The 259,982-nt window shown below is 43.1% G+C and overlaps 2 protein-coding genes across 2 annotated transcripts; both read right to left on the minus strand.

Annotated features, from left to right (window-relative positions):
- Positions 1–65,856: 65,856 nt before the first annotated feature.
- Positions 65,857–136,000, minus strand: LOC143788544 (calcium-activated chloride channel regulator 1-like). Its single transcript, XM_077278279.1, has 15 exons — positions 135,815–136,000; positions 111,551–111,691; positions 110,780–110,930; positions 103,659–103,767; positions 100,426–100,612; positions 94,867–95,091; positions 92,229–92,453; positions 90,616–90,796; positions 89,414–89,520; positions 88,320–88,541; positions 82,562–82,832; positions 74,082–74,246; positions 72,722–72,958; positions 66,966–67,705; positions 65,857–66,311 (listed from the first exon to the last, which is right to left on the minus strand). The coding sequence occupies exons 1-14, from the start codon at positions 135,971–135,973 to the stop codon at positions 67,128–67,130; spliced, it is 2,958 nt and encodes a 985-aa protein (XP_077134394.1). The 5' UTR covers positions 135,974–136,000; the 3' UTR covers positions 65,857–66,311; positions 66,966–67,127.
- A 14,861-nt stretch (positions 136,001–150,861) lies between these two features.
- LOC143788354 (calcium-activated chloride channel regulator 4A-like) lies at positions 150,862–200,930 on the minus strand. Its single transcript, XM_077277984.1, has 14 exons — positions 200,723–200,930; positions 198,879–199,016; positions 193,626–193,776; positions 187,528–187,636; positions 183,251–183,428; positions 182,943–183,167; positions 173,331–173,555; positions 169,044–169,224; positions 160,372–160,478; positions 159,819–160,040; positions 158,446–158,716; positions 156,695–156,862; positions 152,244–152,474; positions 150,862–151,430 (listed from the first exon to the last, which is right to left on the minus strand). Exons 1-14 carry the CDS (start codon positions 200,879–200,881, stop codon positions 150,976–150,978), a joined length of 2,820 nt encoding a protein of 939 aa, XP_077134099.1. The 5' UTR covers positions 200,882–200,930; the 3' UTR covers positions 150,862–150,975.
- Positions 200,931–259,982: the final 59,052 nt, after the last annotated feature.

Genomic DNA, 259,982 nt, shown 5'->3' on the forward strand with positions numbered 1-259,982 from the left:
AAAATATTCTGATGTGTAATGTATTACAGGGAATCAAAAGCCCTGAAGACACGAACATGACATGACATGAGTCTATACATATACTAAGAAAGTGAAAGCAGCTTATAACAATAAGTTTGCACGACCTAATAATGAAAAGTGAAATGTTAGTAATTTGTATGAAAAATAAATACAGAAACACAGGGCTCTAGTGCTTAATATAGAAAAGAATAATATTTTATTGTCTGGAAATTATTTTGTGTAATAGTTGTTAGACCGTAACATTTTATTATTTTATATTAAAGGGAATCTGTCATCAGTTATTTTAGTGTCTGAACAAATGTCACTATCTTTTATAGCTTTGTACTGCATTAGACAAAGTTGTCTCCTAACTCCCCCTGTGCACCCCAAAAATACTTTTTGAATTGCTCCCATGCTGTATGTAAATCGCATGGTCCGGTCCGGTGGGAATCATTGCTATGGTATCTGTTCCTCCTCTCTCCTAATGGCCGTTCTTCAGCTCTGATTGATGTGGATAATGTGTCCTGTGTTATCCACAAAGCCCAACAAAATCTCCTGACTGTGTAGCAGTGTCGCTGGCTCACTCCTGCGCACTTTGCTCTGCCCTACTGGTTCCTGTACATAGGAGCTGGAATGATATGTCTCGGCCTATGCACAGCTATGTTTTATGACCTGCTCACAGTAGGGGTGGGCAAAGTGCGCGTGCTCGAGCCAGCGGTGCTACTATGCAGGAGCGAGATTATGTAGCACTATGTAGGTGACGCAGGATGCGTCATCCACATCAATCAAATATGGAGGATTGCCATTAGAAGCATAGAAAGGCCATAGACCCCAACACTTTTTTGGGGGGGCTCTCCCTATATTAGAGAGCCAGAAAGGCTGTAAGCTTAATATTCATGGCCTGGGAACAGCCAGGGGTATTTTAACCCCTTCCCAGGCCACAAATATTGGCCCACAGCTGTCTGCGTAGCCTTTCTGGCCTAAAAATATAGGGGGACCCTACGCAATTTTTTTTCGGGCCCCCCTATATTTTACAGCCAGAAAGGCTACGCAGACAGCTGTGGGCTAATATTCCTAGCCTGGGAACAGCCAGGGGTATTTTAACCAAATATGGAGGATGGAAGAAGAAGGGGTTGGACAAGGAAATGACATCATGTTTTTTTTTTCCCACTGAAGTTCAAGCTTTATTTGTGTCAAAAACACAGACAATCTGCAGGGAAAAACGCATTAAAAACCGCACTAAAAACTGCATCAAAAAACGCACCAAAAACGCACCAAAAACTGCACCTGCGTTTTCTGCCAAGATCTGCGGTTTTTAGTGCAGAAAAATCCGCAGGAAAATCTGCAATGTGTGCACATAGCCTTAATATTTACATTATCAATGTATTTGCACCACAGAATTGGAATATACATCCACTACAATACTACCGTCCAAAGGATTTGTAAAAGATGGAAATATATAATATACAGTGGGGCAAAAAAGTATTTAGTCAGTCAGCAATAGTGCAAGTTCCACCACTTAAAAAGATGAGAGGCGTCTGTAATTTACATCATAGGTAGACCTCAACTATGGGAGACAAACTGAGAAAAAAAAATCCAGAAAATCACATTGTCTGTTTTTTTATCATTTTATTTGCCCTTTTTTGCCCCACTGTATATTATGTAACTAAAATCATGTCTTATATCACAAGGAGCATTTGTACCACAGTCTGACATTGGAATGAGCTTTCAGGACGTCCTGGATGATCTTTAGCAAATGTGCAAGTTTAAGCAACATCTTAATGGTATTTCATAATAGTACATGGTTATTAGCATGTTCAGGTCTTGTTACTCCATAGTCAGTGTGAGGATACTAAAGAAAAAACAAGAAGTGGACCCACTGGACCATGACGACGACCCACCCACGGACGAGCTGACCAGATAGACCGCCCCCTATACAGGGAGAGTTAGGGGCAGGCCCGTGGGGGACTATCGCCACAGCAGCTGGGAGACCAAGAAGGACAAGAAAGTGATCCTCAGAGACACCAGACTAGCGAGAGTGCAAGAGACACTGTACGGGCGGATTATGCAGGAACACAGAACTAACGGAGAGAACATCGGAGTGGCGGGTATGCAGAAGCACAGGGCTGGCAGGCACTTAGAGATACAGACCTGGCGGATATGCAGAGACACAGAACTGGTGGGTATGCAGAGACACAGGACTGGTGGGTATGCAGAGACACAGGACTGGCGGATATGCAGAGATACAGGATTGGCGGATATGCAGAGATACAGGATTGGCGGATATGCAGAGATACAGGATTGGCGGATATGCAGAGATACAGGACTGGCGGATATGCAGAGACACAGGACTGGCGGATATGCAGAGATACAGGATTGGCGGATATGCAGAGATACAGGATTGGCGGATATGCAGAGATACAGGACTGGCGGATATGCAGAGACACAGGACTGGCGGGAGTTCAGAGACACAGGACTGGCGGGTATGCAGAGACACTGGACTGGCAGGTATGCTGAAACAGTGGATTGGCAGGAATACGGAGACACAGGACTGGCAGGTATGCAGAGACACAGGGCTGGCAGGTATGCCAAAACACAGGACTGGCAGGAATGCGGAGACACAGGACTGGCAGGAATGCGGAGACACAGGACTGGATCTAGGGAAAGCAAGGAAGAAAACAAGGTGAACGTGCGGCCCAGAACACATGAAAACACAAATGATCATCAGGCACAGGGGAGAGGAAGGAAGGGATTAATAAAGCGACGCTGCACAGTACTTCCGGGTGAGAGTCCTCCAAGGTGATAGAGAGGACAGGACGGAAGTACCAGAAGATGTTAGAAGTGTGCACGCACAGTAGAAAACCTGACGAGCAGCAGAAGCCGGGGGCGAGTGCTGAGAAGAGGACGATGCAACAGAGGAGTCGCGCCGGGACTCTGAGGACAGGTGAGTATGGCGAGGCGCAGGGAGTGGTGGTGGTAGCGGTGGCATGACAGTCAGGTTCTGTTACACAAGTGAAGGCTAAAAAATGAAAAACTGCGACCACTACATTGTCATGGACAACTTTTTACATTATTTTTTGCACATGATCCCTCTATTTTTTATATATATATATATATATATATATATATATATATATATATACCGTATTTTCCGGCGTACAAGACGACTTTTTAACCCCTGAAAATCTTCTTAAAAGTCGGGGGTCGTCTTGTACGCCGGGAATCGCCTTGTACGCCGGGTGTATATGGTGGGTGGGGGGGGGAGTGATCCTGATGACGACGAGGGGGCGTCTCACAGAAAAGTGAGTATCCCCCATTACCTTATCAAAGCGCTGCAGCGTGGGGTCTCTGTGCTGGGAGCGGCGGCGGCTGCTGTGCTGTGGCGGCTCCTCTTCTGCAGTGTGGGGCCTGTGGGGCGGTGGCGGCGGCGGCGTATCTTCATGCAGTCGGGGCTCCTCCGGCATCTCAGCCTGGAAGCCCCGCCGGCAACTCCATCGGTACAATGCGCTGGCCTCCGGGAAAATGGCCGCTGCTTAGATTCAGATCTCGTTGAGATCTGAATCTGAGCATGCGCAGCCCCCAGCGGCCGGGCCACCGCATCGCACCTATTGAGCTGCCTCCGGGAAAATGGCCACTGCTCAGATTCAGATCTCGTCTCCCGAGATCTCGGGACGAGATCTGAATCTGAGCAGCGGCCATTTTCCCGGAGGCCACCTGACCGCATTGTACCCATGGAGTTGCCGGCGGGGCTTCCAGTCTTTGAGATGCCGGAGGAGCCCCGACTGTATGAAGATACGCCGCCGCCACCGCCCCACAGCACCAGAGGCCCCACACTGCAGAAGAGGAGCCGCCACAGCACAGCACAGCACAGCACAGCAGCCGCCGCTCCCAGCACAGAGACCCCACGCTGCAGCGCTATGATAAGGTAATGGGGGATACTCACTTTCCTGTGAGACGCCCCCTCGTCCTCATCAGGATCACTCCCCCCCCCAAAAGGCACATATTCACCGGCCCTATAAGACGACATAGGGTGTATAAGAAGACCCCCGACTTTTAAGAAGATTTTATTTTTTAACTGGTAAAGTTGGGGGGTCGTCTTATACGCCCAGTCGTCTTATACGCCGGAAAATACGGTATATATATATATATATATATATATATATTTATAGAATTGTTGTTTCTAAATGAGTAGGAACTTGTCTTCTTTGCATTATTTGAGTCTGAAAGCACTGTTTTTTTATTATTTTGATCATTTCTCCTTTTCAGAAAAAAAATACAAAATGTATTGCTTGGTAATTAAGATACATGTTGTCAGAAGTTTATAGAATAAAAGAACAATTTATATTTTACTCAACAGTGTACCTATAAAGAGAAAAATCAGACAAACTGAACATTTTGCAGTGGTCTCTTAATTTTTGCCAGAGCTGTATGTATATGAGGGAATGAGGTGCAAATGTAAGAGATAAGGAGTATTTTGGCCTAGTGTTTGTAGGGTGATATCTTACATATTCTTTTTTACATTTCATCATACCTTCAAAGATATTCAGCGATCCTATCGCTTAATGGGGGAATTGTTGTACTTTTTGCAGGTGACTTCTGCCAAATGTTACCTGTTCTTAAGGGAGCAGCGCCAGCAGACGAGCTGAATGTCTGTTTAAACTCTTCTTATCTATTGAGACATATTCAGACTCTAACCCTGACTAGTAATATATGGGTTCGCTTGATGGGAAATACTACTGCCGACTAATTTACTCTCTTATATATTGTGGCCTCTGGCAATCTGGATTGTCAGTGTTAAGTCTTGTACTGCTTGGTGAAGGAGTGGAGGATTCGGTGTTCAGTAGAGGCGGTTTTGGAGAGCTATTCTGTGACAGTTGCTTGCTGTTTTGGCTGTGTGTATTGTCCCCATCCTCTCCCATTTTGTTTAACTTCCTAATATCTCTGGTGTTCTCTTCTGTTGCCTGTGAGTTCATATTTTGCATGATTGGTGATTTCATTTATCTCTGTACGTCCTACCTTGCTTGTCTGGTTTGTGTATTACATACACTATTCCTCCCCAGTTCCCTGGGTGGTGGACGGGGACAGATATAGGGCTGATTCAGGAGTACAGCAAGGTACATGGCCCCAGCATCTTCACCATCAGACGTAACCTGGGGAGCATGATAGCTAGGGTGCACCTAGTGTCCGGGACAGGGTAGTAGCTCCTGGCCATGGGCTATCCGAATCGTGACACTATTCTTCTAAGAAATTATAAGGGTATGTGCCCATGATCTGGAACAGCAGTGTTTTGGATGCAGCCCATCTGAGCTACATCCAAAACCATGCATTCTACATTAGAAGCTGCATAAAGTCACCCACGGAGCGGGTTTACGAGCCGTATCATTTTAATTATCTGAATGTGATAGATGCTACTGCGCCGATGCGGCTGCCATCGCCATTTTGATTAAAATATATTTTTTCAAACAAAACTAAATGTCTAAATAAAATTAAAAACAGGCATATTATCCACCGTATAATGCTACAGTGCATGCGCCGGCACCTGCCTGATGAATGCAATTTTTTGTTTTTCAAACCATGTTATATTCAGTATGCAAAATAGAGGGCCGGCCAGTGAGGGATCAATAACCTGTCATAAGCCATGCAGATGAATATGTAATCAGAGCACCACATAAAGCCCCCCCCACAGTCCGCCCCGGAGCACAAGAATATCGTTAACTGAAAACTACAAATTAAGATTAAAGAACAAACACAAGATGGATTTAATCAACCAAGGTATCATTTTAATCAGTATAACGGTGCCAACCTGACACTGTAGTTTACTTAGCACATTCCTGCTGATAGGTTTCCTTTAATAGGAACTGTTGCTACTTAGTAATTATAAGATAATATCTGTAATGAGAGATTATTTTATTATATATGATAATTTGGGATGTTACAGAAGCAGTAACTAAGTGTTCTGAAGAAAATATTCTGATGTGTAATGTATTACAGGGAATCAAAAGCCCTGAAGACACGAACATGACATGACATGAGTCTATACATATACTAAGAAAGTGAAAGCAGCTTATAACAATAAGTTTGCACGACCTAATAATGAAAAGTGAAATGTTAGTAATTTGTATGAAAAATAAATACAGAAACACAGGGCTCTAGTGCTTAATATAGAAAAGAATAATATTTTATTGTCTGGAAATTATTTTGTGTAATAGTTGTTAGACCGTAACATTTTATTATTTTATATTAAAGGGAATCTGTCATCAGTTATTTTAGTGTCTGAACAAATGTCACTATCTTTTATAGCTTTGTACTGCATTAGACAAAGTTGTCTCCTAACTCCCCCTGTGCACCCCAAAAATACTTTTTGAATTGCTCCCATGCTGTATGTAAATCGCATGGTCCGGTCCGGTGGGAATCATTGCTATGGTGTCTGTGCCTCCTCTCTCCTAATGGCCGTTCTTCGGCTCTGATTGATGTGGATAATGTGTCCTGTGTTATCCACAAAGCCCAACAAAATCTCCTGACTGTGTAGCAGTGTCGCTGGCTCACTCCTGCGCACTTTGCTCTGCCCTACTGGTTCCTGTACATAGGAGCTGGAATGATATGTCTCGGCCTATGCACAGCTTTGTTTTATGACCTGCTCACAGTAGGGGTGGGCAAAGTGCGCGTGCTCGAGCCAGCGGTGCTACTATGCAGGAGCGAGATTATGTAGCACTATGTAGGCGACGCAGGATGCGTCATCCACATCAATCAAATATGGAGGATTGCCATTAGAAGCATAGAAAGGCCATAGACGCCGTAGCGAGGACCATGAATGATCAATGTTGACCATTGACAATTTGACACGATGATGAGCATGGGTAGGTTAGTACACGGTGATGGAGGTGGGTATGTAAAAAGACATTAGTATAGCCAAATGGAGCCTGTGCATTTGTAATACAAATAAATGTTTTCTTATTGTAAAGTCACTAGTCTTTCTCTTGGGAGTAGTCAGTCAGTGACTCTTACGGCTGTTGGTCGAACCATGCGTTGGCTGGTTTTATGGCCGGCAGTCATCTCAGCCCATTCTCCCATACACAGGAGCACTCATACAGCTAATCGTTCCTGTGTTCACCGAGAATACCGATGACTAATATGTTGGCCAGAAGCTTGTATCTGGGAAAATGATGTGATCGGCAGTCTGAAATCGGACATGCCTGATTGACATCTTCTATCAGCCGGTGGCCCTCTTATATACTAGACTGTTGGCCGAATATATCGATATAGAGTTCAGACGACATTAATCTAATGTGTATGGGGGCCGTAACTTTCATCAGCATTAACCTTTCCAATAGGGATAAAACATGTCAGCAGTCCCTTGTTTGTCACTGATGTTATCTAATGAAGATGAGATACATTTACTTAATCTAGCCAATTGTCACAACTTCTGTGGACACCTTAGGTGTTTGGGTATCTAATCTCTAAGGAAGGCTTTCAAAATGACAGAAATCAGTACAGGATATGTTGTCATCATGGGTTCACTAAAGCACAGAAACTGCATGCAATGTAACTTTGGTATAAATGTCGCCATCTTTCAAGAATTGCGTTTTGAGAACACTGTCTTGAATCCCATCACTATTAGCCACAAAGTCATAATAACAGCCATGTCAACTCAGTGCAAGAGCACCCCCTAACAACAAGTGCAGAATGTCTTCACAGAACAAAGGTAGAATGGCTCTATATAGTGCCAGGGACCTGTCAGCAAGTTCTTACATATGGAAGTAGTCATATAGCTGTATAGCTGCTTGTCTCCCAATAAAAAATGTACCTTTTCTCAGTGACCTCATGTGCCAGTCATCGAATATCTAGCATAGACGCCATTAGCAAATAAGGCTGGAAGTGTTGCAGGGGTGTGTCATTGTAGTTAAAGGAACAGTCTCTGTGCACTGACACGCCCCTGATGCTTTTCGAGTCTGATTAGCATATGGCTTTTATGTTAGACTAGCTGTACTACCCGCCTTCGGCCGGGTTAATAACTGCTGTTAACAAAAATTTATTCTGCACACAATAACCACAAAACAAATAGATAGAAATGTAATTATTAAAATGCAAAAACTAAGCTAATAGAAGCATTTCACAACATATATTTCAACACCAGAGATATTCCACACATATTTAACTAAATAGGCCAAGTAATGTGAAGTAATCTTCTACTACTTATTCAAGAGCCTTTTGATAAACAACATTCTTAGTTTTCCCTTCAGGTGCAAAGACGAACAGATTTTTGGCTGTTCCAACTCTTGAACAGGCCACATAAAGTTGACCATGAGAAAAGCATGGAGATTGTAGATCGATTCCAACTACTTTCGAGGACTGTCCCTGAGCCTTGTTGATGGACATAGCAAATGCCAGTCAAACAGGAAACTGGAAACGTTTAAAATCAAAAGGCAAATCAGATGGAATGAGAGGAATTATTGGAATGAAAACATCTTCTCCTGTGGCACATCCTGTCATCTTTCCATTCCAGGGCACTGCAGTACATGCAGACCACATCCATTTTTCCTACCTAAACTTTAGGATTATCCTGATAGTTTATGTCTGACTGGTAACAAAAGGCAGCATGTTTCAAATCTCCAACCATTTCCTGTGCCCTGGTGGAAGAAATAGCAATTCTCTTAGTGGCAAGTCGGCCTTCTCTCTGCTGAGATGACTCATTGGCCCTTGAGGAAGCAGCTCTTCTTCTCTTATCTGCAAGCCTCATTTCACTCTCCTCAGAAAGTTCATTGGCTCTTGAGGAAGCAGTTCTTGTTCTCTTGTCTGCAAGCCTCGCTTCCCTCTCCTCAGAAAGTTCATTGGCCCTTGAGGAAGCAGCTCTTGTTTTCATGTCTGCAAGCCTTGCTTCCCTCTCCTCAGAAAGTTCATTGGCTCTTGAGGAAGCAGTTCTTGTTCTCTTGTCTGCAAGCCTCGCTTCCCTCTCCACAGAAAGTTCATTGGCCTGTGAGGAAGCAGCTCTTGTTTTCATGTCTGCCAGCCTCGCTTTCTTCTCCTCAGAAAGTTCATTGGCCCTTGAGGAAGCAGCTCTTGTTATCATGTCTGCAAGCCTCGCTTCCCTCTCCTCAGAAAGTTAATTGGCTCTTGAGGAAGCAGCTCTTGTTTTCATGTCTGCAAGCCTCACTTCCCTCTCCTCAGAAAGTTCATTGGCCCTTGAGGAAGCAGCTCTTGTTCTCTTGTCTGCAAGCTTCGCTTCCCTCTGCTCAGAAAGTTCATTTGCTCTTGAGGAAGCAGCTGCTGTTCTCAGGTGTGTCAGCCTTGTTTCTCGGTCTTCACATTTTTCATTGGCCCGTAATGCAGCTTTTCTTTTCACATCAGCTGACATTCATGCCATGGAATTCCTTTTCTTATGAGGCATTATTGTGGTAAAAATAGTCTGTAACTGGCAGTTTCTATATCCTCTCACATAGAGGTAATGTGACTGACATTAGCCTTTCCACCAACACACCCTAACTGACATGCTATTACCTCACACAAGCTTTGTTATACTGAGAATGTCCTTTGTTGCCTATATTAACCAATCAGAGCTCAGATTACTTAACTGTAGCAAAATAGAAGCTGAGCTTTGATTGGTTGCTATTGGCAGCCTGATAAATCCCCAGCCAACAGGAAGCCCTCCCCCCTGGCAGTATATATTAGCTCACACATACACATAATAGACAGGTCATGTGACTGACAGCTGCCGTATTTCCTATATGGTACATTTGTTGCTCTTGTAGTTTGTCTGCTTATTAATCCGATTTTTATTTTTGAAGGATAATACCAGACTTGTGTGTGTATTAGGGTGAGTTTCATGTGTCAAGTTGTGTGTGTTGAGTTGCGTGTGTCGACATACATGTAGTGACTTTTGTGAGATGAGTTTTGTGTGGCGACATGCGTGTAGCAACTTTTTGTGTGTCGAGTTGCATATGACAGCTTAGTGTAGCAAGTTGTGTGCAGCAAATTTTGCGCATGGCGAGTTTTGCGTGTGGTGAGTTTTATGCGTGGTGCGTTTTGAGTATGTGAAAGTTTTGTGTGAGGCAACTTTTGAATGTGTTGCAACTTTTGTGCATGTGGCAATTTTTCTGTGTGTGCAAGTTTTGCGTGTGGCGAGTTTTCCATGAGGTGAGTTTTGCACGTGTGGCAAGTTTTGTACGTGTGGCGAGTTTTGCGTGAGCCTAGTTTTGCATGTGGCGAATTTTGCGCATGGCGAGTTTTGAGGCGACTTTTGTGTTTTGACTTTTTTGTGGCGAGGTTGGTGTATGTGTGGTGAAATGTGCGCTGAGGGTGGTATATGTGTTCAAGCACGTGGTAGTGTGTGGTGCATTTTGTGTGTGTGTTCATATCCCCGTGTGTGGTGAGTATCCCGTGTCGGGGCCCCACCTTAGCAACTGTACAGTATATACTCTTTGGCGCCATCGCTTTCATTCTTTAGTTTCAATAATTTTTATTTTCAATAACATATTAATTGAACAACAGTATCCCTTACAAGGGAGTTCAATAAGAAAAACCATACATATATTAACTCGAATTCAAAGATACAAATATGACAAGACATGAACATGGGGAGACATAAAAGAGGGAAAATGGGGAGGGAAATGAGATACTGTACTTTATTTCGTGATAAACTGTATTATATTTACCAGACAAGGATATACCATATTCCATTTTCTGAGTTCTGCCTCCCACCCCCCCGCACCCCACCCAACGCCGGCTCAACCCCAGTGTTATCAGAGTCTCTCACAGGATAATAGAGTCTCAAATAGATAAAGTCAAGGTTTGTTCAAGATTTAAGTTCGTGTTAAGATCCATCCACGGCTTCCAAATTTGGTAGAAGGTCTCCCACAAATCTTCCCTAGTCGCATGTATACGTTCATATAATAGGATTGAATTCATTTTATCTCTAACTGCCTGGACAGAGAGAAACGGCGACCTCCAACTGGTAGCTATATGTAGCTTAGCGGCCATAAGTAGCTGGCCTGTGAGCTTGTGGAATTTCGCTTTCATTCTTTAAGTCCCCCTTGTTCACATCTGGCAGCTGTTAATTTGCCTCCAACACTTTTCCTTTCACTTTTTCCCCATTATGTAGATAGGGGCAAAATTGTTTGGCGAATTGGAACGCGCAGGGTTAAAATTTTGCCTCACAACATAGCCTATGACGCTCTTGTGGTCCAGACGTGTGACTGTGCAAAATTTTGTGGCTGTAGCTGCGACGGTGCAGATGCCAATCCTGGAAAAACATACATACATACACACATTCAGCTTTATATATTAGATTTCTCATGACTTATTGTTGTGACCCATACAGTCAAAGTACTCCCATATCTAAAAATGTATTACCAGGTTCCCTTTAATTGCTGTATTAACACTGACAGTCATACAGTGTCCTTGTCAACAGTGGGAGACTAAATAAAAAAAGAGATTGATCTAACAAGTACATTTAAGGGTCCTTTATAGATCTCCTCTGGAATATTAACCCCTGCAATGCACCTTACATGCAATGCCGTCATCTATAGGAGTTAGTGACAGCACATATCCAACAGTAACGGGTAGTAGGATCAGCAGTAACGCTGATTCTTGCCTTCTTTCCCCTCAGATGCCATCATCCATAGACCCCGTTATCACAATATCAGTGCCCCCTTGGCAATACCATTACTCCTATTAAACATTAATGGTTGCTCAAGAGTTAGCACTGTTTCTTTAAAAAAAAATGGTGCCAGATTTGGATCTAACCAAGTACACCTCCTTGGACTTTGTACACTTTTGGTTTTCTTCTGTCGAGCATTGATATTTTTTTATGTTTTATTTTATAGAAAAGCACCGTAGAATATACATTCATTTAAGATTGTGCCTAATGACTGACTCAACTTATATGCTCTAAAGAATCCATAGCCTTTGAGAGAGTGTGTGACCTTTTCATTGTCAGACAGTAATATATTTTGGAAATCGGGGTGTGCAAAATGTGTTGGGGTGTGATTTATGCTCACTTTACAGCCTAAAACACAGACTAAGAGCTGGATTAAGTGAGAGGAGATAAATTAACCCTTGTTGGCACGCCCCACGTCACGTGCTGAGAAGTGTTTACGTGACAAGTCATAATTAGTGATGAGCGAGTATGCTCGTTAGTTGAGTTTCTCTGAGCACGCTCGGGTGGTCTCCAAGTATTTCAGCGTGCTCGGAGATTTAGTTTATGTCGACGTAGCTGCATGATTTGCAGCTGCTAGACAGGCTGAATACATGTGGGGATTCCCTAACAAACAGGCAACCCCCACATGTACTCAGCCTGTCTAGCAGCCGCAAATCATGCAGCTGTATCAACATAAACTAAATCTCCGAGCACGCTGAAATACTCTGTGAACACCCGAGCATGCTTGGAGAAACTCGAGTAACGAGCATACTCGCGCATTACTAGTCATAATGTGAAATTTATTTTCAGTCACTTGGAAGGGGGGACAATATATGAAATGTTGTGAACAAGCTCCAGCTGCAGGATGCATGGTCATCTCCTGTTGATTTCTTAAAATAGTAAACTCTGCATTTCCTTGATTTGAGTATATTGGGGAAAAGTGCATAATGCTCATGTAAGTCATCCAGTTAAGGATCACTAAGCTTTTAAGGTCATTATAGTCATAAGAGTTATCATCATTTGCTGAATGGAGTGGTCAGTCTGGCCATACACATTATATCAACAGACCAACCTTCTAATTTGCATAGATGCAGTCCATCAATGCCCTGATTAGAGGTTGGTGAAAGGAGGATCATATAGGATTTCAACATGCCTTATAATTGCTTCTATGAGAGATAAGTCACCACATGAGATATTTAGCAGCGTCTTATTCCACTTTCCAAATTAAACAAACATGCATTTTCATCGAATGCATGGTCATCATAATTGGTCCTTTTGTAAAAAGAAGATACGCTCAATGTATCATTGGTCTTGCTCTATTACTACAATATTTATGCTAAATACAGAACTTTGGCTCTTATAAGGTGGCTGTATTGGACATACTGTATGTTGCTTTCCTTTCCAAGGCTTCTGACAGTTGAAGACATCTGAGATAACATTTTTTTTTTTTTTTTTTCATAAACCAATCTTCCTGCCAAAGGAAACAAGGGTCCATATGATAGTTTACAACTTTACCCTTATCTGTGTTGGTTTTACTATGTTCACTGACACCCAGCGTCCCCTCTATCTGCTCCCAATAGAAATCAGCTTAGTTCTTCTAGCATATGTTTCCAGGGGGTTTTCTTGGTTGATCTGTACAACATTTTTTTATGCAAATCTTGCGATTATAAGATCCTCCCATCCTACAGTATACTATTGTAGGGTGCTAGCAGGTGCCTAGGATGCAGTGACACACAGGAGGCAGAGCAAGGGTTAACAGGTATTTTATATAAAACAATAGTAAGTCAAGCAGCGGGGCACAAGAATAAAGGTAGCACCAGTTTAAGTTATCAGTCTCTGGGCCTTGGTGGAAGGTGGCTGGAAGATCCCTTGGTGGCACCACAGGCGGCGCGAGATGTCTCCGACCCGGTCCCACAGAAAAGTGATGCACTGTCTTCTGGTGGTGATGAATCCTCTGGGTCCTTTGGCATGTGGTCTCCTGGTAAGGGCACGAGATGTTGTAGAGGTGTAGGTCCGCAGCAAAGTGGACGTAGCAAACAGTTCAGTAGACAAGGCTGCAGAAGAAGTACACAGTCCAGCGGTCACAGCCACAAGAGCAGGCCGGTTCTCAGTGTGCACCACAGGGATATGGCTGAGCGGTGCCTCCGTGATGGCAAGCGGAACAATGCTATGCACACTGTACCGGTCAGGGTATGGTGCGGAGGTCTCTCTGAGCCGTGTGTTGTCAGTCAGGATGGACTTACTAATTGGGTATAATGGCACGGATAGCTGGCATGGGTCTGTCGAGAAGGAGTCAACTGTCTCTGTGTTCACAATCTGGTTCCTCGCCAAAAGCCCCGTCTTCCCGTGCACACCGCTATTTAAGTCGGATCCGCCCATATCAGTCAGGTGTCCTGAACTGCTCCGGTCAGAAATCTCTTCCCCCGGAATAATGGTGACAGCCCCAACAGTTCCAGCCCAGACATGCAAGAGGGACCGTTAGCCTGGATCTCCTCCCTACACTATCTTAACCATGCAGTGAGTTTTGAGACTGTATATTGCGTGCGATTGACTGTATACAGTGTTTGTATATACAATTATGTTTTCATGGTGCATTTTTATACTGCATGCTGCTTATAAGGATCATTAGCACTGATGTTTCAATTGCCTAAAACAACCAAATAAATTTGGGCCATGTAGTTAAAAATTGCACCTGATGGAGCGTCCTGAATAGTTTCAGAAGGATTCTAAAAAAAGAGAAACGTGCCAGACAAGCTAAATAAACACCGCCTGCTATACCACCGGATTATAAATGATAAAGGAGATTCCAGCATCTAAAGAGGAAAGGATTCTTTACAGTTAGAGCAGCCAGATTGTGGAATGCTCTACTACAAAAGATAGTAATGGCAAACATTATATACAAGGACTGTAAGCTTCTCTTACAACAAATGGCCTTGTGGGTTATAAATAATCTAGCGATAGATAGTGTATAAATGGGAAAAATGGACCAATATGTTTTTTCAGCCGATGTACCAATATGTAAATAAAAGGATTGGACAACCAGGACAAAGCAAGGAGAAGTCAAAATGATTCATTGTAGTAATGTAGTGGCACTATATATTTGGGGATCCAGAAGGAAGACTAAGCAATTTTTTTTTACACTTGCATTTAAAAAAAAAAAAAACTTTTGCAAAGTACTGCACATAAATAATTTGGGGTATGCCTGCAGCCCACTTTGTAGGCACAATTTATAATTCTATTTACTGTACATGTCTTTTGTAAATCTTCTCCATCACTATATCAAGTAAATTACTTGGTCCAGCTGTTTACTTTTTTGGCAGAGGGGCCTTCAGCCTTCACACCCCCTACACTACAGTATAAGCCCCTGGAAATGATGCTAGATTTCAAATGAAAAGTTAGAAAGATACTTAATTATCTGTATTTTACCTTCTAAAATTTTGAGACATAATATCATACACATATTTTGTACATGCTGTATTAAAGGGACTCTGCCAGCACAAAATGACTTTTCAAACCAGGTGAAGGCATTCGGTGCACCCTTGGCGTGGTAGAGCCGTTTAGTGTACTTTCCCACATGCTTGTGAGTCGCCCGCCAGGGCCGCGGGGTGCCCGGTACTGGGTCCGGTGTTCACAGGGGGATGTCACGGTGGCGACCCGGTCCGTGGCCCTGGGCGCCCATGTAAAAGGCGAAAGTCTTTAAAAGGGATTTGGTGAATAGAGTTTATGTTCATGACGCCACTTGTGGTATTCGGTCAGTGTGGACTGACGCTGCTTTAAGGGGTCCTCTGGGGTGATGTCATGGCAGCTAGATGGTATAACTTCCCACAGGTGAAGTATATCCCCAGGGCTCCCGGTGTGTAGATGGAAGATGGTGAATGGCGCAGTAAAGAACGAGGACACAGGGTTGCAGTCTCTTTACCTGGTTTACTGAAGACTTCAGGCAGCCACAGTCCAGTGTACCAGATCACAGGGCAGGCAGGGTCCGGCCGGCTTGGAAGCGAATCCAGAGTACCCTTTACCAGGTGGAGTTAAAAGCCTTACTCTAGCGCGGTGGTGTTGTAGTCCCTTACTGCCTATGGCTTCAGATAAGGTCCTCACAGTTCTTCTCTCTGTCCCCCATATAGGATAGGACAATACCTGCATGACAGGTAACTCGAGCCTTTTTACAGGGACTCTAGCACATCCCAGGCTCTATATGTTACTGTGTCTCATGTGTGTGTGGCGGACAGGTAACTTGCAGTTCAGCTGTCCTGCCGGTCTCTGCTGTAAGTCCTAGTCCTAGAGTCCCTTACAACCTCGGTGGTCCGGCTACCGGTTATCTGCGCCTCAGAGGGAGGCAGCCTTCTCTTAGCTGGTCTCCCCTGATGTTACTCTTCTGGGCTTCGCTCTCCTGCACGCTCACTGAACAATGTTCGGCTTTCTGTATGTCTCTTTCCAGGAGCTGTAGTACTTCAGCCTACACGGCCTCTTCGTACGTTATTCTTGCCTCAGACTGTTCCAGTCTGCGTCCTGGCACTATCTGACTGAAAAACTCCCTTTCCCTCCAAACCACAATATATATAGGGGAGTCACCTAGAAATAGGATCAAAAGGTCCCCCTTGTGGCCTGGAGTGTGAACATGTTGTATGCATTGTGGTTACCTTATAAAAGATATCCTTCATTGCTTCCAAACGTAACATCACTGCCCCTGTGAGGAAAGCAATGCTACTGTGAAGACCAGGACCCTGGGGCACCACACTTGTTCTTCATACATATTCACCTTCTTGTAGCTCCTGTAAAGCCTGAGCTCTCAATTAAGGTAGAGGAGGGTGGAAATAAAGTGAGTGGGATGGGACGGTGCTTGGTTTGAACTGTTATTTGTGCTGACAGACAAGTTCGACTCTCTTGTGATTTAACATTGTGGTTTATCTACTTCCAAATGGAAATTGGTGCTTTCACTTATTCTCGTTTCAGCATTCTCTTCCTCTGTGCTATGAAGTATGTAGTATCCAGTCCTTAAATCTCATGCAGGATTACTTCCGGACATTTTTTTAAAATAAATGATCTGTCCTCCCATTCCATAAGATAAACCTCTTCCTGAAATCATTTATAAATCTGATTTTATGTCATGTACAGGAAGATGGTAAAAAATGAGAAGTGAACTTCCTATAATTATCACTAATTTGCCCCTTCACCCAGAGCCTGTTTTCACCCTCCTGACCAGGCCAAAGTTTATAATTCTGACCAGTGCCAATTTATGACACAATAACTCTGGAACACTTCAAAGGATTCCAGGGATTCTGAGACTTTTGTGACACATGTTAGTAGTAAATTTAGGCATACATTTTTTGCATTTATTTGTGAAAATGCTGGAATTTTGGCAAAAATCTTGCAATTTTCAAATTTTTATGCCCTTAAACCAGAGTTGTATCACAAAAAATGGTCAATAACTAACAGTTACCGTACCACATGTCTACTTTACATCAATAAAATTTAATACATATATTAAACCTTCAGGTGCTTCACAGAAAGTAAAGCAATGTTGAAGAAAAAAATAAAAAAAATTTTTGTCCACAATAATGTTGATTTAGCACCAAATGTAGCATTTTTACAAGGGTAACAGGAGAAAATAGGCCATATAATTTGTTTTGCAATTTCTTCTGAGTACGATACCCCATATGTGGTGGAAAACTACTGTTTGAGCGCATGGCAGAGTTCGGAAGGGAAGGAGCGCCATATGACTTTTGAAGTTCAAAATTGGCTTGACTAGATAGCAGATGCCATATCTCGTTTGCAGAGCCCCTGATGTGCCTAAACAGTGGAAACCCGCTTAGGTGACCCCATTTTGGCAACTACACTCCTCAAGCAACTTATCTAGATGTGTAGTGAGCACCTTGAACCCACAGGTGCTTCACAGAATTTTATAAAGTTGAGCCATGAAAATGAAAAATAAATTTTTTTCCTGCAATAATGTTGATTTTGCTCCAAAGTTTTCATTTTTACAAGGGTAATAGATAGGAGAAAATGAACCCAATAATTTATTTTTCACTTTATCCTTAGTAAGCTAATACCCCATATGTAGTGGAAAACTACAGTTTGGGCACACAGCATGGCTTGGAAGAGAAAGAGTGCCAACTGAATTCGGGAGCTCAATTTTGGCTGGAATTCATCTTAGGGTATAGGCTGAGTAAATGGAAAATTAAATTTTTTTCCACTAAAATGTTGCTTTTGCCCCAGGTTTTTACATTTCAAAAGGGGTAATAGGAGAAAATGAATGGTTTAATTGGTTATGCAATTTCCCCAATACCCCACATGTGATCAAAACTACTTTTGAGGCACAGTGCAAAGCTCAGAAGGGAACAAGCCCCATTTTGGTGTTCAGACTTTGCTGGAGCTGTTTGAGGGTGCCATATCACATTGGCAGAGCATCTGAGGTGCCAGTACAGCAGAACCCTTCCACAATTGACCCCATTTTACAAACCACACCACCCAATGAATTCATCTAGGGGAGCAGTGATCATATTGACACCACATGTGCCGCACAGAATTTTATACCATTGGGCGGTGAAGAAAGTATATTTTCATTTTCATCACTAAAATGTTGTTTTAGCCTCAAGTTTTTTTTATTTTTATAAGGGCTAATAGGAAAAAATAGACCTTACAGCTTGTTGTGCAAGTACTCCTGAGTGTGCCGATACCCTTCATGTAATCAAGAAATATTTTTCAGGCACAGTGCACAGCTCAGAAGGGAAGGAGCGCCATATTACAAAGCAGATTTTGCTGGTTTCCAGTTGCCATGACCCCCTGGAGGAGGCCATGAGGTGCCAGAACAGCACAACCCATTCATAAATGACTCCATTTTACAAACTACCCCTCTCAATGAATTCATCTAAGGGTGCAGTGATCATATTGACACCACGAGTGTCACCAACTTTTATACAGTGAAGATAAAATAATAACATTTTTGCAAAAAATAAATAGTTTTAGCCCAAATTTTCAATTTTAACACTGTAAAATAGGTAAAAATGTCACCATAATTTGTCACGCATTTTCTGTTGGACGTGGCAATGCCACATATGTGGCTGTACAGTACTGCTTAGCCACACGGCGAGTCACGGCCGGAAAGGAGCACTATTTGGCTTTTGGAGAGAAAATGATCTTAGAATAGTTTGCAGACTCCATATACAGAGCCCTGAAGTGTCAGAAGAGCAGATTCCCCTCTCTAGTGAGCCCATTTTGGAAATTATACCCCTCTTGGAATTTATCTACAATTGTAGTGATGATTTTGTCTCCATGGTTGAAAATTGCAAAACTGCCAGTGTAGTTCCCAGTACGCTGTAGTGACCAGTACATTGTAGGGACCAGAACATTATACCCAGCTCGTGTTTCTGGAGACATGCACCCATATATTAAGCGGGCCCTCATCACTACAGAAATGCCAAAAATGTAGATGATAAGTGTTGTTTAGGCACACTGTGGCTCAGAAGGGAGGGGGCATTTGAATTTGAGAGCACATTATTTGCTGGATTTCTTTTGCTTTGGTGCTAGTCCCAAGCCTTTATACAACAAGTAACGTAGAAGCCCCCTATATTTCAATTGACAAATGACGGACCTGAGTGGGAATTTGTTTTTTTTTTGTGCATTGAGTTAAACATTTTATTTTGGACTTTTTACAAAAAAAATTGGGTCGCATTTATCTCTGCTCCACGCTGAGCACTTACATTGGGGCTTCCATCTAAATCTCCAAATAACGTGATTCAGATGAAACCCCCCGATGAGTCCATGCACTGTAAAGAGGTAGCAGAGTTACTCTAGACTCCGTCTGGCCTCTGATCAGAAGTGTCTTTGTTGTCAGAGGTGTACAAAACTGTGGCTGATCACGCTTTTATGCACGCCTAAAAAGACAGACACCGCTGGATCCTAGGCCAGACAGAGTCTACAGTATCTCCATCTGCCTCATTATAGGGAATTTTCCACTGGGAGTTCAATCTGAATCACATATTCCAGAGATTTACACTGAAACCTCGGTGTAAGCGCTCAATGTAGAGTGCAGGATAAATGTGATCCAAGCCTTACTGCTATCTTTGAGAGGCAGAATGAAAAAATCAACAGCAAGTGAAGAATTGATTTTATTTATTTTTTACAAAGTTCCTAGTGTGGTATAAGTGATAAGACAGCTTTCTTCTTCAGTGTGGCTGCTATCACACAGTAAAAGATTCTTTTTTTGCAAAATAAACTTTTTTCATCGCCATATTTTGAAAGCTATAATTTTTCTATATTTCTGCAAGAGTCATGTGAATCCTAAATAAAAAAAATAGTAATCTCGGGTAGAAATTAGTGAGAAAATCTTATAATACCCCTTAAAAAATGGTTAATTATTAATTTATGTTAAAATGCCACGAACCTGTGGCCATCCCACACACAACAAAAACCACCGTGAAAAAAACTGGTGTAGGGGTGGATATTCCCTAAATGATACCTATACTGGTACCTGCCTAACTGTGGGGCTGGCACCCTAGGGGAAGCGTTATGGTGCCCCCGCTCCCCGATGACTGACCCTGGGGTCCCTAGATACACCCTATGTTTTCAATCGGGTCCCTCTAACCAGACAATAATAAACTGAAGGTACCCCTAGTGTCTATACATAGATCACACCTATAGATAGGTAAACCTAAACCCCACACCGTGATATAAAAACAATGGAGAACATGTTCATAGGCTTTTAACGGCGATACAGAAAAGATTCAGCACGATCGCTCACCATGTTAGGCTATAAATATCATATCTTTTCTCATCATCACTAATCATAAACATGGTACTCATTCATAATCAGTTGCCGTCCGCCTATGCTGTATATTGCCTCTAACGCATTTCGCCCCTCTGGCTCATCAGGAGGCCTGATTTTATGACATGTATCCTGATGGTAGATGATAGATGTGAATCACGATGCACTAACCTCGGTTAAAAATGCCTGCCGCAGCTACGAAAGTGCCAGACTTCCTGTTACCTGACCGGAAGTCCGATCCCCTCTATGCATTATGGGAGAACGATACAGTTTTAGTGCGCCTGCTCACGATGGAGCGCACCTTCTAATCCTGAGTTCCATGGGCTACGCTCTGCGCAGACTCCTCGTGGAACGCATATGTCTCTTCTGCGCTCCACCAGCTTTACAATCGCTAGGGCGCCATCTACCAATGCGCGTGCATGAACTAATAAACACTCCCCTCTAAACATATAATGGGAGAACAATGCAAATCTAATGCGCCTGTTTCTGATGGAGCGCAACTTCTAATCCTGCGTTCCACAGGCTGCGCTCTGCACAGACACCTGCTGGTACGCATATGTCTCTTCTGCGCTCCACCAAATCGACAGTTGCTAGGACTCCGTCTCACATTGCCTGGAACGCATTGTTTCACTGATCTGCATTCCATCCCTTATGTCTCACAAAGAGTCATGTGAAGGCTTAATTTTTTGTGCAATCAGTTGAGGGTTTTTTTGTATCATTTTCGGGCACATAACATTTTTTGATTGCTTTGTATTCCAATTTTTGGGAGGCAGAATGAACAAAAATAAGACATTTAGGAATTTTTTGGGGGGTTTCTTTATGCTGTTCTGCGTGTGGTGAAATTAATAAAGCCCCTTTATTCCTCAGATTAGTACGATTACAGAGATACCACAATTAAATAATTTTTTAATGGTTTGCCACTTTCATAGAAAAAACAATTGGTTTTGCCTTGCTATATTCTGAGAGCTATAACTTTTTTATTTCTCCGCTGACAGAGCTGTATGGTGGCTTGTATTTTGCGGGACAAGATGACATTTTCATCAATACTTTATTTATTTACATTCGATTTTATGATTGTGTTTTATTCCATTTTTTTGGGGCAGTTTGATGAAAAAGCATATTTTTTATGCCACATTTTTATTAATTTTTTTCAAGGAGTTCATCAAAGTCCTTCTTTGGGACTTAAACTTTTATTACTCTGATCGCTGGTATAATGCATTGCAATGCTTCACCGTCTGTCAGTGCTGTGCTGACAGAAGCCTCTTAGACCATGGTCTCAGCATGGTCTAACAGGCTTGCCATAGCTGGTTAACCCGGAGGTAATTGGGTCATAATGATGACCCATAGCAATGATCAGGGCCTCATGATGATGGTCTAACACTGGGAGGAGCAGAGCGGTGCATGCAGTGAGTAGGACAATGCTTACAAACTGTGGGAATCACCGGCATGACCCAGAGCATTTGACAAAACTTCTTATGGAGCCAGTTGCAGTACAGTCAGACATATGATGGTGAGAGGGACATGGAAAGAAATGGCTGATCTTTGGTGACCTATATAATAGAATCTTGTATGTGTTTTTCACAAATGTAATTGCATTATAAGGTAAGATAGTTTGTATGTTTAATGACACTTTAATATGGAATTTAAAAAAATGCAAAAATGGCCGTTGGAATATTGAGTCTCTTGTGACAGATTTCTGGTAAATGGGTCAACTAATGAAGGAACCATTATTTACCGAAGAGAATGTAATAAAACATCAAAGAGAATGAATAGCAAGACCTGAAACTGAGTGCGTTATGAAAGTGTTTCTAGAGTGTACATCCAAATGTATCCTATATGTGATAGCACACATGAAGCGTTTATTGGGTTCATCAGAGGTATGCATAATACATTTCTATTATTTTGTAAATCATCCACATTGTTTTCTTTTTTGAAACTTTTGGAGGAAAGTTTATAGGGACAGAAGTCAAGGTAATTTGTTCTGGCATAAACATAAAGTGAACCTGTAATGCTATCACTCCCTGAGAAAGCAACTTACGAAACGCACGTTGGGGTGCATGGTAAGGAAGCAGGAAGCTGCCATTCAACATGGTCACAGGTCTGGATTTGGGGATCTGAGCATTTTTATATGTTATTGGTCTTATATTATTTATTGATTCTGCCAGATCCATTTGAACATGATTTCACTTGCAGTGGTTTTGCACTTGCACTTTATTTTTGCACACTGCAATAAATTTGTATATATATATTCATATTTATATGTATTTAACAATTAATTTATATCTTTTTTATTTATCAGATACATATCTATATAGATACAGATGTATATTATATTTATTTATGATGTATTAATAATAATATTATTTTTGCACTTTTTTACTTGATATGATATGGCCTTTTTTATATACCGTATTTATTTTCTCATTGTTCTTCCACCATTCTATTGCAATTAGTATTGATAATATGTTGATTTTGGCAATTTTTTTTATCCTCTTGCCTACTTCCATTTTAACATATCTGTGTTGTTTGTTGTTTTTAATCTTTTTTTCCGGAATCAACCACAGCATAATTAATGATTTAATTGGTTTAACTATTTCATTCTTTTTTTTACTGGAGTATTTTGTACTACATCCAATAATCTTATGAACCTGTACCTATAGGGTTAACCTGCAGGGTTATAGCGTTATGGAAGTGCACGGCTGCAGTACTGAAAGTGTGTGACCCAGGAAAAAATTTACTTTATTTTTGGTGGACAAAAAATGCTAAAAAATCTGATCATATTATCAGCAAGGAGGATCAACAGTGAAATGAGTAGGACTAGTATAGAAAATGTTGTTAGGGATTTTTTTTTAGTTTTGAAGTCATCCACTCCAAAAAAAAACCTTTGCACATAGCTTTAAATGGGTGGTCTTTTGGCTAATGCTGCTCCGTTGTATATAGTCAATTTTTGCTAGATAATGGGCAAATATCTGATCTAAGTGGGCCTTGTATCCCCAATAACAATGTATTTTGTTTGCCTGTGTTGCATGACTTTCTAGATGTTTGGTTATTCTGTATTATTTGGCAAGCAATATGGAGACTATTGTGCGGTGTGCCATTACTAAGAAATAAAGGTCATTGAATCTGACAAAGTCTCTTGACTGTTATTATTGTACACTGCTCTATTTCTAATTCTGGAGAAACGCAGGATGAGCAATGAATGACCTTTGGAGTCTCTTTTATGTAAACATTACTGTACAAGTAATAGTGTGCCATTTGGCACAATTCTAACTTTCCATGTTATGCGATTTTTTTTTAATGTTTGTTTATTGCAAATATCTGTTGCAAGTTATATCCAGTACTATGTAGATACAACTGCCCCGATTACTTAAAAGTGGGGTTTTGTACTCCAGTCTTGAAGCAGGGAGCGTTGAAGTAAGATACGCCAAATTCATTACCGAACCTTAGTGAATTTAGCGAATCTGTGTGCCACCACCAGAATGTACACCAGGTAGGTTATGGCTTCCATTTCTGTTGTAATTCAAGCCACTTTGGTGGCATATATTATGATGAATTTGTTGGGCTTGCTGGGATACTTTTCAGAAACTTGGCGGATCTGGCTGTGAATTAGTGTAAAGACACCCAAAGATGCAATATTTTTGTACAACTTCACTTTGTGCAAAAGTTTTGTAACACTTCAAGCAGTTTTACGAAAGAGCACTTAAGATATTTGCTTGAAGAATCAGAGCCCCCAATTTTTTTATTGATCACTAGTTCATTCTGGTCAAGGAAAGTTGTGATTGGATTGGTTCATTTGACTAGCCTCAACACATACTATAAGAAAGTACTAAACCTGCTTAGCGTAAAAAGAAGATGAGGATGGTCAGTGATTCATAGCTCTCGTTATGTGCTGACAATGTAATTCAGCAAATGACTTGTGGTAGTGTTATCTGCACAGCAGATCCCAAGGGTTCCCTGGTGGTCACCATCTCACCCCTTTATAGAGATCTGACCTTCGCTGCAGGACCCCTGAGTTGCATCCACAGAGAAGCTGTTGAGTTGAGGGAGGAATAATGAACAAACAGGGTCAGAGAGACAGGGGCAATGAGAAAATCAGAAGCAGTGGAAAAGAAAAGAGCCAGCACTGAAACATGAGCAGCAGCGCGTAATGCAAATCTGTGTCATAATCCTGCAACATGATATCCACCACTTCCAAACTTGAAAATAGTCCAAATTTTAAACTGAGCTATAAGAGTAAAACCACAGCAAAAAGTGGGCATTTAGGGGCAGATCTTGCTACTTGAGGGCTTTCTTGTGAGTTTCTTGGAGTGGGGAGAGCATAAATGGCCTGACTTTTGAAACTAACTATTGGCAAGTATGCTTGTCTGGCATTTCACTACAAGTAGCACTTAATGATTTTTTATAAAATATTTATTTTTATAAAACTATTGTGAAAAGCTCTAAGGGCTTTATTTATTTATTTTATTATTGCTGTCTAAATTCAGATGGAAGCAAACATTTCTGTGAACTTGAAATCTACCCGGCGGCCGGATAAAAAGTAATCAAGGGCCATAAATGGACCAGGGGTCTGTGGTCCCCACCCCTGTTAAAAAGTATTTTTGCTGGGGTCAAGCTGATGAGACTCCCACTATTTCTTAGAATAAAGAGCCCAAAGTTCCCTAAATGAATGGAGCAGTACTGAGCATGTGTGTGTTTTCTATCCCGATTGATACCTATTATTCCAGTTACAAAATCTGTAACTGTTGCTCCATTCATTGTTTATGGGGTTTCTGGAGAAAGCCAAGTGCAAAGACTTAAGAGCCTCTCACCCTCCCTCACCTGAGACACTATTGTAACACCCCAGGAAACCAGTTGTTACAGTGATGTTGCCTTCTCTTCGGGGAGGGCGACATCATTCTTGGAGGCAAGGGGAATTCTCTTTACCAGGTAAGGCACCCACACACAACACATTCCAAATCCAGCACGGAAGGGGGAGCTCAGGACCCGGTTTCAGGGGACCTTCCCTCAGATATATGTATCCTGGCCTGGAGGAGGAGTTAGTTAGTTGGTCCAGGGAGTTGGTGAGAGACAGTGGACAGAGAAGGAAGTCTGGAACTGAGTGCAGACAGGGGAGCTGTGCAGCCAGGACTTGAGCTGCAGCTTCAGGAAAGACAGAGAACCCAAGGGGTTGAATGTGATGGAGCTACAGAGGGAAGGAGCAGAGGAGAGATAAAGGGGCTCAGAGGGGAACTGCGACTGGGCACCCTCAGAACCAGAGCGCAGTAACCGGGTACCCAGAGCCCGAGGTCGTATCGCTCTCCAGGATGCACAACAGAACCGGAGGGCTAAGAACTTTAAGTGATCAGCCCACACCACACCTGAGACGCAGCAGCACCTGAAGAGCCTAGGTCATGATAGATAACCTGTAAAACGGCTCAAGCTGCCCGTCATGCAGGTACCTGTTCCAGGACGGGGAAAAGAGGACTTTGCCAGTAAGCTTCAGGCAGCAGGGACCTCATACAACAGCTCAAGGAGGAAAGGCTCACGGACCTCAACTGGAAAAGGGATTCTCCCATTGCCTCCGAGCCGGCCGAACCACAGGACACCTGTACCAAGTACTCTGGACTGAGAAACACTACTATCAGTAAACCAGGTAAAGAGCTTACAACACTGTGTCCTCCACTTATTTACCGGCAAACTACCATCTCTGCCACACACCTTGGGAGCCCTGAGGACCACGCTTCACCTGTGGGAAGCATCACCATCTAGCCACCATACCATCACCCCAGAGGACCCCTTACTGACCGAGAACCACAGGTGGCGTCACGAAAATAGACTTTCACAATTCCTCTTAAAAGACCGTTTACCCTTTTATTGGGTGCCCAGGGTCATGGACCGGGTCGCAGCCACCGTGACATCCCCTTTAAGTGCTACTGAACCCGGTACCGAGTACCCCAGGCCCTGGTGGGCGATCCACTATTGTGGGGTGCCGATGGGTTGCTATGACAGCTTGGGGCCTCTTGAGGACCTTTCTGTCTGTCACAACAGTGCTTCAGTGAACCCCAACCTGTAACTGGTATTCATAGGAGACCATGATTTGTGCTGAATACAGCAATACTAAAGTATTGTTGCTTATAGTATAAGCGATTGGATGATCGCAGGATCCAGTCTCATAAGGGGACTACAAGATAAAGTAAAAAGTAAGGAAAAGTTATTTTTAAAAAAATAAGAAAACATAAAAATTTGAATCACCCCTTTTTCCCCAATTAAATAAAAACCTTAAAAAATACACACATGTTGTGTCCAATCTATAAAAATATAAAATTACAGTAGTTAAACTGATTGGTACCAACTGTAAAACTGAAAAAAAATCAAGACACCTTTTGATTTTTAGGTCATCACAATTCACAACCCCACAAAAAAAGCAATAAGAATATATCAAAATATTTTATCTAACTCAAAATTCTATCAATAAAAACATCAGGAAGTCCTGCATAAAATAAAGTCTCACACAGCTGCAAAATTTAAATTTTAGAGGTCTCTGAAAATGGCAACAAGCAATTTTTTATTTATTTAATTTTTGATTTTTTTTCCAATTTTTCACTACTAAAAGGGGTTGACTAGGCTTGGGGTTCGAGTCTGTGCTGTCAGGAGTCTCCAGTGATGGGAGCTGGCGGGCGTGTATGTGATTTGCATACATGTGATCACATGCCAATTAGATGTGTGATCATCCATACAAATGAATTGAGTGAGGCCGTACACGTCTAGTAGGACTGTGTCCGGAAGTATGCAAACCACCTCCTCCCAGATCCGGCACCGCAGAATCCTGACAGTGCGCACTGTGAGGATTCACAAGTCCGCATTTACATGGAGTGACTACAGACTTGAGCCCCAAGCCTGGACAATACCTTTAAATTGGAAAAAGACTGTGCAAGTTTAATATTGACGTAATCGTACTGACCTGGCGAGTCATATTTCCAGATCATTACTGTAAAACGAACGCCATCAAAACAAATTCCAAATAAACAAATGCAGAATTTAGGTTTTTTTTTAGTAATTTCATCTCACTTGGAATTTTCCCCATTTTCCATTAGTGTATGGTAAAATTAATGGTGTTATTCTAAAGTAGAACTCGGCCCACAAAAAAACAAGCCCTCATATGGCGGAAAAATAAAATTAGGGTTCTTGGAAGAAGGCGAAGAAAATCGAAAACACAAAAAAAACACAAAAAACGAAAAGTCGCCCAGTGCTTAACGAGTTAAGGGGCAGTTCACAGAAAAGTGGTTTCAGATGCTCATTCACAAAAGGGACTTTGGGACCCTCGTTCTTGTGATTGGTGGGTGGGCTCTTAGAGGTCAGTCACCTATCTTGTGGATATATGTTTTGTATGACGCCACCCTTTGTAAATGCAAATTACAAACAGACAAAATGATGTTGTCCAATCTGTTCATATCTCTGGTCATCCTAAAATAGCCAAATCACTGCATACGAGAGTAATGGCCAAAAGAAATCCAACATGTCAGATTATATTTTCTGTTCAGAGTCGTTTGGGATGAATAAAAAAAGGAGTAAAAAAATGGCCTGTCTGCAGATACAGTCCGAGTAATGAATTTTGTGCACATAACACTGCGGCTTATTATGTGTAAAGGGACAACTTGAATCCTTTCCATGTTTCTCGCCTTGCTACATTCAGTTTCATAGGCTTGTGTCCATGTTTTCCAGGTGAAGGGAGGTAGGAACTTTATCAAAACATTTAGTAAAAACTGTATAATTAGAGTTTATAAAGGCCGTTTGCCACCAGATAAACAGCTCAGTGTATGAGGAAAGGTTTCCTGTGCAACAAACCAGTTACTACAGTGTTCAAAGAAACAAAAATACCAGCCCTGTGCCAATTATACGCTATTCCTCTGCTAATCAGACCCTTTGGCTATAGTATTATATGTAGGATTGGAGTGTCGGGTTGGCTGCTCCACACTGACACATTAGGCATACGCTTTGTACAGCACACAAGACTATAGGTAACCTCCCCAAAATCACCATAAATGAAAATCCCTTTGTGAAAATATTTCTGCAGCTATTTGTTAGTTATATTATTTTCTAGGGTTGCAGTCTCTTTGGCCACTATGATAGTCGCCCTCACTTATGCTGACAATTATGCACTGAGGGGATCAGATTTTGTTTCCGTGCAATGGTACAAAATATATCTGCCATTTTAGAGTTTGGACAGAGAATCCTAATTGTTCTCATTAGGGCTGTTACCCCTTGTATATTCCAGTCTAAATAATTACAATTAAATATCAAGTTTAAATACACCCCAAAAAATAACTTTACTATTTAAATAAATTTGCTATATCAAAGATTGTCCTCTGCTGATGAGTCAGTTGATAATGTACTATATGACTACTCAAAAAAAAATATGTTTTTTTGGTGCATGCAATAATTGTGAAATGTCAACAGATCATCAGCCATTTTAGTCCTTTTTTTTGTAAGGAAAAAAAATAGCACAAATATAAACACTAATATTTGGATGTAACATTATTTGCAAAAAAGAAAAAGAAATAAACTATGGAACATTTTCATAAAAATACACTTCTTCTAGCCACATCGAGCCACAGCATGGCTTTCGAAGCCTGACGTAGATAAAAGAAGCTAAAAAAGGCTAAATATATGCATAGTAAGTTGCTTTTACATTCCTGTATGTGTATGAATATGTGGTATTTTTAGTGCTTTTTCAGGATCTGTCTGAAAAAGACGTCATGTCCACTACTAGGACAACCCTGTCACTTATTACATATTTGTTTTGTTCCCATTTGATGTCTTGTCAATAAACTTAACTTTAGCATTCATTATCACTAGAATGTGCGGTGTATCCTAAACTAATTATACAGGGGACTTATACAGTCCGTTACACCAGCACCTCGCCTTTTCAGACTGAGTGCACACCAATTTACTTTATTCCTCAATCGGAATGTTTGACTGATAAAATAAAAAACACTTCCCAAGCCGGCACCGTTCCGGAGGTGTTGGCACTCTCGTTCCCGAGCCTTACGTGAGGTTGTTATGTCACGTGAGCCCTGCACCCAATCAGCACTGGTGTCACTCTCCCCACCTTTGTAAAAATGTACTGTAACATCAAGAGGAAGTCAGAGAACAGCGACTGCCCTGGCTTCCTGTTGATGTGCAATATGTTTGAAAGTGGCGATAGTGACGCCAGTGCTAATTGGGAGCAGGGCTCACATGACATAACAACCTCACATGAGGCTCGGGATCGCGAGTGCCGACACCATTGGAACGTCGCCAGCACGGGCAGTGAGTATTAGTATTTTTATTTTATTCACACCAAACATTCAGATCAAGAAGTGGTTGTCCTAGTAGTGGACAAGCTCTTTAAGGAGTTGTTCCATTTCAGAAATTGTTCAGTTCACAATGTGACCATAAATGTTTGATGGATGTGGTTTCCACCTCTGTGACTTGCACCTACAGTTGTACTCAAAAGTTTACATACCCCAGCAGAATTTTTGCTTTCTTGGCCTTTTTTCAGAGAATATGAATGATAACACCAAAACTTTTTCTCCACTCATGGTTAGTGGTTGGGTGAAGCCATTTATTGTCAAAATACTGTGTTTTGTCTTGTTAAATCATAGTGACAAACCAAAACGTCCAAATTACCCTGATCAAAAGTTCACATACCCTGGTGATTTTGTCCTGATAACATGCACAAAAGTTGACACAAATGGGTTTGAATGGCTACTAAAGGTAACATCCTCATCTGTGGTCTGTTTGCTTGTAATCAGTGTGTGTGTATAAAAGCTGAGTGAGTGTCTGGTATCCAGACAGACTCTTGCATCTTTCATCCAGCAACTGACATTTCTGGATTGTGAGTCATGGGGAAAGCAAAAGAATTGTAAATGGATCTATGGGAAAAGGTAGCGGAACTGTATAAAACAGGAAAGGGATACAAAAAGATATCCAAGGAATTGATAATGCCAGGAATTGATAATGCCAGTCAGCAGCGTTCAAACTGTCATTAACAAATGGAAAATCAGTGGCTCTGTAAAAACAAAGCCACGGTCAGGTAGAGCAACAAAAAAGTCATCCACAACTGCCAATAAAATTGTTTGGGATGCAAAGAAAAACCCACAAATAACGTCGGCTGAAATACAGGACTCTCTAGCGGTGTGGCTGTTTCAAGATGCACAATAAGGCTGGCTGCATCGTTGAGTCGTGAGAAGAAAGCCATTACTGCGCAAATGCCACAAAGTATCTTGCCTACAGTATGCAAAACAGCACAGAGACAAACCTCAAAACTTCTGGAGCAAGGTAATTTGTGGTGATTAGTGATGAGCGAATATACTCGTTACTCGAGATTTCTCGAGCACGCTCAGGTGTCCCCCGAGTATTTTTTAGTGCTCGGAGATTTAGCTTTTCTTGCTGCAGCTGAATGATTTACTGTACATCTGTTAGCCAGCATAAGTACATGTGGGGGTTGCCTGGTTGCTAGGGAATCCCCACATGTACTTTTGCTGGCTAACAGATGTAAATCATTCAGCTGCGGCAATAAAAACTAAATCTCCGAGTACTAAAAAATACTCGGAGGACACCCGAGCCTGCTCTAGAAATCTTGAGTAATGAGTATATTCGCTCATCACTAGTAGTGATGAGACTAAAATTGAACTTTTTGGCCACAATCATAAATGTTACATTTGGAGAGAGGTCAACAAGGCCTATGATGAAAGGAACACCATTCCTACTGTAAAGCATGGATCACTGATGTTTTGGGGATGTGTGAGCTACAAAGGCACAGGAATCTTGGTCAGAGTTGACAGAAAGGTGAATGCAGCACATTTTTAGCAAATACTGGAGGCAAATTTGCAATCATCAGCTCGGAAGCTGCACATGGGACGTACTAGGATGTTCCAACATGAACATCGATCCAAAACACAAGACCAAGTTGACCTGTCATTGGCTACAGCAGAACAACGTGAAGGTTCTGGAGTGGCCATCTCAGTCTTCTGACCTCAATATCAATGAGCCACTCTAGGGAGATCTAAGCGCAGTGCATGCTAAACAGCCCAGGAATTTACAGGAACTGGAGGCATTTTGCCAAGAAGAGTAGGCAGCTTTACCATCTGAGAAAATAAAGAACCTCCTACACAACTACCACAAAAGATTTCAAGCTGTCATTGATGTTAGAGGTGGCAATACACGGTATTAAGAAATGGGGTAGGTGAACTTTTGATCAGGGTCATTTGGATGTTTTAGGTTGTCATTAAGATTTGAAAAGAGAAAACACAGTAGTGTTTTGGCTTCACCCAACCACTAACCATGAGTGGAGAAAAAGTTTTGGTGTTATCATCCATATTCTCTGAAAAAAACGCCAAGAAAGCAAAAATTCTGCCGGTGTATGTAAACTTTTGAGCACAACTGTATCTCGAGGATTGTGCCTCACCTTGTGCAGCCAGGGTGCACTGTTGAAACGTGTCAGGTTGTTGTTATTGTTTAATTTTTAATCATGTCCAAATCACTTTTTTTCATTTTAACTGGTCGGTGTGCTGGAAACATATCCTTTCCTTTCCCTACATTTGCTGAATGCAAGATCAGCACCCACCAGACACATGCTAGCAAACTTGCTTGGATTCAAGCTGGATACTAGTCACGTGGAGACTCCCTGTCCCTTTTCCTGAACTCGCAGGGTATATTCATTTGTGATTTGTCTATGGTCTCACCATAAGGCCGCCATTTTTTTCCACTGTCAACAATGCAACAAAATCATGAATATTTAGCCAAGGGGCCACCGACTGGGAGTCACACCTTCTGTTCAAGAGTAAGAAAATGATCATGGAGCATATAATACCAAGTTGTAAAAAAAATTCTGAATCTATACATAACATTCTATCTATACATAACTTTGAATTCCAGAATTCATATTACATGTTCATCACCCTGAACTTTATCAAATTAGTAAGATTTCATAATGCAGCGAAAACATATTTAAAATCAATCATTCTAGATTTGGTACCAAGTACTCAAACACACAAGTTTATGGCTCATTCCAGGGATTCTTTATATTTTCTACCTTCTCATTGGCTGCAAACTAAATGGAGAAATTCCAAAATGCTGACATTAGAATTCTATACGGGAAATGCTCACATCTCCATGCACTCTGGTCTATAATATAAGCAGGCATGGCAGAAAAGTGTCAAGTTACAACATAGCACTCAATAAACCAGTCCTGACTTTGTGCTGACTTTGACTATTTAGTTTGTTTTATTATGTAGGAGCAGTTTTATATATTTTAGAATTGCATAAAAACTCTGATTGAGCAGTAGTATGAGTTGATCAGACTCACATGCCACTATTGGGTATGAGCCCGCATTGTCCAGAAGTGCGGTGGACACCATCTTTCATCTTCAGACGTTCTTTCTCAAATGCATCTATTGTGAAGAATTAAATATTCTTGATTTTAAAAAACGCTCTGACACATTTAGTTTTGGTGCAGATCTATGAAGACAGATAGAAGGGTAGCTATGGGGTCTGGGAGAGCATGTGCCAGAAGGGATGCCAACAACGCGCTCAGCTTTGGTTGGGTTGGAAGGGCTCCGGGTGGAATTGAATCTTTTAAAACATGTGCTCCATAGTTACAATTTACAAACAGACCTGTTGTATTCTTAGAGTAGGACCACACAGATTGGATTTTTTGCACTGCAAATTAACAGCAGATTTTGCCCCCAATTACACTAGAATTAGACAATAGATTTTTTTATTGATTGCACCCTTGCTATATAGAAAAGGGATGAAATTGACTGTGAAAAATCAGCAACAGAATTTAACATTGGAATATTTACTCTGCAGGTCATTTTCCAAGCAAACACATTCTGCAAAAGTGGGATCTAATCTTATAGACTTATAGCAAGGATAGGTCATCACTATGAGAGTGCTGAAAAGTCCCTTTAAAGTCAGTTGTAATTTAACAAGGAAATTAAATGACGTCTATTATTCTGTTCATTTCCTAATAAAGCACATAAATATAATGAGAGTGGAACTTCAAATATAAATCCTTTCTCCATAATCTTTGCTCGTCATGTTCTGCTCATTACATGCTATAACTATTCGGTATTATATTTACTTGCACCTTTTTTCGGAAATTACGAATATAAAATAAAATATATTTTCCTATGCTGGATCAACATGAACAACTTAAAGGAGTTATCTGGAACTGTTTTATTATTTTACTATCAACAGAGAACTAACAGGCAGGTAGTTGCTAACTACTAGTGATGGGCGAGTATGCTCGTTGCTCGGGTTTCTCCGAGCATGCTCAGATGGTCTCCGAGTATTTCATCATGCTCGGAGATTTCGTTTATGTTGACGTAGCTGCATGATTTGCGACTGCTAGACAGCTTGAATACATGTGGGGGTTGCTGAACAAACAGGCAACCCCCACATGTATTCAGGCTGTATAGAAGCCACAAATCATGCAGCTATGTCAACATAAGCTAAATCTCCGAGCACGCCAAAACACTCAGAGATCACCCGAGCATGCTCAGGGAAACCCGAGTAATGAGCATACTTGCTCATCACTACTAACTACAGGCCCGTTCTGCCCATTGCCAATCTCTTCCAGCACAGACTACTCCTGTTGGCGACTCTGCGGTTTCAGCTGACATTGCATCAACAGAGCAGCTACTTCTTTCAACTCTGATCTGTTGACAAGTGTTACTGCTGACGTCTTGCTGATTGACAGCCGGCTCCTCACTGCCTTATTGTGGGGAACCAGCTGTCAATCAGCATGACATCAGCAGTCACGTCTTACCAGTAGAGCAGCCCAGAGGAGGAAGAGCCGCTCTGTTGATGGTAAGCAGTACAATCGGCAATAAGAGCGGTCAGTGATCACTTTGAGCCGGCTCCGGGTAGAACGGGCAGGTAGTTGGTAACTTAACCTGCCTAATCCTTCTTAAGCCCACAATAAAAAATATCCAATAACTCCTTTAATAAGGTTCCAAGTACACTAGTGAATATTGTTGCAAAAAAAGCCCCCACACTGGCCAGCATACCTTTTCCAACTCCCGTTATATAAAATACAGCAGCCAAAAATTGGATTTTACAAATGTGTCCATCTAACATTCAATTGTTGTTAATACGTTGAAAAAACCCTCATCACAAATAATATTTGTAGTTTTATTAATTGAGATAGAGCGCACGTAGTCTATTGGATTGTATGTACTAGCTGTAATATCCTGTATGTAGTTTGCACCACAGGAGCCCTTAACATATGTATCAGGAGACATGTCTCAGATGCTATTAATATATAGGGATTTCAAATCTCATCAGCATCTAAACATTTTGTAGATTTACATGGATGTAGCACTATATGAGACATGTAAGCTGGTAGGTATTGAAAGAGTTCATAAACCCAGTTGGGGTGGTGACCAGAAAAGGCAATCATGGTGGATCTATGTTCTTTACACAAGAGTTCCATTTGGTATGAATGTGAGACAAAATATAATCTATCATTATTTATGACTCATTCACCAAGTTTTGGTTGTATGTTCATTTATTTTGATGTTTGATTTGTCAGATGTATGTATGCTAACATTGTTCTTTCATTGGTTAACTAGGGTCATGTGACTCCATTCCATTCAGGCTCTGCAGAGCTTAGTTCCTGAGGTCCATAGCCAAGTTGTCAGAGAATAAATAAGTTGTAGGATAGAGGATAATATTGGGCAGGCTGGTGGCTCAGTACTTAGCAGCAGGTATGGACTGGGACTGAAATTCAGCCCTGGCATTTGCAATCACACAGGCCCATGATGTTCCCATCTCCAAGCACCAGATGGGATATATTACTAATATTACCCTGGATACAGGAAAGCAAGATTTACTACAAGACCAATATTTCTAGTGATACTTGTAGCCTGCTGGGGTAAGTGACTTTGCTCCGTCACAACTGTTAACAGTATGAGTGTCACCGATTCTATTAACAATGTAGTAGCCCACGCTCAGACAGGCCCTTCTGGCATTTGCCAGAATTGCCAGATGGCCAGTCCGGCTCTGCTTAGCAGTGTAGCGCTGAGGGCCTGGGTCCAAATCCCACCTAGGACAACATCTGAAAGACATTTGTATGTTCTCCCCGTGTTTACGTGGGTTTCCTCCAGCTTCTCCGATTTCCTCCCACACTCCAAAGACATACAGTGCTGATAGGGAATTTAGATAGTGTTCCCCAATACGGACAGCGATGAAAATTTGTGTAAAGTGCTGCTGAATTTATGGCACTACATAAATAAGTAAAAAAAAGTAACATATTATTTGGGGGGGGGGTCACATAATTTAAAGGATTTTATTTTGTACTGAGAATTTATTTCTAACTTTCACTTACAGGTTGTTGCGGCCAGGCTTGGACTGGCCCACGGGAGAACAGGTGAATACCCCGGTGGGCCCCTGTGTAGAGTAGGCCGCCCACTCCACAATATGAGCAGTAGTTGGCACAATGCCCTTGATTTACTATGTACAGACAGAAGCAGCATCTCATCATTCATTTACCAAACTGCCTAACTTATTATTATATAGAAGCACAGGAAAATTTGTGGATAAGGGTGGTATAATATTTGCATGTAGCTGAACAGTGGGCCCCAGAGTCAATGGCCATTGGCACCCTAGTCGGACACTGGTTGTGGAGGACTTTCTAGAAATTACGTGACGGTTTTCCCTGTAGATTTGCTTTCATATGACCATGAAGATTTTGAAAAAGTGAAATCAGTGTTGTACTATATTATGCCAAGGGTGTTACATTATGATTGATAAATTATTGTGCAGACCTCTGTCTAGATTCACAGGGCTGCAGTCCATTCTTATAAACATCCATTATATTCAGTGTATAAGCAAGTTTCCACATTTTCTCTATCTCCATTTATGATCTTAATATATGACCTATTATATAACTTACGCATTATTTACTTCTTGTCTGGTTGGGAAATCAGCTTTGTTCCTGGATTTTCCAAGGAGTCTGAAATCTTCCTGTTACATCACTTTCCCTGGGAAATTCCCAGCTTTCAGATTCCTGTGAGCTAGCTGGAGAAAAGCCCGGCTGTTTGGCAGAGGAGACGAAGAGCACAGATGTTTTGCAAGGATATATTGATATGTGACAAGCTGAGGAAGGATTTTTGACAATTTGGTGCTTTTCCTGTTTTGAATGACATTGTATTTGGGATTTTCCTTTCTTTAGTAGATGTGAAATGTTTTTTGCTGTGATTACGTGCCCAGATCTTCCTCACTCGGAGGAGAACCGAGGAGTGAATGAACACGTTGTCCCCAATTGTTACATATTATTACCATCATTTTGCTCTTTTGGTTTCATTTTAATCCGCCATCATGTTCCTTATATTAGGCATAGTTACATATTTTTTGTTTCGAGAGACCTCCTGAATAGCATATTGTGTGGAAGAGTCATTGCCGCTTTTCTACCCTACTCTTCATTACTACCCAACTGCTGGTTACATGGGCCCTAGTGGGAATACAAACACTACGGGAGCCAATATTCTCAAATCCTTTCACCCCATAGTAAATAAAATAGACAAATAATGATGCCAATGGTGCTAGGAGTAAGTACATACATTGCTTTCTTTGTGTTATTAAAGAACCCCCGGTAATGCAGTAAACAAAAAAAACACGTCTGAACACATCCTATGGGTATACTCAAATGTAGAGGAGAAATCAGTTCCACGGATCTGAATGGGAATGTTTTTTCTGCAACCAAATGAATCTCTACAAATCCCATTAAATGGATACAAAACAGTAACCAAAGTTTTTATTCTTAAATTAATCTGTTTAAAAATGGAAACTTTGATTTCTTGATGGTATCTCTTTGCAACTATTTTCTTATATGTCTGTCTTTTAATACTAAGGAATATGAAACAAAGAATCCCAAATAGGCTTATGAACTTATTTCTCTTAATTTCTAATGGACAAAAACAGATCCTTTTTTATCTAATAATTTAGAAAATGGCAATGAATGAAAATACAGATGTAAAAACTGATCCAATACTGATGGAATATTGATGCACCCTGTTTTAATATATGCTCAGATTTGCATCTGTATTTTCATTAATGGCTATAAAAAATAGCAATAATTGCCAACACAATCAAATACAGATGCATTTGTATGTGAAGCACTCCCGATAGGATTTAACGGGGGTATTTTATTTGTAAAATTGATCAGAAGTAAACTCAAACAAGAGGCATGAGGGGTTTGTCCTCAAAACATCACAAACGATGAGTACCCCATAGTTATAACTGGTATATTTTTTATATCATAATATGGTTACGCAGTTTGCTATCTACACTGTGTCCAATGTTGGTTAAGCGAATTTAGCCTACCTGTAATCAATGACTGTGGTTGTAACTTGGTTTGGGCCCACCAGGCTATATATCTAAGAGTCAATAGTTTACTCATAGGGTCACCGTTAGGGTGAGCCGCCGAGGAGTGGGGGCGCCATTTCCACTGAACAGTAGGGTGCCAACCCCCACAGTTAGGTAGGCTGCCATAAATAGCAGGAAATAGTTATAGAGAGGTACTCTGTGTGGATTATGCACTTTTTTGCACTTTAAGTAATTTTGTCATTCACTCTGCCTCCCACTGTCTGATTGCCATGGATGAATAATTTGCAAAGCAATCACTGTCCTTTTCATTTTTCCTGTCGTGTCAGATTGGAGTATAACTGTATCACACCATTCATAGTGGTTAAACAGGAGCAAGAGGGACAGCCGCCGTCGAGCGGGGGCACCTATCTCGAATAAATTTTAGGGTGACTGCCAACCTCCGCTGCATAGGCAGGGAAGATTTAGAGCATCAGCAGTGTGAGGGACAGTTTTAGTCAAGCACGGTTGTCTGTATGGTGATTGTGTGTTCAATATTTTAAAGTGAACAATAAAAATGTAGTTTTATCTAGTATTTGTTTGTTTTTTTCTTAAAATGGATCAGAGTAACACATGCTGCATTTTTTAAGAAATGGATATGAAAAAACATCCGTGTGAATTACCTTATTGATGTATTCGTAGATTTCACAAGCATCTAATAAAAGTACATATTTGTCATACAATTTCTAAGTACCAAATGTATATTTATAATGCACAGCATATTTGTTTTCTACAATTTTCTTCCCTATCTGAATAGCAATCTGGCCCTAACAATGGTCGCTGATGAAGTAGCATGTGTCCAACCCATTAGTAAGAGAGTTGACCAAAAAGCTTTGCAGAACCCTGGTGGGACTTTATATCTATCACTTTAAGGGCTCATGCTGACGACCATATTTTCGGTACAAGTGCGATCTGACAAAACATTGGATCACACAGATCAATGTCATTCTAAGGAGCCATGCACATGTCTGATTTTTTCCTCTAACCAAGTCTGAAAAAATCCCAACATTCACATCTGTAAATCTGACCGCACTCGGCCATACAAGTAAATGAGTTTGTCAAAAAAGTTGGACTGCACTCGAATACCATCTGAGTGAAGTCCAATATTCACACACTGAGAGAATGGAGAGTGTCAGCATAGTGACCCGACTTTCTCAGACGTGGAGAAGATGGAAAGAAAACATTCTCCATCTTCCTCATTCTCTCAGTCTGTGAAAACCGATGTCATCCAAGTGCTGTCTGATTGTTTTGATGGACCCATTGACTTGCATGGCCAAGTGCGATCAGCTTTACGGATGCAACTCATGCATGCTGCGATTTTTCCTCAGACAGACCAAAGAATCCAAGGAATAAAATCGAACATGTGCTTGGCCCCATAGAATTACTTTGGTCTGAGTGCGATCCAATGTTTTGTCAGACCTCACTGGGACCAGGAATATGGTTGTTTGCACCTGCCCTAACTGTCAAAACTAAGAGAAAATGAAAATTAATTTTGTATGGCAAAAACTTGTAAAAAGAATTCTGTGTGTAAGTGCTGAGCCAGAAAAATGCACACTATCACTGGAATTTCAGAAGTGTGGGATTTCCTGTGCATCCTGCTGGGTGTGTCCATACTAATGTGTCAAATATGTCAGATGTCAGCATGTACTACACGTGTGTGCACAGACATGATTGCACAACGTTACTTCTCCATGTTCTAGCAACATTTTTAGGGTTTCTAGGTGTGACTAGGTAACATGCCGGTCAGTGCTGTGCTGCAATCTGCCTGGCTAATCAGTGTCGAAGTCACATTATATATGCTCTTAACAGACATTACTAATTAGGGGTTTCTTTTGTGGCATTAATATATCTTCCTACCATCTTCGAGTCTTGTGCTGAGACCTTAAAGGGGTATTCACATCTCCTAGATCCTATCCCAATATGTAGTAGTGTAATAGTAGTAGCAAATACCTCCACTTAGAAAATGTAGTATAGTTTTTCTGATTCACTATTTCTCTTTCCTCATGTGCAGGCATTGCAGGACCTTAGGAATCCATGGTTACGACCACTAGCAACTACCTGTCACTATATCAGTTGTCATAACCATGGATACCAAAGGTCCTGCAATGCCTGTACTTGAGGAAAGAGTCATAGCAAATCAGAAGAACTGTACTACATTTTTAATTGGAGGTATTTGCTAACATTATTATTACACCTACTAAATATTGGGATAGGATCTTGGAGATGGGAATACCCCTTTAAGGTGCATTTAGGTGGGCTGACCTAGGCCCGTGAACAAACACACATCTACCATATAGAAGTTGGCGCTTGTTTACAAAGATCGACGAAGGCTGACGGGAACAGGACAATCACTAAAATTGTTCTTTCCCCATTTAACATACTGTAATCAACATCAAACTAGCACTTCAGTGATTATTCTCCCATCTAAATGCCCCGGTTTTGACAACTGTTTTAAATTGAACCAATAAGTGATAACTATCTTGCCTTGGAGCTTTTGGACACTGTCTTGCTGACTTGTTTCCCTTCTGTACCACAAGTCTTCTGGCCACTCATTTGACACATTGCTATGACAAACCTGTCCCTCACTTGAGGCAACCTCTTGTCCTACTGATCTGATACCTCACTGACATGCTCTGTTATAGGCTTGACTTGACACTAAGTTACCTGTAAAGCTAGCCATACACATTGGAAGTGTATCTGCCGGACCTGCCAATTTCGGCAGGAGTGGATGACCATCGTAGAGGAATCTGTCAGTAGAATCAACCTTCCTATATGGGCGTGTATGTGATAGAAAGCTTAATAAAATTATACTTCTCTATCAGCGATCCGAAGTCTTATTCCAGAGAAATCCATGTTTTTCTTAATATGTTAATGAGCTGGTAAGATCTATGGGCTGGACATAGAAATAGACAAAAAATCTGCTTTTAGATCTTATTTTAAATCAAAGGGGAAGTTACCAGTGTGAGACATGTAATGACTGACAGTCTGCTCTCCTGATCCAGGTGACTCACACTGGTAACACCCCTTTCATTTAAAGTAAGGACTGGAGGCAGATTCTCAGGGAGATCTATGTCCGGCCCCTAAATATTAACAGCTAATTTAAATATTAAGAAAAACGTGGATTTCTTGGTGTGTATGTGAATTGGGGGTCCAGAGGAATGGCTATTGGCTGAAAGAGTGGCCGGCCGACAGCCATCTAATAGTGTTGCTTTCCAGATTTTAGCTTCATTTATGGAAAGTACTCTATGCACAACAAGTTACTTGGGGAATGGTAAAAACATAATCGTTAGGCCATTATGCATGATTACATGTGTGGAAAATATCCTGCCTTCTCCATTATGTTTAGTGGCTTCATCTACATCCCTGGTGTCCAGTGTTCTAGCCTTTGGTGCCCACTTCCCAATGCTAATGGGCTAGCCCCTGGTGTCCAGTGTTCTAGCCTTTGGTGCCCACTTCCCAATGCTAATGGGCTAGTCCCTGGTGTCCAGTGTTCTAGCCTTTGGTGCCCACTTCCCAATGCTAATGGGCTAGTCCCTGGTGTCCAGTGTTCTAGCCTTTGGTACCCACTTCCCAATGCTAATGGGCTAGTCCCTGGTGTCCAGTGTTCTAGCCTTTGGTGCCCACTGCCCAATGCTAATGGGCTAGTCCCTGGTGTCAAGTGTTCTAGCCTTTGGTGCCCACTTCCCAATGCTAATGGGCTAGTCCCTGGTGTCCAGTGTTCTAGCCTTTGGTGCCCACTTTCCAATGCTAATGGGCTAGTCTCTGGTGTCCAGTGTTCTAGCCTTTGGTACCCACTTCCCAATGCTAATGGGCTAGTCCCTGGTGTCCAGTGTTCTAGCCTTTGGTGCCCACTGCCCAATGCTAATGGGCTAGTCCCTGGTGTCAAGTGTTCTAGCCTTTGGTGTCCTCTTCCCAATGCTAATGGGCTAGTCCCTGGTGTCTAGTTTCTCATTATTCAATTTCCTGCTATTGATCAAATGTCTTCTACTGCTTTATTGTTGCCTCTTTCATTAAGACTACGGCTACATGGTGAAATGCATTACAGCACAACAGTTCTCTGAAAAATCACGGGACAAAAATATTTGAGCAACTTATGCTACTATTTTAGAGATATGTCCTAAATAAAACAGCAAAATTACAGACAAGCCACAAGCGAGGTGCATTTCTCCTGCTATTTGCATTGAAATCTATGTGTATATAAAATCACACAGATTCTCAGCCAGAAAAGTTGTCGAGAGTCAGGTGAATGTCATGCGTATGTCATTCCATATGTCATCATAGTGCTATGCAAGTGTGCAATTTTTTCACACCTAGCATCTGTATGACACCCATATGCAATGCGTTTTTAATATAATCTTTTACATACTGTAATTGTAATTCTCTATGTAATTTAAAGCTAGTTTTCAAACTAATAAAGCAATTCTATGCACAGATATAGATCAATAGATAAATAGAAAGAGATCGGTGAGATATATAATCATTGGTTTGCATGTATTGCTTTCTGTACTTGAATTTAGCTAATAAATAAGTTAAAAAAATGGTGTGGGGTCACCCTGTTTTAAAAATAACCAGCTAAGGGAGGGCAGACAGCTGTGAGCTTGTCTTAGTAGTTTGGGAAGGGCTAGTAAACATGGAGCTTCCTAGCCTATTAATATTAGCTTACAGCTGTCTGCTTAGCCTTTACTGGTTATTAAAAAGGGAGGAGTCCCCAAAAAATGACTTGGGGTGTCCCCTATTTTTAATAACCAGCAAAGGCTAAGCAGACAGACTGTGCGCTGATATTAATATCCTGGGAAGGGCAATGGATATTGGCCCTTCTCAGCCTAATAAGAGCTGCCCTCAGCCTCCCAAGAAATAGCACATCCATTACATAAGCCAATTCTGGCACTTAGCCTCAGCTCTTCCCAATTTCCCTGGTGCATTGGCAATCGGGATAATGGCTTTGGGGTTGATCTCATCTTTGTAATGTCTGCTGACATCAATCACAGGGTTAGTAGTGGAGAAGCGTCTGTCAGACACCTCCATTACTAACCCCGTAGTCAAAAGAAATTAACACACACATAAGTCCTTTAATTGTAAAAACACTCAGATGGTCTTTGTGCTGTGCAATTTTTTTGCTTGCACCCATTGACTTACATTGGTGAGTCTCTGTCATTTTATTCGGCTATAAGCAGCATGCTTATGCACTTGGTGCAAGTGCAATAAGGTTTGTTCACGCATTGGATTTATACACAGATGTGAGTGAACCCTTACTCTGTCAATTGCTGGTTGCAGAATGAGTTAAAGAGGCTGTCAACTACTCAGAAAACATCTTCTTAATTGCTATATTCCACCAAGGTAAAAGAATCCATCCGTGAGGTTGGTCTCACAGACTGACAGGGTTTGTAACTCCTATCTCTCCTTTTCTGAGCTCTTCTCAGCTGATTTATAACCACAAACAGCCTGAAAATTAAAATGGTGCAAAATTTGTAATAAAACCCAATTATTAGAATTATTTTTAGCTCGAAATACAAGCACTTAAGTGCAAAATAAAAATGTCCCCAAAAAAGTGGACATGTTCTTTAGAGATTACCAAAAATCAAACATTGCTGGCCGATTTAAAAAGGGCATAACAATGACACTATAATAACAATGACACCATAGTGAAACCATTGGTGCATCCGCCTGTAATTAATGTCTTCTAATCTGCTAAAAATAAAAAAAAAATGCCTTATAATTACACACATTGCATTGGGGCTGGTCTGAAGTCTTTCAGTACTTACTACACTTGAATGGCTTTGTATATTTTAGAACGCCCTATTTCTTTAAAGGAATGCAATCATGTTCTCAGGAACTAGTGAAAATCCGTATTCATCTGTGTTTACATATAATCTATAAAGTTCTTCTCTCTTTCATTCTCTCATGCTCTTGTCCACCAACAATTCATAAGGCTAGAAAGTGTGGAGGTTACAGTTTATAACAGGGGACAGAGTGGCAATTATAGGTTCTAAGATGAATGGTGTGGTATCATATATGGTATAGATGTTTTAGTTCATAAGGATCGACAGTGTGGTGGTTATATATGTACCCCGTATGAATTACCTGTGGTCTCTCCTCCTGTACAAGCTACTATAAGCATACCACTCCAACAAGCACTTCATTACATTCAAATAGTCCCTCACTACTTTCAAGGCCACACTCGCTGCAGCAAAACAAATTTATTTCTCATCTCTCATATCCTCCGACTCACAACCCTAAACAGCTATTTAACACTTTCAATTCTCTCCTCCGTCCCCCAGCACCTCCTCCCTCTTCACTCATCTCGGGTGAAGACTTTGCCTCATTTTTCAAGCAGAAGATTGATAACATCAGAGACAGTTTTGGTCGACAACCCCCAGAGCCCTTCCTCCTAACTGCTCAGCCCTCCTAGTCCAAAACCAATTTCTCCACCTTTACAGAAGATCGACTCTCCACTCTAATCTCAAGATCACATCTCACCACCTGTGCACTTGACCCGATCCCATCCCACTTCATCCCAAACCTCACCACAGTCTTCTCCCAACTCTAACCCATCTCTTCAACCTATCACTAACAACTGGTGTTTTCCCCTCAAGCTTTAAACATGCCTCAATCACACCTATCCTCAAAAAGACCTCTCTTGACTCATCCTCTGCATCTTTTTATCGCCTTATATCACTTCTCCGCTATGCCTCAAAACTACTGGAACAACACATCCATCTTGAACTGTCCTCCCACCTCTCTTCCTGCTCCCTCTTCGACTGCTTTCAATCTGGTTTCCGGCCTCATCACTCCACTGAAACTGCCCTAACTAAAGTACCCAATGACCTACTGACTGACAAAGCCAAGCGACACTACTCTGTCCTCCTCCTCCTAGACCTGTCCTCTCCTTTTGACACAGTGGACCATTCCCTACTATTACAGACCTTCTCATATCTTGGCATCACTAACTTGGCCCTATCTTGGATTTCGTCGTACCTATCAGACTGGACATTCAGCTTCTCCCACTCGCACACCACCTCCTCACCTCGCCCCCTATCTGTCGGAGTCCCACAAGGTTCAGTCCTAGGGCCTCTGCTCTTCTCCATCTATACCTTTGGCCTCGGACAGCTCATAGAGTCCCATGGCTTTCAGTATCATCTCTATGCTGATGACACACAGATCTACATCTCTGGACCAGATATCACCACCCTACTAACCAGAATCGCACAATGTCTGTCCACTATTTCATCCTTCTTCTCCGCTAGATTTCTAAAATTTAATATGGACAAAACAGAACTCATCATCTTTCCCCCATCTCACTTGACTCCCCCAACAGACCTATGCATTAAAGTAAATGGCTGCTCACTCTCCCCAGTCCCACAAGCTCGCTGCCTCAGGGTAATCCTGACACTGATCTCTCCTTCAAACCTCAAATCTAAGCCCTTTCCACTTTCGTGCTGACTTCAATTCAAAAATATTTCCTGGATCCGTACATTCCTAAACCAAATCTGCAAAAACCCTAGTCCATGCCCTCATCATCTCCTGCCTTGACTACTGCAATGTCCTGCTCTGTGGCCTTCCCTCTAACACTCTCGCACCCTCCAATCTATTCTAAACTCTGCTGCCGACTAATCCACCTTTCCCCCCGCTATTCCCCAGCCCCCCTCCCCCTCTGTCAATCTCTGCACTGGCTCCCCATTACCCAAAGACTCCAGTTCAAAACCCTAACCATGACATACACAGCCATCCACAACCTGTGTCCTCCATACATCTGTGACCTCGTCTCCTGGTACTTACCTGCACGCAACCTCGGATCCTAACAAGATCTTCTTCTCTACTCCCCTCTTATCTCCTCTTCCCCAATCGCATATACAAGATTTCTCCAGCGCATCCCCCCATGCTCTGGAGCTCTCTACCCCAACACATTAGACTCTCGCCTACCGTGGAAACCTTCAAAAAGAATCTGAAGACCCACCTCTTCCGAAGAGCCTACAACCTGCAGTAACCACCGATCCACCAAACCGCTGCATGACCAGCTCTACCCTCACCTACTGTATCACCCATCCGTTGTAGATTGTGAGCCCTCGCGGGCAGGGTCCTCTCTCCTTATGTACCAGTCGTGACTTGTATTGATTAAGATTATTGTACTTGTTTTTTATTATGTATACCCCTCCTCACATGTAAGGCACCATGGAATAAATGGCGCTATAATAAATAATAATAATAAATAATAATAATATGTGGTACTCACTGAAATAAAGTATCCATATTCCAAATAGCGCAAATAAAGTTGAAATCAGGGCATGAGCAACAAACAAATGGCCTTTGTTTTTCTATGTTTTTATGTTCCTGCACAAATAAATGCAATAGGTTCAGCAGTGGTTCCTGCCCTGGTTTCTACATCACTTGTGCTATTGTGTTGCGGTTATAGTTAATAAGAGCAGACAGTGTGGTAGTTGTAGTTCATAAGGGCAAACATCATGGTGGTTAGATTTTATAAGAGGCTATGGAGTGGCACTTGTAGTTTATAAAGGGGGATGGTGCGGCCATTGTAGTTCACAAGGGGGAACGGTGTGGTAGTTGTAGTTCATCAGGGATGATGGTGTGCAGGACAATTTTTTTAGGAGATGACAGTGTTAAGACCATGCACCATAAGAGGGACACTGTGAGGGGACATATTTTGTGCAGAGCGCGTAGGGAGGGGCACTTAGTTAATTTAAGGGCACATCTTGAGTAGATAATCTTATTCAGGGGCACTATAATGACACTGTTATTTTTAAGTGCAGCATATTGAAATATACTGCAAAAGGATGGAGAAGAGGGAAGGCTACATAGAAAGCTATAGATGTGAAAAGTCACCATGGCTTCTGAATACATGGAGACGTAAAGGGTGAGAATAACTTCAATCAAATAAGACATCACTCATAAGGTACCTGAGTGCAAATGTCTATTCGTGACAAATGGGTTGATGGTGGTTCTGGTGATGCATTCATGGACTAATGATGGTTCTGAAGATTTATGCATGTAGTAATCATGGTTCAGGTGATGTATACATGTACTGATAGTTGTTATTCTGTGTTTAGGAACTGATGATGGCTCTAATTTTTTTTGCTTCAGCTTGTTTTATTGATTATTCTTCAAAGGATATGGGTGAGTGCTGCATTTCTGTTCCTACTTGTATTTTTTCTATACTTTGAGCTGTGCACCTCCCAGACATATCCTAAAAGAAGTTGTATATGGATGGCCATCCATACCAATATTTGCAGATTAAAAAGTTGGGTCCTCTTTACTCCTCTACATATTTGCAAATAAACTATTTACTGTATGGTAACTTGGTAAGCGTTATATACATAGAATTGCAGGTACAAAATCTTACGAATGTTTCCTTTACAACTTGAAGCATTTTTAACACAGCTTCCTTCCAGGGATCTCTATGTCTGATGTTTCTCCCTACTTCGCCACAACCCAGCTTTAACACTACAATCTGATGACAGATATGCAACAGATACAGACTTATTTGTGTGCAGGAGGAGTTTATACTTTTCTGACAGTAGATGGCAATGTTGTTTCTGTTATATGCTTAGTTGAATGTAATGCATATACTTGTTGTACTTTGGTTTCACTTTCTCTCTGGTAAAAGGTCCTTCAGACTTCCTGTCATGCTGTATTAAGAAGCTGATGCATGTACCTCATGTTCTGTGAAGATAAAAGTTGAATTACCCCATATAATCTACTCTCACAAGTTTCTTCTGTGACCAAACTATGCAACATAATCCTGATCAGTAAATGTCTTTTACTTGTTCTGCGGTTCCGTGTCCTCTTTCCACTACTGACGCCCTGAAACTCCCACTTTGGACCCTTCATTAGTCCTACATACGCAGTCTTGCTTAAGCCCATTACCTTCCAGTGTTGTAAGCTTGGGGTATCATGGTTAGGTCTTCTCTCCTAGGCCACTCTGTCTATCTGTCACTTATGCTCAGGATCTCGCTATACCTTCTCTTCGGCCTCCTCTCATTTAGGGTTACCTCAGAATGCGGCACTGTTCACCCTGGACCTTCATGTCTGCTCACTAAGTACTCCAGGCGCTATCTGTCTTCCTAGCAGGAAACAATCACTTTCCCTTAAACTAGCACCTTCCACTGTGGGCTAGTCTCAAACATTAACTCTAACGTTTTCTACAGTAAAACAACACACATCTAGCGCACATTACAATTCACAAATTTTAGCAATACAACCTATTTCTTCAAGAGGGGAACGTGGGCAGCATATCCATATCCTTACACTGCCATGAATATTTGCTCCAATAAAGATCATGGTTGGATTAGCAGCTGTTCATATGTGGATAAGAATACAGTCTATGATATCAGTTTTTCATCTCTTATAGCCTCATAAAAACTAGAGTAAATTTGCATTAACTGATTCCTGATACCATTCATGCAAAATTGTAGAAAAACTACAGCATGTTTGCAACTAATATGAAGGGTTATTCCCAGAACTACAAGTTATCCTCTAACCCAAGAGTGTGGATTGAGAATCTTGAGAATTGAACTCTTGATTGGAGTGGAGATATTCAGGCTCGACTTCACAGTCTATGGGATTACCTGAGAAAGCCGACTACAGCAATCAGTCGAAGAAAGAATGCATGGAGTGGAAGTCAAGCATGCTCATCTCTGCTCATCAAGACGGGACTCTGTAAAGTTCCATTCTCTTGGTTCCAGTGCCCCATTGGAGAATTGGTGGGGAGTCCCAGTCATCGGGCCTTTAATAATTACTAAGTTATCCCCTATACTATGATTAGATGGTAACGTACAATTTGGAATAAAACTTCAACTCAGGAGGAGATTGATAGTTGTGTATTGTAAGTTAAAATAACTAAAAATGCAGATGATGACCATTGTTACAGAGATGTAAATTTCAAAACGCATTGGCAAGTATTTAGTGATCCTAAAGGTGCATTTACACAGCAAGATTATCGTTAAGGACTGTGGACTGAACAATCCATTATCTATTGTTGAGCCTGGTCTGCCTGTATGAACAGGCTATTATACGATTGCCAATACGTCAATATTTACTCATCGGCAGTCGATTAGTGGCACAGGTCAGTCTGTGTAAAGAGACCTTAAGGAGCCGAGTAATCATAAAACAGTCACCAGTTTCTGTTCCTAAGCTTATACAGTGTGTGGTATTATCTGTTGAATTCCTTAATAGTTAAGACTGGTTTGGTCACATCTTAAATGGACAAAATTAAAAGTCTGCAATTAACTACCTACATATACAACATGTTTATATACTGTATATGTATGGAATGTGAATAATGTATTATGCTAATATATGTATATAAATTGTATGCTAATTAATACAATATATTTTTTAAATCATACCTTCATAACAACTTATCAAATCTGATGTTTATAAGCTTACATGTTATTATTACAAAGCAAGGAATGGGGAAATCAAAAAGAAAAACAAAACAACAATCTGATCTAGCAACTTAAGAAGGATAATACTTAATACTTTAATTACATACCAAAATAAACAATAAATGCCTGAAATCAAGATAAGGAAATAAGTAATAATAATGATAATGTACCGACTGGTTCACATTCTGGAGACTGGACAGCAGTAAATCAGCACTTCCAATTTTCGAAAAAAAATTTCATAGCCATGGATGTTTTCAATCTTCTGTCACCCAATGGATCTTTACCTGCCAGCTCGATTGATTTGCTCCAGCTCTGAAAACAATGTTTTGTCATTGAGACCTCAACAGGACTGCAGAAGCCTGTGGCTGAAGAGACCAAATTACTAGAAGGCTGCATCATTGGATGTTTCTCTGCTGATGTACTCTTCTAGTCATATGACCGCTGCAGCCAAACACAGGCTTCAGGAGTCCTGTTGACATCTAACTATCCTGTCCATACCCGTATTTTACATTTGCTATAGCAACACTATCTGCACCCTGTGGTCATGAGATATGTGCTAAAGACCTCCTTGTCTGCCATGTTTGTACTCCAATAAAGGTGATCCTAGGAGATTAATTTTACAATATGGCAATGACAATGTTCCAGTATTGCAGTGTATTGTACAAGGGATTAGGCAAGTTCAAGTCTCCCATGTGGACTGATAAACAACAAATGTAAAAAAATCAGTTTAAAATATTTATTACAAATATAAAAAGGAAAACATAAAAAACATAAAAAAAGGAAAATATAAAAAGTAAAAAAAATAAACAAATGGCCACATCTCTGAGGGGTTTTCGGGATCCTTCATTGATAATCTCTAAAGGATGAGTCCTGATTATGAGATCCTCACACAGCGAGTGTCGGACTGGGGAACATTGGGGCCACTAGAGGAATTGATTCTAAGACTTCACTTTTCATCTATATAAAACCAACGCATTAACATTAAAGTGGTTTTTTTGGCCAGGAACTATATCTTACACCATGTCCAGAAGTAACATTGTTAGGATTCAACTTTTGCTTGCCGCTTTGATCAGTTATCACATAAACGCTAATTTACGATTTTGCATACATGTGGTCTCATGCCGACGAGCTACCTTTACTGCTTCTCTGAATGTTAAAGCTTTGAGAGAAACAGAAAGAGAAGTTAGTTGGTATATGACCACAAGAATGAAAATCGCAAATCAGCAAGAAAAGCTGAATCCCTACAGCTCCCTATATACAGTATGATATTCCCACAGCTCCCCGTTGTGTAGTATAATGGCCCCATATACACTGTAGGGGACCTATAACTTCTCTACTTACAGAATGGGGCCCCCATGCCTCCCTGCATACAGGTACATGTCTCACAGTACATACAGACCAGAAATTCACTCAATAAGGGTGTGTTTACATTGAGTTTCATAAATGAGTTTCTAGAGCAGAAACAGTCCGAAACCCACGAAACCAAAAAGCACAAGTTTTCGTAGAACAATTGTAGAGTTTCTACTCCAAAACTCAGCAAAACACCACACCCTAATGGAGTTTATTGATTCACGGCACGCAAAGTTTTTGAAAAAATTCATACATTAGAAATTTGTACAAAGTATTGAAACATTGTTAAGTTACATAGGTCGAAATAAGACAGAGGTCCATCAAGTTCAGCCTTTCTCCTCCAGTTCTACATTCTCTATCACTAGATTATTTATTTATTTATTTGTTGTAATGCTGATATAGTGTCTGCCGCTACTACTTCTTGTGGCCGAGAATTTCACAGTCTCACTGCTCTAATTGTAAAGAACCCTTTCCTATTTAGCTTTTGGAATTGCCTTTCCTCCACAAGTAATTAAAAGGGAACCTGTCACCAGAAAAAATGCTATTAACCTGCAGATATGGGGTTGCGGTCACATCTGCCACTGCTCTGTATACTCAGACAGGTGAGTGTACCAGCACCTGCGCCGCTCACGTGGCTGAAACCGGAACGCTGCCAGGGTAGTAAAGTTCATTTTCTCCCCAAAGCATTCGACTAAGTGCTGGCACTGGGCAGGTTAATAACATTATGTAACTGCAGACTAACCCCATATCTGCAGGCTAATATCATTTTTTTTCTGGTGGTGACAGATTCCCTTTAATATCACCTGTTTTTAGTAAGGTTTTTAGAATAAATAAGTCCTTTTATTTACAACGCATGTATTTATACATATAAATGAGACCAACTTTGGAGACATAGGAGACCAACTTTGCTAACCTCTCTATAGGAGAGGCCTCCATCTCATGTAATTATCTTTGTACTGACTTCATCATATCAATATTCTTTTTAAAATGTGAAGCCCAATGCTGGATCCCATATTCCAGATGTGGCCTTTATAATACAAGAACAGCATAAGTAATAACTTATCAGTAGCCAATGAATGTGCCTCACATGCTGAAGCAGGAGGACCACTTTACATCTCAAGGGGATCAAACACTAAAAAGGCGTCTAATGTATAATCACGAATACTCACATCAATGTCACGAAGTTTAATGTGTTTTCTTGGGTAAGTGACAACTATTAGGAGATGCCAAGACCTCAGAATAAGAGTCTGGGCTCTGCCACTTCCTTCAATTATTCACTGCTTTGATATTTAGTACACAATGTATTCTTTGGAATTTACACAAGCAATTAAGATATGTTAAGATATGTATTGTTACACTGACTAGCTATGGTCAGACTCAGAAACAAAGAATCTAATCTGTGCTGACGTGTTCGCAATCAGACTGATACAGTATATTCCATTATTTGCCTTTTTTAAGGAACGATAAGAAATATACTGCATTATTTGTTCACCTCTGACAATTAGATGTGGTTTGCTAACACTTACTGTATATTTAATAAATGGCTGGCATATCGCTTTCGTTTCAGCTTCTGATTAAGATATATTAACAGGCATTAATGAAAAGGTTATTTAACTATACAATACACAACACTATATAACTACATACATGCAAAAAAGTAGCAACTTTATATAGTGCCATTATATTCCACTGCACTGTACAGAGATTTTCCATTCACATCTATCCCTGTCCCCTGTGAGACTATCTTGGTATTTGTTCCATACATGGCTGTTTAGATATTCACTATAGTTGTTACAACTGCCGACAAATGACAATATCTTGCATTGATGAAAACAATTTTCAAAATAAAAAATAACATACATAATTTCCATGATCACAGAATTGCATTTGCATGTATTCTTTAGGACCCCTTCACACATCCATTTTTTATGTCTGTATGCGATCCGTTTTTTTAAGGATTCAATGGTGGTACTCACAAGTCAGTTTTTCACAAGGACCGTACGTCGAGGTGAAATCCCAGAGACATCTCAGTTTTTTTTGCGCAGCACGGACTAAATGCATGCTGCACACGTGAGATGTCATCCGTGTGTCATCAGTGTGACACGTACCAGCACCTGGGAAAAAGAGGTACAGTGCTAACTAGTGATGAGCGATACCTTCCGATATTCAAAAGTATCGGTATTGGATTGGATCAGCTGATATCCAAAAAATATCGGATATCGCCGATACCGATACCAATACAAGTCAATGGGACACAAATATCGGAAGCTATCCTGGATGTTCATGTAAAAAATAAAGAATAAAAATAAAAAATATGGATATACTCACCCCTCCGACGGACCCTGGCTCTCACTAGTGCAAGCGTCTGCCTCCGTTCCTAAGAATGCAGTGAATGAAGGACCTTCGATGACGTCGCAGTCACATGAGTGGTCACGCGACCAATCACAAGACCTCGACGTCATCGCAGGTCCTACACTCACTACATTCTTAGGAATGGAGGCTGCCGGTTGCACCGCTGAGGTCCAGGGTCCGTCGGAGGGGTGAGTATATCCATATTTTTTATTTTTATTCTTTATTTTTTAATGAATATGGATCCCAGGGCCTGAAGGAGAGTCTCCTCTCCTCCAGACCCTGGGAACCATACGCACCGCACACGCCTGGGAACTTATAGGAACTTCCGATTCCGATTTCCGATATCACAAAAATATCGGAACCCGGTATCGGAATTCCGATACAGCGAATATCGGCCGATACCCGATATTTGCAGTATCGGAATGCTCAACACTACTGCTAACTGATCCCTGGCACCGGCTGGCTGCTGAAGGCATCTTTCATCAGCGTGATCAAGTGACCATGATGGGAGTTGTATTTTCAATCAAGAAATCACTTAAGTAGGACCTGCTTGACAAAGTGAAGTAGACCAAAAGTTTCTCAAAAGCTAGACATAATGCCGCGAGCCAAAGAAATTCTAGAACAAATGAGAAACAAAGTAATTTACATCTATCAGTCTGGAAAAGGTTATAAATCAATTTCTAAAGCTTTGTGACTCCGGGGAACCACAGTGAGAGCCATTATCCACACATGGAGAAAACGTGGAACAGTGGTGAATCCTCCCAGGAGTGGCCGGCCGACCAAAATTACCCCAAGAGCACAGCAACGACTCATCAAAGAGGTCACAAAAGACCTTACAACAGCATCCAAAGAACTGCAGGCCTCATTTGCTCAGTTAAGATCAGTGTTCATGACTCCACCAAAACAAAGAGATTGAGCAAATATGGCCTTCATGGCAGAGTTCACTTCCAAGACAAAAACCATTGCTGAGCAATAAGAATATCAAGGCTCGTCTCGGTTTTGCCAAAAAACATTTTGATGAGATCCAAGACTTTTATGAGAATACTCTGTGGACTGACGAGACAAAAATTGAACTAGATGGGGTGGCGTGCTGGACTCAGACACTCCTAATTCATGAATATATATCTGTCTCTTCAGGAATCCGGAGCATCAAAAAGTGGCATGAACCTCTATGTGCGGCTCGCCACCAGTCCTATTCCAGTCCAGATTTGTTGCGTAGCAAACTCAGCCGCTTGTCATTAATTTGTCGAGCGGTGGCTGTTACTCCCCAGTCCCAACCCAGCTCCTCCCACTTTGTCACTGCTGGGCAAAATTGTCATGAAAATGCCACAAGTTGAAAATTTTTACCGCAGCCTCGAGTTATGCCAAACTTGTGCAACTGTTCAAAGCTTTTTTCACCAGAATACTGTCGTAAAAGTTTTGCTGATCCAGCCCATTATATGTACTACAATACAGTTTCAATAAAAAACAACAACTTGCCGAGCAAAAACAATCTCTCACACAAACACCGAACTTCATTGCCATAGAAAGAAAAAAGTGCTGGCTTTCTGAAAATGACGGCAAAATATATTTTTTCTAAGCACATACTTCTTGAAATAATTTTCAGCAGGCTCCTTATCATCAGAGTCAGGATTGCAATGACAGGCACGTAGCTGATAACACCAGATCCTCCAATCACAGTAGGTGATTTCACCCCTGACCCTGCTCACCTTCTGTTCACAACCTTTGCACATGCTCTTTAAATTAATCTATACAAAAGATAGGGTCGGTATCCGACCAATGGGGGCTACTGTGGAAATGTTTATCTCCTGAAACAACAGGAAGTTAGAATCTAAAAAAGCCCCAGTGGCCAGTGTGAACATAGTAAGCAAGATTTCTATTTTTCTTCTTAACACAGATTGTGATATGGGAAAAAAAAATGCTGCAAAAAAATAAAAAATAAACAACACAAAAACCTAATAATGACTTTTATCTGCTGATATGGTATTTATGCTATTACTTTGTAATAGGAATTTACAGAAGAATGTTAAATTACAGAGTGTGGTATGTGACGTACAGAATGGGTTGAGTGATAAAATAAGAAAAAAGAAATAACTATTAATTGAGAACTTCAACGGAACAGTATAATATTAATCGTATTATTAACATTACAAGAATTGTCGTGTTGAAAGTAGACAATCTACCATTTATGTTAGTTTACCAAAGGCAAGAACCTCTCAGATCTGCCCCCTATTCAGACGAGCGGTGCATACCTACACACCACGACAAACATTCCCAGCCCATTTGTGTGACGTCATTCAATTTTATAGAGGATCCACCATTGGGATTTGTGACTAAGAAAGTGACTCCTTATCCTGAGAACAATCTCACAACAGTATCTTGCATGTAAAGTTTACGGCTGTCCCATCTTATGTACATAAAAGTTTCGTCACCTCGTAAGAAAATGTTAGGCAACTTTGTAGAATTCTTTTGTTGACACTTTAGTAAAATGTTGGCCGAACGTTCCGATATGAGTAGGAGGTCCGACCATTTCATGTGGGTCGTCACACATTCTGGATTTCAATCCTTTATCCCTACAGTAGAAAAACTACTGACAATGGCGGCTTGCAGTTGTTTCTCTTTCCTCATTGAAAATATGTGCATGCTCATCTTTATTGAGCATGCATTCTTATTTGGGAGTCAGTAATAAAGAAACACCCCCATTAAAGAGTTTATCTTCTCTTTATATTTCAGTCCTCATATTATATAGCACCTTAGGTCTATGACATCATGTGATTAAAAACTGACTAGCTGAATCCTTCTAAGCTCTATGTGGAAACAGATTAATTTTTCCTGTACGAGTCATAATTCACTGCAAAAATCTCTGACAGGGGGAGCAGCTGGTTCAGGAGTTGAAGAGGGGAATGATAAATGCAGGGAAAAGAGACTTCCCTTTTCTACATAAAGCAGAGAAAAGAGAAGAATTAACTGGGTAGAAAGGCAAAATGAGCAATTGTAAGTACACAGTGCTATATAATATGGTGACTGCAATATATTAAGAGGATAACAATTTTAATGGGAATGGTTCTTTAATGGCTGTACATTTTAAAGTACTGCATAACTTAAAGGGGTTGTCTCATTTTCTAAAAAGGGTAAAAAAATATATACTGTACCTCTTATTAAAATTCCTCTCTGTTGTCAAGTATAGAGAGATTTTTAATTTTATTGTGTGCTGCTGTATACTGTAGTCAAGAAGCAGTAGCTGGTCTTCAAGGCAAACTAGTGTAGGGCTTGCAAGCACTGCTCTGAATCTAGCCAGCAATTTGCACTCCTCCGATGCTGCAGAGACAAAGCTGCCTCTGCTAGCAGCAATCGAGAGTACAAAGTTGGGGCTAGTTAATCATCAGCCTGACATATCCCTTTATGTTACTACAGGTGCTTTTCACAAATTTAGAATATCATCAAAAAGTTAATTTATTTCAGTTTTGCAATACAAAAAGTGGAACTCATTGATTGTATAGAGTTATTACAAACAGAGTCATCTATTTCAAGTGTTTATTTCTGTTAATGTTGATGATTATGGCTTACAGCCAATGAAAACTCAAAAGTCATTATCTCAGTAAATTAGAATACTTTTTAACACCAGCTTGAGAAATAATTTTAAAATCCGAAATGTTGGCCTACTGAAAGGTATGTTCAGTAAAAGCACTCAATACTTGGTCGGGGCTCCTTTTGCATCAATTACTGCATCAATGGGTGTGACATGGAGGTGATCAGCCTGTGGAACTGCTGAGGTGTTATGGTAGCCCAGGTTGCTTTGATCGCGGACTTCAACTCATCTGCGTTGCGTCTGGTATCTCTCATCTTCCTCTAGACAATACCCCATAGATTCTCTATGGGGTTAAGGTCAGGTGAGTTTGCTGCCAATCAAGCACAGTGATACTGTTGTTTGTAATCCAGGTATTGGTACTTTTGGCAGTGTGGACAGGTGCCAAGTCCTGCTGGAGAATGAAATGTCCATTGCCAAAAGCTTGTCGACAGAGGGAATCATGAAGGGCTCTAAAATTTCCTGGTAGATGGCTGCGCTGACTTTGGTCTCGATAAAAAACAGTGGACCTACACCAGCAGATGACATGGCTCCCCAAACCATAACTGATTGTGGATACTTGACACTAGACCTCCAGCAGCTTGGATTGTGGCCTCTCCACTCTTCCTCCAGACTCTGGGACCTTGATTTCCAAATGAAATGCAAGATTTACTTTCATCTGAAAACACCTTGGACCACTGAGCAACAGTCCAGTTCTTTTTCTCCTTGGCCCAGGTAAGTCACTTCTGGCGTTGTCTATTGGTCATGAGTGGCTGGACACAGGGAATGCGACACTTGTAGCCCATGTCCTGGATACGTCTGTGTGTGTGTGTGTGTGTGGTGGCTCTTGAAGCAATGACTCCAGCAGCAGTCCACTCCTTGTGAATCTCCTCCAAATTTTTGAATGGCCTTTTCTTAACAATCCTTTCAAGGCTGCGGTTATCCCGGTTGCTTGTGCACTTTTTTCTAATGCACTTTTTCCTTGCACTCAACTTTCCATTAATATGCTTGGATACAGCACTCTGTGAACAGCCAGCAATTACCTTTTGTGGCTTACCTTGTGGAGTGTGTCAGTGACTGCCTTCTGGACATCTGTTAAGTCAGCAGTCTTCCCCATGATTGTTGAGCTACTGAAACAGACTAAGGGACCTTTTTAAACACTTAGGAAGCCTTTTTTTCAGGTGTTTTTGGTAATTATTCTAATTTACTGAGTTAATGACTTTGGGGTTATCATTGGCTATAAGCCATAATCATCAACATTAGCAGAAATAACCACTTGAAATCGATCACTCTGTTTGTAATGACTCTATATAATATATGAGTTTCACTTTTTGGATTGAAGAAGTGAAATAAATTAACTTTTTGATGATTTTCTAATTTTGTGAGAAGCACTTGTTGGTTGTTTTAAAGCATAGAAAAATTATTGGGTTGCAAATATTAAAGGGAACCGGTCACCCCCCTCTGGCGTTTTTAACTAAAAGAGCCACCTTGTGCAGCACTAATGCTGCATTCTGTCAAGGTGGCTCTTTTAGTTCGTGTCTCTGCAAACACTGAAATAATCACTTTTATAATGTGCCCCTCATACCTGAATTTGTCAGGGGGGCATGTCTTTTCCCCTATGACACAAACGCCTCCCAGCCGTCACTCAGGGCCTCCGTGCGCCAGGCGCCGCCTCCATTTCCTTCCTGAACGTTCCCGGCGCCTGCGCTGTAAGTTTTTTTTCGGGCATGTGCAGTTTGCGCTGCCCTTCAAACTTACACCGCAGGCGCTGGGGATGTTCAGAAAGGAAATGGAGGCGGCGCACAGAGTATTGAGTGACGGCAGGGAGGTGTTTGTGTCAGGGGGGAAAAGACATGCCCCCTGACAAATTCAGGTATGAGGGGCACATTATAAAAGCGATTATTTCAGCGTTTGCAGGGACCCGAACTAAAAGAGCCACCTTGACAGAATGCAGCATTAGTGCAGCACAAGGTGACTCTTTTAACGCCTGGGGGGGGGGGGGAGTGACAGGTTCCCTTTAAAAAACATAATACTATAATTACATTTTCAAAATTGTGGCCTGATTTTACCTGTAATCACTTAGACCTGGAAGTTTTACTCCCCCCAGAAGAACGCACTGTAGCCAAAATGCACAGTCTTTATTTAGTCTAACCTATCATCTCATAATATTTATGTGTTGGTCCCTCCTGGCACTTTGAGTAATCACTCACCAGCTTATGATTGGGTATTGTTTCTGACACTTTATGTATTTATTTCCTTCAAATCCCCTCTTATTTACCTGTGCATCAATTTTTTACTTTTGTGTGTCATCCATATGTAGCTGTGGTGCCTCATTTTTTTCTGTCGCCACCATGAAATTCATTTTCATGTCTTTTTAGTTACTTTATATATATTCCTAATAAATGTTACATTTTATATTCTAGATGCTTAGACGGGAAAGTTTGTTGACTCCTCTGTGATCCAAGAGGTAAAGTTTCTCCTTGGGGAGAGTGACCTATCAAGACTGACATGACAAGGTGAGGAGACTTTTAAGCCTTGCAGCGCTCCTCTGGGTAATATGCAAATTGCCTCTTCAGACTGGAACTCTATTGCCACCTATTTGAAGTAGCAATCCTAAAAGTCAATATTGACCCTCTAACGAGCCTTGCCACAGGATTTAAGACTAAAGGCCCCGTCTCACATAGCGAGATCGCTAGCGAGATCGCTGCTGAGTCACAAGTTTTGTGACGCAACAGCGACCTCAGTAGCGATCTCGCTATGTGTGACACGTACCAGCGATTAGGCCCCTGCTGTGAGATCACTGGTCGTGTCGGAATGGCCTGGACCTTTTTTTGGTCGTTGAGGTCCCACTGACATCGCTGAATCGGTGTGTGTGACACGGATTCAGCGATGTCTTCACTGGTAACCAGGGTAAACATCGGGTTACTAAGCGCAGGGCCGCGCTTAGTAACCCGATGTTTACCCTGGTTACCATCGTAAATGTAAAAAATAACAAACAGTACATACTCACCATCTGATGTCCGTCAGGTCCCTTGCCGTCTGCTTCCTGCTCTGACTGAGTGCCGCCGTACAGTGAGAGCACAGCACAGCAGTGACGTCACCGCTGCGCTCTGCTCTCACTGTACGGCGGCACTCAGTCAGAGCAGGAAGCAGACGGCGAGGGACCTGACGGACATCAGATGGTGAGTATGTAGTGTTTGTTATTTTTGGTAACCAGGGTAAACATCAGGTTACTAAGCGCGGCCCTGCGCTTAGTAACCCGATGTTTACCCTGGTTACCCGGGTGCTGCAGGGGGACTTCGGCATCGTTGAAGACAGTTTCAACGATGCCGAAGTCGTTCCCCTGATCATTGGTCGCTGGAGAGAGCTGTCTGTGTGACAGCTCCCCAGCGACCACACAACGACTTACCAACGACCAAGGCCAGGTCGTATTGCTGGTCATGATCGTTGGTAAATCGTTTTGTGAGACGGGGGCTTTAAGCCATGTCAGGATTGACATGTCACTCTCCGCAATGAAAAATTTTACACCTTGGATCCCAATCAGATGCTTCTCACCCAATCAAACCAGATCTCATACTTTTCACTGATGAGAGGCAGTACCCCGAAACACAGTGTCTGCAAATTGGGGTTTTGGCTTTTATCCTAAGTCATGTGGCAAGGTTCATTAGAGGGTCGATATTGACTTTTAATATTCCTACTTCCAATGGGTGGCACTAGCATTCTAATCCTCTTCCTGTCTGAAGAGACAATTTGCATGGATTCTTCTGTGAGTTGTGATGCAATGTCACAGCCACAGTCAGAAGGAAGCTTCCTTCCCATCCCTTATTAGTGACAAACCCGTGACATACAGTGTATGAAGAATCTGGCTGTTTGGATTGATCATTATCTAGGCTAGCCGCCTTTTCCATCTCAGGTTTCACACATGTCACCAGTGCAGGAAGGGTAGGGAAGCTTCCTCCTACTTGAGGATGTTACTTTGCATCACTTCTTGCAGTAGAAATCTCATACGCATCACTAACACTTTGTCACTTTAGGGACAACTGAGGGTGAAATGTTTAGAATATATTAGTACTATTTTTTAATTTGCACTTGCAAATTGTTGAACATGTTTTTTTTCTGGCATTAGTCTAATAGTTTTTCATGTCTTCACATTGTAGATCTCTGATTCTGTAATGATGACATAGGTACAGAGGTCACCTGTATGATCATTTGACCAAGACAGGTTTTCTTCTGAAAACAAAAATGAACATTTTTCATTCAATGATTGTAAGCAGGTATCTTGAAAAACATGAAGAATTGATGCACAAAATTTATTAGAAAATTGCATAACTTTTCATTATACAATTCCACAGGAAACCATGTCTTTATTAGCATGAGTGATTCATAGGGCTATGTGCTTGTGTCGTGGATAAACAGGATGCAGCACATCAAAGCCTATAAAATTTGTGACAAAGGAACCACTTGGGAATAAGCAGAATATAGCAGTATTAGCAGTGTATAGAAGTTAAAAACAATAAATCAAAAGAAATTTGTTTGAATTACTATAGCTTATTAAAAAAACACTAATATACTCAAAAAACGTACCCAAAAATCTCAACGTGTCAGTGATTTGTATGACAATTCTTCTGTAAGATGGGACAAATGTGAAACCAGATTTGGAGAAGGGGTTCTGACAACTGACACCAGTCACTAAGTGCCAGGGATGGTCCCACACCGCTCCCGGCACTTTAACCCCTAAATGCTGTGATCGAACGTGATCACAGCATTCCGGGAGCAGGCAGATTCATGACAGTCCCTCTGCTCTTGGATTGGAGACCCTGTGGTGTCACAGCTGGCAAACATTTAGACAGCAGTATTTTTAGTCCATCACACTGACCATGTAAGGTTTTTATATCAAGTCTGATAAATTAAAGATTACAACATCTACATATCTACATCATCAGAACCACCGTCAGTACAGTAATACATCACCAGAACCACCATCAATACAGTAATACAGCACCAGAACCACCGGTAATACAGTAATACAGCACCATAACCACCATTAATACAGTAATACATCACCACAACCACCTTCAATATAGTAATATGTCACCACAACCACTATCAGTATAGTAATATATCACTAGAACTTCCATTAATACATGAATACATTGCCAAGCTTAGTACAGCAATCAATTGTAGTGTCAGGTTAGCCCCATATACAATTGTATCACATTAATATACCACTTCCAGTATGCCAGTAAAAATAGTAAGCAGATGCTTGAAGTTGTTAACCAGCCATCATCAGACTGCGGGCTTTTGGAAGATATCTTACATGTGTTAGGTCTACTAATTCTCAGCAGATTGGTGTGAGCCTGAATTTAGCTCAGTATGAAGAAGGGGCATCATGGGGTGGGACCTGAGACCCCTCCAATTAGTCAAAAGACCTCTTAAAAATGCACAATTCTTATAGACGACTCTCCATTGCTAAACCTTGGGCTTGATGTCAGCAGCCATAAAACAGCTGACATCAACCCCAACACTATTACCCAACTTGCCACCGCACCAGGGCAAGTGGGAAGAGCGAGGCTAAGCACCAGATGTGACATATCTTATGGATATATATGATAACATCAGCCCACAGCTGTCTGTTAGCTTATGTCCTTTTTTCTGGAGTCGCTCATAAACTAACCAGTAAAGGCTAAGCAAACAGCTGTGAGCTATTATTAATAGCCTGGGAACCTTTTGGGATAATGTCCCCTTTCCCAGATTATTAACTGCCCCTAGTTGTTGGCTTTCCCTCTGCTGGTTATGAATATTACTTGGGAGCCCACACCGTTATTTTCTTAGACTATTTTACATGCAGCGGGTGCTGAAGACAACTTTCATCATTGTCGCCCTGTGGCGCTGATCTCAGGGAGACCAGGTACCAATGATGAGATATGTCTTCAGTAACCAGGGCCTGGGAACAGCAAAAACTGTACAGATTTTCCCAGGCACCAGTACGTGTCACACTGATGAGGCACACAAAAGCCACACGTATGCCACTCTTATGTAACACATGGATACAGATAGCTCCAGTGCTGTTTTTCCAGTACCTGAAATATCAGGACTAGAGATGAGTGAATTTGCTTGGGTTCCCTCTTATTTGGCAAGCTATAGCGGTTGCCTAATAAGCTGCAGCGGGAACCCGGCTTCCAGTTGATCAGCTGATTGGTGCCACACCTGCATGTGTCGCGGCTGTGTCACAGTCACAACACATGCATGGAGAGCCTGTTTGTCCGGCTCTCCATGCATGTGTCGTGACTGTCACACAGCCTCGACACATGCAGCTGCGGCGCTGATCAACTGATCTGCCAGCATGATCCAGGAAGCCGGGTTCCCTCTGCAGCTTATTAGGTAAGCGCTATAGCTTGCCAAATAAGAGGGAACCCGAGCAAATTCGCTCATCTCTAACCAGGACATGTGAGGGGAACATAAAACAAATATCTCAAGTCTGAAAGTTATTCCCTATTCATGAATGATTAAAGGACCTGGGAATGTTTAGTTTGCAAAAAAGAAAGCTAAGGAGACTTATTAGCTGTCTGTAAATATCTGAAGGAATGTCACAGTTTAGATGGAATCATCATTATTCTCATTTGCACATGGAAACATGAGAAGCAATGGAATGAAACTGAAAGGGAGAAGATACAAATTATATATTAGAACAGTGAGGGTGATCAATGAGTGGAACAGGCTGCAACGAGAGGTGGTGAGTTCTCCTTCAATGGGAGTCTGCAGAGGCTGGACAGACATCTGTCTGAGATGGTTTAGTGAATCCTGCATTGAGCAGGGGGTTGAACACAATGACCCTTGAGGTCCCTTCCAACTCTAACATTCTATGATTCTGTAAATTTGCGGCCAAAAGTAGGCAGTAACCAGGCATCAGAACGTGCTTGAAGTGAAGTGCTTGCACATTCTGTGCACGCTCACACTGACATTTTTGAGTGGTACTGTGATCCTCTAGTGTCAGAGCACTAGCAAAAAAATTTAAAGTTATTTGAGCCAGCACTTTTTCTCACCAAAGGACCTCTGTCAATTATAACAAGGGAATAGCTTTTATATGCAAATAGAGGTTGTAATGTGCACCAAGGCATAGGCCATGCCAAGGGTGTGCAGAAGCACCCTCATTTGCATATAAAAAATGAAATATTAAGGTAAGTTAAACTGTATATGCCTGGGCTATGTTCCCTATATCAATGTGTGTGGGCAGAATAATTGGCATTTTGAGAAGACTCATTTTATATATCATTGTTCTCGGCAACACATTTTCCTGTGTACCAATGTGCTGCTGTGAACAATGCTTTTCTATGTGCCCAGTACGATCATGTTAATAATCATTCTGTGCACATGAAAGTGAGGCCACTTCTCCTCCTCCTCATTCTCTCAATACCAAACTGTACTCCATATTGAACTCCCCCTCATGTTCTCCATACCAAGCTCCACCCTCATGTTCTCCATACTGAGTTCCCCTACCCTCATGTTCTCCATATCGAGTCCCACTCCTCATGTTCTCCATACCAAGCTCCCCCCCATTTTCTCCATACCGAGTCCCCCTCTCCATGCTGAGTCAGCATTCCCCTCATGTTCTCTATACCATGCTTCCCCCTCATGTTCTCTAAACCGTGCCCCCTCCTGTCCTCCATACTGTGCTCCTCATGTTTTTATACTGTGCTGCCCCCATATTCTCCATACCGTTCCCCCCTCATGTTCTAAATACCGTGCTTCCCCTTTCATGTTCTCCATACCGTGTTTCCTCTCTTGTGTTCTCCATAATGTGCTTCTTCCATGTTCTCCATACGGTGCTTCCCTCTTTGTTCTCCATACTATGCTTCCCCTTTCATGTTTTTCATACTGTGCTTCCCTCCATGTTCTCCATACTGTACTCCCCCATGTTCTCCATACCATGCCTCCCCCCACATGTTCTAAATGCCGTGCTTCCCCTCTCATGTTCTCCATAGTGTGCTTCCCCCATCATGTTCTCCATACCGTGCTTCCCCCATGTTCTCCATTCTGTGTTTCCCCCACGTTCTTCATACTGTGTTTCCCCCACGTTCTTCATACTGTGCTTTCCCTCCATGTTCTCCATACCTTGCTTCCCCCCTCATGTTCTCCATACCATGCTTCCCCCTCATGTTTTCCATACTGTGCTTCCCCCCATGTTCTCCATACCGTGCTTCCCCCCTCATGTTCTCCATACTGCGAATGTAAGAGCTTGTGCACGACAACGCACGTCAAGTCAGGGAGATGACTGGAGATTCACTGACCCCGGAATTGCGGCGCACTCCATCCCTCCTCCAGAAAGACACCGGTTTTCTTAAAGAGTCTGGAGGGAGTTTTTTTTTTTTTTAAAATATTTGTAAACACTAAACTCTGCAGGGTAAGCAATACAGAGGAGGACAATTTTATATTACAGGATGATATATGTAAACTAGAAGCTTGGGCTGATAAATGGCAAATGAGCTTTAATGGGGATAAATGTAAGGTCATGCACTTGGGTAGAAGTAATAATATGTATAACTATGTGCTTAATTCTAAAACTCTGGGCAAAACCGTCAATGAAAAAGGCCTGGGTGTATGGGTGGATGACAAACTCATATTCAGTGGCCAGTGTCAGGCAGCTGCTACAAAGGCAAATAAAATAATGGGATGCATTAAAAGAGGCATAGATGCTCATGAGGAGAACATAATTTTACCTCTATACAAGTCACTAGTTTGACCACACTTACTGTGCACAGTTCTGGTCTCCGGTGTATAAGAAAGACATAGCTGAACTAGAGCGGGTGCAGAGAAGAGCGACCAAGGTTATTAGAGGACTGGGGGGTCTGCAATACCAAGATAGGTTATTACACTTGGGGCTATTTAGTTTGGAAAAACGAAGGCTAAGGGGTGATCTTATGTTAATGTATAAATATATGAGGGGACAGTACAAAGACCTTTCTGATGATCTATTTAATCATAGACATGAGACAGGGGCAAGGGGGCATCCTCTACGTCTGGAGGAAGAAGGTTTAAGCATAATAACAGACGCGGATTCTTTACTGTAAGAGCAGTGAGACTATGGAACTCTCTGCCGTATGATGTTGTAATGAGTGATTCATTACTAAAATTTAAGAGGGGACTGGATACCTTTCTGGAAAAGTATAATGTTACAGGGTATATACACTAGATTCCTTGATAGGGTGTTGATCCAGGGAACTAGTCTGATTGCCGTATGTGGAGTCGGGAAGGAATTTTTTTTCCCCAATGTGGAGCTTACTCTTTGCCACATGGTTTTTTTTTTGCCTTCCTCTGGATCAACATGTTAGGGCATGTTAGGTTAGGCTATGGGTTGAACTAGATGGACTTCAAGTCTTCCTTCAACCTTAATAACTATTTAACTATGTAAAATCTCGACCCGGGCGCCACCCCCTGCACCCCACCACTCTAGGCACCAGACCTCCGATGCCTAGTTGCAAATATGTGTCTGCTAAGGCCTATATTTGCTGATATTATTTGCCTGGAGAATCCCTTTAAGTAAACTAAACAGTAGATGCATATGAGAGTTTAAAGTTCAGTATAATTACTAAAATTACAAATTTCATTTTTTTACATAAGATTTTACAGTGGTGACTTCTAAGGCAAATGTTAATAAATCTTGGTTCTTTTTGGTATGGAATCTCCATTTTTATTTTAGTGACTACAGGAATGAATACCAGTGAGTAAAACTCAATTCTTCCTCCATCTCTGAGATCTGTTTTACCTTATAAAAAAAACAAAAATTCAAATGTAGAAAGATTGGGCCTCATCTATCAGAACTGTCCTTGTCATTCTTGTTGTGCAACCAATCAGAGTTAATTTCTCATATCTAGTGTTGAGCATTCAGATACCGCAAGTATCGGGTATCGGCCGATATTTGCGGTATCGGAATTCCGATACCGAGTTCCGATATTTTTGCGATATTGGGAATCGGTATCGGGATCCATATTCATGTGTAAAATAAAGAATAAAAATAAAAACTATTGATATATTCACCCCTCCGGCGGCCCCTGGACCTTACCGATGTAACCGGCAGCCTCCGTTCCTAAGAATGAGCGTGTGAAGGACCTTCGATGACGTCGCGGCTTGTGATTGGTCGCGTGAGCGGTCACATGAGCGGTCACGCGACCAATCACAAGCCGCGACATCATCGAAGGTCTTTCACGCGCTCATTCTTAGGAACGGAGGCTGCCGGTTACATCGGTAAGGTCCAGGGGCCGCCGGAGGGGTGAGTATATCAATATTTTTTATTTTTATTCTTTATTTTACACATGAATATGGATTCCAGGGCCTGAAGGAGAGTTTCCTCTCCTTCAGACCCTGGGAACCATCCAGGATACCTTCCGATACTTGTGTCCCATTGACTTGCATTGGTATCGGGTATCGGTATCGGCGATATCCGATACTTTTTGGATATCAGCCAATACCATCCGATACCAATACCTTTGAGTATCGGAAGGTATCGCTCAACGCTACTCATATCTAATACTGGTTTAAAAAAATGAAAGCTGCCCTGTGATTGGTTACTATAGAAAAATGAAAGTTGTGATTGGTTACTGAGGGCAACCCAGTCAGTTTTGATGTATAAGGCCTACATGTGTAAACGTGGCCTTACAAAGATATCAGCCAAAATTCATTCTATAAATAGCGCTCTTTAGTTTTTTTGCAGGCGACAATGCAAATAACTATACATACAAGAATACACATTACAATGACGGTAGAACATATGATTGCAGTTATTACTATTGCGCTTGGTTTCCAATTAGGCTCCTTGGAGGGCCAATTAAATGCAGAAGTGATGAGCATTTTAGTAGTCGTCAGCTCTTGTCTAGTTGGCAGAGAGGTGGTAGGAGATGGCCGAGAGGTGGTAGGAGATGGCCAAGAGGTGGTAGGAGATGGCCGAGAGGAGGTTGGAGATAGCCGAGAGGTGGTAGGAGATGGCTGTGAGGTGGTAGGAGATGGTGGAGGGACATTATAGAAAACAGATTGTGCAATATTAGACATGTCTGATTTCTGCCCCACTTTGTCTATAGCAACTATTGCGTAGTACAGAGCAGTGCCATTTGGTATATTCATATTTTCAGATGCAAATATAAAGTTTTCCTTGAATCCAGCTGGCTGCGGGATGAGACTGGCAGTGTTCACCAATGTGCTGGTTTCAAAGTGCTCTCTGATTCTCTTCGGGTCGCTGCTCATTCTGAGTTCATATTTAGAAGCTGAAAAAAAATTAGAATAACATGTTATTACAGTACTGAGAGTTCAGTATGTCTGTTCTGAAATGTTGTGTGTTATTCCAAATTTTGTACAGTTAGGAGACACTTTGGCTGTGCTTAATAGGCCTGGCTCAGTATAACTCTGTCAAAAGCCATTTATTTCACTAATATGCATTCTAGGCTGCTGAGGGAAAGTACCGTACCTGAAAGAAGAGCATGAAAACATGATGACAGCATAATAGTCTGCACATGTTGGGCATGAGCCAGATTCAATCTCACAATCTGAGAACTGTGGTAACCTCGGAGCCAACATTTCTGTGACATCACATATATTCTATATATATAATATACTGTACAGTAAGTCTGTGACGGAGGGATGGCTTTCCTTAAGTAGACCAACTTAGTATGGAGTGCCACCAAGTGGAGAGAGTCAATTTCTGACCCTTTAACGAGCCATGCAACATGATAATATCCAAGCCAGAAACTCATCACAGACAGCTTGACCATTACATGGAGCTTTTATGTCCTGACTCATTTGATCGCTGATAATTTTCACATTTTATCATATGTATCCTTCCTTAGGATGTGAATACAATGAATACGCGGCAGGGAAGTAGCCGCAATCTACACCCCAATTCCAAAACAGTTGTGATGCTGTTTACAAGATGAAAGCTATACATTTTTGCATTTAGTTTTAAAAATATTAACACATTTCAAAATTGATGGTGGGAACATATCTCAAAAAATTTAGGACAGGGCCATGTCTACCATTGTCTATCATCCCATCTTCTTTTTACAACAGTCTATAAAGGTCTGGAAATTGAGAAGGCCAAGTGCTGTCATTTTGGGAGAGTACTGTTGTCTCATTTTTATTTGATGTAGAATTCTAGCTACTTATCAGTTTTGGGATTTCTTTGCCAGATTTTTTGTTTCATAAGGTGCTAAATGATTTCCATTGGTGAAAGTTCTGGATTGGAGGCAGCCAATTCATCACCTGAAGTTTTCTTCTGTGAAGCCATGCTGTTGTGATGGATGCTTTATGTGGTTTAGTATTGTCTTGATGAAATACTGAAAGTCTTTCCTAAAATAAACGTTGACTGGATGGGAGCATATGTTGGTCTAAAACATCTATATAATCTTTAGCATATTGTTTTTCAAAATGTGTAAGCTGCTTATGCCATGAGCTCTAATGCAACCCTATACTATCAGAGAGGCAGGCTTTGGAACTGATATGTTAACAAGCTGAATGGTCCCTCTCCTTTTGGGTCCATAGGACACATCATTCATGGTTTACATAAAGAATTTCACATTTTGATTTATCTGATCAAAGAACAGTTTTCCATATTGCCTCAGTCCATTTTAAATGAGCTTTGGCCCAGAGAAGACAGCAATGTTTCTAGATTGTGTTGATATATGGCTTTATCTTTGCATGACAGAGCTTTAACTTGAATTTATTAAAGTGCAAGTGAACTATTGTCACAGACAATGATTTCTGGAAGTATTCCTGAGATCACGAGCAGCCAATATTGACCTTTGAAATTGTCCTCTGTGCACATGGGATTTCTTCAGAATCATTGAATTTTTTGATAATATTACGTGCTGTAAATGGTGCAATATTCAAAGTCTCTGCAATTTTATGTTGAGGAGCATTTTTCTGAAATGTTTCCACAATTTTAGAAACAGTTGTTCACAAATTTGTGAACCCCTGACCATCTTTGCTTCTGAGAGACTCTGCCTTTCTTACATGCTCTTTTTAAATGCAGTCATGTGACTTAATTAAAAATTGACCCTCCAGCTGTTGAGTTAATTTTTTTTAATATTAATGGAAAAATGTCTAACCTTATGATATGTGATTTATGTTTTGTTGTGAATACAATATGGTACCAAGGTAAACTCTAAGCAACTAAAGGCCTTTCTCATACTAGCTAATAAATGTTAATGTTCATGAGTCCAGCACCAGCAGAACACTGAACAACAATGGTGTGCATGGCAGAATTGCAAGGAGAAAGTGACTGCTCTCCAAAATGAACATTTTCAACACACATTTGTGGAAGTGTATTATGGCACTAACAAAAGAGATTTCTGACAACACTTAAAAGTATGTAAACTTTTGATCGGGGTCATTTTTATTTAAAAAGAGAAAACACAGTAGTTTGACAATAAATGGCTTCACCCAACCACTAACCATGGGTGGAGAAAAAGTTTTGGTGTTATCCTTCATATTCTCTGAAAAAAGGCCAAGAAAGCAAAAATTCTGCCGGGGTAAGTAAACTTTTGAGCACAACTGTATAATATACATGTAAATGAGAAAAAAACAACATTAAAACCATTAACAGATGTCATAGTACCATAGTACAACTTACACATTACAACCATCTGTTTGTCTTCAAGAAGGAACGTGGGCAGTATGTCCATCTACTTGAAGGGCCACTGTCACACCCCCCCCGGCCGTTATAAACTAAAAGAGCCACCTTGTGCAGCAGTAATGCTGCAGTCTAACAAGGTGGCTCTTTTAGTTTTTGATTCATTTATTACCTCAATAAAGCGTTTTAAAAATTGGCCACAAATACCAGATATTGTATCTGGAGGCAGTCCGAATCGTCCTCTATGAAGCTCCCAACTGCCGTCACTCTTCTCTTCAGGGGCGATGGTCGCCGCCCCCTTCGCGCTGTTGCTTCTTAAATCCAGCGCCTGCGCTGTGCGTGCCTGCCTGGGGCAGGCGCAGTCTTCATTGTCAGTCACAGCTCAGACGCAGGGTGCCTGACTGCGCCTGTGCGGGCAGTGCGGCCACCCTGTTACTGAATCTCCACCCCGAACTGTGTTATTCATTATGCACAGTGCGGGGCTGGCATTCCTGGGCATGCGCACTGCGCTGTTCAGGCGCTCCCCCATCTCGGACGCTCCCCCATCTTTGATGCTCTCCTAGCTCCCCCGCCTTCCAGCATTGTTATTTGCGGCTGCCACATTACAAACGCTGGTGAGGATTAGTGTATATATATACAGGGTGGCCGCACTGCCCGCACAGGCGCAGTCAGGCACCCTGCGTCTGAGCTGTGACTGACAATGAAGACTGCGCCTGCCCCAGGCAGGCACGCGCAGCGCAGGCGCCGGATTTAAGAAGCAACAGTGCGAAGGGGGCGGCGACCATCGCCCCTGAAGAGAAGAGTGACGGCAGTTGGGAGATTCATAGAGGACGATTCGGACTGCCTCCAGGTACAATATCTGGTATTTGTGGCCAATTTTTAAAACGCTTTATTGAGGTACTAAATGAATCAAAACCTAAAGAGCCACCTTGTTAGACTGCAGCATTACTGCTGCACAAGGCGGCTCTTTTAGTTTATAACGGCTGGGGGGGGGGGGTGACAGTGGCCCTTTAAATAACTATAATGGGTGTAGGGGTTGCAGTATGAGCCCTGGAGTCTAGTGGAGTGTGCACAATGTCCCTTTTATCCATTTGGGAAGACTAATGCTATTACAGACCTGCAATAGTTGGGATTCCTATTGGATATTTTGCGTTGGGACTGGCTTTTTTCAATTTACACTGCTGTAATTTGGTAGCACAGTCACTTTTCTGTGTGGGAGATACTCTGCAGTACTCTCATTAGCTGCCTCTGAGGGTTCCCCTTTATCAGGCTTCTTTTTGGGAATTTCTCCACACCTCTATCCTACTTCTCCTCCCCAGACACTTACAGAGAACCTTCGGTCACAAAGGGACTCACTTCCTGTTAACAGCTCTCATATCCCCATTCATTGGTCTCTGCTATGAAAGAGCCATCTAATGGTAAAATCTAACATTGCACCTCTTATACACCGGGTACAACACAAGTAAAAGCAAGAGAGAAAACAATTTACTTAGGCAAACAATCACATTAGCAAGAGGTAAAACATTGCATAAATAGTCATTCTCAACTTCATTGCAATCAGGGCAAATAGTTCAATAAGTAATGCTGACTGTAATGTTTATTTTGAATGACGAATTGTCTGTAGCCAACGTACAGGAATAAAGTACTTTTAGTCAAAATTGGTGGGGGCAGCACAAAATGAAGTGGACAGTGAAAAATTCTACTTTCTAAAGTAGAACCGTAATGTGCATCCAGAAACCAAGAGCCGTGAGGTTCTGCCAATCTTTCCCATGTGTGTAACTCTATATAGTGAGTGAATATATAGTATATATGTGTGTATGTACATGCTCTTGTTTAGTTAGTTTGTGTATATTGTAATGCAGCGGTATGACCATACACAGTGAAACGGCAGTGACCCAAGCAAATTCAAACAAAACGTTCTTTCATTGTGTTACTTCACACAGTCAATGTGGTACACGGCTTCTTCATACAGTCCATTAATAATGCATGGCTATATGATGCAGTCAATACACAGGCCGAACTTCCCTCTGTCTAGTTTCCCTGGGTGACCGCACGCCGGTAACAAGTCACTGTACTCACTCCGCGCACTGCACTCTTTATCCTCTGGAGTGCAGCCGGGTACACGTAAGACAGCCCAAGACGCAGGGTGTCAGTCTCTCTGGTTCCTTTAGCCTCTGTGCTGCTCCATACAGAGAGAGCTCTGCAGACAACTGCCCTGTCTGCTTCCAAGAACACACTGACACACCTCCCCCACTACTACAGGGCTTTTTAATCAGTCACTGCTTCACTATTCTAATTACAGCCACACCTGTGTCTGTAGTACGCCCTCATGGCCTCACTACGCTTCCATGCACATTCTGCAGAGCACATACAGCGCCCCCTAGCTGTAACAGGGGTAACTGCCTCACAATATGTAAGTAGTAAATGTGTGTGTAAATGTTTGTGCAAACACGTGCAGCACACAATCACAAAATACTTTCCATATAAGAGAGCACACAACACAACACTCTGCTGGATCTGCCATACCGCCGACATCATTAACTTATAAGATGGTCCTTTTGGTTTCCCAATTTTTGGAAATAAAATCGTGCTTCATGCAAAATGTGACCATAACTAAATTTATGTTTTATTCATCGTCTCATATCTGTTATTTTACCTTGTCCTTGATCCAGATCATCCCCAGTCGCTGTCCAAGACAACACAGTCCTGAATTGTACCAGTCTTGCTTCCAAGTCAGATATTTTCTCAGGTTTGTGAATATCTGGCTGTACCCCTGAAGGGACATTGGACACAACGAAAGAACCACCAGATGCTGTCCTGCTAAATGCTCCAAAATGAACCTGCAGGTCATCATCACTAATAGTAGGTTTGGATGGATTTAAAATCACCTTGTCTGAAAGATAAATGAAGATAACTCTAATAATTAAAAGCTCTAGATTCGATTTAATTACATATGTATTAAATAAGATATAGATTGAAACAATCAAACAAAAACACTCATCTGCAAACAATTTAGACTGAAAAGAAGTCTGCACGTACCGCAGAGCTAAGGATGTCAAAATTCGACCCAAAAAGGACTTATCAGAGATCTCATATGTCTCTTTAAATGTATAATTGAAAAGTTATAGGCCCCGATTCAGCAAAGCTATTAGGCTGGAAAAGTGGCGTAACAACTTTGAAAAAGCTCCACAACTTGCAGCTGTGTCAAAATTTATGTGACTTTTGGCATTTTAATGCAAATCTTTTCCATCTCTGGCAAATGCAGAGGAAAGCAATGAAAATAATGGAATGACATAGGACATAAAGTGACATGTGCTATTTATAGTATCTAAAGTCCTGCTTACCAACCACAACTGCCCAATGCGCGTTTCGCATATTGCTTTGTCAAGGCAAAAATCCTTGAGCTCCCCTGATACTGGCGCTCTTTTCCATTTCATGCTGCACCACGCCATTGGAGAACTTTTGAAGTTTGCTGCTTTTGAAGCAAACTATGTGAAATCTCTGCGTGCAGTTGAACTAGGGGTTTCTTCAAAGTCTTTTCGGGGGGGGGGGGGGGGGTTTGGTGTTTTCACCCCTTTACCTTTTATGTGCCAAACACAGATCTGCAGCAGAATGAGTACTGTAGTATTCTCAAGTGCTGCCGTACCGTGACTGACAGCATCTAAGAGGGGTGAAAGTGCCACCAGATAAGACTATGAAGAAGCGTCCAGTTTTATTGCAAAGCAGAGATTTCACATACTGCGCTTCAAAAGCAACAAATGTGAATATCTCTGCAATGGAGTGATGCAGAGTGAAACAAAAAAGAACAGCACAATCAGGAGGTCTCAATGATTTTTGCAAGAAATTTAACTCAATTAGTTTTAGCAAGTGACATGCCCTCTCTGTCAGATTCAGAGACTTCTTTGATCTCCACAGTGGCAGTAGGAGTACAGTTGTGCTTTCATGAGTGATCAAGTGGGATCAGCAATAAAACAATGCTCTTTTTTAAAAATGTCCTATCTAAACTTGATTATTACCATTGTTAACATAGCCGGGTATATAAAGAACACGACTCCTTGGTAACGTTAGTCGACTTTTGTTATCTTCACCAATAACTCGCACTTTTAAGCTGTATCTTCCATTTTCAGCAAAGGAGGTGAAGTATCTAGAGTAGATTCCATCATTTGTTGCTATGTCAACACCTTAAAAATCACAAAAATGTCAGAAGTCAAAGAATTTATACTTAATTTCATGTATTATTTTCTAAAAATAATTTTTGCATTTGGTTTTCATTCAAATTTTTGTACCATTCTTCTTCTTTAGCATTTGTGTTGCCTTGTCATAAGCTCATTCTTACGCGACAGTGTAACTAAGGCCACGTGCACACATTGACTATTTAGTTAGATGTTCTTGCAGATGTTCCAAACAATATGAAGTTGGCTTCATCAGAGAATATAACTTTACCCCAGCTTCCTAGCAGTCTGATCACTATACTTCCGCAAAGTTATTATTTTCTGATGTAGCCTCCTTCAAATTGTTTGGGACATGAGGAAAAATGATGGTCTAAAGATGAAAAGATGAACACGAGCATAAGTCCTTTCTCATGCCAACAATAAAGCATTCTGAGATCCTTCATGTGTGGGGCAATTGGTGTATGGAAAAGCGCTCTCCCAGACAGAGAATCTGAGGGTTTGATAACAGCAGACGGAGCTCAGAGCTGTTAGAGGCAGATGTCGGGTAAGATGCAGGTGCAGGCTCAGCTCCTTGGCCTGCGTCATACATGTAGACATACCAGTACACCCAATGTTGAAAAGAGGTTAGGTAAAAATATAGGAAATAAAAAAGCTTTGTGCTTATGCAGCGCCCCAGAGTCCTGGTCGTTGCAGTACTGTGGCTCCGCCACTATGGGGAGCTATGGTGCGTCCGATGGCACTGAAGGGGTTCATCTGACCAGGTATCACAGACACCAATATATTTCACAGCCGGGCCTCCGGGGGGAGCTAAGGGTTCTATTCACTAGGCCACTCCCCACCATAGTGGGTAAACTGGGGGTCAGGCAGGAAGTTAGAGGAGAAGCTGACTGGGTTGGAACCAGGCAACACCTTGTGGCAGAGGGTGTTGTGGGGGAAGATACAGTAGGGTCTCTGTCAGGGGTGGGATCCTGACAGAGGCTTGGCAACTTGAACGAACGTAACGGGACCGTGCCTGCTCAGGATAGCGGCGGTGCCCAAGGAGGGACTAGAAGCGAGATAGATTGTGCTGAGTGAGAAACGAGATCAAAGCGATAGGAGAATACCAGTAGGAGTCGTGCTGTAAGACCAAGGCAACATCCTACTGAGGCGCACAACCGGTGGCCGGAACGCCGAGAGAGTATTATAACATTCAGCTTCAAGCAATACTCTAAACAGCGGCAGGACAGTCAGTCTAAGGCGGGCTGTCTCACCTAAATCACCTATGCAGTCTTGGGGGGCAACTTGTGGAGAGGGGCGACTCTAGGGTCCCGGAAGAGCTCCGAGCCTACCCGTCAAACGGGTGCCGTTCCAACCAGAACATCAGGGAGGGACGGAGGATTAGCAGAACATCATCTAATCGAGTTGTGAGGGAACTTAAGAAACAGACACAACAGTTGTGGGGACTTTCCGTAAGCACAGCAGGGAAGGACCACAACACATAGCGCAAGCAGGAAGGCACAGATTTCCACCTGTGAAGGGAACTCTGGAGGTGCCATTGGACCGGCCGGACTTGCGCAGCCTGGTGAACCGTATTCTGGACTGAGGACCCAGAGATCTTCAGTAAAGAGGTAAAGAGACTGCAACCTGGTGTCCTCGTTATTTATCGCAACCTGCACCCCACAACTGCACCATTATCACCACTTATTACACTGGACGTTCCCCACTGACAGACAGGGCCACGGACCGGGTCTAGCCACCGTGACAACCCCAGAACTGAGACTCAGAGGCCCGGCTCCGGGTACCCCTCGGCCCTGCGGCGGTGTGGGGGCGCTCCAACTTGGCGTCACGAACAGGATCTACTTAAGCCTGAAGAATCAGGTCATGTGTGCCTTGGAACTGTGATTTATTGTGCTTGGACTGTACTTTATTACAAAGACTGTGTGCTGCGCCACTTGCCGCCAAAATCCGCCGCCATTGCAGCGCTGAGGAGAGCGCAGGCAGAAAAGAGGGGCGTGGACTGGGCGTAGATAAGCTGGAGAGCGCGAACAACAATGGCCTCCCAGTCTAAATATTTCTGTGTCCTGCGGACGTGTCCGTCAACAGCCGAGGTCCGCCTCCTGATCCTGTTTGGAGGGTGGAGACCATGGCGACGGGGCCGCCCACGAAAGAGACCGCGGGAAGAGGACATTGGAGAAGGAGAAAAGATGGCGACACCGAGAACACCGCGTGGGACTGACCCGATCCAGCCTGAGGCTGCGCCGCTTGACATAGCCCCAGACGCGCCAACGTTGCGGGGATTGACCCTCACGGGGCCACCGATGGGCCGACCCCCCTTGCCACCGTCCGAGGAGTGTGTCGCGGCAGCCGAGGCCCGACAAATAGCATGCCGCTTGGAGGCTGATGCCCGCGTGCTCGCTCGGCTGGGTCAGCCCACGGAGATCCGTCTGTCTCCAGTGTCCCCGACTCCTCCCAACCAGGCCGCGTCTGGAGGCACGCTGCAGGCAGAGGGCATGAGGATCTTGCCGGAGGCCGAACATCGGCGGCACCTGATGACGGCGTGGCGGAGCCGGCCCCAGCCTGCAGTTCAGATTGATCTGACCAGCGTTGTGGAGATCCCATCGTCCCACTGGGGTGTAGTGGTCTCCTTTAACCCCTGATACGGAAGAGGGGTTATACAGGAGATCGGGGAGCCGCTACAAGTTCACGTGGACCGAGAGGAGGTGGAACATTGCGGTGGAAGGTTCGATCGCGACCTGAAGCCCGGTGTGTTGTGATCCGCTTTTTGGGCTCCCCTGGTGGTGGCTGGTGGTACTGGAGACTTGTGTGTGCTTTTCTGCCTCGGCTCACCTGCTTCCATCAGTTTTGGGAGTTCCCTATTTAGCCTTGCTCTCCAGTCACTTCCTTGCCGGTCATCATTGTAACCTGAGTCATTCAGTTGCATGTTCCTGCTACTAGTCTGCTGATCAGCTAAGTGGACTCTTGTCCTTATTGTTTTGTATTTCTTGTCCAGTTTACAGTTTTGTCATTTCCTGTTACTGGAAGCTCTTGTGGACTGAAATTGCCACTCCTGTGTCATGAGTTGACACAGGAGTCTTAAAGTAATTTCAGGATGGGTTTTTGAAAGGGTTTTTCAGCTGACCGTGAAGTCCTCTTTTGTATCCTTCCTCTATCTAGTAAGTGGACCTCGCTTTGCTAAATCTACCTTCATACTGTGTATGTCTTTTCCTCTGAACTCACCGTTAATATATGTGGGGGCTACTATCATCTTTGGGGAATTTCTCTAGAGGTAAGCCAGGTCTGTTCCTTCCTCTTCCAGGCGTAGTTAGTTCTCCGGCTGGCGCGTGGCATTTAGGCAGCCGTAGGAATGCTCCCTGGCTACTGTTAGTTGTGTGGTAGATTTAGGTCACGGTTAGCTTGAGTTTCCATCACCCGAGAGCTAGTCTGTTATTTTTGTGTTTCTGATGTTCCCATGCCATTGGGGAATCATGACACCGGTGATGCCGTAACTTATACCAGGTGGAGGAGAGCAACAGGTGAGGCTGGCTGGATGGCGTGGGGCGTCCAGCGGTGTGTCGCGCTCCAGGCCGCCGCTGCAAACCCCGAAGATGAACCTCCCGCTGAAAAGACAACGGAACCCGACCTTGCGGAGCAGCGGGGGACCCGGACCCACCATGTACCCTGGGGGCGTGCCGGATCCTCGGTGAAAAGAACATCCCGGCGAGGGATCCTGTCGTTGTTGGGGCGGGACCCGATCCTTGAACCAGCAGGACGACCCGTTGGTCTGGTGAGACCCGGGAGGAAACCACCTTCCTCCCCGAAGAACGAGTAAGCATGATCACTTTAAATATGTAAATAGTTCTTCCTTTAACTGTTTGTTTACTGTTTGCTAAACCCGTCCAGGGTTAATTCTTTATGGATCCCTTTGTTGACCCGGGATCCCTGTTGTTGTTTTGTTTATTTTTTCTAAGTTTTTGCACAAGTCTTAAAAACTGCCGCAATCATGAACAGTGCATGATACAAACTTCTTGTACATAGTTTGCACCTTATTAAAGGTGCTCCCTACTGGTTTTACTTAAAGAAGGACTCTTTGTGAAGATACTACACTGGAACCTTTGTTGAGTATGGACTGGTAGCTTGAGAAGACACGCTACCTCATGGAGACTTGATCCCCTCTTAAAGGGGATGTTTATCTACGTACTTATGAGTAATACTGCCTTAAAACAGTAAATTGATGATGATGCTTTAAAAGAAAATGACACTGTCTACATGTAAAAGTTATATGTATTGAACTGGTTAACTGTAGAAGAAATGTTGATAATGTTGATAGAAAACGGGGATAGAAGGTAAACCCTGAATCCTCCGTGGAAAGCTAGTTTATTGAAAGAAAGAGTTAATAATGTGTTACCGAGGACAGAAAGTGAACCCGTAGGGGTTAGGTAGTGAGTCCTCCTAGGAGCCATCTGAAGAAGGCTCAGTAGTCCTAAACTGAAAGAATGTTATGTTCTATACTGTGTATAGTAGTGGAAAAGACAGAAGGCTCGGGCTGAAAGGAGCGGTCCTGTAAGAAAGGAGAGGCAGTAGGTCTGGTGCCGATAGGACAGGCGGTCCTGCAGATTTAAAGAAGGAGAATGAAAAAGTTAAATTACCTTATAATGTGATTATAGGAAGGTCTTTAGTGGATTCAGAGTGTATGTCCTTAAAGGCAATGTTAAATTATTGTTCAACAATTTTGTACTAAGTAGAATACCCGGTTGGGTAAGAAGAGTTATTTATAGCATGTTGCTATGATATTTAACCATGTTTGTAATGTTCAAGTGTCCTTACCTCCCATAAAGGGAAGCCTGTTCAAGTATACTTACTGTTATTGCACTCAACAAAACTGTATGTCTTTTTGCTAACTTGTATTGTTGTTTTCTTCCCAGTCCCGGAGTACTGTGTTTAACCAGGGGGGAGTGCAGTGCCCCAGAGTCCTGGTCGTTGCAGTACTGTGGCTCCGCCACTATGGGGAGCTATGGTGCGTCCGATGGCACTGAAGGGGTTCATCTCACCAGGTATCACAGACACCAATATATTTCACAGCCGGGCCTCCGGGGGGAGCTAAGGGTTCTATTCACTAGGCCACTCCCCACCATAGTGGGTAAACTGGGGGTCAGGCAGGAAGTTAGAGGAGAAGCTGACTGGGTTGGAACCAGGCAACACCTTGTGGCAGAGGGTTTTGTGGGGGAAGATACAGTAGGGTCTCTGTCAGGGGTGGGATCCTGACAGAGGCTTGGCAACTTGAACGAACGTAACGGGACCGTGCCTGCTCAGGATAGCGGCGGTGCCCAAGGAGGGACTAGAAGCGAGATAGATTGTGCTGAGTGAGAAACGAGATCAAAGCGATAGGAGAATACCAGTAGGAGTCGTGCTGTAAGACCGAGGCAACATCCTACTGAGGCACACAACCGGTGGCCGGAACGCCGAGAGAGTATTATAACATTCAGCTTCAAGCAATACTCTAAACAGCGGCAGGACAGTCAGTCTAAGGCGGGCTGTCTCACCTAAATCACCTATGCAGTCTTGGGGGGCAACTTGTGGAGAGGGGCGACTCTAGGGTCCCGGAAGAGCTCCGAGCCTACCCGTCAAACGGGTGCCGTTCCAACCAGAACATCAGGGAGAGACGGAGGATTAGCAGAACATCATCTAATCGAGTTGTGAGGGAACTTAAGAAACAGACACAACAGTTGTGGGGACTTTCCGTAAGCACAGCAGGGAAGGACCACAACACATAGCGCAAGCAGGAAGGCACAGATTTCCACCTGTGAAGGGAACTCTGGAGGTGCCATTGGACCGGCCGGACTTGCACAGCCTGGTGAACCGTATTCTGGACTGAGGACCCAGAGATCTTCAGTAAAGAGGTAAAGAGACTGCAACCTGGTGTCCTCGTTATTTATCGCAACCTGCACCCCACAACTGCACCATTATCACCACTTATTACACTGGACGTTCCCCACTGACAGACAGGGCCACGGACCGGGTCTAGCCACCGTGACAACCCCAGAACTGAGACTCAGAGGCCCGGCTCCGGGTACCCCTCGGCCCTGCGGCGGTGTGGGGGCGCTCCACTTACACACTGTGACAATGTCGGCACAGACTGGACAGTATCTGAGTATATAGGTGCAAAGGAAATATTAATGCCCTGGTGTAAATTTCTTCATATTTTTCCAAGTGGAATAACAAGGGATCAGCCCACCATAGTGTTTTAAGAAATGATTCTACAGAATTGTAATTCATTGAAGAATGCAAGTAAACAACATTAAGGCCACGTATAATATTTGGTCAGTATTTGACCTCAGTATTTGTAAGACAAAAGCAGGAGTGGAATGATCAGAGGAAAAGTATAATAGAAACATATGCATCACTTCTGTATTTATCACCACTCCTGGTTTACTGATATAAAATACTGACCAAATACTGAGTGTGTTAACGTGGCCTAATAGTGCACATATTAAAAATATAATGATTGACATCTTTGCTGTGTAGACTGGGACAGAGTCAGCAGGAAAAGCATTTTAATGACAGCTCTGTTATACAGCTGAAGGCATAGGTAGTGTATGGTAATACATCTTGCACACTCATATCAAATTCTACAAGCATCTCCCATGTCACTAACTGAAAAAGGAGTCTCCACTACATCATTTCATATAGTGCAGCATGTGAAGACAATTGACATTTTCCTTGCAATAAACTTCCATTCATTGTGCTACTATAAACCACAGACATGGGTCACGATGGGGTTATCTAGTGCCAGGTTCCGGTCCATCGTTGCAACTGTCCGCAAGTTACCTTGGAGGGATACATCTTATCAAGACATATGGGTGAGATCAAGCCTTTTTTTATGAGCACCGGCTTTTTTGAGCACTTACACTTTATATGTACAGTGGAGAAAATAAGTATTTGATACACTGCTGACTTTGCAAGTTTTCCCACCAACAAACACTGGAGCAGTCTGTAATTTTTATCGTAGGTACACTTCAACTGTGAGAGACAGAATCTAAAAATAAAAACCAGAAAATCACATTGTATGATTTTTAAATAATTAAATTGCATTTTATTGCATGAAAAAAGTATTTGATCACCTACCAACCAGCAAGAATTCTGGCTCTCACAGACCTATTAGTTTTTCTTTAAGAAACCCTCCTACTCTACACTCATTATCTGTATTAATTGCACCTGTTTGAACTTGCTACCTGTATAAAAAAGACCTGTCCACACACTCAATCAACCACTCTCCACCCTCTCCACCATGACCAAGACCAAAGAATTGTCTTAAGGACACCATGCAGGGGGACAACAGCCGGGGTATACACTGACTTCTGGCCCCATTCATCACATGCATTCCGTAACTGAAGAAGGTTCATGTTGAACCAAAACGTTTTGAGTATACTGCAAAATAAATTCTTCTGTTCCAGCATCCTAAGTTGAGTGCTAAGTTTTATGTTGATTAAGTATATGGCGTGGGAGCCTAACTGTAGCACCACTTCGTAGCTGTGCTCACGGTGTTGTTTCTATCATGACAATGACCCGAAACACAGAGCCAGGACAAAATTTCAAGGTCCTGTAGTGGCCTAGCCTGTTTCCAGACCTGAACCCAATAGAAAATCATTAGAGGGAGCGCAATGTTGCCCAGCGACAGCCCCGAAACCTTAAAGATCTGGAGACGAGCTATATGTAGGAGTGAGCTAAAATCCCTGTTGCAGTGTGTGCAAACTTGGTCAAGAACTACAGGAAACATCTGACCTCCGTAATTGCAAACAAAGGTTTCTGTACCAAATATTAAGTTCTGTTTTTCTATTGTATCAAATACTTGTTTTATGCAAAGTTATACAATGTGATTTTCTGGATTTCTTTTGAGATTCCGTTCCTCACAGGTGAAGTGTACCTACAATAAAAATTACAGACCTCTCCATTCCTTGTAGGTGGGAAAAGTTGCAAAATCAGCTTTTTTCCCCCCCACTGTATGTCTAATTTGGTCGACATCAATTGTCCCTCAACTATAGGTAATTTATTATAATAATATTATTTAAAGCTAAGTTTTACATATCTTTATAGTTTACTTCTCCCTGCTGATAATACATAATTTGCATATTGAGAGTTTATTTGGGAGTCCTATACATGAATTGATTCCAGCTGACCCTTTCCAAAAACCACTTTACTAACATTTATGCAGACAATATAGTTTTATATGGCATCTGAGTAATATAATATTTATTACAATGAGGGACATTTCTTCTGTGAAATTCTGTATGAGAGCAGTCACATAGAGTTCTGTAGGTTCTAGGATCATTTCCATGTGAATTTCTTACCTGCTCCATTGTCCAAAAGCTCTGTAATCACTGAGTTTCCACTCTCTGATTCAATCATTGCTGTTACTTTGGCTCCTGTCACTGGCAGCAGACCTTGGCTTACAGATGCATAGATTACCATAGGGTTTGGGTAATTATTAGTATTACTGTTCATATGGCAGTCGGTGATTATCGGTGGCACATTTTCATCTGATACTTTCGAGGTTACAGTAATGCCTATGATTTGATTTGCTGTAAGGGGGTTACAAAGTCTGTAATCCCAGCCTCCTCTCTGGAATTAAACAGCCATCACACCAGTAAGATTAGTGGTGGGTAAAAAAATAAATACAGGTTGATTCTATTGTAAATGTTATACCGTATATAAAATTCAAGTGGGTTTATACCAAAATTGTCTAATATCTTCAGGTGAACATTGGGGGAATCTGAAATCTGTGGGACCGATAGCCCATTTAATGTGTATGGAGTCACTAGACATCATCTACTGTTAGAGAAAGGAAGTATCAGATATATTGGATTTTAACTTGTCCAATCTAAAGGTGCATGATAGTGACTTAAAGAGAACCTGAGTTTTAGGTCAAATATACTAATCTGGACCATAAATTGTAGATTTCATTGCTGAGTATTTGCACTCACTTCACATATGAGAATTATGTACAGCAGTATTTAATAGGGGTTAGATTAATTACAGTATTCCCTGGGGAACTTCTTTCAGCCTTCCAGAATAATTATACTATAACATAACATTGGACCCTGATTTACTTGGAAATTTGAGCATCTATTCAGCTTTGAACATCATTTACTCACTTATCTTCCATAAAAAAATCTACATAAATAGTTGACTAACTTGTAAAAATTATAGCACTGTGTATTGTGTACTTGTTAAAACCTATTATATCTCCCAAAGCTGCATTTAGAATTTAGCTAACTTTATAACTTCAGGCTACAAAACTTATCAAGGTTAGTTTCTTTTTGATAAATACTCTAAAACAGTCTAAATTAATATTCACTGACATGTCAGACTCTATGTATTCTGACTCCATAATATATACAACTGTATAACTGTATAAAATGCGCCCTCCCTAGTAGAGAGGGACCTGAGAAACCCCTATAGCTCCCTAAGTAGTGTGAACCCTGGGAAGCTGCCCCGGCAGGATCTAAACCCTGAGACGCCGCACTGGCAGTTCCTGAATCCTGCAACCGTTCTGTCAGTACTTGAACCTGCACCTGTGTCAGTCCTGGGTAGTATTCCTGAGTCCGTTCTGTCGAGCCTGTGCCAGTATCTGAATCCAGCTTTGTCTGTGACTCTGTTTCAGTATCCATTTTGTCAGAGCACCCAGAATGTGAATAGTCTGAACAGAGTTTTAGTCCTGCCTTTCAGTTACTCCATGTCCTGACCCCTGGGGGGACCAGCCATAGGATCGGAGACTGCCTACCTGGTGGCACTGTGCAGCCTTGGTTGACTCCACCATCAGGAGCTCCATTGAAAACCACTAACTTCAGTGAAAACTGCTTAGCCACACACCTCCTAGGTAAGCCCAGCCCCATGGCGCAGTGGACACACAAACCATATGACACAGAAACCTGTCCTAGGATGTTCATTAGAAAGTATCTTGTGAGTATGTGCAGAAGGAAGCTCCACTGTTGTGACCTGGAGATAACTAATACCACGTACAGCGAAGCGAGGTCACAGCAACCAAGTTTCCTACTGGCTATTTTGATGTACAACAGTGATTATCTTCCTAGACAAAACACATTTTATTTGCTAAATAAGGGTCTTTAGGAATGTATTCATAATGTCCATAATAACAGGGTCTGTACCACAGGACTGGCTTATAGCAAATGTGGTGCCAATATTCAAAACGGGGACAAAAACTGAACTCAGTAATTAAAGGCCAGTAAGCTTAACCTCTACTGTGGGTAAAATCCTGGAGGGCATTCAAAGGGACGCTATGCTGGAGTATCTGAAGAGGAATAACCTCATGACCCAGTGTCAGCACGGGTTTACTAGGGACCGTTCATGTCAGACTAATTTGATCAGCTTCTATGAAGAGGTAAATTCCGGACTGGACCAAGGGAACCCAGTGGACATAGTGTATATGGACTTTTCAAAAGCTTTTGATACAGTGCCACACAAAAGGTTGTTACATAAAATGAGAATAATGGGGATAGGGGAAAATATGTGTAAGTGGATTGAGAGCTGGCTCAGGGATAGGAAACAAAGGGTGGTTATTAATGGAGCACATTTGGACTGGGTCACGGTTAGCAGTGGGGTACCACAGGGGTCAGTATTGGGCCCTCTTCTTTTTAACATATTTATTAATGACCTTGTAGGGGGCATTCAGAGTAGAATTTCAATATTTGCAGATGACACTAAACTCTGCAGGGTAATCAATACAGGGGAGGCCAATTTTATATTACAGGATGATTTATGTAAACTAGAAGCTTGGGCTGATAAATGGCAAATGAGCTTTAATGGGGATAAATGTAAGGTCATGCACTTGGGTAGAAGTAATAAGATGTATAACTATGTGCTTAATTCTATAAACTCTGGGCAAAACCGTCAATGAAAAAGACCTGGGTGTATGGGTGGATGACAAACTCATATTCAGTGGCCAGTGTCAGGCAGCTGCTACAAAGGCAAATAAAATAATGGGATGCATTAAAAGAGGCATAGATGCTCATGAGGAGAACATAATTTTACCTCTATACAAGTCACTAGTGCGACCACACTTAGAATACTGTGCACAGTTCTGGTCTCAGATGTATAAGAAAGACATAGCTGAACTAGAGCGGGTGCAGAGAAGAGCGACCAAGGTTATTAGAGGACTGGGGGGTCTGCAATACCAAGATAGGTTATTACACTTGGGGCTATTTAGTTTGGAAAAACGAAGACTAAGGGGTGATCTTATTTTAATGTATAAATATATGAGGGGACAGTACAAAGACCTTTCTGATGATCTTTTTAATCATAGACCGGAGACAGGGACAAGGGGGCATCCTCTACGTCTGGAGGAAAGAAGGTTTAAGTATAATAACAGACGCGGATTCTTTACTGTAAGAGCAGTGAGACTATGGAACTCTCTGCCGTATGATGTTGTAATGAGTGATTCATTACTTAAATTTAAGAGGGGACTGGATACCCTTCTGGAAAAGTATAATGTTACAGGGTATATACACTAGATTCCTTGATAGGGCGTTGATCCAGGGAACTAGTCTGACTGCCGTATGTGGAGTCAGGAAGGAATTTTTTTCCCCAAAGTGGAGCTTACTATTTGCCACATGGTTTTTTTTTGCCTTCCTCTGGATCAAAATGTTAGGGCATGTTAGGTTAGGCTATGGGTTGAACTAGATGGACTTAAAGTCTTCCTTTAACCCTAATAACTATGTTACTATATTTTCTTTTCCTTTTGTTCTATTCCTAGAGAACACCTTTACTTATAGACCAATATCTATCTCCAGTCTACGGCCATGCTTTGTCTTTCCATCTGCTACATCAATAAGGGCCTTATTTACAATATAGTGACATTGCCCATTACTGTACAAGTTCTGGGAAACAGGTGATAAATAAGGATTACTGCGTATCTTCTATGTGTTGTAGCTACTGGGTCATAAAAGACACAAATCAGCCATGTTATGTAAGGAGAAGGTTGCAGTTTCCGCAACACTAGGACTGAATGTTTAAAAATAAAATAGTGAAAAAATAAAAGTATAGTTGCAAAAGTGTTCATGAACTTCTCAATGTTTGGTGCCTGACCAACCCAATAACTTAAGCTGTATGCATTATTTATCAAATTGATTATATCGGAAAGGATAACCTCTCATTTTTTTTATAACCTTAATAGTAATAAAAGAATAAATCTTAACAATAAAAATTGTACAAATATAAAGCCCTGTGAATGAGCTAAAATCAGGTTTCTAGTGGCGGAAAATAGAAAGGTGATTAAGTGGTTATATTAACTTAAAATAGGGCAACATATTGTTATACAGAAATGTAGGAAACCTTATAGTTTATTGATATAAGTAAGATCCTTCTAAATCATGGGTTACATAATTAATAGGAATGTGATTTCAATAAAGAATTACCGTATACATTTTCATAAAGTTTGCCTGTCTTTTACAATCTTTTACAATGGTCCCCCCAATTAAATCTGACTACAGGATGTTAAATAGCTTAAACCACCAACAATTAGATGTCATTTGCAGGAGAACATGGCAGTAAGTATTCAGTTTTCTGAAGTGTCGCTACTGGGGACTTGTGGTTAATGCGCTATTTGTGTAATGCATGGAAAAGATGGGTCCTATAAGCTCAGAAACAAATTATAGGTTTTTTTTCTCCACCTAATAGCTGAAAATGCTGAAATAGGTAGCCATAGTGTAGCATTTGCAACTGGGTTTTCTGAACTAGACAACTGGAAATCAGAAATCTTTCTTATGTGTATGTGATCTATACCAGGGCTACTAATTTTTTTTTACAATTCACCCAGTTCAAGAGAACTGACATTTTGCACCCCGGTCTTAATGAAGGGACTGTTGGAGTAAGATGTGCCTAATTCATTAAGAGAGGAGCACCACTTAATGAATTAGCCGGGTGTTATATGTGTTGAGCGCCTCTGCCAGAAATGTTACTCCAGCCATGTGCAGGTGTACATTTCTGGTAGAATTTATGCCAACAGAGTGGTGTAAACTTTCATAAATGTGACGTGTGGGCTGCGTCATGACTTGCCGTACCCCAACTCTGCTCACTTTGCAACAAAGGCCAGGAATGGTGTAAACACAAAGTAGCTAAAAGTATTTAGATTGTTGTGAAACTTCGAGTTCTGCAAAAATTTGGCAACATTTCTAGATGTTTTGCACTAATAGTCTATGTAAATATTAAAAAACCCCTCAAATTATTCAAAATGCATCCCCTGAACCCAGTAGAACATGACAATAATTACCTAAGGTGTTATGTTACTAAACTAGTGATTGGTGCAACCATAGACAGGCATACGGTATATACAGGGCCGTTTCTTCAACAGGGCGGGCAGGGCGGCCACACGGGGCGCCGTGGGGCCGGGGGGCGCAGGAGAGGCCTCGGGCCCCGGTGGTCCCCTGCCCGCTGCTGCTGCTGTTTAAGGGCTGTCAGGGGCGCGGATGCCGCGCTCAGTGCTGGGCGCGCCCTGCCCGAACTCAGCTGCAAATCTGACAGCTGAGCGGTCAGATCATCGCCTCGCGTCGCCGCGCCCCCCCCCCCGCACCGCACACACCACAGTCTATAAGGCTACGTTCACATTTGCGGTCCTCGCCGCAGCGTCGGGCGCCGCAGCGGCGCCGCATGCGTCATGCGCCCCTATATTTAACATGGGGGCGCATGGACATGCGGCGCACTTGCGTTTTGCGCCGCATGCGTCGCTGCGGCGCCCGCGTCGGTGCGCAGAGGACGCAGCAAGTTGCATTTTTGCTGCGTCCAAATTCAATGAAAAAAACGACGCATGCGGCGCAAAACGCAGCGTTGTGCATGCGTTTTGCTGCGTTTTTATTTGCGTTGTGCGTTGCGGCGCCGACGCTGCGGCGCACAACGCAAATGTGAACGTAGCTTCAACCTGCACTCCCACACTGATAGTATTATTTTCGGTGCCGGGGGGGGGGGGGGGGGGGGAGAAATTTCCTACTCTCGCCCTGTGTCATTTTTGGGCTAGAAACTGCCCTGGGTATATACATCCAAATGCTTCTGTGCTTCAACAACAATTTTGAGACTTGTTGATCTACACAACATTACCTCTGCTGTTCCCGGCAGCTGAAGGCTGGATAACTTTGAAGTGGCATCGCTGATGAATTGTGCTTCAGTATACAGGATCCCTTTTGGATCTCGTAATTGAATATTTGGTACGGCAGTCTGCCAGGTGACCATAAATGAGGTGTCGTTCCCCACTGTCCAGTCAACGAAGATGGTGCCATTCAGACATGTTCTTGGCTTAAGGTCTAAAGATGTGCTCTCCAGCTATTATAAAAATATATATTATTAACTATTGGTCACAGTTGTATTAATAGCAATAGATTCAATAAGAAGTACACAAAATACAGCTACCATAATTGGTGCAAGATATAACACATATTCATTGATTTATGTGTCTAATGGTCTAAAACACCAAAACAGCGGTTGTCAAACTTTGTTTGGTCAACGGAGCTCAAAACAACCAAGAGACCTCACTGAGGAACCCTAACTTTTCTACAAATATAGTACTGGAAAATTAGAAGTAGTAGCTACTATATGGTAGTGCACCCCACAAAAAAGTTAAAGGCTTCCCAAAATAACATGACATGAGAAAATTAGCCACTAAAACAGTTAATTTTGACTTTTTGCTGAGTAACAGCCATTAACTTCTTAAATATGCAGTAAATTTTCGCCCCAGTGTATGTTTTTGTTACTTAAGGTTGATATTCATGGATTATCGCTATGCTTTTTCAGGTCCTATTGTCTGCTGCTTATTCTACTAAGGAGCTATCCTACAATGATAACCCTGGACAATATTCCATATTTTGGCATTAGGATGTCATAGAAGGTTTCACTACTCTGGATCCCTATCTATTTGCCAGAGCAGAGAGCTCTAGTGCGTCTATGCAATCCATAGACCAGTAACTTATTCATTTAAATATCCAACATGGAAGAAGGAATTCCCAAGCTTCAACCAATCAATCTATACAAAATCCATTTAAAAATAGGTTGCCTTGAAGCCACAACCACATTAGTATATCTTTAAACATTCGGGTAAGAAAATAAATAAAATAAAAAGAGAAAAATATAATTTATTCATCCTTTTTTATAAATCAATAATTTTAACAATTTAGACATAACAGGATCTGAGGCATCACCTGAATGGTCTGCTGTTGGTCATGTCCATCTACAGGTAAAATTCTACTGAAAGCATCAATTATACCGTTAGCGTCCAAGTTATTCAAAACAGCAAATTGTCGTCCTCCTGGAAAAAATGATTAAGTTATAAAACAAAATATGCAAGTTCTAGTGTAAAATATGTAATGGGTGAGTAAACAGGATAATACCAATAGACATATTGTATTGTACCAGGTATAGGCCCCAATGTAAAATCTGTAACAAGGCCCCAGTCCTATCGTTGGCCAGTAGAAATTTGTAAATCCTTGCTCAAATCAAGTAAACTTGACTTTAACAAAAAAGAAGAAAAGTCAGACTTTAAAGAGGCTGTACTGCTCCTATAACTTCTGCATCTGTAGATCAGCGGCACTACTGACATAGCATCCATTGTTCTCATGTACTATTTGCCAAAAACTGAGTGACGCCTATAAAGGAAAGAACACAGTACCTACAGTCAAATATGGTGGCGGTTCAAGATGTTTTGTGGTTGTTTGATGCCTCTAGCACAGGGTGCCTTGATTGTGTGCAAGACATCATGAAATCTGAAGATTACCAAAAGATTTTGAGCTTCAATATAATGCCCAGTGTCAGTAAGCTGGGTTTGCATCCCAGGTAATTGGTCTTCCAGAAGGACAATAACCCCAAACATACTTCAAGAAGCACCCAGAAATGGATGTAAACAAAGCGCTGGAGAGATTTGAAGTGGCCAGCAATGAGTCCAGATCTAAATCCCATTTAACAACTGTGGAGACATCTTAAAATTGCAGTTGGGAGAAGACCCTTCAAATATAAGAGACCTGGAGCAGTTTTCTAAAGAAGAGAGGTCGAAAATTCCAGTTGAGAGTTGTAAAAAGCTTGTTGATGGTTATAGGAAGTGACTGATTAAAGTGATTTATTCCAAAGGGTGTGCCACCAAATATTACGTTGAGTGTGCCAACAATCTTCTTCGGTCCATTGTTGAGGTTTTGTGTAAAATAATGTCAAATTTGCATTTATTTCTGTTTTTTTTGTGTTGTACCAATGCACACAAAGGAAATTAAACATGTGTATAGCAAAACATGTGTAATTGCAATAATTTCCTGGGAGAAATACTACTTTTTTCTGGAACAATTTCATGGATGCCAACACATTTGGCCATTACTGCATCTCTATATTTATTGTCTGTCTCACTGTGTTTCATTACCGGTCATTGCTGCAATATTTTCAAGTTCTTTTTCGGCATACGGTCCAAGTGCTATGACGTGTATGACAGCTCCACTTGCTGCAATATTTGGAAAGCAAAGTCTGGTGTCATAATTATCTTCTCCATCGGTTATCAGTACAATCTCGGTTCCTTGTGCAGAGCCATCTAAATTTTTATTCACCTGGATTTGAAACAAAACTCATTATGCAAAAAAATACATAATATACATTTAGCATTTGACTCATGTTTTTCAGGAGACTCATCACTCGATGCTTGAATTTTGAGTTTTGGAAAGGTGGTAATCAGACTAAACCTCAACCCAAGTTTATCTTCATGAAGAACAAAGAAAATAGACATTTAAAGTAGGAAGTCATCTATGATGCCATTCATGAAGCAGGGTGCAATTCGGATTAGACGACTGGGACGCAATGCTACCTACACACCAAATATAACATTCATACTCAGCACAGTCAAAAGTGCATGTAGCTGGCCGAATAAGAGATGAATGATGATCTATACCACATGTTAATCTATCCTGTGGATGGATAAATGTTATCAGTGAGGTCATTGGGTGGAAAGAGCTTGCTGGACAATCTGAAGCATTCGCCTTTGGCACCACCCTGCCTATTCCGGATTAGGTTTCTGAGTTTATTTTCTACTGATTTTTCTTTTCTTTGGTTGGTCACTGTGGACCACCGTTATCAAGCCAATTTCACCCAATTTGTGTAGCATGATGTAAAAAGAAAAACTGTGTATCCACATTCATGGAGTTTGTCTCTCCTTTACTGATGATTACCTTGAGTATAAATACACAGCCTTAATTTGGAGGACATTGAAATGAATTTCTCCATCTCCTCCATTGCCAGGGTCAACGTATAACGCGCATCACTCTGATGATATCCGAGTGATGTGTGTTGTCTCACTCGCACCCATTGGCTTATATGGGTGTGAGTGAGCCGAGACTCGGCCGAGTGTCGGTGACAATCACAGCATGCTGCGATTTCACTTGCACCTACAATACGGCTGATCAAAAAAACGGTGATGGGAGCTGCCCCATAGATGAATACTGGTCCGAGTGCTGTGCGATTTTTTTTTCCGCATAGCACTCGTCCGTATTCTACGGTAGTGCGACTCTGGCCTTATAATAATAACCCACCTGAAAAAGCACTTAAAAAATGATGAAAAGAATTAGCATATGTACTGCAACATCAAAAAGACTTGCTGTGCAAATGTTCAGTCTTTATGAGCTTCTTTTGGTTCAGACTTTTTGAGCCATGAAGCGGCTAAAATAAGCGACCGGTTCATTCTTCAGGCATCATCCATTTGGAAACTACTCACTAGTTTATAAATACAGTTACGGTAAATAAAAAGACACAGGAGGTAGATTCACTGCAAAAACGACCAAAAATGTGCCAAATATGCTACAGGAAAACACCGCCAGAATTTACCTGAAGCATCTCCTGCTTCAAAAACTCAACGGTTACGCTGGCATCTCTGAGCTGCGGTGTACACAAACCCTATGACCGAAGATTGGCTACAAGATTTTCTACCGAGCTTGTCTTTAGTCCCTGAGGAGAGCCACATTATGACATTCAGGAATGGTGGGACGCTACCTCCAACCCAGTGACGATTCCAGAGCAGATGTTTGTCCCTTCGTCGGTGGCTGAAGATGGGATCAATGATTTCAGTCTCTCTCGTTGTTGATCGTTGATTTTCTCTAGTGGGGAAATGACAGATGCAGACTTGGAGAACTCAACTATCCCAATATAGGTGGAGGTTTCAGTAATCTGGGTGAGGAATATGTCTGCGGCCTGGTGTAGACGTCTTATACGATCATTCTGCAAAGAAGGAAATGTAACTAAATAAATGGAGCTGTAAGTTTGGAATCAAATACATGAAATAAGGAAAAAGCATTGAAAAGCTAAAACCATATTATTAAATACATGAATGAATTAGGCATCTACTGTATATAAACTTCCATGTTGTGTGCAGTCATACTAGGATGACATTAGACTACTGTGGAGCCTTATTATACATTTTTATGAATTACCGTATTTTTCGAACTATAAGACGCACCATACCATAAGATGCACCCCAAATTTGGGGTGAAAATTGCAGAAAAAAACATTTTTTATAAGATGGGTGTCCGTCTTATTGTCTGAATTTAAGATCTCTTACCTGAGGGCAGGCAGTGGCAGAGCAGGGTCACAGGAGGCATGGTGGTGGCAGAGGTGGGGTGATGCTGAGGTGCGGTGGGTGGAACGGCGTGCACCTGAGCAGGGTCCCATCCTGCTTAGGTGGGCGACGCCGTGGCCTGGTGTCCATGGGGAGGTTGTGGCAGTGCTGTGGCGGCGGAAGATGTGCGGTCACTTCCTCAGGTGGCGGCGGCCAGGGTCCCTTCCAGATTTGAGGTGACGCCACGGCAGTATTGAAGGAGAGCAGCAGAGCTGGGTGAGTCACAGTTTTCCCGGTGGTGGTGGGCTTACCGGCATTGTGGTGGCAACAGAGGTGCGGGGATGATGTGGCGCGGTGAGCGGTATGGCGTGAGCAGGGTCCCGTCCACATTTGAGGTGAATCCGCGGCCCGGTATTGAAGGAGAGCAGCAGAGCTGGGTGAGTTACGGTTTTCCCGGTGGCGGCGGCCATCTTTCTGAGGCCGCGCGTGCGCAGATTCAGTACTCTGCTTCCCAGGGCTTCAGGAAAATGGCCGCGGGAGGCTGCGCGTGCGCAGATGGAGATCGCGGCAGCCATTTTCCTGAAGCCGAGATCTCAATCTGCGAACTTGGCTTCAGGAAAATGGCCGCCGCGATCTCCATCTGCGCATGTGCGGCCTCCCGTGGCCATTTTCCTGAAGCCCCAGGAAGCAGAAAACTCAATCTGCGCACGCGCGGCCTCAGGAGGATGGCCGCCGCCACCGGGAAAACCGTAACTGACCCAGCTCTGCTGCTCTCCTTCAATACCGGGCCGCGGATTCACCTCAAATGTGGACTGGACCCTGCTCACGCCATACCGCTCACCGCGCCACATCATCCCCGCAACATTGCCGGTAAGCCTGCGTTCCAACTATAGGACGCACCCCCCATTTTCCTCACAATTTTTTGGGGGAAAAAGTGCGTCTTATAGTCGGAAAAATACGGTATACTTCATATTAAGTATATAAAAGTTTCTTAGATTATTTTTATGACATCAGTCAGTGCGATGTCCTGTTCGATTCTGATTTTTTTAGCCATTTTCTCTTAGTAGCACTGTTTCTAGGAGATATAGGTTCTGTAATATGGCGCAGTATGGATCACCGGTTGGGGATACATGGACTTTATACAGCTCGATAGAACAGAGCCACAGAAACGTTTTTTCCCACTGTTCAGCCTCTTTTCATGACTCCATTGTGTGCATAAGACTTTAGTAGGTAAGAAGTAACATAAAGTTGACAATTGATATGCACACATTTAATTGCTAAAAAGAGTTTACTACTACAAAACATTTTTATTTTTGTCTGCTGATCATTTCTCAAGAATGAGGGTTCTGTGTTCCATGTTTCAATGGAGAGATGGTTGCACATGCACACTACCGTTCCACGTGCTGCCTACTATCTCTATCGGGCCCATAGACTTTAAATAGAGAAGCAGTGTGCATGCTTGACCAATGCAATATTCAAAACTAGGGCACATGACCCCCATTCTTGTGAATGGTGGGGGGCTACTTATTTATAAATGTGGGACAACTCATTTAAATGAAATCTATCAGCAGGATTTTGCTTTGTAATCTGACAGCAGCCCGATGTAGGGGCAGAGAGCCCGATCCCAGCAATATATCACTTAGGGTGCAGCGGTTGGGATAGAATAACAGTTTACTGTGTTGCAGATCTAGCAGAGCTCAGAATGCTGAGCTCTGTATAACCCCGCCTACACCACTGGCAGTTTTCTAAGTGCAATGTATATTGATATAAAGCTGCTAGTCATTGGTGGGGGATGTGGTTGGACTAGGAGGCACAAGACAAATAGTCATTTAGTGATAATCTCCTGCTGATAAAACACTGACTTTATTAAAACAACAAAACACAACTTTTTAAATGATACCTCCCTGGAATCATGGTCTATGGCCCTATATCATTCTTCATTCTACTCTCAGATTACATAGCAAAAACCAGATCACAGATTCCCTTTTTACGATTGATCCAAACTCCAAATAAATATGAAAGTCTTATTTAAGAGTAATAAAGAAGCATGAGCAGCATCATAAGAATGTAACCCACCAGCATCATGCTTCCGGACACATCAAGGACTAGAGTTATCACTCTGTCTCTATACTGCAGCAGAGAGAATGATGGGACTGGAAGACTGAAGTCAGGTCTTGGAGGACTGGAGCTTATATCTGTTGAGTCCTTGATAACATCCCATGTGCTGCGATAATTGCACATTCTGTTTTGTAGATTGGGAGCTTCCGAGTTATGGGTATCGACATCACAGAAATCTGTTACCTATAAAATGTATTGACGATTAGCAAAAAAATATTCTTGATGTATAATGGACTTTCCTGTAGCCTTGAACCAAGGATATGGGTACAACATATGCAATACTTTAAAGGAGTTTTCTTGAATTCTATAAAATGGACTTTAAGGTTGGGAAAGTTATAAAATAAAGACAAAATACCAAACAAAACTATCATTAGTTAGCCCTTGAATTTGTGTTCCCCAGAATAGATGACGTCCGAAACCGCTGTGATGTTTAAACGTACAGAATGTGATCACTGAGGCCGGTGATTGGCTGCAGTGGTCAAGTGACTCATAGATGGGACTTCATCCCTTTATGTATCTGCAGGAACCACTGAAAGCATAACATTTACTTGGTATTCCAGTAATTTTCATTATTTTATACCATCCCTTATTTTAGGGTCAATTTTGTATCCTGGAAAGCCTCTATAATAACTTATCTAATATATAAAGCTGAATGTGTGTATGTATGTGTGTATGTGTGTATGTATGTCCGGGATTGGCATCTGAACCGTCGCAGCTACAGCCACAAAATTTTGCACAGTCACACGTCTGGACCCCGAGAGCATCATAGGCTATGTTGTGAGGTGAAATTTTAACCCCGCGCTTTCCAATTCACCAAACAATTTTGCCCCTATTTACATAATGGGGAAAAAATGAAAGGAAAAGTGTTGGAGGCAAATTAACAGCTGCCAGATGTGAACAAGGGGGACTTAAAGAATGAGAGCGATGGCGCCAAAGAGTATATACTGTACAGTTGCTAAGGTGGGGCCCCGACATGGGATAATTACCACACACGGGGATATGAACACACACACAAAATGCGCCACACACTACCACGTGCTCGAACACATATACCACCCTCAGCGCACATTTCACCACACATACACCAACCTCGCCACATAAAAGTCGAAACACAAAAGTCGCCGCTCAAAACTCGCCACGCACAAAACTCTCCACATGCAAAACTCGCCACACGTGCAAAACTCACCTCATGGAAAACTCGCCACACGCAAAACTTGCACACGCGGAAAAATTGCCACATGCACAAAAGTTGCAACACATGCTAAAGTTGCCTCACACAAAACTTGCACATACTCAAAAGGCACCACACATAAAACTCGCCACACGCAAAACTCGCCATGCGCAAAACTTGCTGCACACAACTTGCTACACTAACCTGTCACATGCAACTCGACACACAAAAAGTTGCTACACGCATGTCGCCACACAAAACTCATCTCACAAAAGTTGCTACACGCATGTCGCCACACAAAACTCATCTCACAAAAGTCGCTACATGCATGTCGCCACACGCAACTCAACACACACAACTTGACACATGAAACTCGCCCTAAAACACACACAAGTCTGGTATTATCCTTCAAAAATAAAAATCTGATTAATAAGCAGACAAACTACAAGAGCAACAAATGTACCATATAGGAATCCGGCAGCTGTCAGTCACATGACCAGTCTATTATGTGTATGTGTGAGCTAATATATACTGCCAGGGGGTGGGCTTACTGTTGGCTGGGGATTTATCAGGCTGCCAATTTAGCTTACAAATACTGAGGTAAAAATACTGACCAAATAACGTGTGAACGAGGTCTAATACAGAAGGAGATGACATACAGATATACGTATACTATATACAGGAGGAGATGACACACAGGTATATACTATTTACAGGGGAGATGACACACAGGTATATACTATATACAGGAGGAGATGACACACAGATATATACTATATACAGGAGAGATGACACACAGGTATATACTATATAGAGGAGGAGATGACATACAGGTACATACTACATACAGGAGGAGATGACATATAGGTATATACTATATACAGGAGGAGATGACACACAGGTATATACTATATACAGGAGCAGATTACCTACAGGTATATAGTATATACAGGAGGAGATGACATACAGGTATATGCTATGTATAGGAGGAGATGACATACAGGTATATACTATATACAGGAGGAGATGACACACAGATATATAGTATATATAGGTGAGATGACACACAGGTACATACTATATACAGGAGGAGATTACATACAGGTATATACTATATATAGGAGGAGATGACATACAGGTATATACTATATACAGGGGAGATGACACACAGCAGGTATATAGTATATACAGGGGAGATGACATACAGGTATATACTATATACAGGAGATGACATACAGGTGTATACTATATATAAGGGAGATGACAAACATGTATATACTGAGGTGAAAATGAAAAGGTGTGAGTGCAACATGAGAGGAGTGAGGGAAAATAGTGGAGTGATCGGAAAATGACAGATGTGAGGTCGAAATGACAAGTGTTAGGGGGGAATGAGAGGAGTGAGGGGGAAAATAAGAGGAGTGAGGGGGAAAATGAGAGGTGTGAGGGAGAAAATGAGAGATGTGAGGGGGAAAATGAAAGATGTGATGGGGAAAATGAGAGGCGTGATGGGAAAATAAGAGAAGTGAGGTGCTATAACTAACCACAGATATTTACTATGCCCAGGCAACGCCGGGCTCTTCAGCTAGTCAGAAATAAATAAGGTCTACTTCCAATCACCCAATCACCATAATATTTGGCTGTGGGTACAGAACCTCTGTGCTAACGAGATGAAAGACAAAATCCCTACTGGTCTGTATTTTGGACCTGTACTATTATGTGTGCTGCTGCATGGCATCGCTGTAAGGAAGAGGACCTCTGAGACGCCGGATCCAGAACTGCCGAGGCCGCATCCAGTGTTGCAGGGGGGAAGGAAAGAGGAGAAGGAAAGAACCCATGACCTGAAAGGAGAGGACGTGGTAAGCGATGGGAGAAGGCTGAGATTAGCGCGGGAAAAGGCGGAAAGTTCCCTCCGAAGGAGCGAGAGAGCAGGGACCGGCTGCACGTGGCAGAGTGAGTTGAAGCACAGAGCAGAGACCCAGGACGGGGTCAGTGAGAAGTCCCAAGTACCGTTGGGCACACAGGGAGCCGAGCGCCGAGTGAAGCAGTGTGTGCAGGTAGTCAGATACTGGCGGGTGCACCAAGGGACGAGCGTCAAGTGAGACATCATGGTGCGTGCAAACAGTTGTTGGTGGGTGCGCAGGGGAGCACTGGCCGGGTAGAGACTTGTGCGGAGCTTCCCAATCTGGCTCTGCAGTTCAATGGACTAGGGGCTCAGCGGGCAAAACCGGAGACCGCCCGCTGCTGCCAGAAGCATGACCGTGTGTTGGGCAGGAAAGCCTGAAGACGCAGTGTCGGCCTCTGCCGGCATTTATCATCTATCGGACTACAGGCGACTGAAAGACAGCGGAGTCACGATAAGTTAAAGTTGATAGACTGTTGTGTTGAACCACAATCATACTGTTTAACTTGTCTTCCCTTTTGCTGTTATCTCCCTTTGAGGAGTTCATTATTGTTAATTAAACCGCACTCCTGTTAACCCTTGCTCTGCTTTACATTGCTTTATGGTGTTACTATACTGCACCATTTTATTCTCCCTGAAGCAAAACCTTCATATTAGGGATCACAATAGAGCTTCCCCTAATTTTTCTCATATATCCCAAATAGCTCCAATAGAAAAAAAAACATCATATGAATCTGTATGAAACCACTCTTAAAGGCACATGGAAGTACAGTATAGCCAACAGTACATGGATCCATATTGCAGCTGTGTATATGTGACTTTCAATGAGTTCTCCACTTCTAAATTTTCTTTCTGTTTTTAGTGTTGAAGGCTCTAAAACATTACAAATGACTCTACCCCGCCACTCCTCTTCGAACGTTACCTGGGTTCCCATGATGGTTTTCATATTTCCGGTTCTGTTCAGATGTGCATGGAATTGCTGCAGATAATCACTGGCCACAACCAACATGTCACTACTGTGGCCAGTGAATGGCTCTAGCAGTGACATTCACATCTGGCCAGAACAGAACATACAAAGACTTTTAAGGTGATATTCTCAAGTTATTACATTGATTTCATTAATTAGACTGCAGAAAAATAGCAAGCAAGTTTTCAATTGACTTACTTTTTTTGTTTTAATTATCTTGCCTCGGGAGTTTTATCTGACATGATGTAGAGCTGGTTTCCATGGAGATCAGCCACTAGAGCCTGCCCAGACCCTGTAGCAGTGGTTACAGTCCAGGAAAGGAGTTAACTCCTAACACAATAATTATCTTGCAGCAATTATCTGCTCACCTCCCCATCTTTCTACAGTTGCTCTGATCAATTCTGTAGAATCACAATTCCCCTGCACGCAGCATAACAGCTCTCACTGTCTTAAGACATGTGCTTGGTTAAATGCACTGTTATTTATATATGCAAATATAGTGATAGAAGTATAGACCACTGATAGCTGAATGTGTTACAGTAGAACTTCTGCTCAGCCTTATAGCTCTACCAGTACTGCAGCTCTGCTACTCACGAGAGCTGTCAAACAAGGAAGAGAGCCCGCCCTGCTAGAAACCAGGAAGTGAGGAGACTGCAGGCAGCTGAGACAACTTGAGAATACCCCTTTAAGGCGGTAGATGATCTCAATAAATCAACCATTAATTACCTGAGGATTGGCTGCAATGGTCCTGTAAGTAGATGGCATGGGAATGCTATGACTTGAAACAGTATTCCTAAGTTCCAACAATGAGCTTTAGGTGGGTTTTTGATGCTGTATATCTTAGCTGAGCAAAAAATGTAGCATTACAGCAGGAAAGTGCACTTTATAGAAATCTCATGCCCAGTTTTTTTTACACTGTGTAAACTGATCTGCTGTGCATTTTTTAAAATTAGCAACATATCAATTTTTCTTGCGGGAACGCTGAGTTATATGTGTGGATTTTCTCCATAAACTTGCATTAGATGTGGAAGAAAAGAATGTATATCTGTTTTTGGTGTGTTTCTGCTGTGGAAGAACACTACAAACGCATGTAATCCATATATGAATATCAATAAAGTTTGGTCAACGCTAAATACCAGAAAGTATATATAAAAAGCAGCTTTATTTAAAACATAACATACCAAAAAGAGACAAAAACCATAGCATAACGATAAAATTGCAAGTAAGAAAACGCACTCAAAAGTGTAATAAAAACTCAAGTAACCTAATTTAACTAATAGGCGCAGAAATGATGTAGAAAATCTGCATAATTAAAAACTCCAAAAGTACTTATTGTGGGAACGTAGCTTAAGGCAGCAGATGAAACCACTTAGCTGAGTCTAAACTTTATCTCCTTCATTTTTTTTCTACCTGTCCTTGGTTTGTCTGCATGTGCCACTTTTATCTATGCTCATAAAGAGATAAAATGAGAATACGCACCGTGGGCAGCGCTTGTGAATACATTATAGAATCCTGGGAAAACTGCCTCGTATAATAGGGCACAAACACACAACCCTCTTCATAAAGTCCAGTTGCTACATCAAAGTTGCAAGCCTTTGTTGGACAGTTTTCTCCATGGCATTCACTTGTTTTTACTATATTTGTACCTAAAATATCCAAGGAGCACCTATAAAAAAACAAGAAAATGAGAACTGTAAAATGGGCTTATCCATTTATAGTCACTTCTGCATATCTTTGTCTTCTGTAACTTGCCAAAACGTAAAGCGGTTGTCCACTATAACAGGACAGGATGTCAATGACAGGCCAGCATTGATCTACTAGCAATTTTAGAGCTTGTGCTATCATTGAATTCAGCAGTACCACTTGAGGAAACTTAAAGAAGTTGTCCACTACTTTTTGATTGATGACCTGTCATTGGGATAGGTCATCAATGTCTGATCAGGGTCCGACACCCGGCACCCCCGTCGATCAACTGTTATTGGTGTCACGGCGGCGGCCACTGGCTGAAGGACTCACTTGCGGAGCTGGCCATCTTCTGGCAGTGGTCAAGGCTTGGTACTTCACATCCGCCTCCTATTTAAATCAGTAGGAGGCAGATGTATAGGACCAAGCCTCGGCCACTACCAGAAGATGGCCAGCTCCGCAAGTGAGTCCTTCAGCCAGTGGCCGCCGCCGTGACACCAATAACAGCTGATCGGCAGTGGTGCCGGGTGTCGGACCCTGGCCGATCAGTCATTGATGACTAATCTCAAGGATAGGTCATCACTCAAAAGTAGTGGACAGCCTCTTTAAGTTTCCTCAAATAACACTGCTGCATTCAATGATAGCACAAGCTCTAAAATTGCTAGTAGATTAATGCTGACCTGTAATTGATATCCTTCCCTGTTGACTTCCCGAAGGGGCTACATATGACTGGGTTTTTTTTCTGAAAAAGTGCAACAACTGACAATTCTTTGTATTTGGCATTACAGCCAGGCTCTGTTGAAGTGAATGGCACTGAGATGCAATACCACCTACATCCTGGGGGCAAACATGGTAATGGATGTGAAGGAAAGCAACCACATTTTTCTAATCCTGGGTAATCTATTTAAAGGGAATCTGTCACTAGGTTTTTGCCATCTACTATGAGAGCAGCATAATGTAGGGGCAACGACTCTGATTCCAACAATGTTGTCCTGTTTTTTTGCAATCTTGATAAAATCATTGCTTTATCAGCAGGCAATAATCTTTAGAAGACTAGTAAACTTGCTGGCAGGTACTCCTCCATATTCATAAACTCTCTATAACCCCGCCCCCATCACTGATTGGCAGCTTTATGCCTATGCACAGTGTACACAGAAAGGTGTCAATCAGTGCTGTGGGCGGGGTTATCCAGAGAACTTGTAGATCTGCAGCAGATAAAACAGTGGTTTATCAAAACTGCAGGAAGCAGCCCAGTAAGTGATATATCACTAGAATCAGGATCTCTGCCCTTAGATCATGCTGTTTTCAGGATGGGTAGCAAAAACCTGGTGACAAATTCTCTTAACTATGAATCAGGATTTTGAGCTTGAGATTGCGGTTCTGGCCCTTACCATGATTTCCACTGTAAACCTAGTTTTTTTATTGACTACTATGAATTAGAAAAAAAAAACCTATAAAAACTCACCTGTAAGTTACAGCATGGGGAGTTTTTATTTGTTATTTATCCACAGATGAAATTATAAAAAGGCATTAATCAATTATGTTAATATTTATTAACCCCCCTTTTTTTTTATTTAGTTCTGTTCCTAACCTTTTTCCAATAGCCATAACTGTTTTTTTTTTCTATTGACATAGCCGTATGAGATCTACTTGCTGCAGGTAAAGTTGTATTTTAAATGAAATATTAATTTTACTATATAAAATACTATAAACTGCAAAAAAATAATTAAGGTGAAACAGTGGAAAAAATGCAAATCAGCCATTGTTTTTTGGGTTTCACTTTTAAAGTGTTTTCATGATGTCGTAAATATGACTTGACTCCATGATTGTCCTGGTCAGTACAATTATGGAGATCAACTCCACGGTTATAGAAGAAAAGGGATAGCACTCATTGATCTTCAAAATTCCATCCTTTATTAAATCTCAGTTAAAATATCATGGCCGGGAGAGTGAGGATAGGAGCATGCGATTGCAGGTGCTGACGACGGCCGTTTCGCACTAGACCAGCGCTTCTATGGGATACCAAACCTATTTTGACCCCAATTTATCAATTTTTTTTATGTCAGAAAACTGATATAAATAGTTTTGAAAAGTTGAAACGTTTTTGAGTAACGCGATAATCTGCCAATATTTTGAGATTTTTGGCATTGTCACACCATTTATGCTCAGACCTAAGGAAGGAGGTAGAGCTGGGGTGGGATGGGGCATAGAGACCCTTGTTTAGGAATCAGGAGCTAACTCCAACAACCCCCTCACCCAAAAACAGGTGAGAAAAAATGTAATTTAATAACTTGAGAATACTCTGTTAAATCCAAGTTAGCATTATCAGAGATTTTTATTGGAGGCCTGTACTTCTTCCCATGTAGAATGTTAACTAATCATAAGCATGCAGCAACATAGAGGGAGAAAAAAGATCACCACTCCTGAATAACTTTTAGCAGTTTTCTCAGTGTGAGACATGCAATGACAGACAGTCTGCTGTCATAAACTATTTCACTCGCCCAAGTTTCTCGCATCAGTACCCTGCATTGCTGCTGGCACTCGGGACTGGAGCTTGCGGCTGCATCAGTGGCAGGCATATCATTGGTTCAACCTGTGCAGCTGCACAAGGGCACATAAGGAAAGGAGGACCATTTCCATCTCAAAAGTTGGTGGAATTTTGCATTATGATGAGCTTTTGGGCTGCAAAGGCCTATATATTGTTCTTGCACAGGGGCCCTTTTTGGTCTGTGTCCACCAGTGGGCTGCATAGAAATACATGCAGCCACAAACTCCGGTCCCGAGTGACTGCGGCAGTGCCGGGTATTGATGTAAGAGACTCGCGCGAGTTTCTCGCATTGCATACGCAAGTGTGACCCCGGCCTAATGCTCAGAATCCTCAGCAATCATCTGTTTAAATTGTCTCCAGTCTCTTCTGCTCTGTTCTCCATTCCATCTACAAAGTAGCGGCTGTACTGAGCATTGCTGTGTCGTTCAGCTGAAGTGGATGGGACATTACTGCATTACCCAGCACAGTTGTATTTACTTACCTTGTTGCTTCTACTTTACTGTTTCCAGCAACATAGTAAGGTATTTCCTCATTATATTCATCATATACTCCCCATCGAAGATGTGCCCACTCATGGACAAACACTCTATCTAGAAACCAATGAATGTAACATAAATGTTCAATTTCTTTGTGTAATCTTTCATGAATATCTGCAGTTATTACAGATAGAAACATCATTTTCTATCAGTTCTATCCCCAATAGTTTACAGGCTCATCACATTACATATTTTCATCTCTTCTAAACAGACAAAAAATTGTAGTTTAATTAAAAGAAAATAGATTGTGAAAATGATTAGAAGTTAAAAAGTATATTAGAAAATTTTGATACAACAAATACATTTTAGCTTCTATTCCTGTGGTTCCGCCTCAAGTAATGCATTTCTTCTTAAATGATTGGGAATCACATGTGGGGGCATTTGACTTTCCTAAAGCTGCTCTTCCTTATTACTCTACAACATGATTACCAGGGTGCCCTATTACACGCTGGTAAAAATCAGAAGTGCTACAATGTCATAGATAAAACTCAATTTTATTAATATCATAATGAAAGAATTAAAAACAGAAAAAGTGTAGAATTTGAAAGAGGAACTAAAGACTATTGAATATTACTAGCGTACCACGAAAAATTTCCTATAACGATTAATCTCTAAACTCTTGCCATAAGAGTATTACCACAATATAGATGGTCAGGTTCACACTCCTTCAGAGGTATAATAAGGTGCATAAAGAAATCTGTACAATTGGTATAACAAAGTGCTTAGAGCAGTTTTTCTTATTTATATAGACTCGCTTGGCCCTCGTAAAAGTATAAAGCCTATACTTCCCTCCTGTGCTGGCGCAATTCCCACGGATTTGGCACTCACGGTCCCAGGGCTCTTCTGCAGTTGTTGTGACACTTGACCCTGGTGCCCAATCAGCGCTGGCATCACTGTCCCCACCACCTGTCCAATTGAGCAGGAAGAGGAAGCCCAAGAGCAGCAGCAGAACGGATGTCCTCCTCATGTTTGATTTGTCTGAAGGTGGAGACAGTGACACCAGTGCTTATTGGGCGCCGGCATCATGTGTCTCAACACCCGCACGAGAATTCGGGACTACGAGTGCCGACAGTGCAGGCACTGTTGTGAGTTCCGTTCTCGAACTCCCTCCTGTGGTCATGAATGGTACTTCGGCGAGTTTTGTCTGTGAACTCCCTCTGGTGGCTGTGAGTGGAGCTACTAGCCATTGAGGTGTCTTCCTCACCTGCTCCTCATTTGTTGCTAGACTGGCTTCTCTATTTAACTCCACTCAGATCGTTAGTGTATGCCAGCTGTCGATGTCTTAGCCTTGGTTCAGATCTCTCTGGGACCTTTCTGAGGACCTGTCTATTCCAGCAGAAGCTAAGTTCCTGCTGGATATTAGTTGCTCATTGTTTTCTTGCTAAATTTTTAATCCAGCTTGTTACCATGATATTGTCTTGCTAGCTGGAAGCTCTGGGGGTGCAGAGTGGCACCACCGCACCGTGAGTCGGTGCGGGGATCTTTTTGCACACTCTGTGTGGTTATTTGTAGTTTTTTTGTGTTGACCGCAAAGTTCCCTTTGCTGTCCTCAATCTGTTTAGTTAGACTGGCTTCCTTTGCTGAAACCTATTTCATTCCTGTGTTTGTGTATTCCTCTTAACTCACAGTCAATACTTGTGGGGGGCTGCCTTTACCTTTGGGGAATTTCTCTGAGGCAGGGTGAGGCTTTGTTTCCTATCTTTAGGGGTAGTTAGCTCTTAGGCTGTGAAGAGGCGTCTAGGCGAGTCAGGTACGCTCCACGGCTATTTCTAGTGTGTGTGATAGGAGGAGGGTTTGCGGTCAGCAGAGTTCCCACTACCCCAGAACTAGTTCCGCTTCCTTGTATAACAATCAGGTCATTCCAGGTGCACCTAACCACCAGGTCCATAACAGTACAGCTGGCCCACAAAGTGTTAATGCATCTCAATAGAGGGAAAAGAGAAGTTCTGAGACCATTTTTTTTTTCCTCTGCAGTGTGTTTTGTCTCTCTTTTCCCCTTAACCTCTGGGTGGTTCAGAACTCAGGTGCAGATATGGACATTCAGGGTCTGTTATCTAGTGTGGATCAACTCACTGCAAGGGTACAAAGCATTCAAAATTATGTGGTTCAGAATCCGATGTTAGAGCCTAGAATACCAATTCCTTATTTGTTTGCTGGGGATAGATCTAAGTTTCTGAGTTTCAAAAATAATTGTAAACTGTTTCTTGCTCTGAAACCCCGCTCTTCTGGTGACCCCATTCAGCAAGTAGAAATCATTATTTGTTTGTTGCGTGGCGACCCTCAAGACTGGGCATTCTCCCTGGCGCCAGGAGATCCTGCATTGTGTAATGTAGATGTGTTTTTTCTGGCGTTGGGATTACTTTATGATGAACCGAATTCTGTGGACCAGGCAGAGAAAAACTTGCTGGCTTTGTGTCAGGGTCAGGATGAAGCGGAGGTTTATTGCCAGAAGTTCAGAAAGTGGTCTTACTCAATGGAATGAGTGTGCCCTGGCAGCAATTTTCAGAAAGGGTCTTTCTGAAGCCCTTAAGGATGTTATGGTGGGGTTCCCCATGCCTGCTGGTCTGAATGAATCAATGTCCTTGGCCATACAGATCGATCGGCGTTTACGTGAGCGCAAAACTGTGCACCATTTGGCGGTATCCTCTGAGCAGAGGCCTGAGCCTATGCAATGTGATAGGACTTTGACCAGAGCTGAATGGCAAGAACACAGACGTCAGAATGGGCTGTGTTTTTACTGTGCTGACTCCACTCATGCTATCTCGGATTGTCCTAAGCGCACTAAGCGGTTCGCTAGGTCGGTCACCATTGGTACTGTACAGCCTAAATTTCTTTTGTCCGTTACTCTGATTTGCTCTTTGTCGTCCTACTCTGTTATGGCATTTGTGGATTCAGGCGCTGCCCTGAATTTAATGGACTTGGAGTTTGCCAGGCGCTGTGGTTTTTTCTTGGAGCCATTGCAGTATCCTATTCCTTTGAGGGGAATTGATGCTACGCCTTTGGCCAGAAATAAGCCTCAGTACTGGACCCAGTTGACCATGTGCATGGCTCCTGCACACCAGGAGGATATTCGCTTTTTGGTGTTGCATAATCTGCATGATGTGGTCGTGTTGGGTTTGCCATGGCTACAGGTCCATAATCCAGTATTGGATTGGAAATCAATGTCTGTGTCCAGTTGGGGTTGTCAAGGGGTACATGGGGATGTTCCATCGTTGTCAATTTCTTCTTCCACTCCTACTGAAGTCCCTGAGTTTTTGTCGGATTACCGGGATGTATTTGATGAGCCCAAGTCCAGTGCTCTACCTCCTCATAGGGATTGTGATTGTGCTATTAATTTGATTCCTGGTAGCAAATTCCCTAAGGGACGACTTTTCAATTTGTCTGTGCCAGAACACGCCGCTATGCGGAGTTATATAAAGGAGTCCTTGGAAAAAGGGCATATTCGCCCGTCGTCGTCACCATTGGGAGCAGGGTTCTTTTTTGTGGCCAAGAAGGATGGTTCTCTGAGACCTTGTATAGATTACCGCCTTCTCAATAAAATCACGGTCAAATTTCAGTACCCTTTGCCTCTACTGTCTGATTTGTTTGCTCGGATTAAGGGGGCTAGTTGGTTCACCAAGATAGATCATCGAGGGGCGTATAATCTGGTGCGTATTAAACAGGGCGATGAATGGAAAACAGCATTTAATACGCCCGAGGGCCATTTTGAGTACTTGGTAATGCCATTCGGGCTTTCTAATGCCCCCTCTGTGTTTCAGTCCTTTATGCATGACATCTTCCGAAAGTATCTGGATAGATTCATGATTGTATATTTGGATGATATTTTGGTCTTTTCGGATGATTGGGAGTCTCATGTGAAGCAGGTCAGAATGGTGTTCCAGGTCCTTCGTGTTAATGCCTTGTTCGTGAAGGGATCTAAATGTCTCTTTGGAGTTCAGAAGGTTTCCTTTTTGGGCTTCATTTTTTCCCCTTCTACTATCGAGATGGACCCTGTTAAAGTTCAGGCCATATTTGATTGGACTCAGCCTACATCGGTGAAGAGCTTTCAGAAATTCCTGGGCTTTGCTAATTTTTACCGTCGCTTCATCGCTAATTTTTCTAGTGTTGTTAAACCGTTGACTGATTTGACCAAGAAGGGTGCTGATGTGGTGAATTGGTCCTCTGCGGCCGTTGAAGCTTTTCAGGAGTTGAAACGTCGCTTCTCTTCGGCTCCTGTGTTGTGTCAGCCAGATGTTTCGCTCCCTTTTCAGGTCGAGGTTGATGCTTCTGAGATTGGAGCAGGGGCTGTTCTGTCTCAGAGAAGTTCTGATGGCTCTGTAATGAAGCCATGTGCTTTCTTTTCTAGAAAGTTTTCGCCTGCTGAGCGTAATTATGATGTTGGCAATCGGGAGTTGTTGGCTATGAAGTAGGCATTCGAGGAGTGGCGACATTGGCTGGAAGGAGCCAAGCATCGCGTGGTGGTCTTGACGGATCACAAGAATCTGACTTATCTCGAGTCTGCCAAGCGGTTGAATTCTAGACAGGCTCGTTGGTCGCTGTTTTTCTCCCGTTTCGATTTTGTGGTTTCATACCTTCCGGGTTCTAAGAATGTGAAGGCTGATGCCCTTTCAAGGAGTTTTGTGCCTGATTCTCCTGGAGTTCCTGAACCGGCTGGTATTCTTAGAGAAGGGGTAGTTCTGTCTGCCATCTCCCCTGATTTGCGGCGAGTGCTGCAGGAGTTCCAGGCTGATAGATCTGACCGTTGTCCAGCGGAGAAACTGTTTGTCCCTGATAAATGGACTAGTAGAGTTATCTCTGAGGTTCATTGTTCGGTGTTGGCTGGTCATCCTGGGATTTTTGGTACCAGAGATTTGGTGGCTAGGTCCTTCTGGTGGCCTTCCTTGTCGCGGGATGTGCGTTCTTTTGTGCAGTCTTGTGGGACTTGTGCTTGGGCTAAGCCCTGCTGTTCTCGTGCCAGTGGGTTACTTTTGCCCTTGCCGGTCCCGAAAAGGCCCTGGACGCATGTTTCCATGGATTTTATTTCAGATCTCCCTGTTTCTCAAAGGATGTCGGTCATCTGGGTGGTTTGTGATCGTTTCTCTAAAATGGTCCATTTGGTACCCTTGCCTAAGTTGCCTTCCTCCTCTGATTTGGTTCCATTATTTTTCCAGCATGTGGTTCGTTTGCATGGCATTCCGGAGAACATCGTGTCTGACAGAGGTTCCCAGTTTGTTTCAAGGTTTTGGCGGTCCTTTTGTGCTAAGATGGGCATTGATTTGTCTTTTTCTTCAGCTTTCCATCCTCAGACAAATGGCCAAACCGAACGAAACAATCAGATTTTGGAAACATATCTGAGATGCTTTGTTTCTGCGGATCAGGATGATTGGGTGACCTTCTTGCCATTGGCTGTGTTCGCCCTTAATAATCGGGCCAGTTCGGCTACTTTGGTTTCGCCTTTTTTTTGTAATTCTGGTTTTCATCCTCGTTTTTCTTCAGGGCAGGTTGAGCCTTCGGACTGTCCTGGTGTGGATTCTGTGGTGGACAGGTTGCAACAGATTTGGACTCATGTGGTGGACAATTTGACTTTGTCCCAGGAGAAGGCTCAACGTTTCGCTAACCGCCGTCGCCGGGTTGGTCCCCGACTTCGTGTTGGGGACTTGGTTTGGTTGTCATCTCGTCATGTTCCTATGAAGGTTTCTTCTCCTAAGTTTAAGCCTCGTTTCATTGGTCCGTATAAGATTTCTGAAATTCTCAATCCTGTGTCATTTCTTTTGGCCCTTCCTGCTTCTTTTGCCATCCATAATGTGTTCCATAGGTCGTTGCTGCGGAGATATATGGCGCCTATAAGGGCTGTGGTCAGGAGGATAATTCCTGGGTTGTTGCCTCTGATGTCCATGCTGCTGATTTAGTTTGTGCCTTTCATTTGGCTCGTCCTGATCGGCCTGGGGGCTCTGGTGAGGGTTCGGTGACCCCTCCTCAAGGGGGGGGGTATTGTTGTGAGTTCCGTTCTCAAACTCCCTCCTGTGGTCATGAATGGTACTTCGGCGAGTTCTGTCTGTGAACTCCCTCTGGTGGCTGTGAGTGGAGCTACTAGCCATTGAGGTGTCTTCCTCACCTGCTCCTCATTTGTTGCTAGACTGGCTTCTCTATTTAACTCCACTCAGATCGTTAGTGTATGCCAGCTGTCGATGTCTTAGCCTTGGTTCAGATCTCTCTGGGACCTTTCTGAGGACCTGTCTATTCCAGCAGAAGCTAAGTTCCTGCTGGATATTAGTTGCTCATTGTTTTCTTGCTAAATTTCTAATCCAGCTTGTTACCATGATATTGTCTTGCTAGCTGGAAGCTCTGGGGGTGCAGAGTGGCACCACCGCACCGTGAGTCGGTGCGGGGGTCTTTTTGCACACTCTGTGTGGTTATTTGTAGTTTTTTTGTGTTGACCGCAAAGTTCCCTTTGCTGTCCTCAATCTGTTTAGTTAGACTGGCCTCCTTTGCTGAAACCTATTTAATTCCTGTGTTTGTGTATTCCTCTTAACTCACAGTCAATACTTGTGGGGGGCTGCCTTTACCTTTGGGGAATTTCTCTGAGGCAGGGTGAGGCTTTGTTTCCTATCTTTAGGGGTAGTTAGCTCTTAGGCTGTGAAGAGGCGTCTAGGTGAGTCAGGTACGCTCCACGGCTATTTCTAGTGTTTGTGATAGGAGTAGGGTTTGCGGTCAGCAGAGTTCCCACTACCCCAGAGCTAGTTCCGATTCCTTGTAGAACTATCAGGTCATTCCGGGTGCACCTAACCACCAGGTCCATAATAAGGCACACTGCCAGCATGGGAAGTGAGAATAGGCGTTATTATTTTATTGGGCCAAACATTTTAATCAAGAAGGGTTTGTCCTAGTAGTGGACAACCCCTTTAAAGCCCCTAATACTATTTAACAAAAGTTTTCTAAAAGTCAAGGTGTGAATCATATCTCGGGTTACATTTGGTACATATATAATGTTTCATAATATTAAAACCTAATTAAAAGAGGTACAAAAAGAACTAAAGTTAATAGTGTTACAGTGTTCAAGCTAATAGATAAAAAAGAAATAAATCACCTCTTGGTCCATACACCGAAAGTAGGCTGTCATCCAGTAGGAAGTCTGGGGTCAGGTGGATATATCTTCCTGGTTCTCCACAACGTCCATACTGTAAGGTGTATGGATCATAGCCATATTTCAGATATGGGTTTGTAATAATTATATCTGCCTGAAAAGTAAAGAGAGGTACATTTCTCAATGTTTTGTGCAAAGATTGTAATAGAAAAGCTGAAGTTTATCTTTTAACTTAAAGGCATAATCCAGAAGATGCCAAAAAATTTTCCAATTTTATTGGCAGAGATATGTTCAGGTATCCTCAATCTAGTAGTTTTAGAGTCAAGAATGAATGTGACATCGGGTCACCATGGCAATAATCGGGACCCCGCATAATGGGGTCTCCGATCCAGAGGCAGAGAGGCTGTGAGCCCTCTGCTGGCTTCTGGAATGCTGCGATTGTGTTTGATTGTAGCATTTCAGGGGCTAAAGTGCCATGAACGGTCTGTGACCACTCCTGGCACATAGAGCTGGGTGTCAGCTGTCAGAATCAGAATTGGTCTTTTCATATTGGCCAGGGAGATCATCTGGGTCCCATTATGATCCTGGTTTAGGTGTGACTGAAAATCCCACACCTACTATGTAGAAACATTAAGGTTTGTATGATGCAGTTGTGAGTAAATAATTGATATATATATATATACAGTAGTATGGTGGAAACTATTTAGGATGTGGTTAAGGACACGCTTAAGATGGGGATACTTTCTAAGCTGTTCCAATCCCTTAACTGCTCACCGTGTTGTAGGTTTCTGTCCCTGGTTTTGTATAATTATTACTTGGTGTCCATGTAGATGGGATAAGGATTTTAACACTTCTGATATAAAGTCTTTTCCTTGTGGCCTGAAATAAATAACTTGTTGCTTCTTTCACCATTGCCTAGAATATAAATAAGAACAAAACATTGCTTAGCATTTAGCATATACTACATATTGTCAAAGCAAAATTCACCAATGTGCATTAGTCAGACAGCATTGTGATTGACAATAGACATCAACTTGTATCATGCTGCTTTTACAGGGAAACTGTTAGTCGATTAATACTGCCCAAACCGAAGCAGCGTCAATCAAAGCCTGACTGCCTGATTACAGGCAGCAATGTTTTCCCCTCAAACGCAGAGAAAACATAGTTTGAAGACATGCATTGCTCTAGTTTATTGACAGGTCTGTTCCATGTGTGTATAGCGGGAGAGATCTGTCAATCAATTAGAGTGGTGTGGGAAGACCTCAACCGGGCGGTGCTGGACTAGTTGCTTCTATACCTATGGTCGCCAGCCAGAACTTTAAATTATGTTTTCTCTGAAACACTGGAAAATTTCGTAGAAAAAAAACTGACATGTTCCCTTTTAGGCTATGTTCACATGCTGCATTTTTTGCTGCCTTTTTTAATCCAAATTAAAAGCTGCTTTTTACAGTACCAGTAAAAGCTATGAGATTTCAGAAATCTGATGAACATGCTTTTTTTTCCTGACTGCATTGGAAAACTTCTGCTTTTTGCAAAATTATAGGCAAAAACACAGTAATAAATTTCCCCCACTGTTGTAGTGTTGGGTTACAGGCTGACAGTACTTCAGGTACTCTTGTTCCACTTAGTGAATTTGAACTGTGGGCAGCAATAGGTTTTAGGACATTTAACAGAAAAATGGTAAGATGGCACTAGTCTATTAAATAAGAGTCAACACTAACTTCATTTTTTGTTAGAAATTTTTTTTATCAAACTCACTGCAGGGATACTTTCAAGATTCTATAGCTTTGACCTTCTACATTGCCCAATTATAGCCAATTTATGACCAAATAATAAAATTTTAATATAGATACTAGTGGCGCTTGCTATACTTATTCCTTGCAGCTGATACTAGCACGTACCACTTCCTCGTGCAAAATTTTAAAAGATTATATAAATAGTTGTGTATCTGCGCTAAGGAAAAAACCCCACTTTATTAGTATGTCTCAGTGGTCCTAACGCGGTCTTCGAAACGCGTCGGGCTGTTTTGATCCATTACACTATCCATAGCCAGTCACGTGTGCTTACACGTGACTGTGACGTCACGCTAGGTCCTGTACTGTCAGGATACCTAGCGGCTAATATATCACAGCGCGCACACGCCCCACGTGTGTAACTATATGCGAGGACTGCGGGGCAGCTCTGCCACCGGCCGGGGCAGCGCCCACAACGCATACAACTCCTGGCTTTATATAAACTTAGGACAGCGGTACGCAGGAAAAAGATCAACACCAGAGACATACGTATATGAAAAAAGAAATATTGGGTCACATTAGATCTACTTGGAATGGTGAGTGTGCTCCTACTATGGAATGAATTATTGTATATATTTATTTTTGGCGACATCCTATTTGAAAATCACCCTGCAAAAAGGGTAATGCAGGTTGGGAGATATATATAAATATAAAAACAAAAGACGTCTTTTCTCTGATCCCACAACAATTAGAAAGTGACTCAGAATAAGATTGTTAGGACCACTGAGACATACTAATAAAGTGGGGTTTTTTCCTTAGCGCAGATACACAACTATTTATATAATCAAATAATAAAATTGTCTTACAGTTGACAGCAAATTTATTCATCCCCCAAAGGTAATTAGGTTTATTAGCAAAATTTGCAAACTTTCTGCTGTTTGCAATAAACCAATCAATCAACAACAATGTAAATAGATCAGCACAACTAATATAACAAGTGGTTTCACCAAATTCAGCAACAATTGCTTTTACTGATTATGCAGTCTTCACTAAGTTTCATGACAAGTCTCCAGTACTCAGAAGAGCATCTTTGGCTGATAAGATACATAACCAGAGACTAATTTTTGACAGTAATCCTTAGCCCGTTCCTCAGGGGCAATGTCCTGCAGCTCCTTCTTATGTTTGCATGCTGCAACCACCTTCTTCAAATCCCAGCCCATCAGGCGATCATTAGGAAAAATGCTTTTACATGTGGTGGATGAGATTTGAGGTTATACTGTGTAGCTAAAGCTATAAACATAATAGATACTATATTAATTTAGGATTTTTTTTTAATTGTGCTATGCAAAAAAATCTGTATGTAAGTCTTAAGTCCTTAACCCATTATCTACCAATGTCCTTTTTTTGGGATGCCTAATCTTTAGCTTCTAGCAACTAAGATTTTATAATTTTTAAAATTAAGTCCAATTTTTTGTGTTGTGTTTGTAAAATGAATGTTTTCAAAATAGGAAATCATGTGTTAGGGTTGGCGGAATGCACCGAATATATTTATTAGTTGGGTTAGGTGCGTTCACAACCCGGGATCCACCGTGCAGGAAAGAACCTGCTGCTAAGTAATTGGCGGCACTATATGGTGGTATGAACCAGCTCTGTTAGCTTCACAGAGCGTCCAAGAAAGCAAAGCTCTGTGCCCTGTTAGACGTTCACAGAGGCACAGGCTAACTACTCAAACGAGAGCAGTCAGTGGTCATGCATGCACACAAAACTCCTCGCCGGAGGTGCCAGCGTTCTAGGGGCTTATTTCAGCCAGGTCCCTGAATACACACAAACACAATCTCCTCGCCGGAGGTGCCAGCATTCTAGGAGCTTTTTTCAGCCGGGTCCCTGAACACATACAAACACATGACCACACTGGCGCAAAGCACATAACTTAGGAAGCTTTGCACAGTATCAGTCATAGTGAGACGCTGGGACCGACGTCTCCGCTGAGCAGACTCCACTGCGGCCGATGCAGAATGGGAGACCGCAGCAGACACGGATCGAGATTCCCCCTGTGCAGCAGAGGAAACTCGACTCCTAACATTACCCCCCTCCTAGGGCCCCCCTCTTTGAGCCTCGCTAAGCTCAAAAGCTGCAATGAGCAGCGGAGCCCGAATGTGCTCCACAGGCTCCCAGGTTCTATCCCCTGGACCGTGACCCTTCCAGTCCACCAGATAAAATTTCTTGCCACGTACCACCTTGCACCCCATGATAGCATTCACCTCAAACTCATCCGTGGATGAACCCGATGTCCCGGCAGATGACTCAGAAAACCGGGACAAATGAACGGGCTTTAAGAGGGAAACGTGAAAAGTATCAGTAATACCAAGGCGTGGAGGCATAGCCAAACGGTAGACCACAGGGTTGACCTGTTCCAGAACCTTGAATGGGCCAATGTAGCGAGGCGCAAACTTAGTGGACTCAACTCGCAGCCTGATGATACGGGCGGAGAGCCACACTAAGTCGCCAGGAGCAAAGGTCGGAGCGGGGCGCCGGTGTGTATAAGCCGAAACCCTCAGTCTCTCCTTGAAGGCCCTGTGTGCGGTCCCAGATGTCACGTGCCTCCACCGCCCAGTCTGCCATCCTAGAATCGGTGGATGACACGGGCATGGGCACAGGGACACGCGGATGCTGGCCGTAATTAAGGAGAAAAGGAGTCTGACCAGTGGAATCGGCTAAGGCATTGTTCAAGGCAAATTCTGCCCAAGGTAGCAAAGATGCCCAGTCATCCTGCCTAGCAGAGACAAAATGTCGCAAGTATGTCACCAGAGTCTGGTTGGTTCTCTCTACCAACAAATTCGTCTCGGGATGAGATGCAGAGGAGAGATTCAGCTCTATGCTGAGTAAACGGCAGAGCTCTCTCCAAAACCGAGACGCAAACTGGGGACCCCGGTTGCTGACAATTTTATCAGGCCTTCCATGTAAGCGGAAAATATGTTTTATGAACAACGCCACCAAGGCCCGTGCAGAAGGTAACCGTGGAAGCGGCACCAAATGCACCATCTTAGAAAAATGATCGGTGACTACCCAGATAATGGTGCAGCTACGAGACTTGGGTAAGCCCACCACGAAGTCCATCCCGACCATCTCCCAGGGCCTGTCTGCCACCGGCATGGGGTAACGTAACCCAGCAGACCGTTGCTGAGGAGACCGATTCTGGGCGCAGGAGACACACGCCCGAATATAGTCCCCGACGTCACGGGCCATATGCGGCCACTAGTGTTGTGATCCTAATGGCAGAGGATCTCAGGGTCTTCAGCAAAGTCTGCAAACATAAAAACTAGCTCTTAGGGAGGTGGTAACTGAGCTGACCACATACCTGATCCTAGCCCACAACTAACAGCAGCCGGGGAACGTACCTACGTTGGTTCTAGACGTCTCGCGCCAGCCGGAGATCTAACTAACCCTTTCAGAGAAAATACAGACCTCACTTGCCTCCAGAGAAAGATACCCCAAAGTAGATACAGGCCCCCAACAAATAATAACGGTGAGGTAAGAGGAAAGGACAAACGTAAGTATGAACTAGATTCAGCAAAGAGAGGCCCACTAAATAATAGCAGAAATATAGAAAGCGGACTTATGTGGTCAGCGAAAAAACCCTACAAAAATATCCACGCTGAATATCCAAGAACCCCCGTACCGACTAACGGTATGGGGGGAGAATATCAGCCCCCTAAGAGCTTCCAGCAAAATCAGGAATCACATTATGAACAAGCTGGACAAAAAACAGAATAATACAAATAAACAAAAAAAACAAGAAAGCAGGACTTAGCTTATGTTGCAAAAATCAGGACCAGTAGACAAGAGCAACCAGACAAGGACTGATTACATGGATGCCAGGCAATGGACTGAGACTCCAGGAAGTTTAAATAGAAACACCCAGAGTCTTAACGAACCAGGTGACTACCAACCTGGGGAAAGAGTATCCAAGAGCCATACCGCGAGTGACCACAAGAGGGAGCCCAAAAGTATAGTTCATAACACACTAGTACGTCCTCGCCAAAAGCTCAGATGTCCTCTTGGTCCCAAAATGTCTACCCACTCTGGACAAGTGAGCCCAAGAGAGAACCTTCGGTCGTAAATTCGCTGGTACGAAAGTCTTGCCCGGGGGCACGGACTCTAGCGAAACCGGAGCCACAGTTCTCAGGCTCTCAGAAGGGACAATAAGTCGAGGCTCCTCCTCCTCCTCAGATGACACTACGGAGTGGGAGAGAGCATCAGCACAAATGTTCTTCTCCCTGGAGAGATAATGGAGAGTAAAATAGAACCGGGAGAAGAACAGGGACCATCTAGCCTGGCGAGAATTCAGCCGCTGGGCCATCTGTATATATACCAAGTTCTTGTGGTCAGTGAACACTTGGAAGGGAAAGCTAGCTCCCTCCAAGAGGTGTCTCCTCTCTGAAAAAGCCAACTTCATGGCTAGCAACTCCCTGTCCCCGATGGAATAATTCCTCTCCGCTGGTGTGAAGGTCTTGGAGAAGAAGAAGCAAGGATGCTTCCGACCTTGAGCATCCTTTTTGGAAAAGGACTGCTCCAGCACCAACGGATGAGGCATCCACCTCCATGATAAATGGCTTATCTACATTGGGGCAATGTAGGATGGGAGCGCTAGCGAAGTGTGACTTAATCGAGAGAAAGGCCTTGGAGACCTCCTCTGACCACAACTTGGGATTTGCTCCCTTCTTGGTGAGGGCTACCAAGGGAGCTACCAAAGTTGAGAAGTGTGGAATGAACTGGCAATAGTAGTTAATGAACCCCATAAAGCGCTGCACCGCTTTAATAGAATGGGGTTCCTGCCAGTCCATCACAGCCTGTAGCTTGGCAGGATCCATAGCCAAACCCTGGGCAGAGATGATATAACCAAGGAAAGGCAAAGACTCCTGCTCAAACACACACTTCTCCAACTTGGCGTAGAGGGAGTTTGCCCGTAAGAGGTCGAAGACTTTGCGAACATCTCTCCGATGGGAGTCAATATCTGGAGAGTAGATGAGAATATCATCCAGATAGACTACGACCTAGGTGGTGAGCATATCCCGGAAAATGTCGTTCACAAAGTCTTGGAAAATGGCTGGAGCATTACAGAGCCCGAAGGGCATCACCAGGTATTCTGTTATGATCCGGTGACCTTGGAGCAGCATGAGACTTTCTCTGGAGTAGGTGGAACCTGTACTGACCGCAAACCCTAAACTGACACCGCAACTAGAATTAGCCGTGGGGTGTACCTAACACATCCTAGACACCTCGACACAGCCGGAGGACTAAATACCCCTATAGATGGAAATGGGAATTCTATCTTGCCTCAGAGCAAAACCCCAAAGGATAGGCAGCCCCCACAAATATTGACTGTGAGTATTAGAGGAAAGACACACGCAGGCAGGAAACAAGATTTAGCAAAAGAGGCCCTCTAGCTAAATAGGAAAGGATAGGACAGAATACTTAACGGTCAGTATTAAAACCCTGAAAATATCCACAGCAGATAATACAAAAATTCCACCATCTAACTAAAGACATGGAATGTATATCTGCATCTCCTGAGAATCCAACTTGACTGAAAAAATCCTAACACAGTCTAAGCTGGACAAGAAAAAACAATGAATAGCACTGAATTGTAAAGCACACCGCATGTGTGCTGCAGAAACAAAAACCAGACACTTATCTTTGCTGAATTGGAAGCAGGGCAGGAGGAACCAGACAGAGGTGCAAAACCTCCAAGAACAATGGACAACTGGCAAGGACTAATGAATCCTGCACACCTAAATATCCCAGTCAGAGCTGCAATCAGCAGAGACACCTGCCCAAGATTGCAACCCAGGGACAACTGCATTACCACCAACAACCACCGGAGGGAACCCAAGAGCAGAATTCACAACAGTATTCATAGTGCCCATCCCTGGTGTTAAAAGCCATCTTCCATTCGTTCCCCTCACTGATGCGAATCAGGTTATAGGCACCCCGCAGATCTAATTTTGTAAATACCCTTGCTCCCCGTAGCCTATCAAAAAGCTCAGATATCAGGTGTAATGGGTACTTGTTCTTAATGGTGATGGCGTTAAGACCCCTGTAGTCTGCATGGACGTAAGTCTCCAGTCTTCTTCTGTACGAAGAAGAACCCAGCCCCTGCAGGTGACACTGACTTCCTAATGAATCCTCTTGCCAGATTCTCTTGGATGTACTGAGACATTGCCTCCGTCTCCGGGAGAGATAACGGATAGACTCGACCCCGGGGAGGCTCAGCACCAGACAAGAGGTCAATAGAACAGTCATAGGGGCGGAGAGGCGGAAGGGTCTCCACTAGGGTTGAGCGACTTTCATTTTTTTAAGGTCGAGTCGGGTTTTGTGAAACCCGATTTTGTCCAGAGTCGAGTCGAGTGCAGTCGGCCGATTATCGCTAAAAGTCGGGGATCGACCGAAACACGAAACCCAATGCAAGTCAATGGGGAAGCATAGTCGGCAGTGAGTGGAGGCCAGGAAAACACCTACAGTGCCCATTTTAATGCCAAAAACATCCATTCTTGTTTCTGAAGCTTGTCAATCTTAATTAACTTTATAATAATAGTTGGGCATTGGAAATTGGGAGTCATTTGGCAAAAGTTGTGGGGGGTAGGGCTGGTTCAAGGTTTTAGTGGGCACAGGAAACGTGGACTACGTCACGGCGGTGGAGCAGTGAGAGGTAAGTATGTCAAGTTTGCAAGTGCTGTGATCCTAAGCAAGCAGGGGGGCCCACTCGTTGGCATTGGCACTGGCACAGGGCCCCTCAAAGTACAGCGGTGTGTTTGCACGGCGGGGGCGCCTCCCACCAGCAGCGACACTTTTGCGTACTCTGAGGGACCCTGTGCCAGTGACGTCGCCAACGAGTATGCCCCCCCCCACCTGATGAAGGAACCTGCACTTTCATCTGCACCTTCCTCTTTGTCCCTGTGTAAGGTGGTATAACATGCGGGAAGGGGAACCTTACTTTCAGCAGGGTCAGATTCTGGCTGTGTAGAGTGCAAGGGGAATGTAGTGGTCTGGGTCAATGTACCAGCAGACTCATCTAGCAGTGGCTGGGCAATGGGCAGGATGAGGAGGAAACAGATATAGGGCCAAACAATAAAGTAGGCTAAATGCAGTTCAAAATTGGTAACAGGACTAAACCGGTCGGCACTGCTTTGTTCAGTGGAGTAGCAAACCCAAGAGCAGCAGACACTGTTTTAAGGGCCCAACCACACTAGTAGGCCAAATGCAGTTTAATATCTGATACTATAGGCCGAAAGCCAGAAGGTAGAAGCTCAGCTGTATTCAGTTGAGGGCAACACCAGGGAGGGGCAGACACCGTTAGTAGGCCCTAACCACCAATTTTTAAAAACACAGCACTTAATGAGAGCCAGAAGGTTGAAGCACAGCTGTATTCAGTTGAGGACAACACCAGGCAGGGGCAGACACTGTTAGTAGGCCGGAACCACCAATTTTTAAAAACACAGCACTTAAAGAGAGCCAGAAGGTAGAAGCTCAGCTTTATTCAGTTGAGGACAACACCAGGCAGGGGCAGACACCGTTAGTAGGCCGGAACCACCAATTTTTAAAACCACAGCACTTAAAGAGAGCCAGAAGGTAGAAGCTCAGCTTTATTCAGTTGAGGACAACACCAGGCAGGGGCAGACACCGTTAGTAGGCCGGAACCACCAATTTTTAAAAACACAGCACTTAAAGAGAGCCAGAAGGTAGAAGCTCAGCTTTATTAAGTTGAGGACAACACCAGGCAGGGGCAGACACCGTTAGTAGGCCGGAACCACCAATTTTTAAAAACACAGCACTTAAAGAGAGCCAGAAGGTAGAAGCTCAGCTTTATTCAGTTGAGGACAACACCAGGCAGGGGCAGACACCGTTAGTAGGCCGGAACCACCAATTTTTAAAAACACAGCACTTAAAGAGAGCCAGAAGGTAGAAGCTCAGCTTTATTCAGTTGAGGACAACACCAGGCAGGGGCAGACACCGTTAGTAGGCCGGAACCACCAATTTTTAAAAACACAGCACTTAAAGAGAGCCAGAAGGTAGAAGCTCAGCTTTATTCAGTTGAGGACAACACCAGGCAGGGGCAGACACCGTTAGTAGGCCGGAACCACCAATTTTTAAAAACACAGCACTTAAAGAGAGCCAGAAGGTAGAAGCTCAGCTTTATTCAGTTGAGGACAACACCAGGCAGGGGCAGACACCGTTAGTAGGCCGGAACCACCAATTTTTAAAAACACAGCACTTAAAGAGAGCCAGAAGGTAGAAGCTCAGCTTTATTCAGTTGAGGACAACACCAGGCAGGGGCAGACACCGTTAGTAGGCCGGAACCACCAATTTTTAAAAACACAGCACTTAAAGAGAGCCAGAAGGTAGAAGCTCAGCTTTATTCAGTTGAGGACAACACCAGGCAGGGGCAGACACCGTTAGTAGGCCGGAACCACCAATTTTTAAAAACACAGCACTTAAAGAGAGCCAGAAGGTAGAAGCTCAGCTTTATTCAGTTGAGGACAACACCAGGCAGGGGCAGACACCGTTAGTAGGCCGGAACCACCAATTTTTAAAAACACAGCACTTAAAGAGAGCCAGAAGGTAGAAGCTCAGCTTTATTCAGTTGAGGACAACACCAGGCAGGGGCAGACACCGTTAGTAGGCCGGAACCACCAATTTTTAAAAACACAGCACTTAAAGAGAGCCAGAAGGTAGAAGCTCAGCTTTATTCAGTTGAGGACAACACCAGGCAGGGGCAGACACCGTTAGTAGGCCGGAACCACCAATTTTTAAAAACACAGCACTTAAAGAGAGCCAGAAGGTAGAAGCTCAGCTTTATTCAGTTGAGGACAACACCAGGCAGGGGCAGACACCGTTAGTAGGCCGGAACCACCAATTTTTAAAAACACAGCCCTTAAAGAGAGCCAGAAGGTAGAAGCTCAGCTTTATTCAGTTGAGGACAACACCAGGCAGGGGCAGACACCGTTAGTAGGCCGGAACCACCAATTTTTTAAAACACAGCACTTAAAGAGAGCCAGAAGGTAGAAGCTCAGCTTTATTCAGTTGAGGACAACACCAGGCAGGGGCAGACACCGTTAGTAGGCCGGAACCACCAATTTTTAAAAACACAGCACTTAAAGAGAGCCAGAAGGTAGAAGCTCAGCTTTATTCAGTTGAGGACAACACCAGGCAGGGGCAGACACCGTTAGTAGGCCGGAACCACCAATTTTTAAAAACACAGCACTTAAAGAGAGCCAGAAGGTAGAAGCTCAGCTTTATTCATTTGAGGACAACACCAGGCAGGGGCAGACACCGTTAGTAGGCCGGAACCACCAATTTTTAAAAACACAGCACTTAAAGAGAGCCAGAAGGTTGAAGCTCAGCTTTATTCAGTTGAGGACAACACCAGGCAGGGGCAGACACCGTTAGTAGGCCGGAACCACCAATTTTTAAAAACACAGCACTTAAAGAGAGCCAGAAGGTAGAAGCTCAGCTTTATTCAGTTGAGGACAACACCAGGCAGGGGCAGACACCGTTAGTAGGCCGGAACCACCAATTTTTAAAAACACAGCACTTAAAGAGAGCCAGAAGGTAGAAGCTCAGCTTTATTCATTTGAGAACAACACCAGGCAGGGGCAGACACCGTTAGTAGGCCGGAACCACCAATTTTTAAAAACACAGCACTTAAAGAGAGCCAGAAGGTAGAAGCTCAGCTTTATTCAGTTGAGGACAACACCAGGCAGGGGCAGACACCGTTAGTAGGCCGGAACCACCAATTTTTAAAAACACAGCACTTAATGAGAGCCAGAAGGTTGAAGCTTAGATTTATTCATTTGAGGACAACTTGAATTAGGGACTGCAGACAGACTTACCAGGCTGTCCCCTGTGTGGACCATGCATCCAATACATTAACCCATTGCGCCACAAAGGACACGTAACCTTCCGTGGCCATGCCTACCGCTCCATGTGTCTGTTGTCAGGTGTACCTTTGGACTCACAGATTGACAGAATGAAAGGACAATGTGGTCTTTAACATGCTGGTGGAGGGGTGGGATGGCTTTTCTCGCAAAAGAATTGTCAAAAGGGTAGCTCATAGCGTGGTACAGCGTAGTACATCATGGCTTTATTAATATTAAATAAAATAAAAAAATAGGCTCTATGCACTGTAAAATTGGTTCCAGGGGTACACGGGCAGCAGTGGTCAGGTCAGTGGAGGCCTAGTGGAAGGAGGGACCGCAGACAGGCTTCCAAGGCCTAACATACTAAAATGGGCTGGCTGTAGGCACTTTATAATTGGTTCCAGGGGTACACGGGCAGCAGTGGTCAGGTCAGTGGAGGCCTAGTGGAAGGAGGGACCACAGACAGGCTTCCAAGGCCTAACATACTAAAATGGGCAGGCTGTAGGCACTGTAAAATTGGTTCCAGGGGTACACGGGCAGCAGTGGTCAGGTCAGTGGAGGCCTAGTGGAAGGAGGGACCGCAGACAGGCTTCCAAGGCCTAACATACTAAAATGGGCAGGCTGTAGGCACTTTATAATTGGTTCCAGGGGTACACGGGCAGCAGTGGTCAGGTCAGTGGAGGCCTAGTGGAAGGAGGGACCGTAGACAGGCTTCCAAGGCCTAACATACTAAAATGGGCTGGCTGTAGGCACTTTATAATTGGTTCCAGGGGTACACGGGCAGCAGTGGTCTGGTCAACGGAGGCCGATTGTAATGAGTGTCTGCCAGTTAGTAGTCCAAAACAACAAATAAATGTGAATGTCTCGCATTAAAACAAAACAAAAACACTAAAGGGTGCAATCATTAGGTTCAGGGGTGGGATCCTCTGCGTTGTTTCAGACCTACTAATTTAGCGCAAAATATTTACTGTGGTAAATAGAGGACACTGCCCCTGACTATGTTAAGTACCATCATACATGTCAACACAATGGTATTGTCAGTGGCAGGTATGGAAGGATGTCAGCGCATAGACTAAACATTGGTGGAAGTGTGATAGATAACTGTGGAAGTGGTAGACCAGTGTTTGACCTGGGGGTGGGTGAACTCTCTTGTGGCCGGCGGTACAGGCCCAGGGCCCCTCATGTTACAACAGTGTGTCTGACGTTGGGTGCGCACCACCACCGCCAGAGACACTTTATTGTACCATGAGGGACCCAGTAGCAATGCCGTCGACCAAAAGCGAGCACACCCACCTCTTCAGACAAACAGCAGTCTCACGGGTGCTTGCGCCAAGTCGCAATACCACGGCCCCGTGTGGGGAGTTTGGCCATTTAGGGAGGTGTAAACATGTCGTATGCTGGACAATCAGCTGCAGCAAATTAGACATTAGAAAAGTAATTCACAGTAGTCCACAGGCAAGAGCTTTTCATAGGAAAGATATGTGTCGGCCGGGCAAGGTGGGGCAAAAGATTTCGAAATCCAGTTGTGGTTCATTTTAATGAATGTTAGATCATCAACATTTTGGGTAGCCAGACGAGTCCTTTTTTCGGTTAATATTGAACCTGCAGCACTGAATACTCTTTCTGATAGGACACTTGCTGCCGGGCAAGCAAGCTCCTGCAATGCATATTCTGCCAATTCTGGCCAGGTGTCTAATTTTGAGGCCCAGTAATCAAATGGGAATGACGGTTGAGGGAGAACATCGATAAGGGATGAAAAATAGTTAGTAACCATACTGGACAAATGTTGTCTCCTGTCACTTTCAATTGATGCAGCAGTACCTGTCCTGTCTGTGGTCATAGCAAAATCACTCCACAACCTGGTCAGAAAACTCCTCTGTCCAACGCCACTTCTGATGTGTGCACCCCTAACACTCCTAGTCTGCTGCCCCCTGGAGCTCGTGTGAGAATGATCACGTGCGCTGTGTGCTGGGAATGCCTGAAGCAAACGGTCAACAAGAGTTGATTGTTTGGTTGCTAATATTAGTTCCAAGTTCTCATGTGGCATAATATTTTGCAATTTGCCTTTATAGCGTGGATCAAGGAGGCAGGCCAACCAGTAATCGTCATCGTTCATCATTTTCGTAATGCGTGTGTCCCTTTTTAGGATACGTAAGGCATAATCCGCCATGTGGGCCAAAGTTCCAGTTGTCAAATCTCCGGTTGTGATTGGTTGAGGGGCAGTTTCAGGCAAATCTACGTCACTTGTGTCCCTCAAAAAAACAGAACCCGGCCTTGCCACGCAACCAATTTGCAGTGCCCCCGGGAAAGCTTCCGCATTAAAAATATACTCATCCCCATCATCCTCCTCGTCCTCCACCTCCTCTTCGCCCGCTACCTCGTCCTGTACACTGCCCTGACCAGACAATGGCTGACTGTCATCAAGGCTTTCCTCTTCCTCTGGTGCAGACGCCTGATCCTTTGTGTGCGTCAAACTTTGCATCAGCAGACACATTAGGGGGATGCTCATGCTTATTATGGCGTTGTCTGCACTAACCAGCCATGTGCATTCCTCAAAACACTGAAGGACTTGACACATGTCTTGTATCTTCGACCACTGCACACCTGACAACTCCATGTCTGCCATCCTACTGCCTGCCCGTGTATGTGTATCCTCCCACAAAAACATAACAGCCCGCCTCTGTTGGCACAGTCTCTGAAGCATGTGCAGTGTTGAGTTCCACCTTGTTGCAACGTCTATGATTAGGCGATGCTGGGGAAGGTTCAAAGACCGCTGATAGGTCTGCATACGGCTGGAGTGTACAGGCGAACGTCGGATATGTGAGCAAAGTCCACGCACTTTGAGGAGCAGGTCGGAGAACCCAGGATAAGTTTTCAATAAGCACTGCACCACCAGGTTTAAGGTGTGAGCCAGGCAAGGAATGTGTTTCAGTTGGGAAAGGGAGATGGCAGCCATGAAATTCCTTCCGTTATCACTCACTAGCTTGCCTGCCTCAAGATCTACTGTGCCCAGCCACGACTGCGTTTCTTGTTGCAAGAACTCGGACAGAACTTCCGCGGTGTGTCTGTTGTCGCCCAAACACTTCATAGCCAATACAGCCTGCTGACGATTGCCAGTAGCTGGCCCATAATGGGACAACTGGTGTGCAACAGTGTCATCTGCCGATGGAGTGGTTGGCCGACTGCGGTCTGTGGAAGAGCTGTAGCTTCTGCAGGAGGACGAGGAGGAGGAGGAGGAGGGGGTGCGAACGCCTACAGCCAACTGTTTCCTACACCGTGGGCTAGGCACAACTGTCCCGAAATTGATGTCCCCTGTGGACCCTGCATCCACCACATTCACCCAGTGTGCCGTGATGGACACATAACGTCCCTGGCCATGCCTACTGGTCCATGCATCTGTAGTCAGGTGCACCTTTGTACTCACAGATTGCCTGAGTGCATGGACGATGCGCTGTTTAACATGCTGGTGCAGGGCTGGGATGGCTTATCTGGAAAAAAAGTGTCGACTGGGTAGCTCGTATTGTGGTTCAGCGTACTCCATCAGGGCTTTGAAAGCTTCGCTTTCAACTAACCGGTAGGGCATCATCTCTAACGAGATTAGTCTAGCTATGTGGGCGTTAAAACCCTGTGTACGCGGATGCGAGGATAAGTACTTCCTTTTTCTAACCAGAGTCTCATGTAGTGTGAGCTGGACTGGAGAGCTGGAGATCGTGGAACTTTCGGGTGTGCCGGTGGACATGGCAGACTGAGAGACGGTTGGAGACGGTATTGTTTCCGCCGGTGCCCTAGATGCAATATTTCCTCCTACAAAACTGGTGATTCCCTGACCCTGACTGCTTTTGGCTGGCAAAGAAACCTGCACAGATACTGCCGGTGGTGCGGAAAATGGTGGCCTTACAGTGACGGAAGGGATGTTGCGTTGCTGACTAGCTTCATTGGCCGAGGGTGCTACAACCTTAAGGGACGTTTGGTAGTTAGTCCAGGCTTGAAAATGCATGGTGGTTAAGTGTCTATGCATGCAACTAGTATTGAGACTTTTCAGATTCTGACCTCTGCTTAAGCTGGTTGAACATTTTTGACAGATGACTTTGCGCTGATCAATTGGATGTTGTTTAAAAAAATGCCAGACTGCACTCTTCCTAGCATCGGATCCCTTTTCAGGGATTGCAGACTGAGCTTTAACCGGATGGCCACGCTGTCCTCCAACAGGTTTTGACTTTGACACGCGTTTTGGGCCAGATACGGGCCCGGCAGATGGAACCTGTTGCAATGTTGATGCCTGCTGCGGCCCCTCCTCCACCTCCGCTTCTGAACTACTGCCGCCTGCACCCTGTTCCCCCAATGGATGCCAATCGGGGTCAACAACTGGGTCATCTATTACCTCCTCTTCGAGCTAGTGTGCAACTTCGTCTGTGTCACTGTGTCGGTCGGTGGTATAGCGTTCGTGGCGGGGCAACATAGTCTCATCAGGGTCTGATTGTGGATCAGTACCCTGAGAGGGCAATGTTGTGGTCTGAGTCAAAGGAGCAGCATAGTACTCTGGCTGTGGCTGTGCATCAGTGCACTCCATGTCAGAATCTACTTGTAATGGGCATGGCCTGTTAAGTGTTTCACTTTCTAAGCCAGGGACGGTATGTGTAAAGAGCTCCATGGAGTAACCCGTTGTGTCGCCTGCTGCATCCTTCTCTCTTGTTGTAGTTTTTGCTGAAGAGGACAAGGAAGCGACTTGTCCCTGACCGTGAACATCCACAAGCGACGCGCTGCTTTTACATTTACCAGTTTCAGAAGAGGAGGCAAAAGAGCTAGAGGCTGAGTCTGCAATGTAAGCCAAAACTTGATGTTGCTGCTCCGGCTTTAAAAGCGGTTTTCCTACTCCCAGAAAAGAGAGCGTTCGAGGCCTTGTGTAGCCAGACGACGAAACTGGCTCCACAGCTCCAGACTTAGGTGGAATATTTTTATCCCCACGACCACCTGATGCTCCACTACCACTACCATCATTACCAGCTGACAATTAACGCCCACGGCCACGACCTCTTGCACCAGACTTCCTCATTGTTTTAAAAACTTAACCAAAGTAACTTTATTTGTTGCTGTCAAACAACTTACACGGTGAGCTATAACTTCAGAATGATTTCAATATCCCTTAACAGGTTGGTGAGACCAAAAGGAAAATCAGGCACAATGTTACACACTCTGTTTTCTGTGGCACCAAATCACAGAGATGCCACACACGCAGGACTGTCACTCAAGCACAAATGTCAATATTAATCTCCCACCTATTTTTTTTTTTTTTCCTCAGGGAGACTTTAGAAACCAAATAAGATAAAATGATTTTTTCAGGGACAATTTAGAAACCAAATAATAAAAAAAAAGGCTTTCTATGGCCCACTGAGTGAGAGATGGCACACACAGGAGTCAGGAGTGGCACACAAGCCCTGACTGAGGCCAATATTTTTCTCCTACTGATTGATGTAGTGATTTTTTTTCAGGTAGATTTTAGAACCCAAATCAAGCAAAAAAATAAATAGGCTTTCTATGGCCCACTGAGTGAGAGATGGCACACACAGGAGTCAGGAGTGGCACACAAGCCCTGACTGAGGCCAATATTTTTCTCCCACTGATTGATGTAGTGATTTTTTTTCAGGTAGATTTTAGAACCCAAATCAAGCAAAAAAATTAATAGGCTTTCTATGGCCCACAATTTGAGAGAGAGAGATGGCACACCCAGGAGTCAAGACTGGCACACAAGCAGAAAGGGCAATATTGATCTCCCACTGTTTGAATTTTTTTTTTTTTCAGGGAGACTTTAGAAACCAAATAATAATAAAAAAAAGGCTTTCTATGGCCCACTGAGTGAGAGATGGCACACACAGGAGTCAGGAGTGGCACACAAGCCCTGAGGCCAATATTTTTCTCCCACTGATTGATGTAGTGATTTTTTTTCAGGTAGATTTTAGAACCCAAATCAAGCAAAAAATAAATAGGCTTTCTATGGCCCACTGAGTGAGAGATGGCACACACAGGAGTCAGGAGTGGCACACAAGCCCTGACTGAGGCCAATATTTTTCTCCCACTGATTGATGTAGTGATTTTTTTTCAGGTAGATTTTAGAACCCAAATCAAGCAAAAAAATAAATAGGCTTTCTATGGCCCACTGAGTGAGAGATGGCACACACAGGAGTCAGGAGTGGCACACAAGCCCTGACTGAGGCCAATATTTTTCTCCCACTGATTGATGTAGTGATTTTGTTTCAGGTAGATTTTAGAACCCAAATCAAGCAAAAAAATAAATAGGCTTTCTATGGCCCACTGAGTGAGAGATGGCACACACAGGAGTCAGGAGTGGCACACAAGCCCTGACTGAGGCCAATATTTTTCTCCCACTGATTGATGTAGTGATTTTTTTTCAGGTAGATTTTAGAACCCAAATCAAGCAAAAAAATTAATAGGCTTTCTATGGCCCACAATTTGAGAGATAGAGATGGCACACCCAGGAGTCAAGACTGGCACACAAGCAGAAAGGGCAATATTAATCTCCCACTGTTTGAATTTTTATTTTTTTTTCAGGGAGACTTTAGAAACCAAATAATAAAAAAAAAGGCTTTCTATGGCCCACTGAGTGAGAGATGGCACACACAGGAGTCAGGAGTGGCACACAAGCCCTGAGGCCAATATTTTTCTCCCACTGATTGATGTAGTGATTTTTTTTCAGGTAGATTTTAGAACCCAAATCAAGCAAAAAAATAAATCGGCTTTCTATGGCCCACTGAGTGAGAGATGGCACACACAGGAGTCAGGAGTGGCACACAAGCCCTGACTGAGGCCAATATTTTTCTCCCACTGATTGATGTAGTGAATTTTTTTCAGGTAGATTTTAGTACCCAAATCAAGCAAAAAAATTAATAGGCTTTCTATGGCCCACTGAGTGAGAGATGGCACACACAGGGATGGCACTCTAGCAGAAATGCCAATCTTAATCTCCCACAAAAAAAACAAAAAACAGGGACTGTCCTACAATTACTATCTCCCTGCAGTAATCTCAGCCAGGTATGGCAGGCAGCAATAAGGAGTGGACTGATGCACAAATTAAATAAAAAGTGTGGACAAACAAAAAAGATAGCTGTGCAGAAAGGAAGGAACAAGAGGATTTGTGCTTTGAAAAAAGCAGTTGGTTTGCACAGCGTCGTACACACACAGGCACAGCAACGCAGCTATCAGGGTCAGGGAGCCTTCTAGGGCAGCCCAATGAGCGACAGCGCTGAGGAAAAAAAATGTAGCTTCCACTGTCCCTGCAAACAAAAGGTGGTGTTGGACAGTGGAAATCGCTACAGCACAAGCGGTTTGCAGCTTTATGTACCCTGCCTATCACTCTCCCTGCTTCTGAAGAAGCGGCAGCAACCTCTCCCTACGCTCAGATCAGCAGCAGTAAGATGGCGGTCGGCGGGAACGCCCCTTTATAGCCCCTGTGACGCTGCAGAAAGCAAGCCAATCACTGCAATGCCCTTCTCTAAGATGGTGGGGACCAGGACCTATGTCATCACGCTGCCCACACTCTGCGTTCACCTTCATTGGCTGAGAAATGGCGCTTTTTGCGTCATTGAAACGCGACTTTGGCGCGAAAGTCGCATACCGCATGGCCGACCCCGCACAGGGGTCGGATCGGGTTTCATGAAACTTGACTTTGCCAAAAGTCGGCGACTTTTGAAAATGAACGACCCGTTTCGCTCAACCCTAGTCTTCACAGCTCTTTTGGAGAACACGTCTGCATAGGGCCAATAGTGCTTGGGGAGAGAGGAAAGATCTGCAGGTACCTGTGTTGTAGCAACCTGAACGCACTCCCTCTGACATCTACCCTCGCAGGATTTACTCCATCCCAAAATTCTCCCTGAGGACCACTCTATATGAGGAGAATGATAGCATAGCCATGGTATCCTCAACAGGACCTCATCAATTCCCTCAGGAATGACTAATAAGGAGATAATCTCCTGATGTGATGAGACACAGAAAGCGTGATAGGAATGGTTTAGTGGGTAATCTGTGAAGGTAGTGTCGACCCATTTACCACTCGAACGGTTACTGGTTTGTCGAGCATAACCAGGGGTATTGCGTGATGCTGGGCGAAAGCGGATTACATAAAATTACCCTCCGCCCCAGAGTCCACGCATAGCTCTACCATAAGATTGGATGGGCCTAAGGTAATTGTCCCCTTGAAGGACAACTTTGAGGCAAACGTCGCCGTGTCTAGTGTACCTCCTCCAACTGCCACTAGAGGCTGACCTTTCCCCGACCGCTGAGGACACTTGGAGGCAAGATGTCCTGACTGCCGGCAAACATGACAGACCTTATGTGCGGACTGGGACTTGGATCCCGCTCGTGTCACCTCTATGGCCTCATGTGACTCGGACGCCTGGACTGGAGATTCCAGAGGTCTGGCGAAGGTGGGAGCCAGCCAAAACCTCTGCCTACACTGGGCTCGCTCCAACCTTCGCTCGTGAAAACGAAGGTATATGCGAGTTGATACAGCTATGAGCTCCTCCAGTGTGGCAGGAATCTCCCTAGTATCCAAAGCGTCCTTCACATGGTCAGCCAGCCCCCTCCAAAATACGGGAATGAGGGTTTTATCCGGCCATTCCAAGTCAGACGCTAATGTCCGGAAGAGAACCGCAAAATGACTGACCGTGGTTGAACCCTGAGTCAAAGCCAGCAGTTGGAGCGCTGTATCATGGGTGACTTGAGGTCCTACAAAGACCTGTTTCAGAGTGTCCAGAAACCGAGGAACACTCGGCACCACATGATCATTGCGCTCCCACAGCGGCGTAGCCCACTCCAACGCCCTGTCCGACAAGAGAGAGATTATGAATCCCACCTTTGCCCGCTCTGTGGGAAAACGTGCAGCCAGGAGCTCGAGGTGTATACCACACTGGCTCACGAAACCCCTACAGGACTTACTGTCCCCAGAGTATCTCTCAGGCAATAGGAGGTGAGATAAGGTCGGAACAGAGGTGGCAGTGGGTAAAGCTGCTGCAGCCACGCTAGCAGCCTGAACAGCTATTGCAGTAACATCCACCGCCGATGTACCCCTGCAATTGCTGTTCATCCGCCATTACTTAGCCAGATCCTGGCGCTAGTACACTGTTAGGGTTGGCGGAACGCACTGAATATATTTATTAGATGGGATTGGTGCGTTCACAACCCGGGATCCACTGTGCAGGAAAGAACCTGCTGCTAAGTAATTGGCGGCACTATATGGCAGTATGAACCAGCTCTGTTAGCTTCACAGAGCGTCTGAGAAAGCAAAGCTCTGTGCCCTGTTAGACTTTCACAGAGGCACAGGCTAACTACCCAAACGAGAGCAGTCAGTGGTCATGCATGCACACAAAACTCCTCGCCCGAGGTGCCAGCGTTCTAGGGGCTTATTTCAGCCAGGTCTCTGAATACACACAAACACAATCTCCTCGCCGGAGGTGCCAGCATTCTAGGGGCTTATTTCAGCCGGGTCCCTGAACACATACAAACACATGACCACACTGGCGCAAAGCACATAACTTAGGAAGGTACTAGCGCATGGCCGTGTGGCCATGCGAGCCTTAAATAGTTGCAGCACGTACAGGACCTTCCTAGAAGGACCAATGAGAGGCTGATACAGAGCCTGCGCACCTACAGGACCTTCCTAGAAGGACCAATAGATTTGGCTGCAGTACCTGAGCATGTGACCCTTGATCTCCACTGAGAGATCTTACCCTGGGCATGCTCAGTGTATGCAAAGCAGGACTTAGTCCCAGAAAAGCCTGCTCGCCGCAGATCAGTGCAGGGTACAACAGCAGAGCCTGGAGAGGCAGCAGTAACCCTTTGCACAGTATCAGTCACAGTGAGACGCTGGGACCGACGTCTCCGCTGAGCAGGCTCCACTGCGGCCGATAAGGAATGGGAGACCGCAGCAGACACGGATCGAGATTTCCCCTGTGTAGCAGAGGAAACTCGACTCCTAACATCAAGTCATTGTCATTTTTAATTGAATATTGGGACGCCCTTTTCTGAAACATCCGTACTTGTAAAAATTTTAATTTGGCAAGTAATGGGTTAAGAATGTATATTACAGAAACCATAATTTCTAAATAAATGTCTCTTTTTTTTTCTTCTAGTTAAGCAGTTTTTTTAAATTCTTTATTTCCTAGTAATATATTTCATAACACCATCATCCATATGACTCATAAGAGAGTCATAAGAAAGTTCAAAATCCATCAAGTTCAAGAAAGAAATTCAGAATGGCTGTAAGGAGGAAATGATTATGCTCAACATTAAGAGGTGGCTCTCATCTCGTACATTTATGGCACATTCACAATACATATTATAAATGTATATTAGAAAGAAAATGAAAGAAAAAATAAGGCCAAAATAAATTTCCAATATTGCTGTGAAAATCTATATTTACATAACCCATTAAAAAACCTGCATTTTAAAGGATTAGAAGGATATTCTCATCTTTTACGTTTATGGCATGTTCACATCTACTTCAATATTGGGGCCCTGATGCTCGCTGCTTTCAGTGAAGTGTGGTTTGGTATTCTCATACAAATGAATAGGAATCTATTTATATTTAGCTTAGTCCAGAAACACTTGGAAGACGGTACTGTATATACCCTAAAAATTAGCTTTTTGTTCACAGAAAATACATTTATCTATTTTGACAAAAATATTTCAATGTAATTTGTAATGAACAATGTTTCCATGATTAATGTGAGAAGTATAGTCTGAAGCATAGCTCAGAATATCATCTAGATAACCACTATTTGACTAAAAGTTTAATTGAAAATACTATTCACAATCACAATATCTTTAGAATCAGTGGAAGCTTTACTTAAACCGAAAGACAAAATCAGATACAATCTAATGATGACTCTCAAGAGTTTTGTTTCTTTTGATCACTATTCGCGATGAGCGAAATTGTTTGAAAAGCGATCGCCAAACATAAATTTGGAACAAATATGGCACATTCGGATTCGTGATCGGAAACACGAACAAAATGTAATAAAATCGGAAATATTCAGTAAAAAGTGAGGGAAAATATTTGCGTTGCCACTAAAGAATTTTCAGCTCTTTGGCTATGATAATGGTATGAGCGTAGGGCACGTGTTTGATGAGGGGGGACGGTTTGCGTGGCATGCTTGTAAACTGTAATTTATTTTTTTTCTTCTAACTTTCTGTGTGCACATTGCATCTAGCCAAGCAGGAAGCAACCACAATGTCCTGACACAACGTCTTTTGTCATTGGCTGCTGAAATCACATGTTCCTCTCCATATAAATAGCGGACATCTTGTTTTTGCGCCATTTTGACACTGTAACAGCGCAGAGAAGCTGCTTTTGATGCTGGGACTGTTTGATGCTAGATTTTAGGATGTTAGCTAGGTGGTTGTTTATCAGTCAGATAGTTTAGCTAGCTAGTGTCCTGTAGCCTGCCATATTCCACATTGTAATTTTGGGGCTGTGAAATGAAGCTGTCTGCAGAGCTCATGCACATTAAAAAAAAAAAATTCTGCTGCTAAACGTGATACATCAAGCCATATCCTCCACTGTAAATTTGGGGCGTTGAAATGAAGCTGTCTGCAGACATCACGCACATTTACAAAATCCCACCATCTCCGTACTGCACAGCCACAGCTCACCGCAATCAGGCAGTGTTAAAATTGATCTGCCTTGGAGATCAGTCATACAGCTGAAAAGGTATGGACAGCTCTCCAGGCCAGTCAGGGAGTAGCAGTTACCAGGAGCTACCCTGGCAAAGGAAATAGACAGTTCCTGAATGTTCCAATGACTACTGAATGCTATAATTCTTGAAGTTTGAATGTTAAAAGTTAACCTGGCAAGGTTTCTGCTTTAAAAGTTTGTTTATTTGAATATTTGAAAAGACACTGAGGATATGGACAGTGAATGGTCCACAAACTTTCTTGTAAATAGTTGACACCTTCACTCACAACCCTTGGGACCCCGCTTCATCTGTGGGAAGCGTTACCATCTTTGCTGCAGTAACATTGCCCCAGAGGACCCCTTTAAGCAGCATCGGTCCCCTCTGACCGAAAACCACAGGTGGCGTCACAAACACAAACTTTATTCCAAACCCCTTTAAGACCTTTCCCCTTTTACTTGAGTGCCCAGGGCCATGGACCAGGTCGCTGCCAATGTGACAGTCCCTTTAACCTTTAAGTATCAGACCCGGTACCGAGTACCCCACGGCCCTGGCGGGCGACTCACAATGGTGATTGCATCCCAGAATGTACAGGTATTCGGTATTATTCACAATAATTAGGAACTGACAAAAGTAATAGTTCCCTCTAGCCTATACTGCAGTCATCAAACCACTGTACCCAAAAGATGTGAAATGAAACCATTATTCTTTAATGACAAAAAATTAAAGGAGTTATCCAGGCTTATCCCTAGGATAGGTCATCAATATCAGATCAGTGGGAGTGTGACACCCGGAATCTCTCCCAATCAACTGTCCCTAAAGTTGAGAAGTGGAACAGCACATCTACGTCAACTGTACAGTGGTTGTGGACAGCTACTGCATAATCACACTTATTCAAAAGAATAGGGTATATCTGCAGTACGCCATTATCAGCAAAGTTCCCCAAATCTACATACATGCAGGGAGTAGTATACCATGCAGTTTTATCTCAAATTCTCATTGTTTTGAGATGCCATTTTCGACTGTGTTGACCGTGTGACATCTGTTTCCCCTATATGAGTTGCTGAGCTAAAAAACACACTGCAATTCACAGTAAAACCATGTAAAGTTTTCCATGTCTTTTACTATGCAGCACAGGAGCCTTTATTCATGGATCCTGCTTTGAAATATTAGTCAACATTCTCAACTGAACTTTATCAATTGACTCTACTATAGCAAAAGGATAGGGGATAACTTACTGATTGCTGGTAGTCAAATACTGGGACCCTAGTAATCCCAAGTACAAGGCTCTAGAACCCTAATGTCAGGCTTTGCAGAACCTTGTCTTGAATGGAGCGAATAGATGTGCATGCTTGACCTCTACTATATTCATTGCCTCTGCGACCACCGAAAACAGTGTTTTTGTGTGATTAGATGTGGCCATAAATTCCCAACATACAATAGAATAGAGCATTCAGTATTGTAGCCAGGCTTTTCTGTAAATGTGTCTAATATGCTGGTCAACCCCAGTGGCTACTGGTGCCCCTCACCCTCTGCTAACGATTCTCCTGCTTATCATACTAAAATTCTATCAGAAAACCACATTATTCTTCAGCTAAAAGTAGTAGAAATAATAATTAAAAATAAGTTGTCTTGTGTCTATTAACATAAAATATTTTTGTATACTTCACTAGATTTCTCACACATTTAGCACTATTGTCCTACCTGAATTTCCTCAATAATTCTGATATCTTCTTTCACTTCTGGATTGATCGCAAACACGATATCTTCATATCCTCCATCGTTAACCTTTACCAAAGACCCTCCACTAGTATTAAACAAATAAGAGATTAATAGTGACCCCAGCACATGACGGAGAGCCATCTTACATCTTACACAGCCGGATGTTGAAATCAGTTTCTTGAAAGATATAACACTGTCTTATCAATTGAACTTTGTTACATATTAGAAATTATGCGCAATAGATGTGCCATAAAGTTTTCAGCCACAGAACTGACCTCACAACTTCAAGGAAATGATTGGGATTAACACAATTGATTAGTTGTCTTTGCATACTTGGGATAATTTAGAGCAATGATTGGATAGTTGAGATTTCTTACTGACTTGGGAATAGAGTTGAGCGAATTTGTTCGAATTTGGTCACCGAATCTGAATTTGCCATACTCGAACACTATTCGTGCCAAATGTATGTTTGATGATCAGTTCCGAACATATTCGGCACTTTCTACTCCCATTGACTCTAATGACGTACGTATGTGTTCGATGAATATTGCAAAAACAATATTCGATGCCGATCATATTTGGACCCAAATCCGAACAAATTCGCTCAGCTCTACTTGGGAACAGATAAGTAAGCTGTTAACGTAACCTCATGCGACCCCCCCCAACGAACCTTTCCATTACAGTAAACGGCTGCCCACTCTCCCCAGTCCCACTAGCTCGCTGTCTCGGGGTAATCCTTGACACTGATCTCTCCTTCAAACCACATATCCAAGCCCTTTCCACTTCCTGCCGCCTTCAACTCAAAAATATTTCATGGATCCGTACATTCCTAAACCAAGAATCTGCAAAAACCCTAGTCCATGCCCTCATTATCTTTCACCTCGACTACTGTAACCTCCTGCTCTGTGGCCTCCCCTCTAACACTCTCGCACCCCTCCAATCTATTCTAAACTCTGCTGCCCGATTAATCCACTTGTCCCACCGCTATTCCCCAGCCTCTCCCCTCTGTCAATCCCTTCACTGGCTCCCCATTACCCAGAGACTCCAGTACAAAAGCCTAACCATGACATACAAAGCCATCCACAACCTGTCTCCTCCATACATCTGTGACCTCGTCTCCCTGTACTTTCCTGCATGCAACCTCTGATCCTCACAAGATCTCCTTCTCTACTCCCCTCTTATCTCCTCTTCCCACAATGGCATACAAGATTTCTCTCACGCATCACCCCTACTCTGGAACTCTCTACCACAACATATCAGACTCTCACCTACCATGGAAACCTTCAAAAAGAACCTGAAGACCTACCTCTTCCGGCAAGCCTACAACCTGCAGTACCCACCGATCGACCAAACCACTGCACGACCAGCTCTATCCTCACCTACTGTATCCTTACCCATCCCTTGAAGATTGTGAGCCCTCACGGGCAGGGTCCTCTTTCCTCCTGTACCAGTTGTGACTTGTATTGTTCAAGATTATTGTACCTGTTTTTATTATGTATACCCCTCCTCACATGTAAAGCGCCATGGAATAAATGGCACTATAATAATAAATAATAATAATAATAACATAAGTCACAGGTTGATGACAACTAAACTAATGTGTGGAATCAAATGGATCCTCCAGTTCTTCACCAGGGAACCTCTCAAGGAGGTTTGAACCTCAAAGGTTGGATCTCCAAGTGCTTTGAAATGCCTGAATGGTACCGAGCTTAATCACACAGAAGAGTATGCAAGTTGTAGCCATTGGTCAAACTTATGAAGTCAGAGAGTTATGAGAGGTATGTTAAATTTAGTGGATAAGACAGTTGTCCAACACAATGATCAAACCACAATGACAAAGATATCAAGAAAAATCCATGGCGCGAATATTTTTCACCCTGTCTTTTGTATCTGGACTCACCCTTTGGCTTAGACAAAAAAATAAAAAAAGACTTGAAGTAATGTCCAGGAAATAGCAACTGACCCACAGAGAAGGATCAGGAGGCCTCCTTCTTTCAAGGGGGTCCGACAACTTGCACCCATGTGTATGTGCACATTATTCAGTGGCTGCACCAGGGTAATACAGATCTTATCCTACTTATTTTAATATAATCGATCTACTTTTTTTAATATAATCGATCCACGCTCGTTAACGGACCAAAATTGGCCTGTTGAAAGTGTAACTGTCATTTTACAAACTTTTTTACATATTACATATGCTGCATAGCATTGAGGCCTGGAACGCAGCCTCAGTGACCGGAGGTAACCTCGATGATGTCACCGCCAGTCACTGAGTCTGCACTCGTAGCAGCTCATTCACCAGTGGTTCTCAGCCTGGACGGACGCATCTTGGCACCGTCCAGGTTGAAAACTATTTCTCCCCCAGACATGGATTACGGCGTGGGACAGTACGGTAGATAGGTGAGGGATATTGTTGTTTTTTCATTTTAGTGTTATTACAGGAGAATGGGCTTCGGTGGAATAGGTATTAGGTGAGTATAACTGTGTTTGGTATTTTTAAATAAAAAAGGAAAACTGTGCTTTGTTTTATCTCTAACAAAGGACTTTATTCTGGCTGTGTCTTTATTTACCATGTAACTATAAGATTAGTAGTGGAGAGGTGTCTTATAGACACCTCTCCACTACCAAGCCATGGGCTTGATGTCACCTGAGAATACAAAGGTGACATCAACCCCACAAATATTAACCCCACTTGCCACCGCCGCAGGGCAAGTGTGAAGAGCTGGGCAAAGTGCCAGAATTGGTGCATCCAATAGATGTGCCTTTTCTGGACAGCTGCAGGCTGCTATTTTTAGGCTGGTGGGGACAGTATCCTTGGCCTCAGAAAAGCCCCCAGCTGTAAGCTTTAGCAAGGCTGGTTGTCAAACATTATTTAAATAATTAAAAAATATGGCATGGGGACCCCTCTATTCTTGATAACTAGCCTTGTTGAAGCTGACAGATGAGGGTCGCAGTCCCCAGCTGTGAGTTTTGCCTGGCTGCTTAACAAAAATACAGGGGAACCCACAGCGGGGTTTTTTACAAATTTTTTTTACAGTGCAGGAGCCGGGTAATGAATACTCATATCAGCTGCTCCTGCTCTCACTGTTATTAGCAGCAACAGGTGTCGGATGATGGGAGCAGTTGTCCTATCAGCTGACACCAGTCACTGGAGGTAAACTTTATACCTCTGATCACAGCCGAGTGCTTACGTTGTCTTTTGACAGTGTGGGAACCGCTGCTCTCTGACCGGTGGGGATGATTTCACCGCCGAACAGAAGTGATGTTTGCCACACTGCCATGCATATGACAGCATGACAAACACCCAGTGTACAGGCAGCCGAACCCGAACAGTAACACAGACTTTGTGGTGAAGTCCGTGTTCGGTGTCTGTGCCCGAACAGTAGGTGTTTGGTACGGATGCTGAACTTTACTTTTCGGGTTCGCTATCTCTATTCAACATCTTGTAGAGATACAAACTAGGGGATAAAACATGACCTAGAATAGGTGCTCTTCTGCCTGAAAACCTAACTGGATGTAGTAAAATGTGTTCAAATTTCTCCTCCCAGTATAAAATAGGTAGATGTTTACTGATTATGAGTTTAATTTGTTTGAATTGGGGACTATGAATTGTGATTTTATTTCCTGTAGAAGTAGGTATGTGGTTTACATGATATTTTGTCCACATAGATTCTTTTATATGGGCAAAACTATCCATCTTCTTTTTGTCAGGTTCAGAGAACATTCTAATTCTATCCATTCAGGAAGTGGGTTCCACGTTTGATTAACCACTTAAGGGAATGCTATGGGGCAACCCAGAAGGGTTACGATTTGCAGGCTTAGAAAGAGTTACTTTACCATGTCAGGGAGGTGATCTCCATCCCACTCTTTCTTTACAAATGGATTATTATTTAGATAGGTACCAAAATCAGTAGCCAAGATGGAATCCCCCTTACATATCAGGAGGAGGTCATCAATGAAATGACCAATCCACCTGATATGGGAGGAAAAAGGAATACCATACAAAAATATGTATCATTCTTCCCAGAAAAACATGTACGGTAAATATTTGCTAGTGACGGTAAGAAGCCTGGTACTATGGAGGCGCCCTGTCTTTGGAAAAATAAAGTATTATTAAACAAAAAATAATTGTTCTGTATCAAGTATTCCACCCCCATAACAATAAATTCTTGCGTGGCCATTGTGTATTTACTGTATGATTTCAAATGTCTTTGTAAGACTGCACATGCTTTCTCATGAGTTATACAGAGGTAAAGACTGACTACATCACAACTTAGCCATATTGACCCCTTGGGCCACGCTCTACCATCCATTGAGGAAATAATATGTTTGGTGTTTCTCAGATACTTGGGAAGACTCCTGACGAGAGGAAGGAGATGCAAATCTACCCAAGAGCTTCACTTAAACTACCAAATTCCTGCAACTATAGGTCTTAGTAAGAGTGGAAACACTTCTTTATGTACCTTGGGTAAGGAATGAAAAATAGGTACTACTGGGCATTCTACCTTAAGATTTTCAACCTTTTTATCATTGAGTACGCTCGTGGAATGGCCCTCTTTAAGTAATAAACCCAATTTAATACTACAGTTTCCTGTTGGATTAAAATGTAACTCCTGATAGATATTCGGATCTCTTAACATGTTCAGGTTCAATAATTCATAAAGTCCTGCATTCAATAGAACTATAGCCTCCCCCTTATCTACTTGCCGGATCAAAAGGTCTTTATTACTCTGTAATTCTTTAACTGCTAATCTCTCTTGATGTTGTGATGGTAGTGAGGCTTTCCATTTGTGCACCATTTAAACTCAAGTTCATTTGAGTCCTTTGTAGTCAACTGACTTAGGTCTTCATAAAAATGTTATAAGTAAAGGGTTTGGGCTCCTTGGTTGTCTTTCTAATTAAACAATTACATTCAAAATGGTCATAAATCAGATTAAAGAAATCTAGGAGAAAGAAAATATAACTTTCCAACCCCTTCCATTAGTACAAGCTCATTGATAGGTTCATATTTAAGTCATTCTAAAGCCAACTATGTAGAGCGATATATAGTATGGCTGCGGAAAAGAAAAGGTTCAAATTTTCTAATGAAATTTAATTGAATTGCAACAAATGATTTTTCATTTTTTCATGATTGTTATCCAGTTTCAAGAAAGTGGGTCTCAAACTATGTAAAATACCTAAAATAACAAATTCATCAGGTACTTAACCTCTTTCTCTCCATCTGCTGCTCCAGTCTCATTATTTGGGCTACAGTGGCAAAGTCACGTAAACAGCAACAATCTTTAGCCAATCACTGAGCTCAGTGACAAAGGCAAACGGCATGTGCCACTGAGCGCAGTGCATGAGCATCGAACTCAGTGATTGACAAGAGTGGTGATATATGCTGTTGGCGTGATGTCACCGCCGCAGCCAAACCACCAGGACTGGAGAAGTGTGCAGGGAGCCGGTGCCGGACCCAGAGAGGTTGAGTACCTGCTGAGTTTGTTATCTTAGGTATTTTGATCAGTTTGGGGCACACTTTCTTGAAAGTGGATAACCCCTTTAAGTAAAAAACAAATGAGTCCAAAACTGATGACAACACTTTGCTTAATAAAATTCCTTTAAAAACACAACAACAAAGAGGAGGATATCCCCGTACACACAGAGTTTAGCAGAGTCTGTAGAATGTGGTGATATTTAGCGGTTGACAAATGATAAACAAAATCACTATTGTACTGTCATTAAACATAGCCATGTCACATACATATTTGTCATGGTGTATTCATCTTGGGTCACTATAGATTGTAGAAGAGCACCTATGGTTCCACACTCATAACTTATCCTAAAGGAAAAGTTCATAAACTTTCAATAGCTGTCAAGCCTTGGTTTGGCTGAGTGTGCATATATTCAGAATGGGGATGGGGACTAGGTAACAGCCAAACCCATTTGGCAATGGCTTATCTTCTCTGAGAATAAAAAGATCTGGCATTGAAATCTGGTTAATTCAGGAGTCTTGCATATACTTAGGGTGGTCGGTTGACTTTGCTTTATGTATATTTGTATGTTAAAAGGAATCTGTCACCAGATTTCTGCTATGTCATCTCAGTATCTACCACAGAAAAGAACTACAGCATAAGGTGTCAGATTCAAATTAAATTTTATTAATCATAGTTAAAACCACAAAAGTGTACAAGATAGCTGCTTACAAAGCAGGGAACAACCACTGTTAGCAATTTTAATTCCATCAAGTCAGCATACGTAAATAACTGACCCCCTCTGACCCATTGATACCTGGTCAATGGCCCTCATGACGAGTTTGCTTGAATCCGAATTGTGGAATTCTTTGAAATGTTTTGGTAGGGTCTTTAGAGGTTCTTCGCTGCTCATGGATTTAGATTTGTCAATATCTCTTATGTTCTCTCTTACCTGGATTTTAAATTTTCTCGTGGCCATACCAATGGAAATCTTTTGGCATGGACATTGGGCATAGTATATGACCTGTAATGTTCTCAAAAACAATTGTAGAGTAGGGGAGCTACAACAAAAATCATGAATAATTGCCCTAACTATAAAACCAATTTTTATTGTTAAAACCAAGGCAAACTATAGTGACAAAAACTCAAAAAAACCAACAAGTGCTCAAAACAAAACATAACCATAAACCTAATGGGGAATACTAGACGACCCTAGCTCCAGTACCTATAATTGCCCCTTCCTGGCTGCGGAGGTTGACACCCTAGGGGGAATGCTGTGGCGCCCCCGCTCAACAATGGCTGACCCTAGAGGCCCTGATACACCCTACAGCCGCTAGTGAGAGCCTCTACCCACAGACCTGAGGATCCTCTATCACTATACAAGGAGCCAGCTGTGCTAGGGAAAAGCTAGATCCCCACTACATTTAAAAACATTGTATGAACACATGGCGAAAAACTGGTGACAACAAGTTGGATGATGCCGCTCTGTCATTAGACAGGGCTACTTTAATATGGCCACTTCGATATGATGGTTAGTACCTGACTACCATAAGGCAGCCATACCCAAACCACCTATGCACACCACATATATATATGCCATAGGGGATTACTCTTTCCTTCGACTTGGTACACACATCCGTGATACAAGTCCCCAGTAGGTGAATCTGATCCTGATATCACAGACACCCTACATAACAAAATCACAATGTGTGGTATATATCAATACTCATCTCTCGATGCATCAGCTGTACTGCACCATTCGCCATTGCTACTTAGTGCCTCAACGCGTTTCGCCTGTATGGGCTCATCAGGAGGCCTGATACCAAGATATCATGTGTCATATACAGTGATTGATATATATATATGACCAGTTTTTCGCCATGTGTTCATACAATGTTTTTACATGTAGTGGGGATCTAGCTTTTCCCTAGCACAGCTGGCTCCTTGTATAGTGATAGAGGATCCTCAGGTATGTGGGTAGAGGCTCTCACTAGCGGCTGTAGGGTGTATCAGGGCCTCTAGGGTAAGCCATCGTTGAGCGGGGGCGCCACAGCGTTCCCCCTAGGGTGTCAACCTCCGCAGCCAGGAAGGGGCAATTATAGATACTGGAGCTAGGGTCGTCTAGTATTCCCCATTAGGTTTATGGGTATGTTTTGTTTTGAGCACTTGTTGTTTTTTTTGAGTTTTTGTCACTATAGTTTGCCTTGGTTTTAACAATAAAAATTGGTTTTATAGTTAGGGCAATTGTTAATGATTTTTCATAGTATATGACCCCCAAGGATGAGCAGGTAAGCCTGTGTAGAATTCTGAAGGTGTGTGTCCCTTCTGAGTTCTCAAATTCTTTGCATTTAATTAGATTTCTACACGCTTTACATAATCTACAGGGAAAGAAGCCTTGCAAAGAGGTAGGATCAGAGGAATTGATTCTATTCAACGTGGGAGCGTAATGACTCTTTACCAAAAGATCACGGAGATTCTTTGACCGTTTCGCTGTGACCAATGGTGTTGTTGGAATACATTTTTTAAGGATTGGGTCAGTTTCCAGGAATTTCCAATGTTTATGAAAAACATCAATCAGCTGGTCCCACTGATTGTTAAATGTCGTTATTAATCTAACTTGCTGGGACTTCTCACTGGATTGAGATGGTGGCTTAAAGAGTAATGCATTCCTACAAACACCCCTTGTTCTTTGATAGCCTCGGCGAATCGATCTGTGACTATTGCCCCTTTCACGAAACCTAGAATACAGATCTCTTGCCTGTTTTTGAAATATTTCTTCTGTGAAACAGATACACTTGATTCTTAGATGTTGACCTATGGGAATTCCCCGAATAGTTGATTGATGATGGCATGATTGGGCATGAACTAAGGTGTTGGTAGCGGTCGGTTTTTGGTATACATCGGTGGTAAGGAGGCCATCCGCCCTTACCTGAATATCAACATCCAAGAAACTCAGTTGGCGACCATATGCATATGATAGTCTGATATTCAGATAATTTTTATTCAAATCCAGATAAACCAAATGTCATCAATATAAAAAAATCCAATGATGTATCTTATTGGTATATCTGATCGGTTAACACAGGAAGATATCACCTTCCCAAGCCCCAAGGAACAAGTTGGCATAGGAGGGGGCACACGTGGTCCCCATGGCAGTTCCCTAGAGCTGAAGATATGTTTGATTATTGAGCATGAAGCAGTTGTGTCTCAGTATAAATTCCAACTGACACATAATAAAGTCTGTCAAGGGTTTGTCAAGATTACTTGAATTGAGAAACCATGATACTGCTTTCAACCCATCATTGTGTCTAATCGATGTATACAAGCTCTCGACATCGGCTGTTACCATAATCATGTTTTGTTGCAAAACGAGTCCATCAAAATAACCAAGCGCAGATGTAATATCTCTAATATACGAAGGTAGAGATGAAACTAATGGTTTGAGATAGAAATCAATAATCTGACATGCTATTTCACATGGACCACCAATCCCAGACACAATAGGTCTTCCCTGGGGGATCTATGTAGTTCTTATGAATTTTATGGATTAGGTAGAAGGTGTGCATGTGAGATTTTACCATAATAATTGCTTCCATCATCTTTTTGGGGATAACATTATTCTCAAAAGCTTTAATCGCCATAGCCGCTAATTCCTCTTGGAATTTGTCTATGGGATTGTATGATAGTCTTTTATAGCAATTTTTGTCAGATAACAGTTTGAATGCCTGCTTTTCATAAAGACTATTAGGCCAGATCACATGGTTCCCACCCTTATCGGCCGATTTAAAGGAAACATCCGTCCATGATTGCATTTCCCTAATTGCTGTCATAACTTGTTTATTAGAATAATCTCTACTCTTCCTACCAAGGTTTTCAATCTCAGAAGTAATAAGTTTAACAAAGATCTCAACCACTGGACATGAGTTTAATCTAGGGAATTTCTTAGATTTCGCATATACAGTAGATGTGAAGGGAAATTACTTACTGTAGTTGGACAGTCATCCTCAGCTAGAGACTCAAGTATGGCCAGCACTTCTCTAGTTCCTCTACTATGTCAGGGGGAGTTTGTGCGTCAGACTTTTCATGAAACCGTTTCAAAATTAATTTCCTCGCAAAAAGGTGTACATCTTTACTGCCATCAATGAAGACTTGTTGGAATTAAAGAGAGAGAGAGAGAGCATCAAAGAAAGCAAATGCCTTCTTGGCGCTTCCAAAAGGAATCAATGAATCAAAAATAGAACAACAAGGAAGTTATGTGCTGTAATACTGTATACATTTTATTAATAATGTAATTAAAATGTAATATAACATATGTTAAAATCCAATAGAGGGGGACAGCAGTGCAAAAAGTGCAACCATACAAGAGACTATAGTACCACAATACAATTCCGTATTGCCCCAACCAAAAGGTCAATACCAAGATGTTGGAAATTAAACAAGAGGCATGTTGCATCAGAGAAATGAGCAGGGAACCAGTTTAAAAAATAGTCACAATATGCCTAAGTAATAAACAATAAATGCATGCCCTGTTTAAGAGAAAGTGCCAATGTGCATATGTCCAAATAGAAGATTTCAAGGCTCAGTGTGCATATCCTTAATAGTAAACAGAGTAAATCCGGAACAAGTGGCAGCAATATGGATTAAATAAGTCAAAAAATCATATACCTGGAGATGATGCCGACACCCCGACGCGCGTTTCGCATTAGCTTTACACTCCCCTCGATAAAGCTAACGCGAAACGTGTGTCGGGGTGTTAGCATCATCTCCAGGTATAGTACCCACGGATCACCAATGATTTTTTTACTTATTTAATCCATATTGCTGCCCCTTGTTCTGGATTTACTCTGTTTACTATTAAGGATATGCACACTGAGCCTTTAAATCTTCTATTTGGTCATATGCACATTGGCACTTTCTCTTAAACCGGACATGCATTTATTGTTTATTACTTAGGCATATTGTGACTATTTTTGAAGCTGGTTCCCTGCTCATTACTCTTCTGCAACATGCCTCTTGTTTAATTTCTAACATCTTGGTATTGACCTTTTGGTTGGAGCAATACGGAATTGTATTGTGGTACTATAGTCTCTTGTATGGTTTCTCTTTTTGCACTGTTGTCCCCCTCTATTGGATTTTAACATATGTTATATTGCATTTTAATTACATTATTAATAAAATGTATACAGTTTTACGGCACATAGCTTCCTTGTGTTCTATTTTTGATGTATTGTTGGAATTAAAATTGCTAACAGTGGTTGTTCCCTGCTTTGTAAGCAATTACCTTGTACACTTTTGTGGTTTTAACTATGATTAATAAAATATAATTTTAATCTGGCACTTTATGCTGCAGTTCTTTTCTGTGGTAGATAATGTGATTCGGTTTATTGGTGTCCTAGACACTGCATATGGGTATAAGCATGCAGCTATGTAATCTCAGTGCAGTATAATGTAGTGGCAGAGACCCTTATTTCAGCAATGTATCACTGGGCTGCTTGGTGTACTTACTGGGCTGCTTGGTGTAGTTTTGATATAATTACTGTACATCTATCAGTGTGTACAATGCTGAGCTCTGTTTAATCCCATTGTACATTGTCAGAAAGCTGTTAATCAGTGGTGGAGGTGGGGCTACACAGAGCAGGAAGACTACATGGCACGAGACAACTAGTCTTCTAGTGATAATCTCCTGCTGATAAACACTGATTTTACTGAAACAAGCCAAGTAAGTGACACATTACTGGAAACTGTCGTGATCTGCTGTGAACTCACTGAGCTGAACTGCGGTAACCTCATCACTGACTTTTCCCAACGGTGCTGAGGTCACCACAGTTCAGCCTGACTGAGAACGAAGCCTCACTGACCAGCAGTAACCTCGATGACGTCACCGCTGGTCACTGATGCTGCACTCGCAGCAGCTCATTCACCAGTGGTTCTCAGCCTGGACAGTTGCATGTTGGCACCGTCCAAGTTGAGAACTGTTATCCCCCAGACATTGATTACTGTGTGGGACAGAACGATGGACAGGTGAGGGATATTGTTGTTTTTCTATTTTTGTTTTATTACAGGAGATGAGGGATTCAGTGAAATGATTATTATAACCGTGTTTATTATTTTTTTTAAAAAATGGAAAAGTGTGTTTTGTTTTATTTCAAATAATGGACTTTATATTTACTGTGTTTATTTACCATACAGCTATAGAATTAGTAATAGATAGGTGTCTTACAGACGCCTTTCCATTACTAAGCCATGGGCTTGATATCACCAGACAATACAAAGGTGACATGAACCCCACAAATATGAACACCACTTGCCACCGCTACAGGGCAAGTGGGAAGAGCTGGGCAAAGCGCCAGAATTGGTGCATCTAATAGATATGCCTTTTCTGGGTGACTGTGGGCTGCTATGTTTAGGCTGGGGGAGGCCTATGTCAATGTCCCCTTAGCAGCCTGAGAATACCAGCACCCAGCTGTCTGCTTTAGCAAGGTTTGTTGTCAAAAATGGGGGGACCGCACACCGTTTTTTTAAATTATTTAGGGAGATGAATATTCACATCAGACGCTTCTGCTCTCGCCGTTATTAGCGTCAGCAGGTGTAGGCTAATGGGAGTAATAGTCCATCATCAGCTCCCTGCTGTCTCTGTTATTAGTTGAATATAACGCTCATCATTTTCCCCTGCTTGCACTGATCGTTGGCAGAGCTGGGGAGAGCGATGCAAGTGGTCTTCAGCACCTGGCGCTGGGAAACAGCACTTACTGTACCACTTCTTCTCAGGCGCCCATACTTGTGGTCCTGATGCTGCACATGGGCAGCACACGGTTCCAACATGTGTGCCACAAGTATTACACACACGGACACTGACATCTCTGGTACCTTTTTTTCTGATACCGAAAAAAAACGGATGTGTGAAACCAGCCTAAAAGATTGGCTTTTACAAATGTGCCTGCTGTGCTGTTGAGTTACCTTATTCTTGCTGTTAGATAGGTAGACATTTCTATGTCATTTATGGACCCAAAGATCCTAAACTGGGAGCCCAACCACTTTCTGTGGCCTGAGGCGCGACCTCCAGGTGAGAGCAAACAAATGTTATAGCTTAATACCTCATGTTATTGATCAGCCAGGAACAATCCTGTATGCCCATAGGGGCTCTTCTGTCTTCTTTTTATGGGGACACAGTGGTGTCTTGTCATGTCCAAAACTTGCATCATGTGTATGATTGTGCTACTTATAGAAAATCATAAGTGGACTTTCTTATATGGTGTTCTCATATTTATTTTAGGTTACAAGTCCTGGGAGATTGAAACGTTTTCATCTCTTTTTGGGCGGCTGAGGTCAAAGCTGTTGTTAGGTAAATTAAATATCTGAGAAAACAGTGGTCACAAATGCAGCTGGCTGAAAAGGTCAAATGTTTTTCTTACCTCTTGACCTGACCATGATTGAATGTGATGTGCTGCCTTTTAAGGCCCACACAATATGTTGGGTTGGCCACTACTGACCTAAATCGACTTACAGGGTCAAGTAAAGTGTAACTTAATGGTCTTGTGCCAACTTTATGAGTTATTTCTTAAGAAAGGCTATCCTCAGTATAATAGGTCCCTGATAGTAGCTCCACCAATCTGCACAGCCCCACCTAAGTGAAGTGGAAGTAAAGCATGGACAATTCTGCTCTACCCATTCTGCATGGGACTGCTGAAAAATACCGAGTGCTGTACTCAACTATATCAGGTTGAATAAATGGAGCAGAGGTGCGCATGCTCATCCTTCACTCCAAGAGCCAGGTTCGATTGGTGGGGGTAATTGCAATTGGACAACATAATCAATTAATTATCCCCTATCTTATTATTTAATCAACAGGGGACGACTTATATACTTGGTACATCTCTTTTAACTAGTTCAGGACTGCCTTTAGACTTTTTTTAAACTCTTTTTATTGAAAGATTCCACTTGAAGAGACCATATTTCCTGCAGCCAAGTGCATCAATGGCGAGTTACACCACCTTTCCCAAATCTTCTGAAATTTCTGGGGACATCCTCTGTTTCTGTATAATATATTTTTATAAGGAATTATGTCATTCACTTGTTTCTTCCACTGATTAATCTAAGGAGATCCCCCCCATCTACCTCAATGCTACCGCTTTCCTAGCTATAAATAGAACTTCCCGAAGAAGTATTCTATCATGGTGGACTCACATCTCCTCATCTACGGCACCCAGGATGCACATCTCTGGATTACATTCGATCAGTATGCCAATTAACTGCTCCAATGTGGCTATGACCTCACTCCAATATATTTGTATAATTCTACAGTTCCAAATAAGGTACTGCCTTTAGACTTTAATTGTCTGGGCTGTCCTCATTGAATTCTGCAATGACGTTCTAAAACATCACAGCATTGTAGAGCATGTGCACATCATTGTGCAGCTGTGGGGCCAGGGATCCAGCTGTCAGACACCCTTCAGAGAAGGCAGATATGATTTATTGTCATGTCTACCTTCTTAATCACTGTATATACAGCACTGACCAAGCGCTGAGTATACACATTAGGAAACACTTACTGTGCTTCCTTCTCTGGACCTAGTGATCATGTGAATTCTGGGTGTAGAGTGAAAACAGGAGCATCTGAGTCCTAGGAAACACAAAAAGATCTGTTCTGAATATGAAAGAATGATTTTCTTCTGTAACTGGGCTAATATACCGTGGAAATCAGCAATAACACAAATGTATTAACGAGTTTGTCCAGGCTTAAGGTTACTGTCTTAGCACACTTTTGAATTCTGACAGTGTGTACATTGTGTGCTGTCAGGAATTTCTCCCTTTTCACCGCTGGGAGCAGGCTATCATGTGACCGCAAGCTTGTGATTTGCATACTTATGATCACATTTCGACTAGTGATGTCCGGCTTTGCCCAGCATGTATGCAAATTGCATGCTTGAGATCACATGACTGCCCGCTCCTAGCTTTGGGGAACTAGAAAATCCTGACAGTGTGCAGAGTGCATGTTGTGAGGATTCAAAAGTCAACAGTCACATAAGAGTGAATGCAGACTTTAGCTTCAAGCTTGGACAACCTCTTTAATGTGTCCATATGCCATCCAAAGGTCCTATAGGCACAGTGTGTTGAAATACATTTCAAAATAAATAAAAAAGCATGATAAAATGAAAAAAAAAAAGAAAAAAGTGCTGTTTCTAATACTGCGTCCATTGGAAAAAGATAAGTTCAATATACAAAAAAATTTTGAAGGAAAGGGGTGAACATTTTGTTTAACACTCCTTTGTGTGATAATAAAAAAATGTGAAAAATGGACATATTTTTTCTTTACACATCCCCCTGATATCGGCAACAAAAACAAAAAAGTATATAAAAATGAAATAGAGATGAAGCTCCATGTATCTTAAAAAAAGAGGCAAAAACTAGTTTAATATCTGAATGAGAAAATGTTTTTAACAGTTAAAAAGCGCATGTACGATAAAAGCCTAAAATCTGCTTGGTCAAGGACGGAAGAAAATGGAACTGGTTAAAGCAGTTTAAGAGCATTTACACACAGCCTTGGAGGCACAGAAGAAGCCATTTCGAAGAATAATGCCTAAAATAAATTAATGTTTAATATATCCACATGTAATAATTATTTACGTGGAAACAATATACTGTACATAAAATATTGACACTTTAATTTACAAATATGGGAAGTTTCTAATTTTACACTCTCACTTGCGGATTACTTTTCCTCTTATTACAGCTGACAATACAGATAGTAATACTTATAATGATACAGATAGCAATGACAGCTGCGCACACTATCAATGCAATCTCTGTTATGCTCAGTCCATCAGAGCTGTCCTTGGCTGGAGGAGGATCTGTTGAGGATCTGTGAGTAGCCCTCACAGTTGTGGGAGCTGGGGTTGGTGGAATGACGAGAGCGGCCTGGGCTATGTTTGACACATCTGATTGTTGGGAGACTTTATCAATGGCAACTAAAGCAAAGTAAAGAACGGTGCCATTTTTTATCTCAACATTTTCTGGCGCGAATGAGAAGGTTTCTCGGGATCCAGCCGGCAAGGGAGTAAGAGAAGTGATGTTGATCTGTGTCGATCCAGCAAAGTTGGTTCTGAGGTCATGGTGGTTGATGTTCATTCTTAGGTCATAGCCGGAAGCTGGAGAACAAGAAGTAAAATACTGTATTTAATATCACATCTCCTATCCATCCATCCATTCATCAAGGGTATGCTTTATGTCTGAAGAGAGTGCTGAGTCATACTGAAAATTACAGTGGCATAGTGAGTGAAGAGTTAAATGTATTGACCAGGAGACTCTGGAGGGGGAAATGACAGAGGTTATTTAAAGGGATTGCCCAGGTTAGTGATGAAGGTCTGAAGTCACTTTATCTGACTGCAGATAATTGAATCTTCACAGCGTGCACAGCACACACTGTCAGGATTCTCTGGTGTCAGCGATGAGATCATGCAGTCATGTGATCACAATTTTGTGATATGCATATTTCTGGCCACATTCTCACTAGACACGCACGATTTCGCTCAATTCACCTGTATTGAGTGAGATTGCGCACAATTATTTGGAATGTGGCTGTAAATATGCATATTGCATACTTGTGGTAACATGACTGCCCACTGTCATCGCCAACACCAAAGAATCCTGACAGCGAGCAATGAACGCACTATGAGGAACTGGAATTCCACCATCACATAGAATGACTGCAGACTTTCATACTAAACCTGGACAACCCCTTTAAGGGCTGGCTTGCCTCCATTTAGTGTCAGTTGCAGAGGTTCTCTGTAGTAAGAAAGAGCCATGTTGATTTGTGATGGCTAGCAGATGAGTAGGGAAACAGGTTACCAATGTGACTGGCCCAGATGTAGGAGACCAGTCACCCATAAAGGAGAGCAAAGGATATAGATAGATAGTATATGACTTTTTCTATTACAGAATAAAACAAAAATATTATTCACCATTCCCCTGGTCCAGATCATCACCAGTGGCAGTCCAAGATAACACAATCATATCATTAACAATGTTCGCGGCCAAATCAGTTATTCTCTCAGGTTTATAGATATCGGGTTGAGGACCTGAGGGCACATTAGATACCACGAAAGAGCCTCCTGAAGAGGTTCTACTGAATTCTCCAACAATAAGATCTTCCTCTGCTGTTTCAGGCCGTGGAGGGTTCATGGTAATAGTACCTATAAAGAGAAGCAAGTGAAAGGATCATTGCATTGACTGGATGAAGTGGCAGATTGGCAGATGACCCCTTCCTGATTGTACCACCTAAATTCTTGGGCTAACACATGGGTTGTGATAATAGTCTGTTATTATAATTTATGTGCTGCCTTTGATGGTACTTAGGACTGACACACTGACAATAGAACACTTTTTCTAGGGAAAAATATATCTGACATGCGGTGATGCAAGGTCCACCATATAGTGGTATAAAGCCAGATGGAGCCCTGTTCTGCTATGTACAATGTGCCTAAAGTTCACACTTGCGTGTGGGTGGTCTGCGGGTCGCTGCCCACATCCTCCCTTAAGCTCCGCCTACTTCAGCATGCGTCCTGCATGCAAGTGTGAACCCGGCCTAAGACTCATGTATAAAGTGCTATAATGACTCCATTGCTTCATTTCAATCGTTCTGACACAGTCTCTACAATTGCTTGTCTACAAGCTATGCTCCATGGTGCTATGCATTTAATGGGTATTTCTGGAAAATAGCAAGATAGCAAACAGGCACCGCCATTTGCTGGTCAAATGTTGAAGGACAACGGAAAATAACATATGAGGAATTGTATCAGCAGGATCTATAGGAAGAAATACATGGTTCCTGAGGGGAAGATGTTTAACGATACCCAAGGTCAGGTGACTGCTGTGGCGCAGTTATTAATTATAAAAGGCTGAGTAGGGCCGAGAAGGAGAGGAGTCGGTGCCTGAACCTGTGGTAGGACGGATGTGCGGTGCAGCAGAGTTGGCTTATAACCACCATTGCAAGTAACTAGAACTCAGTGAAGAACCGAATAACCATAACTGTCATGGTTCCCAATGGCAGGGACTCAGGCAAAAACGGACTAGCTCTAGGAATGATGGAATCTCAGATGACCGCGACGCTGAACCTAACACGCAACTAATAGTAGCCAGGGGGTGTGCCTACGATTATCCCTAGACACCTCGCACCAGCCGGAGATCTAGTTACCCCCTAGTAGAGGAATACACAGACCTGGCTTGCCTCCAGGGAAACCCCAAAAGTGATAGTAGCCCCCCACATATAATAACGGTTAGGTAAGAGGAAAACACGTACGCAGTATGAATATAGATTCAGCAAAGAGAGGCCCTCTGACTAGATAGCAGAAAATACAAAAGAGGACTTCGCGGTCACCTCAAAACCCTAAACAGCCATCCTGAAATTACTTTAACTCCGTTATCAACTCATGACACCGGAGTAGTAATTTCAGATCACTAGAGCTTCCAGCAGCAAGAGAAATATAAATGCATGCTGGACAAACAAACACAAAAAATGCCAAAGATCCAACTTAGCTGAATTGCAGACTTGGAGCAGGTAGCAAGCAACAGAGGTGCTCTGGTAACATTGATTGCCGGCACTAGAATGACTGAGAAGCCAGACTAAATAGGAAACTCCCAGTTTCCTGATGGGAACAGGTGCAAGACAAAAGTCAGCCAGTACCACCAGTAACCACCAGAGGGAGCCCAAAAACAGAATTCACAACACATAACTGAGTAACTAGATCCAGAGCCGAAAGACCAGAACCGGAAGCGCGAAACCAGAGCTGGGAGACCCGAGTCGAGTGGGCAGATCGAAGGTAGAGGTAGACGGCTAGGCCGCAAAACAGGGACATTCTTGTGAGCTATGTCTTCTGGTGTTGACGTACGGTACAAAGATGACTAGGGCTGTGCTTCAGGTGAATAGTTCTGCCAGTTCAATGGGTGTACAAAGTGACTGGCTGATAAGGGACTTGTGGCCGAATGGCGTAGCATCGTAGAGAGAGATGACGGTGACGGTCCTAATAGTACCGTCCGTGATGGTAGAGGTATTAGGTCCAAGACACCCCTGACGATAATAGTCGTTCTCTTTTAACAACAGAACAATAGTGCAAGAACAGAATTGTGCTAATACCCAGTATAGCCGCATTGATGTATTTTCATTGTATAATAATTTGCTGTATTTCCATTCTTTGCAGTATCCAAGTTAATCAAATACATATATGTTGGTTAAGTTACTACTGAGTCCTCTGCATTGTTGCATCCACCTACTTGTTTACAGCTACTCTTGCCCAATTTAAGCCAAGATAATGCAATAGGTCCCTAGTTTTGAGGTTATTAGTGTTAGGGGTCGAGTTCCCGCTGCTGCACAGGGGGAATCTTGAGCCATGTCTGCTGCGGTCTTCCATTCTGCATCAGCCTCAGTGGAGCCTGCTAAGCGGAGACGTCGGTCCCAGCGTCTCGCTCAGCCTAATACTGTGCAAAGGGTTACTGCTGCATTTCCAGGCTCTGCTTTTGTAGCCAGCACTGGTCAGTGGCGAGCAGGATTTTCTGGGACTAAGTCCTGCTTTGCACACACCGAGGATGCCCACGGGAGGACCTCTCATTGGAGGTCACGGGTCACACACTTAGGTACTGTAGCAGCTCCAATTGGACCACTAGGAAGGTCCTTGTCTGCTGCAGCTATATAAGTTTCACATGGCCACACGGCCATGCGCCAGTAGCAACCTATGTTATGAGTTTTGCTACTTGGTGGTCATGTCTGCTGTTATGAACCTGGTGGTTAGGAGAACCCGGAATGACCTGATGAGTAAACTAGAAATCGAGACAAGCTCTGGGAAGTGGGAACTCTGCTGACCGCAAACCCTACTCCTATCACACACACTAGAAATAGCCGTGGAGCGTACCTAACTCTCCCTAGACGCCTCTTCACAGCCTAAGAGCTAACTACCCCTAAAGATAGAAATAGAAGCCTAACCTTGCCTCAGAGAAATTCCCCAAAGGAAAAGGCAGCCCCCCACATATATTGACTGTGAGTCAAGAGGAAAGTCACAAACACAGGAATGAAACAGGTTTTAGCAAAGGAGGCCAGACTTCACTAAATAGTCAGAGGATAGAAAAGGGAACTATGCGGTCAGCACAAAAAACTACAAAAACCACGCAGAGTATGCAAAAAGACCCCCACACCGACTAACGGTGTGGAGGTGCAACTCTGCACCCCAGAGCTTCCAGCTAGCAAGGGAATATCATGATAGCAAGCTGGACTAGAATTTAGCAGTACTAAGAAATAGATTCAAAAAGCAGTAACAACAAATGAACTAGCAAAGACTTAGCTTCTGCTGGAGTAGACAGGTCCTCAGAGAAGTCCAAGAGAGATCTGAACCAATACTGAGACATTGACAGCTGGCATGAAGTAACGATTTGAGTGGAGTTAAATAGGGAAGCCAGCATAGCAATAAACGAGAGCAGCTGAGAAAGCCAACCTCAGTGACCAGCAGTTCCGCTCAAAGCCACCAGAGGGAGTCCAAGAGCAGAACTAACCAAAGTACCATTCACGACCACAGGAGGGAGTCCGAGAACGGAATTCACAACAGTCTGCATGTGGTCAGGGTTGGCTGAAATAAGCCCCTAGAATACCAGCACCTCCGGTGAGGAGTTTTGTATGCTTGGATTCAGGGCCCGGCTGAAATAAGCCCCTAGAATACCGGCACCTCCGGTGAGGAGTTGTTTGTGTGCTATGCTGTCTGCATGACCACTCTTTGCTTTGCTCAGTTAGGTAGCTGTGATCCTCTGTGAGGTTAACAGGGCACAGCGTTTTCATATCTTTGCGATTCTGTGAAGTTAACAGAGTTCGCTTATACCGCCATATAGTGACGCCAATTACTTTGCAGCAGATATCTCTGCACGGTGGACCCTGGGCTGCGAACGCACCTTGTTGTTTCCTTCCTATACTCGGTGCATTCCACTAGCCCTAACAATTAGTTAGAGGAAATTAAAGAGGTCATGTCACCAGGTCAAAAGAGGCTGGCCATTTTGTTGCTCTTAATTTATTCCTGTTGCTTCCATGAGTAAGATGTTTTTTTTTTTTTTTATTAGCTATATGGTTGCAGAGACAGGGGCTTTTTAGCTAGTGCTAATTTTTCTGGTCTTTGCGACGGAGGCGCCACTCCCAGGACTCTCTAAATGTAGGCTGCTCTGTATTATTACCTTGTGAGACATGCCCCTTGCAAAGACATTGAAAATTTTTTACCAAATAAAAATATACTATATGGAATAATTTTTTAAAAAGGTAGCATAATCAGGGGCGCAGTGGCATTAAAATGATAGCACAAACTGGCCATTTTTCATCTGGCGAAAGGTCCTCTTTAAATATATTGCATCTCTAGTCTAATAAAGTGTCTGAATAGTCTCTTACCATCTATGATAAAACCTGGAACATAGAGAGCACGGTTCTTGGGAAGGATCAGACGACTTTTACCCTTCTCATTGTTTTCAACTCTTACTTTTAGACCATATCTTCCATTTTCTGAAAACTGCATGAAGTACTTGGAATATATTCCATCATTCTTCATAATATCAGGACCTGAAAACAGCATATCATAAAGACATTTACTTACATCTGTATGCATCATCGTTTTAATAATTTTTTTTATTCCCATTAGTACTAAGGTAAAAAAAATAGAATAATATCAATAACAGTGTTCTTAATTATTATTCCAAATTATTATTATTATAGTCTTACAAATATTGCGGGTTTTAGATAAAGGGTCAAGCACACTCTCAGAGAGGCTGGCTAGTATGTTAATATCAGAAATATTATTGATCTTGACGCAGTACTCATTATTTCACATATTGTGTTTCCTGTACATCAGAGCTGAATGTACATGAAAACAAATGACAGAATTGACAATTTTGAGTGAATTTACTGCTAGAAAATTTGAATTATCTTTTGTCGCCTAAAGCGACCCTCCACCCTGGGACTGAAAATTGACCATACGTTTTTTATGTGTAGCCACAACACCTAATGCTTGGTTCCTTCTGCCTCATCTTCTCAGATCGTCGTTTCTCTACTTCGTTTCTTGCTTTTTAGAATGGCACGGCAGTGACATGGGAAGCACATTCATAATTTTGTGAGCTTGCATATTTTGGCCAAAATATTGACCAATGCCAATAATACCAATAATACATTTTTTGCATATTGTATTTATTTTTATGCAAGATCAAGCCTGGTCCATCAATGTTGGCCTTGTAAACTAGTGTACAGTATCTGCGACTTTCCTAAATATTTCCAAATAAGTTGGATTTTCTGTTGCAAGTCACAAACGACTCATCTCTGTCATGGATTTTATTGCAAGTTGCAACTTGGCTCATTTATTTTATAGCAAAATCTGCTGTTCCCGATGTTGGAGGCGGCTGGAACTGCTCAATAATGGAGCTGCACAATTCAGCTCTGTCGATGGAATATTGGCCATGGCCGGGTACTGCACATCCGCCAGCTATTGATTTCATTAGGTGATGGATGTGCTGTACCCGACCGTGGCCACTATACAGTTGATGGACCTGTGCTGTGCAGCTCCATAATTCACCAGTTATGGCTGACACCTACACCATAAACTGCTGATCAGTGGGTGGTCAGGTGTCAACCCCCGACTGATCAGACATAGATGACTTGGCCTATCTTTAGGGTATCAGTGTAAAAGTAGTGGACAACCACTACAAGCTTACAATCAGAGTTAGTTTTGGTATGAAGACGTAAGGTAAATTAAATATAAAGAGTTACAAGTGATTATTATGGCTTCTAAAACACAGATAGATGGCCATCTTTCCATATTGAGATACTGATTTGGCTTTTATCCTAAGTCATATTGCACGACTCGTTAAAGGGTTGATTGTGACTTGTTGGATCGCTACTTCCAACAGGTGGCGCTATGGAGTTTAAGTCCTCTTTCTATCTGAAGAGACAATTTGCATATCATCTTTCCATATAAAATTCCGTACAGTCTTATTATACAGAAATATCATACTATGTGCATAAGTATGCAGTATTTTCTCTGAAAATATGGAACACAGCTAAAAAACAACATAATTTGTCCATAATGGCAGATTCATAATGGTGGATATACTCATAACAAATATTATTAAAAATGGGTCAGTTATAACAATTACCTGCTCCATTGTCCAGAAGTTCTATGGTGACTATTGATCCTATGACAGGTTCAATGATTGCAGTCACTTTTGCTCCTGTGATAGGCATCAGTCCTTGACTTACTGATGCATAGACAACCATAGGGTTGGGATATTGATTAATGTCTTGGTTCATATGAGCATTTACAATAATCGGAGAAACTTTTTCATCTGAAGCCTTGGAATTTACAACTAAACCTAAAGCTTCAACTGAACTGAGTGTATTGCAGAGACTGTAACGCCATGGTCCTCTCTAAACAGAAGAAAAAAAACATCAAATTGGTAAATTTAGCAAAATAGGGAACATTTTGACAATAAAAATGGATAGGATACATGTCGTCGGGAGAAGCTGAAGTCGACAGTATATTTGCAGTGCAGGGTCAGCTGCAGGAAAAATGTCATATTACATGCCGGCCATTCATGAGTGTAATACTTGAACAACCCAAGTTCATCAGCTCTCCTCTGTTTCTTCATAAGTAGTAAGAGTCCTCTAACGCTCCTCTATGATGTTCCAAAGTCCTAATAAGGTGTAAAAACAGGCATAGTCTCGATGGGAAGTTTGTTTTCGTCTCAAAATCACCATTCCTTCAATGCTTTTTTGTCTCCTACTAAAACTGAGTAATATATAAAGAATGTTTTTGTGTGCCTCAGAGGATTAATCATATCCACTTCCTCAAATTCCCCACTGCCCTATGTCTGGCTGTAAGACAACTAGCTGCAGCAGAAGTTTCCCTGTCGTCGCCTGTCTGCCCAGCCCTGTTACCTACCAACACAGAAGAGTTGAAGATGGTACTGAGCAGAAAATGTATTACTCCTTTGTTCACTGTAGGATTTCTACAATTCAAGATCTTGCAGAAATTCTTATAAACTAAAAACTTCTTGCTGGATTGTTTTGCATACTTTTAGTACATTGGACTCAATAATCAGACAGTATACACTTAATTGCCTCTACTCGTGACTGCTTGCAGACAGAATTATATTGTAAAAGTATATGTTTACGGAGAATATTTGGCATTCTGCGTAAAAAAAACAGACCAATGAATGCTAAAAATATGCATTAAATAATTACTGCAGAATGTTGAACCTTAAAAGGGTTGTCCAGTATTGAACAACCCCTTCTCAATAGCTCCAGCCTGCAGAACAGAGTAATAAAAGTTCACACCATTGTCGCTCTTCCGATCCCCCCGCTATTTCTTCTGGGTGTAATTTGACTACTGCAGGCAATCAGTGGCTCACACATTTTTTTAAAATTAGCTTTACAGGTTGGTGCTATTGAGAAGGCGGTTTTCCAGTAGGGCAAAAGCCCTTTAAAAGAAAATGGTCTTAAAATTAACTTTTGATTAGGAAACTGTTACCTCTGCTGTTCCAGGAATAGCAAGTCTTGATGACTTAGAAGTGGCATCACTGACAAATTCTGATGAGGTATATATGAGCCCATTTGGATCTTGCAAATTAATACTAGGTATCGCGGTTTGCCAAGTGACCAGGAAGAATGTGTCATTCCCCACTGTATTATCAATGAAAACTGTGCCGTTCAGACACTGAGCTGGTTGAAGACTTGAGGCAAGGCTCTCCAGCTGTCAAAATAAGATTTAATTTCATTGAGTATTAATGATGTTTGTTTCTATACTATAGGTTAATGAAAAAAACAAATCATACTAGGAAAAGATTGTCCAGCATGGCTGCTTTATTCCAAAATAGTGCCACAACTGTCGCGAGGTTGTAAGATGTATTGCAGGTTAGCTCCATTTACCGCAATATAGTTGAACTGCTGTAATAGACAATATCCTTGGACAGATGTGGTAGTATTTATAAGAAAACAGATGTGGTTTTTGAAATGCTGGACAACCTTCAGATGAAATGTGCTTTCTAGTTTGTAGCGAATCATAGAGGACCATATAAACTCACCTGTATAGACTGCTTAGTAACATCTCCATTATTAGCTGAAATTGAACTGAAGGCATCAATTAAACCATTTGCATCCACGCTATCTGTGGATAACAATGTTTTTCCACCTGAAACAAAAAAATGTAAATTTGGGCAGATTCTTTGACAGCAAGGTGATGTTTGCATTAGTATTTTTAATTCTGTTGTTCTGTTCTGTCCTATCTCATTGTTGAAACAATTCCCAACCACGATGCCAGGCATGGTTACCCATCATACTGCCAGCCATAGGGTCCTACTACAATGCTAGCCACAGTATCCCACAAGATTGCCAGCCTCAGTGCACGACCACGATGACAAAGTCCCCCACTACAGTTTAAGCCACAGAAGTAAGCCACAATTAATGCAAGCCACACCTCACCACAATGCCAGCAAGAATGCCCCTTCATACTGACAACCATGGTGCCCCAACAAAATGCCAGCCTCAGACCCCCACCACAGTGCCTTACCACAATGACAAACAAAGTTTCCGACCACAATACCAGCAACATTGCTATACCACAATGCCATCCACAGTACCCGACCATAATGTTGGCCACAGTGTCCTACCACAATGGCAATCACAGTGTCCAACCACAATACCAGCCACAATGCCCCACCAGAATGCCAGCCACAGTACCACAGCCTAATGCTGGCCACAATGTCCTACCACAATGCTAGCCATAGTGCTGTATCACACTGACAAACACAGTGCTCCATCACAGGGTCAGCTACACTGCCCCACCAGCATGCATGCCAAAGCCACAGTGCACAATTATAGTGCCCCAGAATAGTGTTAGCCAGAGTGCCCAAGCACAATGCTATACACAGTTCTCCGCTAGATTGTCATCCACAGTTTCACACCGCAATGGTAGACATGGCATTGTCCCACCACAGTGCCAACCATATTGCCCCACCACAATGCATGCCACAGTGGCTTACCACAATACCTGCCACAATTTTCTGGTCTGTGACAACAACGGCCAATGTCCTGCCAAATTGCCAAAGTGCCCCACCACAATGCTGTCCATAGTGCCTCACCACAATGCCAGCCACAGTGCCCCACCACAATATCAGTCACAGTGCCACATCACCCCTGCCAGCCACAGTGCCCTACCACAATGCAATTTACAGCATCCAACCAATATAGCAGCCCAGTGCCCAACCACAATGCCAGACACTGAGTTGAACCTCAATGTCTGCCATAGTGCCCCAGCACAATACCAGCCACATTGCCTCACCATACTGCCAACCAGTGCTCCATAACATTGCCATTCACATTTTCCTGCAGCAATCCAAGCCACATTGCTCCACCATAATACAGCCATAGTTCCCCACTACAATATCAACCACACTGTCCCACTCTATTTTCCACCACATTGTTCCATCATACTGCTAGTCATGGTGTTCAACCACAATGCATAAATCTGTATCCTATCCCACCACAATGTCAGCTACAGTATTCCTTATATTGTCAGTCATAGTTCCCTCACCCACCCCTAAGGCTACTTTCACACTAGCGTTAACTGCATTACGTCTCAAAACGTCTTTTTTTCTAAAAAACGCATCCAGCAAAAGTTTTTGCTGGATGCGTTTTTTTCCCATAGACTTGTATTGGCGACGTATCAGTCATAGTTCCCTCACCCACCCCTAAGGCTACTTTCACACTAGCGTTAACTGCATTACGTCTCAAAACGTCTTTTTTTCTAAAAAACGCATCCAGCAAAAGTTTTTGCTGGATGCGTTTTTTTCCCATAGACTTGTATTGGCGACGTATTGCGACGGATTGGCATACGTCGTGTACGTTTTACGACGTATGCGTCGAAATTTGGCGACACGTCGTCTCAAAAAAACGTTGCTTGTAACGTTTTTTGTCTCCGCCTAAAAAACGTGTCGCGACGCATCCTGCGGCATACGTCGTTGGCTGCAATGGAAGCCTATGAGCGACGGATGCGTCGGGACACGTCGTACGACGCAATACAGCGCTGCAATACGTTTTTTTACACTGAGCATGCTCAGAAGCAGGATGTTGTTGCCAATTGGCCAGACACCCCCAAATCTATATAAACCTGGCCTGGGCCTTCAACCCCACATATGCCAGCAAGAAGCCTACAGAGAAGAAGCCTGCCAGCAAGACTCCAGACTGCCAGCAAGACTCCAGACTGCCAGCAAGACCCGAGCCAGCCACAGGAGCCAGCCACAGGACTCCAGCCACAAGACTCCAGCCACCATAGAGCCAGTGTGAGTATTGCAATTTTTGTGTGCATCTGTGTGCCTGTGCATTTCTGTGTGTATGAGGTACTACTGACTACAGCAAGAGCTTAAAACCTGAAGAGAACCTGAGGCCTGCCATCGTCCTGCACCAGCCAGTGCCATGCTAGAATCCAGATCCACCATGATGCCAGCCACTGTGAAGACCTGCAGCTCCAGCCAAAGGATTGTCAGCCATTTGTATGTGTATGTGAGTGTGTATGCGTCTTCTGATTGGGTTCACCTTTCTGCCTTTGTTGTACATATGTGTATTTGCATAAAGCTTATGTGCGTGCGTGTGTGTGTGTATTTTTGTATGGCTTTGTGCTTTTGTAAGTAATGTGCCTGCACCTTGCCTTTGCCAATCTTATGCCTGCTCATGTGGGAGGGTATGTGTCCATGTTCAGGATTGCATCAGGATTTGGTCAGGATTTGACATCAGTATTTGTAAGCCAAAACCAGGAGTGGGTGATAAAAGCAAAAGTGTGCCTGTTTTCCTACTTTCCCTCAAATTGTTACACTCCTGGTTTTGGCTTACAAATACTGATGGAAAATTCTGACCAAATCCTGATGCAATTCGGAATGTGGACACATACCATGCATGTTTGTGTGCGTCTTGTTGATTGCATGTGCATTTGTCCAGGCTTTAATTGGTTAATTGCCTTTTTCTGATGTATTGACTGTATAGTGGTCTGTGTAGCATGTGGTTAAAATGTTGTTTTTTTTTGTTTGTTTTTTAATCTGATGTATTTTTTAAAAGTCTAGTGGTCTGCAGCTTGTGGTTTGAATGTGTGAGTGTTTTTTTTTTCTATTTAAAAGTGATTTTATTTTCCTGTTAAAACCATTTACAGTTGATGTACTTGTATTTAAAATAAAGAGCATTTCAGCTGCTAATTGTGATTTTTTTAAAAAAAGTGAAAAAAAAGAGAATAATAAAATGTTTTTTAAAAAAATGTCCGTAGTATCATTTCATAAAGGTAAATTTAAAACTGGTGTATGTACCAATGGTTACACATACAATACAGAGTTGGTTGAGGGCTTATTTTTTAATAAAGGTTATGCTGAAAAGGTTTTATTTTGGGGGGGGGGGGAGGGTGATTTTTTAAAATAAAATGTGGCAAATATATTTTTGCAGGGTGGGTTTAACATTTCAAAGTGTTATTTTTTGGGACATGGAAATGAATGCTATAACGTGCAACTTTTTTGGGGATGTTTTGGTGTTCACCTGTAATGAACATTTCTGACATCATTTTTGCAGGGTGTTTATCGTTAAACATTACCTAGTTCAGGGGGTGGTCTAACTATAAATCAATTATACATATTACAGATACACCAGGACCGCAGCCACTGACCAGCCCACCAGGACCACAGCCACAAATCTTTCAAAGTAAGTTTTGAAGACCCCAAATCTGCTGCTTCAATGTGTAGAGCAGATTGCAAGTGTCTTTTAACTTAGAGACACCAGGACCACATCCACCGGCTGTCGTCAGCCCAGGACCACAGCCGCCGCCTGTCAGCCCAGGACCACAGCCGCCGCCTGTCAGCCCAGGACCACAGCCGCCGCCTGTCAGCCACTGACCAGCCCACCAGGACCACAGCCACAAATCTTTCAAAGTAAGTTTTGAAGACCCCAAATCTGCTGCTTCAATGTGTAGAGCAGATTGCAAGTGTCTTTTAACTTTTACAGAAACACCAGGACCACAGCCGCCGGCCTTGCTACCACAACAATGTCCTCTTCTGACAGCCCTCCTCCACAGCAACAGCGTGTATTGGTAAGTTAACACAAAATTTTTTTTTATTTTTTTTTAATTTACATTTTTTTTTATCACTACATGCATAAATTATGTTTCAACAGGAAGCTGAATCAGATGAGGAGCTGTCAGAAGGGGGCGAGACGGGTGGAGAGATGCCAGTGGAGGAGGAACCAAGTGTAAGTAGTGGTGAAACAGTTGCTTCGCACATCACACTGCACCATACACAAAACAGATTTTCATACATAACTAAACACAGAAAATATATGCCTACATAACTCAGAATTTGTTTCCTTTATTTCAGGCTGCTGCTGCTGCTCCTGCTGCTGCCGCTGAAGGTTCTCCCAGACACTCCCAGAGTCGGCGGACTCGTCGCCGCGGTCGGCCATCAGTGAGTTTTTTTTTTTTTTTTTTGGGAGGGGGATTCTATTGGTACTTTAGTGTTTCAGTGTACTAATTTGTTTGTTTTTCTTCTTTTTTTTGGCACAGGCTTCACAGCGTGCTCCCGCAGAAGAGGATGATGATGATGACGACGACATCGACATCGACAGCCTCATTGAGGAGGTTCGCGAGCGGGAGCCGCTGTGGAACATGGCTGACCGCAGGCATGCCGATACCAGTGTCACCCGTCGGCTCTGGGACGAAGTGTGTCACAACCTCTTTCCAAGGTGGGAGAGCCTTCATCCTCAGCAGCTGAGCAAACTAGGTAAGTATTCACTTTTCAGTGATGTTTTGAGCTGACTGTAATGTATAGCATTTACCAATTTTTTTTTTCTTTTGATTCTTGTCTTCACAGTTCAAAAGGTTAGGAAGCGGTGGCGGTCACTGAGGGATCGCTTTAAGAGGGAATTCAACGCAGAGATGCAGGCCCAGAGTGGCTCTGCAGGAAGGAAGAGGAGGAAATACAAATATGGCCAGGCCCTCTCCTTCCTGAGGCGAACCATGCTGAGCAGAGTGTAAGTATTCTACAGCCCACTAATAACCATGTTAAACTGTCTACTTAGTTTGCTTTCAGTCAGGGCTTTTTCATTTCAATGTATTAATTTCTTTTGTTTTTTCTTTCACAGCACCTTCTCCAGCCACCGTGCGCCTGCATCTTCCTCTGCGCCCTCTGGAGCGATCCCTCCTGAGTCCGCCACTGAGGGCCACGTCGGTAGGCCCCACACCACAGTCCCCTCCTCTGAACCCTCTGTCCCCTCCTCTGACCCCTCTGTCCCCTCCACTTCATCCGCCCCAAGCAGTGGAGCATTATTGCAGGCTTCATTGCTCGCATCTGATGCTGAACAGATAGCGTTCCCTTTACCCCACCTCTCTGATCCTGCCACCTCGAGACCACCATTAGGTTCGTGGCGTCAGCGACAGAGGGGTCAGGAAAGGAGCTATGCTCCTGAATTCTTACACCTGAATGCATCCTTCCAAGGCTCTTTCAAAATTTTGAGAGAGCAAGTGACTGCTGGTTTCAACATGGTGCAATCCCGCATCAGTGAAACAAGCCAGGAAACCAGCAGTCGCTTGGATAGGCTGCATTCAGCTGTAAGTCCCGATCCGGCCAATATTTTTTTTCAATCCATGCTCAGGAGCATGGAGAAGCTTTCTTTTGAGCAACAGATGCGGGTAATGAATACCTGCCATAATGCTCTACTGCAGGCCGTTAATGACCCCCAATCTACCCACACACCTCCCCACACCTCCACTACAATTCCACCCCAGGCCCCATTTCCACACCAGGCCCCACCAAGGGCCCCATTTCCACCCCAGGCCCCATTTCCACACCATACCCACCATTACCAAACCCAGCCCCAATACCCACACCAGCACCATTACCAAACCCAGCCCCAATCCCCACACCAGTCCCATTACCCAACCCAGTCACACCACCCCCCTCTGCTCAGCCTCCTGGTTTTACCCCCCCTTCCACTGCACCCCAAACAAGTAGGGTTTCCCCATCTATCGACGTGGTCCAACCTTCCTGCCCCTCCTCCCCTAGTATCTCCACCCCACACTTTGAAAACCTTTAGTAATGTTTTGTTATTGCTTGCTAAATTTTTTTTTTCAAATATTAACAAACTGTTTAAAAAAAAAAGGAAAATAAAAAAATATCTTATTTTGTCAAAAAAAAAAAATTTTTTTTTAAAAAAGAGTTAAAATAAAATTTTCTCTGATTTAAATTCTATTCTTTGTGTGTGTGTGGATTTATTAAGGTAATATAATAGAAAAGGTTTAATAAAAACAAACACCAGACATGTGAAAGGTATAACACAATGGTTTTACTAGCAAGAAAACCACGCTTTTGGGTCTTTTTTTTTTTTTTTTTTGGTAGAAACACATTTTTTACATAAACAAAACACATGAGAAACAGGTTACACAATCATGTCTTGCCACGGGATCCGCCCGACAGGTGAGACAAAATAATCGGCAAACTGGTCCCTCATCCTTGTAACTGAACCTGTAGAGCGAACCGAGCTGCTGCGGTAGTCCCACAAGGTGGTCTCCAACTCTTCATCATCCAAGGAAACGGGCTCCTTTGAAAGGACAAAGTTGTGGAGCACCACACAGGCTTTAACAACCTCATCTATAGTTGTGTTTTTCAGTTTGATAGCTGTTAGCAGACCTCGCCACTTCGCCGTCAATATGCCAAAGGAACACTCCACTACTCTTCGTGCTCTAGTAAGCCGGTAATTAAAGACCCGCTTGGTATGAGTTAAGTTCCGACTACTGTACGGTTTCAGTAGGTGCGGCGACAGTTGAAAGGCTTCATCACCTACACAGACATATTCCATGGCTGGTTCAGTTGTTCCTGGCAGTGGTCTGGCTGGCGGGAAATCGTAGCTCTCTCCATAAAGGCAACGACCCATTGGTGAGTTTTTAAAAACTTGGGAATCGTTGGACCGTCCAAACGCTCCGATGTCCACGGCAAGGAACCTGCAGTTGGCATCTGCAATAGCCATAAGGACAATGGAGAAATACTTCTTATAATTATAATACTCCGATCCTGTTCCTGCCGGTTTCGAAATCCTTATATGTTTCCCGTCAACTGCACCCACACAATTAGTGAAATTGCAAATTTGCTGAAACTCTTCAGCACTTCGCAACCAGATTTCCATGGATGGTTGGGGGATATACTCTGGTTGCAAAGTGGTCCAAATAGCCCGACATGTGTCCTTCACTATTCCAGAAATAGTGGAAATGCCCAGCCTGAATTGGTAATGGAGCGAAGTTATAGATTCACCCGTAGCTAGGAAACTGTAAAAAAAAAAAAAAAAAATTAGCAAAAATTGCACAGACCAACAAGTTTCAATATGGCACTGTTAATTTCACTGTTTTTTTTTTTTTTAAAGGACGGGACACACAATCAAACAAGCATGAAACCGGTGTAAAAAAAGCAGTGGAATGTCCGCCCAGAAAACCAAAATTACATGCTGCAGAAAATAGTGCGCAGTATTGTCTGCAGCATGTAATATAACATTAAAAATGACCAATGACATAAAAAAATAGAGGCTTACCGCAGGGTCACCATCAGCCGCTCCGCCGGTGTGATGGCAAGCCTCATCCTTGTGTCCTGTCTTCGGATGACATCCTCCATTTTTGCAAGCAAAAAGTCAAAATTTTCCAGCCTCATCCGCACGTAGTTGTGGAATTTGTGTGGATTGTGCCGCAACTCCAGGTACAGAGTGGACTGGACACCCCGGGTCATCCGCAGTTCATTAATTGGATGAATCCACAGTCGTCTCCGTTTCCGTTGCTGCAGAAGCATCCTACGCCTTTCCGCTGCCGCCTCCTTCTCCCGCACTATGATGTCCAGGCGATTCGTCTCAAAGATAACGTCGGTAACCAAACTAGCAATCCTCCCAAGAACACCTTCCATCGCTGACACAAAACTAAAACCCACAAAGATGGGCTGTAAAAACAGTAACTATATAGTTTTCCCTATTTTCCAGTAACCAATCAAATTTGGGAGCCTCCCATTTTAAAAACGGATCCGTCGGAAAAACGGATGCAACGGATGGTAAAAACGGATGCAACGTATGCAACGCATCCAGTATTTTCGACGGAAACGTTTAATGGATTTGCGACGGATCCGTCGAAATGCTGTATGCGTGGCATACGTTTGTCTCCGTTTTTCACTTTTTCGACGCATCTGTTTTTTCTGCAAAAAAGACGTTTTGAGACGTAATGCAGTTAACGCTAGTGTGAAAGTAGCCTAAGACCTGGAATAGCAGTAACTGCACAGATTTAGGCCCCCTTCACATGTTTGTATAAAACCGGTCCTGGAAATAAACAGTACCATTGCCATCAGTGTTTTGCATCAGTGTGCCATCAGTGTTTTTCCAGTATGGCAAAAGAAATAACAAAGCTTCTCCTATACTTTGCAATGTTAAACACATACAGCACATGGAGGGTACACAGATGACATCCGTGTGCTGTATGTGTTTTGCATGGACCCATATACTTGTATTGACCCTTGTCATTCGTGCTCCTGGCAAAAAATGGACATGTGCATAGGTTATAATGGGCACATACGGTATCTGTTAAAAAAAAACGATACTAGACATACTGCAAACATGGACATGTGAAGGAGGCCATATTGTGCTGTGTGTACAGATGTGTGTACTATCTGTGCGCTGCAAGTGACACTGTGTAAATTTGAGTGCTCACCTGTAGTTTCTGCAATATATCTCAGCTTTGCTTCTTCATTAAATCCGAGAAATATAACATGAATTATGGCCCCACTCTCTATAATTTGTGGGAAACAAAGGCTGGTATCATAATTATCTTCTCCATCTGATAGCAATATGACTTCTGTTCCGTGAGATGAACCAGACTTTTCTTTATTTACCTGTGCAGTATCATGGTAAAGGGAGATAAATAATCCATGATGAACAATACAGAAAAAAATTCTCTTCTCTGTTATTTCCCCTTTCAATTCCAGATTCCAATAAACTGATGTTGGAGTGATATAAGTCACCACGTTACTACACAAAGCTGATTCTTTTATGTGAATATGTTTTAGTGCATTCCACGCAAAGCTTGTTCTGAGTTTTTTAAGGACAGATTTTTTTTTTACTCTTTATTTATGAATTTTGCAGAATGTAAAGTACTGATAAGAACCGTGAGCATTGACGCTCTATAGAAAATGGTTGCAAACTTTAAATGCAATGTGTGCAGCATCAAAACAAGTGAAATAGGCAAAACTGACCCATAGTATAAGGGTCACGTTCATACGTTCATTATTTGGTCAGTATTTTACCTCAGGATTTGTAAGAGAAAACCGGGAGTGGATGATAAATACAGAAGTGGTGGGGTGTTTCTATTATACTTTTACTCTGGTTGTTCCTCTCCTCTGTTTTTGGCTTACAAATACTGAGGTAAAAAACTGAACATGTGCACGTGACCTTACAAGACAAGTTGTACAAAAAAATCACTTCATTATGTGGTTAAGGCCACGTGCACACATTCAGTATTTGGTCAGTATTTTACCTCAGTATTTGTAAGTCAAATCCCGGAGAGGAACAATCAGAGGAAAAGTATAATAGAAGCACGTCACCACTTCTGTATTTATCACCCACTCCTGGTTTTGGCTTACAAACACTGAGGTAAAATCCTGCCTTGTGAACGTGGCCTAACAAATAGCAAGAAGATTACAATAGCTCGCTGATACAAAGGAATGAAAGCCATCTTTTAAGCTATGTTCACACTGCTGTAATTCGAGTCAGTAATCGGACAAATGTTATTTAATTGGGCTGTTCAAATGATCATTCTTTATATGGACCAAATGTCTGCATAAATATAATTGCAGCATGCACCAGTCTCTACCATACTTCTGATGAAATTCACCTATTCAAGTTTATGGGGTCGAAAAAAAATTGAATGCCACACCAATCAATCGTTTTCTACAGATACATTGCCAATATTAGCATGTTTTTGGTCTTGTTAAATTTAATTGTCTGCTGATGTATAAAAACCATCACCATACAGATGCCGTACTGATTGCCTATTGATCATGGCATATGGATGATAAAGCAGATAAAATGTTTTGTATTTGGACGAAATCAGCTGATTTTTTTATTCGGTCGTGTGAACCTAGCACCACCTAGGGTGGTGGAGAAGGTCACCACCTTGGTGAAGCGTCAGGCTGGGTAAAGCATTTTGAAATCTCTGTCAAGACCTAGTTGTGAGAGAAGTACAGCTCTGTAAAGATAGACATCTTTTCCATTTGGAATGGAACAGATACACGAAATTAGCATCCTGCGCTAGTGATTTGTTTTATTTTGTTTATATATTATTTTATTGATGATTGATTTATACGGTGTCCACAATGCACATAATAAACTAGTAGCAGTTCCCCAGGTTAGAAAATTAGCCTTCCTACCTATTCTCATGGCTGAGAAAAGTGGATAATTCCTTCTCTGACAGTGCAATCAAATTTTCTTAAGCCCTACCCACAAACATCAAACTAAAGTCGGCCAAAACTGCCAATATCACCATTACAGCCAATATTGTTTATTTGAGGTGACTGGACCATCTCGGGTAGGGGATGGGAAAAATTCAGAATGGGAGACACTAAGGGGCCGATTCTTTAAGGTATTTACTCCAAATTTCTGGAACAAAAAGATCTTAATAAGTCATGCTAATTTTTTCACTTCCTCCAAATATTGTGACTTTTGGTCTTATCACCCCAGTCCCGGCCACCTACTCCAATAGGGACATTCCTAATTCATTAAATGGTGTGCACCTCATATTAATGGTTTAGGTGCATGATAATCCAGCGTGCCCTTCATTAAGACTGGCGTACACAACTCTAGTTTTAGTGGATTGGTCCCTAAATGCTCCATACGCAGGGGCAGACATACCATTGGTTCAACTTGTGCAGTCACGCAGGGGCCTAAGATGTAAAAGGCCCACTTTCACCTCCATAAAAGGTGGAATTGGGCATTATGGTGAGCTATTAGACTACAAATGGCTTAGGCTGGGTTCACACTTGTGTACCGGGGCTTTGCGGAAGGCTGCATACTTCCTCCGTAGAGCCCTGCCCACTGCTGCACTTCTTTCCTTTAGGTCCGCCTACTTCTGCATGCATCCTGCATACCTATCTTTAACATTGGGTACGCAGGGACATGCGTTGTATGCGGACGCGGTCGCATTTGGCGATTTGATGTGTGTGGTGACTGCACGGAAACGCAAAATTTTGCGTTTCCATGCTGTCACCACACACGTAAAATTGACGCATGCATCTGCATACAACCCATGTCTCTGCGTACCCAATGTTAAAGATAGGTACGCAGGGTAACGCAGGACGCATACAGGAGTAGGCAGAGCATAGGCAAGACTTCAGGGAGGAAGAAAGGAGGAAGTACGGAGCCATCCGCAGCCCTCCTAAACGCAAATGTGAACCTAGCCTTATATATTGTTTTTGCACAGGGGTCTTCTCCTGTATGTGTCTACTACTGTCCATTTTGGCCATTGCTATGCAGATTGGACCTGTCTTCTGCCTTCGACACTGTGGATCACTCCCTCCTGTTACAGATTCTCTCATCTCTTGGCATCACTGACTTGGCCCTATCCTGGATCTCATCATATCTAACAGACCGGACATTCAGTGTCTCCCTCTCCCACACCACCTCCTCATCTCGCCCCCTGTCTGTCGGTGTTCCCCAAGGCTCAGTTCTAAGACCCCTACTCTTCTCCAACTACACCTTCGGCCTGGGACAGCTCATAGAATCCCACGGTTTACAATATCATCTCTACACTGATGACACACAGATCTACCTATCTGGACCCGACCTCACTTCCTTACTGACCAAAATCCCACAATGTCTGTCTGCTATTTCATCCTTCTTTTCTGCTCGTTTTCTAAAACTGAACATTGACAAAACAGAATTCATCATCTTTCCCCCACCTCACTCTACCCCTCCACCCGACCTATCCATCAATGTCAATGGCTGCTCACTTTCCCTGGTCCCGCACGCTCGGTGCCTCGGGGTGATCCTTGACTCTACTCTCTCTTTCAAGCCACATATCCAAGCCCTTGCCTCCTCTTGGCGATTCCAACTCAAAAACATTTCCCGGATCCGTGCATTCCTTGACCATGAAACCACAAAAACACTAGTACATGCCCTTATCATCTCCCGCCTTGACTACTGCAACCTCATACTCTCTGGCCTCCCCTCTAGCACTCTAGCACCACTCCAATCCATCCTAAACTCTGCTGCCCGACTAATCCACCTGTCTCCCCGTTACTCCCCAGCCTTTCCTCTCTGCCAGGCCCTTCACTGGCTTCCGATTGCCCAGAGGCTACAGTTCAAAACACTAACAATGACATACAAAGCCATTCACAATCTGACTCCTCCATACATCTGTGACATGGTCTCCCATTACCTACCTACACGCAACTTTCGATCATCTCATGATCTCCTTCTCTACTCCTCTCTCATCTCTTCCTCCCACAACCACATCCAAGACTTCTCCCGTGCTTCCCCTATACTCTGGAACTTTCTACCCCAACACATCAGGCTCTCACCTACCACGGAAACCTTCAAAAGAAACCTGAAGACCCACCTCTTCCGACAAGCCTAAAACCTGTAGTGATCCCCAGTCTACTGAACCGCCACATGACCGGCTCTATCCTCACCTAGTGTATCCACACCCATCCCCTGTAGACTGTGAGCCCTCGCGAGCAGGGTCCTCTCTCCTCCTGTACTTGTGTGTGCCTTGTTTTACTCATGTTTATTGTACTTGTCTATATTTGCCCCGTTCACATGTAAAGCACAATGGAATAAATGGCGCTATAAAAATGAATAATAATAATAATTGGACAGCTCAATATAGTAAAAATAGGATATTTTTCTGCTTTACTGCACACATCTTTCTATTGACTTTTTAAATATAATTTCTATATTATAGCAATACTTATATACAATGGAGATATGTCTGGTTGTAAATTACCTCAATGCTGGTCAGAAGTCCAGAACATATATTTGTTCCTCCGCTTGCTACTGTTGGCAGAAGTTGTTTCAGCTGCTCACGTTCTGCATCACTATTTATTTGGATTAATGATGATCTTACAGCGGACGAGGATGAAAATGTCACCATCCCAACATAAGAACCAGTCTCAATGATTTGTTTAAGGAAAATCTCTGCAGCCTGGTACAGGCGCTCAATGCGATTATACTGAAAACAAGAGATTACATGTAATATTCAATATTCTTATTAAACACTAAAGGGGTTTCTGGTTTTATGTGAGCAACGCATATGCCACTTTTACACACTCAAGACAGATTTCCAGCTCTTGGATGGAAATAGGAATGTTCCCATCACTGACACCATGCAAAAATCTTGAAATAGTAAAACCTAGCATATATTTTTTGTCATTCAATGAATAATAGTTATTTACAGTGGGTACGAGAAGTATTCATTGCCCTTTAAATTTTTCACTCTTTGTTTCATTGCAGCCATTTGGTAAATTCAAAAAAGTTCATTTTTTTCTCATTAATATTCACTCTGCACCCCATCTTGACTGAAAAATAAACAGAAATGTAGTAATTTCTTTTTTAATAAATTTGCAAAACTTAATACATTTCTGTTTTTTTTCAGTCAAAATGGGGTGCAGAGTGTACATTAACCCCTCTGTGACCTTAGACGTACTATCCCGTCGAGGTGACCTGGGCCTATCTGACCCTCGACGGGATAGTACGTCTTAGCCGATCGGCCGCGCTCACGGGGGGAGCGCGGCCGATCGCGGCCGGGTGTCAGCTGACTATCGCAGCTGACATCCGGCACTATGTGCTAGGAGCGGTCACGGACCGCCCCCGGCACATTAACCCCCGGCACACCGCGATCAAACATGATCGCGGTGTGCCGGCGGTACAGGGAAGCATCGCGCAGGGAGGGGGCTCCCTGCGGGCTTCCCTGAGACCCCCGGAGCAACGCGATGTGATCGCGTTGCTGCGAGGGTCTCTCACCTCCTATCCCTGCAGGCCCCGGATCCAAAATGGCCGCGGGGCTGCATCCGGGTCCTGCAGGGATCACTTCCGGGTGCAGAGCAGGCTGCAGATGAAAGCTGCAGCCTGCACTGTTGGAAATAAGAGTGCTGTGCAAGCTGTCAAATCGGCGATCTGTGATGTCCCCCCCTGGGACAAAGTAAAAAAGTAAAAAAAAAAATTTCCATATGTGTAAAAAAATAAAAAATAAAAAAAAATTCCTAAATAAAGAAAAAAAGAAAATATTATTCCCATAAATACATTTCTTTATCTAAATAAAAAAAAAATCAAACAATAAAAGTACACATATTTAGTATCGCCGCGTCCGTATTGACACCACCTATAAAACTATATCACTAGTTAACCCCTTCAGTGAACACCGTAAAAAAAAAAAAAAAAAAACGAGGCAAAGAACAACGCTTTATTCTCATACCGCCAAACAAAAAGTAGAATAACATGCGATCAAAAATACGGATATAAATATCCATGGTACCACTGAAAACGTCATCTTGTCCCGCAAAAAACGAGCCACCATACAGCATAATCAGCAAAAAAATAAAAAAGTTATAGTCCTCAGAATAAAGCGATGCCAAAATAATTATTTTTTCTATAAAATAGTTTATATCGTATAAAAGCGCCAAAACATAAAAAAAAATGATATAAATGAGATATCGCTGTAATCGTACTGACCAGAAGAATAAAACTACTTTATCAATTTTACCAAACGCGGAACGGTATAAACACCTCCCCCAAAAGAAATTCATGAATAGCTGTTTTTTGGTCATTCTGCCTCACAAAAATCGGAATAAAAAGCGATCAAAAAAATCTCCCGTGCCCGAACATGTTACCAATAAAAACGTCAACTCGTCCCGCAAAAAACAAGACCTCACATGACTCTGTGGACTCAAATATGGAAAAATTATAGCTCTCAAAATGTAACGCAAAAAATACTTTTAGCAATAAAAAGCGTCTTTCAGTGTGTGACGGCTGCCAATCATAAAAATCCGCTAAAAAACCCGCTATAAAAGTAAATCAAACCCCCCTTCATCACCCCCTTAGTTAGCGAAAAATAAAAAAATGTAAAAAATGTATTTATTTCCATTTTCCCGTTAGGGCTAGGGTTAGGGTTAGGGCTAGGGTTAGGGCTAGGGTTAGGGCTAGGGTTAGGGTTGGGGCTAGGGTTGGGGCTAGGGTTAAGGCTACAGTTAGGGTTGGGGCTAAAGTTAGGTTTAGGGTTGAGGCTAAAGTTAGGGTTAGGGTTTGGATTATATTTACGGTTGGGATTAGGGTTGGGATTAGAGTTAGGGGTGTGTCAGGGTTAGGGGTGTGGTTAGGGTTACCGTTGGGATTAGGGTTAGGGGTGTGTTTGGATTAGGGTTTCAGTTATAATTGGGGGGTTTCCACTGTTTAGGCACATCAGGGGCTCTCCAAACGCGACATGGCGTCCGATCTCAATTTCAGCCAATTCTGCGTTGAAAAAGTAAAACAGTGCTCCTTCACTTCCGAGCTCTCCCGTGCGCCCAAACAAGGGTTTACCCCAACATATGGGGTATCAGCGTACTCGGAACACATTGGAGAACAACTTTTGGGGTCCAATTTCTCCTGTTACCCTTGGGAAAATACAAAACTGGGGGCTAAAACATAATTTTTGTGGAAAAAAAAATATTTTTTATTTGCATGGCTCTGCGTTATACTGTAAACTGTAGTGAAACACTTGGGGGTTCAAAGCTCTCACAACACATCTAGATGAGTTCCTTAGGGGGTCTACTTTCAAAAATGGTGTCACTTGTGGGGGGTTTCTACTGTTTAGGTACATTAGGGGCTCTGCAAACGCAATGTGACGCCTGCAGACCAATCCATCTACGTCGGCATTCCAAATGATGCTCCTTCCCTTCTGAGCCCTCCCATGCGCCCAAACGGTGGTTCCCCCCCACATATGGGGTATCAGCGTACTCAGGACAAATTGGCCAACAACTTTTGGGGTCCAATTTCTCCTGTTACCCTCGGTAAAATACAAAACTGGGGGCTAAAAAATAATTTTTGTGGTAAAAAAGTTTCATTTTATTTTTACGGCTCTGCATTATAAACTTCTGTGAAGCACTTGGTGGGTCAAAGTGCTCCCCACCCTCTAGATAAGTTCCTTAGGGGGTCTACTTTCCAAAATGGTGTCACTTGTGGGGGGGTTTCAATGTTTAGGCACATCAGTGGCTCTCCAAACGCAACATGGCGTCCCATCTCAATTCCTGTCAATTTTGCAGTGAAAAGTCACACGGCGTTCCTTCCCTTCCGAGCTCTCCCATGTGCCCAAACAGTGGTTTACCCCCTCATATGGGGTATCAGCGTACTCAGAACAAATTGTACAACAACTTTTGGGGTCCAATTTCTTCTCTTACCCTTGGGAAAATAAAAAATTGGGGGCGAAAAGATAATTTTTGTGAAAAAATATGATTTTTTATTTTTACGGTTCTGCATTATAAACTTCTGTGAAGCACTTGGTGGGTCAAAGTGCTCACCACACATCTAGATAAGTTCCTTAGGGGGTCTACTTTCCAAAATGGTGTCACTTGTGGGGGGTTTCAATGCTTAGGCACATCAGGGGCTCTCCAAACGCAACATGGCGTCCCATCTCAATTCCAGTCAATTTTGCATTGAAAAGTCAAATGGCGCTCCTTCGCTTCCGAGCTCTGTCATGCGCCCAAACAGTGGTTTACCCCCACATATGGGGTATCTGCGCACTCAGGACAAATTGTACAACATCGTTTGGGGTCCATTTTCTCCCGTTACCCTTGGTAAAATAAAACAAATTAGAGCTGAAGTAAATTTTGTGTGAAAAAAAGTTAAATGTTCATTTTTATTTAAACATTCCAAAAATTCCTGTGAAACACCTGAAGGGTTAATAAACTTCTTGAATGTGGTTTTGAGTACCTTGAGGGGTGCAGTTTTTAAAATGGTGTCACACTTGGGTATTTTCTATCATATAGACCCCTCAAAATGACTTCAAATGAGATGTGGTCCCTAATAAAAAATGGTGTTGTAAAAATGAGAAATTGCTGGTCAACTTTTAACCCTTATAACTCCCTACCCAAAAAAAATTTTGGTTCCAAAATTATGCTGATGTAAAGTAGACATGTGGGAAATGTTACTTATTAAGTATTTTGTGTAACATATCACTGTGATTTAATTGCATAAAAATTCAAAGTTGGAAAATTGCGAAATTTTCAAAATTTTCGCCACATTTCCGTTTTTTTCACAAATAAGCGCAGGTAATATCAAAGAAATTTTACCACTATCATGAAGTACAATATGTCTCGAGAAAACAGTGTCAGAATTACCAGGATCCGTTGAAGCATTCCAGAGTTATAACCTCATAAAGGGACAGTGGTCAGAATTGTAAAAATTGGCCTGGTCATTAACGTGCAAACCACCCTTGGGGGTAAAGGGGTTAATGAGAAAAAATGAACTTTTTTGAATTTACCAAATGGCTGCAATGCGAAAACAGCAATTACTAAATGTGTGATAAATCACATGATCCTACCAATTTATGGGGAACATAGCTAAAGTAGGATTTAAAACATAACTTTTAATAAATAACAATAAAAAATAGAAAATAGTAGTGTCACCAAATGTGTCAATAAAAAGTACCACTGGGTATGTTCAAATAGTTGACATACCATACACAGTAGGGTACTAGTCAGGTATTTCAGTCAGTGTGTACACCGGCAGTAGCCCAGTGTTCCAACATTTGAACCAAGAAGCCTAGTATAAAGACAGCAAAGCAAAAACCAGTGTTGCTTAATAAATACCTAGGCAAATAACCAGATGTCTTGGTTGCATTGATATTAGCAGTCAATCATGTAGAAAATAAATAAAGGAGAAGGGATATAGACAATTAGGAGAAAGAAATATATAAATGGAACAATCTCACCAATTGTAGAGGATGAGTAGGGACCCGGTTATGCTGCTGTGGAAAAATCCATTAACGCACGACCTCAGGAGACAATTCCCTGTCAATCCCTATGGGGCTATCAATAAGTCTCAATCCCCAAACTCCTGCCCTTACAAGGACAGTCCACAACTAACCCTTCAATAAACGAGCCCTGCACTCTCCCTAATAGAAGGTCCCAACGCGTTGCTTTGCAAGCAGGATCATCAGGGGACTAGCTTGCGTGGGAGATAAAGTGCTTCAGTGCTACAGATAGAGCTGCCACTTTCTATGCTAAACTGCAAGGAGTGGGAGGAACCGTTGTTTACCAATTATATAGTGTGCTGTAGGGCTATATTGACCAATCTCTTATCAGATTAAGATCATGTGACCGGTATGAGCGGTCTGATAAGTCAAAAGTAATGTGTGGCACTAGTAACAAAGAAAAGCGCTAAAATTAAATCCATAAACAGAGCAATAGAAAAATATGTACAATTGTAGATATATTTAGCCTCTACAAAACCCTTTTGTTTAATTAGAGGGGCAATAAAGCTACATAATTATAAGCAAGTGGTTAGTTGCTGCGGCCACCGGAAGTGACCGTTACCATGACTGCGGCACGCTGGCGAGAACCATAAATTAATATGAGGATCAACATCTAGAACATAATCCGCCATTAAATGCTGATCCATACCAAGTATGATAATTTATATGATGCACGCACCCAAATATGATGCCGGTAGAAGGAAAAGGTGCACTTCCGGAGAGAACCGGATGTTGTTATTGTTGCCGAGGTAACCGGACCCAAGGGAAACAAAAAAGAAAAAAGGTGCACGTGGTAGTTGTTTAGTGCAACCCCCGGAAGTCACCATAACCATAGCAGCGGCACGCCAGGTGACCAGACCAAAAAGGAACGTGGCTACAACAGCTGCAACAGCCATCGCGTGCAGCCCCCGGAAATCACCGTAACCATGACAGCGACACGCCAGATGAAAGGACCAGATTATTGTTTTTGTAATTGTTTAGTGCAGCCACCCGGAAAACAAAGCAACCAAGACAGCGGATTGCCAGAAAATTGATCAATCCAGGGATCAATGTAAATAGCTTAAAATGCCAGTGGGCAAAAAATGCTAGTATGTCCCCAGAAGTGATATAATACACATACCCAAATATGCTGTCGATCGATGGTGAATGTAACCGGATGTTCTTATGCTGCAGAAAAAGATATTATACACCATAGCGATTGCCTACTACTAGCCATGTGAAAAAGCAGCATAGAGATACACGATGGACATTATACGATAGAAACTATATAACCAATGAGTAGGAACGATGCCAACAAAGGATTAATAAAACAACAGCTATTATTGATAGACCGGACATGATTGTATAAAGTACCTGCCTAAAAAGGCTGCTATTATAAGCTTACTTAGGTGATCTACAAAAAACTAAACACCATGACTTCAATTATATGATGTTATATAGGAATGCTCAAAAATGGATAAAAAGCACATAACATAAGATGTAAAAAATATAAATAATCAAAAAAAGGGGGGCCCGCATGCAGAAAATGCATGCAAGGGGCACATGAAATATCAGTTAACAAAAATGCGAAAACCCTCAATGGTGACAAATAGGGAAAAGATTTATGGAAAGGTACACAAATTGTGTAAACACAAAAAGTGGGCTATCTACGTTTAGGTTTAATCAAAAACATCAGATAAAGCATCCATAATTAATTTGGTCATTAAGACCATGAGGTACCATAGTATTCAAATAAAAAATCCATTTAGCCTCCTTTTGAAGGAGCAACTGATCCCAGTTGCCCCCCCGTGTGGGTGCGGAGACCTTTTCTATAGCCACAAAGCGCAAATTCTTGATTTGTCCATTGTGCATGTGGTTGATGTGTCGAGACACAGCCGTGTCCCTATTGTGTTCCACATCACCCACATGCTCACCAATCCTTCTTTTAAATTCTCTAATGGTCTTGCCAATGTACTCCATACCGCATGTACAGAAGGCCCTATACACGACCCCCCTTGTACTGCAGTTGATAAATTGCTTAATTTCATACGTCCTCCCTGTTACATTGCTCACAAAAGACTTACTTTGATCTACATACTGATAGGCCGTGCAATGGCCACATCTGTGGCAACCTATAACATTACTCATAAGCCAAGTACCCACTTGGGGAGCAGTATAGTGACTATGCACGATTCTGTCATGTAGTGAGCGAGCTTTTCTATAGGTGATTGTGGGAGCGTCACCCACACGTTCAGCTATATCAGGATCCATCTGCAGGACTGACCAGTGTCTCCTCAGTATATCTCTGACATGGGTTGCCCCATTATCAAAAGTGGTGACATAACGGGCAACAGAATCATCTTGTCTCCTAGGTACAGGGTTTAACAATTCACTCCGGTCTCTCCCCTTAGCTTCACGATACGCTTTGCTGACCACACTGCGGGGGTAACCCCTTGCCAAGAACCTCTCTCTCAAATCACGAGATTGTTTCTCGAAAGTGCCATCCTCCGAGCAAAGGAATTGCCCTTTTGGGATCCCCCTTTTTAGATGTACCGGATGATGGCTATTCCAGTGTAAGAGAGAGTTAGTTGCTGTCGGCTTTCTAAACGTGGAAGTAATTAATTCACCATTTTCACCCTTTGTGATCAAGATGTCCAAGAAAGGCAAGGTGCGGGCATCAATGACCGAGGTAAAATGAAGACCAATGTCATTACGATTCAGGGACTCCACAAAGACCGTAAACTCACTCATTGTACCCCGCCAGACAATAAGAATGTCGTCTATATACCGTGTCCAAATTTCTGAGACACGGTATATAGTCGAATCACTCTCCTCACAGTCTTCACCAGCAACAACTGTCTCCTCCCACCAGCCAAGGAAGAGGTTGGCGTAGGCCGGGGCACAGGGACAATACCCATGGCCGTCCCCCTCAGCTGGTGGTAGGTTTTACAGTTGAAAACAAAATAATTGTGTGTCAGGCAAAAGTGGAGAAGCCTTAATACAAAGTGATTATGTTGTTGAAACTGCTGTCCCCTTGTACCGAGAAAATGACGTACCGCCTCCAAACCCCTATCATGGGGGATGGAGGAGTAAAGTGCTGCAATGAAACAAAGAGTGAAAAATTTAAAGGGGTCTGAATAATTCCCGTACCCATTGTAAATAACTACTATTCATTGAATGATAAAAAATGTAAAGTGGTCTGAATACTTTCCGTGCCCACTGTACAAATAAGTGAAAACCCATTTAATGTAAGGGCCAAGAAAGGGATTGTGCAACAAAATCTTCTGTCATGTCAAAGAAAAAGATGCCAGATCTCGGGACATGTGTAATGCCTATTCAATAGTTGTGTTGACTTAGCAGACCTATCCTACCACCCACCATGAGATGGGTAATGACTTGCTGACTGCTCAGAGTCTCACAAGAGATGAGTTAATCAACTTGCAATGAATCAAAATTTGGGGGGATTCGATTTTCACAAATACAGAAAAATGGCCGCCACTGTGGAAGGGGATTAACAATAAAAAAAAAGATTGTATTCCTAGGCCTGCCTACTGCCACAGCTCCCCATCTGGTTCTCTGCTCGCTTTGGATCATCTCTTTGTTTGAATCTTCTGCCACTGACAAGTCCTCAACTGGCCACATGGGGCACGATGCATGTCAACAACATGCATTACCCCACACAGTCCACGGGTCATGCCTAGAGCAGAGGATCGGACTGAGGCTGAGGCTCTTAATTACATAGTTTCCTCTTTTATAATGTGCCGCAGTCCCTTATTATATAGCATCTATGTTGTTTTGTACAGCGCCGTCCCATGATTACATAGTATAATCTTTGATATGTACAGCACCGTCCCTTAAATATAGGATTTTGATTATTTTTGATAGTCACAGCGCCCTCTCTTTGTTACATTGTCCTCTTGTTAAATATAAAATGACTGCTTATGGACCAGCATCTGACCAGATGACCAGTCCATCAGTCTTCTCCATCAGGGGGGACCCAAACACATTTACTGCACAGGGGCAACAAGCTGTCAGTGTCCACCCCTGGAACGCAGTATCCATTTTTACATAAATTACTGCGGTTCTCAGCAATGAGAACACCACTTCATTTCGACATGTTTCTGTGAAAATGGGAACATCTGCTGACTGGCAGTCTGTTTTAGTTTTAGCTTGAGTTAAAGGAGGTGGTACATTACTTAATGGGACCTGTGTCAGTGGGGATAAAAAAAGATGAACACATACACCAGCTAGACCATTTCATTACTGCTTGGGAATGCAGTTGTCACATACAGTGGAGTAATTTGAAGTTCATGGGTCAAAATTTAAAATCTCCAACATGGCCCCAACTGTGATGTTTTTTTTAATAGAATTGGTCTCTCACATGGGCCAAAGGGACATATAGGGGCTCCAGGGGCTGCACCAACTATACAGTAGATACATCCCTGCACACATGACATCCTCTGCCAGAAGAAAAAAACAAAAGACCACTGGTGGACACAGTCAGCGGTGCAGCAGAATAATGCCAGTCATGGTTGGTGCGTGTCTTTTTTTACATCCCTTTGTAAAATAAAGTTAAGTACCGGACAAGTCTGTAAGGACATTGTATAATTAGCTGAAATAGAGACCACTTACCGAACCCATGCTTCCAGACACATCCAGCACTAATGTCAGCACTCGCTCTGAATACTGTAAAAGTGTGAAGGTTGGGACTGGAATAGTGAGGTCAGGAGTTGGATGTGTTGAGTTTATATCAGCGGAGCTCTCGATCACATCCCATGTGCTGCGATGATTGCACTGCAGATTTTGCAGGTTTGGAGCTTCGATGTTATGGGTACTTGCATCACAGAATTTAGTGACCTAGAACAGTCATCACAGTGTTAATATCTTCTAAAAGTAAAGGCATACCACTGCAATGTTTCACAGGCTTCTCTTATACTCACATCTGGAAGAGCCTGTATGTACATCAAAGATTCTGAGACAAACTGACTCTGCTCAGGTACGAAAACGCAGCCTTCTTCATAGAGCATAGTGATAGGGTCAAAATTACATCCGGAAAAAAAACAAGGATTTCCTTGACATTTCTGTATTAGGTTTTGTCCAAAAATGTCAACAGAGCACCTAAAATCAATTATATTGAGAGAGTTAATATACACACTTAAACATTTGGATAGTTCCTAGCAGAAATAACCATTGCTCGATATCCCTTCTCCCCTATGCCTCAAAACTACTGGAACATCCCTTCTCCCCTATGCCTTGAACTGTCCTCCCACCTCTCCTCCTACTTCCTCTTTGACCGGTTACAATCTGGCTTCTGACCACATCACTCAGCAGAAGCTGCCCTAACTAAAGTGACCAACGACCTACTAACCGCCAAGAGCAAGCAACACTACTCTGTCCTCCTCCTCCTGGACCTGTCTTCTGCCTTTGACACTGTGGACCATTCCCTCCTGTTACAGATTTTCTCATCTCTTGGCATCACAGACATGGCCCTATCCTGGATCTCATCCTATCTAACAGACCGGACATTCTGTGTCTCCCTCTCCCACACCACCTCTCTCACCTCGCCCCCTGTCTGTCGGTGTTCCCCAAGGCTCAGTTCTAGGGCCCCTGCTCTTCTCCATCTACACCTTCGTCCTGGGACAGCTCGTAGAATCCCACGGTTTACAATATCATCTCTACGCTGATGACACACAGATCTACCTATCTGGACCTGACCTCACTTCCTTACTGACCAAAATCCCACAATGTCTGTCTTCTATTTACTAATAATAAATTGGTTATACCCTGTGAGGTACCTGTTGATGCTGCTTCCCCTATATAATGTACTGTCATACAATGCCTCATTAGAAGCGTTATCCATAGTGTTAATTACATAACAACGCTATACAGTACTACACCATACACTGCATGCTGGGCTGAATACAGTTGTGCTCAAAAGTTTACATACCCCGGCAGAATTTTTGGTTTGCACCAACCCCTTGTTATTTGGATTTGTCATTGGAGTGTATGAATTGATTTGCTTTTATTTATATTTATTAGCACATTGCACTTTTTATTGTGGTTAATGATATATAATTATATTTTTTGCTAATAAATTCTTTGATACACTTAGTGTTATTTACGTATATGCACATTATGCACTTTGATTAAAGTCACAGTTACCGTACTTTTTATTTCAGTGCCAATCAGTTTCAGTATGCCCTGCCCTGTGCATACATAGTTTTCGTGGTTGACCCCCATATTCTGTGTACTATATTTTAATATGATATATTTTTTAATAAATTAGTAATCTTTTTATCAGCACAATAACGTTTCCATTTTTTATTAATTTTGGGTGATATATATATATTTTTATATTTTAATAAAATATTATTGAATATTCAAAATTGGTCTGGTGAATATCTTTTTGGTTTATATACAGGAATTTAAAGTACCTGGAGACATTTTGCCAAGAAAAGTGATCAGCTTTACTCATCCACAACTACCACAAAAGACTTCAAGCTGTCATTGATCTTAGAGGGGGGGCAATACACATTATTAAGAAATGGGGTATGTGAACTTTTGATCAGGGTCATTTGGATGTTTTCGGTTGTCATTATGATTTAAATAGAGAAAATACAGTAGTGTGACAATAAATGGCTTCAGCCAACCACTAACCGTAAATGGAGAAAAAGTTTTGGGGTTATCATTCATATTCTCTGAAAAAAGGCCAAGAAACCAAAAATTCCAAGCTCTATTGGAAAGATATCGTAAGCACTGTGCAAGTTCGGCGACCGCGGCAAGAATATCGTTACTGGTTCACTAGCAACAAGTAAAGATGCAGCAAATTGATTCACAGGAGCCGCTTCAGTGGTTAGGTTAGTAATCTGTTGCTACTGGACAGGACATCTGCAAACTGCTTCGTATCAGATGGCATCCATGGCTACTTTTTTGATTAGTCCGCCTGGGACGACATCATAATTCCAGTATGACAAAAATATGATTTCAGACAAGGCTGGCTGATTAAGAGAAAAACCGTGAATGTCGGGAGGTAGGAGACAGTTCTCAGGGCTACCGTATGACGGTCTCAGATTACTGACATGGCAGATGGACTGTGTCTTGCAAATGAATTTGCACCATGTTGAGCAAAAAGCCATAAAAAAAAATTAAAAATTATTCCATCCTTGAGAACACAGAGAAAGTTGGTGTGAGCGGTATACCCACATTGTAAGACGCACTCCCATTTCGTCCCCCAAAATTGGTGGAAAAAAAGTGCGTCTTAGAAAGCAAAACATACGGTAGGTAATAGGGGGAGAAGTTATCTTAATCTTTGCATTGTGTGTCTGTGTGTCCTACACTAAGTATGGAGAATAGAAAGAGGAGAAGAGACCTGTCAGAACTTGAGAACCAAAATTGCTGGAAAATAGTAACTATCTCAAGGCTACAAGTCCTTCTCTAGAGATCTTGATGTTCCTTTGTCCATGGTGCACAACATAATCCAGAAATTGCATTGTAGCTAATCTCCCTGGACAAGGACGGCAGAGAAAAATTGAAGAAAGGTTGAAACATAGGATAGTCCAGATGGCGGATATGCAGCCTCAATCATGTTTCAAAGGAATTCAAGCTGTCTTGCATGCTCAGGGTGTATCAGTGTCAGTGTGAACTATCCGTCCACATTTGAATGAAGTGAAACACTATGGCAGGAGACCCAAGAGGACCTCACTGCTGATACAGAGGCATAAAACAGCTAGACTGCAGTTTGCCAAAATGTAATTGAATAAGCCCAAATCTTTCTGGGAAAGCATTTTGTGGGCAAATCAGATCGAGATAGAGCTGTTTGGTAAAGCACATCATTCTACTGTTTACTGAAAATGAAATGAGGCCTATAAAGAAAAGAACACAGTACCTACGGTCAAATATGGTGGCGGTTCAAAGATATTTTGGGGTTGATTTGCTGCCTCTGGCACTGGGTGCCTTGACTGTGTGCAAGACATAATGAAATCTGAAGATTATCAAAGGATTTTGGGTTACAATATAGTGCCCAGTGTCAGAAAGCTGCGTTTGTATCCTAGGTCGTGGGTCTTCCAAACATACTTCGAGAAGCAGAAAGAAATGGATGAAAACGACCTGCTGGAGAGTTGTGAAGTAGCCAGTCTGGATCTAAATCCCATTGAATGTCTGTTGAAAGATCTAAAAATTGCTGTTGGGAGAACGCACCCTTCATATATAAGAGACTTGGAGAAGTTTGCAAAAGTAGAGTGGTCAAAAATTCCAGTTGATAGGTGTAAGAAGCTTGCTGATGGTTATAGGAAGTGACTGATTGCAGTTATACCAAGGAGTGTGTGAAATGATGTCCAATTTGCCCTTTTTTCAGTTTTTTGTGTTGTTTCAATACACACAATTGAAATAAACATATATATAGCAAAACATGCAATTGCAATAATTTTCTGAGAGAAATACTTAATTTTCTGGAACAATTTCAAGGGGGCCATCACTTTTGACCATATGTATATCAATATGCTTTGGAGTCCAGTAGGTGGGCCTCATCACTGAGTGAGACTGTCAGGGATTTCACTCATTGAGTTTCAAGTTATACCGAATTTTCTATATAAAACTATATATCAATCTGGTTTAAGAAGAGATGAACAGTTAGGACCCAATTCATTAAGAATGGCGTTATGGATGTCAGTCTTAATGATTGAGACTACTGGAGTAAGATGCGCCTAATTCATTAAGGGCATCATCAGACTGCCGTATAACATTGTCGATGATTACATTGTAGTGCACAGACTGGCTGGCGGCTCTCTTTACCTGAGCTCGACGGCTGCATAGAAATACATGCTGCCACGCTTGGGTCAGGAGAGCCGCCAGCCAGTCTGTGCACTGCGATGTGATCATCGTCCGTGTTGCATGGCTGTCTGACTGCACCCTATGAGTCAATTAATGAATTGAGCACATCTTATAGTTGGTGTGCTCCTCAATGAGAAATATATTCCATTCAGGGACTGTAGTACGCCAAATGTCTCAAAATGTCTGAGTTGCGCAAACATTTTGTGACATTTGAAGCTGTTTTACACCAGAAAACTGGCATAATCACCTTCATGAATTCGGGTTTATGGGATCTTTTGTACAGTATATTAGAAAGTCATCACAAGATTGGATTCATGTCTTACACTTTTTTAACCCAGGGATTTGTTTTTCATTGTTTGTTGTGCCCTCTGTGCCTTATATGTCTCACCTTGTAGCCTCCACTTTGTGATTCGCTGCAAGGTAGAAAGGCTCATCCAAACTGTATTCATCAAAGACACCCCATCGGAGATGAGCCCATTCATGGACAAACACTCTACCTGAAAGCAAAAGAAGTTTACCATTTTGAAGCCTTGTAAAATCAATTTTACAGATTAAATTAACAAATATTATATTTCTTATCACAGCAAAGAAAAAAGAATTAATGCATAAAGTATAACAAATAAAATAATACACCTTTTGATTTATATATTTTTTTCTAACCTTTCAGAATCATGGTGCATAATTTTAAGATTTCCTTACACCTTTCAATAGATGATTTGTTTGAATGAACATTCATATATATTTGTTGTTAGTAGCACAGACATATTATGGATGTTATATGTCCAAATTTAATACATTTATTTAAATAATGACTATAATGTGTAGTATGCAAAACTACAAAAAAGCATTTATGTTGCAGCCCAATTTACATGCTGGGATAAAAGTGTAAAAGTGCAGGAACTGAGTAAATCAGTATTTATTTTTTATTGGGTGGGGCCTTACATTTCAGGCACAGTATATAAGGGAACTATTATTTATCAATGGAACTATGAGAATCTACAGGGATGAGCTGGACTCATCTGGGGTGAGGATTAATTTGCCCCAAGGTTCAGCTCTCAAGTTAATCATTAGGCTGAACACAATGAGCAGTTTTTTATAGGGTATCTATTGCAGCAGTTCGAGCACATACTGCACTGATAATACTAGTTCTGCATTGACAATGCAGTTTCCAAGTTTTTGAAAGGTGAAGGAGCTCAGGTGACATCATAATTACATGAACATGAGCATACAGGTGGATACAACTGTGTGCTATGTCCCTATCAGTCCTGGCTGGGTCCTGCACCCAACCAGTGTCTGGAAACTAGAAATGAAATGCACATGAACTAAGAGAAGAGTCTGAAGATCTGTGTTATGGTATGTCCACAAGTATTCTGCTGCAAATTTTCAGGAAAATCCATGTATTACATGAGGATGAGATTTTTAAAATCTCATTTGGGGCTTATTCAGATATCTGTTATTTTTCACATATGAGGAAAACGGTCTAAGTTTCATAAGTGATATTGTTCAGAATTCCAATAAAGTTTCACCAGAGTTTAATCTGAGTGCAGTCCGATTTTCTTATGGAGTCATAGACTTGCTGTTATGCTGAGTTACTTCTCATGGACAATCCATGAGTCAGGTTATTATTATTATTTATTATTATAGCGCCATTTATTCCATGGCGCTTTAAATGTGAGGAGGGGTATACATAATGAAAACAAGTACAATAATCTTAAACAATACAAGTCATGACTGGTACAGGAGGAGAGAAAACCCTGCCCGCGAGGGCTCACAATCTACAAGGGATGGGTGAGGATACAGTAGGTGAGGATAGAACTGGTCTTGCAGCAGTTTGGTCGATCGGTGGTTACTGCAGGTTGTAGGCTTGTCTGAAGAGGTAGGTCTTCGGGCTCTTTTTGAAGGTTTCGATGGTAGGCGAGAGTCTGATATGTCGTGGTAGAGGGTTCCAGAGTAGGGGTGATGCGCAAGAGAAATCTTGTATGCGATTGTGGGAAGAGGAGATAAGAGGGGAGTAGAGAAGGATATCTTGTGAGGATCGGAGTTTGCATGCAGGTAAGTACCAGGAGACAAGTTCACAGATATACGGAGGACACAGGTTGTGGATGGCTTTGTATGTCATGGTTAGGGTTTTGTACTGGAGTCTCTGGGCAATGGGGAGCCAGTGAAGGGATTGACAGAGGGGAGAGGCTGGGGAATAGTGGGGAGGACAGGTGGATTAGTCGGGCAACAGAGTTTAGAATAGATTGGAGGGGTGTGAGAGTGTTCGAAGGGAGGCCATAGAGCAGGAGGTTGCAGTAGTCAAGGCGAGAGATGATGAGGGTACGGACTAGAGTTTTTGCAGATTCTTGGTTTAGGAATGTACGGATCCGTGAAATATTTTTGAGTTGAAGTCTGCAGGAAGTGGAAATTGTATATGTGTTTTGAAAGAGAGATCAGTGTCAAGGATAACCCCAAGGCAGCGAGCTTGTGGGACTGGGGAGAGTGGGCAGCCATTTATTTTAATGGATAGGTCCGTTGGGGGGGTCGTGTGAGATGGGGGAAAGATGATGAATTCTGTTTTGTCCATGTTAAGTTTTAGAAATCTATTCGAGAAGAAGGATGAAATAGCGGACAGACATTGAGAGATTCTGGTTAGTAGGGTGATGATATCTGGTCCAGAGATATAGATCTGTGTGTCATCTGCATAGAGGTGGTACTGAAAGCCATGAGATTCTATGAGCTGTCCCAGGCCAAAAGTGGAAATGGAGAAAAGCAGGGGCCCTAGGATTGAACCGTGTGGGACTCCGACAGATAGGGGGCGAAGTGGGGTGGTGGTGTGCAAGTGGGAGATGCTGAATGTCCGGTCTGTTAGGTATGACGAGATCCAGGATAGGGCCAAGTCTGTGATGCCAAGGGATGAGAGGGTCTGTAATAATAGGGAATATTCCACTGTGTCAAAGGCAGAGGACAGGTCCCGGAGGGGGAGGACAGAGTAGTGTCGCTTGGCCTTGGCGGTTAATAGGTCATTGACGACCTTAGTTAGGGTAGTTTCAGTGGAGTGTTGTGACCGGAAGCCAGATTGTAAGCGGTCGAAGAGGGAGCAGGAAGAGAGATGGGATGACAGTTCAAGATGGACGTGTGGTTCCAGCAGTTTTGAGGCATAGGGGAGAAGTGATATAGGGCAATTGCTAGATACAGAGGGTTGGTCAAGAGAGGGCTTTTTGAGGATAGGTGTGATTGAGGCATGTTTAAAGCTTGAGGGGAAAGCACTAGTTGTTAGTGATAAGTTGAAGAGATGGGTTAGGGTTGGAATGAAGACTGTGGTGAGGTTTGGGATGAAGTGGGATGAGATCGGGTCAAGTGCACAGGTGGTGAAATGTGATCTTGAGAGTAGAGTGGAGAGTCGATCTTCTGTAATGGTGGAGAAGTTGGTTTTGGAGGTGGAGGGATGGGCAGTTAGGAGGAAGGGCTCTGGGGGTTGTCGACCAAAACTGTCTCTTATATTATCAATATTCTGCTTGAAAAATGAGGCAAAGTCTTCAGCCGAGATGAGTGGGGAGGGAGGAGGTCCTGGGGGACGGAGGAGGGAATTGAAGGTGTTGAATAACTGTTTAGGGTTGTGAGACAAGGAGGATATGAGAGATGAGAAGTAGGTTTGTTTAACTGTGGTGTGTGGCCTTGAAAGTAGTGAGGGACTGTTTGAATGCGATGAAGTGCTCGTTGGAGTGGGATCTTTTCCATCTCCGCTCAGCAGCTCTGGAAGCTCGCCTCAGTTTTTTAGTCAGGCTGTTGTGCCAGGGCTGTCTGTTGATTTTGCGAGCTTCGGTATGTGTGAGAGGGGCAACTGATTCCAAAGCTACAGCTATTGTGGTGTTATATTGAGCGGGAGCGGCATTCGCATTGTGTAGGGAACTTATGTCTGTAAGAGGGAGTAGGGATTCAGAGAGTGAGTGTAGATCGAGGTGTTTAAGATTCCGGCGAGGGTGTGCAAGGTTAGTCAAGAAGTCCGAAATCAAGAGCCAGTAGGGTGCATGTTACACAATGGGAAGAGATAAAGGTGCAGTAAGGTCACAGTCCAGAGTCAGAATTCCATTTCAGAGCACAAAGCACAGAGAGCACACCACACTGAGATGAAAGCTACGACTGGCAGATATCTGTGACTGTCAGCTTAGTAAAAAAAGCAGGGTAATCACTAAGAACAGGTGACACCTGAAGTAAGCTCAGCACCTCCCAGTCTCATATTGGACAGCTGAGCTGTCAATCAAAATACAAACAGCTCTACATTGGACGACTGAGCTGTCACTCACTGCATCCAAAACACACTGAGCACTTGAATAGTCAATTTTTAGTCTGACACTCAGATTAATATTGGATATGTCTCAGCGATTTTGAGAGGACCACTAGGTCTTCATTTAAAATAGCATATGTTAGTAGCCAGTAGACTTTACACTAGGTACGAGTTCTTTACGTAAAACATGGATAGAACTTGTACATGAAAAATAACATCTGAGTGAGTCCTTACCTGTCTTTTACTCTACCCATCTGCACATTTCACCAGTAGAATTTATATGTAAATTACGCAGCAAATGTACATGTTAAATCCACCCTCACAGAACATTTCATCAGCAGTGGCTGCTTTCTAGTAAATGAATGGCCAGCTATAACTTACTCAGCTGTAATAGCTGAACGGCTTCAACGGTGGGCAACCGAAGTAATACTGTAACTGGGACAGGTAGAGTACAATAAGAAGTGATCAAAAACAGGGGTGAAATATGAAGAACTGTAAGTAAAATAATGAGGTATTCACTACATTAACTACATCTAGAGGAAAGTAAGTTTCTGCAACAAAGATGGTGATTTTCTTAGTGGAAGAACATTAAAACTATTGAATTTTTATGCTGGGAGTTATCATGGAAATAATTGATCTAAGGATTAATTTTGATACTTGCAGTAACAGTGCATTTACACTGAAAGATTATTGTGAATGAGCATTCCTAGGAACGATTGTTCCACAATAATCTGCCACTGTAAACAGGCCGATCACCTGATGGAAGAGGAGAACACTCATTCATTGGGTGAAATAATGTTTTGCGCTGCACGAAAGATCATTGTTCTCAGCAGTGCATCGTCTTGTGCAAACTGAGAACAATGGCAGCCTGTGCGCATTGAATGATTTATTAAAGATTGTTCCTGTACATACCTTAAGCACCGTCTGCCTTTGTAGACAGGCTAATAAATAATAACCGATAGGTAAATTTGTGGTCATTTATTGGTTAATGTAAACCCACCATTAAGGAAATGAGGTAAATTGCCTTTTGTTTAAGACTATGTTCACATGTTATGGTTTTGCTGTATATTTTTTTGCAGCTTTTTTATGCAAATTGATAGCTGTTTTTACAGTACCAGGAAAAACTATGAGATTTCAGAAATCTCAATCATACATTTGTTTTTTCTCCCTGACTAAGGCTAGGTTCACATTGCGTTAGTGGGTGATCGCTAACGGACAGCGTTGCACGGCGAAAATGTCGCAATTAACGCCGTGCAACGGGTCCGTTAGCGCACCCATTGACAGCAATGTAAATTTCGCCTGCAGCGCATCACTAGCGCGTGCCTTTTTCGGCTCGCGCTAGTGATGTGCCGTTCTTCTGTGACGCGCCTCGGACGCTGCTTGCAGCGTCTGCGGCGCGCCCGAGGTCCGTTCCCCGCTCTCGCAGATCGGGGATCTGCGAGAGCGGGGACGTTAACGCGACCCCTGAACACGGCCCCTAAATAAACATTGCGTTAGCGCAATCCGCTAGCGCTAGCGCTAAACGGATTGCCCTAACGCAATGTGAACCTAGCCTAAATTGTAAAACTGCAGCTTTTTAAAATCTGCAGCATGTTAATTATTTTAGCATTTTTGCAATGTTTTTTCACCCATAGGAAGCAATGAGAAAGTGAAAAAATGCTGCAAAAATTGTAACAGCATTTTCGCAGCTTTTTTTGTGAATAAAACTAACTTTCTAAAATGTACTGTGAACAAAGAACACATGCAATTCGCACCAAAAAATGCATTAAAAACCATGAAAATGCAGTGAAAATGGGCGTTTCGAACTGTTAAGAGAGCAGATTTTGGCTGCGGAAAAAAACATCAAAAATGGTGCAAGTGAATATAGCCTAATAGAGATTTTTTTCTTGCACTGTATCAACTTTGCAGTGTAGTAGGCTGAACTCGATGTACTCATGTCTTTATTCAGTTTCCTAATATACATACACTTCTATTTTACAGGGATTTTGTAAGTTGGGCGATCTTTCAACAATTCTTTTGGTATTACATCTGCAGTAATTTTGACAAACCCTATTGATTTTCACAATAAAAAGTTTTATTATTATTTTACATTAAGTATTCATTAATGTGCATACTAGGTCAGCATTACCATTGCAGGCATCACAATTTCATATAATAAAAATAAAAATAGGAACATATGTCTGTTAACAAAAGCGAGAGAACATTTTTTTTTCTATTACCTCGGGGTCCATACACTGCGATGAGTGAGTCGTTAGTTATAAAATTTGGAGTAAAGTGAATAAAGCTGCCTTGTTCTCCACAGCGTCCATACTGTTGTGTATAAGGATCATCTGCATACTTCAGGGTCGGCTCAGCAATTTTAATATCTGCCTAAGATTATGAAAAACAAAAACCTTATGAATATGGAAACAGTCAAGATTTCAAGCCATTAAAGGGGTTGTCCACCATTTGGGGTATTTTTTTTTACTTAACCCTAGGTCAGTAGCCTCTCCGGCACCCCCGAGTTTAGACACAGTGCGCCTCACAGGCACAGGTTAGAAAACATCATATAATATCAAATTATCTCACTTTCTGGGCTCTAAAAGTAATCAGTGACCTTCATAGGGATGTATTAAAGGAGAGTACACAAAATCAGATGCAAAATAAATACAAAATTAATAATTTAATAAGCAAAAATGTAATAGAACAAAAAGTATTTACAGAATATATATATATATATATATATATATATATATATATATATATATTGTATATATATATATATATGCGCTTCTTCCGATGGAGGAGCATGTAACCAGACCCGTCCATCAGTCTCCTCCAATTGTAACACTTCACATGCTAAAGCTGTTTGTCTATTGGAGGAGGATGATGGACGGGTCTGGTCACATGCTCCTCTAGTGGAAGCCATTGTATGGACAGAAGTAGTGGTCAGTGTGTGAGGAAAGTGACCTACAAAGGGATTTTTTTTAAATACTCAGTTATCCTTTACTCTCTTCTTCCCTATCCTGACGTGACAATGTGGGGCCTAGTGAACAGAAGAGCAGGCTGCAAGGAAGATAGAAGAAAAATGATAGAAGTCACACAAAGCCACAGGATGAATGGCATAAAATAGAAGACAAAAGTCAAAAGTGCTGATCAGAGGACCAGTGCAGGACAGTTATGGGTAGTGAGGGCTGTTGAGAGGTGAATATAATATTTTTTTCACCCCTTCTCAACCGATTCAATTTACAGTGGGAACTGAGAGTATTCAGACCCCTTTCATTTTTTCACTCTTTGTTTTATTGCAGCCATTTGGTAAATTCAAAAAAGTTCATTTTTTTTCTCATTAATGTACACTCTGCACCCCATCTTGACTGAAAAAAAACAAAAATGTAGAAATGTTTGCAAATTTAAAAAAAAAAAAGAATGACTGAAATATCACATAGTCATAAGTATTCAGACTAGTGTTGAGCGATACCGTCCGATACTTGAAAGTATCGGTATCGGAAAGTATCGGCCAATACCGGCAAAGTATCGGATCTAATCCGATACCGATACCCGATACCAATACAAGTCAATGGGACTCAAGTATCGGACGGTATCCCTGATGGTTCCCAGGGTCTGAAGGAGAGGAAACTCTCCTTCAGGCCCTGGGATCCATATTAATGTGTAAAATAAAGAATTAAAATAAAAAATATTGATATACTCACCTCTCCGACGCAGCCTGGACCTTACCGAGGGAACCGGCAGCCTTCTTTGCTTAAAATGCGCGCGTTTACTGCCTTCCATGACGTCACGGCTTCTGATTGGTCGCGTGCCGCCCATGTGACCGCGACGTGACCAATCACAACAAGCCGTGACGTAAAAATTACGTCACGGCTTGTGATTGGTCGCGTCGCGGTCACATGGGCAGCACGCGACCAATCACAAGCCGTGACGTAATTTTCAGGTCCTGAATGCCTAGAATTAGGCATTCAGGACCTGAAAATTACGTCACGGCTTGTCGTGATTGGTCGCGTCGCGGACACATGGGCGGCACGCGACCAATCAGAAGCCATGACGTCACGGAAGGCAGTAAACGCGCGCATTTTAAGCAAAGAAGGCTGCCGGTTCCCTCAGTAAGTGAGGTGAGGTGAGTATATCCCTATTTTTTATTTTAGTTCTTTCTTTTACACATTGATATTAATCCCGATACCGATTCCCGATATCACAAAAGTATCGGATCTCGGTATCAGAATTCTGATACCCGCAAGTATCGGCCGATACCCGATACTTGCGGTATCGGAATGCTCAACACTAATTCAGACCCTTTGCTCAGTATTGAGTAGAAGCATCCTTTTGAGCTAGTACAGCCATGAGTCTTCTTGGGAATGATGCCACAAGTTTTTTACACCTGAATTTGGGGATCCTCTGCCATTCTTCCTTGCAGATCCTCTCCAGTTCCGTCAGGTTGGATGGTGAACGTTGGTGGACAGCCATTTTCAGGTCTCTCCAGAGATGCTCAATTGGGTTTAGGTCAGGGCTCTGGCTGGGCCAGTCAAGAATGGTCACAGAGTTGTTCTGAAGCCACTCCTTTGTTATTTTAGCTGTGTTCTTAGGGTCATTGTCTTGTTGGAAGGTGAACCTTCGGCCAAGTCTGAGGTCCAGAGCACTCTGGAAGATGTTTTTATCAGGATATCTCTGTACTTGGCCGCATTCATGTTTCCTTCAATTGCAACCAGTCGTCCTGTCCATGCAGCTGAAAAACACCTCCAGAGCATGATGTTGCCACAACCATGTTTCACTGTTGGGATTTTATTGGGCAGGTGATGAACAGTGCCTGATTTTTTTTTCCTCACATACCTTATAGAATTATCACCAAAAAGTTATATTTTCAATTCATCTCATCAGACCAAAGAATCTTATTTCTCATAGTCTGGGAGTCCTTTATGTCTTTTACTCTATGTGAGCTTTCATATGTCTTGCACTGAGGAGAGAATTCCATCGAGCCACTCTGCCATAAAGGCCCAACTGGTGGAGGGCTGCAGTAATAGTTGACTTTGTGTAACTTTCTCCCATCTCCCTACTGCATCTGTGGAGCTCAGCCACAGTGATTTTGGGGTTCTTCTTTACCTCTCTCACCAAGGCTCTTCTCCCACGATTGCTTAGTTTGGCTGGATGGCCAGGTCTAGGAAGACTTCTGGTGGTCCCAAACTTCTTCCATTTAAGGATTATGGAGGCCACTGTGCTCTTAGGAACCTTGAATACTGCAGAAATTATTTTGTAACCTTGGCCAGATGTGTGCCTTGCCACAATTCTGTCTCTGAGCTCCTTGGCCAGTTCCTTTGACCTCATGATTCTCATTTGGTCTGACATGCACTGCGAGCTGTGAGGTCTTATATAGACAGGTGTGCGCCTTTCCAAATCAAGTCCTATCAGTTTAGTTAAACACAGCTGGACTCCAATGAAGGAATAGAACCATCTCAAGGAGTATCACAAGGAAATGGACAGCATGTGACTTAAATATGAGTGTCTGAGCAAAGGGTCTGAATACTTATGACCGTGTGATATTTCAGTTTTTATTTTTTAATAAATATGCAAAAATTTCTACATTTCTGTTTTTTTCAGTCAAGATGGGGTGCAGAGTGTACATTAATGGGAAAAAAAATGATTTTTTTTTTTAAATTTACCAAATGGCTGCAATGAAACAAAGAGTGAAAAATTTGAAGGGGTCTGAATACTTTATATACCCACTGTACATCAAATGTATTCAATACTTATTGAATTTTCCCCCTGAATTTAAACAATTTGTACAAATCTAATTTAGGGAAATTTACTCAAGTCTAGTAACAAATATTATTTTCCCACAGACGGGCGGTGACATGCAGACTGCAATGCCATTTTGTGTGGACCCCAACCATCTGGGTCTAGAGATGCTTGTCTGTATCTGTTGGCTTCCACACAGAGAATTGCCACACAACTCAGGAGCAGAGACAGCTACTAATGGTGTAACATGTGGCTGTCATGGGTCCCCCGTGTATAAAGAGACTTACAGTATGTAACTTGACTCCTGTGTGACACTCCATGATGGAGTATCTGAGTTTTATATGTGACTAGTATTCATGTAGCTCCCTCTATTGTGGTTTATGGTAGTTCTGAAAAGCAAAGCCGATAGTACACAATAGCCATATTCTTCAACGGTGCTTATTGGGGGAGAGGAAAACTGCATTCTCCTAAGTCCTGACTAGAGATGAGTGAACCCGAACATACTGGACAGTTAGGGTACTGTCACACAGTACCATTTTGATCGCTACGACGGTACGATTCGTGACGTTCTAGCGATATCGTTACGATATCGCCGTGTCTGACACGCAGCAGCGATCAGGGATCCTGCTGAGAATCGTACGTCGTAGCAGATCGTATGGAACTTTCTTTCGTCGCTTGATCACCCGCTGACATCGCTGGATCGTTGTGTGTGACAGCGATCCAGCGATGTGTTCGCTTGTAACCAGGGTAAACATCGGGTAACTAAGCGCAGGGCCGCGCTTAGTAACCCGATGTTTACCCTGGTTACCAGCGTAAACGTAAAAAAAACAAACAGTACATACTTACATTCCGGTGTCTGTCCCCGGCGTCTCAGCTTCTCTCCACTGTGTGAGCGTCTGCCAGCCGGAAAGCGAGCACAGCGGTGACGTCTGACGTCACCGCTGTGCTTTCCGGCTATGGCGCTCACACAGTGGAGAGAAGCAGAACGCCGGGGACAGACACCGGAATGTAAGTATGTACTGTTTGTTTTTTTTACGTTTACGCTGGTAACCAGAGTAAACATCGGGTTACTAAGCGCGGCCCTGCGCTTAGTTACCCGATGTTTACCCTGGTTACCGGGGACTTCGGCATCGCTCCAGCGCCGTGATTGCAACGTGTGACCGCAGTCTACGACGCTGGAGCGATAATCATACGATCGCTGCGACGTCACGGATCGTGCCGTCGTAGCGATTAAAATGGTACTGTGTGACAGTACCCTTAGTGTCCAGTAGTAAACACTAAAAACGGACTTCTCCAGGAAATCCATTGCAATGTTTGAAGTTCTGGGGAAGAGAGGAACAGAGAGAGAGAGAGAGAGAGAGAGCCTTCAAACCAGAAAAAATTGCTTCAAAAAGTTATCATCATCTTACCAAGATATTACCTTTCCGCAGGATATATTAGGTGATAATTTGGTAAATGCACCTTCAATGAATTTCTAAAATGCCTCATTGGAATGGCGCGCTTGTTGTGTATGCGCCAGTAATTTATTCATTCTCTTTGTGACCCCAAGAGATTTCTGAGCACTGTACTTTGTTATCTCCAGCAGTCCCAAAGCCAATAAATGGAGCTGTAGTGCATGAATGGCCACCTTGCTAATCCAATGGGGTATTTCAGATCCCCATGCTCGGCATCAGTAGACACCAAGTTATTATCTATCCTGTGGATGGATTGGGGTATAACCCTATATGACATCCTGAATTTCACTGTACCTTGTTATATGTTTCTGTTGTAGGTCTTGTATAGTTATGTTCAGACCAAGAATGGGGGACCAAAATCTTCACACTTCGTATGTATAGCCTCTTGCCTGTGGCATCAAACAAAAAACCTGTAGCTTCTTTCACCATATCCTTTTGGGAAAAAAAAACAAAACACCGGAAGGTAAGTGCTAATTTTGTTTCCAATATGTCATACCAGTGTAGAAAAAGCAGGGACACCTTTGGACACCGTTTTGCAGTATACAGTGTATTATACTTCTGAATCTGCTTCTTACACTCATACACAACATGTGACATACATGTACGGAAAGGGTTACAAATTTACAGGATACACAATTCCTTTGGCTTTCTGTATTTAAATAAACCTAAGACTTGTTAGTATCATCTTCCATAGCAAAACCCATAATTGTTTAAGCTGTTTGACCACCATGTTACTTTAGAACAGGGGTGGGGAATCTTTTTTCTGCCAAGGGCCATTTGGATATTTATACCATCCTTTGGGGGCCGTAATCTTTCATTGCATGCCCTTCAGTGTTCAGTAGTGAACACTGTGTGTGTGTGTGCTAACAGAGCAAGAAGAAATTAATTAGCTGGTTGTAATCAAAATACACCTCCTTGACCAAGAATGCGGTCCCTGAGAATCTGCCCAGGGGCCTGATAAAAGGTCATCAAGGGCCGTAAATGGCCCTGGGGCCTGAGGTTCCCCACCTGTTTTAGCTGGCAACAACCTGGTGACTGAATCCTTTAGCAAAAAAAAAAACTATATTTATGTGACAGAAACCCTTCAGCAGAAAAACCCTATTCTTATTTGGCTCATATTTTTAGGAATCCCAGGGACCACCGCTAGCTTATTATTATACCTGCATGGTAAACAATGGGGAAGGGACCCACTAAAAGACTGATGGACTTAAAGGGAACCTGTCACCCCCCCCAGGCTTGTGATCACTTTGACGCTGCAGTGCAGACGAGTCGTATAACGCTGGAGAAAACAAGTGAAGGGAGATGGGGGACAGCCGCAGATACTAACTGCACATGCGCCAGATTCCCAGCCCCGCAGTGTGAATACATCAGAACACACTGCAGGGCGGGATCACTAGATCAGCTGATGGGACTTGCAGGGCAGGGCACACGGCGCATGACAAAAAAATGAGAGCACAGCGCAGGCGCCGGGTACATACATATAAACAGAGTGAGCGCCAGGCTCACTGAGGGGCTGATTGATGGCTGGAGGCGGTTGAGTCTGGGGGAAAAGACGTGCCCCCCGGACAGAAAACAGGTATGGCGTGAAAATTATAAAACTTAATATTGCAGCGTTATTAGGGGGCATAAAAAGAAGGGCCACCTTCATAGAATGCAGCCTTAGTGCTGCAGAAGGTGCCTATTTTACTAAAAACGCCCAGGGAAGGGGGGGGGTGACAGGTTCCTTTTAAGTTTTAGGCATCCTAAAACGGTGACATTGAAAAAAATAACTTGTCCTGCACAAAACCATATCTTATAATAGATATACTGATAAAAAAATTAGTTATAACAAAAATGCAAAAAAAAAAAAGAAAGAACAAATGGCGGTTCTCAGATGCTTACTTTGAGCTCCAAAATACTACTGAGAAATTACTTATGAAATAATTATTTTATAACTTTGCAAAATATTTTCACTTTTTGTTTGAGCCCTGTATTTTTCACCCACTCCTGGTTTTGGCTGACAAATACTGATGTGAAATACTCACCAAATAATGAATGTGTGAACGTGACCTAATAGTGATTGCCTTTTCACTCCATACAGAGATAAATGGGATTTTCTTCTATTAAAGCTCACAATCACAAATAATTATAATTCTTACCTTTATATTCTCAACGATCTCAAGATCCTCCTTGACGTTAGGATTAATAGCGATAACTATATCTTCATAGCCTCCATTGTTGAGTTTAACCATGGAATTCTCACTATTGGCGAAAATGGGAAAAAGTAAAACTAATGCCAAAATATTTCTTGGTGTCATTGTCACCGATTATGACAACTGTGTGAACAAGACGCTGTTTAAATATTGTTTACTCTTGTGCTGCATTTATATGTTTTATACCTTTTCAATAATTGTATTTGGACTTTGTTTCTGACGTATTTTTTTCTGAAAATGATTAGCTCTTTACAACCCAATGGTTAGAGATAGGGTTTTTTTTTCACTAGTATAAGCTATTTAAGCTTCCTTATTTCTCCCCTTTTGCGTCAATAAAAAGAAAATACATCATGTCATAATATTACAAGATTTAAAACAGTTTCTTGTGTCCGGGGTGAGTTAAATCTCAGGAACCAATGACATTTTGGTAAGATAGTTAATGCTGGATTCATACAGTATATACAATATATGAATAAAAGTATTGGGGCACCACACATTACTTGTACAGGAGCTTTTATGACATCTTGTTCTAAATCATCCATGGGCATTAATATAGAGTTGGTTCCCATGTTGCAGAAAAAAACAGCTTCCGCTCTTCTGGGAAGGCTTCCCTCAAGATTTTGGTGGGTGTCCAGAGGAATTTTTGCTTGTTTATATAGAACAGTATTTGCAAGAACAAACACTGGTGATGGATGAGAGGGTGTGATTTTTAATCTACGTTCTAGTTCATTCCAAAGGTGTTGGATGGGGTTGAGGTCAGAGCTCTGTGCTGACCAGTCAAACTGCAACAAAAATGGCCTTCTCCAAACTGTTCCCATAAAATTGGGAGCATGCAATTGTCAGAAAATTCTAGCTATGCTGTAGCATTAAAGGAGTTTTTTAGTGATGAGTTATCATATCACCTATAATATGGACAAGTGACAACTTGTTGATAAGTGGGGGCGCAACCGCTGTGATCCACACCTATCGTCAGAATAAGAAAGTGTATGCCCGTTAGAATGGATAAGCAGGACACAACATGCTTAACTAGTGCTCCATTAATTCCTGAGCCCTGAGCTTGAATTTTTCCGGAAGCTCCAAAGAAATGAAATAGGGCTGCGGTAGGGCATCTAAGCTAATGCTCCATATTGTGAATCTTTAGGTATAAAAATTCCTCATTCTACACAATCAATGGTCTCGGACCTCCCTACGATCAGTAGGTTATCACCTATTCTGCAGACGCGTTGTAACCGGACAGGTGATAACTTGTTTTAGCCGGATAATCTCTTGGTCCTGGACCAAACCCTGTAAATCACCCCACACTCCTGTACCTCATTCACCAAACCTTACAGTTGGCACAATGCAGTCAGGCAGGAAACATTCTCCTGGCATTTGTCAAAACCAGACTCATCCATCAAACTGCCTGATAAAGAAGCGTGATTCATCACTCCACATAACACATATCAACTCCTCTGAGGTCCAGTGACTACCTACTTTACACCTCTCCCTCCAGTGCTTGCCAATGGTGATGGCAATCATGCCATGATCCGCGAGGAGCACTATTTTTGTGTTGATGTTAATACCAGAGGAGGCTTAGTCTCTGCAGGTATTGAGTCAGCAGATTGTTGGTGAAGGTGATTTAGAACAGTGTTTGTAAGGTCTCGTAAAGTCAGAAATCATATAAGAACCTAATGAATTAAAAATTATCGCCTTTAATTAAACATTTTTAAAAATGCCCTATACTGAAACCATGGCCTGTAAATACACGACACAAAAATCATAAACAAAAAATATTGTTATAAACATAGAACATTAACAAATGTGTATCTGATAGCCCTACGCTGCTCCTGTGCTTAATACCTGCCTGCCAGCAGAGGTTGGCAACCCAGGGGGTGCGTTGTGGTGCCCCGGCTCATGGGCGGCTGAACCTCAGAGGCCCTGATATCCCCTATATCCAGCAATGTGTCCCCGTCTCCAATCAAGTAACCACTAGCACTTTACAAATAACAATCCTGCAGCACTAAGGGAGTCTCTATACACCAGAATCCCTGAGAGAAAAAATCAGAGCTGATAACCTGATTTATAGATTAGTAGATCAACAACACTAGTGACATCACCCTCATTGGAGAGCACCAATCCTCATAAGTAAAGTTGTTTGACAAAATGTATAATATAGTCAAATTTTCATTATGGTGAAACACATATGTTTTATGTAAGGTATAAAATATAAGTACCGATATCACATGTTGCCTCTGATGTTAAGTTATGTACATCACATTTGACCAGTTTAGTCCACCAGTTTGGTCATGCATGTGTCATTGGGAGGGCAAGAACCAAGATATGCTTTTAGCGGACAGAGTTCATTTAAATTCCATTGGTAAAATATATTCCTGTCAGGTCTACAGGTTGAGATTAAGGATGAGGTGGTATTGTTGAGTGGTGATGGTTCTATGGTCATGTAGGTGTCTCGACCTCCTTCCTTGACGGTTTTGGGTCTAATGTGCCACATGCTCACTGCCTCGTGCAATGACTTGGGATGTGGTTGGAATTTTGGTTGAGTTTTACAGGGTCCAAAAATAAATAAAGTTATAGTCTGTTTTACCATGATTAATAAAGCTGTGGCCATTCGTTCACCCAACAACGGTGTCTGTGTTGTTTTTTAATTAGATATAAGTCTTTGGCGTTCTTGTAGGTAAATGGAAGCAGTCTGTAAGGTAACAAACTCCTCAACATTGAAATTGCAACACCAGGGAAAGTCAGAATTATGGAAATCACAGGATCAATAGACATGGAAATGATCTGCAAATAATGAAATATAGAAACAAAAGTTTCACTGGAAAATTCAGAGGTAGTAACCAGAACCAGCGCTCTCTTTGGGCAGCCATGTTTGAATCAAGGACAGGGTCTACTATATTGCTTCCATAAGCATTTATTCAAACCATTAAAATATATCTTTTTAAAGTCCACACAACATGTTTCAGCTGCTCTCCAGAATTCCTCAGATGTGTGATAAGAATGTGTATATTTGTCCAGTCTTATATCCTTTACCATCTGAAAGGGCGACGAACATAAGGTAGAGTGTGTGCATATTTAATTTAGAAGCTTATTATTACTATGGCGATGTGAACCCTGGAGGGGGAAGTTTAGTTTATATCCCCTATTCAGTATTGTTAGCCGAACAATGAAATATCTCAATAAACACACTTCGATCATAAATATTTTAAAATATTCTAACACAACTAAAAGATATACATTAAAAGAAACATCTTTCTTATATGATCAATGATGGATTAGTATATATATTTTTTAAATTCTCATTTGCTTATGTTTTATTGATTAAAGACCTTTTTTTTGTTCTAACCCTCGACAATATATATTATCTAGGTACTCTTGAAAATGGAGTTCTAAATACCCTGTAAAAATACAAGGGAAGATTATGCTGCCTTCCCACTGTGGGATTTGAACAGATAAAGGAAAATACATACCGTATATACTCGAGTATAAGCCGACCCGAGTATAAGCCGACCCCCCTAATTTTGCCACAAAAAACTGGGAAAACTTATTGACTCGAGTATAAGCCTAGGGTGGAAAATGCAGCAGCTACCGGTGAATTTCAAAAATAAAAATAGATGCTCTGCACCATTATTGCCCCATAGCTGTGCCATATAGTGCTCTGCACCATTCATAATTGCCCCATAGCTGTGCCATATAGTGCTCTGCACCATTATTGTCCCATAGCTGTGCCATATAGTGCTCTGCACCATTATTGCCCCATAGCTGTGCCATATAGTGCTCTGCACCATTATTGCCCCATAGCTGTGCCATATAGTGCTCTGCACCGTTCATAATTGCCCCATAGCTGTGCCATATAGTGCTCTGCACCATTATTGTCCCATAGCTGTGCCATATAGTGCTCTGCACCATTATTGCCCCATAGCTGTGCCATATAGTGCTCTGCACCATTATTGCCCCATAGCTGTGCCATATAGTGCTCTGTACCGTTCATAATTGCCCCATAGCTGTGCCACATAGTGCTCTGCACCATTATTGCCCCATAGCTGTGCCATATAGTGCTCTGCACCATTATTGCCCCATAGCTGTGCCATACAGTGCTCTGCACCGTCCATTATTGCCCCATAGCTGTGCCATACAGTGCTCTGCACCATTATTGCCCTATAGCTGTGCCATATAGTGCTCTGCACCATTATTGCCCCATAGCTGTGCCATACAGTGCTCTGCACCATTATTGCCCCATAGCTGTGCCATATAGTGCTCTGCACCATTATTGCCCCATAGCTGTGCCATATAGTGCTCTGCACCGTCCATTATTGCCCCATAGCTGTGCCATACAGTGCTCTGCACCATTATTGCCCCATAGCTGTGCCATATAGTGCTCTGCACCATTATTGCCCCATAGCTGTGCCATACAGTGCTCTGCACCATTATTGCCCCATAGCTGTGCCATATAGTGCTCTGCACCATTATTGCCCCATAGCTGTGCCATATAGTGCTCTGCACCGTCCATTATTGCCCCATAGCTGTGCCATACAGTGCTCTGCACCGTCCATTATTGCCCCATAGCTGTGCTGCTGCTGCAATAAAAATAATAAATGACATACTCACCTCTCTTGCTGCCTGCAGCTCCTCAGCGTCCAGTCATGGCATCTCTCCGCACTGACTGATCAGGCAGAGGGCGGCGCGCACACTATATGCGTCATTGCGCCCTCTGACCTGCACAGTCAGTGCGGAGAGATGCCGGGAAGATGGCGCGGCGCCCGGCGTGTGGAACGAGGGAAGGTAAATATGTAATACTTACCTGCTACCGGCGTCCCGCTCCTTCCCCCGGACAGCTGGTCTTCGGTGCTGCAGCCTCTTCCTCTGTCAGCGGTCACCGTTACCGCTGATTAGAGAAATGAATTTGGCCGCTCCGCCCCTATGGGTGGTGGAGCAGCCTATTCATTTCTCTAACGAGCGGTCCCATGTGACCGCTTGAACAGGGTAAGAGCTGCGGCCCCCCGGAGACCGTGGGACGGGCAGGGGGAGCGCCAGGAGCGCCGGGACTAGGTAAGTATGCCTCAGCGCCCTCTCCCCCTCACCCGCCGACCGTGACTCGAGTATAAGCCGAGGGGGCACTTTCAGCCCAAAAATTTGGGCTGAAAATCTCGGCTTATACTCGAGTATATACGGTAATAATAAAAAACTGCACATATAAAAACAAAAAAATATATATAAATAAAAACAAGTAATTCAATAATTCATATAATGCTCCATACAGAATGTGCCCCATATAATGCTCCATACAGAATGGGCCCCATATATTGCTCCATACAGAATGGGCCCCATATAATGCTCCATACAGAATGGGCCCCATATAATGCTCCATACAGAATGGGCCCCATATAATGCTCCATACAGGATGGGTCCCCATATATTGCTCTATACACTATGGGCCGCATATAAAGCTCCATACAGAATGGGCCCCATATAATGCTCCATACAGGATGGGTCCCCTTATATTGCTCTATACACTATGGGCCCCATATAATGCTCCATACAGAATTAGCCCCATATAATGCTCCAGTAAATGATTGGCTCCATATATAATGGGTCCCATATGATGCTCCAGTATATGATAGGCCCCATATAATGCTCCATACAATATGGGCCCTATATAATGCTCCAAACGTAAAAAAAAATTAAATACTCACCTCTTCTCACTGGCCACGGCTCTGCTCTGGACTTCACAGAGTCACTAGCTTCCAGCTCTCTGCACAGTGACTGTCCAGGGCACAGAGCATTCTGCAGTGATGTCATCATTTCCTCTGACTTGATAAGTCACAGAGTCAGAAGACACGGAAGACCATGCAGCTGCGGAGGAAAAGGGAGAGGTAAGTATTGCACGTCCGGGGCCCTGAGCACTGTTGTCACCGATAGTGAGTAAGCCCCCTATCCCGCCAGTGATTTTGTCCACATTTTTAATTTTGTCCCTCTGTGCATGTGAGTTTGATATCCCTGAATTATAGTAATAGGGTAAAGGTGTAGGGTTATCGCTATCTGTACTCTGGGGAAAAATAATAAAATCAGAATTCTTATTTTAATCAGAATTTCAGAAGTAAAGATGCCATAAATATCTGAGATACATCTTTCAGTATAGACAAGATGACTAACTCATCTAGAGATGGAAATATTAAAAAATGCCTTGTTGACATGGAGGCCTTTTGGATGATTTCTGTAGATGCAATATGTGCAAACAGCTTTTACGAAGAGACGTGATGCTTCATTTGGAAATGATAGATATTCATCAGTCATACTCTTATTTTACTTCTATATCCTTATAAAAATAAAAATTCTGATTTTATAATTTTTCTGCAGAGTACAGATATGATTAGACCTATGCCTTTTCTCTATTATCATAGATTTTAACTGGTATATTAGCCACCCTGTCTCATTATTATACTGTGAGCACTATCCTCTTAATAAAGACCACACAAATTTGCATATTTAAACCATTAATGTAGTTTTTAACTATTATGATATCGATTACTTATCCTGAGGATATCCTATCCTATCATTAGGTCATCAATATCAGATTTGCGGGGATTTGACACCCACAGCGGTCAGCTGCTAGCACGTCCAACGAGACGCAAACAGAGTATGAAGCAGAACACCGTCGCTCTGTCACACTATTTAGTGACAACTGCCGCATACTGCAGATCAGCTCCTTTTTATTGAATACTAGAAATAGGCCCGATGCTATCGCATTGGGAGTGCGGTGAAATGAACATCTGTGTATGCTTAGAGGTGCTGACAGGAGCAGCGGACATGTGAACACTGCTGAAGTTGGAGGCTAGTTCCATACTGACAGGACAGCAAATAATAGATCATCTCATTAGCCAATGTCAAACTATGATACAATCTCCAGGATGGATCTGTTCATCATCACATTGGACATTTTTTTAAATTTAGGCTACTTTCACACTAGCATCATGCACTGCATGTCACTATGCGTCGTTTTTTCTCCATTGACTTGCATTAGCGATGCATTGCCACACGTCGCAACCGTCGTGCGACGGTTGCGTCGTGTTGCGTCGGTCCGTCGCCACCAAAAAACGTTGCATGTAACCTTTTTTAGTGCGTCGTGACCGTCTTTTCCGACAGCGCATGCGCGGCCGGAACTCCACCCCCGGCTCCCCGCACCTCACAATGGGGCAGCGGATGCGTTGAAAAACAGCATCCACTGCCCCCGTTGTGCGGCGCTTTCACTGCTTGCGTCGGTACATCGCAACGACGCAATTCGTCGTGCGTCGTCCGACGCTAGTGTGAAAGTAGCCTTAACCCCACTGACCTTTACATATCTGTCTTACAGTGTCTTGAAAAAGTATTCATACCATGTGAGCTTTTCCACATTTTTTCACGTTACACCCATAAACTTAAATGTATTTTATTGGCATGTTATGTGATACAGCACAAAGTAGCAAGTATTTGTGAAGTGTGAAGGAAATGATACATGGTTTTCTAATTGTTTTAAATATATAAATCTGAAAATTGTAATGCGTGTTTGTATTCAGCCCCCTGTAGTTTGATACCCCTAAATAAAATCCTCAGTGATTAATTATCTCCAGAAGTTACTTAATTAGTAACTTGAGTCCACCTGTGTGTAATGTATCCCCAGTATAACTACAGCTGTTCTGTGAAGGCCTCAGAGGTTTGCGTGAGAACATTAGGGATCAAACAGCATCAAGAAGACCAAGGAACACACCAGACAGGTTAGGGATAATGTTGCGGAGAAGAGTAAAGTTGTATCACTAACTGTATTTTTTTTTTTAAAAAAGCAAACACCTTATTAAATACAATTGTAAGAAGAAAAAAATAACCTTAGATACTGAGGTGTAGGCATTTCAGTAAATGTTGATTTAGATAAAAAAAACAATTTTCCTATGACAAGCATTAATGTGGTTTGTAAAAATATTTTTTTTGCATACAGAGTAGGGAAAGTTATAGACAAGAGATGGAAGTCTCCCAATTAGATCCTTCATCAGTGCCAGTGCGCTCTCTTACACTGCTACAGAGGCATAGCTTCATCAAGAACGCATAATTTTGGACAGAAGCAGAAGAATGCTGTCAATAGTGCCAGCAGCATAACAAACTGTCAATAAAGTAAGAGCGGTTAGACACCAGAAACCAATAAGTCAACTGGCTGGGGAGCAGTGAACTTTTGAAGGAGCAAGATGACAACAACCCTTTAATGACCAGGTTGCTGACCATTCAAAGGGATAGTACTGTAGATGTGTACGTTGAACACACAGAACATAATTACTATGTTGCTGGATCCTATAAAAATATCATCTAAAGTGAATTAAAACTTTGTTGAAATTCAAAGAAAGTTTCCAAGAATAAAGATCATAGAGCTGATTGGATACTATAAAACTCTATTATTGAAGCATTCCATTGCCAAAAGAAAAAAAAAAGCATTCAGCAGTCATTGCAGCAATACAAAATGCTCATAACTCCTAAATTAATTATTCACCAAAGATGATAAACGGTTTTTCTGGGAAAATTTTGATTACAGGGGTCAAGAGTTTCTTTTCTCTTTCCTACCTAACAAAGCACTTCTTCCTGCTTGAGTTTTTTCCTTATTAATATAGCTGTGTTTTGTGTATAAATCATGAATTATTAAAATGAAGCCAAACCTTGATGTCATTTTACAGTTTGACTACTCTGAATTACTCTGAAATCACATAGCATTTCTTGTAAGTTTAACAATTACTTTGCTGGGGATCCAACCACTTGCACATTGATTGACAGCCTGATGTGCTTCTGATGAGTGCTCGTAGTATAGTGAGCTGTGACAGCAACTGCTCTGTGCACCACCCTAATAACAGGAAGTGAGCAGCCGCAGGGAGAATAAAACTTCATTTTCTCCCTGCAATCGCTGCTCCAGTAAGTCTGCCAGACATGATTTAAATGCGATTTACTGGCAGATTACTACTATATGTACAGGTAAACAGTATTTTTTGTGGTGACAGGTTCCCTATAATACATTTCCCTCAGAATATTTTCATTGTTTTCAAAAACTTATTTTGCATTATTAAAACAGTGTCACTTTGTTATGACGTTGCATTTAGATTGCAGAGGCTGAGTGAGATCTGTTGTTTGCAGCATTCCATCATGTATTACGTGCTACATTCCTCCCTACTTTGAAAATTAGAAAAAAGGTATTTATTTTTTCTCTCTATTTTGCATCAAGTGGATATGCAAACATTATTAACTCCTTTAACGCCCAAAGCTGTTTGCACGTTAATGACCAGGCCAATTTTTACAATTCTGATCAGTGTCAATTTATGAAGTAATAACTCTGGAACGCTTCAACAGATCCCAGTGATTCTGAGAATTTTTTTTTCGTGTCATATTGTGCTTCATGATAGTGGTAAAATGTATTTGATATGATTTGCTTATATTTTGAAAAAAATGGAAATTTGGCAAAAATGTTGAAAATGTTACAATCTTCAAATTTTATTTTGTATGCCCTTAAATCAGAGTGTCATACCACACAAAATAATAAATAACATTTCTCACATGTCTACTTTACATTAGCACAATTTTTTAATCATAATTTTTATTTGTTAGGAAGTTATAAGGGTTAAAAGTTGAACATCGATTTCTTATTTTTCCAACACAACCATTTTTTTAGGGACCTCATCACAGTTGAAGGGACTTTGATGGGTCTATTTGTCAGAAAATATTCCAAAGTGACATGATTCTAAAAACTGCACCCCTCAAGGTGCTCAAAACCACATTCAAGAAGTTTACTAACCTTTCACGTGCTTTTGCATTTTCTTAAGGGTAACAGGAAAAATTGCACTATATAATTTGTTGTGCAATTTCTCCTGAGTATGCCGATTGGGCAAACAGCACGGCTTGGAAGTTAAGAAGTGCCATTTGACTTTTTGAAAGTAAAATTTGCTGGAATAATTAGCGGATGCCATGTAGCTTTTGTAGAGCCCCTGATGTGCCTAAACAGTGGAAAACCCCCACAAGTGATAGTATTTTGGAAAGCTATACCTGCTATACTTTATAACCTGTCAGCGCTGCAGATACAAGCTAGTTAGAACATGCAATGTGCATGATCTAACTAACTTTCTAGTCCCTGGTGACCCGGATGCTCATGATGACCTCAGGTCACCATGGCAATGATTGGGACCCTGTGGCGTCATCTCCAATACAAGGACAGAGGGGCTTTCTTCCCTCTGTTTGCTCGCTAAATGCTACGACTGCATTTAGGGGGTTAAAGTGCCAGGAGCAGTGCGGGCACTGCTTCTGACTCTGAGAGATGGGTGTCATCTATGAGAATCAGCTGACACCCGGCGACGATCGCATGCACAGGGTCCATGGCAATCGCGCATCTAGGGGCGGTAAGTACCAGGCGACCTGGATGTATGTATACGTTTAAGGTCGGAAAAGAGTTATTGCAAATACATATGATAGTATCCTATTCCTGTACAAAATTTGTCCAAAAGGGCAAGAAAATAGTTATATTATGCATCTGTTTCTAAGGCCTGGGCCCCACTAGCGAATCACATGCGAAAGCATTGGATGACATATGGTAATGACACTCAACTTCTGCTCTGCTGTGAGCAGGAGCCAAGTGTAATTCCTCTGTGATTCAATGCTCTTACACCAGAGTATCACAGTACTGTTGCGGAGGAGACAGAGAAATTAATTTCTCCATCTCTTCTGCTGCCGGCATCGGCGGAAATTGCACTGCACTAGGGTGATATCCGAGTGCAGTGCAATGCTTCACATGCACCCATAGACTTATATAGGTACATGCTATCCAAATTCAGCATGCAATCGCAGCATGCTACTATTTTTTTCCTGTCCGATCATTATCCGATCAGAGCAGGAAAAAATAACGCAATTGAGAACAGAACCATAGAATTAAATTAGTACAAATGCAATCCAATTTTTAATCGGATTTCATTTGTCCGATTTAATCACAATTATGAGTGATCCCTAAGTGTAGATCTTGATGGGTTTAGTATAATGCTATTTCTTACAATTTTGTGTTTATTCTGTTTTTATCCAGTGGGAGGAAAGCTGTCTCATATGCCAAAAAAGACACCCATCTGAACAGATGTTTCCTTTCTAGAGAAGAAATTTGCATGTAAGAGATATTATACTACTTCTGGGTTTACGTGGGCAGACTTCTGTTCTGATGTTCTGATTTCTAAATTTTATCCTCTGAGGCAGTGCACGTTTGATTTGTTCCTCGGACAGTGTCTATCTGAGGAAATAATCGTTGCATGCCCGAGTTTGAACCGAAATTCAGATTGAACTCGGCTATGCAAATCAATGAGTGAGTGGCAAATATCGGACTGTACTAGAATGACAACTGATTTTCGCAAACTCACAGAATGGAAAAGGTGGAGAAATTTCTTACTCCATCTGCTCATCCAAGAGACTTGAATAACAATATGATCACACTTGAATCAAGTTTGATCAGAGCATCATTGGTATAATCAGACTGATCTCGGATAAGAGACTCTACGGCAGTCTGCATCTGTGTGAAGTGACAGAGCGCTGATTATTTATCAGAGAGGACTCGAACCCATAGAGTATCAGAAATCCATTCAAACATTTGGGAAAATGATGGGTCCAATAATAAGATCTGTGAAACTTGGGTCATGTCCTCTTCTGATCCAATTTGAAGATGAGAATAGGACATATTCAATGGGTCTGTGTGCGGTCCAATAAAGAATTAGGCAGCATACCAACGTTCACTTGTGTGAATGCACCTGTGAAGACACAGTATTGTATCTTAATTAACCAGATGACTAGTTCAGCAAGCCAGAAAGAATAGACTGTTATCTATATGTTGACTTTTGAATTTAAGTGTTTCTCTCTGGTTGGTCAAGGAAACAGACTTTTGCTTGTGTAAGCCTGTAATATTGACTTGTAAGTTGACGTTTGATGTAACATATCGTGCTCTTATTCTTGATGACTAGTGATGTTTACTGATATGCTAATTACACATTGTCTAGACCAGATAGTTTGTTGACTTTTTAGAGGAGGAAAAGCTATGCAAATAGATCTCCATTTTTCCCCTTTTATTTGTGAATACTGGATAAAGGACAATTGTTAATTATAAAAAGAGGTTATATGCATTGCACGGCGAATAAGCATCCTTACCTTGACAAGCCAGAGCTGGTATGTCACTCTCCACAAGGAGAAACCTTACCCATTAGACCTTAGTCCAGAGCTTCTCACCTAGCCAAATCAGTTCTCATGCTTCACACTGACGAGGGCCAACAGCCCCAAACACCGTGTCTGCAAATTAAGATACTGATTTGGCTCTTATCCTAAGTCATATTGCAAGACTCGTTAAAAGGGTTGATTGTGACTTGTAGGATCGCTACTTCCAACAGGTGGTGCTATAGAGTTCAAGTCTTCTTTTTCTCTGAAGAGGAAATTTGCATATCTGCAGAGACAGACAGACAGAGATTCAGCCAATACATCCAGACATCCATAGAGTCTCTACAGGACAGCAGCCAAGACTTCATGGTTCCATCACGAGGGACACAGAGTTATTATTCTACAGGATGCAAGCTTAGGGGACTTCGGCCCCAGCTAGAAGAATACAGATCTGCTCCATTGACCCTCAGAAATCCATGGATACATTTGGAGAAAGACAGAATTGGGACCTGCTGGTCTCCTGGCTCAGTGGAGATATTTGGAGAAAGCAGGTTGGGACCATCCGGTCACCTGGAACCTATGGATATGCTTGGAGAAACCAGGTTGGGACTATCTGGTCATCTCGCCATGTACCTCAATGGACTGTAATCTTCCTAAGCTTGATGTTACCTTCTATCTGTGAGTGCCACAGGTGGGGTAATCAGCCCTACAGCAACAGCCAAGCATGCTCCAGCCTCAGATTGGGCAATTGGACTGTCACTCAAAGTACTGACAGCTCAGTGCACACCTATTCTATAGAGTCGCTGAGCTGTCACTCACAGCGTGGTGGAATCATGACACACCACTCACAAAGGTCTAAAGAACCAATTCAAAAATTCTTGTCCACGGCAGCCAACATAACGGAAGAGAAAAAGAGAAGATTTGCTGTGCCAGCACTTCTGAGTGTGGGACTCTGGATAGTAAAACATAGATGACTCATGAAAGGGCAGATGGAACAGAATATACTTCTTCTCAACCTCATACAGAGAACTTTTCCAGGCTAACAATATTAATAACCTACAAATTCCATACAATAGGTAATCAATTTCAGATAACTGGAAGTTCGACACTCAACATGCCTCATGATCTGCTGTTAACTATTCCTAATATGACATTATGTGTACAGTATATAGAGCCAGAACAACCCAGCTCCATATACTGTGTAGTGTCCATTCTTAGGTACTGCATTAAAGTGAATGGGACCTGAGCAAATCACCTGTCTCAGAAACATGTAGAAGTGTAGGTATGCTGCACTTTGACATTATTGTGGGTGAATTAAGAGGAACTTGTCAAGTTTTTGGTGCCAAACACCTTTGTTGATCTGGAGCTAAGCCACGGTGCTGGGTGTTTTTTTTTTTAAGAAGTGGACCAGAGTCACAAAGAGACATTGTATGCTGTATGTGAAAGGGGGATGCGAACAGAAGATACATCCAATTAACATCCCACGGCACTTGGAAGTAAATGTAGCCATCTGCGGATTAGGCTGGACAGGCAGGAACTGAAGGACAGAGAGCGTGGTTCCTAAATGGAAGCGTTTGATGGGGATGGATGTCCTGTCAGGTGACAGCTGTGGCACAGTTGCTAAATATAAAAGGCTGGGACAGTAAATCAGGGGACAATTGGAACCAGGATGAGAAAGGAAGAGCAAATGTGGGCAACAAAAAGGTTTGTAGCTGAAATTGTACTAGAACTACCTGAGAGCAGTCTGATCCTGGGGAGGTTTTGACTACGTAGGGCAAGCACTGAAGACCGACTTCGTAGATCAAACATTGAAGACTGACTTTATAGGTCAAACATTGAAAGTCAAACGCAGGTCACCAGCCAGAAAGTAATGCCTGTCATCCCTAAAAGAAGACTCCGAGTGGGCCATTACTTCCAGCGTAAATGTTGTGGGCCAGGGTCGTGTTTCAGGAAAAAAAAACAGCTAGTATGACAAGCACACTGTGTACTGTCTCACATATTTAGGATTTGTTGCCTAGCAGGAAATACCAATGATCCCCATTAGGGCCAATATAATGATCAGAGAAGCTTGAAGAGAATAAGACGATGCCAGGCCCAGTATAGTGAGAGTGACGCCTATTAAGCTGAGACAATAAGGTTAAGCATTACTCATCAACAGTTGTATAACTGCTAGATAATGACAGTGTATTTATAGATATAGATATGTACCTATAGATAGATTTTCTTTCCGTGTTAGTCAAATAAATAGTGTTGGTTGATTAGATTACCACTGTTTCATCATTGTCTGCTCTGTGCATCCAAGTAACCTGTTTACATACTGTATGTGTTGAAGGGAAGTGCATAGAGGAAAAGAACTGACTTTGATGTAAGAAGTAGAGATGAGTGAATAATTCAATGTTTGGTTTGGATTACAATCGCCGAATTTGCAATATTAGCCAATTAATTCTCCGAACATAACCGAGCGTCATTCAGGTCAATGTGAGGCAAAAACAAACACATACACAACACCTTATATCGGCCCCAATTGCTGTCAAAAGACATCAAATAAGGGACAGACACCAGGAAAGTGGCCACAATTCACCCACAGTACAAATTTTAGCAATAAGCCAGACATGAGGTATCGGGGTCTGGGACAGCATTTACAGCTTTCAATTGAACGTCACAGTAAGGCTAGTTTCACACTAGCGTTTGGCAGGACTGCGGATAAAAGCCTTCTTCCTCCGTTAAGCCCTGCCCATTGCCGCATCTGTTCCTTCAGCTCTGCCTATGTCTGCATGCGTCCTGCGCACCCTATCTTTAACATTGGGTAAGCAGGCCATGCGGATGTATGCGGATGCCTCCTCATGCGTCATTTTGATGCTGCGCCGACCGCATCAAAATGCAACATGTTGCGTTCGACACAGGTCAGCGCAGCGTCAAAACAGGAAGCATGCAGATGTAGGCAGAGCTGAAGGAAGAGGTGTGGCAGTGGGCAGGGCTTAACGGAGGAAGAAGGCTTTCATCCGCAGCCCTGCCGAACGCAAGTCTGAAACCAGCCTAAGACGAAGTGGATGAGGGATCGGTGAAGGCCCCCTTTGCTGGGAGCCCTGATACCACATGCAACACCTCTACCTCTGCTTTCATGCTGAGCCACACTCAGGTGGCACAAATATCAGTTTTGTAGACTACAATTGTCAGGAAAAATTAAGGATAGGAACATGGGTAGTTGAGTCCAAGGAAGCGGAGGCCTGACAGTTTTGGAGGCCTACTGCTGCAGGCAATTCACATGAAGGATACCTAACCAGGAATGTTCATATTTCCAAAAATTATTGGCACAAACCACAAAAGTAGCATCAATTTCACCACAGTAGAAATAGTGTAATAGGGACCAACAGGTCTTCCACTACACCCAATCCAGCAGATGGACACCCAACCAGGAGTGTTCACATTTCCAAAAATTATTGGCAGACACCACCAAGTTGGCATCAATGTCACCATAGTAGAAATAGTATAATAGGGACCGACAGGTCTTTCACTACACCCAATCCAACAGATGGATCCCCAACCAGGAGTGTTCACATTTAAACAAATGAGGGCCTTACACCACAGAAGTGGCATCAATTTCACGTGAGTAGAAAGAGTATAATAGGAACCGATGGGTCTTCCACTAAACCCAATCCAACAGATGGACACCCAACCAGGAGTGTTCACATTTCCAAAAATTATTGGCAGACACCACCAAAGTGGCATCGATTTCACCACAGTAGAAATAGTATAATAAGGACATACAGGTCTTCCACTAAACCCAATCCAGCAGATGGACACCCAACCAGGAGTGTTCACATTTTCAAAAATTACTGGCAGACACCACAAAAGTGGCATCAATTTCCCCACAATAGAAATAATATGATAGGGATCGACAGGTCTTCCACTACACTGACTCAGGAGCAGCCTCTCTGTGCTGTTGCAGTATCAAAATGGAGCTAAAACAAGATGTCTGCTATTTATATGGAGAGGGACATTTGATTTCAGCAGCCAATGACACAAGTGCAGCGCCCCAGAGTCCTGGTCGTTGCAGTAATGTCGCTCTTCCACCAGGGGGAGTGATATTACGTCTGATGGTACTAAAGGAGTTCACCTGACCAGGTATCACAGTCACAAAGTACACTTCACACTCCAGTCCACCAGGGGGAGCAAAAGTACTATCTACTAGGCCACTCCTCACACACGGGTAAAACTGGTGGGTTGGATAGGAAGTTAGTCAGAAGCTACCTGGGTTTGACCCAGAGAGGACCTATCAGGCAGACAGGGGGAAAGGAGGAACATCTGAGCTGCAGACAGAGGGTCCCTGTCAGGGGTGGGATCCTGACAGAGACAGAGCAAGAGATAGAATGTTACGGAGCTGCGCCTGCACTCCATTGTGGCAGCATCCTAAGAAAGGACATGAAGCGAAGTATATTGTGGAGAGTGAGAAACGAAGTCACAGCACAAGGAGATAATACTGGGAGGAGTTCTGCCGCAAGATCGGCAGCCTCCTTCTGAGGCACGTAGCCGGTGGCCGGAACACGGAGGGAGTAATAGGCTCTTCGCATTACTTCAGAGACCGGCAGGACAGTTGATTCCAAGTTGGCTGCCCGACCTTAATACCTATGAAGACACGGAGGCAAATTGTGGGAGAGGGGCGTCACTAGGGTCCCTATAAAATAGCTCCAGGCCTACCCCATCATACGGGTTGTCCTATCCATATCATCTGGAGGACAGAGAGAGAGAGAACATCAGAAACATCCACGAAAGTTGTGAGGACTATCCCATGGTGCTCAGCAGGGAGGTACTACAACATACAGGCGCTAGTAGGAAGGCTACTGATTTCCACTTGGATAAGGGAACTCTGGATGTGCCTTCGGACCGGCCAGACTCAGCCTGCCCTGTGAACGGTACTCTGGACTGTGGACTCTGAAGTCTTCAGTAAAAGGTAAAGAGACTGCAACCTTTGTGTCCTCGTTATTCATTGCGCCTTACAATGTCCACCATCACCACCTACACATCTGGGAAGCCCTGGGGACATACTTCACCTGTGGGAAGGCACACCATCTAGCTGCCATTCCATCACCCCAGCGGACCCCTAGCAGCGTCGGTCACCCTGACCGAATACCACAGGTGGCGTCACGAACACCGTACAACCAACTACACCTTTAATTGGATGCCCCTCAGAAGGGCCACTGTGACATCCCCAGAACCGAGAGAGAAAGACCCGGTACCGAGTACCCCATTGCCCTACACGTGTGGGCGATTCACAAGCAGTTGTGTCAGGACATTGTCGGTGTTTCCTGTGCCATGATTGGCTAGCCACAATGTGCACACATAAAATTATGAAAAAAATGACTGCTTACAAGAACGCCGTGCCTCTGAGCTCTGCAAACCCCTCCCCTCATCAGACACGTGCCAAACGCTCATGATACACCACCATTATCGGTGCTAAAGTGCTGAAAATACTTTGGTGGCAATGCAAATATTTTCCCGCACCTTTACCGAATGTTACCGATTTTTCACGATTTTATAAAATTTTGCTCGTGTTTCCGATCACGAATCCAAATGTGCCATATTCGTGCCGTATTTATGTTTGGTGTTCGTTTTCCGAACAAGCGAACGTGCTCGTCACTACTCGGTACTCACCCAAGTATCACTATGCTCGGTGTACTCGGCGAGCACCGAGCATTTCCGGTATTATTCGGCGGGAGCTCGGGTCTAAGCCCTGCAATTTTGGCGCCAATGAACCTGCAGGGATTGTCTGACATGCACTGTAATACGAAAGCCATCTTTGTTGTGATATTACAGTGATTGGCTGGCCGCACAGCGTCATCAGGTCTATAAGAGACCTGGCGCCCCCTGCTCGCAGCATTCTGCTGCACACTTAGCTAGTGTAGGGAGAGCTGCTGCTGACATAGGGTCAGAATCGTTCTTTTAATAGTTAGTGTAGGTCTGCTAGTGTTCAGTCCACAAATCCTGTTAAACCAACAGTCCTTTTTAGGGCTAATTCGGGGGTCCCGAGATTGCAGCGCTAGGTAGGCAGGGGAGTCTCTGTGCACATATCCACATCAGGGCAAGGCCTGCAGGCACTGTATGTGAGCAGGGCCGGAGTTAGACAAAATGAGGCCCTGGGCAAAATTCAAAGTGGGGCTCCCAATCCTGAAATATTCCACCAACAACACTGTTAGGCCCCCTTCACATGTCCATATAAAACACGCACATGTTACATCGATATCCGTGTCACCAGTGTTTTCAATCAGTATGTCGTCCATGTGCCATCTGTGTTATTCCAGTATGGATACTGGAAATGAAATTACAAAGCTTCTGACGTACTTTCCATGTTAAACGTGGACGGCACATGGACGGCATGTTTACACGGACCCATAGACTTGTATTGCCCCTTGTCATCTGTGATGCTGGGAAAACACGAACATGAGTGCAGCACTGTAGGTTAAATAGGGCACACGTGGCATCCGTGAAAAACGTGATCCACGGTTGTGTGAAGGGGCCGTACAGTCACATAATGGAAAACATTAGCAGAATTGCCGTCTTTTTCTACATCCTACCTCACAATCAGCTGAACATAAAGCAATAAAAAATGTAACCCCAAACTACTCTGCTAAGTCCCCTCTGGCTCCGAGGCTGATGGTTCGGGGGCCCTGATGGTTATTATTCACTTTGTCCCTATAATATAAGGTGCAGCCACAAGACCCCTGCAGCCCAATGCTAAGACTGGCTGAGACCCCCAGAGCCACAAGACCACTGCAGCCCAGTGATAAGACTAGTGGAGACCCCTGGAGCATCAGTGCTCGAGTCGCGAGGGATTTATCATTTCATGCTAATCATTTTTACATACTCAGAAAACCCCTGTAGACACTGTTCACAGGAACCATTTTTTCTGCGGATTGATCTACAGTGATGGCAGGAAATATTCTACGTTTTTGCAGCCTTTTTACTTGCATTTTTGTGTCCCATTTATTTGAATAGGGAAAAAAAACACTTCAGAAATGCTGAAAGATGGTGTGCAACAGATTTATAAAAAAAAAAAAAAGCGTCTCCTGGCCGCTGTCCATTTCTGGCCCCTGTCTGTGTCTGGCTGCTGTCCGTGTCTGGCTGCTCTCCGTGTCTGGCCGGTATACGTGTCTGACTGCTGTACTGGGACAGCACGGAATAGTATAGTAGGCTAGGGTTGAGCGAAACGGGTCGATCATTTTCAAAAGTCGCCGACTTTTGGCTAAGTCGGCGTCTCATGAAACCCGATCCGACCCCTGTGCTTGTCGGCCATGCGGTACGCGACTTTCGCGCCAAAGTCGCGTTTCAATGACGCGAAAAGCGCCATTTCTCAGCCAATGAAGGTGAACGCAGAGTGTGGGCAGCGTGATGACATAGATCCTGGTCCCCACCATCTTAGAGAAGGGCATTGCAGTGATTGGCTTGCTGTCTGCGGCGTCACAGGGGCTATAAAGGGGCGTTCCCGCCGACCGCCATCTTACTGCTGCTGATCTGAGCTTAGGGACAGGTTGCTGCCGCTTCATCAGAAGCAGGGAGAGCGTTAGGCAGGGTCCACTAACCACCAAACCGCTTGTGCTGCAGCGATTTCCACTGTCCAACACCACCTTCGGTGTGCAGGAACAGTGGAAGCTATTTTTTTTTTTTTTTCCCCTCAGCGCTGTAGCTCATTGGGCTGCCCTAGAAGGCTCCGTGATAGCTGTATTGCTGTGTGTACGCCACTGTGGAAACCAACTGCTTTTTTCAAAGCACATATCCTCTTGTTCCTTCCTTTCTGCACAGCTATCTTTTTTGTTTGTCCACACTTTTTATTTAATTTGTGCATCAGTCCACTCCTATTGCTGCCTGCCATACCTGGCTTACATTACTGCAGGGAGATAGTAATTGTAGGACAGTTTTTTTTTTTTTTTTGTTTTTTTTTTGTGGGAGATTAAGATTGGCATTTCTGCTACAGTGCCATCCCTGTGTGTGCCATCTCTCACTGAGTGGGCCATAGAAAGCCTATTTATTTTTTCCGTGATTTGTGTTCTAAAATCTACCTCAACACAGAAACACTACATCAATCAGTGGGAGAAAAATATTGGCCTCAGTCAGGGCTTGTGTGCCACTGCTGTGTGTGCGCTATCTCTCATTCAGTGGGCTATAGCAAGCCTATATTTTTTTTTTTTTTTTTTTTTTAATATTATTTGGTTTCAAAAGTCTCCCTGAAAAAAAAAAAAAACCTAAAAAAACAGTGGGAGAGTAATATTGCCCTTTCAGCTTGTGTGCCAGTCTTGACTCCTGGGTGTGCCACCTCTCTCCCTCTCATTCAGTGGGCCATAGAAAGCCTATTTATTTTTTTTTTTAAATATTATTGGGTTTCTAAAGTCTCCCTGAAAAAACAAAAAATACATAAAAAAACAGTGGGAGAGTAATATTGCCCTTTCAGCTTGTGTGCCAGTCTTGACTCCTGGGTGTGCCACCTCTCTCCCTTTCATTCAGTGGGCCATAGAAAGCCTATTTATTTTTTCCGTGATTTGTGTTCTAAATTCTACCTCAACACAAAAACACTACATCAATCAGTGGGAGAAAAATATTGGCCTCAGTAAGGGCTTGTGTGCCACTGCTGTGTGTGCTATCTCTCATTCAGTGGGCTATAGCAAGCCTATTTTTTTTTTTTTTTTTTTTTTTTTAATATTATTTGGTTTCTAAAGTCTCCCTGAAAAAAAAAAAAAACCTAAAAAAACAGTGGGAGAGTAATATTGCCCTTTCAGCTTGTGTGCCAGTCTTGACTCCTGGGTGTGCCACCTCTCTCCCTCTCATTCAGTGGGCCATAGAAAGCCTATTTATTTTTTTTTTTAAATATTATTGGGTTTCTAAAGTCTCCCTGAAAAAACAAAAAATACATAAAAAAACAGTGGGAGAGTAATATTGCCCTTTCAGCTTGTGTGCCAGTCTTGACTCCTGGGTGTGCCACCTCTCTCCCTTTCATTCAGTGGGCCATAGAAAGCCTATTTTTTTTTTTTTTAATATTATTTGGTTTCTAATTCTCCCTGAAAAAAAAAAAAAAACCTAAAAAAACAGTGGGAGAGTAATATTGCCCTTTCAGCTTGTGTGCCAGTCTTGACTCCTGGGTGTGCCACCTCTCTCCCTCTCATTCAGTGGGCCATAGAAAGCCTATTTATTTTTTTTTTTAAATATTATTGGGTTTCTAAAGTCTCCCTGAAAAAACAAAAAATACATAAAAAAACAGTGGGAGAGTAATATTGCCCTTTCAGCTTGTGTGCCAGTCTTGACTCCTGGGTGTGCCACCTCTCTCCCTTTCATTCAGTGGGCCATAGAAAGCCTATTTTTTTTTTTTTTAATATTATTTGGTTTCTAATTCTCCCTGAAAAAAAAAAAAAAACCTAAAAAAACAGTGGGAGAGTAATATTGCCCTTTCAGCTTGTGTGCCAGTCTTGACTCCTGGGTGTGCCACCTCTCTCCCTCTCATTCAGTGGGCCATAGAAAGCCTATTTATTTTTTTTTTTAAATATTATTGGGTTTCTAAAGTCTCCCTGAAAAAACAAAAAATACATAAAAAAACAGTGGGAGAGTAATATTGCCCTTTCAGCTTGTGTGCCAGTCTTGACTCCTGGGTGTGCCACCTCTCTCCCTTTCATTCAGTGGGCCATAGAAAGCCTATTTATTTTTTCCGTGATTTGTGTTCTAAATTCTACCTCAACACAAAAACACTACATCAATCAGTGGGAGAAAAATATTGGCCTCAGTAAGGGCTTGTGTGCCACTGCTGTGTGTGCTATCTCTCATTCAGTGGGCTATAGCAAGCCTATTTTTTTTTTTTTTTTTTTTTTTTTTAATATTATTTGGTTTCTAAAGTCTCCCTGAAAAAAAAAAAAAACCTAAAAAAACAGTGGGAGAGTAATATTGCCCTTTCAGCTTGTGTGCCAGTCTTGACTCCTGGGTGTGCCACCTCTCTCCCTCTCATTCAGTGGGCCATAGAAAGCCTATTTATTTTTTTTTTTAAATATTATTGGGTTTCTAAAGTCTCCCTGAAAAAACAAAAAATACATAAAAAAACAGTGGGAGAGTAATATTGCCCTTTCAGCTTGTGTGCCAGTCTTGACTCCTGGGTGTGCCACCTCTCTCCCTTTCATTCAGTGGGCCATAGAAAGCCTATTTTTTTTTTTTTTAATATTATTTGGTTTCTAATTCTCCCTGAAAAAAAAAAAAAAACCTAAAAAAACAGTGGGAGAGTAATATTGCCCTTTCAGCTTGTGTGCCAGTCTTGACTCCTGGGTGTGCCACCTCTCTCCCTCTCATTCAGTGGGCCATAGAAAGCCTATTTATTTTTTTTTTTAAATATTATTGGGTTTCTAAAGTCTCCCTGAAAAAACAAAAAATACATAAAAAAACAGTGGGAGAGTAATATTGCCCTTTCAGCTTGTGTGCCAGTCTTGACTCCTGGGTGTGCCACCTCTCTCCCTTTCATTCAGTGGGCCATAGAAAGCCTATTTATTTTTTCCGTGATTTGTGTTCTAAATTCTACCTCAACACAAAAACACTACATCAATCAGTGGGAGAAAAATATTGGCCTCAGTAAGGGCTTGTGTGCCACTGCTGTGTGTGCTATCTCTCATTCAGTGGGCTATAGCAAGCCTATTTTTTTTTTTTTTTTTTTTTTTTTAATATTATTTGGTTTCTAAAGTCTCCCTGAAAAAAAAAAAAAACCTAAAAAAACAGTGGGAGAGTAATATTGCCCTTTCAGCTTGTGTGCCAGTCTTGACTCCTGGGTGTGCCACCTCTCTCCCTCTCATTCAGTGGGCCATAGAAAGCCTATTTATTTTTTTTTTTAAATATTATTGGGTTTCTAAAGTCTCCCTGAAAAAACAAAAAATACATAAAAAAACAGTGGGAGAGTAATATTGCCCTTTCAGCTTGTGTGCCAGTCTTGACTCCTGGGTGTGCCACCTCTCTCCCTTTCATTCAGTGGGCCATAGAAAGCCTATTTATTTTTTCCGTGATTTGTGTTCTAAATTCTACCTCAACACAAAAACACTACATCAATCAGTGGGAGAAAAATATTGGCCTCAGTAAGGGCTTGTGTGCCACTGCTGTGTGTGCTATCTCTCATTCAGTGGGCTATAGCAAGCCTATTTTTTTTTTTTTTTTTTTTTTTTTAATATTATTTGGTTTCTAAAGTCTCCCTGAAAAAAAAAAAAAACCTAAAAAAACAGTGGGAGAGTAATATTGCCCTTTCAGCTTGTGTGCCAGTCTTGACTCCTGGGTGTGCCACCTCTCTCCCTCTCATTCAGTGGGCCATAGAAAGCCTATTTATTTTTTTTTTTAAATATTATTGGGTTTCTAAAGTCTCCCTGAAAAAACAAAAAATACATAAAAAAACAGTGGGAGAGTAATATTGCCCTTTCAGCTTGTGTGCCAGTCTTGACTCCTGGGTGTGCCACCTCTCTCCCTTTCATTCAGTGGGCCATAGAAAGCCTATTTTTTTTTTTTTTAATATTATTTGGTTTCTAATTCTTCCTGAAAAAAAAAAAAAAACCTAAAAAAACAGTGGGAGAGTAATATTGCCCTTTCAGCTTGTGTGCCAGTCTTGACTCCTGGGTGTGCCACCTCTCTCCCTCTCATTCAGTGGGCCATAGAAAGCCTATTTATTTTTTTTTTTAAATATTATTGGGTTTCTAAAGTCTCCCTGAAAAAACAAAAAATACATAAAAAAACAGTGGGAGAGTAATATTGCCCTTTCAGCTTGTGTGCCAGTCTTGACTCCTGGGTGTGCCACCTCTCTCCCTTTCATTCAGTGGGCCATAGAAAGCCTATTTTTTTTTTTTTTAATATTATTTGGTTTCTAATTCTCCCTGAAAAAAAAAAAAAAACCTAAAAAAACAGTGGGAGAGTAATATTGCCCTTTCAGCTTGTGTGCCAGTCTTGACTCCTGGGTGTGCCACCTCTCTCCCTCTCATTCAGTGGGCCATAGAAAGCCTATTTATTTTTTTTTTTAAATATTATTGGGTTTCTAAAGTCTCCCTGAGAAAAAAAAATAAATAAATTAGGTGGGAGATTAATATTGACATTAGTGCTTGAGTGACAGTCCTGCGTGTGTGTCATCTCTGTGATTTTGTGCCACAGAAAACAGAGTGTGTAACATTGTGCCTGATTTTCCTTGTGGTCTCACCAACCTGTTAAGGGATATTGAAATCATACTGAAGTTATAGCTCACCGTGTAAGTTGTTTGATAGCAACAAATAAAGTTACTTTGGTTAAGATTTTAAAACAATGAGGAAGTCTGGTGCAAGAGGTCGTCGTGGGCGTTCATTGTCAGCTGGTAATGATGGTAGTGGTAGTGGAGCATCAGGTGGTCGTGGGGATAAAAATATTCCACCTAAGTCTGGAGCTGTGGAGCCAGTTTCGTCGTCAGGCTACACAAGGCCTCGAACGCTCTCTTTTCTGGGAGTAGGAAAACCGCTTTTAAAGGCGGAGCAGCAACAGCAAGTTTTGGCTTACATTGCAGACTCAGCCTCTAGCTCTTTTGCCTCCTCTTCCGAAACTGGTAAATGTAAAAGCAGCGCGTCGCTTGTGGATGTTCACGGTCAGGGACAAGTCGCTTCCTTGTCCTCCTCAGCAAAAACTACAACAAGAGAGAAGGATGCAGCAGGCGACACAACGGGTCACTCCATGGAGCTCTTTACACATACCGTCCCTGGCTTAGAAAGTGAAACATTTAACAGGCCATGCCCATTACAAGTATATTCTGACATGGAGTGCACTGATGCACAGCCACAGCCAGAGTACTATGCTGCTCCTTTGACTCAGACCACCACATTGCCCTCTCAGGGTACAGATCCACAATCAGACCCTGATGAGACTATGTTGCCCCGCCACGAACGCTATACCACCGACCGACACAGTGACACAGACGAAGTTGCACACGAGCTCGAAGAGGAGGTAATAGATGACCCAGTTATTGACCCCGATTGGCAGCCATTGGGGGAACAGGGTGCAGGCGGCAGTAGTTCAGAAGCGGAGGTGGAGGAGGGGCCGCAGCAGGCATCAACATCGCAACAGGTTCCATCTGCCGGGCCCGTATCTGGACCAAAACGCGTGTCAAAGCCAAAACCTGTTGGAGCACAGCGTTGCCATCCGGTTAAAGCTCAGTCTGCAATCCCTGAAAAGGGATCAGAGTCTAGGAAGAGTGCAGTCTGGCATTTTTTTAAACAACATCCAACTGATCAGCGCAAAGTCATCTGTCAAAAATGTTCAACTAGCTTAAGCAGAGGTCAGAATCTGAAAAGTCTAAATACTAGTTGCATGCATAGACACTTAACCACCATGCATTCTCAAGCCTGGACTAACTACCAAACGTCCCTCAAGGTTGTAGCACCCTCGGCCAATGAAGCTAGTCAGCAACGCAACATCCCTTCCGTCACTGTAAGGCCACCATTTTCCGCACCACCGGCAGTATCTGTGCAGGTTTCTTTGCCAGCCAAAAGCAGTCAGGGTCAGGGAATCACCAGTTTTGTAGGAGGAAATATTGCATGTAGGGCACCGGCGGAAACAATACCGTCTCCAACCGTCTCTCAGTCTGCCATGTCCACCGGCACACCCGAAAGTTCCACGATCTACAGCTCTCCAGTCCAGCTCACCCTACATGAGACTCTGGTTAGAAAAAGGAAGTACTTATCCTCGCATCCGCGTACACAGGGTTTTAACGCCCACATAGCTAGACTAATCTCGTTAGAGATGATGCCCTACCGGTTAGTTGAAAGCGAAGCTTTCAAAGCCCTGATGGAGTACGCTGAACCACGATACGAGCTACCCAGTCGACACTTTTTTTCCAGAAAAGCCATCCCAGCCCTGCACCAGCATGTTAAACAGCGCATCGTCCATGCACTCAGGCAATCTGTGAGTACAAAGGTGCACCTGACTACAGATGCATGGACCAGTAGGCATGGCCAGGGACGTTATGTGTCCATCACGGCACACTGGGTGAATGTGGTGGATGCAGGGTCCACAGGCGACATCAATTTAGGGACAGTTGTGCCTAGCCCACGGTCTAGGAAACAGTTGGCTGTAGGCGTTCGCACCCCCTCCTCCTCCTCCTCGTCCTCCTGCAGAAGCTACAGCTCTTCCACAGAACGCAGTCGGCCAACCACTCCATCGGCAGATGACACTGTTGCACACCAGTTGTCCCATTATGGGCCAGCTACTGCCAAGCGTCAGCAGGCTGTATTGGCTATGAAGTGTTTGGGCGACAACAGACACACCGCGGAAGTTCTGTCCGAGTTCTTGCAACAAGAAACGCAGTCGTGGCTGGGCACAGTAGATCTTGAGGCAGGCAAGGTAGTGAGTGATAACGGAAGGAATTTCATGGCTGCCATCTCCCTTTCCCAACTGAAACACATTCCTTGCCTGGCTCACACCTTAAACCTGGTGGTGCAGTGCTTATTGAAAACTTATCCTGGGTTCTCCGACCTGCTCCTCAAAGTGCGTGCACTTTGCTCACATATCCGACGTTCGCCTGTACACGCCAGCCGTATGCAGACCTATCAGCGGTCTTTGAACCTTCCCCAGCATCGCCTAATCATAGACGTTGCAACAAGGTGGAACTCAACACTGCACATGCTTCAGAGACTGTGCGAACAGAGGCGTGCTGTTATTTATTTGTGGGAGGATACACGGGCAGGCAGTAGGATGGCAGACATGGAGTTGTCAGGTGTGCAGTGGTCGAAGATACAAGACATGTGTCAAGTCCTTCAGTGTTTTGAGGAATGCACACGGCTGGTTAGTGCAGACAACGCCGTAATAAGCATGAGCATCCCCCTAATGCGTCTGCTGATGCAAAGTTTGACGCACATAAAGGAGCAGGCGTCTGCACCAGAGGAAGAGGGAAGCCTTGATGACAGTCAGCCATTGTCTGGTCAGGGCAGTGTACAGGACGAGGTAGCGGGCGAAGAGGAGGTGGAGGACGAGGAGGATGATGGGGATGAGTATATTTTTAATGCGGAAACTTTCACGGGGGCACAGGAAATTGGTTGCGTGTCACGGCCGGGTTCTGGTTTTTTGAGGGACACAAGTGACGTAGATTTGCCTGCAACTGCCCCTCAACCAATCACAACCGGAGATTTGACAAGTGGAACTTTGGCCCACATGGCGGATTATGCCTTACGTATCCTACAAAGGGACACACGCATTACGAAAATGATGAACGATGACGATTACTGGTTGGCCTGCCTCCTTGATCCACGCTATAAAGGCAAATTGCAAAATATTATGCCACATGAGAACTTGGAACTAATATTAGCAACCAAACAATCAACTCTTGTTGACCGTTTGCTTCAGGCATTCCCAGCACACAGCGCACGTGATCGTTCTCACACGAGCTCCAGGGGGCAGCAGACTAGGAGTGTTAGGGGTGCACACATCAGAAGTGGCGTTGGACAGAGGGGTTTTCTGACCAGGTTGTGGAGTGATTTTGCTATGACCGCAGACAGGACAGGTACTGCTGCATCAATTGAAAGTGACAGGAGACAACATTTGTCCAGTATGGTTACTAACTATTTTTCATCCCTTATCGATGTTCTCCCTCAACCGTCATTCCCATTTGATTACTGGGCCTCCAAATTAGACACCTGGCCAGAATTGGCAGAATATGCATTGCAGGAGCTTGCTTGCCCGGCAGCAAGTGTCCTATCAGAAAGAGTATTCAGTGCTGCAGGGTCAATATTAACCGAAAAAAGGACTCGTCTGGCTACCCAAAATGTTGACGATCTAACATTCATTAAAATGAACCACAACTGGATTTCAAAATCTTTTGCCCCACCTTGCCCGGCCGACACCTAGCTTTCCTATGAAAAGCTCTTGCCTGTGAATTACTTTTCTAATGTCTAATTTGCTGCTGCAGATTGTACAGCATACGACATGTTTACACCTCCCTAAATGGCCAAACTCCCCACACGGGGCCGTGGTATCGCGACTTGGCGCAAGCACCCGTGAGACTGCTGTTTGTCTGAAGAGGTGGGTGTGCTCGCTTTTGGTTGACGGCATTGCTACTGGGTCCCTCATAGTACAATGTAGTGTCTCTGGCGGTGGTGGTGCGCACCCAACGTCAGACACACCGTTGTAACATGAGTGGCCCTGGGGCGGTCCCGCCGGCCTCAAGAGAGTTCCCCCCTACCCCAGCTCAAACTGGGCTCTACTACGTGCAAAATTATGTCGCACAGCTCCACCAATCTTTAGTCTATTCGCTGACATCATTCAATGTCTGGCACTGACAATACAAATTTGTAGACATCTATGATGCAACTTAAAGTAGTCTGTGTCTGTGTCCTATATTGGCACCATTAAATAGTTACTGCCAAATTACTATGTCAGAAACACAGCAGATGAGCCCACCCCTGTACCTAAGTATGCCATCTTTTTTTTTGTTTTGGTTGTTTTGCGAGACATTAACATCTATTTATATTTTGGGAGTACTGGGACAGACACTCCTTGCACTACTCCTCCACTCAGCACCAAGCTGCCTGCCCGTGTATCCATGTAACCGCTGTAAAACTGCCATGAGCCTATTGTTTGTTATTTTAGGCCTTTGATAGCCTGTCTGCGGTCCCTACTCCTCCACTGACCACCAAGCTGCCTGCCCGTGTATCCATGTAACCGCTGTAAAACTGCCATGAGCCTATTGTTTGTTATTTTAGGCCTTTGAAGCCTTTCTGCGCTCCCTCCTTCCACTAGTCCTCCACTGACCAGACCACTGCTGCCCGTGTACCCCTGGAACCAATTTTAAAGTGCCTACAGCCAGCCCATTTTATTGTGTTAGGCCTTCGAAGCCTGTCTGCGGTCCATACTTCCACTAGTCCTCCACTGACCAGACCACTGCTGCCCGTGTACCCCTGGAACCAATTTTAAAGTGCCTACAGCCAGCCCATTTTATTGTGTTAGGCCTTCGAAGCCTGTCTGCGGTCCATACTTTAAATACTCCTCCACTCAGCACCAAGCTGCCTGCCCGTGTATCCATGTAACCGCTGTAAAACTGCCATGAGCCTATTGTTTGTTATGTTAGGCCTTTGATAGCCTGTCTGCGGTCCTTACTTTAAATACTCCTCCACTCACCACCTAGCTGCCTGTGTATCCATGTAACCGATGTAAAACTGCCATGACTGCCTACTGTTTGTTATTTTAGGCCTTTGATAGCCTGTCTGCGGCCCCTACTTGCAATACTCCTCCACTGACCACAATGCTGCCTGGAGTGCCTGCCTGTGTATCCATGTAACCGATGTAAAACTGCCATGACTGCCTACTGTTTGTTATTTTAGGCCTTTGATAGCCTGTCTGCGGCCCCTACTTGCAATACTCCTCCACTGAGCACAATGCTGCCTGGAGTGCCTGCCTGTGTATCCATGTAACCGATGTAAAACTGCCATGACTGCCTACTGTTTGTTATTTTAGGCCTTTGATAGCCTGTCTGCAGCCCCTACTTGCAATACTCCTCCACTGACCACACCAATGCTGCCCGTGTACCCCTGGAACCTATTTAAAAGTTCATAGAGCCTAGTTATATATTTTATTTACTATTAATAAGGCCATGATGGACTACGCTGTACCACGCTACAAGCTAACCAGTCGACACTTCTTTTGCGAGAAAAGCCATCCCAACCCTCCACCAGCATGTAGAAGACCGCATTGTCCATGCACTCTGGCAATCTGTGAGTACAAAGGTGCACCTGACAACAGACGCATGGACCTGTAGGCATGGCCACGGAAGATTACGTGTCCATTACGGCGCAATGGGTTAATGTGGTGGATGCATGGTCCACAGGGGACAGCCTACTAAGTCTGTCTGCAGTCCCTAATTCAAATTGTCCTCCACTGTCTAAATCGGAACTTCCACCTTCTGGCTTTCGGCCTATAGTATCAGAAATTAAACTGCATTTGGCCTTCAACTTTGGTTAGGGCCTACTAACGGCTTCTGCCCCTCCCTGGTGTTGCCCTCAACTAAATAAAGCTGAGCTTCAACCTTCCGGCTCTCATTATGTGGTTTTAAAAAAAAAAATGGTGGTTAGGGCCTACTAACGGCTTCTGCCCCTCCCTGGTGTTGTCCTCAACTAAATAAAGCTGCGCTTCAACCTTCCGGCTCTCATTATGTGGTTTAAAAAAAAAAAATGGTGGTTAGGGCCTACTAACGGCTTCTGCCCCTCCCTGGTGTTGTCCTCAACTAAATAAAGCTGAGCTTCAACCTTCCGGCTCTCATTAAGTGGTTTTAAAAAAAAAAAAAATGGTGGTTAGGGCCTACTAACGGCTTCTGCCCCTCCCTGGTGTTGTCCTCAACTAAATAAAGCTGAGCTTCAACCTTCCGGCTCTCATTATGTGGTTTTAAAAAAAAAAATGGTGGTTAGGGCCTACTAACGGCTTCTGCCCCTCCCTGGTGTTGTCCTCAACTAAATAAAGCTGAGCTTCAACCTTCCGGCTCTCATTAAGTGGTTTTTAAAAAAAAATGGTGGTTAGGGCCTACTAACGGCTTCTGCCCCTCCCTGGTGTTGTCCTCAACTAAATAAAGCTGAGCTTCAACCTTCCGGCTCTCATTAAGTGGTTTTAAAAAAAAAAAAATTGGTGGTTAGGGCCTACTAACGGCTTCTGCCCCTCCCTGGTGTTGTCCTCAACTAAATAAAGCTGAGCTTCAACCTTCCGGCTCTCATTAAGTGGTTTTTAAAAAAAAATGGTGGTTAGGGCCTACTAACGGCTTCTGCCCCTCCCTGGTGTTGTCCTCAACTAAATAAAGCTGAGCTTCAACCTTCCGGCTCTCATTAAGTGGTTTTTAAAAAAAAATGGTGGTTAGGGCCTACTAACGGCTTCTGCCCCTCCCTGGTGTTGTCCTCAACTAAATAAAGCTGAGCTTCAACCTTCCGGCTCTCATTAAGTGGTTTTAAAAAAAAAAAAATTGGTGGTTAGGGCCTACTAACGGCTTCTGCCCCTCCCTGGTGTTGTCCTCAACTAAATAAAGCTGAGCTTCAACCTTCCGGCTCTCATTATGTGGTTTAAAAAAAAAAAATGGTGGTTAGGGCCTACTAACGGCTTCTGCCCCTCCCTGGTGTTGCCCTCAACTAAATAAAGCTGAGCTTCAACCTTCTGCTCCAAATTACCATTTTAAAAAATGCAATAGGCTTTTCCGGCCTACTAAAGGTGTCTGCCCCTCCCTGGTGTTGTCCTCAACTGAACAAAGCTGAGCTTCCACATTCTGGCTTTCGCCCTATACTATCAGATATTAAACTGCATTTGGCCTACTAGTGTGGTTAGGCCCTTGAAACAGTGTCTGCTGCTCTTGGGTTTGCTACTCCACTGAACAAAGCAATGCCGCCTGTTTAGTCCTGTTACCAATTTTGAACTGCATGTAGCCTACTTTATTCTTTGGCCCTATATCTGTTTCCTCCTCATCCTGCCCATTGCCCAGCCACTGCTAAATGAGTCTGCTGGTACATTGACCTAGACCACTACATTCCCCTTGTACTCTACACAGCCAGAATCTGTCCCTGCTGAAAGTAAGGTTCCCCTTCCCGCATGTTATACCACCTTACACAGGGACAAAGAGGAAGGTGCAGATGAAAGTGCAGGTTCCTTCATCAGGTGGGGGGGCATACTCGTTGGCGACGTCACTGGCACAGGGCCCCTCAGAGTACGCAAAAGTGTCGCTGCTGGTGGGAGGCGCCCCCGCCATGCAAACACACCGCCGTACTTTGAGGGGCCCTGTGCCAGTGGCAATGCGAACGAGTGGGCCCCCCCTGCTTGCTCAGGATCACAGCACTTGCAACTTTTAAATACTTACCTTTCCCTGCAACACCGCCGTGACGTAGTCCGCATTTCCTGGGCCCACGAAAAACTTGAGCCAGCCCTACTCCCCCCACAACTTTCCCCCAATTCCCTATGCCCAACTATTATTATACAGTTAATTAAGATTGGCAAGCTTCAGAAACAAGAATGGATGTTTTTGGCATTAAAATGGGCACTGTAGGTGTTTTCCTGGCCTCCACTCACTGCCGACTATGCTTCCCCATTGACTTGCATTGGGTTTCGTGTTTCGGTCGATCCCCGACTTTTAGCGATAATCGGCCGACTGCACTCGACTCGACTCTGGACAAAATCGGGTTTCCCAAAACCCTACTCGATCTTAAAAAAATGAAAGTCGCTCAACCCTATAGTAGGCTGCACTATTCCACACAATAGTATGTTAGGCCCTGTTCATACTGCGCTTCTGCAGTGCGTCCGGGGGCTCTGCCTGAATCCCTCTAAAATAGGATTCACATATATCCCCACAGACTGCACCGACACAAGCAGAGGTCAAAGTAATTAGTTTTCTTTCTGAAATTGATTTATTTTCTTCGGGCATGTGCACACGGTCAGGAATTTTCAGCGCTTTGGATGCAGCACATGTCCGCTGCCGGCTATTGAACGCAGGTGACGCCTCTGTGATCACTGAACCGTGCGGATTCACTGCATCCAATTCATTGTACGGGTGATATTTTTTGCGTCTCTGCAAGAGAAATAGACATGCTGCAGTCTGGAAAGAAGCTCCACATGTCCGTCTCTGCGGGTGAGCCGCGGGTGTCTATGGATGCATAGTGGGCATGGGGTTTCTTGAGATCCCATCCACTATGCTGTAACATAAGGTAAGGACGCTGCACAAATACACAGCATCCAACCAGCAGCGATTACTGATCCTGTGCACCTACCATCAGAGTCTGTTTCTGTTTTTTCATCTAGAAGTGTCCACTTTTATGTGGCTGTTGGAACACTCGGACACATTCAGAAAAAAAAATCACATGAGGAATTCATGTGAACTCCATTCCTGCCATTGCAATCTATGGCTCTACTGTATAGGGAATTCAGACAGAAATCACCCACCCAACCCCCGGGTGCAGTAAAGACAGTGTGAACTGGCCCTAATGTAAGACACAGGCATTAGATATAAACTGCTGATCCCTATTATGGCGACACTAGAATTACAGTACAGAACTATATATGCAGCACATATACATAGATAGACACTATACATGTACACACATCATATATACTTTATACATATAGAAACACAAGGACAAATATAAGTATATACACACAGAAACAGTTTACATACAGTACATACAGTTTGCTCACATACATATACACATATATTTACACAATATAATGCACACATGCAGTATACATCTATAATATACACAGACACACATACTACTGTATATACTGTATGTACATGCATATATATATACTAGACGGTGGCCCGATTCTAACGTATCGGGTATTCTAGAATATGTATGTAGTATATAGCACAGGCTACGTACTATATTGCACAGTGACGTAGTATGTAACACAACCGACGTAGTATATAACATAGCTACGTAGTATGTAACTCAGCGACAGCGTCTGTAGTATATAGCAGAGCTACGTAGTATATAACACAGCCACGTAGTATATAACATAGCCACGTAGTGTATTGCACAGGTATGTAGTATATTGGTCAGCCACTTAGTATATAGCAGAGCCACGTAGTATATAACATAGCCACGTAATATATTGTAAAGCCACGTAGTATATTGCACAGACACGTAGTATATTGCACAGCCACGTAGTATATAACACAGTGACATAGTGTATTGAACAGCTACGTAGTGTATTGCACAGCTATGTAGTATATTGGTCAGCGACGTAGTATATAGCAGAGCCACGTAGTATATAATATAGCCACGTAGTATATTGCACAGCCACGTAGTATATAACAGAGCCACGTAGTATATTGCACAGTCGGCGTAGTATATAACAGAACCGACACAGCCACATAGTATATTGCACAGCCATGTAGTATATTGGACAGTCACGTTGTATATTGCACAGTCACGCTGTATATTGCCCAGCTACATAGTATATAGCACACAAATGTAATATATAACAGAGCCCACGCAGTATGTAACACAGCCCACGTAGTATATAGCAATGTGGGCACTATATGCGTGGTTAAAAAAAGACTTAAAATAAAAAATAAACATATACTCACCTTCCGAAGGCCCCTTGAAGTCCTGGCGCCTGTGTGCGGTGCACGCGGCAGCTTCCGGTCCCAGGGTTGGTATGAGCGCAGGACCTTGATGATGTCACGGTCACATGACCGTGATGTCATGGCAGGTCCTTCTCACATAGCATCCTTGGCACCGGAACCTGCCGCTTGCACTGCCGAGGACAGCCGCGACGTCGGAAGGTGAGAATAACCTTTTTTTTTATTATTATTATTATTATTTGCAACATTAGATCTTTTTACTATTGATGCTGCATACACAGCATCAATAGTAAAAAGTTGGTCACACAGGGTTAATAGCTGCGTTAACGGAGTGCGCTACACTGCGGTCCGTTAATGCTGGCATTAACCCTGTGTGAGCGCCCAGCACTGAGTGCAGGGCAGTAAAGCAGCGGCCATTTCGCTGCCAGACTATGGCCATCGCTGATTGGTCGTGGCAATGGCCATGGGCGTTTTGCCACGACCAAACAGTGACTTGGATTTCCATGACAGACAGAGGCCGCGATCAATGAATATCCGCGACAGACAGACAGAAGGACAGATAGAAAGATGGTAGTGACCCTTAGACAATTATATAGTAGATATACACACAAATGCACCACAGATATACACAATCATACTCAGGGCCACCATCAGGGCCCTGACTGGCGTATGGCTGTGAAGGAACAGATGATTGGCCTCGGGGAGACCAAAACATCCAACACCGCGGAGACACCATCACGTGTTTCTCAACGCAGTGATCCAGAACACTGCCCCCATCCCTTATGGGAAATATGCAAATGCATGTAGGATAGCTGCGGAGACACCATCACGTGTTTCTCAACGCAAGCAGTGAATAGCCAGACCTTTCCCCGGGAAGGAACAACCACGGGAAGGGCAGCATCCAATAAAGGAAAACATCCAATACAGGAAAACCACCTATGCCAAGCATGGTATCCATCCATAGACAGCTGTTTCGGGGTGTTTGCCCCTCATCAGTGTGGAGTAGGAATCTGGCTATTAGGAGCAGTGCCTAGTAAAAGGCTGTGAAGGAACAGATGATTGGCCTCGGGGAGACCAAAACATCCAACACCGCGGAGACACCATCACGTGTTTCTCAACGCAGTGATCCAGAACAAGGCCCCCTGTTGTGATCCTAATGGCAGAGGATCTCAGGGTCTTCAGCAAAGTCTGCAAACATAAAAACTAGCTCATAGGGAGGTGGTAACTGAGCTGACCACATACCTGATCCTAGCCCACAACTAATAGCAGCCGGGGAACGTACCTACGTTGGTTCTAGACGTCTCGCGCCAGCCGGAGATCTAACTAACCCTTTCAGAGAAAATACAGACCTCACTTGCCTCAAGAGAAAGGTACCCCAAAGTAGATACAGGCCCCCAACAAATAATAACGGTGAGGTAAGAGGAAAGGACAAACGTAAGTATGAACTAGATTCAGCAAAGAGACGCCCACTAAATAATAGCAGAAATATAGAAAGCGGACTTATGTGGTCAGCGAAAAACCCTACAAAAATATCCACGCTGAATATCCAAGAACCCCCGTACCGACTAACGGTATTGGGGGAGAATATCAGCCCCCTTAGAGCTTCCAGCAAAATCAGGAATCACATTATGAACAAGCTGGACAAAAAACAGAATTATACAAATAAACAAAAAACAAGAAAGCAGGACTTAGCTTATGTTGCAAAAATCAGGACCAGTAGACAAGAGCAACCAGACAAGGACTGATTACATTGATGCCAGGCAATGGACTAAGACTCCAGGAAGTTTAAATAGGAACACCCAGAGTCTTAACGAACCAGGTGACTACCAACCTGGGGAAAGAGTATCCAAGAGCCATACCGCTAGTGACCACAAGAGGGAGCCAAAAAGTATAGTTCATAACAGTACCCCCCCTTTAAGGAGGGGTCACCGAACCCTCACTACGACCACCAGGGCGATCAGGATGGGCAGTGTGAAAGGCACGAACCAAATCGGCCGCATGAACATCAGAGGCGACCACCCAGGAATTATCCTCCTGACCATAGCCCTTCCATTTGACCAGATACTGAAGCCTCTGTCTAGAGAGACGAGAATCTATGATCTTCTCCACCACATACTCCAACTCGCCCTCAACCAAGACCGGAGCAGGAGGGTCAACAGCAGGAACCACAGGCACAATGTACCGCCGCAACAAAGACCTATGGAACACATTGTGAATGGCAAACGACACAGGAAGATCCAAACGAAAAGACACCGGATTAAGGACCTCCAAAATTCTATAAGGACCAATAAAGCGAGGCTTAAACTTAGGAGAGGAAACCTTCAGAGGGACAAACCGAGAAGACAACCAAACCAAATCCCCAACACGAAGTCGGGGACCCACACCGCGGCGGCGGTTGGCAAAACGCTGAGCCTTCTCCTGTGACAACTTCAAGTTGTCCACCACATGATTCCAAGTCCGCTGCAACCTATCAACCACGGAATCCACCCCAGGACAGTCAGAAGGCTCAAAATGACCCGAGGAGAAACGAGGATGAAAACCAGAGTTGCAGAAAAATGGCGAAACCAAAGTAGCGGAACTAGCCCGATTATTGAGGGCAAACTCAGCCAATGGCAAGAAGGTCACCCAATCATCCTGATCCGCAGAAACAAAACATCTCAAATAAGCCTCCAGCGTCTGATTAGTTCGCTCCGTTTGGCCATTAGTCTGAGGATGAAAGGCAGACGAGAATGACAGATCAATGCCCATCTTAGCACAAAAAGATCGCCAGAATCTGGACACAAACTGGGATCCTCTGTCAGACACGATATTCTCAGGAATGCCGTGCAAACGAACCACATTCTGAAAAAACAAAGGAACCAGATCGGAAGAGGAAGGCAACTTAGGCAAGGGCACCAAATGGACCATCTTGGAAAAACGATCACACACCACCCAGATGACAGACATTCCCTGAGACACCGGAAGATCTGAAATGAAATCCATGGAAATGTGTGTCCAAGGCCTCTTCGGGACGGGCAAGGGCAAAAGCAACCCGCTGGCACGAGAACAGCAAGGCTTAGCCCGAGCACAAGTCCCACAGGACTGCACAAAAGAACGCACATCCCGCGACAAGGAAGGCCACCAAAAGGACCTAGCCACCAAATCTCTGGTACCAAAAATCCCAGGATGCCCTGCCAACACCGAGGAATGAACCTCGGAAATAACTCTGCTGGTCCATTTATCAGGAACAAACAGTCTATCAGGTGGACAAGAGTCAGGTCTTTCAGCCTGAAATCTCTGCAACACACGTCGCAAATCAGGAGAAATGGCTGACAAAATCACTCCCTCTTTAAGAATACCAGCCGGCTCTGAGACTCCAGGAGAGTCAGGCACAAAGCTCCTAGAGAGAGCATCAGCCTTCACATTTTTCGAACCAGGCAGGTATGAGACCACAAAGTCAAAACGGGAGAAAAACAATGACCAACGAGCCTGTCTAGGATTCAGGCGTTTAGCAGACTCGAGATACATCAGATTTTTGTGATCAGTCAAGACCACCACACGATGCTTAGCTCCCTCGAGCCAATGACGCCACTCCTCAAATGCCCACTTCATGGCCAACAACTCCCGATTACCAACATCATAGTTCCGCTCAGCAGGCGAAAACTTCCTGGAAAAGAAAGCACATGGTTTCATCACAGAGCAACCAGAGCCTCTCTGCGACAAAACAGCTCCTGCACCGATCTCAGAAGCATCCACTTCAACCTGAAAGGGAAGTGAGACATCAGGCTGGCACAAAACAGGCGCCGAAGTAAACCGGCGCTTCAGCTCCCGGAAGGCCTCAATGGCCGCAGGAGCCCAATTAGCGACATCAGAACCTTTCTTGGTCATATCCGTCAGAGGTTTAACAACGCTAGAAAAGTTAGCAATAAAACGACGGTAGAAATTAGCAAAACCCAAAAACTTCTGAAGACTAGTGTTGAGCGATACCGTCCGATACTTGAAAGTATCGGTATCGGAAAGTATCGGCCGATACCGGCAAAGTATCGGATCCAATCCGATACCGATACCCGATACCAATACAAGTCAATGGGACTCAAGTATCGGACGGTATTCCTGATGGTTCCCAGGGTCTGAAGGAGAGGAACCTCTCCTACAGGCCCTGGGAACCATATTAATGTGTAAAAGAAAGAATTAAAATAAAAAATATTGCTATACTCACCTCTCCGAGGGAACCGGCACCTTACCGAGGGAACCGGCAGCGTTCTTTGTTTAAAATTCGCGCGTTTACTTGGTTACGTGAAGTCCCGGCTTGTGATTGGTCGCGGCAGCCATGTTGCCGGGACGCGGACCAATCACAGCAAGCCGTGACGTAATTTCAGGTCCTGCAGGATTTTAAAATTACGTCCCGGCGTTGTGATTGGTTGCGCCGCAGTCACATGGGCGACGCAACCAATCACAAGCCGTGACGTCACGGGAGGCTGGACACGCGCGTATTTTAAAATGCGCGCTTGTCCAGCCTCCCGTGACGTCCCGGCTTGTGATTGGTTGCATCGCGGTCAACCAATCACAAGCCGGGAGGCTGGACGCGCGCATTTTAAAATGTGCGCGTGTCCAGCCTCCCGTGACGTCACGGCTTGTGATTGGTCGCGGCGGCCATGTTGCCGGGACGCGGACCAATCACAGCAAGCCGTGACGTAATTTGAGGTCCTGCAGGATTTTAAAATTACGTTCCGGCGTTGTGATTGGTCCGCGTCCCGGCAACATGGCCGCCGCGACCAATCACAAGCCGGGACGTCACGGGAGGCTGGACACGCGCGCATTTTAAAATGTGCGCGTGTCCAGCCTCCCGTGACGTCCCGGCTTGTGATTGGTTACGTCGCCCATGTGACCACGACGCGCCCAATCACAACGCCGGAACGTAATTTTAAAATCCTGCAAGGACCTGAAATTACGTCACGGCTTGCTGTGATTGGTCCGCGTCCCGGCAACATGGCCGCCGCGACCAATCACAAGCCGGGACTTCACGTAACCAAGTAAACGCGCGAATTTTAAACAAACAACGCTGCCGGTTCCCTCGCTGAGGTCCGGGCTGCGTCGGAGAGGTGAGTATAGCAATATTTTTTATTTTAATTCTCTCTTTTACACATTATTACATTAATGTTGTTTCGATACCCGATACCCGATACCACAAAAGTATCGGATCTCGGTATCGGAATTCCGATACAGCAAGTATCGGCCGATACCCGATACTTGCAGTATCGGAATGCTCAACACTACTGAAGACTCTTAACAGACGTGGGTTGAGTCCAATCATGAATAGCTCGGACCTTGACTCCTCGGGTCCATCTCCACAGCAGAAGGGGAAAAAATAAAACCCAAAAAGGAAACCTTCTGCACTCCAAAGAGACACTTTGAGCCCTTCACAAACAAAGCATTATCGCGCAAAACCTGAAACACCATCCTGACCTGCTTTACATGAGAATCCCAATCATCAGAAAAAACTAAAATGTCATCCAGATAAACAATCACAAACTTATCTAGATACTTCCGGAAGATGTCATGCATAAAGGATTGAAACACTGAAGGAGCATTAGAGAGCCCAAAAGGCATCACCAAGTACTCAAAATGACCTTCTGGCGTATTAAATGCAGTTTTCCATTCATCTCCCTGCCTAATGCACACAAGGTTGTACGCACCACAAAGATCTATCTTGGTGAACCAACAGGCACCCTTAATCCGAGCAAACAAGTCCGACAATAGTGGCAGAGGGTATTGAAATTTAACCGTGATTTTATTCAGAAGCCGATAGTCTATACATGGTCTCAAAGATCCGTCTTTCTTGGCCACAAAAAAGAATCCCGCACCAAGAGGGGAAGAGGATGGACGAATATGTCCTTTCTCCAAAGACTCCTTTATATAAGAACGCATCGCGACATGCTCAGGTACCGACAGATTAAATAATCGTCCCTTGGGAAACTTACTACCAGGAATCAAATCTATAGCGCAGTCACAGTCCCTATGAGGAGGAAGAGCACTGGACCTGGACTCACTGAACACATCCTGATAGTCAAGCAAATACTCAGGAACTTCTGAAGGAGTGGAGGAAGCAATAGACACCGACGGGGAATCGCAATGAATTCCCTGACAACCCCAACTTGACACAGACATAGCCCTCCAATCCAGAACTGGATTATGAGCCTGTAACCATGGCAGACCCAAAACGACCAAATCATGCATCTTATGCAGAACAAGAAAACGAATCACCTCCCGATGTTCAGGAGTCATGCACATGGTCACTTGTGTCCAATACTGCGGTTTATTCTCCGCCAATGGCGTAGCATCAATTCCTCTAAGAGGAATAGGATTTTCTAAAAGCTCCAGGACAAAACCACAGCGCCTGGCAAACGACAAGTCCATAAGACTCAGGGCAGCGCCTGAATCCACAAACGCCATAACAGGGTAGGAAGACAATGAGCAAATTAAAGTCACAGACAAAATAAATTTAGGCTGCAAGTTACCAATGGCGACAGGACTAACAAACTTTGTTAGGCATTTAGAGCATGCTGATATAACATGTGTAGAATCACCACAGTAAAAACACAACCCATTCTGACGTCTATGATTTTGCCATTCAGTTCTAGTCTGAATTCTATCATATTGCATTAAATCAGGCGTCTGTTCAGACAACACCGCCAAAGGATTAGCGGATTTGCGCTCCCGCAAACGCCGATCAATCTGAATGGCCAGCGTCATAGAATCATTCAGACTTGTAGGAATGGGAAAGCCCACCATCTCATTCTTAATGTTTTCAGAAAGGCCATTTCTGAAATTTGCGGCCAGAGCACACTCATTCCACTGAGTAAGCACGGACCATTTCCGAAATTTTTGGCAATACACTTCGGCTTCATCCTGGCCCTGAGAAATAGCCAGCAAAGCCTTCTCTGCCTGAATTTCAAGATTGGGCTCCTCATAAAGCAATCCGAGCGCCAGAAAAAACGCATCAATATTCGCCAATGCCGGATCTCCCGGTGCCAATGAGAAAGCCCAATCCTGAGGGTCGCCCCGCAAAAAGGAGATAACAATTTTAACTTGCTGAGCTGAGTCTCCAGACGAACGAGGTCTCAAAGATAGAAACAATTTACAATTATTCCTAAAATTCCTAAATTTAAATCGATCTCCAGAGAACAGCTCAGGAATAGATATCTTAGGCTCTGACATAGGACTGCTAGTAACAAAATCCTGAATGCCCTGCACTCGAGCAGCAAGCTGATCCACACTAGTAATCAGAGTTTGCACATTCATGTCTGCAGCAGAGTTTCAAGCCATTCAGAGATAAAGGGGAAGGAAGAAAGAAAAAAAAAAACAAAAACTCAGAACTTCTTTTCTTTTAATCCCACTTCTGCAATGCATTAACTATTCACTGGCCTGGCATACTGTTGTGATCCTAATGGCAGAGGATCTCAGGGTCTTCAGCAAAGTCTGCAAACATAAAAACTAGCTCATAGGGAGGTGGTAACTGAGCTGACCACATACCTGATCCTAGCCCACAACTAATAGCAGCCGGGGAACGTACCTACGTTGGTTCTAGACGTCTCGCGCCAGCCGGAGATCTAACTAACCCTTTCAGAAAAAATACAGACCTCACTTGCCTCAAGAGAAAGGTACCCCAAAGTAGATACAGGCCCCCAACAAATAATAACGGTGAGGTAAGAGGAAAGGACAAACGTAAGTATGAACTAGATTCAGCAAAGAGAGGCCCACTAAATAATAGCAGAAATATAGAAAGCGGACTTATGTGGTCAGCGAAAAACCCTACAAAAATATCCACGCTGAATATCCAAGAACCCCCGTACCGACTAACGGTATGGGGGGAGAATATCAGCCCCCTTAGAGCTTCCAGCAAAATCAGGAATCACATTATGAACAAGCTGGACAAAAAACAGAATTATACAAATAAACAAAAAACAAGAAAGCAGGACTTAGCTTATGTTGCAAAAATCAGGACCAGTAGACAAGAGCAACCAGACAAGGACTGATTACATTGATGCCAGGCAATGGACTAAGACTCCAGGAAGTTTAAATAGGAACACCCAGAGTCTTAACAAACCAGGTGACTACCAACCTGGGGAAAGAGTATCCAAGAGCCATACCGCTAGTGACCACAAGAGGGAGCCAAAAAGTATAGTTCATAACAGCCCCCATCCCTTATGGGAAATATGCAAATGCATGTAGGATAGCTGCAGAGACACCATCACGTGTTTCTCAACGCAAGCAGTGAATAGCCAGACCTTTCCCCGGGAAGGAACAACCACGGGAAGGGCAGCATCCAATAAAGGAAAACATCCAATACAGGAAAACCACCTATGCCAAGCATGGTATCCATCCACAGACAGCTGTTTCGGGGTGTTTGCCCCTCATCAGTGTGGAGTAGGAATCTGGCTATTAGGAGCAGTGCCTAGTAAAAGGCTGTAAAGGAACAGATGATTGGCCTCGGGGAGACCAAAACATCCAACACCGCGGAGACACCATCACGTGTTTCTCAACGCAGTGATCCAGAACACTGCCCCCATCCCTTATGGGAAATATGCAAATGCATGTAGGATAGCTGCGGAGACACCATCACGTGTTTCTCAGCGCAAGCAGTGAATGGCCAGACCTTTCCCCCAGAAGGAACAACCACGGGAAGGGCAGCATCCAATAAAGGAAAACATCCAATACAGGAAAACCACCTATGCCAAGCATGGTATCCATCCACAGACAGATGTTTCGGGGTGTTTGCCCCTCATCAGTGTGGAGTAGGAATCTGGCTAATAGGAGCAGTGCCTAGTAAAAGGCTGTGAAGGAACAGATGATTGGCCTCGGGGAGACCAAAACATCCAACACCGCAGAGACACCATCACGTGTTTCTCAACGCAGTGATCCAGAACACTGCCCCCATCCCTTATGGGAAATATGCAAATGCATGTAGGATGATGGGGGCAGTGTTCTGGATCACTGCGTTGAGAAACACGTGATGGTGTCTCCGCGGTGTTGGATGTTTTGGTCTCCCCGAGGCCAATCAACTGTTCCTTCACAACCTTTTACTAGGCACTGCTCCTAATAGCCAGATTCCTACTCCACACTGATGAGGGGCAAACACCCCGAAACAGCTGTCTGTGGATGGATACTATGCTTGGCATAGGTGGTTTTCCTGTATTGGATGTTTTCCTTTATTGGATGCTGCCCTTCCCGTGGTTGTTCCTTCCCGGGGAAAGGTCTGGCTATTCACTGCTTGCGTTGAGAAACACGTGATGGTGTCTCCGCAGCTATCCTACATGACTGGCGTATGGGGCCCGGTGGGCAGAGGTGGTCTCATCTGCTCACCGGGCCCCTAGCAGCGCTGTGGCAGTTTAAATCTATTGACGTGCAGAATGCTGGACGTCAGAATGCTGGACATGGGGGCAGACTGTGAGACACAGGGGCAGAATGCTGGACACGGGGGCAGACTGTGTGACACGGGGGCAGAATGCTGGACATGGTGGCCGAATGCTGGACATGGGGGCAGAATGCTGGACACTGGGGCAGACTGAGAGACAGGGGCAGAATGCTGGACACGGGGGGCAGAAGGCTGGACAGGGGGGCAGACTGTGTGACACGGGGGCAGAATGCTGGACATGGGGGCAGAATGATGATCCCCATTAGGGCCAATATAATGATCAGAGAAGCTTGAAGAGAATAAGACGATGCCAGGCCTAGTATAGTGAGAGTGACGCCTGTTAAGCTGAGACAATAAGGTTAAGCATTACTCATCAGCAGTTGTTTAACTGCTAGATAATGACAGTGTATTTATAGATATAGCTATGTACCTATAGATAGATTTTCTTTCTGTGTTAGTCAAATAAATAGTGTTGGATGATTAGATTACCACTGTTTCATCATTGTCTGTTCTGTGCATCCAAGTAACCTGTTTACATACTGTATGTGTTGAAGGGAAGTGCATAGAGGAAAATAATTGACTTTGATGTAAGAAGTAGAGATGAGCGAATATTTAAATGTTTGGTTTGGATTACAATCGCCGAATTTGCATTATTAGCCAATTAATTCTCTGAACATAACCGAACGTCATTCAGGTCAATGTGAGGCAACAGTAAACGCATACACAACACCTTATATCGGCCCCAATTGCTGTCAAAAGACATCAAATGAGGGACAGACACCAGGAAAGTGGCCTCAATTCACCCACAGTACAAATTTTAGCATGGAACTGCAGCAATCAGCCAGACATGAGGTATCAGGGTCTGGGACAGCATTTACAGCTTTCAATTGAACGTCATAGTAAGGCTATTTTCACACTAGCGTTCAGCAGGGCTGCGGATGAAAGCCTTCTTCCTCCGTTAAGCCCCAACCATTGCCGCACCTCTTCCTTCAGCTCCGCCTATGTCTGCATGTGTCCTGCGTACCCTATCTTTATCATTGGGTAAGTAAGCCATGCGGATGTAAGCGGATGCCTCCTCATGCGTCATTTTGATGCTGCGCCGACCGCATCAAAATGCAACATGTTGCGTTCGACGCATGTCAGCGCAGCGTCAAAACAGGATGTATGCAGAATGCATGCAGATGTAGGCAGAGCTGAAGGAAGAGGTGCAGCAGTGGGCAGGGCTTAACGGAGGAAGAAGGCTTTCCTCCGCAGCCATGCCGAACGCAAGTCTGAAACCAGCCTAAGACCAGGTGGATGAGGGATCGGTGAAGGCCGCCTTTGCTGGGAGCCCTGATACCACATGCAACACCTCAACCTCTATCTCTGCTTTCATGCTGAGCCACACTCAGGTGGCACAAATATCAGTTTTGTAGGCTACAATTGTCAGGAAAAATTAAGGATAGGAACACGGGTAGTTGAGTCCAATGAAGTGGAGGCCTGACAGTTTTGGAGGCCTACTGCTGCAGACAATAAGCATGAAGGATACCTAACCAGGAATGTTCATATTTCCAAAAATTATTAGCACAAACCACAAAAGTAGCATCAATTTCACCACAGTAGAAATAGTGTAATAGGGACCAACAGGTCTTCCACTACACCCAATCCAGCAGATGGACACCCAACCAGGAGTGTTCACATTTCCAAAAATTATTGGCAGACACCACCAAGTCGGCATCAATTTCACCACAGTAGAAATAGTATAATAGGGACCGACAGGTCTTTCACTACACCCAATCCAACAGATGGATCCCCAACCAGGAGTGTTCACATTTAAACAAATGGCCTTACACCACAGAAGTGGCATCAATTTCACGAGAGTAGAAACAGTATAATAGGAACCGATGGGTCTTCCACTAAGCCCAATCCAACAGATGGACACCCAACCAGGAGTGTTCACATTTCCAAAAATTATTGGCAGACACCACCGAAGTGGCATCAATTTCACCTCAGTAGAAATAGTATTATAGGGACAGACAGGTCTTCCACTAAACCCAATCCAGCAGATGGACATCCAACCAGGAGTGTTCACATTGTCAAAAATTACTGGCAGACACCGCAAAAGTGGCATCAATTTATACCTGGTCAGGTGAACTCCTTCAGTGCCATCAGACGTACCATCACTCCCCTTAGCGGCGGAGCGACAGTACTGCAACGACCAGGACTCTGGGGCGCTGCAAAAGCGTCTCCTAGCCGCTGTCCATTTCTGGCCCCTGTCTGTGTCTGGCCGCTGTCCGTGTCTGGCCGGTGTCCGTGTCTGGCCCCTGTGTGTGTCTGGCCGGTGTCCGTGTCTAGCCCCTGTCTGTGTCTGGCCTCTGTCCGTGTCTGGCCTCTGTCCGTGTCTGGCCACTGTCCGTGTATGACTGCTGTACTGGGACAGCGCGGAATAGTATAGTGGGCTTTCACTATTCCACACAATAGTATGTTAGGCCCTGTTCATACTGCGCTTCTGCACTGTGTCCGGGGGCTCTGCCTGAATCCCCCTAAAATAGGATTTACATAAATCCCCAACAGACTGCACCGACACAAGCAGAGGTCAAAGGAATTTGTTTTTTTTTTTTCTGAAATTGTCTGATTTATTTTCTTCGGGTATTTGCATACGGTCAGGAATTTTCAGCACTTTGGATGCAGCACATGACCGCTGACGGCTATTGAACGCAGGTGACGCCTCTGTGATCACTGAACCATGCGGATTCACTGCGTCCAATTCATTGTGCGGGTGATATGTTTCATGTCTCTGCAAGAGAAATAGACATTTTGTCGTCTGGAAAGAAGCTCCACATGTCCGTCTCTGAGGGTGAGCCGCGGGCGTCTATGGATGCATAGTGGGCATGGGGTTTCTTAAGATCCCATCCACTATGCTGTAACATGTGGACGCTGCACAAGTACACAGCATCCAACCCGCAGCGATTACTGATCGTGTGCACCTACCATCAGAGTCTGTTTCTGTTTTTTCATCTAGAAGTGTCCACTTTTCTGTGGCTGTTGGAACACACGGACACATTCAGAAAAAAACCCATCACCTGTGGAATTCATGTGAACTGCTGATTCCTATTATGGCGACACTAGAATTACAGAGCTATGTATGCAGCACATATACACAGATAGGCACTATACGTGTACTCACATCATATATACTTTATACATATAGAAACACAAGGACAAATATAAAGTATATACACACAGAAACAGTTTACATACAGTATATACAGTGTGCTCACATACATATCCACATATATTTACACAATATAATGCACACATGCAATATATATCTATAATATACACAGACACATATACTATATACTGTCTGTACATAAATATATATTTACACACAAATGCACCACAGATATACACAATCATACTATATACTATATACATGTACACACATACTATGTACACATATACAGACACACACACTGTATACTACCTATGTACACAAACACAGATACACATATGTATTTATACTTACAGAGACTGAGGACAGCGATGTAGGAGCAGCCATGATGAGGAGGAGGTGACACACACAGGGCTGCAGACATTGTCCTGCCCCAGGTCTGACCTCTGCTGCACTGTGATCGCCCCCCCCCCCCACTCTCAACTTCTAACCTGACACTGCAGGGGAGAGAGAGGGGCGATTGGAGGGGGTTTGGGATCAAGAACTACCAAGGATGCACAGCGTTATTCACTGTAAGTAATGCTGTATACCCTCATAAAGGGGCTGCAAACACAGGGGGCCCCGTTTGTGGGTGGGAGCCCCAGGCGGCTGCCTTGTCTGCCTGCCCCAAACACTGGCCCTGTATGTGAGCACATAGATCTCGCGTCATACCTCAAAAATCTCCATTACTGTCTGCTGCTGCTTATTTAATATATATCTAGCTGCAGTTATCCGTGGCAATTTTTTTATTTTTTTTGGCAGCTTTTACCTGCTCATTTTATTCTAAAGCAATCCAATGCCCCCTTTCTTCTGCATTTATTTGCTTGGTCACACTGCAGACTACAGCCGGGTCATTGCACTACGAGAGTGTGCAAATCTGAGAATTTAAATTTTTTTTTTGTCCCAGGCATCAGATGTGAGTGCGCCAAAAATCTGTACTTTTTTTGCACTATCTAATGTTTTGTAGTGTCTTACATTTTTGGACACCATTTTGTTGCCCCCAAAATATTTAGCTACAGTTCTTATATTTATCACTGTGAGTTGTACACCACACGCATCACATATCATTGCGCTAAATATCTTACAAATTTAGCACTCCATTTTTTTTCTTAGTGTCATAGCCAAGTTGTTGACACAATTTTGGTGTGCCCAAAAAAATCAAGGCCACATTTTGATCAGTCTGTTATCTTCGGCTGACGGCTGGTGTACTGTATCTGTGGTGTAAAAATTTTCTCTTTGCAGGCACACGTTGTATAGTTCTGTCTGCTAGCCTTGTTCTACTCAGTATTTAGTGTTTTCAAAAATTACCAAAAAACATTAAAAAATGTATGCAGTCTGTTATCTCCGTCAGACGCCTGATGTTTCTGTGGTGGAAAAATCTTCGCTTCGCAGGCATACGTTGGATTGTTCTGTCTGCTAGCCTTGGTCTACTCAGTATTTTTTTATTAAAAAATATTTAAAAAACAAACAAACATATTTTAACTGTCTGTTATCTCCATCAGATGCTCGGTGTATGTGTGGTCTCCAAATACTTTCTTTTCAGGCATACTGATCACATATAATTTTTCTTGAAATAAATCCATTTGTATTGAGCTTTTCAAATATTTCAATAGTCCATTTAAAATAGGCAAGGCAAGGGGCAAGGGATGGGGAAGTGTATGTGATGCTGATGGTGCATGCAGAGGACGAGGCCATGGCCAAGCTGAAAGTGGGCCACAACAAAGACCACATCTTCATGCTCAACCTTCCTGTTCCAGTTTCTAGGGGACCGCAGCACACCACTATTGAAGCCAGAGCAGTGTGAAACGGTTGTTGGTTAGATAGCGGATATTGCTTCCAGTCACTTAGCCACCACCACCACCACCATGTCTGCCACACGATCAAGTCTGAGTAGCCATAAGAGTGGACTGGATATTACTCACCCTGATCCTCCTTCCTCCCATCATGCCGAGTGCCCAGATTCAAGTGATCCCACACTTGGATACTCTGAAGAGCTGTTCAGTTTTCCCTTTAAAGATTCCGGACTCTCGGCCGGTCAACTTGAAGTGGGGCCAGATGAGATCGCATGTAGCGATGCCCAAAGATTTGAACAGCCACAGTCACACGAAGGCGATGGTGGGAAAGTGTCACAAGAGGTGGACGATGATGAGACACAATTGCCAGAAAGTCAGGAGGATGAGCAGGGTGCGGATGTGGAAGATGAGGTGGTGGATGACCCAACCTGGCAGGAGGACATGCAGAGCGAGGTCAGCAGCACACATGGGGAAGGAGGCATATCACCCCAACAGGCAGGAAGAAGCAGTGTGGTGGACAGAAGGCGTGCATCCGTTCCCCATAACACCAACATGAGGGAAGTTGCCATTCAAACTGTTAAATCTTCCCGAGTCTGGTTATCTTTTAAAGACTCCGCCAATAACCCCAAACAGGCCATTTGCAGAACCTGCCTTGCCCGCATCAGCAGGGGTAGCAAAACTACCAGCCTGGCCACCACCAGCATAATTAGGCACATGGCAGCAAGCACCCAACTTTGTGGGCCGAACCCCAGGCTCCAGGAACACTGTCTGCAGGTGACACCACTGCTTCTTCCACTGTTTTGCGTAGAAGCCAATCCCCAGTTCACCGTGCCTGTGAAGATGCCTTGGGCCCTGCACCTGTTGTTGCCGACAGTTAACCAGCACCATCATCAAGCCCGTCCACATCCTTGCCCCAGCGCAGCCTTCAGTTGTCTATACCCCAGTCATTGGAATGCAAGAAGAAATACCCAGCCAATGCCCCACAGGCCACTGTACTAAATTCTAACATTTCTTGTCTGCTTGAGGTCTAAATGTTGCCTTTTAGGCTCCTTGTGACAGAAGCTTTCCACAACCTGATGGCGGCGGCCGTCCCAAGGTACTCGGACCCCAGTCGCGCCTATTTCTCCCGGTGTGCTGTACCGGCATTACACCAGCACTTGTCCCATAACATTACCCATGCCCTCAACAATGCTGTTACTGGGAAAGTCCACCTAACCACGGACACATGGACAAGTGCTTGTGGACAGGGACGGTACATCTCACTGACAGCACACTGGGTTAACATAGTGGTAGCTGGGACCCAGTCGGACCTTGAGATGGAACACATCCTCCCGACGCCTACGATTGCTGGCCCTACATCAATCAGGGTTGCCCCCACAGTCTACAGCTCCTGAACCTCCTCCTCCTCTTCAGCCTTCATCTCTGAAATTAACACGTTAGTCAGAAGCTGGAAGCACTGCAGTACTGCCTCAGCCAAGCGGCAACTGGCTGTGCTGAAGCTAATCTGCTTAGGTGACAAACCGCACAATTTTGAAGAGTTGTGGACAGCGCTGAAAGAGCAGTCAGATATTTGGATGACACCGCTGCACCTACAGCCAGGCATGGTCGTGTGTGACAATGGCCGGAACTTAGTGGCGGTACTGAGACAAGGTGAGTTCACACACGTACCTTGCCTGTCCCATGTGCCTAACCTCGTGGTTCAACATTTTCTCAAAAGCTACCCGGAGCTGCCAGATCTGCTATTGAAAGTATGCCATCTGTCTTTTTAGAAAGTTAGCTACAGCTTTAGCCGCCCTTGCCGTGCTTCAGCAGCGTTTGCAGCTTCCGGCTCACCAACTGGTGTGTGATGTCCCCATGCATTGGAACTCTACACTGCATATGTTGGAAAGGATTTGTGAGCAGAAGAGGGCAGTTGTTGACTACCAGCATCAACAAGGCCATCAATATTCAGTTGAGACTCCACCGATAAGACCTCAGGAGTGGACATGGAAGTCAGACATATGTACCATCCTCCAAAACTTTGAGGACTGCACCAAGATGATGAGCAGCGATGACGCCATAATTAGCATCACCATCCAGCTTCTCTGCATTCTGAAAACCTCTCTGCTCACAATTAAAGAGGATGCATAGCAGGCAGAGCACGAGGACATGGAGCAAGGAACCATATTGGGTGATTACACTCAGCCCAGCCAAATGCACTATAGACAGTACTACAAGCACAGCTGTCATACCGTCTGTTCAGCGGGGATGGCCTGAGGACAGGGAGGAGGACAGCATGGTCAGTCCTGTTGGAGAGAACACGGAAGTCTTGCCTGTTAGCAGTCTAGCATGCTTTATGTTGTGCTGCGTTTCCCGTGACCCTCAAATTATTAAAGTTTTCAGTGACACTCATTGCTGGTTGGTGACACTTCTAGACCAACGCTACAAGGAGAACTTTCAATCTCTTCTTCCAGAGGCAGACAGGTGCTTCTTCCAGAGCCAGCTCAGGCAGGGGAACAATGGCAAAGTTCTGGGACAGTTTTCTCAGACCCTCCCATCGTGCCGGCACAGAGGCAAGGGGTGCTGTCACAAGAAGTGCAATGTTTGAAAAGATACTGAGGGAGTACCTTGCAGATTGTACAAACATCCTCTGGGATTCCTTTGTGCCTCTCAATTATTGGGTATACAAGCTGGACACGTGGCATGAACTGGCTCTCTATGCCTTGGAGATCCTGGCCTGCCCTGCTGCTAGCGTTCTGTCAGTGTGGGTTTTTAGAGCCGCTGGTGGAATTATAACAGATAAGCACATTCGCCTGTCAACTGAAAATGCAGTCAGGCTGACTCTTATAAAAATGAACAAGGGCTGGATTGAGCAAGACTTCTGTACACCATCAAGTGAAAACAGCAAAACATAACCTCAAATACATTGTTTTTTTGTGGAGGTGTATTCTCATGCACCTCTTCACAACCACACATGGGTACACGCTTCCTGATTTGGTCTGTTTGGTGTTATCCTACTTCTTAGGCCTCATACCCATTTGCGAGAAAAACAGACGAGTGCAATCCGATAAAAAATCGGATTGCACTCGGACTAATGTTATTCAATAGGTGACTTCTCATTTGCGTTTTTTTTCTCAGCCGAAACCAACCTGAGGAAAAAATCACAGCATTCTGCAATTTGCTGCGATTCTTGGACGAGACTCGCCAATGTTAGTCAATGGGTGCGAGAAAAAAATCGAGTGCTGTCTGATTTTTATGCATTTTTATGCACCGGTGTCCTTTGAAAAGCCCGTAAATCAGTGCGGTGTACAGTAAAATTACACTGATGTTAGAATAGAAATATACACATAGAATAGGTATATATATATATATATATATATATATATATATATATATATGTCAGTGAGACACACTCATATATATATATATATATATATATATATATATATATATATACTATATATACAGTGGGGCAAAAAAGTATTTAGTCAGTCAGCAATAGTGCAAGTTCCACCACTTAAAAAGATGAGAGGCGTCTGTAATTTACATCATAGGTAGACCTCAACTAAGGGAGACAAACTGAGAAAAAAAAAATCCAGAAAATCACATTGTCTGTTTTTTTAACATTTTATTTGCATATTATGGTGGAAAATAAGTATTTGGTCAGAAACAAAATTTCATCTCAATACTTTGTAATATATCCTTTGTTGGCAATGACAGAGGTCAAACGTTTTCTGTAAGTCTTCACAAGGTTGCCACACACTGTTGTTGGTATGTTGGCCCATTCCTCCATGCAGATCTCCTCTAGAGCAGTGATGTTTTTGGCTTTTCGCTTGGCAACACGGACTTTCAACTCCCTCCAAAGGTTTCCTATAGGGTTGAGATCTGGAGACTGGCTAGGCCACTCCAGGACCTTGAAATGCTTCTTACGAAGCCACTCCTTCGTTGCCCTGGCGGTGTGCTTTGGATCATTGTCATGTTGAAAGACCCAGCCACGTTTCATCTTCAATGCCCTTGCTGATGGAAGGAGGTTTGCACTCAAAATCTCACGAAACATGGCCCCATTCATTCTTTCATGTACCCGGATCAGTCGTCCTGGCCCCTTTGCAGAGAAACAGCCCCAAAGCATGATGTTTCCACCACCATGCTTTACAGTAGGTATGGTGTTTGATGGATGCAACTCAGTATTCTTTTTCCTCCAAACACGACAAGTTGTGTTTCTACCAAACAGTTCCAGTTTGGTTTCATCAGACCATAGGACATTCTCCCAAAACTCCTCTGGATCATCCAAATGCTCTCTAGCAAACTTCAGACGGGCCCGGACATGTACTGGCTTAAGCAGTGGGACACGTCTGGCACTGCAGGATCTGAGTCCATGGTGGCGTAGTGTGTTACTTATGGTAGGCCTTGTTACATTGGTCCCAGCTCTCTGCAGTTCATTCACTAGGTCCCCCCGTGTGGTTCTGGGATTTTTGCTCACCGTTCTTGTGATCATTCTGACCCCACGGGGTGGGATTTTGCGTGGAGCCCCAGATCGAGGGAGATTATCAGTGGTCTTGTATGTCTTCCATTTTCTAATTATTGCTCCCACTGTTGATTTCTTCACTCCAAGCTGGTTGGCTATTGCAGATTCAGTCTTCCCAGCCTGGTGCAAGGCTACAATTTTGTTTCTGGTGTCCTTTGACAGCTCTTTGGTCTTCACCATAGTGGAGTTTGGAGTCAGACTGTTTGAGGGTGTGCACAGGTGTCTTTTTATACTGATAACAAGTTTAAACAGGTGCCATTACTACAGGTAATGAGTGGAGGAAAGAGGAGACTCTTAAAGAAGAAGTTACAGGTCTGTGAGAGCCAGATATCTTGATTGTTTGTTTCTGACCAAATACTTATTTTCCACCATAATATGCAAATAAAATGTTAAAAAAACAGACAATGTGATTTTCTGGATTTTTTTTTCTCAGTTTGTCTCCCATAGTTGAGGTCTACCTATGATGTAAATTACAGACGCCTCTCATCTTTTTAAGTGGTGGAACTTGCACTATTGCTGACTGACTAAATACTTTTTTGCCCCACTGTATATACACAGTATATATTTATATATTTATATTTCATAGAGAGATAGATAGCAGAACAGCCGGTAGTTCAATTGTCGGGTTCTGTAAAATCATTGCAGATCCCGACATGATATGAGACATTGTTTACATACAGTAAACCATTGCAGAACAGTAATATTTTTATATGTCCCTCAATAATAAAGTTAGTGGTGTGTCTGAGTAAAATTTTGGAGCTGTAGGGGTTAAAGTAAAGAATTAATTCACGGAAAAAACTGTAAGATGCACCTTTTCCGGCACTTAGCCTCTCTCTTTCCACTGCCCTGTGGCATTGGCATATGGGGTAATATTTCTGAATATTTTCCCACGCTACAGTTCATATGAGTTCATGCAGCCAGAGGGCGCAGCTTCGGTGACATCACCGCTAGTCTCCGAAGCTCCGCTCTCTGCATTTCACTCATTCCTCAGTCTTTTACAGCCGGGAGTGGTTGTATTAGCACCGCTCCGGGTTGTAAATGTATTTAACCCCTTGAGATGGATTTACAGTGTGGGACATGACTGTATGGCGGAATGGTATGGGATATTGTTTCTTTTTTATTTTGGAATTTTTTACAGGAGAACGAGGGCTTCGCTTTAGATTGAGCATATAATAAAGAGATTAAAAACCTGTGTGTTTCTTTCACTAAAATACTTTATTCTTAATGTGTGTGTGAGTTTTTTTTAATCCTTTCAGACTATTGGATTAATAATGAATAGGTATCTTATTGACACGTCTCCATTATTAACCAGGCTTAATGTCACCTTACAATAGCAAGGTGACATTAACCCCTTATTACCCCGTATGCCAATGCCACAGGGCAGTGGGAAGAGAGAGGCTAAGTGCCGGAAAAAGCGCATCTTACAGACGCGCCTTTTCTGGGGTGGCTGGGGGCAGATGTTTTTAGCCAGGGGGGCAATAATCATGGATCCTCTCTAGGCTATTAATATCTGCCCTCAGTCACTGGCTTTCCCTCTCTGGCAGAGAAAATTGCTCCCACATTTTTTTCTGTGAATTAATCCTTTATTTTAACCCCTACAGCTCCCAAATTTTACACACACACACACACACACACACACACACACACACACACACACACACACACACACACACACACACACACTACTAACTTTATTAGTGAGGGACAAATAAAAATATTACTGTTCTGCAATGGTTTACTGTATGTAAACCATGTCTCATATCATGTCGGGTTCTGCAGTGATTTTACAGAACCCGACAATTGAATTACCAGCTTTTCTGCTATCTCTCTATTAAATATAAATATATATATATTTGTCTCACTGACATATATATATATACACGTATACTATGTGTATATTTCTATTCTGTCTATTCTATTGTAACCTGTCAGTGTGATTTTACTGTAAGCACAGAGGAAGTGCCGGCTTTTATATCTATCTATCTATCTATCTATCTATCTATCTATCTATCTATCTATCTATCTATCTATCTATCTATCTATCTATCTATCTCATATACTGTATATATGTGTGTGTGTGTGTATATATACACTCACTGGCCACTTTATTAGGTACACCTGTCCAACTTCTTGTTAACACTTAATTTCTAATCAGCCAATCACATGGTGGCAACTCAGTGCATTTAGGCATGTAGACATGGTCAAGACAATCTCCTGCAGTTCAAACCGAGCATCAGTATGGGGAAGAAAGGTGATTTGAGTGCCTTTGAACGTGGCATGGTTGTTGGTGCCAGAAGGGCTGGTCTGAGTATTTCAGAAACTGCTGATCTACTGGGATTTTCACGCACAACCATCTCTAGGGTTTACTGAGAATGGTCCGAAAAAGAAAAAAAATCCAGTGAGCGGCAGTTCTGTGGGCGGAAATGCCTTGTTGATGCCAGAGGTCAGAGGAGAATGGGCAGACTGGTTCGAGCTGATAGAAAGGCAACAGTGACTCAAATCGCCACCCGTTACAACCAAGGTAGGCCTAAGAGCATCTCTGAACGCACAATGCGTCGAACTTTGAGGCAGATGGGCTACAGCAGCAGAAGACCACACCGGGTACCACTCCTTTCAGCTAAGAACAGGAAACTGAGGCTACAATTTGTACAAGCTCATCGAAATTGGACAGTAGAAGATTGGAAAAACGTTGCTTGGTCTGATGAGTCTCGATTTCTGCTGCGACATTCGGATGGTAGGGTCAGAATTTGGCGTAAACAACATGAAATCTTTGGGATGTGGTGGAACGGGAGATTCGCATCAGGGATGTGCAGCCGACAAATCTGCGGCAACTGTGTGATGCCATCATGTCAATATGGACCAAAATCTCTGAGGAATGCTTCCAGCACCTTGTTGAATCTATGCCACGAAGAATTGAGGCAGTTCTGAAGGCAAAAGGGGTCCAACCCGTTACTAGCATGGTGTACCTAATAAAGTGGCCGGTGAGTGTATGTATATACAGTGGGGCAAAAAAGTATTTAGTCAGTCAGCAATAGTGCAAGCTCCACCACTTAAAAAGATGAGAGGCGTCTGTAATTTACATCATAGGTAGACCTCAACTATGGGAGACAAACTGAGAACAAAAAATCCAGAAAATCACATTGTCTGTTTTTTTATCATTTTATTTGCATATTCTGGTGGAAAATAAGTATTTGGTCAGAAACAAAATTTCATCTCAATACTTTGTAATATATCCTTTGTTGGCAATGACAGAGGTCAAAACGTTTTCTGTAAGTCTTCACAAGGTTGCCACACACTGTTGTTGGTATGTTGGCCCATTCCTCCATGCAGATCTCCTCTAGAGCAGTGGTGTTTTTGGCTTTTCGCTTGGCAACACGGACTTTCAACTCCCTCCAAAGGTTTTCTATAGGGTTGAGATCTGGAGACTGGCTAGGCCACTCCAGGACCTTGAAATGCTTCTTACGAAGCCACTCCTTCGTTGCCCTGGCGGTGTGCTTTGGATCATTGTCATGTTGAAAGACCCAGCCACGTTTCATCTTCAATGCCCTTGCTGATGGAAGGAGGTTTGCACTCAAAATCTCACGATGCATGGCCCCATTCATTCTTTCATGTACCCGGATCAATCGTCCTGGCCCCTTTGCAGAGAAACAGCCCCAAAGCATGATGTTTCCACCACCATGCTTTACAGTAGGTATGGTGTTTGATGGATGCAACTCAGTATTCTTTTTCCTCCAAACACGACAAGTTGTGTTTCTACCAAACAGTTCCAGTTTGGTTTCATCAGACCATAGGACATTCTCCCAAAACTCCTCTGGATCATCCAAATGCTCTCTAGCAAACTTCAGATGGGCCCGGACATGTACTGGCTTAAGCAGTGGGACACGTCTGGCACTGCAGGATCTGAGTCCATGGTGGCGTAGTGTGTTACTTATGGTAGGCCTTGTTACATTGGTCCCAGCTCTCTGCAGTTCATTCACTAGGTCCCCCTGCGTGGTTCTGGGATTTTTGCTCACCGTTCTTGTGATCATTCTGACCCCACGGGGTGGGATTTTGCGTGGAGCCCCAGATCGAGGGAGATTATCAGTGGTCTTGTATGTCTTCCATTTTCTAATTATTGCTCCCACTGTTGATTTCTTCACTCCAAGCTGGTTGGCTATTGCAGATTCAGTCTTCCCAGCCTGGTGCAGGGCTACAATTTTGTTTCTGGTGTCCTTTGACAGCTCTTTGGTCTTCACCATAGTGGAGTTTGGAGTCAGACTGTTTGAGGGTGTGCACAGGTGTCTTTTTTATACTGATAACAAGTTTAAACAGGTGCCATTACTACAGGTAATGAGTGGAGGAAAGAGGAGACTCTTAAAGAAGAAGTTACAGGTCTGTGAGAGCCAGAAATCTTGATTGTTTGTTTCTGACTAGTGTTGAGCGATACCGTCCGATACTTGAAAGTATCGGTATCGGAAAGTATCGGCCGATACCGGCAAAGTATCGGATCCAATCCGATACCGATACCCGATACCAATACAAGTCAATGGGACTCAGGTATCGGACGGTATTCCTGATGGTTCCCAGGGTCTGAAGGAGAGGAAACTCTCCTTCAGGCCCTGGGAACCATATAAATGTGTAAAATAAAGAATTAAAATAAAAAATATCGCTATACTCACCTGTCCGACGCAGCCGGGACCTCAGCGAGGGAACCGGCAGCGTTGTTTGTTTAAAATTCGCGCTTTTACTTGGTTACGTGAGGTCCCGGCTTGTGATTGGTCAGGGCGGCCATGTTGCCGGGACGCGGACCAATCACAGCAAGCCGTGACGAAATTACGTCACGGCTTGCTGTGATTGGTCCGAGTCCCGGCAACATGGCCGCCATTAACCAATCACAAGCCGTGACGTCACGGGAGGCTGGACATGCGCGTATTTTGAAAAGCGCGCGTGTCCAGCCTCCAGTGACGTCCCGGCTTATGATTGGTCACGGCGCCATGTTGCCGGGACGCGGACCAATCACAGCAAGCCGTGACGAAATTACGTCACGGCTTGCTGTGATTGGTCCGCGTCCCGGCAACATGGCCGCCATTAACCAATCACAAGCCGTGACGTCACGGGAGGCTGGACACGCGCGCTTTTCAAAATACGCGCATGTCCAGCCTCCCGTGACGTCCCGGCTTGTGATTGGTTAATGGCGGCCATGTTGCCGGGACGTCACTGGAGGCTGGACACGCGCGCTTTTCAAAATACGCGCATGTCCAGCCTCCCGTGACATCCCGGCTTGTGATTGGTTAATGGCGGCCATGTTGCCGGGACGTCACTGGAGGCTGGGACACGCGCGCTTTTCAAAATACGCGCATGTCCAGCCTCCCGTGACGTCCCGGCTTGTGATTGGTTAATGGCGGCCATGTTGCCGGGACGTCACTGGAGGCTGGACACGCGCGCTTTTCAAAATACGCGCATGTCCAGCCTCCCGTGACGTCACGGCTTGTGATTGGTTAATGGCGGCCATGTTGCCGGGACGCGGACCAATCACAGCAAGCCGTGACGTAATTTCGTCACGGCTTGCTGTGATTGGTCCGCGTCCCGGCAACATGGCCGCCCTGACCAATCACAAGCCGGGACTTCACGTAACCAAGTAAAAGCGCGAAATTTAAACAAACAACGCTGCCGGTTCCCTCGCTGAGGTCCCGGCTGCGTCGGACAGGTGAGTATAGCGATATTTTTTATTTTAATTCTCTTTTTTACACATTATTACATTAATGTTGTTGCGATACCCGATACCCGATATCACAAAAATATCGGATCTCGGTATCGGAAATTCCGATACAGCAAGTATCGGCCGATACCCGATACTTGCAGTATCGGAATGCTCAACACTATTTCTGACCAAATACTTATTTTCCACCATAAAATGCAAATAAAATGATAAAAAAACAGTCAATTTGATTTTCTGGATTTTTTTTTCTCAGTTTGTCTCCCATAGTTGAGGTCTACCTATGATGTAAATTACAGACGCCTCTCATCTTTTTAAGTGGTGGAACTTGCACTATTGCTGACTGACTAAATACTTTTTTGCCCCACTGTATATATATATATATATGTGTGTTTTGAAGAATATTTC

Source organism: Ranitomeya variabilis, chromosome 8, assembly GCF_051348905.1.
Source record: "Ranitomeya variabilis isolate aRanVar5 chromosome 8, aRanVar5.hap1, whole genome shotgun sequence".
NCBI classification, from domain to species: domain Eukaryota; kingdom Metazoa; phylum Chordata; class Amphibia; order Anura; family Dendrobatidae; genus Ranitomeya; species Ranitomeya variabilis.

Bases quoted from the DNA above. Each gene is read 5' to 3' on its own strand.
- LOC143788354 (XM_077277984.1), bottom strand. From the start codon at position 200,881: ATGACACCAAGAAATATTTTGGCATTAGTTTTACTTTTTCCCATTTTC. The intron at 183,168-183,250 runs GTGAGTATAAGA...TGACTGTTCTAG, and splicing joins ACATACAGGCTCTTCCAGAT to GTCACTAAATTCTGTGATGC. The intron at 156,863-158,445 runs GTAATTGTTATA...TGCTGTTTTCAG, and splicing joins ACTTCTGGACAATGGAGCAG to GTCCTGATATTATGAAGAAT.
- LOC143788544 (XM_077278279.1), bottom strand. From the start codon at position 135,973: ATGGCTCTCCGTCATGTGCTGGGGTCACTATTAATCTCTTATTTGTTT. The intron at 90,797-92,228 runs GTAGCGTCCCAC...TTTCAAATCCAG, and splicing joins GAATCGTCACTGGGTTGGAG to GTGAATAAAAATTTAGATGG. The intron at 67,706-72,721 runs GTAAAATAACAG...ATTTTTTTTCAG, and splicing joins TGATCTGGATCAAGGACAAG to CTTCTAAATATGAACTCAGA.